General features: G+C 36.3%; 6 protein-coding genes, 3 long non-coding RNA genes and 1 pseudogene across 29 annotated transcripts; 6 read left to right on the forward strand and 4 right to left on the reverse strand.

Moving 5' to 3' along the window:
* The first annotated feature begins 8,208 nt into the window (after nucleotides 1-8,208).
* Nucleotides 8,209-14,880, forward strand: LOC102801568 (serum paraoxonase/arylesterase 2-like). The gene is made up of 9 exons (XM_078011799.2): nucleotides 8,209-8,861; nucleotides 10,070-10,140; nucleotides 10,517-10,572; nucleotides 10,717-10,900; nucleotides 11,460-11,586; nucleotides 11,751-11,954; nucleotides 13,080-13,161; nucleotides 13,271-13,405; nucleotides 14,088-14,880. The coding sequence occupies exons 1-9, from the start codon at nucleotides 8,797-8,799 to the stop codon at nucleotides 14,265-14,267; spliced, it is 1,104 nt and encodes a 367-aa protein (XP_077867925.1). The 5' UTR covers nucleotides 8,209-8,796; the 3' UTR covers nucleotides 14,268-14,880.
* LOC100378430 (uncharacterized) lies at nucleotides 14,742-81,490 on the reverse strand. Of its 21 annotated transcripts, XM_085492742.1 has the most exons (65): nucleotides 81,163-81,490; nucleotides 59,087-59,206; nucleotides 58,871-58,984; nucleotides 57,877-57,996; nucleotides 57,482-57,598; nucleotides 56,873-56,989; nucleotides 56,099-56,209; nucleotides 55,282-55,392; nucleotides 54,689-54,799; nucleotides 54,085-54,195; nucleotides 53,682-53,792; nucleotides 53,029-53,139; nucleotides 52,709-52,819; nucleotides 52,180-52,290; nucleotides 51,835-51,945; nucleotides 51,444-51,554; nucleotides 51,148-51,258; nucleotides 50,322-50,432; nucleotides 49,877-49,987; nucleotides 49,539-49,649; nucleotides 49,213-49,326; nucleotides 48,837-48,953; nucleotides 46,169-46,288; nucleotides 44,884-44,997; nucleotides 43,447-43,566; nucleotides 43,040-43,159; nucleotides 42,665-42,784; nucleotides 41,074-41,193; nucleotides 40,491-40,607; nucleotides 39,960-40,070; nucleotides 39,431-39,547; nucleotides 38,503-38,616; nucleotides 38,091-38,216; nucleotides 37,415-37,525; nucleotides 37,113-37,232; nucleotides 36,354-36,470; nucleotides 35,856-35,969; nucleotides 34,409-34,522; nucleotides 31,607-31,723; nucleotides 29,913-30,020; nucleotides 29,698-29,811; nucleotides 29,413-29,520; nucleotides 29,039-29,155; nucleotides 28,730-28,843; nucleotides 28,479-28,592; nucleotides 28,118-28,234; nucleotides 27,780-27,896; nucleotides 27,310-27,438; nucleotides 27,092-27,208; nucleotides 25,195-25,311; nucleotides 24,926-25,039; nucleotides 24,675-24,794; nucleotides 23,466-23,579; nucleotides 22,899-23,018; nucleotides 22,441-22,554; nucleotides 22,000-22,113; nucleotides 21,744-21,857; nucleotides 21,333-21,446; nucleotides 20,167-20,538; nucleotides 19,613-19,723; nucleotides 18,857-18,970; nucleotides 18,265-18,372; nucleotides 17,695-17,826; nucleotides 17,024-17,134; nucleotides 14,742-16,745 (listed from the first exon to the last, which is right to left on the reverse strand). In XM_085492742.1, the coding sequence occupies exons 1-65, from the start codon at nucleotides 81,224-81,226 to the stop codon at nucleotides 16,369-16,371; spliced, it is 7,950 nt and encodes a 2,649-aa protein (XP_085348868.1). In that variant the 5' UTR covers nucleotides 81,227-81,490; the 3' UTR covers nucleotides 14,742-16,368. The 21 variants fall into 21 exon arrangements, with proteins under 21 accessions (XP_085348868.1, XP_085348875.1, XP_085348869.1 ...); XM_085492749.1 differs by lacking the exon at nucleotides 57,877-57,996; XM_085492743.1 differs by lacking the exon at nucleotides 44,884-44,997.
* On the forward strand, nucleotides 18,888-24,764 carry LOC146731977 (uncharacterized). Its single transcript, XR_014926951.1, has 2 exons — nucleotides 18,888-19,145; nucleotides 24,487-24,764. It is a non-coding gene; the product is annotated as an uncharacterized LOC146731977 (long non-coding RNA).
* LOC146731978 (uncharacterized) lies at nucleotides 73,655-180,797 on the forward strand. Its single transcript, XR_014926952.1, has 2 exons — nucleotides 73,655-73,806; nucleotides 180,532-180,797. It is a non-coding gene; the product is annotated as an uncharacterized LOC146731978 (long non-coding RNA).
* Nucleotides 86,054-205,038, reverse strand: LOC100378128 (uncharacterized). The gene is made up of 110 exons (XM_085492741.1): nucleotides 204,913-205,038; nucleotides 192,180-192,306; nucleotides 191,381-191,474; nucleotides 190,582-190,717; nucleotides 188,949-189,088; nucleotides 188,270-188,397; nucleotides 187,940-188,137; nucleotides 187,023-187,234; nucleotides 185,600-185,730; nucleotides 184,937-185,064; nucleotides 184,581-184,775; nucleotides 183,428-183,905; nucleotides 182,834-183,005; nucleotides 181,785-181,987; nucleotides 181,424-181,548; nucleotides 181,133-181,297; nucleotides 180,519-180,766; nucleotides 179,895-180,025; nucleotides 178,618-178,748; nucleotides 177,518-177,706; nucleotides 176,313-176,539; nucleotides 175,935-176,071; nucleotides 175,672-175,802; nucleotides 175,058-175,249; nucleotides 174,446-174,693; nucleotides 173,003-173,139; nucleotides 171,935-172,065; nucleotides 171,193-171,384; nucleotides 169,601-169,845; nucleotides 168,669-168,787; nucleotides 167,343-167,476; nucleotides 166,723-166,893; nucleotides 165,589-165,818; nucleotides 164,861-165,006; nucleotides 164,177-164,304; nucleotides 163,628-163,816; nucleotides 162,771-162,976; nucleotides 162,063-162,193; nucleotides 161,819-161,952; nucleotides 161,161-161,355; nucleotides 159,799-160,022; nucleotides 159,027-159,157; nucleotides 158,582-158,703; nucleotides 157,768-157,959; nucleotides 156,757-156,956; nucleotides 156,222-156,355; nucleotides 155,548-155,681; nucleotides 154,647-154,841; nucleotides 154,066-154,304; nucleotides 153,219-153,349; nucleotides 152,906-153,033; nucleotides 152,624-152,812; nucleotides 151,619-151,848; nucleotides 150,234-150,483; nucleotides 149,343-149,537; nucleotides 148,442-148,674; nucleotides 147,543-147,667; nucleotides 146,815-146,939; nucleotides 146,071-146,265; nucleotides 145,545-145,759; nucleotides 144,449-144,579; nucleotides 143,738-143,859; nucleotides 142,639-142,851; nucleotides 141,504-141,721; nucleotides 140,511-140,656; nucleotides 140,082-140,218; nucleotides 139,331-139,546; nucleotides 138,348-138,565; nucleotides 138,107-138,240; nucleotides 137,751-137,887; nucleotides 137,233-137,424; nucleotides 136,686-136,897; nucleotides 135,692-135,819; nucleotides 135,299-135,420; nucleotides 134,000-134,194; nucleotides 132,134-132,575; nucleotides 130,219-130,358; nucleotides 129,995-130,111; nucleotides 128,731-128,989; nucleotides 127,851-128,136; nucleotides 127,587-127,701; nucleotides 126,735-126,925; nucleotides 125,757-125,895; nucleotides 125,060-125,264; nucleotides 124,370-124,531; nucleotides 118,964-119,135; nucleotides 118,742-118,870; nucleotides 117,697-117,777; nucleotides 117,170-117,366; nucleotides 115,633-115,920; nucleotides 113,353-113,567; nucleotides 112,471-112,663; nucleotides 111,395-111,659; nucleotides 110,475-110,573; nucleotides 109,491-109,824; nucleotides 108,619-108,730; nucleotides 107,813-107,873; nucleotides 106,877-107,054; nucleotides 106,567-106,682; nucleotides 105,842-105,977; nucleotides 104,630-104,886; nucleotides 104,191-104,311; nucleotides 103,395-103,463; nucleotides 103,053-103,159; nucleotides 101,756-101,999; nucleotides 100,977-101,080; nucleotides 96,921-97,119; nucleotides 96,444-96,581; nucleotides 88,349-88,475; nucleotides 86,054-87,714 (listed from the first exon to the last, which is right to left on the reverse strand). Exons 2-109 carry the CDS (start codon nucleotides 192,243-192,245, stop codon nucleotides 88,368-88,370), a joined length of 18,780 nt encoding a protein of 6,259 aa, XP_085348867.1. The 5' UTR covers nucleotides 192,246-192,306; nucleotides 204,913-205,038; the 3' UTR covers nucleotides 86,054-87,714; nucleotides 88,349-88,367.
* LOC146731979 (uncharacterized) lies at nucleotides 88,918-89,257 on the forward strand. The gene is made up of 2 exons (XR_014926950.1): nucleotides 88,918-89,030; nucleotides 89,207-89,257. It is a non-coding gene; the product is annotated as an uncharacterized LOC146731979 (long non-coding RNA).
* On the forward strand, nucleotides 94,247-95,976 carry LOC146731980 (uncharacterized). Its single transcript, XM_085492763.1, has 2 exons — nucleotides 94,247-95,749; nucleotides 95,926-95,976. The coding sequence occupies exon 1, from the start codon at nucleotides 94,320-94,322 to the stop codon at nucleotides 95,415-95,417; it is 1,098 nt and encodes a 365-aa protein (XP_085348889.1). The 5' UTR covers nucleotides 94,247-94,319; the 3' UTR covers nucleotides 95,418-95,749; nucleotides 95,926-95,976.
* Nucleotides 205,039-210,313: 5,275 nt separating the features above from the next.
* On the forward strand, nucleotides 210,314-210,874 carry LOC100377980 (fibrinogen-like protein 1 pseudogene; annotated as a pseudogene).
* A 3,200-nt stretch (nucleotides 210,875-214,074) lies between these two features.
* LOC102800638 (alpha-N-acetylneuraminide alpha-2,8-sialyltransferase-like) lies at nucleotides 214,075-219,838 on the reverse strand. The gene is made up of 5 exons (XM_085492775.1): nucleotides 219,629-219,838; nucleotides 218,977-219,111; nucleotides 216,546-216,767; nucleotides 215,651-216,160; nucleotides 214,075-214,414 (listed from the first exon to the last, which is right to left on the reverse strand). Exons 2-5 carry the CDS (start codon nucleotides 219,084-219,086, stop codon nucleotides 214,144-214,146), a joined length of 1,113 nt encoding a protein of 370 aa, XP_085348901.1. The 5' UTR covers nucleotides 219,087-219,111; nucleotides 219,629-219,838; the 3' UTR covers nucleotides 214,075-214,143.
* Nucleotides 219,839-227,956: 8,118 nt separating this feature from the next.
* On the reverse strand, nucleotides 227,957-231,474 carry LOC146731981 (uncharacterized). The gene is made up of 2 exons (XM_085493037.1): nucleotides 228,965-231,474; nucleotides 227,957-228,926 (listed from the first exon to the last, which is right to left on the reverse strand). The coding sequence occupies exons 1-2, from the start codon at nucleotides 231,472-231,474 to the stop codon at nucleotides 227,957-227,959; spliced, it is 3,480 nt and encodes a 1,159-aa protein (XP_085349163.1).
* Between the last annotated feature and the right edge of the window lie 1,063 nt (nucleotides 231,475-232,537).

Consider the following 232,537-nt stretch of genomic DNA (forward strand, 5'->3'; position numbering starts at 1 on the left):
TTTTTTCTGTAATTTTTGTTGTTGTTGTAACCTTTAACCTCCTTCAGTAGGTTGTTATGAGTTAATAAATTGTACTGTATTGCATCTTTAGAAATACGCAATTTTCTATCAGTACCGGTATATAGCAATAACTCCAACTGTATTAGAACAGTGTACAGAACAGTGTTGGGTGCTTCCGCAGTAAGCTATTTTGGGGGTTATGTATTGCATGGAGCTTCATGTGTAGCCAGCTGACAATGAATGTTTGTTAGTTCATGGTATTATCAGCACTTTTAATATGAAAAACATTTAAATATCATCTGAAACAATTTCTTTTCATTGTAATGTTTCAGTGTCACTTTATTTAACCCATCGAGGAAAGGGAATTATTTCCTGGACTCGAGACTCAAGTTAACAAATGAAAATAGCTTATAAGATGATTATCAAAAAAATATTTTCATTATAAACTGAAATAATCTGGCAAAATGTCTGTCCTGACGTTGCACCCACATCTATACAATGTTGATAATTCCAGGTTAGCCAGCATTAATTTATATTATATCCAGTATACAGTGCAGTAATGTTGGTTTCCATACAGCTTGTTCTAAAGAATATAAAGGAAAAAATATGGCATTCTTTATCAGCATCCTCAGTTATATTATATAGGTTCTCTAATAAAACACAATTTGTTTTATAATAATTGTAAATGGTTGCAGTGTTATTCCATACTAAATAAACTTGGTTCTGAATGTCCATATGATTTGTGTGACATTTTAGGCGCAAAACTGACAATTGAGATTTGTGTCCACAAAATATAAATAACTGTACATCCACAATTATGAGCAACTAATTTAAAGGGCCAGTGAAAATTTGCACCACAAATTTCATCAAGTATCCTAAGTAGGTAAAGATAATTTTCCAAAAAATTGAAAACTGTAAATGTGCTGCCTTCTAGATGACTAATATGGCAAGTGTCAGTTCTGCAGTAGCAATAATTAGCTATTTAAATTTGAACTGACATCAATGAAAATCAGTTGTCACTAATACCCTCATAATTGTATTAAAGTTGCCTACAGTGCATGTAAGTAATATACTGGAATGTGGTGGATACTTATGTCATCGTCATCTCAACATTTTATTACAAACTATGGAATTATAAACTTGTTAAATAGGTTAATCAGGTCTAGTGTGCAATGTCTTCATTATAACACTGTGTGACTATCTCTATATGCACTAGTGCTCCTGACAGGACTCTGTACGAACCTGTGAAAATAGGGCATCAAGGGACACCAAATACTTTCTGCATTTTCCTATACTAATGTAACATACAAACTAGAAAAGCATGTACTCAGAATGTCAAACACACATGATATATACAAGGATGATTTATCTGTGGTTCCACAGAATTTCTGTTTTCTTAGCCATGTTTTTTAAGATTTATATATAGTTTAAGCTCAACAAAACAAAATAATGTTTCAGATCACCATGCACATCATTCAAAGATTACATGTCAAATGGTTTTTTTTGTAGTTGGCCATGGTAGTAAAGAAATGCATCAATTTTGAAAAAATAATTTGGCCAGAAACATTGTTTTTGGGCAAAGAGTGTACAATGTCACCTTTGACTTATTGTGGTACAATTAAACTGCTATAAATAGATAAAACCCAAGTTTTACTGTATTGCCTGCCCAAAAATACTATTAACAAGTTATACAGTCCTCATTGGTTATGAAGTTTAAGTCATTGCATAAAAAACAAAATCCATCCAAGATGGGGCCTTCTGCAGTCATCTTAATAATATTTATTAGATGCATAAAATCCTCAGGGAAGAATAAAAAGGGTCTTACAAAAAGAAATTTAAAAACTATAATTTAAAAAAAAACAAAAAAGAAAACACACTATTCTAAAAATAAAAAAACAAATAAAAAACAAATATGAATAAAAAATATGCATCCCGAGTTGTGTGCATGTTTAAAGTTTCAGGTTAACTATCCAAGTACTTTCAAGATATGGAACCAGAATTATATTTGTTAAATCAAAAGGAAAGGACGCGCATCAAGATTCAATATTAGTTCAGAAAGGCCAATTTAAATAAGTTTAATGCATTTTTAGTACTAAATCTTGAATCAAGTAGTAGCACATGTTGTATGGAGTTTGTATAAAGATTGAACTTGACCATTCCAGTGTTTCCAATATAGAGACCTGGAACTGTATTTGGTAAAACAAAATGGCCACCAGTAAGCCATTTTTAATTATATCTGCATGTCTCGTGCATCAAGGTCCCATTCGTTTTCATTGTACCAAGTTTGAATGTAATCAGTCTATGCATTACCAAGATCTGTTTCTGAAATGGCCAAAACAGGGAATTTTGATGTATTTTTAGCACTAAAATTGCCACTGTTTGTCCATGTTAAATAAGTCTGTATCACAAATGGATGTTCATATGTAAGTCATATGTACAAGCCTATATAACAATTTTGTAAAAGTCTGGAAAACAACCAAATTTGAGGTGAAATCAGTGAATAAATTCATTTGCACAGAAATTAAGGGTGACCAATACATTTTCAAGACTGTATTCAGAAATGGCTAAATAAAATGTTTCATTACTATACACCTTTTTTCAGTTTACATGGTGGTCTATGGGGAAAACTGCAAACATTTAATGTGATGGTCAATTTTGTAAAAAAAAAAATACCAGTTTTCTTTATACTCCAAAAAAATTAGAGAAAAGAAATAGAGAACAACAATTTTAATGCACCAATAGAGAAAAACTGTATTGATTGTATATTTTAATATCAGTAACATTTTCCATCAACTGTAAATTCTGCAGTACTGGTAGTAGCATTGGAAATGATGGGAAATGTTCTTAAGAAATATGTTGCTAACATAAACACTGTATTTGCTGTTTAATCTGTTTATGAAAATGATTGGTCAAACTACTACTTGTCCTAATCAATATGGAACTCATGACATACACAATACGTGTAAAATACACATTTGTTTACAGGGAATGCGCAGCAACGCTTTAATGACTATGAATACATTAAATACAATTATTTAATTGTAAATATGGCACTGCCAAACTGTGGTTATATTTATTCCCACTTTTAAGAAACTTTGTGCATGCAAATTTATGGGATCTTCGTTGATTTTATTATCAGGAACAACATAATATAATTTTTAAGATCAAAAGGTAAAATAATAAAGAAACATAATTCAACGAGCATGCAACACAAGCTATTATATAGTATTCCCTATTTTGAGTGACGTATCACTAGGAGTCCACAAACTTCAGATCTTCTGTGCAAATCAAAGACTCAGATTCCTATATTTCACATGGATGTTACCCTAATATTCAGAACTTGTAATGGTTGTCGTTTATAGATTGCATATGTGATTTGATAGCATACCATGTACACAGTGATGATTTGTGCTGTGAAATAAATCATTAATCTACTGAAAACCAAGCGACCTGACGGTCGAAATAGGTCCGCTGTCTTCATTATCATGGAACAAGAATCAGTGAAGTGGCATTGTGGTTGTAATATTCATAGTCAGTCATTTAGAAAACATTGCAGTTGCAGTTTCTTGCAGTTGCAATTATGAACTTTTATAGTGTTCATAAGGATAGTGCATTTCATTGGACAAACATCATTGAGGCTAAACTTAAGAAATCATGGATGTGCAAAAACCTGAGAAATGGTCGAGAAAAAAAAAATATGTTTTTGTTTGAAAATTGTGGTCATGTTTTTGAAATGTTATCTTTCCTGATACGTTGTACATATATGTAATTGTTTTGTTACACCCAAGAACAAATGTTCAATAAATCTGTGCAGTAATAATCTTATGATCAGGTATAAAAGAGTCAATTACAAAATGTACTCCAGTTTTACATAAGACATTGCTGAATGCAAGATCAATTGTTGTGCCATATATGTGGTGGCTTCTGAAATAAGCTGAGAAGATCTAAAAGTTGTTTCTAATGACTGTATCAATGTTCTATTTATAATGACCGTCCAAATTATTATGTGTGCAATTTAAGGGACCTGATATAAGGAGAATAATCATCGCATTTTTCATCAAAAATACCAGTTACTTAACTCACTTGTGCTATTACATATTCAAAGTATACTTTAAAGCTGTATTATGTTTTATATTTAGTTGAAAGCTCTCTGTAAATAGGGCTTACGGTTTTGAACCAGTTGTCAAAAATAACATTTTTTACCAAAAATGAGAAAAATGTTCACTAAAAATCCAAATTTGCTTATTTTGACACCAGTTTAACAAATCTGACCATCCAATGTATCATTGCTGGAAATATGAAAGCATTTGGACTTATGGTTTCGAACTAGTTGTCGAAAATAACCCTTTTTTACCAAAAATGACAAAAATATTCACTTAAAATCTAAATTTCCATATTTTTACACGAATTTAACAAATCTGACAGATATATATATATAACAATTTTTTTTTAGATGGTGCCGAGCATTTTCTAGTGGAACTCTGTTAAATCCAATAGCAATGTAAATCAGCATATATTTTTACTTAACTATAAAATATACAAATTAGCAATTGTCTCTTATAAACTTTACGCTTTGACCTTTTGTTTTGAAATTTTCACAAATGATTAACAATGTGTTTATCTTCAAAACGCCGTAGGGGCATTGTTTTTGGTTGAACAGTGTTACAACAATCGTACAGACAACTAGCCTGGGTGTTAATTTATGCATAAACTTGAATTAGTGAAATTTGAGCTGCTGCCCAGGTAGACAGTTTTCAAGACGAAACTTTCTTCATAGTAAACAGATGTACCCGTAAACCAATTTTGACAGGAAACAGAGACATGGTTTAGAAGCGAATTTGTTTTAAATCACTTTTGACCAAAAAAAAAACATTTTTGTGCATATTTCAAACTACAATGTCCATAAAAAAAATACTTACAAAATTTTAAAATTCATACAATAAGCTTTCTAAAAATATATAGTTATGTGGACAAGGGAGGTCATCTTGGTTGCCTAATTAACTAATTAAAATACCTGTCAGGTAAACTGCATCTCTACCTTAAATATCAATTGGCCCAAACCTAATAATCCCCTTATATAGCTACAATGGTATGTTAATGATTTGTAAACACAATCACTTTTCTATTTCAAAACAATATTCCTTCCATGAGAAATCTCAACCCAGGCATTTGGGATGTGGGATTCAATTAGTCTCAAAAATTGAATAATGCTGCCTAGCACAAAGAGATGGCTGGACAAATGTGAACAATAAGATACAGTATTGTATTTATATATATATGCAATATTATGCAATATTCAAATGCTGCACCTTTCACAATATGAATGATTAAAATATTAAATAAATGAATTTTCAGGACAGCTGATTCCAAAACTATGGTGCACACAATATATTAAGGCATGCCTGAAAAATGATATTCTTCACTTCATGATTTTAAATGGTAGAATTTGAACAAGGTGGAACTACATTTACAATTATCAGACATTAATCTTTCTTGAACTTCTATAAAACTAACAATTGCTATGCAATCTTCAATTTCAATTACCGGGGGTAGTTCACATTATTTTGTATCTTTCTCCAAGCAACCCATAGAGGGCACTGTGTATTTAAAAAACATTCACTGGTTTGAATTCCAGTGGATACTAAATAGAAATATTCATTAGATTAAAAATTCACTTGTTTGAGAAAGGAAACTATACATTCTACTGTTAAATCATGGACCATTTTATTAGGTTCATACTGTCTATCAGTCATCCAAATCAGCTACTGGTAATAATTTAATCTGATTTATGTACATGCAGCGGTAAATTTGATAAAAATCATTAGCCACATTTTATTTATTATAAGTAATAGAGATGACATCTATTAGTAAAATAATTTGATTTTCAATAAACACAAATTAGAAACATACATTGATCATTATTGAGAAAAAAATTGTAGCACCTGATGGTTACCAAAAGAAAGTTGTTGTAAAATACATTGCAGTAATTAGCCTGTAGTAAGCACACCAATCACTGTCTTCCTTTTATTTTAAGAAACTATTCAACATCATGAAAGATGTTTATTCCAATCACAGTTTTGAAATATAGGTTCTGTCTTGTGTATAGGAATGGGATTGAATGTTTTGATCACTGAAGCAATATAAGACCAAACATGCTAAAACAGAAACATGTTATGTTCTAAGATATCAAATTTATACTGCTCCTTATACCGGGGTATAAACCACTACTATACCAAGATAATAATGTTTAAAAATTACAAAGGTATGAAGTATTGTTTTAACGACAACAATAATACACAGTCACCTGAGTTAGCCAGTGAAATTTGTTTACGTCTAATGTGGAAAGAATATTACCCAGTTCTTTAATGCTGTGTTCCCCAATCTTAGAAAAAAAATTTACCCAAAAACACTCAGGTCTAGAACAAGTAATATCAGGATAACCTTACATTTATTGAAACATGTCAAATTCCTGGAGAGGAATTAAACTGGTTTTATACAATTGTACCAGTTAAATGCTGCAAGCTAACATACTAGATGTTAAATAGTACATTGGAACAGTACATGCTTCAATGCCCCCAGACATCACTACCTCAAACAAGGATTAGCTGAATTAAAAAATAAATTAATTTGTCAAATAATTAATTTATTCAACACTAAAACGAACTACAGTGAGTTGTTCTATGGTCATATAACAATAAAAATAGATAAGATAAAATAAAATAAACTACACTAAGATACAGTAATGTTAATCAACTACACAGAATGCTAAATAAAGCTAAATAATATTACAAACACGCAAAAGATCATAATAAACTTATACGGTACAATACAATACACTAGCTAATATTATTAAGAAGTAACAAAATCACATTAAAATCACATTAGAGTCATAATTATGGTGGAAAGAATATTTTTAATTTTGGTAGAGCTGCTCACATCTCATTTGCATACATTTTTGTATGTATTGTGCAGTTCTTATTCCTGAACAATATTTCATGATTGCATTGAATTTTTCTAGTTCATTTAACTTCCTAAAATTTTGTATAATTTCCTTACAGTACTTGAATAATTCAATTCTGTGTGTATTGTACAGACTGCAGTCCATAAGGAAATGTATCTCATCTTCAATCTGCTTTTTAGCACAGTGTTTACAGACCCTTTCATTCCTTGGAGTTCTGCAATGCCTGCCAGTTTCAATATTAAGTTTGTGATCAGAGATTCTGAACTGGCATAGGGAGTGTCTCAGTTTAATATTACTCATTGTTATTAAACATTTTTCCATTTTAAACTGTGTTTTGAATGTTCTATAATTTTCCAATTTGTTTGTTCCACCATTTGCTCTGTTGTCATCAAATAGAGCTTCTTTCCATTTTATTTTATAATTTTCTTTCAGTAAAGCAGAGATAGTCTTGGTTTGGTGTGGTTTCTTTTTTTTTATTTGTTGTTTTATTGCCTTATCAAGATTGTTGTCACTGATTATTTTGTCGACATTTCTTGTCCACCTAGTTTTTACTGTATTGACCTCATCAAAGGTGCTTTTTATTAACTTGGGCGTCTATGGAAGTTTTGATCTGAGCCAGAATTTAATTATTTGTGTGATAATTTTTATGGCAAGAGGGTATCTTCCCAATTCCCCTAAGATTGCAAGCTTAGTAGCATTCTTTTTAACCCTCAGGAGTAATCAGAAGAAAGAATAGTTAACAGTTTCAATAATATCGCTATTTTTAGTGACTTCCTCTCCCCATACTTCACACCCATAGCTAATGATGGGTGCTATCAATTTATCAAATAGGTTTAGAGCTATGCTTATTTTGAGGTTTGAGACAGAATTGAGTGTTTGTTTTAGTACGAACTTGTACTAGTGTACGTTTGTTTCAGTAATAAGCCTTCTTCCCTAGATAACTATAGGCGTCCTTAGAAGGGACATACGCAATTAAATTGGGCTAGGAGTGGTATGGGGTGATGGTTTTGGTAAAAGGAGCCCCCCCCCCCCCCCCGTGTTGGAGCACAGGAACTATGATCAAATTTGAAATTTTAAACAGCAACCAATATTCTTCAAGCTGGTATTTTTTTTTAGATTTTATTTTTTCATTCCGTTTCACTGTTTTTTCGAGTTTAAAAAATATGAGCTGGCTGGAGCCTTCATCCCTTATTTCTTAAACTAGATACCAGCCGATAACCCCCCCCCCCCCGCTCATAGGGATTGCGTACAGTTGATCAAAGTTCCTGGGCTCCGACTGGTTGGAGGATCACAAGTGTTCATAGCAAAAATGTCTGGAGAGCATTTATAAAATAAAAACGATTAAATAATGTTGGGCTTAAGTTACAGCTCTGTTTTACTCCTGAAGAGTATGGAAATCTATTTGTTATTCTTCCGTTTAACAAGCTGTCGAAGATTCGGGTCAACGCAACGAGTCCGATGCCAATAAATATTCCAATAAATGTCAATAAATCCTACGTTCATAAACATGAATAAACATGCAAACTGAATCGCTATCTCGCGAGGCGATATTGGTTCAAATACTGCGTCAGGAAAACGTACGATTACTGGTAAACGCAAAACATCGAGTACACACTGCGAAGAAACCGAAAAAAACTAACAACTAACCTACCAGCCATTTTGTATAATGCAATATGGGTAATATGTAAAGTAGGTCGTATTCGTGAGGTCCTATTTGAGAGCTCCCAGATACGACCCAATGTGGCGTGCGCATAACCCTTCTCTCTGTAGTTGTAACTGTGTCTGGTGACCTTTGAACAGCGTACGTTTCAGACGAATCTGTGCATATACCAGCCATGCTCTTCCGCGTAGTGTTTCTTGTAATATTGGCGTTGGTGCTCAACCATGTAGCTAAAACAATGTGAGTATCAGGCAATCCTCGTCATGGATTCGCATTGTGTGGAGTGGAGGAGAGCGCTAGTTGTGTGTACAGCTGGGATTGAGAAACGCAAATGTAATAGGCTGAGTTAGTAGTCATGTATGTGTGACCTTGATTTGACCCTATTATTCAAATAATATGGTTTCTTTGTAACCCCGGGCGGAGTTACGTCACAAGACGTTCCACGTTGCTAAGTCGCTTACCACTGTACCATGTATTTGTATATGGGCTCTGTGCGCGCTGCTGTGGAACTCCGGTCAAGGAGCCGGTGAAAACAGCTAAAGTCAAGAAAACAACACAAACTCAACTTTGAAGTAATCCTGAACAACCAAATTTATATATGCTGCACACGCAGGGGTAATCTCATTACACTGTTCAAGGGAGCCTCAACAACAATCTCAAAGTACCGGAATTTTTCGGCAATTGTTAAAAAAACGTTTTCACCGTGATAGTTGCCAGGCAGTGAAAATGCCCGGATGCCTTCCCCGAGAATACTGTCTCTGACCTCACAATCAGAGGCTTACGTCTCCTGAATCAAAATCTTCACGATTTGCAGTCTGTTGCGATTGCGATCATGAAAACATTTATGAAAAATACTATAAAGTGCGTAAACGAGATGTGAACGCGAAAGTCCTGTGATCGCGAAATCCCAACATTTTTAAATATTTATGTTAGTTTCAGTTGTCGGCAAAAACATTTGTGTGCTATAAGCTGTACTCGTATATTGGTAGTGGTAAACGTATAATATGTGGAACGGCCATGGGTTGACTTGGTTTTAAAATTAATAATTATGTTTCCAATGCATCCCCAAACCGTAAATATAGTGATGACTCTAGAAATAACATTCTTTTCTTCGCAATAATGGTAAAAAACTGTAATCAGTGTTTATGAACAGCGATCGGTTACGCAAATGAGCCGGAACGCGCTTTTAAATTTGTTCTCACAAACTACGTTAATTTTTAGGATTTAGAAAATTTGGTACATTTGATAAATATGATATGAGATTCGCAACCCTACAATGTTATATTTATTAAATTTGTGTATATTTTCATATGTGTCTCGTCAAAGATTCGGAAAAAATGACATTCGTTCAATAAATCTTATATTGTAGGGTTACTCATGCGTTATATGCACCACATACAATCTTGACAAATAAAAAACTGCATGTTTTTTAATTGTAATTTTCTCAGATATTTGCTAGGCTTCTTTAAGGTAGTATACAAACAGCATCCGGGTTTTTGTCGAACTGTGCCTGGCGTTGGTGAGTATACCTATGAAACGTTCGTATTATAAACTCAAAATTGATTTCAATTGAGAACAAAATGTTTTTCCTCCTTGTGGATTAGTAGGTTGGAGTGTAATGTAATTTAGGATATATTTATTTCTAACATTTCCATGTTCACCCACAGAGCCGCAATTTCTGCTCTGTCGGAAATACTAGTATTCTGATATATGTTCCAACGCCCATGTTAAGGGATGCCATAATTAAAGCGATTGATTCCTATTATAATACAGTCACACCAAATGTAAATTCACGATATCACCAGCAACGCATGCATCATTATGTTACAAAACAACATTACGCATAATTTCAAAAGTGAATCGAAAATAATTTTAAACAAAATTTCATTTTACAGAAAAAGGGTCAGAAGATGTGACTGTTGCTAGTAATGGTTTGGCGTTTATTTCATCGGTGAGTTAATTTACATAATTGTGACAATGTTATCGGTGTTTATGAATGAATTATTTTGGACCATGTAAATTACCACACGTATTATAGGTTAAACTAATGTGTGTATATCTTAGATTGATGTGAACCATTTTATTGCCTCAAAAGGAGCTAAATGGAAAAAAAGAAACCGTCGATCCGAGTCGCATGCCTCCAAATATCAGAGGAAAAATATTCCTTTTTGATTTCAACCATCCAGAGAATGACGTCATAGAGCTTCCCCTGAAAGGTGATTTCGACAGAGACAGCTTTTATCCACACGGCATTAGTTTGTATGAAGATGATAAAACAGGTGAAGCTTGATTGTTACATTTCTGCACCATATATAACTCTTACAGCATTATTCAATGTGTACAATAGCGAAAGTCCATATGAACGTTATATTTATATTCAGTTGGCACGGCACCAACTTTAGATAGAAGAATAGCAATATGAACTCCCGTTCCACTAGAAAAATTAGAACTCTTTTCATGATGAAATAAATAAATTTAAAACAATATAATAATAAGATGAGTATCAATAAGTTTGTTTCCCCATATTTTGTCTGATTTTCTCTATTTTGAGATAGATCGTGTGTGCTTCATCACCACATGTAATCAAGTCGCATAATTCGCGCAATAAGTGCCCAGTGTATCGTACGTGAAACGAGCATGACAAAACGCAGCATTACTGCCCACTCTATCAACAAAGATGTTGCATATGACGTGATAAAGCGTGATACAATCTAATGTGCCGAACCACGGGCTACAAGTTTCGCCGTATGATCATGACAAAAAGCTGGTGTGATACGAGTCTATCGAATCGTGGGCTACGAGTTTTGCCATTATTATTGGTTGTATTTTTATTTTCAGATGAAAAGAGACTGTTTGTTGTCAATCATCGCGCCCGTGGTGACGAATGCATCGAGATATTTCGGTTTGAAGAAAAGATTAAATCGCTTATTCATTTGAAAACGATTAGAGGAGATAATATATACAGGTAAATCCATCTGATCTGTGGATTCCATGACGCATGCTTCTCAGATAATTCATTGATTTAGCATAAGCTTTTGGAAATGCCAGCCATTTCGGTCACATGCATTCTATTCGAGAATGTTAATTTCTTTGTCAACTAATTTATTATTCAACCATGTTTATTTTTAGTGTAAACGATGTTGTAGCTGTAGGTCCCGATTCCTTTTATTATACAAATGATGGATATTTTGTCATGTCGGAATTTTTTAAGCGAGTCGAGTTGTTTGCAGATGTGGCGTGGACAAATGTGGGATTCTACGACGGCAACACGGATAAGATTGTGCAATCTGGACTGCAGTATGCCAATGGAATAAACGTATCACCGGAAGGACGGTAAACTGGATCATATTTACTGCTTATATCGTTTTTATATCAATACAATACCCTGTGTAATACGTAGTTTATGTAAGTCGTGCAACCTAGAGACGAAGTGCTTCTGTTACCTTATGGGTTTTTAATGCATTAGTCAATTGAACGCGGGGCCGAGAAATGTGGTTATTAGTAATAAGTCAATCCTGAACAATCCCGACCGATCCCCACACTCAGGGGCACGTTTTTTATGTACAAACCCCATAATCATTACATCTGGTTTTTATGAGCAGCAATGAATATGTCCTCGTTTTTGCATTGATGATTTCTATGTCTAACAATTGTACATGTATATTTTAACATGCTGGTCACACCAAAATTGAACTTGGTTGATATCTTATAGTGATTGATCGGATTTCAAGTTTGGAGATGATCAGATGATAAAATTGTTTGATTAATTGTACCCATAAAAAGAAAACAACTTAAAGTTATAGTTTCACAGATATTTTTAAACAAATGAATCAAACAGCTTTTGAAATTTGGACAAAAGTTCACACTGATTAATATGACATTCAAGTTGGAAGAATATAGTGACAGAATTCAATTTGTGTTCAGTGGAAGATTTTCATACGAGTACATTCTGGTAATAATATTTTTATTGACAAGAAGGTGTAATTTAATTTAAAATTGTCAACTTCAGTTTTAGTGATTGTCCCTATGAATTATTATTCGCGAGGTCTCGGACATATTTTCTCTGTATATATCGGCTCGATACCGGGGAAAATTCCGGTACACAATAATGCGACAATTTTTACTAACCCGTCATACCCCGCCCCTTGCTGCCAATTCATTAATGACGTATTTTACGTTGTCAATATTGGTTCGAGCTGTAGTCTTTTGTCAATGAAATAATGTATTTTTAGGGATTTACTATATTTTAATGACTACACGAACAAACAGTTGTTGCTTCGAACCAGTTGTTGCTTCGTAGCTTTTACTTCCTCGAAACCTATAAAACCCATGATGTAATCATTTAAACATTTCTTTCACACCGGATCAATTATGTACGAGTTGCAGACCTTCCATGAGTGCATGATTTGGATTATTAATTCATTTACATAAAATAATTAAACTACTGTCTCTATTCAGGTATTTGTATGTATCATCAGTTATTAGAGGTTTCATTTACGTCTTCGAAATTAGGAACGACAATTCAATTGAAGAAAAGCAGGTGAGAGCTGCAACTGACGAGTCACCCAGCGTATTTCGCCTACGCCTCGTTAGCAATTACACAACTGTGATGTGTGATGTTTTTATATGATTAACATTATTTATTTTAGAGAATTAACGTGTACTCAGGTGTTGACAACATAGAGATTGATAAAAAGACGGGTGATCTATGGTTGGGTTGCAACGCTGTTTTGTACCAATTTGTTCAGCATGTAGGAAACGTTACGATACCTGCACCTTCGCTTGTAAGTATGTTCTCATTGTGTAATGTATAATGCTATAGTTTACTAAATAAGAAATCATGCAGTCCGTTAAGTCGCATCGGTTTAATTGAAGCCGACCATCCATCGCCACCACTACGCGCGTGACCGAGTTAAATTAAAGCGGGAGGGTCGTCACCTGCACACGCGCGAGAATTGAGTCCCAAGCGACGATAACAACACACGCTAAAAAGACAAAGGCTCATGGGTAGACGCTTGTTTGTAAACAGTGGCACGGTATGACCATCTGACGCATGCGCAGGTGACGACTCCCCCCCCCCCCCCCACCGCTTTAAATAATTTGAGCTAGGTCCATTTCAAATTTAAACCAACAGACGTTGTTGCCTAAACACGTAACTTCGCGTTCGATTTTCCCATGAAAACACATCATACCACGCGCCGTTGTGTTTGATTTCGTCGCTAGACAGATCATGCGTAAGTGGAGTCCTAGTACGCGGGATTTCGCAGAAAACGACAAATGGTCTAGTAATAAACCTTGGCTGGCGCGGGTAGCGAATTCGTTATAGTGATATTTCTATATCAGAAAACAATCCAACAATTTAAATCTGAATCGACTGGTACAACATGATAAAGAAATAATAATTTACGTTTTAAGTTATTCAATACTACTTACCTATACTTGTTTTCGTGGTTGTTTGTCGAATAGGTGTTGAAAGTCCGCCTTGGCTCCAAGAGCGCCCCTTACGACAACGTTGATATCCAGCAAGTGTTCATGGACGACGGTTCTCTTCTAAAAGGTTCCAGTGTTGCCAGTTACTATGACAACAAAATGCTTGTGGGTACAGTGCTGGATAAACTAGGGTTCTGTGAAATTAAACATTTGTAAACAGTATACATATACAAAAATGGTGTATTTGATTGGCTATCTTATGGGAATGGAAGGTGGGGTGTGGAAAAATCTAAATAATTATCCTGGCGCATTATTCATTATCGTTTTACAATTATACATGAGCTATACCTCATTTTGTTCAGGTGTAAGCTAATCATTTCGTATTCACAAGCGGTGCTCCTGGTCATAGATAAGCTAATGCGTTTTATTTTTAGTTTGCGGGAGGCTTGAACTCTTTGTATGGAAATGTATATTGTAATTTGCAAGTTGTTTTCAATCGCCAGTTGAATTTTATTTAGAAGTGTCGTTATTTTTTTAGAATGTCAGATACAATTTATCGACTCGAACACGTACGTATATCAATAATTCGACAAATATCATTCACTTGAATATCTTCTTGTACGACACACTTAGACATTCTTCGTGCAGTAGCAACCAGTGTTTTCCATGCAAATAATGAAGAGACATGTATAAAGCTGACACAAATTTATTATCGATTTAAATAAGAATTATTATACAGAATTAAATCATGGAAGCTCATTTGTATCAAGGTGCATACGTGATGAAATCTTTGAATATCGATCAAAATAAAAAAAAACAATTTGCTAAACATGTCAATGACCTCTTCTTTGCTTGTTTGTTTTTTCCCCCCGTTTGTAAAAAAGGTCTTAGACATTACAAGTGGACAGTAATAAAGGTGTTATAGATCTTGAATTAAATTCAATTTTAACCCAAACTTCCTCCATTTATACATGTAATCAAAATAGCTGCCATTCATCGAAAATATAATAAAGCTTTTCATTTGTTTTAAAAACATTTTATTTATTGAGAAATATTTCTAAATTGGCTATTTTCTAAACTTTTTTCCAAACTGTCAAATTAGACACACGCACTTTCAACTCGAAGTTCCGACTTTCCATGACAAAATGAAGAAATAACGTCTCTATTACCATGCAAGTAATTAAACAAATTACAATCACATAAAAAAATTAAAATCGCATGCAGCTCTGCGTCATCCAGTGTCAAGAATTCTAATAATCACCCCCAGTTTATTTACAATTAATTCAACTCTGTTAAAATTCTACGATTTGCCACTATTTGTTTCAAAATAAGTATTCTCAAAACTTGTTGGTGTTATTGAAAAAAAACATTCAACAGTTTGACAGCTTATCTTTAAAATGATACGTAGGACGGCTCAAGTTAGTAAAAGTCAGAAAGAAAATGACATCTTCAGTAAGTTTTTAGACGCGAATAAGTTCAGCAACACTGTCGAATCAGCGAGTTGTTATTGCAGAACACACACTGAAACACACATCAAAAAAATGATACATATATGCGATGCAAAATTGAAAAGAAAACTGGGTAACTGTTAACAATATTGCAAGTAATAGAAACTGGCAACAAGGTGACCACAAAAAAGAAAAGTCGACGATCATACGTGATGGAATAATAAGAAAATGTGAAATGCTTACAAATTCACATCACTTTGACATTACTACAATATCGATTGAAATTACATAAATACAACGGAAAATACTATTGGAAATTGTTGGGATGTGATCAGCTGACATAACTGCTCGATGCCGAACCCTTTTAAAATATGTGTCTCATCAAGTTAATAGTAAAATGTAATATTTAAAACATTGGCAACAATAATGCTCTGGGGGAAATGGTCAATTCTGGAATATAAAAAAATGCAGCACACTGAAATAAAAAAACGTTTCGTGCAGTTGTGGAATTTTAGAATTTAATTTAGCATATTTTGGAAGAAACTCTTGATGGAAGGAAAATATGAAAAAATATAATAACTTGGTATAAGTTTAAACATCAAAACCATGCTCCACTCGTCTTTCCTAGTCAGTCGAGTAGGTGAAAGAAAGTTCTGCTGTTTCGCAGAGAAAAAAATAAAGATGCCAAGGCTTTACGCAGATGAATCTAAACAATGCAGAGACTATAAATACTAACTGTGGCACCTTGATTTTTTTTATAAAAATTATTGTACAAAAAATACACGATGTGTGTCATAAATCTTAAATCATCACCCTATAAATACACTGTACAAAATTAAAATACAAATTCATTCAATGCTTATACACATTCATACTGGACCGCCAACGTCAATACTGCTCGTCCCACTATCCCCTTCAAATCCGGCATTATAATTGTGCTGTGGGTGCGGACTGCCATTAGATAAAGACCTTCCTTTCGATATCGTGGCAACTTCTGTCGGTTCAACGTGCACACCGTCGCCTGAGTGGGTGTCGTAGGATTCGTTAGAGAGGGAGTTGCGCATTTTCCAATTGTCGCGACCCGGATGACCAAACCGTTTCGACGAGGGACCTCTGCGCATGCACACGACGAGGGAGATGAGAAAGAGGAGAAGTGCTGCCACGGCAACGGCAATTACTATCACGCCGATCAGCCATGGCTCCATAGTGTCCGTGGTTGAACTTTCAGCGATTCCAATGTCTGAAACTAAGCACGGAATCAATTTATCAACATCATAAATTCGAATAATGTTGTGCATAGTAAGTTGTCAGCTAGATATCAAATTTATTTGTTATTCATCATCGATTTTTTTTATGTTTTGATGTATGACAACAGCGTAAACATTTGAATCCAATTTACAAAATAATATCAATATAAATATCGTATATCGAAGTCTCGTGGCGATCCGGATACTATTTATTCATTTGTTAAACTAGACCGCAATCCTCAGTAAAAATCAATCGCCATATTGAAAAATAGCTTACCTGTGTTGCACGTGGGTCCTTCATAACCAGACTCGCATGTACACGAAAAGCTACCAACTAGATTGACACATGTTCCATGTTCACAAGGATTGCTTTGACAGTCGTCGATATCTGAATATGTAAATAAAATAATATTAGTTTGAATTAATTTCGCGTGTAGTTCTAAAACCCCACGGGAATTCATTATTAACTGTGAAAGTAGTCTGCTAATTCAATGGAAAGTGTCGTGTGCAAAAAGAGTGTGTGTTTGTTTGTTTCTTGTATTACTGTTTGCTTTTGAATGTTTTGAAAGTAATATTTTAAACAAAACACTCTAATACATACATACATACATACATACTATTATACAAAAAAGTTCCACAACCACATGCCACCAATATCTGTATTGCTATGGAAAATCACGATGATGCAAGATCACGCAAGAAACTCGGTCGGGGGTGTGGTGTCGATCACCTATTCATAACCTGTCGATCACTTTAAACGTGACGAATTTGTCTTATTCTTCTTTTTAATTCCGGCACATATTTTTAAAATTACGTCACCTATATCTGGTGTTGAGAAAAAAAAAACTTGCATCGACCGTTAACAACACAGCCTGAATAGTTCAGCTGCGAACGAGGTTGCATTGATAACCATTATGCCCCATGCATAAAAAAGATTCAACAAATTACCGATTTCACAATATGGTCCCTCGAATCCGGCAGTACAGTTACACTCAAATTCAGAATCAGAGTCAGAGTCACTTAGACAACTCCCACCATTTTGACATGGGTTTTGCGAACAATCAGTGACATTTATGTAAGCTTGCAAGTAATACAGAAAAGTGTAGAGACAAGTATAGAAGATACAATTGTGTGGCATGAAGATGCTGATATACGTATTAGTTCACAGAAATACAGAGATATATCGTAGTTAGTGGATAAAACAACAATTATCGTGTCCATTCTGAAGAACAGTGTATGCCATACTATTGTAAAGAGACATGATTTGCCTTCTGTGGACTACTCTACATTACACTACATTATAATATATTCCAAAATGATATAGAAAATATTATGCGTTGAAAATAATTAATATGTATTACATTTGAATGGGAAAATGTACAACTTGTCCGTGTCATTATGTCCATGACATGTTGTTTTTTTAGGGATAGCAGACACTGCTTCTTTTTGTTATATTGTAGTTGTATAGAATACACTTATATGCTATTAACGCTAGATGAAACCTAATATAATTCTCACCATTCTCGCAGAAATCACCGGTGAACCCACTGGTACAATCGCAATAGCTCTTGCCACCAGAAGAAACGCACACTCCGCCGTTTTCACAGCTTCGCGACCCACATGACACTGCAGAAGAAAAAAAACAATATGTAGTTTAACCTCACGGCCAGGACCAGTGACAAATGCGAGACAACTGTTACGAAGCATGGACAACGGCGATTAATCGTCATCAGTTACAAATTGCGTGGTGTTACCAGCCTGAACATGTCTGAATGGGCGAGGGTTACATAAGTACCTGGGAACATAGTTCACTTTATTTTGTACGCACGTATTTTATATTGGTTTTATCATGGAACTATAAAGTTCCATGGTTTTATTAAACACGCTACCAGATAAACAATTGAGAAAAACAGCTGTGAGGGGAGAAACACAATAGACACTAAGCAGAACCAACTTTTCCAATATTTGTGTAAAATATTGATACTGTTTAGCTTTGTATACAACTTAGAGTACGTGGCACTATATGCTTTTACAGCGATGTAAGTTATTGTCAACATTGTCGTTCATGTAGGAATCAATGTGAGATTTGCTTATTCAAAAGTGGACTCACCTTCATCACACGTGCTTCCGGTGTAACCAATTACGCATGTGCAAAGTAGGGCATTGTCATCTCCAATGGTGCATGTACCGCCATTTTCACACGGATTGAAACTGCATGTTGTCCCTGCGAAAAAATTGAACGAGGATGTTTTTAATATGGTCTGTGCTACGTAACATAACAACGAAGACGAAGGAAAAGTACGGTTTCATTTGTTGCAGTAGGTATATCCGATCACTTCGTGTATGAAACGAAGATTTATAATGTTAATCACACAGATGAATGGGATTTTAGGAATCCAGTGAGTACCTAGTTTAATACACAAGTTAAATCATACATAATTCACAGCAGCATGGACATATCATTGTCAGTCTGTCACATTGTGGTTAAACCAAGCGCTTTGCGCTAGCCATTGTAAACTCCTTTGCCAACAGTTGGGGTCGCTGGTCAAATATATGGCCAATATCACGACAACGACATGTAAACTTTAGCCAGAGAGACTGACATTTTTCAGTTCCAGTTCTTGTTTAGTAACCTTTCTAGTTATGCAATAGCTACATAAAGTCTGAAGGTATGCCGGGGACTATATGCAGTTGCACCATACTTTCGCTACTTGTGTAGTTCCTCGGGAATTTGATTTCCTTGTGTCCACTTCCCCCGAATTTGAAGGGTAAGGGTTTACACTGACTGACGCATACACTAAGCAATCTAACTTATTTATCTGACATTTGAAATCAAAAATTTCAATCATATCAAGCAACCCCTTACTAATTTTGCAGTCTGTGCCAGTGAAGCCATCGACGCATGTACACTGGTAGTCAGTTCCTTGATTTGTGCAAGTTCCGCCATTATCACAGGGATTGGAATTGCATGGGTTGGCTGTGAATATAATAAGAAAGGAATATTCTAAGGGTGCACGTGTTGTTAAGAAGAAACCCCACTATGATTATAGCATTAGCTCATTCGTGGAAGAATTATGACAATCATACAAATTAAATAACCATTACAGATACCGACTTTTAAAGCACAAGTATTAATTACTGTAGAATACTTTATTTTCGCTTGGAATTTATTTTCGCTATTTTCGCTGAAGGGATGATTCCGTGAAAATAAAATCCAGCGAATATACTTTTTTTCCTATATTTCACATTAAACTCATCAGAAATCAGTGAAAATAAATTCCATACAAAACGCCCAAAAAGCCTTTTCAGCGAAAATTAATTCCAGCAAAAATAAAGTATTCCACAGTAGTTTGAAAGATTTGTTTATATATTAGTAAAGCAAATATTAATTGAGTGGCAGTTGGTAGATGAGGTGTCTACCTTCTATAAGCTCTTGAAACTCAATTGTCCAGCCGGGAGCTGTTTTGTGTCCATCGGTTGTCCATCTCACCCAAAGGATATGAGAGTTTGTCATGAATTCGAATGGAGTATCCAGGTTCCCGGTCAACGGTTGCGCATCGGGAGTTACCACAGTGGAAACGTCGCCAACGCGTGTCCCAGAGCCAATCTCCAACGAATCGTACGGGGCCTCGGTGTAGAATTCCATCACCACAATCTTGATGGTTTTCCCCGGCGAGGTCATTATGGTCCAATCGCAGTGCTCGTTATTGTAGTAGTTGTAGGGTGAGTTTGGTGATTTTATTCCGAGCAAACCGGCTGTTGGAATCGACATTAGTCCTCCACACGAGGTCGCTGCAACAACGGGAGAGATTTGTGTTGCCATGCGAGAATGTTAGTTTAGATTGAAGAGAAAATAGAAAACGATTATGTTATTTAAAGTAAAGTGCTGAAGTAAAGGAATATAAGAATCATGCAAAGTTTACAGTAGTCTTTAACAATGCATGTTCATTTCAAGATGTTATATCACGACCCTACAACAGTATACACCTGGCGGTTGATTAGCTGACCGTTATTGTATTAAAAGTGCGTATTTTCACAGTTTAATTTGCACACACATTTGCTTAATGAGTATCGACATGTGTACACCACACAATTGAGTTGTGTGTTTTACTTTTAATTTATTTTTTTTTACGAAATGTGTTTGCGACTTTGGAAAAAAATAGCTACCTACTGCCAAAGTGGTCGAAGAAGTAAATACATGTATTGTCAAACATGGAAACATAGGTATTATGAGTAAGTGTGTTTGTCTCTTTTTTTTGTGAAGTGTGGTATAACCCCGGAATGAACACATATTCAAGACCTAGTGGATTATTACTGTGGTGCACATTCATGCATTGCAGCAGGTTCAAGGCATATAGCATGCGATTGTCAGATCTTGTTGTACTTCCGCATTGTTTCACTTCCGACGACCCTTGAATATCAGCGAAATGCAAATCATCCTTAAAAGTGAAGAAACTCGACCTCAGTCAAAAACCAGACACCGTGTATCGAATCACCGAAGAAGAGAGCCCCTCTAGGCAAGCGATGGGTTTCACCATTATCACCCTCGGTAGAAGTAAACATAACAATGAGTTATTGTCGCTTACGTTGATGACAGTTGGTTCCACTATACTCATTCGGACATCGACATGTGTAGATGTACTCTAAGCTATCACACGTACCTCCATTCAAACAAGGGTTGCTGGCACAGAAATTGGAAACTGAGAGAGAAAGGTGGACCTCCGCATCAATTGAGACACAACAAACTGTTATATACAGTACACAATTTGGCGAATAAATGCAATCCCCGACTAAGAGTGCGCATTGTTCACGATGGCACGTGTCTTTCTCAACGACACTTCAGTTAGATACTTACCTCTCAACAACATGATGATATGTGCACAACATCGGTTAGTATTGTGGTTTTGACGACTTAAAATACCTCAATCGCATTTTTAATCTCGAACTGAAGTACAATATACTCTAGTAAGATTATGTTAATGGAATACCATACTTACTTATTTGGCAGTTTGTTCCAGTCCATCCATTAGAGCATTGGCATGTATACGTAGTTCCATCGCTGATGCAAGTTCCCGAATGTTGACAGGGATTATTGGTGCATGGATTAGTCACTACGTAAATAGATGATTAATTAGTATCTATTCCTGTGGATTTTAACTCAAAGATATTATCAAATATCCGGATATCGCTCGACTTGAATTTAACTATTCATCTACATGTAAAAGTCAACAACAAAAATGGATCAGCACTTACATGTTTCGCAGTTGGGTCCACTCCAGCCGACTGCGCACTGACATCGATAAATCAACCCTACAATGGAACAGGTTCCAGAATTTTGACACGGTTGACTTTCACACGGATTGATTTCTAAAAAAAAAAACGAAACGCCATCGAAATGATCAGATAAAAATGTGTGCATATAAAAGTCACATTGAAGAAAACGTAATAACCAAATGATACGTTATTGTGGTTAGCATAGAGGATGCGTCGAGAAAATAATGAACTGATTGAATTATGTACGAAAAAATCAATCGTGTGTTCAGTGGGTGCTTGCGTATCCTATACGAACTAGTAAACATAGTATGTGCATTATTTTGGAGTTGGGTATATTCATAAGACGTGACGTCATGCTCAACGGCATTCTGAATGTAGGTGCAGAGAATGCGCAGATGATACTAAAAATACAAAATGTACCTTGTTCACATAAAAGACCGGTATATCCCGATGTACATACGCATTCAAATGTAGTACGAAAGTTCACGCACGTTCCGCCATGCAAACAACTGTTCATATCGCACAAGTTTACTTCTACAAAAGACATGAGAGAGGAAGGCATGCATATGATAAAATGGTGTCGTATATGTCTCCTTCACCAATATGTAAACGTTTAAAAACATAAAACATGGCGTACATCAAGCCAAAAAATAAAGTATATTCTAATAATAGATAATAAACAAATAAAAAAAATAATTCATTTAAGATGCGAAATCAATGAAGAGTGCATTACAGATGAGAGAAAATAAATTGAAACATTACGTAGTACGCGCGCGGGAGCTTTTACACACTTGCATTGTTTACTTGTTTGCACGCCGAGGAACGTAACATTCTGTCGTTCGAATTTATCATTTGGTATGTCTTGTAGAACCACCTACCTTGATCGCAGCGATTTCCAGTATATCCGAATGGACAAACGCACTGGAATGTTCCCAGATATGGCACACACGTGGCTCCGTTTTGACAAGGATTGGTGATACATGGGTCCTGGCTCACGTCTATAAGATTCACATGAAGTGAGAGTCTTTACACAATGATGCAAGTCAAATTAAACAAATGTATATATTTCAAATGTGGACAAAGGCTCATATGTCAGTCGCCCTAACACACCATTTGTTGGCCATTTTAGAAATGTTTTTTTTTTTTTATAAAAGATAGTGCGCATTGGTTTAATATTATATTAATGCATGCTCGTGACAAATGCCATCTTCTATGCAATTTCACTAAGTGGACTATGCTACGACTAACACTTTAAAATAGTTCTGTTGATAATTGTTATTAAACATAGCCTATGAATATAATTATATATCTAATAATTGTATGCAATCGTCATAAAATATTATACGTATAACCGTATTAGCGATACACTGAGCGGCGTGTCAGTTCTGATTGGATGAACGGTTATTTCATTGACGGGGGTAAAAACAAATCAGCATCCCACTTACATGTTTGACATTGGGCTCCTGTGTAAGCCTGTGGACATACGCAATAGAAACCCTGTGACGTGTCCAGACAAGTACCACCATTATTACACGGGGAACTGTCACAAGGATTACTGACTGGAACGTGAAAAAAGATTACATTTATTGGTAAATGTGTACAGTGAACACATGGTGTGTTCATTACCAGGTCATTGTGGATTGTTGAGGCGCCGTGAATTGTTGTAATAGACACGCGTAACTATTACAATTTATTATGTTACAGAGCCGTATTTAAGAAATTATAATGGTGTGCCAACATTCCACAACGATAGAACATATTCTGGAACAATTCAGATATGTGTTGTTTGTGCTAAATCTGGAAGATAGCGGAAAAGTTGGGTTAAAAATTCAAATTAATAAGCGAGCTAATCTAATTTGCATACAGTATTAATATGCTTTCCCTCGGATACAGCCACTCACACAATTACGTGTTTTTGTTCGAAATTTGTTGCCGCTTTGAATCTTTGTTTTAAGACAGGTCTCCTGCAAACAACGTTTTTGGGTAACAACGAAACTTTTGGGGGTTACACTTTACTAAACGGGAATTTGAACCATTTCACGTAAACTTGCATGCAATTGGGAGTAGTCGGGGAACGCATAACGTGAGAATTAAGGTATAAATTTCCGTGCACCACGTCACTGGAAAACACTCAACTGATTACTTGAGCTGTGCAAAAAAAGAACACATCAAAACAGAACGATTCACACACAAGATTAATACAAAATTAACTCGTGCTCCATTAATGCTACAAAGAGAATATGAGACAAGTTGTCAGCAGGTGCAAGTGGAGGGGCAGTGCCCTTTGTATCACGGGAAATACGCCAGTCACTTGACAGGAAAGAGATTAAGGAAGGCTTCAAAACAGCCAGTGGTCACGAATGGATCATAAAAGATGTGACGAGAATTTAATAGGTCAATTAATAGTATGAGCGACAGAAATGCATCTAAGTAATTTTAATTGAGTGTTTATCAATTATTCATTAGGAGGAGAAACCAAACAGCAATCAAACACACCAGGATTGTATATACTGCGACTATTTTGAGGACATGGCAATCTACAGTCCAAAGAAACAATTATAGTATAGACTTCCTGTTGGTGCGTGTCTGCTGGAGAATTTGTTTACATTAGACAGTTTGCTTGTTAGTCAAATTGGTGAGGACCCGATGCAAACCTATAATTTGGCACTGTTTCATGACACTGTGACACTGTTGTTCAGTTAATGAATATGCAATATCATTAATAAATTCAGATGTGACTTCTCTCCTCCTTCTCTTAAGGCAGGGATCATCATCTAGAAGAAATACGAATCAAGGGGACATATAACAAGGTTAGGAACATGCATACATATACGTTTAGTTAATAAACTCAACACGAAAAACAAAAACACCGATGTACTTGTGCGCGTAACGTACTGTCACTTACAATTCTGGCACCTCGTGCCGGAGTAATACATGGGACATTCACAGCTGAAGTACTCATTAAGCATTTCTGTGCATGTACCGCCATTCATGCATGGGTAACTCGCACACGGCTGACCTACAATACAATTAAGTAGCAGTGAAGATACCATGCAAATTAAATTAAATTAAATTAAATTAAAACATGCCGGCTTACGTAAAATATTCTTCTCAGTGAAGAATCTTAAGTTAAGAATTAGAAAGAATGTTTTTGATAGCAGCCTGTTTACTTACTTGTCTCGCATGTCACACCGGCGTACTGTGGTAGACAGATGCAGGTGTATGAAATATAATTGTTGTTTATGCAGGTCCCGCCATTCGCACATGGATTGACTGCACACGGATTATCGTCTACATACAACAGATGATTTATCAATGTCTTGTGTGAATTAGAGTTTGCATTTATATTTCGTCAGTATTACAATTACGGCCTATACATCTATGTTAAACACATACTACTATACTTAATTCACTGTAAGACGGACATACACCAATGCAAACAATTCTTGTACTTGTGCACCTGATCTTTGGGCCATAATGAAATCACAATGTAAGAAGTATTGCATTGGAAAAAATCTACTGTAGGTTATTGTGTGGCGCACGTCGTATATCGTATATATCTGCATATTGACCAAAGTCGTGAAGGCCTAGATCCAATCTTTCATGCACAACTCGGGTTGATTGTGTTAACACAACATCACAGGTCGGAGATATTAAATGAGTATTATAGAGAAATATTGTCGATTTTACTATATACAAACACACGAGTCCACGGAAAATACTATTGTATTGAACATTTCACCGTGTATGACATTGTTGTATGTATAACAAAACAAATCATGCATAACTCAGATTGACGACACATGGAGGGTGCTAAATGTGTGCTCTCTTTTCGAAACATCTAGCCTCACTTGACGGAATGTTTTGAGATTTCTATCTATCGTGTTTTAAACTAAGTTTACAGTGTTGTGTTTGCAGTGTTGTGTTGTGACGTTTACAGTCACGTGTTGGCTTTGTTGTGTTCTTCGCTGTCATGTGTTTGTAGTGTTTTGTTTTTGACAGCCACGTTTTGCTGTGCTATGTTCTTGGCAGTCGTGTTCTCGCAGTGTTGGGCTTTTTGTAGTCACGTGTTTGCTGTGTTATGTACTTGGCAGTCGTGTATTTGCTGTTTTGTGCTTTTGATAGTCGTGTGTTCTGTGTTGTCTTCGTGTATGGTGGTCGTGTCTTTGTTGTGTTGTATTCTTGGCAGTCGTTTGTTCGCCGTGTTAAATTTCCTTTTTGACAGTCATGTGTTCGCTGTGTAGCTGTGTAGTGTTCATTGCAGTCAAGTGTTCGCTGTGTTACATTCTTGGCAGTCGTGTGTTCGCTGTGTTGTGTTCATTGCAGTCAAGTGTTCGCTGTGTTGCATTCTTGGCAGTCGTGTGTTCGCTGTGTTGTGTTCATTGCAGTCAAGTGTTCGCTGTGTTGCATTCTTGGCAGTCGTGTGTTCGCTGTGTTGTGTTCATTGCAGTCGCGTGTTCGCTGTGTTGCATTCTTGGCAGTCGCGTGTTCGCTGTGTTGTAATCATTGCATTCAAGTGTTTGCTGTGTTGTGTTCATTGCCGTCAAGTGTTCGCTGTGTTATATTCTTGGCAGTCGTGTGTTTGCTGTGTTGTCTTCTTGGCAGACGTGTGCTCGCTGCGTTGTGTTTGTGGCAGTCGTGTGTTCGCTGTGTTGTGCTTTATGTAGTCATGTGTTCGCTGTGTTGTGTACTTGGCAGTCATGTGTTCGCTGTGTTGTCTTCTTGGCAGTCGTGTGTTCGCTGTGCTGTGCTTTATGTAGTCATGTGTTCGCTGTGTTGTGTACTTGGCAGTCATGTGTTCGACGTTTTGTCTTTTTAGCAAACGTGTGCTCGCTGTGTTGTGCTTTATGTAGTCATGTGTTCGCTGTGTTGTGTTCGTGGCAGTCGTGTATTGGGTGTTTTGTATTCTTGGCAGACGTGTGTTCGCTGTGTTGTATTCTTGGCAGACGTGTATTCGCAGTGTTGTATTCTTGGCAGACGTGTATTCGCAGTGTTGTGCTTTTTGTAGTCATGTGTTTACACATAAGCCCCTTTTCACAAAGATTGGAATAAATGCAAATACAATACTTACTTATTGTACAGGTAGTACCACTCCAACCGGAAGCGCACATACAAAAAAATGAATCGGTATTTTTGAAACACTGACCATTATTCTGGCATGGCTGACTGGCACACGGGTCAAAAGTGGCTAGAATGCAAAAATAAAGATGGTATTATTTGTATTAGCTTGTAAAACATCGATATAGCACAGATTATCGTTATGAGCGATTGATTGGTAGTTATACTCACATACGTCGCACCTAGTTCCTGTCCAGCCAGTGGGACACGTACATACATAATATGAAACGGCATTGCTGTTGATAAAGTTGTTGCAAGTTCCTGAGTTGAGACAAGGCGAGCTGAGACAAGAATTCTGAACTGAAATATATTAGAAAAAAGTTGTAATTTGTGCGCTTCATTTCGATTATTTTTATGCATTTTTCTATTATAGCTTCGGGCCAAATAAACATGAACAAATACGGTTCTTGATCAAAATTGTGGAAAAATATTAATAAAAGTGTGGGTTTAATTTTGTGAACGGTGCCGCGTCTGGGTATCGTATGTTTGAATTATTGTTTGTCTTTGAGTAACAATTACGCAGTCTATGCAATTTTCGTTCAGTCACCACGTAATTACTTGATATTAACAAAATGATTGAATAACTACTACATTAATAGTATAAAATGTCACTTCACAAGACAGTGATAGATAGTACTTACTTGTTTCGCAGTTTGTCCCCACCCAGCTTCCTTCGCATATACATTGATACTCAGAAACACTAAGCTTGACACAAGCACCGCCATTGAGACATGGGTTTATAGTACAAGGATTCGCACCTGAAAAGCAGACGCGAAATGTGATAAAAATATGTATTTGTAATATTAATAAATAAAGAATAAAACTCGAGAAGCAGAATTGGTTCAAAAAACAAAACATCGGAAAGCAAATAAATAACCGATTTCTGCAGCAGCACTGCGTCTATGGTTGGATCCATATAAGTACAGCTCGAAAGAAAGTGAAAAGAAGCAACGATTCACCAAAGCGTGAAAAGACTTACTGACTTCGCAATTTGTACCACTATACCCATCTACACAGTTGCACATATAATAGGCGAATGATAGCTTTGTGCATGTTCCCGCATTTTGGCATGGGCTGCTATTACAAGGATTGATTTCTGTGGTGCAGTAAAAAGACGATATCAATTAATCGGTCATATTCTAAAGGGATACAAATCATGGTCTAAAACATATACTCTATTGTCACTATAAAATATTGATACAAATACATTGTCGTTATCCTTTTAAAAAAAACAGCGATCTAGAAACGAATTTATAAATTGGGGAAATACTCCATCCACGTATTTACGCTAGTATGGGATCAGATAACTCAAGTTGCACTATGCAAATCGAACAACCTACCTATGTTACACAACTCTCCACTGTATCCCATGTAACAGGAACACGAGTACTGCATGCTGCCTGTGCTCACACAATCTCCCTTATCGCAAGGATTGTTCACGATGCATATGTTCACTAAAATAAAACACAGTTAAAGAATTCATCCGCGTTAAATGTATAATTTTTAATTACGATTTCGTATGTACATAGAAACATTTTTACAGCAAACCCATTCATGAAATAATTGCATGATTTAACCAAGATTAACATACCTGTGGTACAGTATGTTCCTGAGTAACCATTTGCGCAGTAACACTGAAATGTGCTCCCAGTAACCTGACAAGTCGCTCCATTCAGACACGGACTTGGTGAGCACGGGTCGTATACTGGATATAATGTACAAGGTAAAGGTATATGATATGAATTGAGTACATCGCTGTGTAATTCCCAACACAGTCAAATCAAGTCCATTCCATTGTCAATAGTCAATACAATAACTAAGCAAACTTATGTGAAATGATAGTTGAATCATCATTGAAGTGTTGTATGCAAATTAGGGCGACACGAATATGACCACTTACATTGAGTCTCGCAATTGGTTCCAATATATAGAGCAGTGCACGTACACATATAAGACGAGATCGTGGTAGCCACACAGGTTCCACTGTGTTGACAGGGATTAGAACTACACGGCCCACCTGCATGCAGAATAAACATGCAAATAGAGTATTAAAATAAAAGATGAATATGTCAATCGTTATATGTCAATCGTGCAAACACTCAAATTGTGAGCGCAATAGTGTCTTTCCTACCCGGGCTTTTGGTTGGCTATGACGCCCACAACCCTAGCCACCGTATTTCGTTTTATCAGTGTTGAGTTTTTCTCTTTAGTTCACGAGTGTTCATTGGCCAGATTCACATGCAACTCCGAACAACGATGTAACCTGGTACGTACCTTGACTGCACGTGGTTCCTGACCAGCCATTAGCACATGTGCACTGGTATATACTTCCCGTAACCCTGCATACACCACCATTCTGACAAGGACTGTTACTACATGGAGCTAACAAAACAACAAACCATTGTTATTAAGTGTATACAAGTATGTATGTAACATTGCCGTACACAAGGTCAACAGTTCATTATAATATTGAGATATATTTGTTGAACCCAGCCCATCGTGATGTAATATCATTATTATAAATACGTATGATTCAATTCACAAGAAACGTGCTCTTACTTATTTCACAGTTTGTGCCAGAGAATCCAGACACGCATGAACAGGAATATGAACTGATTTTGTTCACACACACACCACCATTCTGGCATGGGGAGCTGGCACATGGGTTGCTAGCTGGAATCAAATATAAAAAAAAAACATTTTGATTTATATGAGAAACCGAATAATCGTATAAAAGTATATTTTCGATGTTTAAAACAATATGATTGTTTTACCAGATTCACAGTTTTGACCGCTGTATCCAGCTGGACAATTACACGTGTAGTAAGCTATGAAACTGACACACTCTCCGTTGACGCAAGGACTGGATAGGCAAGGATTGGCTGTAAAGATACAACAGATTATGTTCCATCCAATATACTATATTTACAATTAGATTTCCACCTCATGCAATAGCGATGCAAATTATGCTTAGGAGTCAACCACTTGAAACCATGGGAGTGGGTTGGACGCACGGTCTGCTGGCGCACACTAGTGATAATAAAATAAATGCGAGGTTTACTATATGGGGGACGTCATCTTTAATACGGCATAAACTTTAAAACTTTTATGTATTTTCACTTGTGCGCCAGCTGACTGTGATTGGACGGTTGTAACCAGCCCTTTTGTTACGCGGTGTATACTTTTTTTTCTCGGTTTCAAGCTTGAAATTATTGTCTCAAAATATTCCAGCCACCCCCATGATTTTAAATGGTCGACCCCCTTACTTCATGCTTCAATCTCATCATACAACGATGCGTATGACAGGTTTATGTTGTCAGTAGAACATATGGTGTTGTAAACAGAAACAAATTCTGAAAGTTTCAGTGTGTATTCATGTATGTGGTAGTTATGAACAAATGTAATTATTATCGTAATAGCACATACATTCAATGCTATATCTTCACAAGTTATCAATTCAAAACATATTCAATAAATGTTCGTAATCACTCGAGTATAAATGGCAATTGTTGAACTAATAGGATTATAAACTTGGGACATTTGATAAGTGAAATCATCGCCTGTATTAAATGTGCATATTGTCGGTGCTGTTAACTGAGAAGTTCGTAGAGTGCTCCAACCAACCCATATACCATACTGTATATAGTCACATGCAAAAACAGAAAGTGTCTGTCGCGAAGCATTCCGGAAACCTAAAACACCATTAGAACCATTTTACTCCCTTTTCCTGAAATTTCGACGTTATTTTTAAAGAATTCTACCCATGTATGTGTTAGGTGTGTTGGAGAGTTGCGTTCATTTTTGAACTTTGACCCCTTTGAATATGCATTCAGACATGCAAAGTATGGATTTAAATACTATAAGATTCGTTACCAGCATTCTGACAATGATATCCGGAGTAACCGTCCTCACACTGGCACAAGTACTGGTTAGACAATTGAATACAAGTGCCGCCGTTCTCACAAGGTTTAGAAGTGCAAAGTTCAGTAGTAGTGGTGGCATCTAAAGAGTGCATAGTGGGTTACATGGGATAAGGATAAAAAGCCCAAGATAAAAAAAGCAAATTAAAAAGGTAAATATATGGAGCTTAAAATAACAAAGTTCGGAAACTATACAGTGCGAAACATATATAGTGTTCGATAGAAACAAAGAGTGAGGCTATCGAATGCAGCTGATAACTAATTCTAGGCTACAGCTTGGGATGGATCATAGATTTGAAAATATGAAATACTGCTGTTACGAGAAGGCAGATTATACTTGGATAGCGGGTAGTATGGTATTAAATGACAGTCAGTCTCCAAAGAAATGTGTCTGGCTTATTTAGACGTAATAATACATTTCATCGAGTTCAAAACCTTGATTTAAGTTAAACCAAAAACACAGAGATACATATGTAACGTAATTTATGATTTGACACTTCGTTGGAGATCGATGCCAATAAGTGCTATTCAGTGCATGTGATAATTACCGGTCTCGCATCTGATTCCAGTAAAGCCAATGACACATAAACATACGTATGACGTTGATGAAGCCTTAAAGCACGTGCCGCCATTCAAACACGGAGATGAGCTGCAAGCACTCACTTCTAGAATATCACAAAGAAGCGACAGTTTTTTTTGTGTGAACTTAGTATGGGCATCATCGTGAAAGTGAATCTACATGACTAAAAATAGGCCCTAAAGAAGAGATATAGGAAACTGGGACATTGTCTTTGAGGCAATCTGGGTTAGAATTACCTATGCTAATTAAGTCTTAATTGGCGTTAGTGGTCTTTAACGATGCTGGAACATCTCTTGTTTATTCAAAATCATTCACAGGTAAACAAAAATTGACAATGTGCAAAATATCCTTCATTTTGAGAAGGAGTGGTATATGATTTGCAATACATGTATATAACACTAACACAGACCATGATCGACTAATCACATTACATTTAATATATATACGTTTTTGCTAACATTCACATATTATTGACTTCTGAATGTCACAAGATTTGTTTTTATAAACTATTGAGACTATGACATCGGTGGTGAAACGTGGAGACTGACAATTTAGAATCTTTTTTAACACACAGTTTCGAAAAACGGTACACACAAATTGCATTGTTTCAACAATTATGGCAACACAGCATGAGAGGATTTAGATACTCAAATTATAATTACAGCCAGTAATTGTTTGTCTCAGTTTCTTATCCTTTTTCTCTAGGGTCTATTACATAATCATGAACTTAATATTATTCCTATCATGAAAGAGAGTTAAGGAATACAACAATGAAATTACAGAAACAGATCACTACTTATCCACATAAGGCATTTGTAGTATGAAAACAACAACAACAACGTTAGTTTAGATATGATATGGTTACTTAATTTAAATTTGGTTGGGCAGTATTAGAGGAAATCGTTATTGATTAAATCAACTTTAATGATACAAAGTGCGACATATATATATTTTTCGAAACGAAAGTGATAAAAACAAATTAAACTGCGCTTACTATAATGTAAATGTATTGAATATTGACATGGTTTTAATTTCGTTATTGCGTTGATAAATAAAATCCGTTTAATTGAATCTACACGATCATGTAAATTAACAATATAACTCATTCGTGAATTTAAACCCCACTGACTATGCACTAGATACCAAAACTGTAAAATGACATTGAAAACAAAATAGTTTTACAGTAGTTCTTATGCTAAGGTTGGCCAATTATCTACACTAATTTGTTAGTGCCCAATTACATTGAGAACTGTAATATAAAAATTTAAAATCACTGAAATTATGAACAACTGTGAAGTAAGCAAAAATATTTCCACTATTAGCACAGTATTATAATATTTTCAATTAAAATATAACTATACATACATAGATTGATACACCGATGGGTTTTAGATGTTATAGATAGATGGGTATATAGATAGACAGGGACAGAGGTAGAAGTTACATATACCGGCAGCAGAAGACGGGGAAGAAACACCAATGTATAAACTGTCATGCTCTTACAACGACTGGGACTAGTTTAAAAAGAGAGCTGTTATACAGCAACTGTCTTGACATTTTACGAGACAAATTTTATTTTTGGGTTTTCTGCATTTACTGTGCAAATTATGAAATGGTCTGTGAAATTTCGCAAAATGATGCGGTCTCAAAAATATCAAGAGTTGTTTTATTTACATATATGATAAGCGTGGTATATTAATTTACCAGTTTCACAATTCACTCCAGTATAACCCTGTGGGCATATACATTCATACGCAGTGGTCCCATCTATTGGCATACATATTCCTCCGTTTGTACACAAACTATTCACACATGGGTCGTAGACTAGGCAAAAACATTGAATGATTGATGTTGAGAAACGAGTGATGCATGAGCAAACTGGTGAATAATTGGGTTAAATGAAACCATGAATATACTAGTAGTTCATGGTCGTGGTTTATGAGTGGAGAGCAATATGAAAAATGTGTAATGCAAGTGAGTTAATCACATATGCAAATTATATATATGTGTATGTGCGAATGAAAGTATTAGTATGAAAGACGCAATGGAAGAAGTCAAATAAATACTCATTCCAATGATTAAACAGCTGCATTTTAGCATAAGACCAAAATAAAAGCATAGGGTATAGTAAAAGCTGTAATTATTAACAGACACCACCAAGAGAAGGATGTGTCGACTATCATTGACATGTTATGTAAGAACGATGGTGTGTGTAGCATGTTCCTTTGTAATCTGAAGGGGCATGTGTTACCGGAATACAGTAGAATGTAGTATACGGTAAACTTCGCTCTGTATATAACTCATAGTACCGGAGGATATCAGGACAAGTCAGTTTTGTCAGTTAAAGCAACACGATGTTGCAATAAGCGGTGTTAGTGTTGTTTCGATATGTATATGCAGTAACTATACTCAGTTGAAATTGACGAAACAAATCATTGCTATCATCTCAAACATCTAATTACAAATACATTGAGTATGCTGGACAACAACTCTAGACGAAATATTAGCATTTAGGCAATGGCAGTCAATAACTGCAAATATTTACACAAGGTTTAATTTCGCACATAACTCTAACTAACTTAAAGGTTTGATTTACAATTTGTCATTGGGTCATCAAATAACAACTTATAAATAAACATCGGTTACCCTGTTTGGCAGCAGCTTTTCTTTGTGCAACAACTTTCAATATTACTTTATGCACATGGCGCAAACTGATGCCATAGCAGTAAACAACGGTTTTGAGAAAAATAATACAAGACGTACAACTTACCAAGTTCGCAGTTGTCGCCTGTGTATCCAGTCGGACATTCGCAATAGTAGGTGTTTCCCATTTCCACACATTGTCCGTTATTGTAGCATGGATCAGCCGCGCATGCGCCCGGAGCTGTGAAAATATAAGATATTATGAAGACTGCCCTAAATAGAAGACTATGGTCAGTGTTCACATATTCCCTTTGATTAATTAAAGCACAATTATGTGACGTATCAGTGTATAAGAGTAGCAGTGTATAACACAAATAACTGTCCACTATAAATTGTTACGCTGTTATGTTGTTATGTTTATGTTGTTGCTATGTTTATGTTGTTGTTATGTTGTTGTTATGTTATGTTACACGGTAGCACGGGAGAGGATTATTCTATAACGAGAACATATGACTAGCAATAGTCAAGATATTAATAAATAATTAATGTTGTTGTTAGTATGAAGGTTGTTAGGACACAGCATGTTTAAAGATAGTTATGCGATATTTAATTGTGTTTTGGGTACACATGGAACAGAGTATCTTGATAAAGTAGGCTATGCATTTTTTTTAAAAAACAATTCGAATAGACCATTTTCTTTTCACTTCGAGATTCGGCGTTATGCGTGAAATCGGACGAAACAGGGCAAACAAAGGTCATAGCGATGTAGTGGCGTCAAACATCGTGTGGGATTCGATAAACGCTAAACACTTGTTGGGGTACTTTCACTCTTAATAATGCGCTATACACATTTCATGATGGTAAATGTTGATGACGTAATGGTATCTCAGCGCAATGTACTTTTCTCAGAGATCGGCTTTCGACATTAAAAAGAAAAAGTTCAAAATCAAATCGTTTGTTCCGCGTCTTCTTGCAATACGCGAGATCTCGCAGTGAACAGAAAATCATCTATTGGTTGTACATTTCATCCATTCTACATCTTAATAGCTTCATACACCATTTAATGTTTCATAAGTTTTGCCATTTTGTTTTGTGGGTTTGGCATAATGGATTTAAATCATATGAATTCTAAATAATCGTTCTATCTTTGCCACTTTCTTTGAGTATGCATAGTAATGTTAACAGTGAGTTCAAGCAAGATTAGTAAATTGTATTGATTAATTAATTAATTAATTATAAAACAGCAAGAAATGGTAATGAACAGATATCTGAAAGGAGGTGAAGTTAGTAATTCGTTCACATTTTTATGCGAACATTAATGCATAGTCGTAACATGCTGTGTAACGCCAGAGACATTTAGTATTTAGTGATGATGTTCATTTCCATTATAGATGCGTTTCTCACAGATGTCGATTACATGATATAGTCTTAGTCTAACTGAACATCATTACTGAATACAAATAGACCTGCACAGTTGCGACGTTCTACTAAGCCATTAGTTGTAAAATTAGTTATGATAAAGATTGGTTTAGAATGTTGCTACTACAAGTTCGTTACATTTATCTCTTGCGCACCTGTTTGGCAATTCTGTCCCTGGTAACCGATAGGACAATTGCAGATGTAAAAGTCAACATGGTTTACACAGAATCCACCATTCAGGCATGGGTCACTACTGCAGAAATCGTAAGCTACGTATCGGATAAATTATGTGTTAGTCTGGTTTGCACGAGAAATCACGAATTTACATTATTTATATAGAAATGGTTCAATTCCCGGAATTAATATAAAACTTGTGAAGATTTTACGTAAATTTACTTTAACCCAGCTATTACCCTTACAGAAATTTACCATTTACGAAATTCGTCCCTGCTTTAAAGCACTTGGTGAGGCATCTTTAAGCGCGTGAGTTAATTATATGCACACGTTACTGAAAACAAAATCCACACGCATTGTTAGGTAGGTATTGTTAAATAGCTCCTACGTTTTTAAACTCGGGTAAAGTGAATATACTATTAACACAACACCAAGCAACACAAAAAGATGTATATGTTACATATGGCCGAGTTACTCACATGGTTGTATTTGACAGTTGCTACCACTGTAGTTATTGATACATGTGCACGAGTACGATGATCCTATTACTTGACATATGCCTCCATTCTGACATGGATTTGTGCTGCATGGCGTTCCTACAACATATACAACGTCATAACAGTAAGCACCAATATGATGGCAATACTAGTATATAATTATTTTAAACTATCAAACATTCCTAATGGGTGTAGGTGAATCACGTTGATGTACCCATTCATTCATTGTGAACATGATCAAATCGGGGTATTTAACATACTGATTTAGGAACAGAAATTAGCTTATATAGAATTCTGTTCAATATCAATATCTCGCAAATTTTTCTGGTAAACTATCCATTTCGTATTTCATTGTTGACATTTGTTTTCTGACGCTATGTGAAACAAACAAGGAAGACCCTAATCATCTTTTTACTATCATTATTTTCCCAAAGATTTAATCTAAATGAACACCTTTGCGTTTCATTACGGATAGTTAGAAGATGATTTTACAATATGCAATTCCTATAAGAAGTGCCCTCTGTCGACGACGTCAAAATGACGTAGTTGGTTTCAAGTCGACATTTCTCTTGTCAGCGTCGAATTTGTATTACGTCATTTAAATTATAGAATATCCATAAAACAGTAGTTGTCCATTGACAAGCGACCACGGACCAATATATGGACGGTGTGAACGGCGTTTCTCACGTCACATATTAGTTTCGTCTCAAGAGGGCGATATTGTATTGTACACATACTAACCTACATATGTTTCACAACGATTACCAATATACCCATTTTGGCAGGAACATAAGTAATAACCACCATAGTCCTGGCACGTACCACTATTATAACAAGGTGAGCTGCTACAAGCACTGCTAGCTGCAATATATTTAGTTAATATATTCATCAGTTACGTAATACATATAAGATTGGCTTCGAAATACTTCCGCTATTACGGCCTTTAAACATGTGTATAATTCCCTGTTTTATGACGTCATATTACAGGATTAAATTATCTTAACTGCGAGCTGTAGTATTCAATAATTGAATGATATTCTTACTTTGTATCTCACATCGCGTACCCGAATAACCCGATGCACACAGACAGTTGTAGGAACTGGTGTAGTCTATACACTGCCCTCCATTCAGGCAAGGGTTACTGTTGCACGGCACTGCGTAAGTAAAACACAATATACAGGTTAATGCTATGAGGATGACGATGCGAGGCGTGATTCCAATTCATACCAAGGGGTGTTATAGGCGTTATTCTCGTCCGAACAATTTAATAAAATATGAGTATGTAAAACTACGGTTTTGCAGTTGAGAATTTTCTGCTAATATTGAATTTCCGATTGTGTACGCTGTAAAGGTATGCTTCAGTGATCTGAAATACCATATCCCTATTTCTGATTTCCTATATTACAATAGAGCTTTAAGACGGAAATGGCCGCCGAGATCTCGTTTAGAGAAAGCGAGCCACATGACTTTTTTTTTGCTGTTTCTAAATACCACGGTTACAGAGGTCAGGGGACAGTGTGCGCAATGATGGGCGAAAGCGGCGCGGAGCACTTTTTGAGGGGAAAAAACAAATCGCGTGGTTCTCTCGTTCTCAAAGAGATCCCGGCGTCCATTGTCGTCCATTGTCAATTACGAATTCGGCCTTTATTTCGCCTCACTACAACTGTAGACAGCATAATATTAATTAAGATAATTTTAGAACAACCACAAATAACTTACAGCTGGTCACAACTTGACAGTTTGTACCGGTGTATCCAAAAGAGCACGAACACTGGTAGTACGAATTGTAGTTGATACACACTCCACCATTTTGACAAGGAGAACTCAGGCACTTGTTGGATACAACTAAATACAATTAAGATACATATTACACAAAATGAAAACATAAGCAACTTTCAACAGATAACAATAGCTGTAACAATGCAATGGAATAGAACAATAGCTTCATTCTCGCTTTGTTGGTCTATGGAGATAGAGGGACTGTGGTCTGACGCCGAAAGCCAGTTACTTATTACAATCAATCGGCGCACATATCAGCTGGCTGTTGGTGAGATATATGCGGGATATTTGAGACAAGACTGAACACGAGACCATATAAAAATAGACTACATTGACCTCGTATAACCCTTACCTTCACAGTTCTGTCCACTGTAGCCTGACGGGCATGAACACGCATACGACGTAGTGTAACTAATGCACTGCCCTCCATTTTGACAGGGGTTATTGGCGCATGGGTTCGGTGATACTGATGGATAAAAAGATTATGCTCTCCGTGTTAATGGTACATATAGAACCAAACAAATATTCCTGTGATAAACCTTCAATTATAGAAGGTATACTTACTATGTGATTTGGTAACAGATTACCAGATATCGAAACATTAGAGAATTCGTGAGAAATGTTTGTCGGAATACAATATTGGTGTGTGACCATCAAAGATGCACCAAAGTGCTCTACTCTTACCATTAATGCACAAGATATGTAATAGCCTTGGTACTTGTAGCAGCTCTATTTTGTCGCCTTAAGCCGTACCAGTTATTCGTCACTATAATATATATTATCTCCTAATAATCACACATCTAGCAGTAGAATTAAGCGGTTTTGCATTCATTCCAAACAATTTCTGCACTTGTTCGAACGTTTGAATTCCCCCCTAATGTGGGGCTAACTACGTTACGCGTTTAAGATTATTGACGTCAAAATCGAACCCATTTATTCACAGCGGACACCCAAGCGTTATAGCTCTGAGTCACTGAACGCAAACGTTCAACCCTTTGCTACCATTCAGGACTGTTATTTTCCTTTACTTTATAATAATAATAAGCAGCTGAAAGTTGTATAATAATAAGGTTATCGTGAGTATACCGCAAAGTATGCACGTAGGCAGTTTGGGAACGCATGGATCGCTGCTAGGCGACGGCCGATACGATTGGCAAACTGACTTAACACATACTTTTGCGGTATTCTCACGATAACGTGATAGCATAATACTAAAACTTGCACCATTTATCTCATTATGTTTAGCTTCGTAACCATGCCAATGAATCAGGACTGATTACCTTCACAGTTCAAACCAGTATATCCCGATGCGCACACGCATTGGTAGTGCGTGTTGTGGTTGATGCACTGACCGCCATTTTGGCAAGGGCCGCTCAGGCAAAGATTTGAAGGTGGTACTACGGAGGAGATAGTGCGACGATGAGTAAAGACATATAAGGAGTGAGGAACAGAAGATGATTGGATTTAGAGGGTTTAAAAGATATGGGTAAAACAAACAGTTTAAACGCAACTTTTTATTATGATCGTTTGTTTTCAGATTTGCTCGTAAATTTTATCCAAGGCATATAGTCAATCAGAAATCTTGTCAATTTGATTTAAAATTATCAAAGAAACCAATGAAAAACACAAAAATATACAAAATGTCAAGCAAAGAAAAATGCGGAAAAATTACGGGGTTCTAAGAATTGGGTAGTGAGTATAATTCAATTCAAGAGGCTGATAGAAACTATCGTAAAACTGGGTTAGTTTTAGAGCTATCGGAGGAAAGTATGTAGTTCGGAACGGTGACAAATACATTAATTATCTCACCTTGATTCTCACAATTAGTGCCGTAATAATTGGATGAACACGAACAGATGTAAGAGTTTCCATTTTTGATGCACGTGCCACCATTTTGGCAAGGAAAGCTGTAGCATGCATCTGAAAGTAAGAAAAATGTTTGTTTCTCTTCCTATTAAGTACGAGACTCGATATCAAGATGGTGATAATGCAGAGGGGGATTCAGGTGACAGTGATGACGTAATTCAACAACTTACATGTTGATATATGATCGAGTGTGTTCGGGGTTGGTGGGGTCGGTGAATCACGTCACGATACTATCCAGGACGAAAGGGCAACGCATGGTCCTTTATTCTCTAAAACTACATTTATAAAGTTTGATAGTCAAATAATTTGTTCTTAAAATCTCAAACTTTCTAGACTGGTTAACACTCCAGAATGAGAAAATTAACATTTTGGGTAAGTGTGACGTGTTAGGTTGTCGATAACAGAGAATGAACAACTAAGAATAAACAGGATAACTTTTTTGGATAGTACCGATACCATGAAAAGGTTGATTACCTGTATTTTGACAGTTCGTTCCAGTGTATCCAGTTCGACAATTACATGTATACGAGTTTGCGCTTTGTATACATATGCCGTTGTTTAAACACGGAGAACTACTGCATGGATTCGATACTGCAAAGGGTAAAAATAGATTTTGTGTTGAATGTTGCCCGACAACCCGTCAACCCTAGTGAATACAGAATGTTGCATATCACATCGACCGCAATTAAATACACAATTGGTTTATCCAACTCAAGTGTCGGTTCACACATCAGGTTCACACCTCTACTAGGTGACATATAAGCTATATACTTTTACAACTGGTTCGGGTCAAAATTACACTACTGTGTACTGTATGCGACAACCGGTAACAGAACAACGTTTTGATAATCACTGAAAAAAATTTCTTATGAAAATATTATTATGACACAAAGTCGAATATGAGTATGTGTAATACAAATTATAAAATATAAGAATATCAACTATATAAACCCCATTACTATGGAAACGGAGAAACCGCATGCAAATATATGACTATGTAACCATTGTGCAATATCAATGAGGGAGTGGTGCATTGAACGAGAAAAAGTTAGAATACCTGAGAAAGCACAATTCTGGCCGTAAAAGCCAGCCCGGCATGAACAAGAATAATAGGTTCCAGATAACATGCATGTAGCACCATTCTGACAGGGATTGGGGTTGCATAGATTATTTCGAACTAAATGGAGAATATGGAGAGAAGGTAAGGCTTTAATTATCATGCAAATTTCAACACTAGAATACCACAAAAAGAACCACGTCTTTCCACCCATACACAAACATTTCCTTATATTCTAAAACGAAATGGTAAATGGGATATAGAATATGTACTGAATGTATGATATGAAATATGACAGAAAAAATGTGTGACATTAGATGATGTGATATACGAGAGATGATATGTGATATATGAGAGATGATATGTGCTATATGAGAGATGATATGTGATATGTTAGAGATGAGAGATGATATGTGAGAGATGAGAGAAGATATGTGTTATGTGATAGATGATATGTGAGAGATAATATGTGATATATGAGAGATGATATGTGATATATGAGAGATGATATGTGATATATGAGAGATGATATGTGTTATGTGATAGATATGTGAGAGGTGGTGTGGTGTGATGTGGTGTGGTGTGGTGTGATGTGATGTGGTGTGGTGTGGTGTGATGTGATATGAATTGATGTGATGTGATGTATATATGCTATGAATTTAAGTAATATGATATATTATTTACTGCAATTAGTGCTATATAATGAATATTGTGCAAAATGATAAGTTATGACAATAAACATGACATATAGAAAAGCAGCCCTTTCATTCCCAACACCGCATGCGTTACCACTGTCTGTAAAATAAGCGTGATCATTAATGTATGTGAACGTAACGCAATGTCACTGTTGACAGAAAGCATAATTAAATCATTAAATATTGAGCATGGTTATTGATATAAGCACACGTATAATAAATGTGTTAACATTAGAAATGTCCCGAAATTAAACAATTACAAAACATTACAATTTATAATTGTTCGCATTAGACCTTATTCGTGAATGGCAGTCAAAATCTCGTTAAGAGCGAAAGAACCGCGAGACTTGTGACCGGACAGCCAACCCATCCACCATCCCACCCACCATCCCGTCCACCAAGAATATGTTCCATATCATTAACATCGTCGCGTCCACAGTTCTTAACCATGGTATTTAGAACGGTGGGCTCGAAGGCGGTATAAATGGAACACTATTTGAGGGTGAAAAAAGTCCCATAGTTTCCTCGCTCTCTACGAGATTTCAGCAGCCATTTGTGAAAAGTGTCTAACCATGCAGTGTTCACGCATGAAATTCATTGTAATGTTCAATTGTATAGAAGTTGCAACCTGAATATTAACGTATGTTATTTCTTCATATTACAATTACACTGTTATGTTAAGTGTTTGAATAATTATTATTGACGCAATAATTATTATTATGAAATTTAATAGCATATTACAGCTACAGACAGACAATGTTAAACGCGTTACTTTTTGATGCATGTTAAAATATTTTGAGTTTATATATTAGTGATTATTTTCCGTTATAAGCCCACTTCCCAAAAGAGTTAAAACAAATCATTAACCATTTGCACTACTTGTAGAACAAACTTACGATTCTGGCAGTGATCGCCAGAGTACTCATCAAGGCAGTAGCAAACATATCCGGGAGAATCATCGGATGCTATGCAGTAGCCATCGTTTTGGCATGGATTGTTATCGCAGGGGGAGGTCACTGGTTTGTATTAGAAATTTAAACGTGTGGTAAATTATTAGATAATATTATGCATACACACAAACGTAAGCATGAAGAAAAGAACGCCACACAAAAAGACACGATACAATTACAGAAGGCAATAATAATATAAACACTACAGACAAAAAACAGCTACAGATATTCACTACGCTTATTTGTAATACTAAAATACAATTACAATCTAATGTTTAGCATATGACTCTAACATGTTAGATCTTGTTCTATAGAATCTACCTGTAGTTTCACATCGTGTGCCCTCATAGCCAGTAGGACAAGAACACGAATATGTGTCGTCTGTTGCGGTGCATACACCATTGTTTAGACACGGAGACGAGTTACAGGGTCCTGCGTTATCTATAAACCCAGTAGGTAATATTGAAAGTATGTAAATCACACCTAGTATGATTAATTATGACATACATGGAGCATGTTGCATATATAAACAATATTATATAAGAATGTTTATATTGAAAAAAGGAGAGGTTTTTTTTCTGCGATATCGCTACTAGAGGTTTTATTCATGAAGGTATGGAGACAACACTTATATCATTTATGTAGTGTTTCAAATACTATATACCATCGCTTAGTGTTTAACAACTAATATAACGTTGCATAGTAACATAATCGTGGGCAAGTATTACCTGTTTCGCATCTGTCTCCAGTCCACGGAGAAAGGCACTGACAGACGAATTCCTCATTGTTGTTATACGAGCTGCAGGTACCGCCGTTCAGGCACGGTGTGCTCAGACATGGATCAGAAGCTATGTGCAAAGACAATAATACATATGTCAGTCTTGGAAGAACATATATGTCATGAAGAAAGATTAATCACAAATTACATTTAACTGGCAATACTACGACATATGTTACCGAATATCAAAGTTAAAATTAACACCAATTATATCAAATGATAGACTGGCGCAGTCGGGGCGATTAATTTGTTTTTGTTGTTTAAATAAAACGAAATTTCGCGAAATGGAGGTGTTAGCGCGAAATCCCCTGTAACTGCGAAATCACCACGACTGGATTAATCTGCATGACCCTCTACAGACACTGCAGGAACCCGTTGATTTTTCAACGGGTAATTATGTTAATGAGTGTTTTAATTGACAATCATCTAAGCCAATCACAACGTCTCTTCAACTGACCTCTGCCCGAGAAGACGTCGGCTGATTGTAGCAGCCGATTTTTTTTTTTTAATTCTACGACTAGTTCGAGTTACTTTTTTACACATTATGATGAATTAGAAACGACGACTACGACAAACTCGAATTTCAACGTGCCGACATGTTGAGTCTGCAGTGTGACCTTTACCATGTTGACCTCATTATGCACGTACTAGTAATTCCGCGCCCACCTCATTATAATATGTGCATTCATGAATATTTAATAGCAATGAATTTTCTGCAGAATAAACCAGTCGCGAATTTTTTAATTTTATTTAAACTATAAACACAAATTAATCGCCCCGACTGCGCCAGTCTAATTAAATGACATCAAAACTTTGATGCACGTGGCTTGTAAACAATAACTGTAACTATAACCTAGCTTGTTAAGCAGACATCTCGATCTCTTTTGCTGTTTGCTATCGCTCTTCTTTAAGGTTTATCTTTACTGTATATTTTGAGATCACACCCATTATCAAAACCAAAATGTATTTTACCCAAATATCACAGTAGGTGTTTATGTCTTTATATAAAATGTATGTTGATGGAGGAACTCGTGGTGATCAGTTTCGTTCTCATATTCGAAATAAATTCACCGTGATGTGAAATATTATATCCTTCCATGTATGACGTAAAGTTGCCATTTGATACAGTGAACATTATACATATTCTATATATCAAACTTCAAATGTAATATCAGGATATACATAATATCGAGAGAAATAGTTTGTCATTATACAAATTATAAAACAAATACCATGTAAAATAAAAAAATAAACACACACACACATATATATGATCATGCGCACTGACAGGTAGAACCTCGATGAATATTAATATTGACGAATGTCAATATGACATCGTTCATTCAAACGGGGTCCTGTGTCAATGTTCATGTATATATCCCCTCACCAATTTGGCACACATATCCCATGTATCCGTGCGCACAGTGACATATAAATATAGTGTAAGAATACACCTCGCAAACGCCTCCGTTTTGGCAAGGATTGCTATAGCAGGGTGTTTCTATGGATTAAATGAAGATTATTCATTGTGGTTATCGATAGATCTATTTACTGCATGCAATTAACACCAAAGGAAAGCAAAGGAGAGTTCGTAGAAGTGAATACATGCAAATTCATGCTTGGTTTTAAAACTGAACAGAGCATATAGATTTAGGATAAAAAGTGCAAACTCACACAGTTCACGCAACACCACATCATTAATCATATTATGAAGTACAGTGTATATAGCACTGTATATCATGTGTATGAAGAGAAGCCTGTGTCGATAGTAACCCACATTCAGAGAGATGTTTAATGATTTCGCGCTGCAACCCACCAATTAAACCAGTAACCCACATAACCCATCTCCAGAATGATTTTATAATTTGCATGTATCTACCGATTTCACAGTTTAATCCCGCATACATGTCAATGCACGAGCATATATAAATATTGTCGTCTACGACTGTGCAAGTTCCTCCGTGTTGGCATGGTTCAGTAACGCAAGGGTCCGCTGTTAGAAAATTAAAGTTAGTTAAATTAGGTTGTGCGTTATTTGCCATCAATGGTTTTATTTTTTGTGTCAGTGCTGTTTCCATGGTTATAATTCGATTTGGTTATCAATTTTAACGGATGACATTATTGTTGAATAATTTATTGATATCGTTTTAAATTTCGATTGCACTTGTTTTCAGCGAAAAGTTTTTTGTTTTTTTTATTTACCCCATTCCGTAGTGCAGTTATCTCCCGACCAACCATCAGCACAACTGCATAAATAGAGGTTAATGTTGACGACAGTGCACTCGCCGCCATTTTGACACGGGTTTGGAGCACACGGACTAATCGGCACAGGAGCTATAGGCAGCAAGGTGTAGCATATACAAGGTTAGTTGGAAGAAACGTGGTATTAGTACTAATATATTACATTAAATGGTATTTAGGAAAGAACGATAGATTATTAGTCATATATGAGTAAATTACTAGTTTTTGAAATGGGCTAAGACTACAATGGAGAACAGAATAATGCATATTAGTACGCATATTTCAACAGATTATATACTTCTAACTTTGAAAACTTATATTTAATTCAAACATGCACACACTCTATCAGGTTTTACGTCAAACACGCGACATGCACAATTCACAAAAGTATATATAAGACATATTGGAAGTCGTATTCTGATAGTACTTACGGATTTGGCAATGATCGCCTGTATATCCATTGACGCAGGAGCAAATATAGCTGTCATAGTCACTATTTGGGGTACACGCCCCCGCGTTTTGACACGGGAGACTTTCGCATGGATTTGACGCTGAAATACAAAATTTCAGTGGTCAGTAGTATGAGTATGAAATGAGATAAATACATTGATGGGATGCAACTAAATGAAGTGCGTTCACAGAAGAAATCTTTTGCGGAATTACTCGGAATTTGTCACTGAAAGTTTTCCAACAGACATTACAAAACGCCAGGAAGTGACTTACTATCGACAACTATGTAATGATCTGTCTCAATGAACGCACCTCCAGGAGTGCGAGATGAAATGTGCAATGATATATGTGTTATGGGTGATAGGATGACGAGGGTAATTTATGCAGATATGGTAATTTGCATGCAATAAATACTTTAAAATACTTTATTTTAGCTGGAATTTATTTTCACTGATTAGTGACGAGTTGAATGTAAAATATAGTGAAACAAATATATTCACTGGATTTTATTTTCACTGAATCATCCCTTCAGCGAAAATTAAGTCCAAGCGAAAATAAAGTATATTACAGTAGATGGGAATATGAGCTCCCTGTGCTTCTAATTGTGCATTGTGGTATATGATGGTGTAGATCGGGGTATGAGGTAACTAACTATTGATACTGTTAAGCGCGAGAGTGCTTTGTTACACTTATCTGTATATTTTTTTATAAGTGCACGTTACGTATTTGTTTGTGATCTTGGTCACATTTAACGCTTACTCCGCGCATGTGGTATTTTACAGAGCATGCAGATCTACTATGCTGGACCACCACCGTGCCTCCTACATGAATGATCGTGTTAATCTTACATTCAAGCTCGCACCGAATTCCGATGAACCCTTGGGGGCAAGCACAGGTGTATGCCGTGTTGTCAGCATTTGTTGAGCATGCCCCACCATTTAAACATGGAGAGCTTTCACATGGATTCGTTCCGGGATTTACAGCTGAAACAAATCATTGCATTACTCAATCAATACGCCATTTTAAGACACACAAGCAAGTTAGAGTAGGTAAAGACGGCGGCTTCCTGTGCTATAATGATCTGCAATGAAGTTTGATGAGCATTATGATTTAGACATGCTTATGATTCAGCGCAAGCATGTTTTGCATTTCATGATCAGATGTCAGTGATGTAATATGTAATGTTCGACATGTGTAGCCTTATGATGTATCTACCGAATGAAGAGCGTGTTGCCATGCAAGACTATTGGCCGCCATTTTGTTTCTTGAAGTATGTTAAACTAAAAAAATACAAATGATGAAGTTAGTTGAGATGTGCTGAGATGTTGCAAATCTTAAGGAGGTGTGTATCCTTACTATAAAATTACCAAAAATTACATTGCTATAGCAGAACTGAGTACTAGAATACATTTAATTCTATGCCATGCAGATGGTGTGAAATAGATGAGTGGTCGTGAATGAATCATAAATATGTAAATGTGTATTTTATGCTTTTTGAGGTCATTTGATTATAAATAAAGCGTTGCATCGATCCAGTAGCTGTCGTATGTGTAATGCAGTTCAATATATCGTGGATAGAGCAGTGTCATATGTGCAAGGGATGTTGCATTGTCGTTTTGAAGTGTAATATTGTAATTACCCAGAATTTTGTGAAATAGTGTTTTTCAAAACAGAGCATTGGTTTAATTGTTGGTGAGATTCGGGTCAAAGTCTGTCTTTGTCATGTTGCTGTGATTTGTCCATGGTGGGTTTTAAGTGGGATCTTACTGGTGCAATCAAGTCCTGTCCACGCTGGTAGGCAATCACATTGGTACCCAATGCCCGAGTCCAGGGCTTGGCAAGTGCCGCCATTTTTGCAGGGAATACTAAGACAAGGATTTGGAGGTAGTGGTGGTGTCGTCACTGGTGGAGCATATGTTGTCATTGCTTGCAAGAAAAATAAAAGAATAAATTATAGATATTTTTTTGTGATTTTTATTATGCTGATAGTTCCTTTTAAGATGACCTATTAGGAGCACAGCTATGCCTGTATGAAAAAACAAAAAATGCTTTGAGATTATTACATATAGAAAACATATTGCAACATTCAGTGGACAAAAGTGCAGCCATTGCATGATCCTATATCACAAAGCAAGAAAGCAGAAGTCGTTATTTACATTTATCTTCTATAATTTGTACGCGCGATGCTGCTTATACGCATTGGAGAGATCAGTCAATTTAAACTGCGTTGCATGAGAACGTACTGTTGATTGAGTGACTTTGATTTTCAATTACACAATAGTGATTTTAATTATGATTGATGAACATCTATTTGAAACACACATCACCTAATCATGCTTAGTTAGTAGACTATGCAAAACTTGTTATAAGTTGAATCAACAAAATGACACACAGCACTTCACAGAATAGGTGAACCATGCATACACAACAGAAGGATGTACAGCAATGGAACCATGAGACAAAACACTACACAACATGTAAGAACAACAACCAATCATCAAGCTAATCAAAACGATTGGACAAGCCAATAATAAACACTTAACTCCTTGATCATGCTTCAATTTGAAAAAAAAAAAAAACAACAACAAAAACGTCTTTTTGGGGAACAAATGAAACTACAGAACATATAAGCATGCAATTATTAATTACCAATTTCACAATTAGCTCCTAGCCACTTTGATGTACAAACACAAAAGTAAGTTGAATTTTCATAGTCATTGAAACAGGTAGCACCATTCAGACATAGTTCACTGCTACAGTAGTCAACTAGAAAGCGGTGAAAGAGAAAGTTTAAATTTCTACCAAATCCCTTAAAGTGATAGTTAAACACAGGTAATTATTTATTTTCGTTTTTACTGAGTAAAATATCAAGGTGAAACAAAAAAATATGCCATATCATACGTATCTTATCTCATTAAATATAGTTCAATATTTGATAACATGCATGCATTTATTTCGACATAGAGTTCTACAGACAACTATATTGGACAACACACACGCAGACACGTGACAGACATGTGATTACCAAGTTCGCATGTACTTCCTGTCCATTCTACTGGGCATGCGCACTCTGCAGCTGTGTCAGTGTTGCTGCAGACGCCACCATTCATACAGGGGTTGTCAATCACACAATAGTCAACTGAAAACGAGAAAATATTTCTCAGTGTGTATTATTAGCATATTGCTAGATGGTTCATTCGATGACCATGAGTTATTTTATCAGAAAAGTTGGTGATATCGTTAAATCATTCTACAAGTCTGTTATTTTGTACTGTATTGCCGGCACTCATACAATATGCATTGATACATTTTCACGAAATGGAACAAACATGCACTATAAATAACTCCTACCCATCTCGCAGTGAGTCCCTGTCCAGCCTACTTGACATGCGCATTCATTGCCATCTGCCATGTTTGTGCAAGTTCCACCATTAACGCAGGGTGTAGTTAAACAGTAGTTAACTGGCATACAATGAATGAATGAATGAAGATGACATTTAAGTAGCAATGAGATGGTGTATGTCAATGATAAGTATGTTAATGGGAAGATTTCAATCGTGTGTACAATGTACAACAGTTCATATGCAGATTATTAACTTGACGACAAAGGAATTACGTAAATGAACATTTGCTGGCAATCATACCAAATATATTAACAGTGCAATGTGTATTTATAAATAGAACATTACCCTGATCACAGTTTGTTCCCAACCAGCCTGACACACAGGTACATGTGTATCCGTTAGCGTTAACTTCGCATACTCCACCGTTTTTACAAGGAGTGTCCATGCAGTGGTCAACTACCATTAACAAACATGCAAAAGGTGTGTGTTAATTTCAGCAAAAGGTGTGTGTTAATGATTTACTCTGAAAACTCACGAATGCACGAAATATCACAATTCACTGTAGACACATTAAACATTTACGTGACAATGACAACAGAGAATAAATTAACACGATGAAGATACAGAATAAATTCAATTATAATGGTATGTTAATTACATTGTGTAAAAAACATTAGAAAGGTTAAATTCAACTTTTGGTTCAAATAAATAATACTGATACAGGTTTTGTGTGCAGAATTGTATTGCATGTTTCACAAACGACAATAATACCCATAATGCAATGCATTACCCCATGTACAATCTGTATTGGTCCATCCTGATGCGCAGACGCACTGGAACGTTGTGTCCGTGTTTGTACATGCTCCTCCATTTTTACATGGTACCACATAGCAGTAGTCGACTATAGTGCAGCATTTGCAGTTATTGAGAATAAACATAAGTTAGAGGGGAGAATAATTCCGGAACATATCAGATGCAAACACATGCAAAGTGAACACACGAATGAGAATAAGAAAACATGTATCTAACTTATCCTTAACAAAAAATGTCACAAGAGATAGGAATCCAGCCATCATAATCACGCAAGAACTCGTATGAAGGTAGAACTTTAAACCAAATACACCAAACAGTTAAAAAATTGAATAATTTAAAAACAAAATACAGAGTAAGGTGTATTTACAGTACATAGTGAAACTAGATGGATCATGCAAATTAGAAAATCATTATTTGTATTTACACACAGTGATTTTGAACTTTAAAAAACTGAAGCAGAACCAACAACTAGGCAGATAACTTTACAGCATATATTCACACACAGAGAAACCAACGCACTTGAGGCAAAAAAGCACTGAGTGTTGAAATTCTAAATTTATACAGTAAAAAGTAGAATAATTATATTAAGAGCGCACTGTATGAACAAATAATTCATGCAAATTAAAATAAATTAAAATGTTCTTTGCACACACAGAGGCTTTTAACTTAAAAATAGAAGCAGAACCAATTACCAAGCAGAGAAAGTGCCCTGCATATAACAACACAAAGAAAAGCCAGGACACTATAGACAACTGAACAATTCGTGCTGAAAACCAAACTCCACACGACATGCGAGAATTTACCCTGTTCACAGTTCGTTCCTCTCCAGCCACCAGAGCATATACACGTGTACACAGTGTCTGAATTAACACACGTGCCAGCGTTCTGACATGGCGCGGATACACAGAAGTCCACTGAAATGCAAGGTGTGAGGGTGTGCCGTTACCAAAAACAGAAGTTGCCTACATTTGTAAACGGAAGTAGCCACGCAGTTCTCCGTTGTTAAACAATTCAGCCGAGTATATATAATCAACTATTTAACAATCAGTATGCCAAGAACTTTAAGCGACATCGAACTACTATATGAATCAATTCATACCCTGTTCACAGTCTGTTCCAATCCAACCTGTCTGACAATCACAGTCGTAACCATCTATTCGATTTGTACATGTGCCTTGGTTTAAACAGGGAGCACTTAAACAATAATCCACTGTTGTGTAAAAAAAGACGGATATTATCGCATCATAAGGGAATCCGAGGAATTAAAATATTACCACTTTAAAGGTTGCTATCTTTATACACGAAATTTAAAAGTCTGTCCTTCATGTTTTATTGTAAAAAACGACGGTTATGTAAAAGCGATATGAATAACGTAGTATTTTAGGTTAATATTACAAATCTGAGTATTTATACGGATGTTGTAATTTATATGATTTTTTTAGGTGACTATGGGAATAAATAAAACAAACTGCTTTGAAATGAGACTTTACCCTGGTTACATTGTGTTCCAAGCCATCCCGTCGTGCACGTGCATGTGAAACCACCTGAATTGACCTCACATAATCCTGCGTTCTGACATGGGTCACTCGTACAGTGGTCAACTAGTAGCAATATGAGACACAGTTAACAAATCAACAAATGGTAGCTACCAACGCGTTCAAATAACCAGCGACAAACAAAGTAAAACCAATATACTGCTTGAAAGTTGTATTTACAAAAGTGGAATTGAACTTGAATCAAATGGGGTGTCTGTATCAATGTGACGAAGAATTACACACAACTTTTCAATCATCATTAAATTAATATACACACAAATACTGAGATTACGTCATTACCCCATGAACAATCTGTATTCGTCCATCCTGGTGCGCAGGCGCATTGGAACGTTGTGTCTGAATTTGTGCATGCTCCTCCATTCAAACATGGCACAACAAAACAGTGGTCGACTACGGTAAGGGCGGCAATCGTTGTTTTATGATTCATTTGCAGAAGAACACATGCGTGGAAAATTGAAACATTTCAATGTCAATTTCAAGAATGAAAACAGTTTAATGTTTATGCACACCATGCATACACCCATTCCATGGTGAAATGAACGAAAGACCGTTTAATTGTAAAATACACACACACCATGAAGTGAAGATATAAAAGGCGTAGTTCCCTGTAAGAATTCTGCAATTGCAGTAACTGTTATATTGCACGACCGTGTTAGTAACGCTGTTTTCCACATAATTTGAATTAAAAGAGCACAACACACCACACGCGACCGACTAGTAGGAACTATATATATATATATATATTGTGAGTTGACATGCTGAGAAAAGTTTACCACACATTGCATGCAAGATATAATTTGTGATTTACCCAGTTCACAGTTCGTTCCTCTCCATCCTCCCGCACAAGTGCATGCGTACATAGTGTCTAAGTTTACACACGTGCCAGCGTGCTGACATGGCATGGAAACGCAGTAGTCCACTGAAATGTAAGGTGTGAGGCGTCCGATGTTAACAAGGAATGACGAACGGTATGTTCGCCTTTTATTACTTAGCAATCGCCGCGACGGGACGGTGAGATTGAGCAGAGCATTTTTTTTTTGTTGTTAATTCGAGTACAATCTAATATAAAACTCTCCGAGCGATGAAAACGTTAAGGCAAAAGAACTAACGTATGCTATGAATTCATACCCTGTGTACAGTTTGTTGCAATCCAACCTGTCTGACAATCACAGTCGTAACCATCTAGCTTGTTTGTACATGTGCCTTGGTTTAAACAGGGAACACTTAAACAATAATCCACTGTTATAATAAAAAATACATACAAACATTATACAATGATCGAAACAGTTTACAATCAACCAAATTCGTTAGATTTTCTAATCTCTAATTCAGCGTATTACTTTAATAATTATAGTGGTTGGTGATTAAATTATTTTAACCAAGTGTATCGTCATTTGTGCTGCTAAATAATTCCTATTTTAACAATAATAAAGAAAGTTATTATCAGCTACTAAACGATCATATTTATGTCTATTATTTCGTGAAATTCATATTTCACCATGCAACATTCCGTTTGACATATTAATATCATGCAAATTTGAATTTGATTTTGATTTTTGAACTGTTCAATAGCTAAGAATATATTCGATCATTCATGCATTGATTAGTCATTTTGTTCTCCCCTCAGTAATATAATAGTTTTATCAATAAACCAATAATAGTGATTTTGAAAATTGTATTCCTATGTATTGCGTTACGTCATGCTTTGCAGATTATCACTAGCAGACCCTTACAAGACGTCTACGCTTAAATAAATAGTTTGAATTCGTTGAAGACTTTACCCTGGTCACATTGTGTTCCAAGCCATCCCGGCATACATGTACAGTCGTAACCCGTTGAATGAACCTCGCATAGTCCGGCGTTTTGACATGGGGTACTCGCACAGTGGTCAACTAATATAACATAAATTACACCATTATCAATCGAACAACTAATGTGTTAGTACAAAAACAGGTCCGCCATTCTCACAAACTGCCACTAAAGTGTATGTATGAAACAAAAATACTAATAACAATTCACGTATAAGAGCAGTGATCAACACACGCATGTTTGTCATAATCGATGTGAATAAATCAGCTGTGTTATTCCACTATTCTAATCACTATGGCGACGACAGCAAACAAACAAACAAAAAACAGGAAATCAGAACACACGTGTACAACGATTATAAATGTACACCATTACCCCATGAACAATCTGTGTTTGTCCATCCTGCTGCGCATGCGCACTGGAACGTTGTGGCTGTGTTTGTACACGTCCCACCATTCTGGCACGGCACGGTATAACAGTAATCGACTAATGAAGAATTAATTAAATAATATTAGACAATTGAATGAAAAATTAAAAAACCACGTTATTGACAGCAAACTGAGTCCCCCACTGTTTTACGACTAAAACATGTGTTTTTTGTAATGGCATGCAGGAGCAGCGACTCGACAGTACACAACAAATTATGTAAACTACATTACATCTGAATGTAACAGTCATATATGGAATTTGCATAAAATAGTTCGTAACACAAAATTAGCATAAAGAGTGAGGAGTACATTTCAAGAGAGTACATGTACAGTGTATATATACATCGGTCGGTGTAAGATTAGCGACCTTCGATGAATATATTTTCTGGGAAAAACCTGATTTTGAGTCAGGACTATGTTGCGGAAGCAGAATTTTGTGGTTAGTGGTGGTAGAAGGGTTGGATAAAGCACAATAAAAGCAAAACAATGTACGCAATTCTCGCATGCATGAGAAAGTATCACACCCACACTAAATTAGTTTTGAATGTTACCCGCTTCGCAGCTTGTCCCTCTCCAGCCACCCACACACGTGCACATGTAGGTGGTGGCCGTGTTGGCACAGGTGCCACTGTTTTGGCAAGGATCAGACACACAATAGTCCACTGAAAAAATAAAGTTCGAAGGGTGCAGTGATATGAATGTGGCCGTGATAGGATGTGTCCGATTGGTGCTTGCTAACAGATAACGGACATTTTGATAGCCAGTCTTTTTCACCTCGAGGCTCGTACATGACCTGACAACAGCCCGTATTGCCACCGTGCTGTTGTGGCATTCACGAGAAACGGAAAAAACGTGCGCGAGTCTGATGTAGACGGGAGACGGGCTAATACTCACTACTACACCGACACTCACATTGATGGGCAATGCCGATAGGCCGTGGTGCATCATAGGTAATCGAAAAACAAATTACACTTTCACGTAAAATTAAAAAGTAAAAAAATATCGATGCTTTATGTAGTATTGTTGTCATGCAGACATCAAAATAAAAAGGCCATTGAGATCTGTTCCCGGAGTTAGCCTATAGAAAAATGATCTGCAGAACGAAATGAAGTTAAAAGTTTGTAATATATGTAGAGTAGTTTACCATGTTCACAGTTGCCGCCAAGGTATCCCACAACGCATATGCAGGAATATCCAGTCACGTCCGAGGTACATATTCCGCCATTTTGACACGGTGCACTGTTGCATGGATTTACTTTACAAGAAAAGGAAGGTGTGTTACATTAATGCAGTGATTATGTAAACAGCGTGTTACAAAACAGAGTGCTGTTAAAAAAATCTTACAGGGCTGCAATTCGTGTCAGTCACTCTTGTTTTGGCAAAAATTATTAAATGATTTGTTTCCAATTAATTTATGTTTCATAAATATCTCTCAGGAATTAACACTTAACATAATAGTTGTGAGCACATCATGAATAATCGATTGATCACGTGATTCGGCATTTATATACAATACGTTTTGAAACCATAGCAACACTAAATGAGAATAGGCCGTCAATACGGATAACTTCTCACTCATAGCCCCTGACTAGATGTTCAAAGGCCAAACAGCATACACACAAGCATTTTAATGCGATAATATTCACAAAATTCTCGAGCCTGATCAAAATATGTTTGGATGTACAAATTCTGCCATGATTTTTATGTTGCCGAACCATTCTATGTTGCCGAACCATTCGCGGAAAAATATTGTTGCCAGTGACAACCAACCAGACGTAATCAGGCTATCACTTGACGAAAGAATTACTGTGAGATGTGCTAAAATTGTTCACTGTCGAAATGAAAATATCTAACCCGTCAAAACAAGTAATTGGCATTCACTTAACTTGCCCAAAATATATGCCCAAAAATATGTTTCCACGGACAAAACGAAGACATCAAATATTTCAGAAACTGTGTACCTGTATCGCATAGATCTCCAATCCAACCGGGCTGACATTCACATTTAAAGGACGACACGGAGCCTTCACATACAGCATTATTTCTACAAGGTGTGCTATTACAAGGATTCACTGCAGGTCATGTAGCAAGTATATTTCAAGTTTTACATTAACATAGGAATATTTAAACAACTTTACGGAATGTACACAGCACAGCAAAGCGTAACGAAAACTAAGAGATATACATAACAAGCTAGAAAAGACCACAGTCGACTAGCAGCTCGTGGTTCCAATTTCGTGTGAGAGGCGGTGTATTTTGCACGCACTCTACGCATCGAACACGGAGCGTGACGACTGTGGCACTTTGAGTCATGCAATATGAAAATTAAAGTAAAGACGTTAGTCAGCTACTGTAATATCTAGATAGGGTTAGTTATAACAGTAAATATCTGGCTAAAGTTAGTTAAAAGCGTTACATTACTGGGTGGCTTACAGTCGGTACAAGGACAATATCAAAAGCACTGCACACGTCAAATCGATGAAAGCAACATGCACCGTACAGGGCGTGACGTACTAGCTATGACAAACAAACACTCCACGCGACACATAAACAACAACACTGGCCAAGCCGTGACATTTTTATATTATTTTTTCTTAAATCGTGTTCCGACGCAAAATTACGTCAACGCAGGGAGATTCTAAAAACTATTTAAAACAATGAAATTGCCACGACTGGGCCAGTCTAGTCCACAGCATGCACATCTGACATAACGCGTCAGGGTGAATCGCGCTTACCGGACGCACAGGTGGGACCAGTCCACGCGCTTGGACAGTCGCAGGTGTAAGACGACCCATCTTCCCCGTTCACGCAGATACCTCCATTTTGACAAAGATCGCTGCGCTCGCAGGCACCTATAGGAAATGTCTCAAAGAGTTAGTGTTGGATTTTATTTTCCTCCAAAAAAAACCTGAAATTTAAGTCCGTAATACTGGTAATATATTATCACAATGATACAATATTATTGCTGTATAACAGAGTAGTAAATAATTTTACTGAAAAATATATATATATATCGCAATTACATCATAATATCTATTTAACATTAATCGAATAACCAAATAAGGCATTTTTGTTCATCAAACATGTGCTGGATACGCGTTTCTCACTCTACTAATCCATTTGCCACAGTTACCATGGCAGCCACCTTACAATGAACGTACAATAGTTCTGGAGCATGGAAGTACTTGAACCGAAATAATACACATTAATGCGAAATCGAATCCCATGGAATTTACAATGTGTCAGGCAATATTGAATACTGTGTTTTAATTAGCAGAAGGAGGATATAGTATCAGAGTGACTCCCCCACCGGGCCCCAAAAGAAAGTCGACAGATACACGTACCTTGGCTGCAAGTCTCGCCGGTCCAATCATCTGTGCATTGACACACGAAGTAGGTTTGGTCCTCATTAGAGTCACATTCTCCGCCATTCTGACACGGATTACTCAAACATGGATCACCTAGATGCAGTAACGTATATTATACATTTTTATCAATTTCACTCAATACTTTGCAACTTTGCTAGATGATAATTTTCAGTTGTAAAACAAATTTCGAATACTTGGCTTTGAAGTCGAAAAGTTGAGTTCACTTCGTTACACACAACTACAATATAACCGGGGATATTATGCAGGCATTGTTACAGTAATAGTCATGCGTGGTTACCATGGATGTTTCCTCTCCCGCAAGCACGCCCTCAGAGAAAGACAAAGATGAATTTTATGAAATCTATACATACCAATACTACAGGTAGATCCTTCCCAACCTCCAATGCATGCACACGTGTACTTATGACCAACTTCCGTACATGCTCCACCGTTCTGGCAAGGGTTGCTTTCGCATGGAGTTAACGTGAATACTGTAACAAAGATGGGGTACGAAGGGAAGGGTTACCCGATGACCTGACTACAACACCCGGCATGCATTAGCTAGTAAAGTCACGTAATCAGGGACGGTATATGACAAGATGTTTACCGTGTCATGCAACAGAGTAGTACGCATGCTGACAATTATCCTCAAATAGAAAAACAAAAAAAGGGCAAATACGAAAACACCAAAGTGATCAATCGATAGTTTACACATTCCCATGATTCTGTCTTAATATATCCTGTAAATATGACGTCACCTGAAAACCAGCGCGCGACTTTCTTCATACTGAATGATATTTTATGCCAAGCTAAGACGCGCATATTTTGACAACATCGGGACACTGCAAGCTCGTTCCAAGTTTATGCAGGACGCGTGCCGTCAGCGGCTCATGTTTACGCAAAATTGTACAAATCGTACAAAATATCACATGACCAACCAGCGAATGGGCTATAACAAGAACACAAAAACGGGTGTCCTGAACTGAACGTCATTCATTATAAATCCGTTTTCAAATTAAAAACGAGCACAAATTAAACATCTCGTTCTCGGCAGTGTAAAATATGCACCCGGAGTATTGTTGCGTCAGCATAATCCAGTATCCACGTGACGAACGCGTGTATGATGACTCTAAAACGTATCGCGCAATATTTACATGAGGAAGCAACTGACCACTGTGTCAACAGGTGTTTTACGTAAGAATCGAGGAAAAAAGTCTGCACGACACAACTTGGTAAAACATGATCTGCACCAAAACCTTCGTCTAATTCGTTGATACTAGTTCTTCACACATAAATTACCCTACAATTGCATCGTGTTTCAAGTTGCCAATTGTTACGGCTGTGGGTTATTTGACAAATACTGACCTTCTTCACAGTTTGTTCCAACGAAGGTATCGGGACATTCGCATCTATAATGATCTCCTTCATCTGAACACACTCCGCCATTTTGACACGGATTGGAGCCGCATAGTCCACTTCCTGTCAACGAAAATCAGAACGTGATCGTGAGTCAAAATTAATGAATACAAAATGATAAAAAAACAGACATTAAATTCGAATGTTACTGATACTGATAGTTACCTATTTCGCAATTTGTACCCTGATAATCGGCTGTACACGAACAGACATAGCTTGAGGTGCCGGTGATTTCGTAGCATGTACCATGGTTTAAACACGGGTCACTTGCACAGGCGCCAATCACTGTAAAAAAATATGTTTCGATAATATTGTTCTCATTAACGTTTACCACAAAATATATAAGCTGCCTTTAAAGGCGGTGGTCGTCGCGCCGCGTCCTGTTCGATATGGGACTCATAGCGACGTATACAACGCGTGTAAAATACATTGTTTATTTACTTGAAATTCGAACACGCGCTGCGCGACGACCACCGCGCTTTAAACTCATAACTTGCGCGTGCATGTAACTGGTCTGTGGGGTAGAAAGGTCAACTACTTTTCAAACAGATAAATATAACTACGAGTACATATTACGAGTCATTTCATTGTAAATCAGAGGACGATCACCCACATACAGACAAGCATACACAAACTATAACAATGTCTAAGTTCATTCCATTCTAATAAACAAATAATCATCTTAGGGGGTGTCATCGATCTTTTTGGGCAACGATAGGTACACCCAACTGCGCCCTCACACGACTGTCGTATATTATGCAACGCCATTAACGGTAGGCATAATGATGCTGTTGGACACGCACCCCCTGGAGATGAGAATCTGGTCAACGGCTCATTCCAGAACACCCTCCCACTCATAATTCGTATATTGGCTACAATCACTTTGACTATCCACACCCATTGTTTCTCAGACACTCGTGGCAAACCAGAATTACGGCCTTTTTCGGTCGACTTTCTATTTTTATGTCTGTCACAGTCACCAGTTAATAGTAAGATACGATTTTGTATTTGCAAATAAGGTAGTACATTTAAATTCTGCCTGTATGGTCAGCTACGGTTTCGTGTCATCCAGTACCTCTGATACAATCCGACATAACTATGTTCATATTTGATAGATAACCGCATGCAAAGCCACACCGTCGATCGCTTGACATGGACTTACCGTTTTCGCAGTTTGTGCCCTGGGTGCCTTGTTTGCACTGGCAAAAGTAACCTCCCGTTGCCTCGATACGCGAGCATACAGCGTCGTTTTGACAGGGGTCACTATCGCATGGTCTGACTACAGACATGCAGGAGTGTGACAAAGGAGGAAAAGGTTGGAAACAGGGGAAATAAGTTTAGTACACGAGAATAAAATGTCTATGTTTTCTATGTGTACTTTGTGAAACGAACATGCACATGCAGAGCAACCACTGCAGAGAGTTCACGTTGTCTTGGTGTTCTATATATTGATTTTGTGTAAAGGTACAAATACAACGAGCAGATACTGACAACATCGTTTAATTAATGATTGTAAGAAACATTCACAGAAACGTATATTTATCTAAGTTATTCATTGAGTGTATATGGATCAGAGATTTCGCATGCGTTAAACGAAAAAAAAAAGTTAACTGATTTGATTAAACCATCCAAGCCCATAAGTTGTTTTATCCTTGAAGTACGTTTTGGGGGAAAAGATTACGTTTCTGAAAAGTGTGCGTCATTTGGTAAATATGTACATGCTTTGTAATTTTGTTTAAATAGGTTAAAATAGGTGTAATATAACCCAGGGGTGATAACTACGCCCATCACCTCTAATGGATTTGAAAATTATCCTCGTACCTTAGTCCATGGGCCAAGGTACGAGCCTATTTGAAAACGTTGGACAAGATAAGTTTACGCATGCGTTCAACAAACCTGTGATTTCACAATCGTCGCCTACGTAGTCCACGGTGCAAGAACATGTATAGTACGGACTCTCCTCGGTTGACGTGCACGTCCCGCCATTTTGACAAGGGCCGTTCTCACATATTGAGAAACCTTTTGAATAAGTAGTAAATATGATCATATTTTATTTGGCTTCTCGGTGTAAAAATAATTTATTCATCAGAAGATGTTTGAGTAATACGTGATCGATTACGCATGCGCATATTATAATTTGTGATTTATTCTGATACCGGTACATAGAAACACGTTGTACTTACTAGCCTCGTAAGATAAGCTCCATCCGTCGAGAGTCACACTGTTACCGGAGTAAAAAATTAACCACACTTGATTCGATAACACGGTATACGGGTCGGGTAACGTCGTCCCGGTGAGTTTCGCTAGCGGTCTGTTTATATCTGCCCGCGCACCAGACCCGATGAAAAGGAAATCTTTTCTCTCTTCTACGTTGAACTCGGTGAAAGTAAAAGTCACAAAATTGACGTTGGGTAATTTTATAAAGTAGTAGCACTGTTGATTGTTGAGATACGGACTCGATGTGCTAAGCGACCCCGTGCTGGTGTAGTGACTGCTGCCACAGTCATCGATGCCTGTAAAGTAACATGTTGTCAATACGATATGTTTTCTTCCCGGGAAAGACTATAAAATAAATTACACCCAAAAGCCCAGCTACCATTATTAATGAAGGCATGCGGGTGGAAGGTCTTGTTTAATGTAGGTTCATGCCATTAGTTTATTAGTACAAGTTTACTTTGCCTTTGTTTTTCATCGGAGATGGTTGCCAGGCTGTAGAAATGCCCGGATGTTCGTTCCTGATAACAGCACGAAGCTACCGTCTTCACCGCGGAACAACCTGTGGCTTGGCATAACCACGCGATTAAAGAGAGACTGGAATTGACAAGTACTCAATCTTCGTTAGGTTACGTTTGTTTTTTTATTCAAATCACAATACAGAATTTAGCAATGTTGTTTATTATCATTGTCACGGTCGTAACGTACCACGACTATACTTGTACGATTATTACATACATGTAATCGTTTTTATACAGGGTAGTTCAGATTATTATATAGCTTTACTAAAAGCTGATTGCCATTTAAACGACGTGTATGACTGAGGGCAGCAATTGTTTATCTTGTTCAGTGCAGTTTATATTTAGATGACTATACTTAGCTATGTTTCCACCGACACCTTGGCGATTGTTTATTCTGAGTGTTATTGCAATGTTTACTTTTAAGTTACATTTGACTATGCTTTGCACATGCAGCAAGGCGAGGGGTACAGTTTTCCAGTTGCGGTTAATGCACAGAAAAAGTGATTTCTTGTGTTTATTTTTTTTTTGTTCTTGCATTATGTATTTGTATTATTAATTTCGGGAGAAGCAATTTGTTTGTCTTTCATATTGACTGCTTGGCAGACAGTTGTGCACCAGTGGTTGCTCTGGGCAACCCTAATCCTACCCCGTGTATCGTATGCGCATTAGATGTGGGAGTCCAGTGAACCTGTCTTTATAGCGTTGTGGTGAAATAAAGCGTGTTGCGCCCTCCGCGGCGCCAACCTGTATAACTTTGATGGCGTAATGTCAATTGCTGTCACAACTACTAGTATGTAGACTTGAAGTTTTGTGAATTACTGTCGGTACTTGCCGAGTACTATTTTTTTTCTCTCAAAATGACCTATCTCATAGAGGTGAAGTTAATTACTTTAATTGTAAGATTATATGAACTATTATGAAAACAAAGTAAATGCAGTTGTTTGAACAACAGGTGGCGCTGTTAAGATTTCAAAGTATGCATCGTGCACCCATCTTCAATATTTCTAGTTTGACGGTTTCTACACACTATTGTTTTATTCACCGCCGCTGGAGGGGGGTCTAAAACCCAACACCAACTGAACGTGCATTAATACCTAACCCGTCACCGTTGTCATGCCAATAAATGGGGATTGTACTGGTTTACCTTGAATTTGCATCTCGCAATTTTGGTCCATAAAATCTATGGGACATTGACAAATATAGCCAACCCCAGTGTTAGAATTAACGCATGTTCCACCATTTTCACACGGGCTTGTTGAGCAATCTGTTGGAAAGAAGTGATCGGATGTCTGGTATGTTAGTATATAGGCTTGCCTTACGAGTTAGTACAGTTATCATAAAGAAGATAGTGGTTAATGATTTATTAGGCGTTGTTGGAGTAAAATACATTACATTTACTCATTAGGTATTTTAAAATGTGTGCTTCTGGCCAGCGCGCTTACTACGTGCGCACCAACAAAAATTAGTGTGTGTCGATCTTTTTTGACACTTATTTCGCCACTGCATAGTGCCCTCTATTGCCAGACTAGTGAGATCGGCCAAATTTGTGCCGACCAAATATTTTTGTTTCTCGTATATGTATTGGGCACGTATTGTTGTAATGACCCACAACTTCTGGGTGTGTTGTTTGTTCTCATTGAACCACTGCGAACAGTTCGCGTCTATCTACTTTGCCGAGACATAAACACGTTGTTCCTTTCAAACACCGCGAACTGTGTGGTATTTACTTACTTGGGACAGTTTCAAATATCGGCCACCGAACAAATGTTTGGAATCGAATACGTGAAAGAATACTAGTTTTCTTGTACGACACTCGTCTCATATTTAACACACGAATTACTGTTGATCTCACACCACGTAAATGTAACTTTTGACAGACTTCGGGTGCACGTGACTACTTTCCGAGTGCAATCATCTTACTTCATGAAGGTTACCTAAAAATGTGAGTGGAGAGCCCTAACACTATATTTTGCAGACAAGGAAATGAAGTAGAAATTACGCAATCACCATGTGACTGGCAAATATTACGATTCAAGGCATATGGCCAAGCAGGTCAGCTGGATAATATAAACCCCATCAGACTGCGAAGAATGGGATATTGTTGTGAAAGTATGTGTCCGGTATTTGGAACAGCGGACGTGTTGACGTGGCAAACTCGCTTTCTCGTGGCGGCCATTTATTTTGTATATAATTTTCATTCATCCCTTTCAGTGTCTTAAAAGTTTGCAAAGTAGACATCAGAAACTAGATGTCAAATATTGTCTAAAAATAACTCACGGAGATAGAAATATAACCTAGTTCGCGGGGAACGGCACGGTGAACAGCTCACAACACGCCTATATATTTAACGAACTTTTGTCCAAAAAATCGGTGAAGTGGAAACATGCAATACCTTTCAGCTTCATTTATTATGACGTCGGCAAAAGATGGCCATTGTTCCTGACAAACTAACAACAATGGAAACTGAAAAGAATAGGTGTATTTACAGCGGCAGTATTCGTGAGAGGACGCCGGGAGTTCGGACAATTGAAGAACAAATAGTACCGTGTAGGTTACACTTGTAGTTAGTTGTATTCGTCTTGCGAGGCCATGTACACATGCCTAAAACTTAAACGAACAAAACAACAACGTTTCTTCGCCGTTTGATAACATGGTCCATACATTTTTTATCCGTCACCGCCGTTGGCCTACCGAGTACGTGCTCACACGTTTCAATTACTCGCCAATTTACCACAGTGACTTTCGAGCTTTGTTCATAGTACCTCGTGTTATTTATACATTGTGAAGTAGTGGTTTGTAAAAATTGAGTTTAATTAAACCGAGGCATGCCTTAAAACTTTCTCACAGGTAGGCCTCTTATATGGTGGTTACCGTGGCACTACTTTAATGCCCATGGCTACTCACTATCAATGCAATAGTAATTCGTAAAAAATATAAAAGGTATTCGAACCTATGGGAAACACGCGTCCTTCGTGACCACTACAATGTTTGGCGATGATAAATCAACATCCAAACTATGTGCTATATATATATATATTAGTATATATATTGTATATATTAGTATATATATTGTAAGACGCGGTTTCTTGACAGACCGCGTTCGTAACGCCAAAGTGAGGGGTGAAAGCAACGTCGTTCAATAAGACGAGTGTGCTTGGCTGTGTCGTCGTTCGTCATCTGGAATATGGTAAAATCTTTGATAAACGTTGATGAGCGACAACAGATCAAAACGATATCGACGATTTGAACGGCCTTTATGTCACTCATTTACGTCATAACAGCACTTTGTCGCTAGAGGGCGGGACTTATAGAAGAGGTGTATTCTATTCTATTCTATTCTATTCTATTCTATTCTATTCTATTCTACGAAAATTAATATGGGAGTGTAATTATATTTATACTGTCATGATACTAACTTGTGCAAATACACGTTTGAAACTCTCCATTCGATCTAATATGAAACACAGAATTAAGAACACACCTTTGTCGCAATGCTTTGTGGGTGCATAAAACACAACATAAAGTACAAAATGTATAACGTAACATATTTCTGACCCATCAAAATTAAGTTAAGAGATGTGATCCAGCAATAATCGCAATCACAATTCAGTCAGCGCACCCGAGTAACGATCGTTATTTGAGTTCTAAGCCTGACAGAAATGGAGGGCACTCTATGTATTACAAACAGATTATCATCATCAATCTGACAGACCTTTTTGTCCACCTTTGTTTTATATTCATATTGCGACATATGGAGATGTCATATCTAATGATGAATGTTCGATCGTTTTTGCAGTGTTAGGTTCTACTGCCAATCTGTTATTTCTATTATTCGCTGATTATTGGAAAGTCGGATCTCCACATGCGCCATCTAGCGGTCTTCTCGGGACAATCACGATCATCTACCAGTAATCACTCATCGACAGTAACGCAGCAGTGGTGAATTTTTACGAGGCTATTTGTTAGAACATATATTGAAAGTAACGTCGTTACGCCACGGGGAAGCACGATAATAACACTAACGTATTCGCTCGATTTGCGTGATATGGTCTACAACATCAACGGACTCACAAAACATGCGGGCACGTGACCTCCATTCCCCATACACAAAACACACGACCCGTCTGTATTGTCACTTGAAAATGTGATATCAAGAACAGAAAACAAGAATTGAAGCGTTACCAGGACAACCAGGTAACATAATGGAAGTTTGTTTACACAAGGATCGAATCAATTATTCAATTAATTGTAAATTCATTATTTATATTATTCAATTGTAAATTTGTGGTTAAATATTTGACCTTTTAGAAAGTATACCATATGGGTATCTATTGATATTTTATTTGAGTAATTTTAGAAACAACTAAACCAAAAAATTGTACACGAAAACACTTTTATGGTCATGCTAACGAAATATCACTGACATTTAGTGGTTTCAGCAGGCGTGAAGTTAGAAAACAGCTCCGAGATTAGGTTTGTATTTGCATAACAAAGCAATGTATGTATTGTTATTTTTGGTAACTTACATCTACATACGCGCAGAAACAACAGCATAATTATGCATAACATGTAATTTATAAATAGTTTCTAAACACAAGTTTAACGGGTTGTACTTATTATATCGCATGGTTTTGTTTTCAGATTATTTTTAAACTTGAATATTTTATTTAGCTATTTTTCAATTCGTTGCAATGTTTTTTTTTTCAATCAAGGGATCACTACTGAAACGCATAGGACCTACTTTTATTAAATTTCTTTATAATAAAATTAAATATTATCACAAACAATATTTATGGGTTAGCCTTATAATATGTGTATTGATTGTTTTTATAAATTTCAGATATATATATATATATATACTTTATTTGATCTGTATGGATTATTAAATTCCACCATCAGTTTATCTCTCTGCTCTGTGTTAACGACATTGCCGTACAGTTTAGTTGGACAACCTTAAAATTAATCGCCTGCTTCAAGGAAAAGTACACACAGCGTCAAATAGAATGCAGACACACGCATACAAACAAACAAAAGGCGTGAACTTGAGATACAGGTATCAACATATTAAAAAATTATTTCCATTCGTCAAACGACTTATAAAGAATATTCTGTTTACATGATAGTTTTTCATTTCCTTTCCACCACATGGTTAACAACTTTATATATTATATCGCCAAATTAATATTGAATTGACTATGTGTCTGTAACTGAGTTAGTCATACGCAACACACGTTGCTGTGTTAGTAGGGGTGACACTATGGCAATATCGGCTTGAATTTCACTGCCTACGCCCAACCATAAGTCATTGTCAACGCGATATCTACCAGTGGATAATGTAACACTGTGACAATGGTATAACCGTCAGTTGCATATTATGGAATCACCAGAAACTGAATTCGATTTCTATCTTGGATTGAACACACTAACAGAGCTCAGATTAATAATTTAAAAAAATAAAATTTAAAATGATATTTTAACATAAATTAATAACGATAAACAAATTGTCATTATATGCGAGTATATTGTTGTAATCATCCCGAAACATTCGCAGAGATAATTCAACAAAAAGTTTAAAAAAGTTAAAAACTACGGAATAATGCAAAATATAGTCAATTTTACGTAAGGTAGATTATCGCTGGTTCAACCTCAAAACACGAGTAATGAGAAATGGAAAGCAGCCATAAAACCTAAACTAAAGATGTTCAAAATAGATATATATAAATTTTGAAAACATTTTCAGTTCCCAATCGAAGATTTGAATCAATACTAAAACTTCAATATTCCCATGGAAGAATGAACAATCAGCCAGCGCAATTTCATGAAATATGTAAATTTATTTTTAAAACCATGATCAAAACACATGTAATTGGGTAGATTAAGAAAAATTACAAAAATATTCATGAAAATAATTGAATATAAACGTAATGCAAAACATCTTTTCCAACAACCCACCATCATTTATGTTCTTACGAAATTATTATTATAATTGAGACTGAGAAATCGTTGTTCAAGTCCCAATTTAAACACTGTTATATTTCAATGTTATAGGATATGGATATCCGGATATTACTCGTCAATCTACTTCAGCGAAACTAAAATACCATACTAAAATAATATCGACATTATGACTGCGTCATTACGTAATATAAGCATTTCGTCGCTAGAGGTCACGCTTCATTGAAAAGATGTAGGAAAGGTCAGAAAATATCTTCCAAACCATCCACAAGTGCACTGACTGCCAGTTTGTCAAACCTAATTTGTAAGCGGTTTAGCAGTCAGATTACGGCATGGTCTTCCCCGTGCGTGCGTGTCTAGTCGAAATTTTCTTCTGTTAAATAAAAGTATGTTGTGTACCTATAAGCGTGAACGTGTTTCCTAACGTGTTACTTCTCAACTTTGACCTTTTTATTCACGTGACATTCCCATACTATTGATGTTAACTCATCATTCATCGCATTTCAATTCATTCATTCATTGCATTTCAAAAAAAGATTAATTTTCTATAGTGGACTATAGTTTCAACCAGCCCCGTTCTTTGAACATAACTACAGTTTTTGATATTGACAACACTGATCGATGGGTGAAGTTGTTGTTTTGTTTTTTTAATTTGCCCAAACTCGAGTAACAATACCCACAACCGATAACAACGCATTGTTATTATGTCGTTAAAAACACTCCCACGCATTTGAGCAGTGAAAGACGGTGTTCTATTGTTCCTTTTTCTGTTAGCAGTTTATGACAAACTCTTATTGTCATATCATAGGTTGGGTAGTATTTGTTATTGTAATGCCTCTTCTTATTACTACAACATAAGACAAACTGAATTCACAAAGCTAGCACGATGAACATAGTTTTTTTTCACTATAGGCAAGGTCACCCAGTCGTTTTTCAGTGATGAATCGGATTCGGGTGAGAGTATTCAACGGAAAGACGCATAACTCGCGCCAAAGTCCGGTGTTGAGGGACTGTGCTCGCGCGTACGTTGGAAACAGAAGAAGATTATGACCTAGTAATGACATAGTAATAGATACGAGACGTTTTGTTGCGATTCAGGTAAAGAAATGAAATTCATTTTTTTGCAAAGTTAAATTGCTAATAAGAAAAGGATAACAGTATGTTTTGATTATTTGGAGAGGTATATGCACGTGGAGCTCAATAAACGATAAAAGTCGAATGCAAATTGCAATCGGTTAAGGTAAACGCTTACTCCTAATTTTTGCGAAAACATTGATTTATTATGTGCAATCACTAATATATTGTCTTATGGCACAATACAATGTCGCTATTTTCAGAACAATTTTATAGAACATATTGTTAAAGAAGAACAATTGCATTTTTGTCACTTTTTAAAACCGAAATTTTTGAAATAATACAGAGAAACAAAAAGTATACTAATCATCACCAATTTGAGATATGGCATAATATCTGCCATAGGAACTGAAAAGCGTTATAATACTGACAACTTGAAAATGGCCACTACCCGCTAAAGTACAACCATCATTTCATCGAAAATTAGGCTGGTGGCCCAACTTATTTTAAGGTTATATACTGTATACTTGCCCTGGAATACAATTTATTGTATTTATGAGTAGGGGTCTATCTTAAGTTTTTTTACAATAATAGCTCCAATTAAAAAAACGAATTAAAAATTGTATTTTATTTTTTTTAAATAACGAAAATATATTAGATGTATTTAAATTAAATGAATTGAAAGACACAATTACACTTTAGTGATAACATATTTATTTAACATTCTCTGTAAATTTGTGGTTAAAATATTTGACCTCGTTCGAATTTGATTGCAGGAAATATCACATAACTCTTTCAGATCCGTCGACTGTCATCGCATATAATAGAATATTATGTACAACAATGGAAGTGTCATAATGTCATTAGGATACTGAGTAAGATACCTGCATTTCACGTTGTATTCTTAACTACTCAGCAAAGCCACTTTGAAGTACACTTAGTGTGTACATGTTTATTTTAGCAGACGCCATTATAAGAGGCTTTAATATATCAGGTAATACTACAAGAAGTGTGTATTTACATAGTTTGCATTTCTTAATATAATACAAACACGATTGGTTTAAAACTAAGATGTTTCAGTATATTGAATATTATTATTATATTTTTTTGAAGACATACATTTCATCATGATGCTTGTTAAATATATTTCAAAGCCGTTTATTGAAATATAATAAATGTATTTTTTTTATTTGTTACCCCCCCCCCCCATCCGAAATTAAATTACAAAAAGCGGGATGCCTTATGATCACAATACTCGAATACATCGTGGCTTGTGAAAAAAAATATGCATTTATTGAATAGATACTTTAGCAAAGATTACACAGTTGGTCCCGATAGATTCAGAAACATATAAAACACATCATTGGGGTTTGTGAAAAAAAGCATGTGGTTTCACCTTATAATAAGCGACAAAGCACACGCAGACATGTTATCTTTTCCAAACGAACACTGCACTGCGGACTTTATGTTTTGAGTATTAATTTTTTCAACGGAACGTGTTCGCAGTCAAATAAGTAGCAAACATTCTCATGTGATGTACTGTGTCTATTATGGGAGTATTACCAGCTGTGCCAATATGCAGATCACAACTACAATTGTACAAGCATTCAGTCACATTTTGACCACGCCTTAATTAATTATTATCCTATTCCCGGCATCACGCGAATTTGGAACATTAACTAATATCGAGTGATGTCAGTCAAAAACTAGACCAGCTTAAACGCTGATATGTTTTTTTAATGGAATACAGTGGCCTTGGCTTGGTAATATTTCAGGTGTTTTACATGCTGTTGGTTACAAAAGAGCGGGTGATTTGCATAAAATGAGAATATTTTTTCGTTGTAGCACTGGATATGCGAGTGGAACGATCATAATGGAGAGAATATTAATATTTTACAATGTTTTTGATAGCGTGTGCGATAAAAACAACTTTTAAATTACAGTAATTAATTATTCCGTATTGGTTATTTAATCAAATAATGATGCTGTTTTTGTTTTGTTTTTTTGTGTTTTTTTTTTGATAACGAGAAGAGATGTTACAGTACGCATTACCGTGCCGCCATTACGAACTATGATGCAAAGATTATTGTAGCATAATACCCTCAGTGTGTGTAATCTAAATACCGGTACTGCACATGAAGCCAAGCTGTCATTTCCGTGTTTTGTTCGTGACACCTCGTCCGCTCTGATACTTTCTCGAACAATTCAAGCATTAAAATATGTATAGCATAGTACTCGCTTTTGGGATCACATATTGTTCACATAACGGCCGTACGTGAGCAGTAAATACAGTTCCCTCTGGTAGGTTATGGGTTAAAAGTTACAATGTGTTACCTTTCTCAATAATGAGTGCATATTGATCAATACTAATTCTCCAACACTTGTCGATGAGGTGGTTTTCTGGAACGGAGAAGTTGGTTATTTTGTTCGCATTCCGTGTATTGGTATATTTTCATTATTTCGCGACGCTTAAAGAGGCATAACCTACAATTTTCATAATGTGTTTTGTATTTTTTAATCCATGTGATCATGAAAGCTAAAATTATCTTTGAGTAAGCATACATATATGGTACTAGCATGCAAACAAAAATTTCTCAAATTTATTCAACCCAAAATACTTTTCAAGACCGTGACATCCAGATGCTGTTTGCACATGCGCAACATTTGAACCTGTGTATGTTCATTTGGTAACAGTCTTGCGTGAATTACAAAAAATAAGATAAAAACGGAGCCATTTCCCTTAATTGTATTGATTATCTAACCACTTATTGATCGTAATACCTGTAAATGTGTTATTTTAATAACTACAACTTGGAGTCTTTAGTGGTAGTTTCTATTAAGTTTTTAAGACAATATTTGAAGCGCGGTGGTCGTCGTGCACCGAGTGTTCGAATTTCATGTAAATAAACAATGTACTTTACACGCGTTGTATACGTCGCTATGAGTCACATATAGAGCAGGACGCGGCACGACGACTGCCGCCCTTTAAAAAGGCAGGGTGGATAAATTTGCGTAGTACTGGCAATTGAAAATTCGTGTTTTCAGTATCTCGTTTAACTAATGTTGCTGTGTCGCAGCCAATATTTTATAATAATTCGGGTTTATTCACTCAAAATGGAATATCAGCAATGTGCAAATAAATGCTTATCCACCACACTCATCTATTATTTCAATGCTCTAAGTATAACCATGGAGATAAAAGACATGGTATAACTACATACATTACTCAGAGACCGACACGAAGTCCACCCAGCAAATAAGCTTCTCCAGTTCAGCCGAAGCATATAGTACAAGACATTTGATACACCGAAAAAATATCAATAAATAAGCTGCTACCTGATTGGTCTGTTAGGGTTATATTAGCGTTGAGTAGCCAATCAGGCACAATCTTGTATATAGCTTCGAGTCGACCCGTTTTCAAAATGACAAATAAACAAAAAAATATATATATGCTTGTCAAGTATTGATAACTGCTCTATATATGGTTATTTATTTATACAAATATAATGTATAGTCATTTTTTTTAGATTAAAATGAAATCTAAGTATATATCCATGTAATTCATCAAATGGTCGCATGAAAAGCAACATTTCATTATCACGGAGCAATAAATCAAATTAGTGTCAGTTGACCTGATAAATTTAATTAAATGTACATATTAATTAATTCGTATTTTTAGCGTTATAGTTCTGACAGGAAATAAATGCTTTTGAAAGTAGTATTCAATTCGTCTGTCAATTCATATGTATACGGATACTTTTGCCACCAATGGCGCGAACTTTACACACAATAGGGTAAATAGCTATACAGAAATAGACTGCAGCTCCACAGTGCATTGTTCCTAGCTTAAATGCTCGATTGTATGAGCACCAGTTTATTCACATTTCGATGCAGTTTTGGGGTCACAGGTCCCACAAAGAGTAAACAGTGATTTTTCCGCAATCTAATCCGCGTCGCGCTCTTCCATGGATAAGTGTTTTGATCTGCACGCGGTGTGTATTTAAGTAGCGACTTTGACTCCTTAGAGTGGTTCGACGCGTTCCAATCATCGGAAGAATTATCTATATTGATAGCGTATCTTTTTGTATGCGTTGGTCTACGCAATAAGTCGCCATCTTTGTTAATATAATATGGAACCTATGGGACCCATGAATGGTAAGTAATCGTGACGTCATAGATAATGGCTAATTATAGAAACTGTAAAAGTTATTCAATTTCACCATCTTGAGCATATTCACTGGGTTTTAAATTCACGAATTTACTGATGTGCGAAACAATGCGTTCGAATGTCATATGGCATAATCACATGGATTGCATTTAGCGTAATTACTCGAATGGCGATATTAAAATCCAATAAATAATTAACATGTTTCAATGATATGTGCATGGTGGGGATTACACGTTATAATCACACCCCAAAAAGTATTTGTAACAAGAGCCTGAGTCACGTAGGCACGACTGTAATCTGTTCTATTCTTAAAACATTTTTAGCGTAGTGGATGACATACTTGCATTTAAAACTGTAATATATAATATAATATAATACCATGACAGAATAAGCAATAATTAAAGTTGAATTGTAGCGAAAACCATTATTTTTGAAATGGTGGACTATTACACCTGAGTCAACTTTTTAAATATTTCCGATACCGATGTAGCTGAATCGGCTTTATTCTGGGGGATCTCAACACCGTGGTAATGCTGATTACTGAATATTTGATTGAACAATTAACTCTTTTTAACTTTGTATATTTTTGGGTACTTTATACATTGCGTCACATGTCAAGTTTTTACATTTTATCATCTTTTCGGGTTTTAATTGTAGTACGAGAACTATATAGTATACTGTATTACATAGAGATATGTTCTACAGTGATCACACCAGCCACTCACACAAATTGGTATTAATAGAAAGAAAATGATAACAGCGTGATATCATAGGGGCGTCAGCAAAGTTTATATTACAGAGACCATGGTGACTCAGTTCCAGTGGTAGGATGGAATGAACGAAAATGAGTCGAAACGGACATTGAAGTTATGAAATAATACAACTCATATATAGACTACATACCACCCGCTGTCTATACCTCGCGGACCCAATCGTTGCTTAACTCTGATAAGGTATATATAAAATCTGATATTACAGTTCAATTCATGCTTCATATTAATTTGCATAGCTAGTGCAAGTCAAAGTGACAGCATTTGCGTATGTAAGTTGGGTGGAACTACAGTGACTTTCGTTTACGAGGAGAGGTTAAATAAGGCGGCAGTTTTGTTTGATATTTTTTTATAGTTCCTATTTCTATAATGCCCGGATAATATACATCCAAGCAGGCCCTGAACATGAATAATCAATGTAATCATAAAGTTGACTTGGGAGACGAATCACCAATTATTTCGTTGGCATATTCATACTACAACTTTGATTTCATTTTGTATATATTTTTTATATTTATGCCATTCCTGGATAATATTGACAGTAGAGTTGGTAAAACTATTATGTAATCAAATATATGCTAGTATTATAAACTACTTTGTTGACTTAACGGCAGTGAATGAGTTCAAAGTAAAGTTATACAAATGCTGTACAAATAACAACAGAAAGGGGTCTCTCGTCTTAGCAGGATATTACTGAATCTGGGACAGTGCGCACAGCTTCCTGTGCTACGTGGTGGTATTTATTCTCGAAGAACAATTTTACTGATTCGTTCGAAGACCACAGCACAGTATGATGCAACACATTGCTCGTGTTAATTTTTATAGCTTGGTGGTTCGAGTGGCTATATCTCGAAATGCGATGGTCGGTCACAGACCGGTCACAGACCAGTCACAAACCAGTCACAGACCAGTCACACACTCACATTGTCGCTGTGGCAATATTAATAATGAATGAAAAGATTTATGATTATTCGTATTTAGAAATTACATCCGTGTGCAGACAAGCAATACAATGCAATAATATAATTGTGAACAATGACTTAGTAATTATAAATTGTCAAGGCTATCTTGTATTCATTATAGTGACAAAATTATGTGCACGGCGTATTTTTCATTTCGTATTTATCATCGTATTATTTTGAGAAATGTATTACTCACTCGCGATAAAATCCGATAAATGAAACTACCTGTGTTTATTTGTGAGGAATATAACAATAGTTCAAAAATGAATAATGAAAACTAGTATGAAAACATGTATTATGCAAATTACATGTTTTATTTATTTATTTATTTATTTATTTATTTATTTATTTATTTATTTATTTATTTATTTATTTATTTATTTATTTACAGTTCATTTACATCATACAATATCGCAAGGTTGGATATTAGGAAGTTAAATTGTTTTATTTATAAATAGTGCCATTTATTTTACATAGTTTTACACAAAGGCAACACATGTTGACTCGACTTAGTGAGGTTACCATGGAAACCAAAAACCACACAAAAGGCTAAATAATGTTTGAACTAAAATAATAATTGTTAACCTTCTTTGTTAGCAGTTTCGCGAATAATACACACACATGATTTCTGGCATCATTTTTAGTACGCACCAAATAATATATCCGCTAGATATTAGGAAAAAATAAATTAGACTCCATAGTACGTTTTCGACGTGTTTGTTTATATTGGTGAGCATAAGAGGTCATCAACCCATCGTTGTTGCAGTGGCTGGTACTCCTGTAACCATTGTCCTAACGGGCACGTCTTAAGTGACAGCGAAAGTGACAGCTTTTAACTCGCTGCACCGTGTAATTTTATCGAATCAGACATTTCCTCTCGCGGCTAACAGTCTCGTTTAAAAAACGATCTAAAATCAAACGATTTATTATTTATGAATGTATAACATGTTAAACGCCACGCTGCCCAGTCTGTCGCTGTGGGTGAGCACAACAGGTGGTGGTACTTGTGGATCACGTCACCCTAGTTGGACTTAGACTGGCGCGGGGTTAGGACCTTGAATTTCGATTTGTATTCAAATCGTGATTGCTTATTAATTACGTCATTTTGTCTGAATGAGATACACGTCAGTCTCAAAAGCCGTGAAAGAACGTGATGTCTAAGTTGGAGATACTACAATACACTACTGATTGATAGTTCAGTGTTTTCACTGCGTTTTAAATAATGAAACAAGCATTATTTATGTGATCGTTATCAGTGGCGGATCCAGCAAAACGTATTGGGGGGGCAAGCTTCGCTAAAGATATACGGAGCGTAAATCGCAGAGAAGCTATGCGTAATCCAGATGATATGAATCGTCATGCGTGATGGCCCTCCTGCCCCCCCCCTCTGGATCCGCCACTGATCGTTATGTTCTATAATGTTTATTATTTTTTATCAGAATCCTGGCGAAATAGAAGTCTGAGGTTATTGGTAAAATGACCAAATAAATTTCATGAGACCAGTGGCGGATCCAGGGGGCAGGGGGACCCCCCCCCCACGCATGACGATTCACATCATCTGGATTGCGCATAGCTTCTCTGCGATTTTCGCTCCGTATATCTTGAGCGAAGCTTCCCCCCCCCCCCCCATTTTGCTGGATCCGCCACTGCATGAGACTTTATGCTGGGGTGTGGGGGAAGAGGTCATGCAACCCCATACGACCCAAATCTGGAAATCATTTAATAGAAACCGATCGGGTTATTTTCTTCATAGTTCGGCTATGTAGGTAAATTTTATACCTCCATGGTTCGACCATCGTGAGGATGGCTAGAAGGTTTTTTTCGAAAACGTAATTGCAAACTAGACACCGAGAGAAGGGAAATTGCATGCAAAATCTCGCAGGAGAAGAATAATACAAAAAGCACAAATATGGCACCGCGAAATAAAAAATACACCGTCTTCCAGCCACATCTTCGACCATTTAAATCAAATAATCATTATTGGCGAAGATATACGTCAAAATCCATTAAGGCTTAATGCTGATAATTTTGTGCACCATTTATTTAGTCATTCATTTCACGTCGTCTAATGTGTACAGTCACTCTTGTCAAAATAAACGCTTCCGGTTGCACAGTCAGTTTCTGAGTAACATGACGTATTTTCAAAATGGCGGCGATTGTGAAAACACAGTGGAGAGTCAGGCATTGAAGCGTGACTTTTTGCATTGTGTGGCTTCACCTGAGTACAGCATGATATAGTAAACCAGACAGAGTTATGTGTTTTCTGTGGTGGAAAACTGGACAGTTTGGGAGTAGGGCGTAACTGGCCGCCGGGCAACACAGGGCGATTGGAGTGTACCTTTACTTGCCTAGAGGTGAAAACTAATATGGAGAACGTGAATTGGGGGGGGGGGGGGGCGAACGTTTTATTTATATGTTTCTATTCGAAAGTCTCTTGTTACCATGGAAATCACGACACAATAAACTACACGGATTAGGTATGAGCTGCACCTTTGTTTGGATTACATTTCTAACTTGCATTCTTCGTTTTTCATGACTGTTGTGCAATTTTTGTTCATAAATTTCAGTTTCGCAGTGTATGTTATGCAAGATTTCAATATGCTACACATCACACTGACAAAACAGAAAAGTATTCGGGTTTATTAAAAAAAAATGAGAGTAGATTAAACATTTGTTCGAGTTTTAAAGAACAATACATGATGATAATACAAATCACGTGAAGATAAGACCAACAGCGAACGGTATTAACTGTCACGGTGTGCGTCGCGAGTGGTGTTATTGTTATGCGAAATTAACAATGCTGTTTGTTCGACTGGAACAGCGAGCGTGGTTTCATTCCGAGCAATGGGATGGAACCTACTCTCGATTGAGTTTAATTGAATTAATTAATTTATATATATCCCGTTTTTAACTAAAACAAGTTTATTCAATATCAGACAATTACTTAATTATTGTGTCGTTTTAATACGTCACGCTTTTATTTTTCGCTGGCGTGGTTAGTTCACTGTAAAACAAGTCCTAACATGTTGAAGGGGTGTATCAATATCAGGACAGCTTTTGTTAGACAGGATGTGTTAGGTCAAACCCGCTAATTAATTGTGCTTTCTAGTTGAAAAGAAATGTTGTGATCGTCACGTAGCACGTTCGAATTTCATAAATAAATAAGAGGGCTCGGACGGGAATGTTCGTCTAAATAATGGGCTTCGAGTCGACTATGTGTCGTCCATTATTGCGTATATCTACCGTACTTGTCCTTGTATGACGCAATAATAGAAACTGTGGAGTCCTTAAAAACGTATATTTCACGCGTTATATGCGTCGAATGGGGCCAACATTGTACGCGAAGCGGCGCAACCACCGCCTTATAATAGTATTGTGTTCGATAATTGACGACGATTTAAAAAATACACATAATATTAAAGTGAACACCATAATATAATATTATTAATAACGATGTTTAATCGCTAGACAAACAGGCTGTGTTTTGGGACAAAGGCGAGAGCTTATCGGACGTGAGCAGTGCCAGGTACAGCTAGCTCAGGCATGTGACACTTCAACGTCAACGGAAACAATTATCGACAACAGTTGTGTTTTTGTGTTAAACGCCATTTTTTTGTGAGTTTGTTGCTATAGTATTAATATTCAACATTCTTGTGAGTTCTGTGAATATTTTTCTGTCATTGATATTAAATTCAGAAAATTCAATTCGCACTCAGCGCGTGTCGTCAGTAATACATAATGAGTTGGAAACCAAATAGTATAATCTATAATTTAAGGATAAGTTTAAGGATTTTTTTTTAATTTTGCATATTACCAAGGAATTGTCGATATTTTGCTAAATCATTTTATAAACATCGCTGACAAAATGAAAAAAAAAATAAGGGAGTAATGAAATGTCATCACCGCGTGTCGTCAGGTCAAAGGTCATAGTATTAACAGGGTATTATCAACCGTGTAACAATTGCATGTTGGTGCGCGTCATGTCACGGAATCGACCAGCTAAATGACAAGTTATTAAAAAGTGTTGTGTTTTGTTATAATTTTAAATTCCAAATCAGGTTTATTGGCTTAATATTTTTTAAATGTGACAAAATCAATACCATGAACGCATCGTGTGAAATAAGTTTGATTAACAAATTTAGATTATATGGATTATTATTTATAAAAACCTAAATACTAAAATAAAATAAAGTCATTATTTGCCAAGCCAACATTATATTACTTTCAAGATAGTTTAGGATCGCCTTCGTAAATAAAACGATTATTACATAAATTAAAACGTCAACTCTTGTATTACAATGTATTACGCGAAATAAAACGCGTATTACATAAATTAAAACGTCAAGACTTGTATTACGCAAAATAAAACGCGTATTACATAAGTTGTAACGTCAATTCTTGTATTACACGAAATAAAACGCTTATTACATAAATTAAAACGTCAACTCTTGTATTACAATGTATCACGCGAAATAAAATGCGTATTACATAAATCAAAACGTCAATTCTTGTATTACAATGTATCACGCAAATTGAAATGCGTATTACATAAATTAAAACGTCAATTCATGTATTACAATGTATTACGCGAAATAAAACGCGTATCACGTAAAATAGAACGTCAACTCTTGTATTAAAATGCATTACGCGACATAAAACGTGTATTACATTAATTGAAAAGTCAATTCTCGTATTACAATGTATCACGCAAAATAAAACGCGTATTACATAAATTAAAACGTCAAGAATGTATTACAATGTATTACGCGAAATAAAACGCGTATTACATAAATTAAAACGTCAAGAATGTATTACGCAAAATAAAACGTGTATTACATAAATTGTAACGTCAATTCTTGTATACACGAAATAAAACGCTTATTACGTAAATTAAAACTTCAACTCTTGTATTACAGTGTATTACGCGACATAAAACGCGTATTACGTAAATTAAAAGTCAATTCTCGTATTACCGTGTATTACGCAAAATAAAACGCGTATTACACAAATTAAAACGTCAATTCTCGTATTACAATTTATTACGCGAAATAAAACGCGTATTACATAAATTAAAACGTCAGTCCCGTATTAAAATATATTACGCGAAATAAAACACGTATTACATGAATTAAAACGTAAAGTTTTGTATTACAATGTATTTCGCGAATTAAAACGCGTATTACATAAATTTAAACGTCAGTTCTTGTATTACAATGTATTACGCGTACTAATCCCGTTACTACAAAAATGTGATATTTTGTCACGTCGGTTATGATATATTTATACAAAAGAGCATACAGGCATTTGACCATATGTTCGGCAATGAAAGCACACTGGGGCATTCTTGTTGATAATATTTCTTTTCAAAAAATGATAACCTGTTGAGGCAGTATGCGAGATTAAGTAGACATACAGACATTGAATAGGATACTGTAAATGCATTAATTATTCACTGGGTTTTAATTTCACTGATAAGTAAAGTCCACTAAATTAAATCTACGTGAACATGTAAAATAACAATAAACTTATTGTTTCCTTGACAAATGAAAACACAGTTAATATGCTCAAAACATTAAAATTGTGAAATTAAATGTCAGTGAAAATAAATGATTGTACAGTATTCGGTCCTAGTTTTGCTGTATGCACTATATCGAGCCCATGCAGGGTAGCCATAATGACAGAAGCATGTAGTGTTATTTTTAGCAAGTACGCTTTCGGAAACCCGTCGCAAAACCTGGCGGTAGAGTCGCGACTGCAGTAAACACTAATACAGTGAATATTGCCACGTACGTATAGTATCGATTTTTTTTATGTTTATTTTAACACACAATAGGGCGTCGTTCATAGTACTATGCGTCGACATATGGAGCTGTTGTTTTCATATAGAAAGTGGAAATAAGCGATTTGTGAAATCGACAATATATCATTGTTGTTGATATTCTAATTGGAAGTGTGCATAAAGTTCAAAGTTCGATTACAGTGACGTAATACGGGTTGGAAGTAATTCATAAGAAGAGATTGAATTATGTAGATAACTATTTCATGTTTCTATTTTTATTCTATTCAAAGAAGTGTGTGCACATTGCCCTGTCGCTACATAATGCAATTCCGTATTCGGTGAAAGTATGTCCCATGCCGGGGAATGTAGTTTTGTTGATTATTTTGCATTTTTCGTATGTATTTAAATTGAATGGGGTTTGTGAAATGGGTTTTGCGATACCAGATTTTTCTAGATCGATATTTTCGAAAGGGCGTTTTTTTTTCTCAACGCTCGGTGCAAACAGTAAACACACCATGGTTCTTGGTTCATGGATCGTGTGCATTGGGGATAAAATACCAATTTCGGATGCAGCGAGAGTGTTTTAAATCACCACAACCCCCCTGGCAACGCAATGGGAGCGCGTGCATACAACCTGTGGATTCATCGCCGTTCCAATGCACACATATACATAGCACTAATACACCGACTGCGGTAACGCTGCAACGAGCTCACGCCGATCATTGCCTCAGTGCAGTCTCACGGTACACACTCACTCTCAGTCTGCTCGATGGCTATCCAATGCTACTCTTTACTCACCTACTTGGGCACGGCATACGGAAACGGTCGCGAGGACGAACGTCAATGTAAACAGTGGTCCCATCCTAATAGCGTTCTGTACGAAAAAAAACACTGTTGCTACCTGGCACGCCGCTTTAGCATCCGAGTTATAATTGGAGTCCCAATACTGGGTATTCCTAGCGATCAGAGCACAGTTAGTCACTGCTCCTGTAGTTTACACCTTATTCGAACAAACTTGAACGCAGGTCAATATCCAACACTGTCGTGCAGGTATTCGATCATTTCACACAAGACGCCTGCGTTGTTCACAGAGTTTTAAACGGCTCTTTCTCGACGCGACAATGGCTTGCATAGATATTCAAATGGCGCTCACAGTATACTCTGCTCGCTGAATAGGACCGTTGATGAATGCATTACGCAGCTCATGAATAATTAATAAGTGCATCCCAAGCTGGTACCAGGCAGTGAAAAGTGAAAGCGGTCAACGGGTTCGTATTTGAATATTGATTAAAAAAAAAAAGTAAATATATATATTGCATTAGTTGGCGGGAACCGCATCAACTGTACAAACATACCGTATGGGTTTGTGTAATTGGCGTTCGAGTTACCAACGAGAAAACCCCGATATTGAACTTAATCATAATGCCCTTGGAAAATAACAGCTCCCCCGCCGACAGACCGTTACAGTACCGTAGATCCAGACGAAGTCGGACACGTTATGACTCATCGGTCGTATAAAGACCGGGATCGGGACATACTTGTATATTATGATGTTGAAAATGAGCTGTATAGTACGCGCCCCTTTAAAGATCGACCTGTGGTCATTTAATACCGATTAGAGAGTAAACCATATTGCGTCACCCATCAAGAGTCGTTTATACGATGAAGAAAAACATCTTCGTTAAAAATAAAACATTCAATATTATCTGTGGTATCTTTAAATTTGACGTCAATGAATGCACCCGAAGATTACGTATACTTTCACGCGAGCATAGCAACGATGCCATTAGGTCACCTGTTTAAAAATACACATTTGACACCATCCTGCTAAGTAGATTGCTTGTAATACAGTTTTAATACGGTTTCAATTCCCGGGTCTTTTTATCAACGAAATTTCCGCTATACGTTCGCGTGCTTGCTATTCTGGCGAATGTTGGTGGGGAATTCAGTGACTGTGTAATCAAACACCCGTGGTTTTCCGTTAAGGTGTATTTAATGTGCTTCACAATATGTTCTTGCAATTTTTTTTTTGCAATACTTTGACTGTCAGGATAAGAGGAAAAACCGGATTAAGGATTAAGTACGAAAATGCCAATATGTAGCAAGTCATCAACCAACCCGACGTTAATACAAGTGATGCCACCTGGACAATGAATATTTTCCAACCTGTGATAGATTGAAATATTGGTGTTAATTATTTTGGGCCGGTGTACCTTTGATTCGTCACGCACCTCCGATCCTGCACAATGCGGAACATACAATGCGTTCCCACCCCTTATTACGTAATATTCACTAAGACTACAAATAACACCAATAATTCATCATCTTGATCAGTTTGCGAGCCTTAGAGTTGACCCCCCCCCCGGGCGTCAACAAGATACGCGTGAACAATACCGGTATAAATAGCCTGGCATACGGAACGAATGAGTCAATTTACACCAGGGTATCATTGGGCGTTGTTTCTATCGAGAGATTATTAATATACGTGGGCGTAGCCTGTATCTCATACACTGTGTCACGACATAGGCGTAAATAATACATATTGTGCCTATGAATACTATCCAGGAAATGAGGACCGCATCATTGGTGTTGCATTCTTCTCTATATCACACACACATTTTCGGGTTGGGTTAAACAACCAATGATGCTCCAGTAGTTGTTATACTAGTAGTCTAATAAGTTTATCGAATCTGGAGGAAATAGAATGACAATACGATCTACTGTAACCTGCTAAGCGCAAGAGGGCGCTTCTCACGAAGATATTCTACATGACTGGTCGAAAGAAAAAACAAACGAGCGGTGGACTTTTTTACCTGTTTCAGTAGTTCGGTTTAATTAAGTTTTTATTATTTTCGCGTTCCAGAAACAAATGGCAAGCGTTTTGAAGCAAAGTTTGTATTGAACTTTTTGTAGTAAACATTAAAACCACACCCCAATAAAATAAAATAAAATATTCTAAGGTCTATGATAGAACCATACCCTGGGTGAGTGTACTACAGACTCAATGGGAAGGCCAATTCCACTGGCCGAGATTCATTCACTAACGAATGCGACCTTGGGGGAACCTTGGTTAAGGTCCGCAGGTGCTTGTGTTTGGCCGAGCCTGGTTGACGCCAGGATAGCGCATTGAATTGTCATTTGATAGAGAGTTGGCCGCACAGCCTTTTCATGTAGTTCCAAATATGAATATGACTTCTGTGGCAAAAATGTGTCAGCACTAGCAATTAAAAAAAAAGTCAGAAGAGACAACAGTGACATTCAATGTCCGGAACTGTCGCCTGGATAAAAAAAAAAAGGAAAAAAAAAAAAAAAAAAAAAAATTAAATTAAAACCTTAAATAGAACATTTCACTAATTTCGTGAAGCGTTTTTGTCAGGTCACATCTGAGCTTCTATCTGTTCTATATGTATGTAACCTTTAAGTTCAGTGTGATTGTTTGTAATATCTATAGCCGACAGGCTTTAATGTGATGATTGTATTTTTTACATTTCTTTTTCTATTTATCTTGCAGCTATAGTGCTTGTAGTTTGAAAAGGGGGGAAACACTTGGGAACGTTACTTGAATAAATGCACTTTTCTACTAGGTCGTTTTAGTGCCGTTTTTTCACTTTATTGAAGTTATTATATTTTGACGGCGCTGAAGTATATTTAGGATTTGTCTTCAGTAGTACTAGTAACTAGCGCCCTCGCCGGCTTGGGTTTGGAGCACCACGGAGGGCGCAATTCACGCGACCTTGTCAGGCTATATTTGAGAACACAGTTTAGGATCTCCATTTTTCACACACCAGTCCTGTTTTTAGATTAAAGCAATGTTTATGTGAATTCAAAATATTATATTTTTATTGTCTTAGTTATAGCACTAACATTAATAAGACAATTCATTTGGTCAATAGGTTGGAGTCCAAATGACACCCGGAATCAAAACAACAACGATTGCTAAATTCTAGCGACCAAAGCCATCATGTTATTTCTGTAAAACGTTGATTAGAAGACGTTGTGAGTATTACGTAATAGCTCGTCATTACGGTAAATTACGTCGTTTCTATGAGTTGCGTCCACATCGTTGAGAATGTTTGACCTCTCTCTTTGTTCAAAGTGTTACTATACTCCAAACTACTGCATGCGCTACCAAACTGAATTATCTGTTTGAACGCAGCACGGGGGGAGGGGTAACCTACGGTACTCACAGAAATCTTTGTTAGAAAAATGCCAACTTGAGGGCGCTACAACTTATTGGAGAGATGTATCAGCTATTATTTATGCCGAACTATTACATTCGAGAGTTTCTCCATCTGTACAGCTATACCGGTCTGGAAACGAGTATTTATTTGTTGAGGTGTGAACCCGGGGTTGTGAATCACATCAATCTGTTGAACACAGGGCGCGTACCTCAACGTGCGTGACGGTTGTTCCATGGACTTAGATGAACGTATGTCTCCCCCTTTCCTGATCAATTATTAATAGTAAAATGCTTAACTAGTTTTTTGGATAGCTCTATTCATAAAACGTTTACCTTCACTGTCCAAATATTCTAAACTAATTCATTCACTAATTCACAGAACCACGTGTAATGATAGGGTGTCATTCTTATAATAGCGCCTTCTATAGATTCTATTACGTAAACAGGTGAAAGAGACGCCATCACAGAATGTTTACCGTCGGCTGTGGTCGTTCAATAACCAGGTATTTTTTATTGAGATTTGCTTTATTTCATATGAGGACGACTACACATCCAGAGTTGCCTGTTTGAATAACATTTTTACATCCTTTGATTTGTCGCTATAGCCCTTTTCGTTAGTGATCTGACTACTTTTAGTGGTTAAGTCCGAGTAAAGCACTAAGGGTGTGATTTTTTGGAAAGAACTTCAGACAACTAATAAAATGTATTAGTTGTATAAGACTGAAAAATGAGCACGAGCACAGCTTTCCATGAATGCTGGCCCGGGGATTGTCAGCCAGTACAATTACCGGTACAAGCAAGACTGATCGGGTCTTGTATAATACGGCACAGACGCTCGGAACGTTTCCTGGATAATAAAAAATGACCTGAAGTGTAATCGGCATAGTTAGTCAGTCGCCGGTAAATTCCCTTACAACTCATATAAGAACACAAGGTAGGAAAGCGTTGACACCATGACATCGAAACTTCCCGAAAATAACACGATTTTCCAAATTATATTTCGATCCGCTTCACACAACTCAAGCATGATATCGGTAGAAACTATCGATCGACTTACATTACCTTTATTCGAACTAAAACGGGTTAAATCCTGTGAAAATCGAAACACCCGAGCAATATGAATAAACTCATCTACGCGGATATTTTGAAGCAAAGGCCCGAGCATGCAGTTCCAAACATATAAGCAAATTCCAACTTTTGGGTTGAGGCACATTTGGTCTTTAAAAATACAAACTACACCTTGTTTTCGCTTGGAAGGGCTTGCACAATTACAGGAAAAATATCATACATAATAACTGAGATAATAAAGTAAAATTGATTTCTAGGTTGTAACCATGGTAACACAATCACACATACAAAATGAAAACCAACGCCCACCCAGATGGCGAATAGCAAAATTAAAAACCAGCAAATAATTAATGAAGTACCTGAAGACAACAAGAGTTTACAAAACTAATTCAGACAAATTGTTTCCAAACACTTGCACATACTAAATCAATAGAGAACACATTTGTTATTGATCAAGTGCTTACTTTAATGAAACATAAAAATTGTAACATAGCTGATAGTAAAGATAAATACATATATATTTGTACAAATATTGATTTGAAAAACAAAACAAAAGCATGATGTAGTAAATAACGAAGTACAAAAATTGAGTTTTAATAAGAATCACGTAAAATAACATTTCCAGACATTGTCGCTAAAAAAAAAAATTAACTGGCCTGGAAAGTTTTTAACCACATGTACAAAAAATGTTAGTTTTATAATTGCTACAGAGTAATCGTATCAATATATTATATTTATTAGAATAATTTTGTATAAAAGATTTTATGTATTAATTTAAAAATTCAATAATATACTAAAGTAAGTAATGTTGCCATAGTAACAAATGAGTAGTTCTTGATAAAACGTCATTGATAATTGCATCAGAGGTGTAAATATGAACATATTGTCAAGATGAAAAACAACCATAATCTGTTTAAAAGGAATTTTTTAAATACAAGGAAATAACAATCAGAATAAGTAGAATACAAATTGATAAAGATAACAATCAATCAATCAATCAATCAATCAATCAAATGCTTACCCCTCCCAAGACTCCCTCTCCTTCTTGAAAATACCCCCCAAAAATATTCAAGAGGATGCTTGGACAGAAAATGAAAATGTCATTGAATATAATACTGTGTAAAATTCTCTGAATAATATATCTATATTCGCAATTTCAAAAATAATACATTGAAACCTGCAAGTATATTGTGTACTGTAAAATCATTTAAATGCACTGGCATTTAATTTCACTTACTTTGATATTGTGAGCATATTCACCAAGTTTTGAGTTCACAAACAAGATTTTACTTATCCGCAAAATTAAAACTTGGTAAATAATTACCGGTAGTGCATTTACAGTACTGTGGATCATGTTCTGAAACAAAATTACAATTACTCAGTTCTTTAAGCTGTAACTGCGTGTTCATTTCAGGCATTTTGAGTCCCATTGACTGAAAAAATTAGCTCACCAGAATAGGACAATTGCCTCTTTGAATATATCATATATATACCCCCAATTTTTCCATATCAAAGATATTCTCAGAATTAATTTAATCCAATGCATCTAGTTAAGATTAATTCTGAGAAAACTCTGAACATATCCTTATTTGAAAAATGATGTATATTAAATATATCGTATTTTCCCTATTAAAAGCATATACATGTATGCTTACATACATACTACCGGTAAATACCATACGTTTCTATGGGCCAAATAAACCATATTTCTATGATTTAGTATACATTAATTGCAATTCTTGGTTTATATGCACTTGTATTAAACATGTGCTTATAATAGAGAAAATACTGTAATATTGTAAGTATTTGCATATTTGAGAGGGGCACCATGCATCTATATAGCATTTGTTAAAAAGTGCTACACATGCTCACTGCTTGATGGAATTACTGTTATCAGTGTCCAGTGTTTTTTGTTTTTATTTCTCAATTATATACTACAAATTATGAAAAAATATTGCTCTTAAGTTTAAAAAAATAAATTCACATTTGTGAATTATACAACACTTTCATAATGGTTTATATTACAATTAAAAACAAGCTTTCCTTTTTTTGCATTGATCAATTTTTTCTGAATATTCTTCTTTTGTTACATTAGCAGGAATCTAAAAAAAAAAATTTATTAATGAATAAATTGATTTAAAACAAAAACGCTAACTGGACGTAAAGCATGTCTTTTTAGCTAGCATGTTATTTTAGCTATTTTAGCTAATCTGTAATTACGCTAATTCAAGATGCAGCTAATTTAACAGAAAGTATATTCTCACAGGGGGATAGTCAACACTTTAGCTAAATTAAGATTCTGTTAATTCATGCCAAAAGTCAAATCCGCTAAAATTGCATGCAGCTATTTCAACATGTTCTACAGTATTTATCACATTCCATATTGTGAAACAGACACACAATAAAAAATCCTACTAAATTAAAGATGGCAAACACCTTTAGTATTCAAGAATCTGCAGTCACATCAGTTCATATTCTCTTGCACTCGCTTTGGATTGGTTTTACACACTAAACAAAGATCTATACAAAATTCATTTAGAGTTTGCTTTGGAGAAAGCTTAGCTATGGTTATGTAAGTTTAACTTTTAGTAAGGTCTGGTAATCATGGCATTGACTATTGAGAACATAAAGGGAAAACTCCAAAAATGAAGTTGGATTGGCAGGAATACAAGAAATTCCATCTCCAGTAAATAAAAATACAGCGGTGATTTGAAAATTCAGACAGTGTATACTTACTATAAAATGGAACTGATTTTTATGCAAGCTGGGCTTCGTCCTCAGCGTCACCAAGGTACCCATTATTGTCTCTTCCTGCTTCAACATCAATCGGGTCTTTCTGGCTTTTCGAGAAGTTAATAAATACCTGTGTGGGGATCACAAGAATACACAGATGAGAAAAACGAACGAAAGTGGGTGTAATCAAAGATGCCACCACCAAAACTCCAGCATAGTGACTTTCAACTCATTTGACATTTTATTGACCAAAACACATCTACAAAAATCAAAATAGTTTAACCCTTTGAGCACCAAAGTCAACTTTTGTTAACATTCACAAAATAGCTCTATATACCATATGTGCATATTAATTAGGTAATTTGCATATCATTAACCCTTTGAATTTCAAAGTCAACTTTAAGTCACCATTCACAAAATAGTTCTATATACCGTATGTGCATACTAATTAGGTATTTTGCATATCATTAACCCTTTGAATGTCAAAGTCAACTTTAAGTCACCATTCATAAAATAGTTCTATATATCGTATGTGTTGCTACCGTCGTACGGTAAATCTAGGAATTCCTCTACAGCGCCCTCTATTACAATTGTTTGTTTGTTATGCACTGGAGTAGAAATGCCGTCAACGTAAATATGGCAGCCATTTAAAGACCGGGCTCCATCAGTTTGCCCCGAAATCTAGGTGAATACTTAATTTAAATGTATTTTCTAGTAGCGATAGAAATGATTAATATCTATTGGTGCCGACATTACAATTGTGTTTGATTCTTTGTATTTTATGGATTTGTATTTGATGATTCAAAATGTGCATGTTCATTACGACGTTGCTCAAGTTTTATATGTACTTTTGTACTGTAGTTTACCTGGATGGTATAGACAGCAAAAATAAAGTTCGTGAAGACTACGAAATTACAGCTATTATCATTCTGAGTAAAGAATTAAGGGTAGCGCCCGCAACAGTAAACTAGAAATGTTCGAGGACACAGAAGTTCAGCTTGAAGGTCAATCTCCAGTCGATGAAGACAGAGATCAAGCAGCAAGTGTCAATGGGACGCGAACGCGGACTTTAACACTGAAAGGTAAGGAGCTCAGATTCAACATTCTTAGAAGAGATTTGAAAGCAAAGAAATCTGAACTTAGTAAAGCCAAAAGAAATGCTATTATGCAAAAGGGATTTGAAGATACCCGAGCACTTAAACAAAAGCTGTTAGTTGCACAGATAGCATGGCAAGACATAAGTGAACTTTATGATGAACTTGCTGAATTGTTGGAAAAGCAGGAAGAAATTGCTGCATTCACAAAACAGAAACAACAGGACTTTTTGGAATGGCATAAATTTGAGGATGACATCAAAGTAGAAATTCAACATCGTATTGATATGGAAATGCTAAACCCTGAATCACTCAAATCAAGTTCACAGAAAACTAAAATTAGTAGCCATAGCAACCGTACAACTTCCAGTGTCAGGTCAATGAAACTGGAACTTAAGAAACAGGAAGCTGCATTGAGAGTACAGCTAGCGTTTGCACAAAAGGAAAAACAGCTAGAAAGAGAGGAGCTAGAACATAGAAGGAGGATTGAAGAATTAAAGTTACATAAGAAACTTGCTGAAAATCAGGCACAGCAAGAAGTGATATATGAAGTAGACAGATCTGATGAAGGAAGTCAGAATTTGAGTGGCATACTGCCAGCCAATAAGGATGAAGATATGTACAGATTTTTAAATTCACAACCAGAGATGGATGAACAACACTCACAATCAAATAATACAGAAGCACAAAGGGCTATGCAAACTACTAGTTGTACAGCCAGCAGTGTTGATTACAGCCATGTTCCTTCAGTACACGATCAGAACTGTGCATTAATTTTGTCACCAAAAATGGAAGCAAAGGTAAACAAGAAAGTAGAAAACAAGGATGCCAGGGCCAAGGTGAGCAGTGTTCCAAACCCACTTGCGAATGAAGTCACTGATGCTATGAAACAGTTGGTGGACTCATTTAGGCTTCCTCAAGTCAAATTAGAAATTTTCAGTGGAAACCCACTCCAGTTTCCCTCATGGGAGTCCTCTTTCAAGTCTCTGATTGAGTCAAAGGCCCCCTCAGTGGTTGAAAGATTAAATTTGTTGAGCCAACATCTGTCTGGTGAGCCCAAAGCAATGGTTAATAGCTACCTCTTGCTCCAAACTGAAGAGGCATTTGTGCAAGCCAAAGCTGAGTTGAAGGACAGGTATGGTAACAATACAGTGATTGCCAAGGCATTCATAGATAAGCTTGCATCATCACCAAGGATCCAACCACGTGACTCCATTGGACTTCGAAGATTTTCTGATATGTTAAATGAAGTTGTTGCAGCAAAGCGAACAATACATGATCTTGGTGTCTTGGATTACCCACAAGAAAATGCAAAGCTGGTAGCTAAAATTCCAACTTATATAGAAAACCAATGGAGACGTATTACACATGCCAGTGTTAGCAGTGGATGTTTTCCAACCTTTGAGCGGTTTGCATTATTTGTGAAAGAAAAGGCAAAAGAAGCAAACATACCTGCTTTTGAACCTGAAGTGAAAGACTGGAAGGAATCTTCTGTTTTCAATAGAGAAAGCAAAAACACCAGCAGGGGAGGGAACCAAGTGAAAGCTAGAACATTTACCACAAATGTAATCAGTGGTAATGAAGATCTGAAGTGCCCTTTTTGCAAAGAACAGCACCATATTGATGACTGTGACAAACTGATGAATCTTCACAGAAGAGAACGGAAGCAATTCTTCAAGACAGAAGGTCTGTGCTATGCTTGTGGGATGACTAAAGAACACAATGGGAGAGCATGTACATCCAGAGTTGATTGTAAGAAATGTTCAAAAAAACATTTGACAGCTCTCCACTATGATGAAAACCGTACTACCAGTGTAAGTCATTGCATTTCTGTATGTAACAGAGAAGGACAGACAACTGACAACTCCATGATTGTACCTGTATGGGTACGAAGCAAAGTTAATCCCAACAGAGAAATCTTACAATATTGTGTTCTAGATCCACAGAGCAATACCTGTTTCATCTCAAAAGAACTTCAGAAACAACTTAGAATCATAGGGCATGATACTGAACTGACACTGTCAACAATGCAAATGAATGGTGCAGTTGTTTCAGCTAAGAGGATAAGGGATTTAGAGATTCTTAGTTACGACAGAAAGGTTGTAATACCAGTGCCAACATCCTACACCAGAGACCATGTTCCAGCAGAGAGACACCAAATCCCAAGTTCAGAGGTGGCAATGAAGTGGAACCATCTACAAAGAATTGCTGATAAGATACCTCCAATCATGCCTCAAGTTAAGGTTGGAATATTAATAGGTAACAATGTTCCATCGGCTGTAAGACCTAGAGATATCATAGCTGGCGATGAAGATCATCCATATGGCCAAAGGTCTCTACTAGGATGGGGAATAGTTGGAACAATTTGTTCAAATTCAGAAAACAATGTTGTGTCAAACCGCATTGTGACCACAGAAACAAATGCAGCGAGTCAGCTTACAGCCATGCCTGCAAATAAGCCGAAATTAGTTAACAGATTGGTAGTTCAGTCAACCTCAAAGGAAATAGTGAATACACAACAGATTCAACAGATGTTTGAACGGGACTTTATTGAACATAAACACAAACAAGATTCTCTGTCAGTTAATGATCATAAGTTCATCAGGTGCCTCTCTGACAATATCATCAAGAGAGAGGATGGTCACTATGAGATGCCCCTTCCACTGAAGTACAATAATCTTCGACTTCCAAACAACAAACCATTAGCTGTAAAAAGAACATTACAACTCAAAAGACGATTGCAAAGAAATCAGAAATACAAGAAAGATTACTTCACATTTATGGAAGATATCCTAACCAACTGTGCTGAAGAAGTTCCTGAAGATCAACAGAATGTAGATGGCAGGGTGAATTATGTACCACATACAGGTGTGTATCACCCCAAAAAACCTGATAAGATCCGTGTGGTTTTTGATTGCTCTGCAAGATATGAGGGCATATCTCTTAATGACTGTCTCCTCCAAGGACCTGATCTTACCAATGGTCTAGTTGGGGTCTTAAGTCGCTTCAGAAAAGAAGAGGTGGCAGTGATGGCGGACATCCAGGGTATGTTCCACCAGTTTCATGTCACTCCAAATGATAGGGATCTGTTACGCTTCTTATGGTGGAAAGATGGTGACTTGGATAAGGAATTGTCTGAGTACAGAATGACTGTACACTTATTTGGTGCAGCCAGTTCACCAGGATGTGCCAACTTTGGTCTGAAGAGAGCAGCAGATGATGGAGAGGAGGAATTTGGTGAAGAAGCAGCTAGTTTTATCAGAGATGACTTTTATGTAGACGATGGGTTAAAGTCAGTTTCAGATGTAAGCAAAGCCATCACCCTTGTTAACAATAGTATTGATATTTGTGCTAAAGCTGGGTTGAAACTGCACAAGTGGATCTCAAACAAGAGAGAAGTGCTGGATGCAATACCTCCTGAAGCTCGAGCGTCGAGTTTGATGGAAGTAAACCTTCAAACAGACCTCTTACCTGTAGAAAGAGCATTAGGAGTGACATGGGTCGTGGAGGGTGACTTTTTCCAATTTAGAATATTATTGCGCGACTTACCACTTACTCGCAGAGGTATTCTTGCTACCATCTGCTCAGTGTATGATCCTTTAGGTTTTGCAGCCCCAGTAATCCTAACTGGAAAGATCATCTTGCAAGAATTATGTAGAAATAATGTTGATTGGGATGATCCCATCACTGAAGACCTCAGAATGAAATGGATACAGTGGAGAACTGACATTCTTGAGTTACAGAGTTTGAAGGTAAACCGTTGCTATAAACCTAACAACTTTGGTGAAGTCAAGAGAATAGAGCTTCATTACTTCTCTGATGCCAGTGAAACAGGTTATGGACAGAGCACATATTTGAGACAAATCAACCAGGATGACGAAGTATACTGTTCTTTCGTCATAGGAAAGGCCAGAGTCACACCACTCAACAAACAAATCACCATCCCTCGCCTTGAGCTGACAGCAGCAGTTTTATCTGCAAGAATGAGTCACTACATCACCACAGCACTACAGTTTAAAGATGTGAAAGAGTATTTTTGGGTAGATAGTAAAGTTGTTCTTGGATACATAAATAATGAATCCAAACGTTTTCACACCTATGTCGCCAACAGGGTCCAGCAGATACGAGAGTTGACTTCTCCAGATGCATGGAAGTATGTTAACACTGCCTCAAACCCAAGTGATGACGCTAGCAGAGGGATAACTGCCAGGCAACTTATCGAAGATTCTAACTGGTTAACTGGACCAGATTTTCTATGGAATGATAAGTCCCTATCTGCAACAGAATTTCGATATGAGTGTACCAGTGACACAGAAGAAGAGATGAGGAGAGAAATGAAGAGAACTTCCACGGTATTGAAGACTAATTCACTCACAGCCTGTTCAGATGGTCAATTGATCGACCGCTTTGATCAGTACTCATCATGGGACGCATCTAAACGAGCAGCCGCTAATTGTCTACGTCTTAAGGCAAAAATGTTGAGAGCCACCAAAACCATAAATAGAAAGTTAGATCTCACAGATGTCATGTCAGAAACTAATACACCCTTAACTGTACAGGATCTCGCAGAAGGTAAAAAAGCCATAATACGAGAGGTCCAAAGTAGAGCCTTTCAGAAAGAAATACAGATACTGAAGGAAATGAAGCTAGTGGGTAACCCACAATCTAGAAACCAACTAAAGGCACGAAATATACAGTTCAGAAAATCCAGCGCTATATATAAACTGAATCCATTCATAGATGACCAGGGTTTGCTGAGAGTTGGAGGTAGAATACAGAAATCCTGCCAGCTTTTTGAAATTAAACATCCAGTCATCTTACCCAAGAATATTCACATAACAACACTAATAGTGCGACACTTCCATGAACAAATCAATCATATGGGAAGAGGCTGTACTCACAACTACATCCGACAGCATGGATATTGGATCATCAGTGGCTCATATACAGTGTCTAAATTGATCAATCAGTGTGTCACATGTAGGAAGTTCAGAAGAGCACCCCAAACTCAGAAAATGGGAGACCTTCCAAGTGACCGCATAAAGGAAGCCCCACCATTCACATATTCAGGTGTAGATATTTTTGGACCATTCTTAATCAAGGAGAGGAGGAGCCAGTTGAAGAGATATGGTGTAGTTTTTGTGTGCATGGCATCCAAGGCAATTCATCTGGAGACTGTCAACTCTCTAGATACCAATTCTTTCATCAATGCGGTGAGAAGATTTGTTAGCATCCGTGGACCTATTAGGCAGCTGAGAGCAGATTGTGGCACTAACATCGTTGGAACACACAATGAAATGATTAAGGGCCTGAAAGAGATTGATCAGAAGAAAATGGCTGATTTCTTGATAGGTCAGAGGTGTGATTGGATTGAGTTTAAATTCAATGTTCCCAGCAGTAGTCACATGGGAGGAATTTGGGAGAGACAAATAAGGACTGTTCGAAGTGTTCTGGAACCCCTCATCTATCAGGCAGGTCCACAGCTGGATGATGAGTCCTTTCGCACATTTATGGCCGAAGTGCAGAACATCGTAAATTCAAGACCAATTACTCTCAATCAGCTGAGTGAATCCGATTCTCCAGAACCTCTGACACCAAACCATTTGTTAACGATGAAGACCAGAATACTTCTTCCCCCACCAGGCAACTTCCAGAAGGCTGATATGTACTCAACACGTAGATGGAGAAGAGTACAGCACTTAACCAATGAATTTTGGAACCGATGGAGAAAAGAATTTCTGCATACGCTACAGCAAAGGCCAAAGTGGACCACATCACAGTACAATCTGAAATTGGGTGACATAGTCATTATCAAGGAAGATAATGTACCACGTAACTTCTGGCGTCTTGGCAGAGTGACAGCAGTGTATCCTGGGAAAGATGGTTTGGTACGCAAAGTACAGCTTACTACTGCCAGTTCCATAGTGGACAGACCAATCCACAAGCTTGTACTGCTCCTTGCTGTTGATGAAGACTAATTGGGACTATGAATAACATTGAGTACAGTTAAATTGTTACCTTTATTGTTGATGTTATTTTTTGTGAACTCTTACTTGAATTTCAAGAGCAATTATTATTATAGACATAGTTTGATATAGATATTATAAAGTTTGGCATGAGTGCAAATGTACGATAAATTACCCATTTGCAGAGAGGAGTGTTGCTACCGTCGTACGGTAAATCTAGGAATTCCTCTACAGCGCCCTCTATTACAATTGTTTGTTTGTTATGCACTGGAGTAGAAATGCCGTCAACGTAAATATGGCAGCCATTTAAAGACCGGGCTCCATCAGTTTGCCCCGAAATCTAGGTGAATACTTAATTTAAATGTATTTTCTAGTAGCGATAGAAATGATTAATATCTATTGGTGCCGACATTACAATTGTGTTTGATTCTTTGTATTTTATGGATTTGTATTTGATGATTCAAAATGTGCATGTTCATTACGACGTTGCTCAAGTTTTATATGTACTTTTGTACTGTAGTTTACCTGGATGGTATAGACAGCAAAAATAAAGTTCGTGAAGACTACGAAATTACAGCTATTATCATTCTGAGTAAAGAATTAAGGGTAGCGCCCGCAACAGTATGTGCATACTAATTAGGTATTTTGCATATCATTAACCCTTTGAATGTCAAAGTCAACTTTAAGTCACCATTCACAAGCTTAAAACGCACATATTTTTTTCATGATTATTCCAAAATTTTGATCAACATTTGTAGCCAATAAAAAAATTATGTCCATCTGGTTCATATCATGAAAAGAAATATAAAAAAATACATTAAAACTGGCGAAATGTTGCACCACAATCTTGTTTGAAAAAAATGATGGCATTCAAAGAGTTAACTTGACCTGGATTCTACTTATCCAAAGAGATTTTCAGACAAATGTACTCCCAAGTTAAATTTATTTACCGGAACTATTTTTTGCGGGTAACGAAAACCAGAAGTTTATTACTGGCTTCATTCCTGCAGAGATTCACGGTAATCAAATAATACTAACCTGATCGAGGGTTGTTTGTGTAAGGGAATAATCTTCTATATCATAACGACTCTTCTCTGTTTCAAGAACTCCAAACACTCTTGATAATGTCCCGATTTTATTCGGTACTTGATACTGGAGAACATTGTGATGACTCTCCTGAGAACAATATGTAAAAAAATAGTTAAATATGATATTGTGGAAACTTCATTTGAAAGTCTGTATGCATTTATACATGCCTTCACTTTTTGAACATTGATAACCCACTCTTAAGATGAGTGAAGTGTCTTCTAAGTGCGTATAGACTTGATAACTTGTGGATTAATTGGTTGTCTTCTGATCTCGTGATGGTCTCCTAACCGACAAGACTACGATCTGGTGAATTCTCTCAATTTGAAGATAGTCTCCATTTTGGGAAAACCGCTTTGTTGATGATATGTGCGCACTATTCTGGTAATATTATCTAGATTTCTAGAAATTTGACATTTTGTATCTTACCTTCAAAACAGCGCCAGGGATGGAAGTAGACAGGAAATTCCTTGCAGGTATGAGGTCGGGGCTCTCACCGCCAACTTTTACTGTAAGCATGTAACCTTGTCCGTATTTATTCTTGACATGTTGGGGACTTCCCAGACATTTGAACCTTCCGTTTACCATGATGGCTAGTCTTGTACAAAGTGCTTCACATTCCTCCATGCTGTAGGACAAACAATCATTGATATTATCAGTAATAATGTAAAATTATTTTCGCTTGAAATTAATTTTCGCAAAAGGAATGATTCAGTGAAAATAGAATTCAGTGAATATACTTTTTTTCCTATATTTTACATTCAACTCGTCAGAAATCAGTGAAAATAAAGTATTTTACAGTAATCCAATGTTGTATAGAATGGATAATGATATCATACAGAATATGTTATATCCCTTCTTTTAAGTTAATGTAGTAGAAATAACATCATACACAAAAAAATCAACAAGTTGCAGGAAAATCTTTGATCTAATAACACAAAACAACAGATAAAACACGCATACACACACAATAGAATAAAACATAGTTATATCAGTGAGACAGAGCTATATCGACCTTGTGGCACACACAAGATGCAAGGTCAGGTATTCCACACAAAGTAAAACACATCTTTTAATATAGTTTATAGAAAAAACCTTAAGGTAGCAGGATAGTTTTTTTGCATGAAAAATGTAAACACCTATAATCCGAATAAATTTTACAAGAAACCATACAATCTATATATGTTTGGAAAGCTCTTGACTTGTATTTTCCTATTATTAATATTTTGTGAACATTGTGTTTGTTTTAGCGTCACGTGATTCTGAAAATCAGCGGGGCTGATAATTTAACTAACGTGAATTAAATTTTAATTGTCATCTCTACAGTCATTCATGCGATCAAAAACTTTACACTGTTTTGAAGCAAAGGTCATGAAGTTTAAATCCGTATTTCTATTTTTTGCATTAAGTTTTTTTTTTCTTTCCGAAAATCACAAATTTCAAGCACGTTTTTTGGTGTTAAAGTTAGAGTATACCGGTGGTTTGCGCGAGGTTTGTGAAAAAACGCAATAGAATTTTGCAAATATGTAAATACGGATATGAAGCCAACATATCCAAGAGTAAGAAAAGCTAAACGGGGACATCGTCGCGCTATTCACTGAAACGCCATTTAAAATTAGGTCAACGGTAATTGGCAAAAACCGAACACCGAGAAATCGGCACTTTTATGATTTCAAACTTCAATCAACGTTAACTCCCGTTTTAGCAGCAAAATTTACATGGGCTAATTGTAAATGAAATGCTTTGAAAGTTGTTTTCGAGAAAAATCATGAACCGACATTTATATCTGTGAAAAACTTTGTTTTTTGGCCGTTTTCTTTCACGCTATGGAGTTTTGTGACGGTCTGTGCTGATAACGAACGGTGACGTCATTCATTAAAGCTTGGATTATGCAAAGTGGGCGGTTCTGTTTGCGAGTAACAAACAATACAGACACTACACTTGGCAGTTGAAGTGTTTGCAAATACAGTGTATTTATTTTTGGGTCGTTGTGTTTGTAAACTTATTAGTTCAAGCATGCCACGAGTTTCGGAGTCTCCTGGAGGCAGCTCGTACATACTGGCGATAGGGTGGACCCGTTACTGGTTGAGGTAACCCCCGAGGTAACCCCTAATAGCTTGACAGTTTCACCAGAGCGCGCCGTTCCTTTCCAATCGCTCGCATTCCAATGGCAGCTTTTCTATTTATTTCGAAAACTGTTCCCTTTTTTCGGGATGACGGGAAGCTAGGCTGGCTCAGTTTTGATCGAATACAATCAATCTCCTTGCGTGCAAAGAAATTCAAACTGACTGCCTAGACCGTGACGCCTGCGCTCCACTATTGAGATATTGCCTACTTTGCAAAATTGACAAATCTCTTTTTCTAGGGCGCCATTCAACAGTGACATGTCAACGAGTCGAATCTCGCCGTTTTCAAACGATCGGCCGTGACATTCACTCTCACTTTCTTCTTCTACGTCGGAAGGTAACAATATTTTCCTGCGAGATACAGACATCTCTCGAACGTTTTGAACAGGAGTATCACCCACTATATCGAAGTCTGATTCATCGGACTCTCAGTGTCACGGTAACAATTTCTTCGCCCACTTCATGGCTGACACTGGTTTCGACGGGGAAATCCGTTCTGTACGAACCCAGCATCGTCTCTTTCAACATCTTTTTTGACAAGAGTGATCATTCTTTTGACGTTTTTCTTCTTTCTTCCTCGCTTTCTTTTTCTTGAAAATTTTCGCGTGCTTACTATCTCGTCCATAATTAGTGAATGACAACTAAACTAAAGAATTACTGATAACCCTCTCCTTCTTTGCATATTTTGCACATTAATGAAGGAAGCTGCCCTGTTTTTTGATTGGTGTGAATAGAATAGTTGTAAAATGTGACCCAGTGATGTATGCCGGCATGTAGCATTTCCTGTGCTTTAAAATCAAATCCCGCAAAACAGAGTTTTACCGTCACTTGACAGTAACCTCGGGTCTTATACTTGTAGATGAATCTCTTCAACATTTAATTGTAACCGGACTCATTGTTATCATCTATAAAAACTACCTAGATTTTAGATGATCCTTTATTTTTTACCGAAGTCGTACGAAAAAGTCAACCCTTGCCTTGCGTGAAACACTGGCCCACTATCCGATGTCAAGACGTCGGCCCGGGGGGGGGGGGAGGCGCTACTATTTCGTTGCCGTGCGTTTTGTTCGCATGAGCACATTAGATAAAACAACCAAGTATTTATCAGACAGATTTATTACATGTAACATAATTTACGAATTTAGAAAAACCTAAGCATGCAAGTATGCCTACTTGGTGAAAACTCCTCTGAAAAATGGATTATATAAACCAGGTCCAAGCATATTATTATCATTGATCAACCTTTACATGTAGTTTGTGGCCTGAATTTACATGCAATGCATAGCCACCACAGATGGCCGTATTTTATTGTTTGCAACCATATTTTGTAAAAGGGAGCCCCCTTCCAATGTAACTGCATTACTTCTGGACTAAGAAACTAACCCTATGGTCAGACACCTTTCAATGACTAAGCCAAGAAAAAATATTACAGAAATTTATTGTTAGTTTTTATTCTGTTAACATATAATTACATTGAAGTGGTACATTCATGTACTTTTTTGTTTATTCAAAATTTGTTGTTTCAAAAGCGATTGTTTTGTCTTTGCTGTACTTCCTGTCTAGAAAGGCAGCTGTGTGTAAACTACAAACAGATATCTTATCAGTTGTTTGTAAATAGCAAATAAAGAAAGTGGCCCAACTTAAAACTATTTACCCTCAGTTCAGTTATGTTTGTAAACCATGCATATTAATGAGATGCACTAGTTGGGTGTACACTGGATAAACAAAAACTTGGCCATTTGTTTGCACACAAGAAAAAAATCAGTTTACTTGTACAAGATATTTTTTTTTCAATAAAATAAAAACACTAATGTATGTAGCATGCCTTAGGGAGCTATTCGTGTGATTTTCAAAAAAAAATGTGAAAAGTGCCCAAAAAACTATTCTGCTACCTTAATACTAACTCCTATTTACAGTATCAAATTCTAACATTTAATTTTGACACATTTTTGTTGTAAAAAATATAAACAACATTGAAATTAATGCAATGATAAGCAGTGTTTTATAAAAGGCTCAATTTTATCAGGTACGTATTTCCAGGGTTTTTCTAGAAAAAATCTGCAAGAGGGAGCACTGCAATTCAGCGGCGCCACCAAGTGAGGGAGATAGGGTTCTCCCTACCAGGGTGTGGAGTTTTTGATAATTCAAAGTTAGATGGCGCATTCCATGGCTTCCTTGGGGCCAAAATTACTATCAGACAGGTCACAGTTGAAGACTGTGGCACCTGTGATCCCTGGTCAATCAGAATTTTATGGTTGCCAGAGGATCTGCTCCCCATGGTAAGGGGGCGCATGACCATGGCATGCGCCCCTGTTCCCTTGTTTAAAAAAATCTCTGTATTTAAAAGTGTTCTATTTACCTGTGAGAAGTGTAGACAACTGATCTGCCATCTCTGATCACACTTAGGACATTGGCCCAGACAGTTCGTCTCGATTTTGGATCCATGCCAGTGGTGGGCTCATCCTATTTAATGCAATTGATATATACATGATTAATACAGATATTCTACTGTGTTCATTCAGTAGTTCTAGTTATGTTGATGATACATGTACTGTAAGTACCAGATGTTAACCACTTGATGCTGATCATACACTTCAGTTACAAGGTACAACATTGGTGCCATGGGCCTCTATTGTTGAGCATTGTTGTAGTAGGAGGGGTTTGCGTAAGTCTAAAATCAACAAACATGTTAACATCATTCATTTGGGAGATTATAGACCATTTTACCATTCAATGCAAGATTTCACATTATGCACAAAATCAAACGCTAAATCAGGACAAACAAAGGTCATAGTATCATAGTGACGTCAAACACTGTGGGATTTAATAAATGCGAAAGTATTTTTGGGGTATTTCCATGCTTAATAATGTTCTATACACATTTGATGCCAATCAATTTTGTCTCAATGCAATATTTTTGCTATTTTAGCTAAAAGGATGAACCTGTGAAATTATCTATTTTCCTATATTATATATTCAACTCATAAAATTCATACAAAACAGCCAATATGTCTTTACTGCAAACATTAATTTCAGCTAAAATAAAGTAATTCACAATATATAATCATTTATGTTTTAGTGTTCACATGTGATCTAGCGCTACGCTGTGTCGTTATGTAAATTATGTATGTTCATTACCATTAGAATAACGTCAGGTTTCCCAATAAGAGAAATGGCAGTTGATAGTTTTCGTTTCATTCCTCCACTGTAGTTCTTAACCAGCTTGTTGCCAGCGTCAGAGAGTCGCATCTTCCCCAGTGCCCACTTTGCAACCTGTTTAACTTGTGATTCCTGGATCCCTCTGATTCTTGCATAGCAATAAATGTGTTCCACACCGGTCATCAGACCGTCAAGAGCATCTTCTTGCGGACAATATCCGGTACTAAATGCATATGGATACAAATGAGATGAGGTTAATTTCATGTCACTAAAAATACAAGATTTTAAAAAATTCACTGTTGTCTTGCTCAACATTTTTTTTGCACAAATTACAATTTTGATGGAGAAACCATTTCCCATGCATGTGAAAAGGCAGTAAGACCATTTTGGTAATTCAAAATTCAATTTTCTGTAACATACAACACCTAGAAAAGCTGCAATTGTTCTGAATTGTTTTTAGAATTAATTAATTATAGTACTGATTCTGAAGTAAATTTGTAATTGGCATGGTACTTAAATTAACATGCTCTTGTTATGAGTGGTTGTATGCTGAGGCGGTTAGGGGTAACAGGTAGCCTAAATTTGGATATGCATTATTTCCCAATCGGGCATGAGTAAAGATTTGATATTAAACTTAGGGGGACCAGCAGGTTATGTGCCTTATGAGCAACTAAAGGATATAGAGAATGTCATGTTTTTCTTGGAGTCAAGGAACTGAATTAACACAATTTTCCTATAGTCTAATGATTTACTATAGAACATATGTGATTTTTGGTGTTTATGTTCTTGCATCTAGAAGAGAGTATATGGTAACGTAACCAATAAAACATGCCATATCAATTTAAACAATGCTTGTTGATATTTGATTTACATGACCATAGATTTCTGTCCACATGTGTGCAATGCTTGGATTTAAGCTACGTTCTCACACGTCTAAAAAATGCCGGTGTTGACACTGTTTTTTTTGTTGTGCAAATATTAGCTGATCTGCTGAATTGTCTGCTCGCGTTCTCACTTAGTAAAAACACCGGTGTTTTGCACGCACAACGAATCATATCACGGAAGGTCAATAAACAAATGGAAAGATCAATCGACAACATGGCGTCCCCTCTGGTAAATGCATTTGCTTTGTTTCTGTTTCTCCATGTGTTTTTACGCTAGAGAAGACAACGACGTTTAACAAGGTTCTCAAATAAAAGGCGTTGTGACAACTGCTTATTTCGTCTAGTGAGAACATCACTATAGTGTATATCTCATCTTACACACTTTAACTCACCTATCACAGTTGACAATAGCTTTGCCTCCCGTTGGACTCAACTCCCCAGTCAACATCTTGAATGTTGTGGTTTTTCCCGCTCCATTCACACCGAGTAAACCAAAACACTGCAACAAAAACAATTCTTCTGTCATATATAGAAATAAAAGTACAGATAGTATTGCGTGCATGCAGTCTCAGTTGATCCTTGATATTGAAAAGCGATGATTGTTCAGTTGTGTTGTGTTGAGTTTGAAGTGGATCCCAGCACATTCAAAGTTCACTGTTTATTCATAATCACCTTCTAACTGCTTTGAAATTAGAAAAAAAACATGAATCTTGTTTCCATTGATTAATACTTACCTCTCCACCAGGAACACCCAGGGCTAGATGGTCAACTGCAATATTTCTCTTGGCACTTGTGCGGTAAACCTGAAAGATAGATTTTGAATAATTTGCATATTTCATAAATGCACTTGGATTTATAAATATTAAATTAAAATGATAACACACAAATTAAAGTGATCAGATAATAAATCTTCCCAATGAGTTGTGACAAATCACTTCTGTGACGTCAAAATTAAAATGAGTGTAAGCAACTTTGGCCAAAAGCAACAACTCTGTGAGATCGTTTTGACATTCATAATCTAGCAATCCTTTTACAGGGTTTTTTCTAGAAAAAATGAACAGCAGGGAGCACACATAGGCGAAAGAGAGGAGCGAGAGTAGCTAGCACAGAAACAACATGGCGGATCAACCTGGAAACGCCACATCGGAGGTTTCTGCGCCATTTTATCTATGGCCACTGAAATATTTTTGGAGTAATTTTAGTGTATTTGGTGTCCAGACATATTGTCAGCTGCTGTTGCTGGGAAGTTTTCACAGAGAAAAATATCTTTGAGAAAGATTTCATGTTGTACGGCATATGAAATATATTTATGACTTGAAAGTTCAATCGGCAATTTCGGTAAGAGGGGGCCAGCCGAGAATATCAGGGCGCTGCGTCCCTGTTCCCCGGTTTAGAAAAACCCTGCTTTTATTTTATAGATGAACAGATTGAAGCAATAACTACGCAAGAAAGACACACTAATTTGATGCACTTCATTACCAGCACAACTGATATGAACGGTTTATTTAATTTGAATAATATTGATGATACCTTTGTAAGGTTCTTCAGCTGAACAAGATCTCTGCCCGCTAGTCCACGTGATACACGCTCTCTCTCTGCATTTACGTCACTGTCCGTGCTTTTGTCAGTCACATAGCTTCCTGGTTTATGTCTGAAATGAAGAAACACCATATTGACTCAATGCTAGATACAAGATCACTTTTAGGCAATCAACATTATAATGGGTTCCAGCTTTTGTTAATGGGTTCTGTGAAAAGTGATTACCAGTCAAAATCATGAAAACGACCAATAATAGAAATGGGGAAAAATTGGGGGCACCGATCAAATACCTCATTCTTAATCAAGATGCCAAGTTTGATTATTATCTGCAGAAAAACATCTAAAGAAATAATGTAAACACACACAAAGACTGACGGATAGTGCCCAAGTTAGAAGTTCCCTTTCTTGGATGCACTTAGTTACCACTTACCCATCCGAACCTTTCCTGCCTGCATACTCAACAATTAAGACAATAATGAAAAAGAAGGCTCCCTCTACGGCCATTGCTACCATGTGCCAACCACACATTTCGTAACTGAATGGATCTTGGTATTTATACACGTCAAACCTGGCGTAGATATCAGCAACCATCTGATTATCTGACAATAGGATCAGGCTGTTAGCAAAACAAAACTGGGGAAAGATCTTGAAGATGGTCTCGCATAAAGCTTGCGTTTCGTTCATTTTCTGTAACATCAAAGAAAAATGTTAGTTAGTATTTATTACCCAGTAAAATTTAAAGACACAATCGATGACAGAGAGAATCTAGAATCACATGCACACATACAGTATATACAACAAAGCACTGAATTTACAACTCTCTCAACATAGTGAGTGTGAACGAATGAAGCCTGGGACCTAATCCCTCCGATCCTAACATAAAAGTAAGATCACTTTGAAATGAATACAAATGTTATGGATTATAGAGTGTAGATGTATGTTTTACATTACATTAAAGGCAGTGCTTCTCATGAAAAATCCTGTTTAATAAAGTTCCCATATCGATGTACATGTATACAACACATGTAATCTACTAGTACAGTATTTATATGAAATTTGAGCATGAACTGTGAAACTGCCATTGCATATTGATGTCTTATAAATTGAATTGGGCAGAAATATGAAATTTATCATAAAGAAAATGACCTATTTGTAATAATCAAAACATTAAAGACCAACTCTTTCGAATGCAATCTTTACAAGCATGAAAGAAAACTTTTCATAAACAAGCTTAAAACAAAACAGATGAAGAAAAACTACCGGTAATATTCATTCTGGAAAATTAATACGACAAAATACTAATTGAGTTAACATTAATTCATTTACAATATATTTGTTTCATTCTTTTTTTTTTTCCTTTATTCCTAGTTTGTTGTTCCTTTACAGGAATATCCCAAAGTGGATTTAAATGCAAAAAAATACTGTAGAATACTTTATTTTCGCTGGAATTAATTTTCGCTGAAAAGGCTTTTTGGGCGTTTTGTATTGAATTTATTTTCACTGATTTTTGATGAGTTTAATGTGAAATATAGGAAAAAAAGTATATTCGCTGGATTTTATTTTCACGGAATTATCCCTCCAGCGAAAATAGCGAAAATAAATTCCAAGCGAAAATAAAGTATTCTACAGTATTTATACTTACATCTGAGGTTGGGATCAGCTTAAATATATTCGTCAGTGTTGCTATGAGTGAGTTTGCACAGAATAATACAATGAACGCGGTTGCCGCATCATTGAATATACGGGAACACAAATACATGAGTGGAATAATCGCCCATCTGTGAAAAGATAAAACAATTTAAGATTACTGCTGTCACATTTGAACACTTTTGTTGATTTGATTGTTATACTGCCTTCATGCAAACTTGCAAATCTTTTGTGTAAAAAACTGAAAATTGACTCAGATATTGTCAGTTGGCTCCAAAATTAGGGTTCATTTCCAGAAATATTTAAGAATATAAGAAAAAAGTGCAGAAATATTTGAGCGAGAAAGTCTGGTGGTGAAAATCACATCCTTCCCTTCAAAAGATTTAAAAAAAAAAAAAAAAAATTTTTTTACAATGAATGTTGTTTGATTGACATAATAAAAATAATAATAAGAATAAATTTGTTGAGTCAGTAAAAATAGTTTCCATTAGTTGACAGCAAAACATTAATATACAATATATGTAATGAGCCAAATTTATAATACTGTACATCCATTAACATGGTTGAAACAACTGTGTTAAATTAGTGGCCAGCCCACTGTTCGTGCAATTTTTTCAGTTGTCGCAGTCATCAGGCTAGCATATTTTCTGGCCCTGATGTCTATATACAGATACACTCTAATTGTTTGTTCAAACAATGACTGAACTCCTGCTTACTTACCCGAATAACAGTATAATGGTGACAAACGCAGGTAGGTTATCTTCAGAACAGTACGACTTAACATCGAAGGCTAACACAAGTATAATGCATAATATAGTAGGCAGCAAATAGTTGATCTAAAGAATTGACAATTAAACAATTTTAAATTTTCAAAAACTGTACAGAAATCCAACATGAAATGAAATGAACATGAAAATACATAACGCAGAGTAATTTTCCCTGCTACAAAAATTTTATGATTTTCACTTAGTCACAAAACTCATGACAAATTTGCCTAGTGCAAAGTTAAAAAATATTTTACAGTACTCACCAGATCCCAGATGTAGCTAGCAAACCAGTACATTCCCGGCGACATTCCACTGACCAGGTGCAGCCGTTTAATACCACGCATGTTCTCCATCACCAGGTACATAACAAAACTTGACGGCACAAGACAGAATGCACAGACAATGACAATCATCACACCGTATTCCCGGGCTAATTCAAGTCTGTGTAAGTACAAAAACAGATCAATTATTCCTAGTACTTTGTCATTGATGGTCAGAATTATCACTGAAAATATTATATAATTGGACCTGAAATCAATTAAGCCAAATGAAATAGTATGTTTCCGATAACACCGAAAAATAGGGTTGGTAGGTCACAAGGTATAACTTTCATTTTTTCATATTTTTATTTTAATTAATCTTGCAATTGAGACTCTTGGACATATTGGACCATACTGATATACAGGAGCACTGTTATATTGAATTTTTTATAAAAGATGATAATGATACACATTTGACTCAACATTTACGTGTGAAAAGTTTGTCTAGCATGCAGATAAAAACAGGAAGTGATCTGCTTCTTCTAATGGCCATGAAAAGATACAGGGTCAGCATGAAAAATCTAGGTATACCAACAAAAATGCTAATATTGGCCTTAGAACTAATGGTCACTACTTAATAAAACACGAGATTCACTCATTTTTGTGATGAGTTTTGAGTTTTCGGACTGCTACGTTTCTAAGAATATGCAGTGTAGATTCCAGGATAGAAAGAGTGGATTATTTAATAATTAAATTCTTGTTCTTTATTAATTCCAACAAATACAACAAATACAAAATCTGCGTGACACCCCCTCCTTTTCACTGGCTTGGGTACTTAGTAGCACAGTTACTAGGGTACCCAGAATTGTATTTAATCACGAGAATATTCAAGAAAGAAAAGTACAACACTAAAATGTATGTAAATGTAACTAAACTTACATATCGTCGTCACTGAGTTGCTCTTTAGTCATCCTGAGAGGATGGTTGTACGTGGTAATACCTATTACAAACAAAACAACCATTAGTATTCAATATACTCAATTTGCTATATAACCAAAGACATTAGAAAGAGATTGTCTTTGATATAACGCACTTTGAGATTATGCTTTACATTTATATATTTATCACTGTTACTTTAAAAACCTGCTATTAAAATTAATTTTTTAAAATATGGATAAAGGCTCATATTTATACCAAAACATAGCAATTCATTAACATACCATATTTGCCTTTAATAGAATCGCATGTAAATGAACAATAAATTCATACTGGATCATTGAAATATGATTTATTTTGACTACAGACACACCTCTGTCATTTAGGTAAGTGCATGCGCAACTAATAGAGCAAATATGGTATAAGGTTTACACATTTTTCATCTTTGGTGTGTATTTGTAATTTTTTGAAGGATATCTACACATCATCTTTTACTGATTAAACCTGAACTAATTTGATCAATAATTTTAAAATAATGGAAAATGTTTATTTCGTCTAAAATTAACAAAGATATTGTAGAAAATACAGAGAAATGTACAAAAGAAATGTACACCAGCATTTCAGCGGGAACATTTATGGTGTTAAATGGATAATTCCCACAATGCATTACTGGTGTCACACTGTGAAATGCAGGATCCTATGCACGGTTGACATAGTTACAGTCCCATGAATTATGTCTTATCTCATCATTTTTGTCCTTCATATCCCATAATTTTATGACCGAATTTATAAGTTTCATTTCTACTCACCATATATGGTCGGATCGCCACCGTTGTCTTTTACTTTAGAGCGAAGTACGACGTTGTTCATCACGTTCAGGAACGTGGGCAACGAGTGAAAACCTTTGTTATCGTACCAAACCTGTAAATAGTCACATGACACATAAAGTAATAATTAACAGTGTAGTTATTAATGGCTTCAAGTTTTGTCAAGATTAAAAGGTGAAAATGAATTATACAATATTTGCCTTGAAGAGTAAATAAACTATTGGACCCGACAGTTACCGACTTGTGTGTGACAGAGCCATAGCTATCAAAGTTAATTCAAATACACGTTAGTCTTTCAGATGAAGAACAAGTCATTTAGGGATGACATAGTCCCTGTCAATAACTTAACATTTGGAAATCATATGACGTCACTGATATTAAGTTTGAAAGTTAAAAAAAAAAAAATGTGATAAAATTAAAAAAAACGGTCATTCATGCAAGCAGCAAGTGTTAACATACTTAATCTGAAACTGCACTAATTATAAGAATTTTGATAATAATCCAATTAAATGCTATAATTATTAGGGTTCATACACCTGAATTGAAATAAAATTCCCAGAAGTTTTTTATCAGTTTTGAGGAGTGTTTTTTAGAACTGTTATATATTCACAACAATTCAAGGTTATAGTGACCCATAAGGAAATAGCTGGCTTTTTTTACAATGATTGTCCCAAACGATCTATTTCTTTGAATAGTGATTTCAATAGACCACGTTGCAACATGGCTGTTCATGTTGATTATTCACTTTCCAGGACTTACCAGGATGAAAGATTCCAGTTTCAGGTCATTGCACAAGATAGATAATAATATTTTATGTGTCTAGCTAGCTAGGTAGCTCAGTAATCCATACTAACCTTTTCAATATTTAGAGGTTCAGTACTGTCTTCTTGTGTGTTACCAAAGGTTAGACCGCCGTATCTTGCATCGATGTAATCGCCGCTTGTGCGCAATAAATAATCGTTGATATCTTTCTTAAAGGTCAGATCCTGCAGTACTGACGACGTGTTTGTGATCCACTCGGGGACAGCAGCGCCTTCCGAACCTTCTGGGCATGTCTGCTTTCCACCTTCACATGTGCAGTTTGGAGCGTTGAGGTCTTTCAGCTGCATAGCCTGGATTTGTGTTGGTGTAAGGCTTGCCACGTTTATGTCAAATCCACGTTCCGTAAAAACACATGGGTACTTGTCTCTGTAACATAACAATAATAAATACAACTGAGAAATGATGAAGCATTTAACAGGGAACTCAAACTAATGTACAACACGACACATTGTCTTTTGTAGGTGGATACATTCTCCATTAAAACGCAAAAATTGTTTGACCTAGTTCAACGTTTGGAATGCCAAAGTCCACTTTTGTCAAGTTTCACAAGTAACCTTGCATAATTAATTTTCATTATTCTCTAAAAAAAAATTTAACCTGTAGTGAAAAATTACTATTGAGTTAAAGAAGATATGCCAATAGACCCATTTCATTTTAAAGTCTGGAGCCCCCACAGTTCCCTGTGAAAAGGCCTTTCAGGTGAACTCAGAAAGAAGCTATGTTTTTGCTGCACTCACATGCATAAGAAATTACTCTTCCAAAAATAAAAAATACTTTAATTTTCTTGTTTCATTTTAATTTGACCGATCAGTGTATTAAATTATAATGCCATCAGTTAAAAGTAGTTTTCAAGGGTAAATTAATGTTTAAACTAATATTTAAAAAAGTATTATTAATAATAACAGTTTTCATAAGTTTTCACATGTACTGTGGTATCGTATTCGCCTACATGTTGTGCATGTTGTCACTTCCGCATTGATTCAACATTGCGTCAAGCTTTATCAAAGCTAACTTACTTTTCATCAGCGTCTGCCATACACGTTGTGCCGATACCTGGTGGACTTAGGAATGAATTCACTAGAGTCTGTGTCACTGGATCGTTTGGTTTGTAATTACTGAAAGTGATTTGAATAATAATTTTGCATTAGTTTACAATGTTCATACATAAAACAAGACGATAGGAGTTAATATAATAGCTCTACTCTGAGTGAAACCATTGGTCCACAATCTAACAAGACTCTGCATCTCAATCACGCTGTGTTCACTTCAATTCTTGACGATTAGAAAAACTGGGATAAAAATAAAAAATAAATTTTCTCTCCATTTGAGCAAGATTTTTTTTTCTATTCAATGTGCATGTTTTTTTTGTATTCAATGTGCATTGTGTTTTGTTTCTCATTTTTCCAGCTGGATTTGATTTCTCAAAATTGTCTTCTCAAAACTGTCTTAGTGCTTTTTCGAAAATTGCTCTACCCCGATCTGTGCTCTCTAACAGGACTGATTTTGTGGGAATTGAGTCAAAATAGAAAACCCCAAAATCAAGTTAGTCAGCTTGTTGACTGTTGGGGAGGTCAGTCTTCAAGAAAAAAATACAAAATTGTATGTGACTGCACAGGTGAATTGAGGCACACAAAAAAATGTTGTGGCCCCTGACTTCCTTTGTTTTTACATTTATTCTGTTTATAAAAATTGAGTTTCATATTATCAAATTTCAAATTCCATAACTACAGAAGTTTTAGAAGTTCACTATACCAATGTACAATTTTCTGTTGTGTCAATGACGCGTCAGTGAATTAATTAGCACAGCAAATCTTTGTGTGTCAGTGGCATGACATATCGACTTAGAGGGCAACCCGTACCCGATAATTCTAATGGTTGCCTGCTAAATTGGATAGTTCGGTTGTAATGATTTGATTTATAACTCAACTACATGTACCTGTAGAAGACATGGTTAGGATCAAGGTACATTGCCGGTGTCAGCTGAAGTGCTGGGTAATCTACAGGTGGAGTCATCTTTGTGAAAATTAATGCAATGGCTATCAAGATGGCTGGCATGATGAGAGTCCAGAAGTATCCCTTAATATCGCGTTTGACATGGTGGAAACGTTTTGTAAGCATGGCGCGCATCTGTCTTAATCCCAGGGCTGGACCAATGTAGACACGTTTATTTGCGCCTTTCTTCTTCTTTCCCTCTTTCTCGCCTACAATAATTATATAACATAAAAGAATGAATGTTTTAAAAAAAAAATTTTAAAGACACAGACAATAAAAAGACATAAGATGTGAACATGTTTCATTTCAAGTACCAAGGCCATTCATTTGGAAACATACTAATATTTATACAGCAGGTGTCAATACAATCTGATTTGAAAAAGCTGCTATCTTCATTTTAGTTTCACTTGTAACTGCAATATTGCTAGAAAAACAGTCAGCATTGTTTGTTTTAACTATGATACTTTTAATCCCAACAAGTTGATGCTTCTGAACAAAACCATTTTCACAAAATTAGAAAATCACTAAGCACAGTGAGTAAATCAAAGCATTTTTAAATTAAAAAACAAAATCATATTTTGAGTGAAAAGCATGAAATATTTAAAATCGTGCAAGAACATTACAACGTGAATTATTATTATCACAAACATATCAAATGCCATTTCATAATTTGAACACTCCTGTCAACATATATCAAGATTTTCGATATGCAAATGAGTGCTATTATTTTTCAACAAGTGAAAGCAACGTCAAAACAAACATTGCTGGTAATATGTCCCCACGAATGTTGCAAGAGGCACACATTGCCTACTGACGCCATTATTTCATTCATTCATTCATTCATTCATTCATTCATTCATTCATTCATTCATTCATTCATTCATTCATTCATTCAGCTATCACTAGATGCTCTCAGCAAGTCATGTGTTAATAGGGAGACAGTTGTTTTCTTGGTCAGTTAATTTCACCACATGCTGTACAATACAATCATATATTTATTTAAACACTTTTATTTGTTACCTATTTCGTTGTTCTCTTTCTCACTTGCACTTGAATAAGATACATCACTGTTGTCTGTGTCCCAGCGTCTTAGTTTCCAATTTTCCTTTACCTTTTCCTCGTCCCCATTGGGTTTAGTACCGGCCGTATCAGGTTTAGACAAGTCATTGACATCGTCTCCATCACCTCGCACACCCGAAAGTTTCAGGAACACCTGCAGGAATAATAATATAATATATATGCATCTTTAAAAATACAAATTTTTATCAGTGGTGAATTGGCAAGTTAATAAATGTGAAAATATACTAAAAGATAAATAAATAATTTTTTATTAAATTTTTGAAATGCAGCAAGGGGCAACAATGTTTAAAGCGAGAGGGTCGTCACCTGCACACGCGCGGGAATTGAGTCCCAAGCGACGATAACAACACATGCTAAAAATACAAAAGATCATGGGTAGACACTTGTTAGTAAACAATGACAAGCTATGGCCATCTGACACATACGCAGGTGACGACCCCCCCCCCCCCACCCCGCTTTAATTATTAATATTTGGGTGTCATTTGCTTTAACCTTTTCACCACCAGACTTTCATGCCCAAATTTTCCGACACTTTTTTTCTTATATTCTTCAATATTTCTGGAAATAAACCCTAATTTTGGAGCCAACATACAACATTTGAGTCAATTTTCAGTTTTTACTCAAACAAATTGGCTATTTTTGTCTTAATCTTCTGAACGAAAGTGCAGACTATAAACGACTCTATTTTGTGAATTTGTGCTGAAAAGAGGGAACTGGTGATGAAAAGGTTAACATATCTTGTTGTAAGAATCACCATCCCATTAATGTAAGAATGAAATCTGAGCCTCCAAATAAACATTCTAAAAGGCATAGTTAACTTACCTCCTCTAGTGTTGTTTCAGAAACTCCATATCCGGACAGGTGTAATGAATCCAGACTTTCGTCCAAATCACAGAATAGTTTTTCGAATTTTGTTAACTGCCCTCCAGTGGTGGGCAATGAATATGTCAACTCAGAACCGACGTCTTCAGACAATTTAGCGGCTGGTATCCTTGTTTGAATGAAATCAGTAACAATATTTGTGTCACAGCTACCTTCTGCAAAAGAAACAAAGAAATAATTTATTTATAACTATATTTGCTTAAAATTTTGACATTTTTTTGGTATTTCTATGCCCTTGCAATGAAATACTTGTAAATCTATATAAACATCATGTATTCCCATTACGTCATAATACAGCTCGTACACAGAAACAAGATTGCAGATACATGCAGATAGATAGCAGATAGCTTTTATTCAACTATTTGGCTCAAATTTGAGGTTTTTACGGAAATATATCAGAAGTTTTCATACATCAAATTAATTATTAACTTATATTCAAAGTTTCATTTCAATCGAACATTTCATTTTTTTAACAAGTCATTGTCAATGACACGTCCCCGTTCCGTTCATATTTGAGTGACATATACATTCAAAGCAGATCATGACCGAAATGCACCTACATATGTACAACACATTGTGCTAAATCTGAACAAAATCCATCCATGCATGACTGAGATCCGGTTCTGGAATTGTGAAAATACGTGATTTTGATGCATTTTCGGCCTTAAAATGGCCATCATTCCGCTATTGTTAAGCAGATCATGAAACAAATGCACATATCTATTTGTGACATGATGTACCATGTGTGTGTGAAGTTTGAACTTGATCAATCCAGACATGTCTTGGATACGGATCCAGAACTGAATTCTTTAACAAAATGGCCGCCAGTCGGCCATTTCGAACTTGATCCGAAAAAAAAAGACGTGCATCAAGGTCCTATTATGTTTAATGTATGTACCAAATTTGAACAAAATCCATCCATGCATAACTGAGATACGGGTCCGGAATGGTGAAAATGTGCGATTTCAATGCATTTTCGGCCTTAAAGCGGCCCCCATTTGGCTATCGTTAATGAGATCATGAAACAAATGCACATACATATTTGTGACATGATGTACCTTGTGTGTGTGAAGTTTGAACTTGATCAATCCAGACATGTCTCGGATACGGATCCAGAACTGAATTCTTTAAAACAAAATGGCCGCCAGTCGGCTATTTCGAACTTGATCCGAAAAAAAAAATGACGTGCATCAAGGTCCTATTATGTTTAATGTATGTACCAAATTTGAATGAAATCCGTCCATGCATAACTGAGATCTGGGTCCGGAATGGTGAAAATGTGCGATTTCAATGCATTTTCGGCCTTAAAGCGGCCCCCATTTGGCTATCGTTAATGAGATCATGAAACAAATGCACATACATATTTGTGACATGATGTACCTTGTGTGTGTGAAGTTTGAACTCGATCAATCCAAGCATGTCTCAGATACGGATCCAGAACTGAATTCTTTAAAACAAAATGGCCACCAGTCGGCCATTTCGAACCCGATCCAAAAAAAAAAATGACGTGCATCAAGGTCCTATTATGTTTAATGTATGTACCAAATTTGAACAAAATCCGTCCATGCATAACTGAGATCCGGGTCCGGAATGGTGAAAATGTGCGATTTTGATGCATTTTCGGCCTTAAAATGGGCGCTATTCGGCTATCGTTAATCGGATCATGAAAAAAATGCATGTGCATATGTCCCATATAATGTGTGATGTATGAGTGAAGTTTGAACTTAATCGGTCCATGCATGTTCGAGATACAGGTGATCACGGACGCACGGACGGACGGACGGACGCACACAGGGCAAAACATAAGTCCCCGTTTTCGGACTGCGTCCGAACGGGGACTAATTAGGCTTTCTGCAAGTCAACAATGAGAGTTGATTCTGTCAGTGTCAGCTGATCGCTGATCGTGCATCTTAAAAGATTTTTATTTTCCAGTGATAAGATACTTCTGTAATAATGATGGAATCTGTTAACCAAATATCTACAGGTTTAGTTTGAATTTTCAAATTTTGATTCCCAACTATGGTATGCAACTCCCCGCGGATCATAGATAAATAAGCAAGGGGAATCCCGAAATGGATGCAGGTTCTAATTAGTTACAAATTATGTCACTATGTCAATTTGAGGTAAACAGAAAGCATTCTTAAATTAGGTAACTTTCTAGATTACACAGGCCAACAAAATAATGAACTCCAGACATAACTAATGTCTATTTCACCCTACCTGCAGTCGATACTCCACTTGTAGATCCAGTAGAGCTTGCTGCATCTTTCAGTGATTCATACTCATTCTCTTTTGCAAAGGTAAGAACTGTGTCCTTCCGTTTTTTCTCTGGCGTAGACTTGAGACTGTCACTCTTGGACAATGTGAGTCTGTAACCCTGACCGTATCTGCTCTTCAGGTACAGAGATGAACCGCAAGCACGGAGCTGACCGTGGTCAAGGATGGCTATTCTATCACCGAGGAAATCTGCTTCGTCCATATGATGAGTGCAGAGAATAATTGTCCGATCTGTTAATGTAAGAACGAACATAACGCTCTATTTAATGAAAGGACGCTTAAGTGAAGATATAGAATCAGGGTACCGTATTTGCATAATAGAAGTGCGCATCAAATATAATTTTATTTATACAGGATAATTAACACAGCATAACTATTACAACCTTGTCCAGTGTGAACCGAAATCAAATACTAGTAACATGAATGGATAACAAACTAATGATGTAATATCTTCTTTTTTTTTTAATACCAAAAGTGAGTATAAAAGTCCTGAAACAATGCAATAATATATTATCTAAGCATTTTGCAGGAAAAATACAAGCTAAAAAGTCAACATAATTCCATAAAAAAATTAATTAATATTCATTATACTACATGTACTGTATTAATCTCAATGTCTCTTATAGAATAATATAACTTGAATTGCACAAAAGTTCCTAAAAATAATAGTTCAGCAAGATAACCATGCAAAATTTGGTAAGCAAATTACATGTACATGCCAATGTATATGTCCTTCAATTAATATACTGTATTAATCTCAAAGTCCCTCATAGAATAATATAACTTGAATTGCACAAAAGTTCCTAAAAATAATAGTTCAGCAAGATAACCATGCAAAATTTGGTAAGCAAATTACATGTACATGCCAATGTATATGTCCTTCAATTAATAAACTGTATTAATCTCAAAGTCCCTCATAGAATAATATAACTTGAATTGCACAAAAGTTCCTAAAAATAATAGTTCAGCAAGATAACCATGTAAAATTTGGTAAGCAAATTACATGTACATGCCAATGTATATGTCCTTCAATTAATATACTGTATTAATCTCAAAGTCCCTCATAGAATAATATAACTTGAATTGCACAAAAGTTTCTAAAAATAATAGTTCAGCAAGATAACCATGCAAAATTTGGTAAGCAAATTACATGTACATGCCAATGTATATGTCCTTCACTTAATATACTGTATTAATCTCAAAGTCCCTCATAGAATAATATAACTTGAATTACCATGATGATGGTACAGACAAAGTAAAACTATGACTCACTTTGACAATTATAGACACAACTCGGTCATTTATGTAAATGCAAATATCCCACACTTGTTTGAATACATATTACATATACCGGTATTACAATTGTACTAAATTATTATTTCTTAGGGGGATGTATAATTAGATACTGTGTGTCAGTTGTAAACTCCCCCATGCCCCTCCCACTCGACAAAACCCACAGAAATAATGGTCCAACTCTTACCTTGGCGATATTTCAGAATCAAGTCCCAGATTCCACGTCTCGCCATTGGGTCCACCCCACTGGTAGGCTCATCAAGAATCACAGTGCGTGAACCGGCAAAGAATGCTATGGCCACCGACAACTTACGCTTCATGCCGCCAGAAAGGTGTCCTGCTTTTTTATTAATATGGGAGAGTAGACCAACAGATTCAAGAATCCTGGGATGAAATGAAAAAAGTTGACAGGGGATATGTCATCATATAATAAGCAAATGTATGAATAAATTAAGGTATGATCCAGTTTATTGACGTCATAATCAAAGACTTTCCTTTGTTAACATTGAACACAGAAGTGCTTTAACGTGTAATGAAAATAGAATCACAGAACGCAAATGTTCACCCAGTGCAAAACATTTTTGACTATTATCTCTTATCGAACTATTAAATCACGCAGTACAGGGATCACATTGACCTCCACTACGTGTCCTTCAATGTGACCGCCATACTGCATTCATACATACTTCTAATACATAATTTATTTAAACTTACTCCTCTGTATCTTCTTTGATCTTTAATTTACTGAATCCTTTTATTCTGCCATATAGCTTTAGATGCTCTGCCACGGTCAGGCTGAAATCAGACAAAACATTATAAAGAACATATTGTGATATACATTTTGCTGATATAAAACATAGTAGACCCAAATGACAACTTTAGAATAAAATCTGCGGCAGTCTCTCAATCAAAATGGCAGCTTAAATTTGCTATCCCAGTATCAACAAGGCCTTGTCGAACACACACACCAGTCGACTTGAGCAAGGTTTCGTCAAATTTCCATCATTAGTCGATGATTAGCCACCCAATTGAGTCTGGCACATTCAGCCAGGGTACAAGTGAATACAGTTTTTGGTGTTCAGCCACATGTAGGATTTGAAATTTTGACCCATCGATTATTGATTAAATTGTTTCTTGATCGCATGCATTTTACCCATGCTATTGCATTGGTTATATCATACTGTTTGTGAAAAAACGTCCAAATAAATTTACAAAAGACAAAATTGGTCTGTTTTGTCAAAAATTATTTCAACCATTTGCATGCCACAAAGTTTCCCAGCAAAATTTGTGTGGACCATTTTAAATTTTTCAAAAATTGGACTCAATTTTCTATTAAATGTCTACAGATCTTGATGAACATTTTTGAAAATAAATATGGAAAAGCATAAATAGATTTATTTTGTGAATGGTGACAAAAGTTGGCTTTGGTGCTCAAAGGGTTAATGATATGCAAATTACCTAATTAATATGCACAGATGGTACATAGAACTATTTTGTGAATGGTGTCAAAAGTTGACTTTGGTGCTCAAAGGGCTAATGATATGCAAATTACCTAATTAATATGCATAGACTGTATATAGAACTATTTTGTGAATGGTGACAAAAGTTGACTGGCGCTTAAAGGGTTAATGATATGCAAATTACCTAATTAATATGCACAGATGGTGTATAGAACTATTTTGTGAATAGTTACAAAAGTTGACTTTGACTACAAAGTATTAGAGTAAGCGAGGCATATATATCCAGTACGTATACTTACTCGTCGTAGAGGGCGTTGTGTTGAGGACACACTCCGAGATTCTTCCGCACCTTGTCAATATGTCTGACGTTAACACCGTAGTGGTAAACAGTGCCAGATGATGGTGGAATAATTCCGGTCATGATTGATCTATAGTACAAATAAACAGTGAGTTATGTGAGAAAAGACAATCCACCACGGAATCATGTTAACAGTGTTTCTTTAAGTAAAATATAGACTTACATTGTGGTCGTCTTGCCAGCTCCGTTATGTCCAAGGAATGACGTAATCTGTCCTTCATAAAAGTCTATGCTCAAGTCATTGAGACTTTTGGTCTTGGAATATTTCTTGGTTAACCCATCCACCGATATTCCGACATTTAACCCAACAGGTGGTTGTTCAATTCCTTCACCATCTGAATGAGGTAATAAAGTGTTAATTAGTAAATATGGGGCGACATGTACGTGTGGTTAACTAATATAAATATCTGATGTATGGTGATTAGATCAGTAAGTCTTGAAACAGTTTGAGACAAATTAAAATTTTGTACTACTGAGTATGTTACTGCACATATATGCAATGCATTGTGGGAGATAACTTCAAATTTTAGACTACTGAGCATGTTACTGTACATATATGCAATGCATTGTGGGAGATAACTTCAAATTTTAGATTACTGAGCATGTTGCTGCACATATATGCAATGCATTGTGGGAGATAACTTCAAATTTTAGACTACTGAGCATGTTACTGTACATGTATGCAATGCATTGTGGAAGATAACTTCAAATTTTAGATTACTGAGCATGTTACTGCACATATATGCAATGCATTGTGGGAGATAACTTCAAATTTCAGACTACTGAGCATGTTACTGTACATGTATGCAATGCATTGTGGAAGATAACTTCAAATTTTAGATTACTGAGCATGTTACTGCACATATATGCAATGCATTGTGGGAGATAACTTCAAATTTCAGACTACTGAGCATGTTACTGCACATGTATGCAATGCATTGTGGGAGATAACTTCAAATTTCAGACTACTGAGCATGTTACTGTACATGTATGCAATGCATTGTGGAAGATAACTTCAAATTTTAGATTACTGAGCATGTTACTGCACATATATGCAATGCATTATGGGAGATAACTTCAAATTTTAGACTACTGAGCATGTTACTGCACATGTATGCAATGCATTGTGGGAGATAACTTCAAATTTTAGACTACTGAGCATGTTACTGTACATGTATGCAATGCATTGTGGGAGATAACTTCAAATTTCAGACTACTGAGCATGTTACTGCACATGTATGCAATGCATTGTGGAAGATAACTTCAAATTTCAGACTACTGAGCATGTTACTGCACATGTATGCAATGCATTGTGGGAGATAACTTCAAATTTCAGACTACTGAGCATGTTACTGTACATGTATGCAATGCATTGTGGGAGATAACTTCAAATTTCAGACTACTGAGCATGTTACTGTACATATATGCAATGCATTGTGGAAGATAACTTCAAATTTCAGACTACTGAGCATGTTACTGCACATGTATGCAATGCATTGTGGAAGATAACTTCAAATTTCAGACTACTGAGCATGTTACTGCACATGTATGCAATGCATTGTGGGAGATAACTTCAAATTTCAGACTACTGAGCATGTTACTGTACATGTATGCAATGCATTGTGGGAGATAACTTCAAATTTTAGATTACTGAGTATGTTACTGCACATATATGCAATGCATTGTGGGAGATAACTTCAAATTTCAGACTACTGAGCATGTTACTGTACATGTATGCAATGCATTGTGGGAGATAACTTCAAATTTCAGACTACTGAGCATGTTACTGTACATGTATGCAATGCATTGTGGGAGATAACTTCAAATTTTAGATTACTGAGTATGTTACTGCACATATATGCAATGCATTATGGGAGATAACTTCAAATTTTAGACTACTGAGCATGTTACTGTACATGTATGCAATGCATTGTGGAAGATAACTTCAAATTTTAGACTACTGAGCATGTTACTGTACATGTATGCAATGCATTGTGGAAGATAACTTCAAATTTCAGATTACTGAGCATATTACTGTACATATATGCAATGCATTGTGGGAGATAACTTCAAATTTTAGACTACTGAGCATGTTACTGTACATGTATGCAATGCATTGTGGAAGATAACTTCAAATTTCAGACTACTGAGCATGTTACTGTACATGTATGCAATGCATTGTGGGAGATAACTTCAAATTTTGTACTACTGAGTATGTTACTGCACATGTATGCAATGCATTGTGGGAGATAACTTCAAATTTCAGACTACTGAGCATGTTACTGTACATGTATGCAATGCATTGTGGAAGATAACTTCAAATTTTAGATTACTGAGCATGTTACTGCACATGTATGCAATGCATTGTGGGAGATAACTTCAAATTTCAGACTACTGAGCATGTTACTGTACATGTATGCAATGCATTGTGGAAGATAACTTCAAATTTCAGACTACTGAGCATGTTACTGTACATGTATGCAATGCATTGTGGAAGATAACTTCAAATTTCAGACTACTGAGCATGTTACTGTACATGTATGCAATGCATTGTGGGAGATAACTTCAAATTTTAGATTACTGAGTATGTTACTGCACATATATGCAATGCATTATGGGAGATAACTTCAAATTTTAGACTACTGAGCATGTTACTGTACATGTATGCAATGCATTGTGGAAGATAACTTCAAATTTCAGACTACTGAGCATGTTACTGTACATGTATGCAATGCATTGTGGGAGATAAATTCAAATTTTGTACTACTGAGCATGTTACTGCACATATATGCAATGCATTGTGGGAGATAACTTCAAATTTTAGATTACTGAGCATGTTACTGCACATATATGCAATGCATTGTGGAAGATAACTTCAAATTTTAGATTACTGAGCATGTTACTGCACATGTATGCAATGCATTGTGGGAGATAACTTCAAATTTCAGACTACTGAGCATGTTACTGTACATGTATGCAATGCATTGTGGAAGATAACTTCAAATTTCAGACTACTGAGCATGTTACTGTACATGTATGCAATGCATTGTGGAAGATAACTTCAAATTTCAGACTACTGAGCATGTTACTGTACATGTATGCAATGCATTGTGGGAGATAACTTCAAATTTTAGATTACTGAGTATGTTACTGCACATATATGCAATGCATTATGGGAGATAACTTCAAATTTTAGACTACTGAGCATGTTACTGTACATGTATGCAATGCATTGTGGAAGATAACTTCAAATTTCAGACTACTGAGCATGTTACTGTACATGTATGCAATGCATTGTGGGAGATAAATTCAAATTTTGTACTACTGAGCATGTTACTGCACATATATGCAATGCATTGTGGGAGATAACTTCAAATTTTAGATTACTGAGCATGTTACTGCACATATATGCAATGCATTGTGGGAGATAACTTCAAATTTTAGACTACTGAGCATGTTACTGTACATGTATGCAATGCATTGTGGAAGATAACTTCAAATTTTAGATTACTGAGCATGTTACTGCACATGTATGCAATGCATTGTGGGAGATAACTTCAAATTTCAGACTACTGAGCATGTTACTGTACATGTATGCAATGCATTGTGGAAGATAACTTCAAATTTCAGACTACTGAGCATGTTACTGCACATGTATGCAATGCATTGTGGGAGATAACTTCAAATTTCAGACTACTGAGCATGTTACTGTACATGTATGCAATGCATTGTGGGAGATAACTTCAAATTTCAGACTACTGAGCATGTTACTGTACATGTATGCAATGCATTGTGGAAGATAACTTCAAATTTTAGATTACTGAGTATGTTACTGTACATGTATGCAATGCATTGTGGAAGATAACTTCAAATTTCAGACTACTGAGCATGTTACTGTACATGTATGCAATGCATTGTGGGAGATAACTTCAAATTTTAGATTACTGAGTATGTTACTGCACATATATGCAATGCATTATGGGAGATAACTTCAAATTTTAGACTACTGAGCATGTTACTGTACATGTATGCAATGCATTGTGGAAGATAACTTCAAATTTTAGATTACTGAGTATGTTACTGCACATATATGCAATGCATTGTGGGAGATAACTTCAAATTTCAGACTACTGAGCATGTTACTGTACATGTATGCAATGCATTGTGGGAGATAACTTCAAATTTTAGATTACTGAGCATGTTACTGCACATGTATGCAATGCATTGTGGGAGATAACTTCAAATTTCAGACTACTGAGCATGTTACTGTACATGTATGCAATGCATTGTGGAAGATAACTTCAAATTTCAGACTACTGAGCATGTTACTGCACATGTATGCAATGCATTATGGGAGATAACTTCAAATTTTAGATTACTGAGTATGTTACTGTACATGTATGCAATGCATTGTGGAAGATAACTTCAAATTTCAGACTACTGAGCATGTTACTGTACATGTATGCAATGCATTGTGGGAGATAACTTCAAATTTTAAATTACTGAGTATGTTACTGCACATATATGCAATGCATTATGGGAGATAACTTCAAATTTTAGACTACTGAGCATGTTACTGTACATGTATGCAATGCATTGTGGAAGATAACTTCAAATTTTAGATTACTGAGCATGTTACTGCACATATATGCAATGCATTGTGGGAGATAACTTCAAATTTCAGACTACTGAGCATGTTACTGTACATGTATGCAATGCATTGTGGGAGATAACTTCAAATTTTAGATTACTGAGTATGTTACTGCACATATATGCAATGCATTATGGGAGATAACTTCAAATTTTAGATTACTGAGCACATTACTGCACATATATGCAATGCATTATGAGAGACCTTCCCACTGTATATAATAGGAAATTATTGTCACCTTGGAAACTAAAATTAAATGTCAATTTTTTTAAATGTTTTAACAATAGAATTCATGAATTAGAATTCATTTCAATTTATATATATATATATATATATATATATATATATATATATATATATATATATATATATACTGAGCAAAATTTCACGAATTGATAACAAAAATGAAAATAATTCCTGGTCCCCCGAAATTTAAGCACTGTGGCTAATTTGCATACAAATTAGCATAATTAGTTTTATCTAAACTTGGCATCATTTTTTATTTTTAAAAGTACATGAAATTCACACATGTACATCGGCAAATTAACATGCAAGTTGACAATGATAGTACCACAGGTTTATATATTGTCCTGGGTAGAACTATCATTTCATCATAGAATCCAGCATAAAAATGCAAATTTTGACCACTTTCTATGACATTTCTGACTTGTGCGTGCTGACCCCATTTTTTTCTCTATTTTTTGGTATCCCAAATGATTTTAACCCATAATGATGAGAGCATAATAATGATAATCTTTGGCTTGAAAATTCTTAATGTAACTACACAAGATATATATATATAGGATCAGTACTAAACAACATCTCATAGCATAGCCATAATCGCGCAAAAAAATTATAGTTGAAGTCAAAGAAACACATACAATAATAATAACAAAATAATATTAATGAATTTTATACCTTCCACTCCTTCAAGGTCATAAATTGGGTTTGAGTGGGCTTGCACCGCGGGGTCACTTGGTCTGTACTTGTCGTGACTACTTCCGCTACTCCCAATGCAGCAGCTGCACCAGTATGATGGCATCAATGGGAAGTAGAATGGACGAGGCACTCCATAACGTCCTATAATAAAAACATAACATTCTGTGTCTTAACAGCTGGGTGGATGCACAAAAACGGCTAAATCAAGGATTTTCCATACAAGGCCATGTTTATGTTTGGTTCGATATCACTAAATAAAACGATCAGCTACTGTATCAATAATTTTAAATCCGTCAAATATTCATCGTAAGGAACTCTTCTACTCAATTGAGCTCAGTGAATAGAGCACAGTGTTATTTTAATAGAGACCACAGACGGCGTACATGAGGCAAATCACAAGTCAAAACATATAATTTTGACACAGTGAACATTTTCTGGAATATTATGACACCGAATGTCACCGACTTTCGAATGCCATAAAAACTTGAAATCTTCAAAATTCCTCGCAGAGAAAATGAAATAGTTCACTGTATATCATACACTGGCAAGCACTATGTTATTATCATGAGACAAACCAGTCAATTTAGTTTGTTTTCAAATGAAAGCAAAATGAATTTTGTCACTACATAACACTAAACTATGGTGTTCAACTGGTCACACATAACTTACCGGGATTAATATTCTTGACATACCAACCAATGATGAGGTAGATAACGCCATCAATGAGCATCATGACACAGGTCCAATAAAACGTGATTACGCCGCTTTCAATCGGCGTTTGGTCGATATTGCTCCACTGTATTCCATAACCCTGTTCTTCTAGGATGGCCAGTAAGCTGCATCCATAACACAGCGAGGTGGTGGTCGACAGACACTATGCAAAGACAGGGGAGTGTTAAAAGCCATATACAGTTATTGCTGCAGGTCATAGTACAATATGACACTTCATTGCAGTTGGAGAAGACATTATAAAATCTGTTCTGCCATTCCTGTTGAATGTCTTATTCCTTTCACAATCATTTCTCAATGTTTTCATTGTGAAGGCAGATGGGGAAGTTACATGTAAATCCAGAATGTATGTACATTCTTTGATTGGGAATTGGTTGAAAACGATTGAGCAGATATTTGATGCTCTTTCCGTAATGTCCCGAACTGCAACAACTATTCAATTTAATTTAGAGTGTGATGGTGGTCGAGATGTGCATGGGTCGGATGTATGTTGATGGGTGGGTGTTGATAGTAACTAGGCTGTAATACTGGTCTCATAACCTATACGGTGCATTGTAAATACATGTAATTTACGAACATTATTATTCAAAGATATAGTGGCTAATTTTACATTTGCACCACTCGGTGACCTACTTACAATCAGTGTTGACTGCCAGAAGTTGAGTTGACCCTCCAAAGCGACAACCAATACATATGGCAGGTAAGTGAGCAGATATATCAGTATGGCTGATAAGCCAGCCATTGTCGCTCGCTGGAAAAATGCACTGATGCAATAACTGAAATAAATGAAAAGATTTGTGTGTAAATGTCTATGTCATTGACTAATAATATTAAAGTTGCATTCCCTCTTTGTACTATAAGCAGAAGACATACCCCTGACATTGTGATCACCATGGGAAGTGATAAAATCTGTCGAATGGTAATGAATCCTGAAATATTGGAGTATTGAAACTAAGTGTCTAATGACCAAATAATTGTTGGTGTTGTTATTTGTAAGAAGCTATTTGTATATAATTGCTGGAGGGGTTTCGAAAACATGATTTCAGGGTTTTGTTGGATAACATTTGTCAGAAACACAAAATCCAAAGCTTTTATGATGTTTACTGCAGACCATACAGAGCGAGAATGCAACTTTAAAGGGGAGAGGGTCGTCACCTGAGCATGCTCGGGAATTGAGTCCCAAGCGATGATAACAACGTATGCTAAAAACGCAAAGACTCGTGGGTAGACGCTTGTTTGTAAACAATGACATGCTATGGCCATCTGACGCATGCGTAGGTGATGACTCCCTTGCTTTAAAGCCTGATTTAAACAGTATTAAGCTGTTACAAACCAGACAATGTAAATCACATTTAAGACATATATCCTTGTTTACAAATCTACCCATTGGCCTTTGCATTTCAGACTCAATTCCTGCGTGTGTGCAGGTGACGATCCCCTTTGAATGCCACAAATTCTCCCAATTTTGCAAAATTTTACGATTTTTTTCTAGAACTTCTTTGTTAATTTTGGACCATAGAGATAATTTTATGTCTTGATCAAAATGTTTTTAAAAAAATGATGGGTTTAATTTTGGTGAATGGTGACAAAAATTGACTTTGGCACTTATACTTACCACAAGCACATTAAAGAGAATCCAAAACACAGAAGGAATAATATGAGTATAATGGCATCTGAGTGGATGAGAATCCTGCCAACTTTAAAAATAAGAACCAGCATGAGTTCGGAAAATATAATGAGTAGGAAGTTGTTGATAAACCATGCCCACCAGTTTATTCCTCCGCGGAGACCCATCACTTTCATCAGCTGTCAAGAAACAAAGATACCAGTCAGAAATAAGAATAAGAATGTCTGAATTCTAAAGGTGTACTATGTCATCAATTTATGAATATGAATTGTGAATGTGTACATGTAATCAATTTATGAGTATGCATTGTGAACATGTACCATGTCATCAATTTATGAGTATTAATTGTGAATGTGTACCATGTCATCAATTTATGAGTATTAATTGTGAATGTGTACCATGTCATCAATTTATGAGTATGGATTTTCAATATCTACCATGTTATCAATTTATGAGTATGAATTGTGAATGTGCACCATGTCATCAATTTATGAGTATGAATTGTGAATGTGTACCATGTCATCAATTTATGAGTATGGATTTTCAATGTGTACATGTCATCCATTTATGAGTATGAATTTTCAATGTGTACATGAGTGTGAATTTGTAATGTGTACCATGTCATCAATTTATGAGTGTGAATTTGTAATGTGTACCATGTCATCAATTTATGAGTGTGAATTTGTAATGTGTACCATGTCATCAATTTATGAGTGTGAATTTGTAATGTGTACCATGTCATCAATTTATGAGTGTTAATTTGTAATGTGTACCATGTCATCATTTCAAGTATAAAGTTATAATACACTGCAGAATGAACAACCAGAAAAACAAACCTACCTCTTCTAGACCATGTTCTTTGTCATAAACGAGACTGAACGTCATAATAGCTATATTAGCAACAAAGCTCAGAGTCAGGAAAAGCGGTAACAGGTATGCTGCGTAATGCGTGAAGCTGATCAAGAAAAAACATTTATAGTCATCATAAAAATATTAAGTGCTAGTGTGCTGCCAAAAATCACCAGGTAATTTCAGGACTCCAACTCAATTAGAAAATTAATGTAATTAATGCAATTAAATACTAATGACTGAATTATTACTTACAAGTCAAAGGTGTAACATGGATACGGTACATGTTGGAAGTAAACACCAATGTCACCCGATTCTTCACCGCTCTGTAATTTAATAATTGCTCTGTCAACCATGTCTTGTAAATATACAAACCCACGTAGATATCTCTGATCATTGATAAAATCGTCACTGGGTCCTGGACGCCATATTTGTTCTTTTACTCTATCTGTCTTTGGAGTATTGTCAATATCCATTCTTATTTTGTATTTGATATGAGGTGGCAACGTATCTTGGTCTTCAAGGTTGGTGAAAACTATACCTAAAGTTGTTCAGATGAAAATAGTGTTATTACCCTTCTAATGAATTATTGTAATTCTGTATTTATTAAAAACATTTGACAGTTTGCATGTGCAGGATTTACTACAAATCAATAAGTGTTAATTTCGAAAGAATATACAAATTTTCAGTTTTTTTAACCTTTTCACCACAAATTCACAAAATAGTCCTATTTATAGTCTGCACTTTCTTCCAGAAGATTAGGACAAAAATAGAAAATGTTTTTGAGTAAAAACTGAAAATTGACTCAGATTTGTCTGTTGACTCCAAAATTAGAGTTCATTTCCAGTAAGATTGAAGAATTTAAGAAAAAAGTGCAGAATAATTTGGCGAGAAAGTCTGGTGGTGAGAAAGTTAACTTTAATTTCTCAGAACAGTAACCAGGGAGGTATGCATTTTATTTCTATGAATATAAAACAGTAAAAATGCAATAGACGATTGAAGCTGTATAATATATAACAAAAAGTACCGTAACTGTAAACACATTATTTGCTGGTTTTTAATTTGGTTATTTTCACCAATATAAAGTAAAATCAAAATATGCTAATTTACAAAATTAGTCACATGCTCCACTTACTGGCCAGCATCTTGTTTTCACTATCGAGTTCTCGAGCCCGAGCTTCTAACTCTTCTTCCGTGGCGTAAGGCTCAAATCTGTCCAGCTCAATACATTCAGAGAAATCCACCACAGCGCTGGCCAAAGTATCAATTTCCTTTCTGACGTCACCACTGAATACGTCAACTAATCCAGAATCCAACGCATCTAAGAGGGTATCGATTGCCAAACCGGCTTGGTTTTCAAGAAGATTGCTAACAAAAGGATTCTGAAGCGTAGCCTGAATAATAAAATAATCAAGATACATGTAAGTAGCATATTTGCTCTATTTCAAACGCGCTGTCAATAAAAGTAAAAATTGCATTTTACTGAATAGTTGATCATCAAACTACAACTTAGTTTCACCATAGGCATTCACATTAAAGCGTGGGAGTCGTCACCTGCGCGTGTGCCATATGGCCATAGCGTGTCATTGTTTACAAACAATGCATTTACAAAGCGTCTTCCCATGAGCCTTTGCGTTTTTAGCGTGTGTTGTTATCGTTGCTTGGGTGACGATCCTTTCGCTTTAAATAACCAAGGTGTGTCTATAGTGAGAATAAATTATATTTTGAATGATCCAATAAATAATACAAGCAACTGTTACATGCACTTCTAGTATATTTATATAATTTATGCATATTGCATGTACTCTTTCAAATTAAGCCAGCATTGAAGCAGGTTTCTGTTGACATTATATAATTACATTGCTATAGAATCCCATTCTACAGTCCTACACCTTATTTCAAGCTTGCATCAAATGACAATTCAGTACTTGCAAGTTTGTATACCTATATACCTATATACTCTGTTTTAAATTTTGAGCATAAACAAACATTTTATATACAGTACAAGGATTCCTGTCGCTGCCCCACATGTAACTTATTTCCCCCCGTTCCTTCCCATGCATGTCTGGACAGTCCCACAGGTGCCCATGCGTTAATTAGTAGGACCGCTATATAATAGCTATAATGGAACTTCCTCTTAGTATGAAATAGCTAAGAATCTGACAAGCAATATACAGGACTTGCTGGTGAAAACATGGTCATTTGGGGCTATATATCTAACACCAAGAATATATGGTCTATTAAACACATTTGTAGGTTGAGGTGCTACTAAACAGAGTGTGTGAGATCTTTTTTGTATCAACATGAACATGATGGGGATGCCAATTTATATTAAATTCAAATCAACTAAGCAATATGTCTAGTGTCAAACTAATATGCAAATCATATAACTCATCTACCTTCAGGTCTTCCAGTTCCTCTGTGTTTCCAAAGAGATCTGACAGAATTTCAGAACTTTCCAACCATGCGAGGGCAAACGACTGTATTTCGATAATATCTTCAAAAGTACTGTTGGCCTGGAATATAAAGCACACATGGTTAACTGATTGCATATAACCATGGATCGGAGCGTTCATGCATTTAAGCACCGAGAATATCTACGCTATATGTGCATAGTACATACCGCAGCTATAACTTCTCTTGCAGCTGGTGTGTCCGGTGCGTAAGGTATCTTGCCCAGCAATATCGGCTTCACGTAGGCCCAAACAAATATGCCGTTTTCACCGTTATGAATTTGCTGGTATAGACTACGACAAAAGCTGCCTGTACACAAAAAAGTTAAATTGATAATTATTTATTTATTTTAAGCAAGAAAACTGTCAAATTTAGTATTCCCCAACACTAGTATCAGCATCAGTACAAAATGCATATAACACATATAAAATATATGCACTTCAGAAAGAGCAGAATAAAAAATAAATCAAATAACATATAAAAAGTGTTTCTCTGCAATATCTGGGATTGTTATGAGATATTTTATTTTCATGCCCATTATCCCACTATGTATACCAACACTCCCTAATATGCGATAAACCTTTTCCTAATGTATTCCATACATCACTGTCTTCTTTGAAAAGATGTACTGCCTAATAATATGATTAAACCTACATGTACGACTGACATTTTGAAAATTATGGCTGTTTAAAACATGCCTTTTCATCAACAATTATGCCAAGATTTTGCTGAACTAGTAAACTTACAACAAAATTATATTCTACATAGTAATTGTATACAACGAAAATACAAAAAAATCATTTCAATCATTTGAATACTAGAATCTTATGTTTTATACACCAAGCTGTAAAATTGTATTATCTGTGTCTAGGGCCTTCATTAAAATGGTCTTTCTAGACAGGTGGTCTTTATATGGAGACTGGATTATACACAGGTTGCTCATACATTGTACGTTATGCCTTGGAACTGCTTGAAAGTGATTTGACTGTCTTAAGTTGGTCACTAAAGGCATGTGGTCTTTATATAAAGTTGGTCACTATAGGCAGGTGGTCTTTATATGAAGGTCGTCACTAACACAGGTTTGACTGTCCAAAGTTGGTCACTATAGGCAGGTGGTCTTTATATGAAGGTGGTCACTAACATAGGTTTGACTGTCCAAAGTTGGTCACTATAGGCAGGTGGTCTTTATATGAAGGTGGTCACTAACACAGGTTTGACTGTCCAAAGTTGGTCACTATAGGCAGGTGGTCTTTATATGAAGGTGGTCACTAACACAGGTTTGACTGTCCAAAGTTGGTCACTATAGGCAGGTCGTCTTTATATGAAGGTGGTCACTAACATAGGTTTGACTGTCCAAAGTTGGTCACTATAGGCAGGTGGTCTTTATATGAAGGTGGTCACTATCATAGGGTTGGCGGTACAAAGCTGGTCACTAAAGGCATGTGGTCTTTGTATGAAGGTGACCACTAACACAGGTTTGACTGTTCAATTGGTCACTATAGGCAGGTGGTCTTTATATAAATGTTGTCACTAACATAGGTTTGACTGTCCAAAGTTGGTCACTATAGGCAGGTGGTCTTTATATGAAGTTGGTCACTGACACAGGTTTGACTGTCCAAAGTTGGTCACTATAGGCAGGTGGTCTTTATATGAAGGTGGTCACTATCATAGGTTTGATTGTCCAAAGTTGGTCACTATAGGCAAGTAGTCTTTATATAAAGGTGGACACTAACATAGGTTCAACTGTCCAAAGTTGGTCACCATAAGCAGGTGGTCTTTATATGAAGGTGATCACTATCATAGGTTTGATTGTCCAAAGTTGGTCACTATAGGCAAGTAGTCTTTATATAAAGGTGTTCACTAACACAGGTTTGACTGTCCAATTGTTCACTAAAGGAAGGTGGTCTTTATGTAGAGGTAGTCACTAACGCATGGTTGACTGTATTATACATGCTATCAGAAGGATGTTTAGAATTTCCTGTGCACCTTTACAATGACATTGTTACTGCAATGCATTATGGGGAAGGAATTAAAGAGAGGATTTACAAACATGAAAAAGAAAATTACAAACAGCTTTGACTCACTTTTTGCATCACGCAGTTCACTTGGCATATCATCAGTATCCTCAGAAGAATCTTCCCTTTTAACACGGTGTTCATGGATTTTGTCGCTGGACTTTGATTTTTTTATATCCCTCTTTTTTCTTGCTCCACCATTGTCTGATTGCACAATACCATTAAGCATAGAACCAAATGTTCTCTCCAGCACATTAACGTTGGAGTCACTGGAAGACTCACCGCAAACAACCTCAGTCATGGCATCCATGGTCTGGCGTGCTGCGGAACCAATAAGCGATCCCTCACCCAATCCATCAGGAAACTTATCAGAAATACTTAGATTTGCCATGGCTGCAATGATTTCTGGCATTTTTGCCTCAAGTGGCTGCAATTGTTCTACGATATCTGCTATATTTGCTAGGGATCCTTTCGTGGAGTTAATCAAGTCGTTGATATTAACTGTCACCAGCTGTAAAATTAAAAATTATAAAACTTTATGGTTCCTGCTCAAATTTTGGTACAAAATTCAATTTTGCAAATCTTTATGTATTTACATATTTTGTAGGCAGGGGTCGAAATACTCTGGTGCACACTGCACTATGCACATAGATTATTAGCTAGTGCAAGTAAACTCAAAATATAATGTGCATGCAGTGCATGTAGAAATTAACACATTTTCTCATTATATTCACTAAGCCTAAATTAAGTTCAACCAATATTGTAAGATAACTCAAAAAATACAAATTCTTTCATGATCGCATAGATCGAGAACCTGTAAATTTTATTAAAACTTTAAAATTGGTGGCCATGCATTTCACAACAAGTTAGTGCAGATAAATTTCAAATTCAACGTGCACACTGTGCATGCAGGGGAAAAATTCTATTTCAATCCCTGTTTGTAGGTTAATTTTTGACCAAATGGACATGATTTTCTACTCACTATAGATTTTGATAAAAAGTGTGAAAAAATAGGAAATAAATTATGCAGCTCATTTTTATAAAATGTGACAAAAGCATAACAATGATAATTTGCTGTCAGAGTGAATTAATTACAATTTGTTTCCATGGAAACAATGACTATGAATTTCCCTCATCCTACTTGGATGTCCATTTTTTTCCTAAGCCTTTTTTTGAAAAGATTTTGCCAGTGGAATTAGACATTGCAAGAAATATTTATTTTAATTTGTATGCAATTAATATTCAAACAACACCACAAAGTGAAATCACAACATTTATCAGTGACATAACTGCTGAATGGAAACACATAGTAAAATATGATACAATTGAGGTTCAGAATTTAAAATATACAGTCATCATCGTTAAAGTTGCATTCTAAGCTTGTTTTGCAAATCTGCAAGGTACCCCCCCCCCCGACCAATATATATATATATATACAATCAAATTTCATAATTGTGGTTGGAATAAATGAATTCTAAGCAGGCCTCCAGAATAAAGCAAAATAAAGTTTGTAAACAATTACACTTCACCGAGACCAAAGAATTTTTTTGTCCTTGATGATTTCATTATAGGTGTACGTATGTATGTTCTAATTCATAATACCCTCCAGTAATTCAAAAATGAAATGTGTTTGGAGATCATGGCTGGACATCTACTTTTAATATTTCATATTTTTTAGCAAAAAACAATATTATTTTATACACATTTTATGTTTTTAACTGTTTTACTTGAAAATTTAAGTGTGAATTCAACTTTAGACGCATGTAGTATAATCTGAACGAGTAAACTTTCTCAGAATTGTCTTCACAAACAAAGCGATCGGCAATCCAAGAAAGTAATTAATTATCAAACACATCTGTGAATATATCCATCTGTGATTTAAAGTACATAAATATACAATTTTTCACCTCTGAAATACTGCACAATTATCCCTACCTCTTGTATGAGAGTCCCAATGTTTAATTGTCTTATAATTTCCGTTGTTATGTTAATAAGCAAGTTCTGATCTCCGATACAAATATTGTCAATAACATCGGTTACGTTATAACCTGGCGGGAACGCAAGCAGCTGAGAAAGCTCCTCTTCTGTGCAAACAATGTCCGATATTTTAGTGCTGTTGGGGCTGAAAAACTACAAAATAAAAATAACAGCAATCAGACACACAAAGTAATCACAACATTTAATATAAACTTCCAACTCCATATGATTAGATCATGGAGGTAAAAAAAGAAGGAGCACTGATGGAAAATAAGCCTATTAAATTCAATTGTTTATTGCTAAGTTAATCTCCTTATCCCTTTGTGCTCCAGGTCTTTGAACTCATTGATAGTTGGCGATTGTTTAAACTAGTGTACTGACGGTAATATTCAGATTACACAGAAACAATTTTCCGATGAAATATTAAATCAGTTGCGCAGACCATAAATGAGGTCGTTACTCATGCGCAGTGACCTTTGTTGAAAACAAGAGGTCACCATTCACACTACACACCGGAAACTAGACACTTGGACATTTAATCCCGTTTGTAGTTGAAGATTGACTCTATTTTATTCTCTCTGACGAGTCAGCTTTTGAACACTTTATTTATATGATCCACAGAATTCCGCAAAAATATTTAACTTTTTATAAAATCTTTGCATCCTCAGCTTTTGAAAACCACTGTCAAATCTGGCGAGCGACGGCGAGCAGTTGTCAAAAATCGCGACAATTGGTGCGATGGTAGGACGCTGAACAGTGCATCGGTTAGTTTTTGCTGTCAACCCTGCACACTGGCAATGAAACCATGTCACTGTGCAGTCGTTGTCGTCACATGCAATCATGCTTTCTGTCTCTTCAACACCACATATACAAAATGACTGGTGAAAAATAGCCAGTTCATTCCCAACTACGGCCAAGTCTGCCCATTCTTCCGCAGAAAAATCTATATCGGAAATTTCGATAGGAACTCGTGTTATGCCCGACGCCTGATGCCATGTTTGTTTCTCTGGTTCTGCACATGCGCAGTTCATTCGGATGATTGTCGAAGTTTGTCTGAAGACTCCGAACCACGTAATCCTCATTAAGGGATTATGCAGATAACAGGAAAACAGACAGCGCATTGTTTGCTTGGCAAACAATCGCCAACTATCATAGTACACAAAGGAAACAATAGGCATCGGTGCTCCTTCTTTTTTTACCTCCATGATTAGATTAAGACAATCAATGAACCATATTAAAAATAAATAAAAAAATAACCTCATCAAACCGGATTTTAGCGTTGAGTAAGTCTTCTGCAACCTTCTCGGAGAATCCTAGTTCTTTCACAAGGAAATCCTTGAAATTGTTTGGAGCAATTACTAAATCGGACATCTTAACATCTATTGAGAAAAATGTACAGATATTTTTTGAGTCAATTAATGTTACATACACTTTCATGTACATGCGTAGGTGTTTTGTTAGTATTAAATGTGTTGAGTAAAACAGAGTGATCTCAAAACTTATCAACCAACTCTAGTCTGAGTCATCAGGCAGTGTTCTTCATTAATATGAGTATCAAGAAATTGTTAAGTTGCCAGAACTCCCAGAATACTTGCAAACAATTTTCACAGTGATGCCCCCCCCCCCCCCAAATGATGTTGCTGATATTACCTGGAATAATGCCAAGCAAGTCGCGTAAAAATGGTAGAGTCTTGAAAGCGTTGAAGAATTCTTGGAGTTGTTGGTAGGCTGGGTTGTCATACAGGAAGGGTTCCAACTTTTCCAGAAGATCTCCCAATCTAGAAATTAACGAAAAATGGATACACTCGTAATACATGGGTCATACGGTTCTGTATAGATGGGTGACTAAGCACGGGACGACTAAAAAAAAGGGATGTTGATTTTACAATCAGTTGTGAGCACATTTGCCTCACATTGAATCCTCTGATGTCCCCGGAAATATTTTACAATATACGTTTAGAAACTAAGTGTTATAAATTATGATTTATCATGATTCTTTGTGTGTCTGAGAATGAAAAATACATTTTTTGTATTTTACAAACATTCTGTAAACTTAACTCAAATTAACAATTACAAAATCAATATGTTCAGTACAAAATTAAGCTGGTATAGCTGCCTAAAACATATTCAGGTACAGGAAATGAGGCAACGTTGGTCAATGTTTCGCATGCATGGTACCATGGTAACTAAACAACTATAGAGCACCTAAAACTTCCATGCACACTGTCATGTGAAGAAACTAGAAGAAAAAGTCAAGAAAAGAAGATACAAAAGAAAACAAACAAAACAAACCATACAAAAGTTCTAAGCATTTTGGCACAAGTAAATATGTTAACCTTTTCACCACCAGTTCCCTCTTTTCATCACAAATTCACAAAATAGTCCCATTTATAGTCTGCATTTTCCTTCAGAAGATTGGGACAAAAATAGCCAAATCTTTTTAGTAAAAACTGAAAATTGACTCAAATTCTGTCTGTTGGCTGAAAAATTTGGGTTCTTTTTCAGAAATATTGGAGAATACAAAAAAAAGTGCAGAAAAATTTAGGCGAGAAAGTCTAGTGGTGAAAAGGTTAAAAGGAAGGCACTTCTAATAACATTGATATTAAAAATACAAATATGATAGAAGCGGCATCTGTATACGTACTGCATGATAACATCTATGGTTTTTTGATCAGTAAGTAACATCAACTTAGCAGCATCCTCTTCTTCCTCTAAAGCACCTTGTAGATCACTCCACATCTCCTCAACATCGGAAAGGAATTCGTCGCTTGGACGAACATCGTTGATGAATTCTTGTAGTTCATCAAGTAAAGCTGAATAGTCAACGTCGCTGCGATCAGGTTTGAGCTCAACGAGCTACGAGTAAAATGGAAACAAGAAAAAGCATTTCAACAAGTTATAGATAGGTTTTAATTACTCTATAGGTTGTGGAAGTATGTGAATTCCCAGAAAAAATGTAATAAAGCGCCCTCTAATGATGAAATGCCCAAATCAGTCGTTTAAATTATAGCAAATTTCTACCAACAAAAATTTTTTTTTTTATTGACGACGATCATAATTCCATCCATTACATCCATCTTCTAGTTAAGCATTCAAAATATAGCAAATTTCTACCCTAAAAAACAGATTTTGTTATTGACGGCAACAATTATTGATGCATTCTTGACTTCATAAAAGTTCATTGCACAAACCTCGAGTACAAGCTGTGGCACGTCGATATACGTTCTCAAATCAAACATCACAGACGATATATTCAGCATACAGAGGTCATTAAGGGCCCTTGTAACATTGACTGCAGGTGGGAAGAGGATTAGATCATCCAGTGCGCTTTGACATGTGTACTCTTCATATTCCATGAGATCATAGCCAATCATATTCAGTAACTAGAAAAAAAACAAAAAACGATTAATTCGATGATGTCATTATTACCTTTACAAAGTTAAGGCAATTTTGCATTATATAAAGAATTAATGGCATTTAAATTTTAAATCCGAATTTAATTCGGTTATAATATAATATAATTTGTTTTAAAGCGAGGGAGTCGTCACCTGCGCATGCGTCAGATGGCCATAGCGTGTCATAGTTTACAAACAAACATCCACCCATGAGCCTTTGCGTTTTTAGCGTGTGTTGTTATCGTCACTTGAGACTCAATTCCAACACGTGTGCAGGTGGCGACCCTCTCGCTTTAAGTGAAATAATTACTCACAGCGTCGGTATTCAGGGATGAATTCATGATAACTTTTAACAAATATGTGTCCAACTCCAGTACCTCCCTCAGGTACTGCTCCACTGCACTGGAGTTAATAAATACGTCTTTGAAACTAATAGGAAGGCTCGATACAGCTACAAAGGTATACATATACATGAAAATTAGTTACCGGTAATTCTAAATACACATGAAAGAACTCAATCGAATCCAAAAGTCATTTATACTTTATTTTGAAAAATGAATGTAAACATTTAATGTTACACAATAGAAAAATTTATTCAATTTATTTCAAATTTATTAAAAGTAATACAATTCATGAAAGTTATTTTATAGTTAAGTTTGCAAACACCTACTTTGGTTCCTGATCCTCTCATCCATCCACCTCTGTATCATACCCATATAAGGCATGATTGCATCCATGTTTTCTAACAAAGCCAGGGTTTCGTTGTCAAATAACGGGGCAAAAAGCGTCAACATTTCGGCAACACTGAGAAAAGAAAAATGAAAAATGTCAAATCACATACACCAATAAAAATTTATAATCTTGTTTTTTTTTGTGTTTTTTTCGTAATACAATCATATAAGTTTACATACCTCTGCAATTCATCTGGCGAAACTTTAGTCATGAGGTCTGTTGCTATATCAACCAAATTCAGTAGAGGCATATTGAAAACGGCACTGGTAAGGTTCCCACTCATAATGCTAGTAACAAAATCATTCATATTGATTTGCATTTCAAGCATACTATTTGCATATTCTTCGCAGTTAAACGATCCAAGCTCTTCTATTGGTGCAAAGGAGATGTACATCATCTGTAAATAAAATATATCATGTGAGTATAAGTTATACTGCAGGTCTGCAGTAAATCCTAGTTAAACTATACATGGCATGCCCTGTATATGTAAGCGTGGGAAGATCATAACATAGACCAAGACATTAAAGGCAATTGCCGAGATGCCCAACGAGTTTGCTTTTCTACCCTTTGATATTATCCATGTTATTGCTATGTTTGGCCGGGCATGGGCGCTTACCCGGATAACCATGGAATCTACGTTATTGCTATGTTACGGACATTTTATACATTTTGACCTTGATAATGGATGCCCTCTCACCTCCAAAGTCTTCAATATCATTACATATGACATTGCAGGATAAAAAATATACCACAGAATAGAAAATATACCACAGAGTATGAAATATATACCATGGAAATATACAGTATATCATATAGAGGGAGTGTCAAATACACCATGGGGGTATAAATTATACCACAGGAGTATAACATATACCACAGGAGTATAACATATACAACAGAGTATGAAATATACCACAGAGTATGAAATATATACCATGGAAATATACAGTATACCATATAGTGGGAGTATCAAATACACCATGGGAGTATAAATTATACCACAGCAGTATAACATATACCACAGAGTATAACATATACCACAAGAGTATAACATATACCACAGAGTATGAAATATATACCATGGAAGGATAAAATACACCATAACAAATTTTAAATTGAAAAATGTTGCAACAAATTTACTGTACCATAGATAGATGCTTACCTCCTCAAACATTGACTGTATACCCATTATCTCCATTGATTGTTTCATCAACTCAGTGGAACGAATTCTCTGCATGCCACATAATACAGTTGAGATGGCAGACACATTAAGATTACTGGGGGCTCCTATCATCATATTCAGACTTAGTTTGTCACACACAATTAATGCTGCAGCATCCTCTCCCATATCAATGAGCTGCATACTGGCATTCATATACTAAAATTATGTAAAAATTATTATTAATATATTTTTAGTATTTAAAAACTTTGCAATAATTTATTATTATTATTTTATTTCCATTTCTCTAAAGAAATATACCCCACTAACCTGGGGGAACAAGTTACAATGTGAAAGTTACAGGCGTGACTTTAATCGCCTCAATAAAATAAAATATTATAACTCATCTATCGGCAGACATAATATAATGCATGCTATAAAATACTTTATTTTAGCTGGAATTAATTTTCGCTGAAAGTTTTTTTTTGGGTGTTTTGTATGGAATTTATTTTCACTGATTTGTGATGAGTTGAATGTAAAATATAAGAAAAAAGACATATTTACTGGATTTTATTTTCACTGAATCATTCGTTCAGCAAGAATTAATTACAATCGAAAATAAAATATTTTACAGTATACAATTAAAAATGCGAACTCATTCAAACTATTTGTAGAGATGGCAACTCTTCATTTATGTAATTTTTTTTTTCATCGGATTCAAATTTACAAAAAAATGGTCATAATTGAAACTTGCCAGCTGTAACATCCTTGGATCACTCATAATCTGGATAGATGCGTCAATCATTCCCGGCAGCACGATGACCGTTTCCATTGCAAACTGAATCGTCATTGTCATATTGTCTTGTAGAGCAATTGATTCTAAAATGTTCTCTAAAAAAAATAAACAGAATATATTAGTTCATTCTAAAATACTAAATTTAATCAATTTTTTAATTTTGTTGCATTCATTCATTCATTCATTCATTCATTCATTTGTTTATTATTTCTTCTATCCATTGATTTATGTTTACTTATTCAGTGTCATTCATACACGTATGTATTTCATTCATTTTGTGTTGATTTTTTTATTTATTTATTCATTCATTTATTTATCAATCAATGCATTTTTTTAGATTCATTCATTTATTTATTCATTCATTCCATAGAAAGCTATATTCATTACCTTCCATTGTTACAATGTTCTCATTTATTATTCGCATGAAGTGTGCATCACGAATCAGTTTTGGCTCCACATATTCCATCCACATAGTAGTATTGCCGATCCAAGGCATCACCATATTGCACATAGGGGAGGTAGCGTTCTGGAATCTATAAGAAAAAAAGAAAATAGAAGTATTGTAAAATGGTGCTACATGTAACACACTAAAAATAGCGTATTTACTCAATTAGTAGTGCATAATTAGTTAAATGATACAGTATACCAAAAATGTATACTTTAATCTGTAATATTAAAATGCTGTAAAATGACTAATTTTCATTGTGTTTAAATTTCGCTGATTTACCATTTTAGGCATATTCCATGGGGTTTAAATTCACGGTTTTATCATTTAGATAATGTGTTCTATGCTAAATTTTACATATTCACTGGGTTTCAATTTAGCGCATTTTCCAGTCAGCGAAATAAGCAAAATTAAAACCCAGTGAATGATTAATCCTTTTACAGTAGTACAATGATACAGAGGGGATGTGACCTCTATTAAAACATCTACTCATATGAGAAATGGTGAATTTTTGGATCTCAATTGTTCAAAAAAAGTGGGTGCGGCTTTTATCTATGACAGGACTGTGCAGCCACCTGCAGCCATTTATCAAATGGCAGTTTAATGCACTATCATAGTGTCAACCAGCTTAAACACAAGCAATGTGAACCTTAACCAAGTCCCCCCCCCCCAATTTAAATCCATAAGTGAACAACTCTAAGCCATTGAATTTTGAGTCCCACTTGCCCAGGTTGTTCAACCCTGAATTATGGCCTCAAAACAAAAACCACCATGCTAATAGTGATTACCGGTAGATCTGTTATCACTGATGGCTAGTATATATGTGTTAATGCATTTATGTTGAATGATAACTGAAATCTACCAAAGTCTGTTAAATGAACACTAATTATGCACACTTCATACAAGTGTGTTTTTCGAGTAGATAATTAACTTACCCATCCGGAGACATAAATACAAGAATTTCTCTCAGTGAACGCACAAAGTTATCCATAAAGGATGTGTTCATATCCCAAGGATTTGAATGGTTACCATACTTGAATAAATCCTTTTCAAGAATCATGTTGATCTTGTCCATTGCTTCCTGTAGTTCTTCTACCAATGCTGTCCATGCGATGAAATCAGTGCCTATATTACCACTCATCATAGCTGCAATCTGTAGAATAGAATAACATTATTTGCATCAACTGTGCTGGTGCATTTGTGCAATGGTAATTATAGACCATGTCTTAAAAATTGCATTTTGACACCTTCGAAAACTGGTACATTTATCAATTTTATAAGAAATAGACGTATTTAGCGTAATGCAAAAATGCACTTGTTATACCTTCAGTTATATAATTATATTTTGTATTCAGATTAAATTGATCGAAGCCAGCCAGTCTAATCTCCCACAGCACCCTCATTGGGGTAAATTCCAATCAATCATCTTGTGACAAGGACGCTGGGATACACAGCTTTACATCCAATCCAAATGCACATTATTTTTGTGATTATGGTAAGTGGGCAGATAGTTCTATTGCCATCTTTGCTGAGTGGCTGACTAACAATGGAAGTCTAACCCGTCATCTCCCTGCATGATGCTTCATACATGGACACCCTAAACATTATGGTACACATCTGGCTTTATAATATAAAGACCCACCATTCCTGTGTATGTGTTGATTAGAAGATGAAACATCACATTGTACACAGTACATTCATCCATGGCTGCACTATAGCAGGGATTTTCTTTAAACAAGGGAACAGGGGTGCAGCGCCCTCATGCCATGGCCATGCACCCCCTTACCCTGGGGAGCAGATCCTCTGGCAACCATAAAATTCTGATTGACCAGGGATCACATGTGGCCACAGTCTTCAACTGTGACCTGTCTGATAGTAATTTTGGCCCCAAGGAAGCCATAGAATGCTCCATTTTAACTGAGAATTATCAAAAACTCCCACACCTTGGTAGGGAGAGCCCTATCTCCCCCACTTGGTGGCGCCGCTAAATTGCAGTGCTCTCTCTTGCAGTTTTTTTTTCTAGAAAAACCCCTGCTATAGCATATTGTGTGTGTGGTCAAAGTTTCTCACCTCATTATAAAACGACAACAGATCAAACTGCTCAAAGAATGCATACGTTAGCTCATTAAATGCAGTTTCATTCTTTGCAATATTGCACAAAGTCTCCTGTAGTGAGGCAATCTCATCCTCACTCACGTCAGACGGGAATTGGAGAACGTAGTTGAACCATTGTTGATCACACACATTAGCTTGGAACTGATTTATATTCATAAATTGCATAAACTGAAAATAAAAAAAAGTTTTCAGGTCAATTAAGTACTTAATATTGCGTATTTATTTCATGGAAGACTGCTGGGAGCTTCATTTTAAGTCTCAGTTCCAGCCGCTGATACATTAATATACTATTGGCAGTACTGTAGTACAGAGATTCATCAATGTCATATGGTATGATGATTGGCTTATATACCGGTACAATAGACACACGGTAATATCACATGCATGCATTCATTGCACTCACATTGGAAACTAGACTGAAGTACAGAGATTGATTGAGACACACACACACACACACACACACACACATACAGGTGTCCCATGAATTGTGGAGCCACCATTGAATTAACTTTTAATATAGTTGAATTAACTTTTAATATAGTTGCGATATGAACTCGATTAAAACGCGTTCCTATATAGGGTTGCGTTTTAATTGGAGTTTAATTAAACTCAATTACAATGCAATACAATGGAGAATTGCATTTTAATTAAGTTTAATTAAACAAGAGTTGAATATCCCGTGACTGAACATAGAAATGTTTGTGAAGCTTAGGTTTAGTATCGGGGTAAGGTATGGTATAATTATATTAATATTAATATAACGTGAACCATACCTTCCCCCGATACTAAACCTAAGCTACGCAAAACGTATTAATAATCGAATTAACTATTAATATAAATTATGTTTTCCGAGGACTATGAAAAAGGTCCTCGGAAGGTGTGTATGTCCTCGGAAGTAGCTATATATCTGTATTTTTGTCCTCGCAACATATAGCAATCCAAGTACACACACACACGCACGCACACACACAGACATACTGATGCCATGTGGTGCGATTACTGACTTGTATGCAATGGTCATACTGTATTAAAAGAGTACACCACTAATACTTACATTGGAAGGATTAATCAAAGCTTTTCTGAACACCTCAGCTGTCTCTGGGGACATCATACTTGTTAGAGTCTCAAACGTAGCAGTTTTGTTTTTCAACAGGTTTGTCAAGTTGAAATTAAACCCTGCAAAACATAGTGAAAAAAAAGTATTTCTTCACAATTCATACAGTTATGATATTCAATTTATTCATGCACTCGCACACACGACTGCAGTATCATATAATGATGTCACTGAAGTAATTATAATTTTATTGAATAACCAAAATAATAATAATTTTATTAACTACCAGTATATACAGGGGATTCATTAAGAGCAGGCCACCTGCCATATAGCCTGCTACAAGCCCAAATTGGCTGTCTACTCTCTGCCCCCTGATCGCCTACGCCAGCCTCGCTGCAGCGGTTCGCACTGCCGAGAGCCTTTTTATTTAATTATTTTGGCCTGTTGTTACAGGATAATGGCCTGATCTGACTCGACTAGCTTTTAAGCTATTTCAGATTTCATTTCACCTAGACTGCATGTACAATTTTGAGTATTGTATGAAATATTTTCTAGGTAAATAAATTATTATTATTATTATTATTAAATGCATTTGTGAAACCCCTGTATATATAACTAGAACTTAAACAGTTATTTTGAAAATATTAATTTATTGAATGACTATGCTCGTCAACGCACCCCAATGTACAATACGTTTTGAAAATAAATTACCTTCAAGCTCGTCCACTCTATTGTTGAACCATTCTGCTATAGTTGCAATGGAGTCCATGTAACCTTTAAAGTTTCCCCACATACCATCATTACTAAGCATAGAATCTAAACTGCTAAACAACTCAATCATCCTACAAAAAAGATAGATTGAGGTGAAAATAATAATTCTCTCAAAATACAATACTGTAAAATACTTTATTTTCGGTTGGAATTAATTTTCGCTATTTTCGCTGAAGAAATGATTCAGTGCAAATAAATATACTTTTTTTCCTATATTTTTTATTCAACTTGTCAAAAATCAGTGAAAATAAATTCCGTACAAAACATCCAAAAAGTCTTTTCAGCGAAAATTACTTCCAGCTAAAATAAAGTATTTCACAGTATTTATTTTTTAATTGGGCATATAATATATGAAAAATGTCACACATGCATATCATTCATAGTTGTGAGGTTTACGGTAAAATATCTCTCTAAATGTGAAATTATGGATATCCATGATAAACTGATTTCCATACAAGATTCAGTGTCAAAATTTTCACATTTTGTAAAATTTTGGCTACATTTCAACCACATTTTGGACCATACAGCTGAGTTCAGTTATTCCTTTTTAGTTTTTGATCAAAAATGTTGCCAACTTTCATCAATATTTCATGTGAGGTGGAGCAGATTGTACACAATCATTTTTGTATATGTACCAAAAGTTGACAATGGTGCTCAAACGGTTGAGACCAATTCACATAATCCATTTCTAATTTCAATAAACTGAACGTTTTTATCACCATTGAAAATTCTTGTGGCAGCATTTATTTCAAATGATATACAGTTGTAACTAATTATGAAGCATTACATCATGTGATCACTTACAAAACAAATATTCATATCTACTGTGGTGTAGGCTTTGTTCAGATAATTCATCACTGTGAGATTCAGAAAAAATCACTGAAAGCCACAACAGTAATGCATTTGAAATTGACAGTAATGTCAGATATCACATTATTCACATTTCATCTGTTTTACACATTTAATGACGTTTAATGATCACACCAGTTAAAATTTCAATAAAACTAAGACAAATTGCTTTTGGAGGTATACTCACATATCAACATTATAGTTCTGTAGTGCCTCATTGTATCGTTTTAATAGATCCATCATTTCCGTCATATTTCCAGTGTCCATATAGTCATGAGCTGGAGTAAATGTCATTAGTTCTTCAAAGAGATACAGAAGTTGTTCGATATTTTCGACCATGTCGGCCCAGTCAAATTTTGGTAAATTTGCAAAACTGACGTTAGGAGCGAGTAGTCGGGACATCTAGAAACAAATAAGTGTGTATGAATATACCATTTTTTTTAAAATACTATCCTGGCATCAACCGAACCTGGTTGAAAACTGGAATTATTTAGAATTAGGCCATTGTGAGACAGGTTAGTTTTACCCTCACCCAAGAAACTTGCTAAATTACAATCACATAAAAATGAATGACTCTCGCATACTCGACAAGAGTAATGATGTTGATAGCATTTTTATGCTCAACCCTAGGTGGGATTTGCACTCGTGACTTCGTGACCTCATGGTCTGCGATCACTACGCTGCCAGTCATCACTGAAATAACGCATACTCACCCATTTTTCCATCTCTAAGACATCAATTCCTACATCACTCCCGACCAAGTCAAAGAACTGTGTTACATTGAGGGTGCACATTTTAGTTTGAATAGCAGTAACGTTGAATGGTTCAGTATAAGGAAAAAAATCAACAAACGCATCAAGGTCACAGAACACCTCATTCCATCGTCCCGTGTTGTATATATCAGCCAGCTGTAACATGAATAGATAAATTAGAATTTAATTATGGTTCCGTTAAAAAATGCGGTGATAATAATTGCACATACTGATAAACTACCATTAGCATGGTACCAAATGATTGCCAGTCAACTAAAGGCAGTCAATTCAATGTTTGATTGAATCCCAATATAACACAGACACATATAAAGTATCAGAATGTAATTTAGCAATTTTGAACACCAAAATGGCCACAAGTCGGCCATATACTATCAACTGGTAATGAAAACCAACTTGCATATGTTTTTCATCATACACGGTCTGTGTGTTAAGCTTGAATGTGATCGGACAAAGAATGTCTGTGAAATGGCTCTGAATACGCACATGTGCACAATTCAATAGTTCCTAAATGAGGACTAAAATAGAGGTGTGTTTCTGGTACATGTACATATAAAAACAATCTGCTTTGTGGTTTTTGAGAAGAAATGATCCCAAATATTTGCTAAGAAAGTGAAATAAATTTATAGTCTTGAAAAGCTATTACTGTTTGTTGAGCCAAAACAAAATAATATGATTTTAACTTACCTTCCAAACATCAAACAAATTTGCAAGCAATGTCTGATCCATTGGGTATTGACTTGCATCCAATGCGTCTTCGATATACTGCCATAGCAAAGTGGAATTCCCTATCAACATCTGGGAATCAAAGTCTGTGAGAAAAATAATATTGTATTGTGGTATTAAGTGATCATTAAAACAAATCACCAGATTTCCTTGATTTTTTTACCATATAGCTTCATTTTGGTCACAAAACCAGACAGATAAGTATGGTTACTTTTTGCACTAAAAATGTGTCAAACACCCATGAAAATAGCGATCTTTGAGACATTTACCATGAAAATGAAAATAACAAGGTTTTTTTCATACCTCCAAATTTTTCTCAATAGCGGACATTATTATTCCAATTTGTTGGAAAATTCTGACGAACTCAATGATATTGATTCAGTTAAGAAGATGTTTTACTACCACACCAGTTTCAGTTTTGTTCAAATTAAGGCATCCATGATACCTTTGAAAGTTTACAAAAATACTAAAAACATGTTTTCCATTTATACACCCCCAATGAAGTTAGACAAAATATAATTTATAACATCTTTGTATCTGTATGTACATTTCATATTTCTGGGGGACAAATTTCTATTGAAATTGTGAAAAACTGAAGCAAACAAGCTTATGAATGACTGGTTGAAAAAAAAACTCACCCATTTAGCAACAACTCAGAACATGTTTATTGTTTAGTAAGATCTTCTTACCTGCTTGTAGCTGTTCTACCATGCCCTCAATAATTAGATTAAACACTTCCAACTGCGGCTGGATTAATCCCCAGATTTCCGTGTACTTTAGACCATTTTCAATTTGTTGTAGCATATCAACCACGCTGAAACGAAAAAGACAGTGAAAAGAATTACCAGAGTGGTAATGACTTTACAATTGACGTTCTAAAATAATAGAATAGCCTGGATTTAAAAAGATATACTACACAATAACTACCGATAGTAAACACCAAGATGGACAAGACAATGCGTTTCTATTTACACATGAATCAGTTACTCAAAGTAGCTCTGTTATCAGACTCACACAACAATGTATGTTCATATCTTTATAGTGACCACTTTTTAGAGAAATATTACTAGTAAAAGTCCGTTGCATATTTACAAGTAACGTAGTAAATCCAAACAATTGTCATGTATGGTTACAGTTGAAGTTGTTTTGTAAGGATGAAGTACTACCTCGGTAGTTACCACTGTAAGTAATGTTTATGTTTTGAACTGCAAATATCGTACAATGTAGGTATAAAACAGAATGAATGAACAGCAGAATGAGAAAATGTGCACGTTGACATACAACATAAATGTACAGTAAAAGTTCCTTAATTAAAGTTATCGGTATGTCTGCATTTGAAGTGGGTCCTATGCATATGGGCCACCTATGTTGTTTATTCCCACAAAATCTGAATGCTTGCGACCAAAACTGCCTTTAATTTGTGCGATTTGATGAAGTTATGGCATTCGTTTTGACAAAATTACACAAAAGTCTGTATTGTATAACCCTAGAGGAATTTTCACGGCTACAAAATTTCCCAATTTTCACCGGCTACGAAATTGTGAAATTAAAACGATTTAAAGTATATACTTAGTAAAAAGTAATTTACCTTGGTATGCTTCGGTTACTCATCACACCATTGATGTAGTCTTCAAATTGTCCTACTAATTCGTCAAGTGTTGATACATTGAACATCTTCAAAAACTCTTCATTGATCGCCAGTGGGTCGGTCAGTAGCGTTTCGAATCCATTCAACAATCGTAATATCTTATCGATCTCATTCGTCAGGTTTGATCTTGTGTTATCAAACTCGTCCTTGGTTACGTTCCACAGTCCCCAGAACTATAAAGGTTGGGTCAGAGTCATATTAGTAGTGTTGCATGTTTTAGTGTTTAATGATTTGCCTTTCTATGTTAATTAATATTATTTTAATTGATACTGTAGAGCAACAAAAGATGAGTGCTCACTACATTGATTTTCAACAAAAATAAGTCTGCACCACAGGACATGCAGTATTTAACTAATGTAAACATATTTGACACAGCATATTCTTAAAAGCAGAATACATAAACTACTTGAAAAGTATGAAATGGCAGATATGTTTACTTAATGCAACACAAGGCAGTTGCCCGTCCCTGTATTCACGAGCACTTTTGGTTATAAGGCGATGGTCATTGCGCAGCATCCAGTTCACTATGGGACTGATAGCTACGTGTAAATCACATTGTTTGTTTACATGAAATTTAAGCACAGCGCAACGACAACTGCCCTTTTAATATGTATACGTTTAATGCTCATTATATACTTTAAACATACTTTTCAGTGTTCCAAATGTTTTTACTGGTAATTAAATATAAAAAACCTTCAATACAATTAAAAGTAGGTTTACTTTAAATTTCAGATAAGGAAGCAAACCATTTAAATTTACACCAAGTTGAGAAATCCGACACTGAATTGAAATAGCACAAAACAACAGACACCAAGCAGAGCATACAAGTATTGCAACCTACCTCAGTCAAAATGTTCATCATGTCCAATTGCCCAATCAGTTCTTCCAATAGTTGAGTAGTGTTGGTATCACATAAAGCCGCTCGAAGGTCTTCAGGTATCTCTTCCGCCATGTACATCATTGACATATCAGGTATTGTGTGGTTGCATAACTGAGCTGCAAGTTGTTCTGACTCACTAGTAAGAAGTTGTGTCAACTAAAATAGAAAGTATACAATGTTTTCATATGTTAAAACAAAGTAAAAGTACATTATACTAATGAAAATTTGAAATGATTGAGAGTAGGTCTGGACATTATACAATTAGCATGATGTTAGTCACTTGTAAACAGTCAAACTTGTTTTACTGGCCACATTTATATAAAGACCACTTGCGAGAGTGACCACCTTTATGCAGCCCAATGCAATGCATGTACAAGTGAACTGTCTAATGTGAACACTGACTGCCTTTTTGGCAATGGTTTGGTCAAATGTATACCTGTGTATAAAGACCAAAAATATGAAAGGTAATTTCATTAAGTGTTTAACATTGTCTTTCTCAATTTAATCAAAACAAGCATATTTTGACAATAGAAATACATGTACATGTGCTACTAATAGAGCAAATATGGTAAATTATTTATTCTCATTATTTATTCACCACTTCAATCATCCATCGATAAATCACCCCCTTAAACCGAGATACTATCAGATTTTCATTCACAAATTAATTAATCAACCCCTGTATAAAAACACTTGTCTATAAAGACAATTCTTTAAGTAGCTTGAACAGTCGCTATACACAGGTTTTCCTGTGTTTGAGCTTTCTGTTGAAAAATGTTGACACTAAAGTTAATTTGGTCAGTTACCTCTCTAAAAACCCTGGCAATTAATATTGCATTATTTGTAACATACCTGTGCTGGTGATAATTCCATTTCAAACAGCGAGTCTATCAGATCTGGTGTGAGGGAGAAACTCTCCTTTAACACATTAGACAATGCACTTGTGTTCATAAACAAGTTACCCAGAGTCATTGGTTTGCTTGATATACCTTCTAATTCACTGGTTATCCATTCACTCAATTGGCTAATCGATTCAATGTACTCTGAGACGGTATCGTTTACACTGAATATCGCTATTAGTTCATCCAGTATTGGACCAAAGCTACAAACACAAAAGTAATAATAATATAAAAAGTTTGTACACTGTATTCATTTGCATTTATCCTTCACAGAGCCTTCTCTTAAAGGTGTTTCTAGTCATCCCTTGATAATTATGTACACTAGTCATTTCAATGCTTGGAACTTTAGATGAGCAAGAACAAACCTCTTAGATGAGCAAGAACAATCCTCTTAGATGAGCAAGAGCAAACCTCTTAGATCAGCAAGAACAAACCTCTTAGATCAGCAAGAGCAAACCTCTTGGATGAGCAAGATCAAACCTCTTAGATCAGCAAGAGCAAACCTCTTAGATGAGCAAAAGCAAAGCTCTTAGATCATCAGGAGAAAACCTCTTAGATGAGCAAGAGCAAACCTCTTAGATGAGCAAGAGCAAACCTCTTGGATGAGCAAGAGCAAACCTCTTAGATCACCAAAAGCAAACCTCTTGGATGAGCAAGAGCAAACCTCTTAGATCATCAGAAGAAAACCTCTTAGATCACCAAGAACAAACCTCTTAGATGAGCAAGAGCAAACCTCTTAGATGAGCAAGAGCTAACCTCTTAGATGAGCAAGAGCAAACCTCTTAGATGAGCAAGAGCAAACCTCTTAGATGAGCAAGAACAAACCTCTTAGATCAGCAAGAGCAAACCTCTTGGATGAGCAAGAGCAAACCTCTTAGATCAGCAAGAGCAAACCCCTTAGATCAGCAAGAGCAAACCTCTTGGATGAGCAAGAGCAAACCTCTTAGATCAGCAAGAGCTAACCTCTTAGATGAGCAAGAGCAAACCTCTTAGATGAGCAAGGGCAAACCTCTTAGATGAGCAAGAGCAAACCTCTTAGATGAGCAATGTCTAGATATATTACACAGGTATTTTTTAGTGCAATTGAACTAACATATACATAACATAAACATGTCTATAGAGAATTAACAACGATATGATTGCGTAACTGTACTCTGTATCGAAAAATAGCATGTATTATACATACTGAATAAAGTGTACAAGTGATGAAAATTGGTAGATGTTTCCCAAAGAGTTCATGAATGACACAAGCTGTATAGCAAACTCCATCACATGTAAGAAAATAATATTCAACAACGTCACTTATACAGTCACTTAAAACAAGCATAATATATTTACCTCATAGGGTCTACCATTGTCATATTATCACCCAGCAGACGACTGAGGTCAGCCCATATATCTGAAGAGTTGAAATTGAACAGCGACATGTCTCCAAACATTGGTGGTACTGCGATGGGCATTGTTGAGTTCATTGTATTCATCAATTTTTCATACACACCAAGCATCTTGTAGATTACATCCACCCAATCAACTGGTGGCATTGGGTACTCCATTGTAGCTGGATCAAGCTGAAAACAAATATAGTAAATAATATTTGAGAAACCTAATATATGGTGAATGCAATTAACTATGGTCTGATACAAACATTATACCAAATTATTTATACTTTATATTATATAATTTATGAAATTAAGATATCGTTTTTCTTTCTTCAGTTGAAAATCATGCCTATAATTATATACCTGTCATTATACCAGGGTTCTCCCAGGGAATCTTTGAGCATGGTGGTTGTAAGCTCAAAGAACACAATAATCATTCTTATGTTAATGAAGCTATTGTTCCAAATATGATTAGATAAATTAGGTTTTATTGTTAGGCAAATGAACTCCCACAATTCTTGGAAAGAAGAATTTTACACTTATCTAATAAAATCAAATATGAATACTGATATACTTGTAAAACTGAAAAATTTACAACAACCTATGGAGCATTAATTTACTCCCTAAGCGTTGAAATCTTCTATGAGGGTCTGAACACATGATAATCTTTGTTTTCAAATAATAGGTAAAAGTACAGAGACTGTACATAATCTGCTGAGCAGCTATAACCATGAGTTGGCTGCAGTTTTAATTAACAACCGGTACCTAATTTTACTCACCTGAAATGATAGAATCAGATCGAGTAAGAAGATGTGGTTAAGGGGCAATTTGCCCGTATAATTTCTAATGATTAGGGCAATCGATAATTAATCAAATGTTAATTACAATTATTACACATGAAGTATTGATTGAATCTTTATGTATTCACTGTAATTAATTAGATATACAAGAAATGTTTACTTACCAGCTTCAACAACCGATGTACATTCAAATCCTCGGCAAGTGCATTAGCGAGACCTGTGAAGTTCGCGCCACACAAAGCGTTGACTAAAGCCGTTGTGTTTACAGTTGGTGGAAATTTAAATACTTCAGAAAGTAAATCGGCATCACATGCCATGGTGTCCCACATGACTGGATCCATCAGTTCAAACAGCTGCATGATTGAATAAAAACACAATTATGTTATTTCTCAAAAGACAAATGTTCAAGATTTTCGAAAATCAGCAAAATTGTAAAATTTAGTTACCTTTTCGGGATTCAGTGATGCAGATAGAAGATCCATTGCACTCTCGGGAGACAGGCCGAGTGAATTTTCCATCAATGAGACTAACTTTGTTTGGTTTTCAAGCAATTTCCCAAACACCAACTCTCCATCTGCAAGGAGGGTAGAAAACTTACATATAAAAGTAGGCAATTTGTTGATTGCGCTATCAACACCAATTCAAATTCTTCAAGTTTTGTTTGCCACCATTAAATTAGACAATTTGTTGATTGCGCTATCAACACCAAGAGTTAATATTACAATATAAATTTGAATCATTGTATTCAACTGGACTTGCCTGTCATGGCATCGAGGCCCCTGTCTGTAAGATCCAGGAAGTACTCCATAATATGAATGTTTCGTAGTACTTCCAGCCATACGGAATTGTTCCCAAGTTCTTGTCCAACCATATTCATGATGTCGCCAATCCTAGTAGAGAAGACAAAAATCACAGGGATGTATTACTTGATAGTTCAAGAGCACAATGTATATGAGGTATCATGTACAACTGGTACAAAGCACAAGAACCACTGAGCAGTGTATGCCTTCAGAATAAATAGAGTGTGACTCTAACATTTCCTTCTCACATAACCCAAAACTCTCATACACAATTATGGGTTGGCGCGTCTAGGTAGCAGGCCCCTCAAGCAGTTGTGTCAAAGTATGGCTACATTCATGATGTGATAGAAAAATTGCTCAAAAATGAGATGCCAGGAGCTGCTGTAGGCAAGTACGCACACACACACACACACAGAAATTTATAAAATGAGTGTAGCCATATACGAAGATCACAATGTGAAATCATGCAAATTGTTCACTAATGTATACATTTACTATTAAATGCAAATAGGCAAGTCTGTGAAAAAACTGGTTAGTGCTCAACGCTGTTCCCAAAGTATTACAAGTTTTTGTCCTTCATGAAAATGACAATAACCTCCAACATATACATGTACTGCTTACAGAATCAAAGTTTTCCAAGCATTTGATATATACATTGTATGTTCTGCAATGTCAAATATGTTTGATTGTCATGAAACTTGACTTGTGTAGAATAGAAACTTCATCGCATATAACTGTACATGGATATTCAAACTGTAAACACTTATCTTAGAAATTTGACAGTGAAAATTGTAAACTCAACTCACATATCAATTTGCATTCCAGAACTACCCTCTGACATTCGCTGTAAGTTGGCAAGCAAGGCTGTCACATTCCAGGGTTCAGTATTTAACAAGTCGGCCTCTCCAAAGTAAACATCATCGGTAGAATTAATAAGCTTCATAATTTTGTCTGATATAACCGTGTAAAAGTTATTATTCTCTGCCAAAACTTCTGCTATATTGAAATCTTGTAAATCGATGAGTCCCTCAGTATACCTTGTTAGCTGTTAAGAGAAATAAACAAAATACCGGTAGATCATAATACAAAAATCTTCCAAACTGTTTGGGAAGATCCTGTCTGCAATGCAGGTGAGAATAACCATAAGGTTAGGGGCTCTAGAAAACCAGTTTTGTCCGGGGTCACCAAATATGAAAAGCAGTTGCCTATTTGGATACCCATAAAATGAATACAGAAATCATACATATACATGTAGTATTATCGTGGTTCTTACATTTTTAGTGAAAAAAAAAAACAGATTCCAACCTGACTTTGAAATGATTATGAACTTACCAGGGATGGATAGGAATTTAACACTGTGAGTTATACTAGTGTAGACTTTTCTTACCTCTGTAACAAGTCTAGCGATGTCCATATCCTTGAATAGATCCATAAACAAGACAGTTTCATTGATTCCACACATTGTTTCCATAACAACTGTTATATTTACAAATTCTGGAACAATGAAATAATCGTTGTAGAGGTCAGGCTCACAGAACATCTCATTCCTCTCCATGTCGGTCATTTCCATTAACTCCAGAAACTGATGACAAATAACATATAATTATTACCGTTTGACCTTTAACCTATTCAGCCGCAAAAATCAGCCAGTGTCACTTTTTCCAAAATAAACCATTAAATTTGTTTTTTCAAATTTTTTCTCAAAAATTTCAATTATAATCTACAGTCAATTATAAATTATGCCCATTTAGTCTAAAATTAACTGAAAAAATACATAAATATATGCAAAATTTTGAACCATTTTGGTGGGAGAAATGATGGCATTCATTACAATTGTTACACTGATCAAATATGAACATTTGCGTTCAAGTGCAGGTCAAAAATTTGCCTAACGTTAGAAAGACAAATTGCTCTCTTTGTGCACACATACAAATGTCCATATTTGGGTTTTAAGATTTGTATCACCAGTACATGCTCTCAACTGATACACACCATTTTTACTCTCAAATACATCGGTATATTTGGAGATAACCGCCATTTTGAATGAGTACAAATAACAATGGTCAATACAAACTTCACTGGACTGCAAATTATAATTCTGAATCATAAATCAAAATTGCATAAAAAGTGAAGGCATGTAAGATTGTGTTGATGCACAACACTCTGCATGTGTGCATACCTGCCATGTCATCAGTCTCTACATTCTGTAGATATAATTTTTACAATGTCTTAAAAAAAAGATTATTCAGAGCTTCTATAGATTTTTGTAAGTATAATAACTGATCTACCTTCTCAGGTTTAACTTGTGTGAATAACATTGCATTCACAAAATCCTCTCCAAAGGACATTTGTCGTTCGAGATACTCCACAAATACGGTTGAATTTGGGAAAAGTTTTGCAAGATTCAAGGTACCATCATTCACTGAAATAAAAATAATGTAAGAGATGAAACACCTTGATATAAACATAAAACTAGCACATTATTAATAACAAGATTAGTAATATTTTCATTTCACAGGTCATTTAGAGTATGGCCTCTGAAACATGTAATTTTGTATTATACCTGAAGGCAACTGATCTATAGTATTTAATAATAAATAAAATAAAAAAATATTGTGATTAAATATTCATTTGATTAAAAATAAAATAAAACAAGAATAGCGATGAATTTATTTAAAAATATTATAGTCTGGATATAATCTAATTTTTTCAGGCAATATTGGTTATCAGGATTTACCACAAATCACTGAAAAGCAACGCAGTTGGGATTGGGAAATTACCTGTTCACTTATTTCATATTTCAACTGTTTTCACACATGGTACAAAATTCTAAAGTTACGTTTTCAGATCTTGCAATCAAGACGAAAACTATTGAAAATATCAGTATGTCAATATATTTGAATTTCCCAATCTTTGAGCATGGGAGATCAAATCGCAAGTAAAACAAACTTGTATATCATACCAGTGAGGTCGTCCAGCTTGTTATTCACAAAATTCAAAACACTACTTTGCATATGTATGTTTCTGAGAATATCTTCAACTATTGCAGTGTCGTTACCATTAATCATCATCATTAGGGTGTCCAGAATTCCATTGCTACAAAGTTGTAAATATATCAAATTATTCAGACAACAACAACAACAACAACAAATGTTACAAGTACAGTTTTTAACTCAGTATGCATGAGTGTGTATACTGCTAACATCACCATGGTTACTGATGAGAGATAAATCATGCAAATTGCAAGATCATGATCAGAATGTCACATGAGAAATGAACATTTCTAGAAATATTAATAATAAGTATGAGTTTACACCTCAGAATGTTTTTTTCTAGTGTCCTTGCATATTTTCATTCGTAGTGTACCATACTGTACTCCATGGAGTTGCTATTTTGAATGCAGTACTTATTCATTTCCGTTTACGCAATCGAACCTCTTGTATACACAGAAGATGAGCAGCCAGGTAACACGGAATTCATATATTGGATGGACTTACCTGCCCATGTGTGCACTAAGTGCAGTCATATCCAGAGACAAAAACATCTCTCCTAAAATACCAACATTGTCTTGAAACCATTCTTCACCAATGAAAAAGGTTTTCTGCTCTTGCATGACCTCTCCAATATTTTGAGCAAGTTCAACAAGATTGAAGAACATTACTGTCCAGTTGAAAGGAGTCTGGTTCCCAGGCTCTAGCTATTCAATGAGAATAATTCATTAAATAAGTATATACTAAACTTTTTCACATCATGTAGTCTTTATACTGAGGCCAGAATAAGATTATCTGTATTATTCAAGCAAATAATACAGAAAAACTTGTTTAGTTTTTAAATGCTGAGAACAGACCATTGATAAAAGAATTAATTAAATACACATAAAAACATCATATAGGACAAGAAAACAATATTGTCAATGTTAAACAAAAACTCGTGGAAATGTAATATTTTAATTTTTATCTTCAAGTACCAGTAATATTTCTTTACTGTATCTTTATGATAAGTATAGTTTTAAGAATAGTTTGTTACATTTGTTACATTTGTATTACATTTGTATTACATTTGTATTACTTTATTACATTTGTATTCACCTAAATTAAATTTCTTTCAATATGGTTGTAATAAAGAATTATCTTTTCTTATCTTATAAGGGGAGAGTAAGATATCAAACAGGAGCCATGATGACTGTTGTGGCCATGGCAAATGGTCACAATTGTTGTACGCAAATGGTTGTGCATGGTCGAATCAGCAATGGTTCATCGTTCACTTTGTTTATTAAGTATAAAAAACACAACACTGATCTACAAGTCAAGTTCATAGTCATAAATTTTATGATTGATTGCATGCCAAACTATGAGACATTTTTAAGTATGTCCTTCACATTCGGACAGCCATGGTCAGAGTGAGAGAGAGTTCACCTCTCAACTTACGCAATTAATATTGATGCCACTGAAACATGCTACATTGTGCGTGACTGAACAAATCAAAGATTACCAGAGAAACATACTTACCAAGGCCATCAACTCTTGTATTTTAAGATCATTAGTTAATTCAGCTTCCCAAACGGTTTCATTGATGGCACAAAGAGCCTCTCGTAAGACAGTCACATTGACCTCTTCTGGAAATTCAAACAAGTTATCTAATACTGTTTCGTTGCCACAAAGTGTTTGAAATAGATCATCATCCATTACCAAGGCAAGCAACTGAGAACAAAAGAACAAGTGTTACATATAAGTTGAATTGCTGAATTTAACAGAGATTGGTAAAATTGCATAAAGGCCTTTTAAGCCGAAACGATGAGCCACTGAGGCACACTGATTTTCGGTGATGCAACTTGTCATGCTAATTCACTAGTGTGTTATTGAAATCCTAAAAAACATCTCAATATAGTTATTTGTAATTTGGTAAAATGAAATTCACAATTTGTAAACAAAATCAGTTTAAATGAAGGAAATCAGGACCTCCCCAGCAGTCAACAAGCTCAATTTGACTTTGAGGAATTCAATTTTATGTCACGACCCCTACAAAATCAGTCCTGTTAAAAAGTAATGTATGATAGGATTCATTGCAGTGAAGACAATAAATAAAAATGCGTCAGGTTTGTAAATCAGGAATAATGAATATTTCAGATTCAATTTTTATCTAAATTACTCAAAATTGAAAAGGCTTTCAACAATGCAACTTTAAGTTAAACAATATTAATATTTTACTTGACTTTCCCAGAGCAAAATAGAAAATCACTCAATGTCAAATTGGCATGAACACTGCACTTCCATGGGAAGTTAAAGTGATTCTGTCAGCACATGTATATATCAAGACACTAACCATATCAGGATTTACGGTTGACTCTAAAACACTCTGTACGAGATGTGGAGGGACATTCATACCATTAACCACATACTCAGCAATACTACCCGGCAAAATATCGGCGAATGTGAGATTGCCATCTGCAAATCAAAAAGTAGATGACGGACGTGTTATAAAAATACATTGTCTAGTAGAGTGGAGGCATGAAATATCAAACAATCAATATATGTTATAATCAAACAATGATTATAAGTTGCCATGACAACAGACGATGTGAGTAATTTTCTGAAGCACCAGCAAGACAAACTTCTATGACCCATTTTCGTCATTCTGACATCACACTTACCATGATTATGTGTCATTTATTATACAGTGTATATCTGCCGACCACACATCATACAATTTCATCTCAGAGTAAGTTTTTGTCGCTAAGTCAACAATTTATTGATACTTATTTACACACCTGGCATGTTGTCTAACTTCTCATTCATGTATTCCGCCAACCAGTTCAGCGTCACCAGCATAGGTCTGATGCTTTCCCAGACACTGGAATTTTGTAGCATCGGTCCCATTTCATCCAACATCTTAGCAGCCCTGAGTGATGTAAACAAAACAGAGTAGCAATTAGATACTGAACATTGTACTTGTACCAAGCGAGCATAATGTTATTGATGAAATGATGAAATTAAAGGCACAATGTATTGTACAACAATGAGTGACAACTCTTGACATTTAGAAAATTCTTGCTAGTCCAACAATATGTGCTGGTCTAAGTTTACACAATATTTTTGACTTTCTCAACAATGTGCAAGCAAAAATATTCACTAAAATTGAAGTATTACAAATTAAACAAATCTGATTAAGGTTCACTTGAGGTGTCTACATATAAATCATCAAAAGCAATCAGGCTAGCCATTTTCAAGAAAAAGTAACAAACAGCACTTTTTACCAATTCATCGAAATTAGAGATTTAAAGATATCATTCTGAAATAAACAAATCTGAGAGAGGTCCATTCAAAAGTAAATATATAAAAAGCATCATAGTGAGCGGACTTTTCATTTTGAAAAAGTCAAAAATGTAAAGTTGATGCTGACTACAGTGCTACTAGATATGTAACCTGAAAAAATTGCTGCAATAAGGAAGTGCTTGAACACTTGGGCAACCGCTTTTTAACGCTACGTAATGAACCACATAAATACCACTGAAGAGTGTACGTACAACATCTTTAACTTACAAGTAATAGTTTATCGGGGCAGTCTGGTTGTTGTTCATCGTCTCCATGAAACTACCTAACACTTCTTCCAATCGAGGAAATGTTGCGTTCATCCATGCAGGGTCAAAGGTGAAAGTTGGCGGGAAATCAAACAAATTCTGGATGGTTTCTTGTAGTTTGTAGTTATTGATGAAATACTCTGTCCAGTTAAATGTTTTATACGGTGACTCCAAGATATCTTGTATCTGAAACACATTAGTATCAAAATTGAATTAATTAATATTTAATATTTCAACACTATATTCAGATTTCACAAAATAAATCCATAGCAATTTTTATATTTTATTCATGACAAAAATACTAAAAATGTAATATGAACAAAATCACATATTTGTTATTATTCATAATTGTTGCTTGAAACTGCATCTTGATGACCAAATTGTATCACTGTATTTACTATGTTAGTACACTTAAGAAACTGTGCAATTTACAAACATATCAGTATACGCGTAATAACCTCATATTGTACATACCAAAACAAGCAGCCTCTCGGCTAAGATAGTTCCGCTGTTAGAAATGCACATTTCAATTAAAGAACTGAAGATATCACGAAATAAACAAATCTGAGAGAGGTCTACCTTAGGTACCTATATGTATAGTATCAAAGCAATCAAACTTGCGGTTTTAACAAGAAGTCGAAAATATCACGTTTACCAAAAAAGACAAAAATATTCCTCAAAATTAGAGAATCAAAGATATCATCACAAAATGAACAAATCTAAGAGAGCCAGTCTGCCCAAGGTACATATTTACTAAGTATCAAGGCAATAAGAATTGTAGTTTTCAAGAAGAAGTCGAAAAAGTAAAAAGTTGACACAGACGATGGTCGTCACCTGACGACAACGGACAATCACTGATATGATAAGCTCCACTTGACAAAGTCAACAGCGGAGCTAAAAATCAACCACATTGTTTTATCAAACAAATAATCATGTTATGTTATGCGCAACAAGAAAGTGTTTAAAGCATCATAAATCAGAATGCAATGTATTTATCAACATACAGTACATAACAACAATACTAGTAATACTGAAAATTACATGTTCTCAACCATATTGCATTCAGACTTGTATATTATTAAAGCTCATTCAGTCCAAAATTACAAAGAATTTACAAAAAAATAAAAGAAAATTATCAAAAACATTTCAACAGTTATTTCATGAAAAGTAGAAATAATTCCATACCCAATCGTTATCCACATTGTGTAACGTGAATAGGGAATAAACTACAAGTCCAAGAACACAAAACAAATGACTGCCAAACAAGACATAAGTGCAAAACAAACTAATATGCAAACTAACACATATTGAGATCTCACATTACCTCATTCATGATTCTATCACTTTCAAACATCTGGCCGAGCTCCATGGCAACAACTGTGAAATTGATGTCACATATGTAGTCTTCCACGACGGTTATATTAAGGTCTGATTCTGGAGGGAGGGTAAAGAATTCCTGGAACATACCACTCTTGCATATTGTGACAAACGGATCGGGTATAACAAGTAATTGGATCAGCTGAAAGATAGAATTATAATGTCTTACAATTTGTCCAATCTTTGAATTTTATTTTCTGTGACTTGAGATACGAGAAGTGACAGCACAGTAACCAGATATAGTGATTTGTGTATTTGCCTCGCATCCAAAGACTCCAAAGTTGTGGGTTCAATTCCCGGAGTCAACTGTATAAATCAGCATTTCAGTCTGCCCTGCCTATCAAACGTGCAGTAATATGTTCAAAAATACATTGCACTTTTCAACCCAGATCACCGAGCAAACTTTCTTCATAAAGCAAACCAAAGAATCAAAGCTAATCATGAGAGTATCGCAAAATAAGTACTTAGGCAGTACAGTCCTGCATCAACATCTGCTACATGTCAGTGGCTCAATCACCGTACTGCCTTCACTCATATTTTCGTAATAACCTCATAGTCGTACGCATCTGAAGAATTCCCAGCTTAAGAACTCATCAGCAATTTACCTTTTCAGGGTACACAAGTAGATTCATGAAAAACTCCATGAGCTCGGGGGTCATATTATTACTTTCTAGAACTTTGATGACTTCCTCCCTATCCGCAAACAGGTTTTCAACTTTGGGATAAACCACTGAAGAGCCTGTAGAAAGTGCAAAAACAAAAACAGAAAGGTGTTTTAACTCAACAATTTCAAGAACATGCAGTGATGGTTCGCAACATTATTGATGTCACGATTTGTATTTGACTTACCATTCAGTTTCATCAAATGTTCATTCAATGATTCAACAATAATATTACTGATTTCCATGTATTTTGAGAGCTCCTGCCACCATGTTGAGTTGCTAAGCATGTAATCAATCACTGTCAACATTTCTGGAATTCTACAAATACAATATGTGTATAATATTAACAATTTTTATATCACAAGTTTACATATAATGTAAAAAAAAAGATGCATCTGTGCTCCAAAGATCTTGAAAAATGATGATGTTTTTTTTTTCTCAACGCAAAGTTCTAATGATCTCCAGCACCTTATGAATGCGAGGCCACCAAACGCTTGTAGTAACGTTGAAGTGGGCAATACACCAACAAAGCCAAATGAAGATATAATTTTTGAACTTAGCATTTCAATAGTTAACCTGCGTACGTCATTGAGAATATTTCATTCCTACATTCCAGGCATGCAAAATAGAGTTGTACACCACCAGGCGGCGTCTTTCTTTCTATCTTTTGTTTTGGTTTGTTTTGTTTTCTTTTATTTTTTTTTCAAATATGCAAAATAAACTCTTAAACTGATGTGCATGCAGACCAAAAACAGATCTAATTGTTTGGAACTTACATAGCCAAGTGATTTGAACTACAGGTCTAATCTTAAGTAAGATCATTTAACAACATTTATACCATCAGTAAACACTTAACATATCGTATATACTCAGTATATTATAGTGTAACACCTACTGGTTGATGGATGATAGTTGTAATCCTGCCATTAAATCTTGCATCCACAACGTATCATTGACGGACATGACTGGTAACGATGGGAAGAATGGCCCTGTGAAGTTTGCCATCCTCTCTATGTTCATGGTGTATTCTTCCATTGTTTTGAAGTAATCATACCAATCCACCTCAACCAGTGTTACATTTGGAGAATACAGGTCTTCAAGCTGCATTGAAAAATGGAATAATTCAAATTATGAAATAATTAAAGAAATTGAACAAATACAAATGTAAAGTTATGTAAATGCAAATTTCTTGGGTCACTGAAAATCACAGTGAAAATTTCCTAATTACACATTGTCAAGTAATTGCATCAAGTTTAAGAAATATATTGGTCATTAGAACTAATGAATTGGATTGTAAAATAAATACATGTGCATATGTGCAACATGATCTATGATTTACATATGACATTTGAACATGATCGGTCATGGCCAGTCAGTCATGATTTTGAATCCAATCTGAAAAAAATAATAAGTGCATCAAAGTCCCATAATGTATATACAGAGGTTCAACAAATTCCATCTCATGATCGAGATCTGGTTTCAGAATGGCAGAAATGCTTGTTTTGATGAATTTTTAGCACAAAAATGGCCACCATTCGGCCATCTTAGAACGAGCTTAATATATTCGAAGATACATGATATATGTGTGAAGTTTGAGGGTGATCAGTCGAGGCATGTCTGAGATACAGAGTTGCAGGTAGAGATTCATACACATAAGTTCTCGTTTTCAGACTTTGTCTGAATGGAAACAAATAAATCTTCGCAGCAAAAATACGATTTTCAGCACCACAGAAGTAAGCTATATTATCATACCTGTACATATAATTCCGAAAATTCTTCATTTTCAAGTACCTCAGCCAAATAATCAAATGTACTCCAGTCACATATTATGTTGGTCACAGCGGTTATATTAACACTGACAGGAAAGTTGAACATTTCCTGCAATTTCTCAGAATCACAAAGTGTCGTATTCCAGTCTTCCATCTGAGTAAATAGTGCCATCTAAAATAGAGATGAAACAAGTCAAGCTGGTGTATTGAATTCAGTTGCATCAAGGTTTACTGAGCATTTTCACATTTCATTATTTACTGCGTGATGACAGCAGAATCCTGCTTCCTTCAACTTTCCCATTCAAAAATTATGCAAAATTATGCAAATTTCTTTGTTGATTTTGAACCAGACGGACATAATTTTCTATCTGTCAACATTCACAAAATAAACTTACACAATTATTCGCTGCAGCCAATAAGAAAGTATGTCTGGTTCAAAAAATGATAAAAAATATAAAAAAAACAGTGTGAGAAATCTTGCACCAAAATTTTGGTGGGGAAAAAATATGGTTTTGAAAGGGGGTGACCTCACCTTGCCAGGTTGCATAGCCATCGTCATCATGACTTCCATTAGATCTGGCATGAATTTTGATGTCTGTCTCATTAGTTCAATGTACAGAGTTCCATTTCCATATACCTCTTCCAATGTTAGACCATTTTCTGAATTGAATTATAATAAAATCATTTGTTAGTTTATTTATAATCAAAATTGATTACTGATTTGTCAGCATTTACGTAAATACTGTTTTAATCCTACACTATATTCTGGCTTAATTTAAATTGACAGCTTGCACCAGGATGATATCGATGTCTTGTTTCCCTCATACCAATGTAAATAACAGGGTTTATCTATTTTACTGTTAAAGCCTCATTATTGGATTCGAACTGGGAGTTCTCGTTTAGGTGGTCAGGGTTTATTGGAGCCAAGTTGGGGGCTCTTGATAATTTTTCATGATCATTTTTGCTGACTCGTACACCTGTCAGACTCTGATAAATTGCCTTAGTGTAAATGTGATAATTGTGTTACTGGGAAAATCCATGAATTTAAAACTCAAAATGAGTGAAATGAAATCCCTGTAAGCACTAAATATTGCAGATATTCACATAGCAGTTCTCAGTCGATATTCCAGATGTGTTTTGACATTTTAAAAGAATGAAACATTAAAATAAATTAATATAAAGAGCAAAATGTTGATCTGTTCTTAAAACAACTTACCCAGAATGCCATTCATCTTTGTGTTAATGTATTTGTACACCATATGGTTCATAGTGATGGAGGTTTTAACACTGTTCCATACCATATTGTCATTACCCAAAGTTCCATCAATGATCGTCATTTGCTGAGCTATGATTCGTAAAAACCTGAAACAAACAAACCTTGGAATGTTAAACTAATTTTAAATATTCTTGGAAGCAAACATCTAGGCATTTTCACACTGCCTGGTAACCAGAAACAAGTGGGCAAGACTCTCTTGAACAAATTTGGTTGCACAGGATTACTTTAAAGTTAAGTTTGTGATGTTTCCTTGTGACTTTAGCTGTTTTCTCCAGTTCTTCAGCCTGTGTTCTACAGCAGCTCGTACAGAGCTCATAGAAATACATGGTACAGTGGAAAGGTTAAAAATGGCGACTGACTTTCAACACTATGAAGATTGGTGTATACAAAAATTAATTAGTTAATTCTAGGGATAATTGGAATGCATGGAAAGAGTCTAACATTTTCACCACCAGACTTTCTTGCCCAAATTTGTCTGCAATTTTTTTCTTATATTCTTCAATGTTTCAATGAATCCTAATTTTGGAGCCAACAGACAAAATTTGAGTCAATTTTCAGATTTTACTCAAAAAAGATTTCGCTATTGAAATTTTGATTGGGATGTGGTAAAGTCACTGCAAGAGACATGTTTACCATATGTCAATAATATCAATCCATTCATTACTTACCCATCAGTACCAACTCCATAATTCATTTCATAATTGTACAAAGCTGACTCCAACACATGAAATAATTCCGTCCAGTTGTACTCTGACATCACCTTCATCACAGTTTCATTCTTAAATAACTGTATGTTGTCATTGAATTCTTGCATAGTTTTGGTGAAACCTTCCCAGTCCATCAATGTATCAGTTATATTAGCTTGCCCATCGGAATACAACATCATCAGTTTCCCTATCTGTAAACATAATTATAACAGTTTTTTTGAGAATCGTCTCGAAGCATCATGTCTGTTTATATTAGGAATCACAAATTTGTTGACGTGCATAACGGGAAGGGGGTGCTTCCATGAAAAAGGTAAGGGATGTGTCTGTGCAACAAAGTTATAAAAGTCATGTTTTTTAAATTATTTTTCTTTTTTTCATTAAATGGATGTCTATTTTCTATACTCTAAAAGTGGATTGATTGTTTTCAGCATGATATTTTAGAATAAACAAGTAATTTTTGGGAATAATTACCAAGAATGCATCAGAATTATAGCAAAAAAATATCAAATACATTAACATAATCAGTTTCTGTGGTGAAACCAAACAATACTCTCATTATCTTTCTATACCACTTTTGTTTCATTGTTTAGCAGCTGAACGGTGTGGAAGTCTATCTATTAAATTTAATGAGATTAACATTTACTCAACTATTTCTAACATATTTCAAGTTAATACCTGATAAAACACACTCTGTAAAAAGAACACCAATTAGTTCTTTGATTGTGTTATGCAAATGTACATTTTTCCTGCGATGCAATGAATAAAACACAGTGAAAATGTTCCAAAGATGCAAGTGTTTGTTTTCAAGGTACTGAGACATATGCAGAACTCTTGCACAGTTGCAAAAACTGGTCATTCTATTTCTAGATCAGGATATATTAAAATCAACAAAAATGTGTCTTTGAATGATATGGGGTTTTCAGTTCTCATTAATTTTACAGACAAAAAGCCCCCCTTCCCTAAGCTGAATGCTTTGTTTAAATCTACATAGAAAATGCAAAAGTGAAAAGCATATGTAAAAGTATATGAATTCGAACTTATTGTAACTGAGATTCACAATTAATACTAGCAATGAATAAGATAACGTCGTCATACCTCCATTCCAATTTCATATCCATTTTCTTCTAATAAATTTGTGTAGTTGATTTTGCAGAAGTAGTCATCGAGGAAGGAAGTGTTCATAGAAGAGGGAAATGCAAAGATTGTATCTCTTGTTTCATTATCACAGAAGAGCTCTAGTCCGAACTGAGATGTAATTTGCATAACCTGTAAAGAAAGTATTGTGATTCAATAATTGGACAAACTGATACAAATTAACACTCGAATAAATAAATAAATAAATAAATAAATAAATAAATAAATAAATAAATAAATAAATAAATAAATTAATTAATTAATTAATTAATAAATAAATAAATAAATAAATAAATAAATAAATAAATAAATAAATAATGAACAAACAAACTGATAACATTCATAATATAAAAATAAATAAATAAACAAACCAGCAGCCTGTTGACTGATATACAAATGTAGAACTGCTGTTTGAGATGCATAATGTGTAAGGAATATCATGGCAATATAGCCATTTTAAAAAATTAAAGTCCAAAATAGCATTTTATACCAAAAATAACAAAAATAAAATTAGAAGATTTATTAGTTATTGTCATGAAATGAAAAAAACAAACAATCAAAAAAAACAAATAAATAAATACCTTCATTGGTTCATAAAATGCTTCAAGTACTACTTGTAAAATGTCTGGGAAGTAGTTCATCATTTCCTGACATCCGGCAATAAATAATTTGGTGTTATTCCCAACTTCAATATCCAAGTCATTGAGAGAATCAGCTAGAAAAATAAAACAAGGGGAAAAATAATCAAAATCATGCATTCTTCAAAATATAGTTGATGACTTTCACGAATGTAATTTATAGCTACCGAAAATTATTCAGATGATATTTTTGTGAAGTTGGTCTTGGTATAGCCATGGAAGGTACTAACGGAAAGAGCCACGACGCTATTGTTTTAGCTTTACCCCATGATCGTTTGTCAATGTTTGTTCACAAACATTGTTCTTGTTAGCTTTTAACACCTTCGTACAATGGGTTATGCTAATCTCGAGCATTCGGTAATATTCGGAGCATGTTCGGAAGCGATAGTCGAACTTCGCATGTACAATATTGAAAATGGCGTCTAGTTTGAATGCTGTTGTTTCTGGAGATCTTGGCGAACTTTAATGGAAAATTGTCAGATATAACAGTGCGTGGGTTTCGCGCCCGAAACTGTCGACATTTTTGACCACCGGACATCGGCGAACACCAACAGAAAAGATAGTATCGAAAGAAGAGCATGCCTAGACACTTTCTCTGTGATAATATTGTTTAGGAGTCCTTAGGAATTGTTATTGTAGACACTCGAAATCTTGTTCTAGTTACAATTGCTAATCATTAAAATATGTGAAATTTGTGAAGTCAAACGTTCATCTGTTAAATTTCCGGTTGTGAAATACGTATTTTGACCCTTCACACCTAAACAAACCCAGTGCACATGTGTGATGACCGTAGTTTCATAATGCGCATATATTTTATAGTCACATTAAAAAAATGGCGGGGTTGTATCATACTCCGCTACCTCGTTACTTGTGTAAACAATCGCAAACTATCATCGACATCAAAGATGAGCTATACAATGTCCATATCAGGATTAATTTGGGTTGAAACAAAAGGAAATAAGCCAGTTAAGAGGCTTAAGTGGTCACTTGATAGGCGTCGTGGCTCCTTCCGTTAGTACCTTCCATGGTATAGCCGTCCTGCTGGACAACTACCCGGTACATAATTATATTTTTTTTTCGGCCATGTTTAATTTTCGCTGTTGGTGTTAGAAAATCTCCATCATAAGCATATAAAGCAAATTATATGCTAGATCATTCAAATCAATCTGCCACGCAGAGTTCTATATGAACAAAATATGTATTTTTAGTTTATTTTGGAAAAAGTGACAAAAGACTGACGTTTAAATGGTTTACTATTCATTTACTCACTTCTAATTATCTCAAATAATGCATTCACTGAATCCATTAATAGGTGCGATATTTTAAATATAGGACCATAAAACGACCATTCAGGGGTCTCTTCATATGTACGCAGCGTAGCTGCAACTCTACGAGAAAATGGAAAACCACATAGTTACAAAAAAAGTAAAATACATAATTTCATGAAAATCACAAATACCAGCACTAATGTTACCCAAATTTACGAGACAAATTTATCCTCCCTGGTTACAATGCTACTACATATCTATATATTACATTTTTTCTAAAGTTGGAAAAACATACTGGCCCCAGATATATCTTACAAAAATATGATGTCATAAATCATATTTCGTCCTGTTTCACTGTACAGAAATATACACGCATCTAATAAAAAATGTGACAAGGAAAACTACTGGCCAATGGGATGATGGGGAAAAGGTGAACTATATTTGTCACTTTTTTGGTGGTAAAAATGAATTCTATTACATAATGAAAACAACATATTGGTTTACGACACTGATTTACTAAACAGATCTTGGAAAGTATATGACTAACATCTGGTTCACATTATCAGAGGTATAATGTCTTTATTCTATCCACTTATTTCTATGTCTAATAAAAGTTTTATTTTCACCAAAAAATTAACATATCTTGAAAATATATACTTGCGAGTCACACCAAAATTAAACTAGGTTGACAAAAGAGAAAACAATTAGGAATAATAGGTCTTTGTAATTACATAAAAATTAATTAAGATTCATATTCCTCAATTAATACTATTAATAATGTGTGGACTGTATTAATCTCAATTAAAAGCAACTTCACTTAGGTAAAAGTGAGCGGTGAAAACCTTTTTGGTGATAAAATACAAAAAAAAAACTAAAATAACTAACTAATTAAATAAAAATTAATTTCTGAATATGCCAAATATGTCCACTTACATTTGCCATGGATCCATGAAATCATAGTCCCACATTCCTGACCACATATTGTCAAACGATGTATTGTACTGTGACATCTGCTGGATTATATTATTAATAGTATTGTTTATGTTTTCATTCAGTTTTTCTTGGTTGTACCAGTACTCTTCCCAATCAACAGTAGTCAATTCCGGCATAATTACGCTGTAATTTGACACTGTACTATTCAATCCATATGTAAAGTTTGTCAGTGGGTGAGGCGCAAACTGAAATTATAAAGTGACACAGGATTTGGTTTATATACAGATGAATATTTGCAATGTACTATATTTGCCACATTAGGACAAACAAAATTTGGTATTTCCAGTAACCGTCAAATATTTGTTAGATGGGCATGTTTTTTTATTCAGTTTTTCCAACAACTTGCGCTTATTTGTGAAAACATTAGGATATCATGAGAATACAGCGAAGTATGCATAAAGGCGGTACCGTGATTGTATCAACTAATGTGTAGCATACCGCCTGAGTGTATACTTTGCGGTATTCTTGTGATAACCTTATTATATTATAATAATCTTTTCTCGACTTGTACTAATAATTTATTGAGAGATCATAGCCTAAAGTGACAGCAAAAATCATGCAAATGTTTTTGTGAATGGCACGATCCTATGAACTCCATCATGTACTATCCTCGGGGGCGGACATCCCGGCATTTTCACCGCTTGGCAACCCTGGCGGTGAAAACAAAGGCCAAAAACTCACAGAAAACGATACTTTGGGATGGTGGTTGAGACTCCCCTGAACAGTATAACACGATTAGCCCTACGTGTGTAAATTTCTAAATCTAAATTTGGTTGTTCAGGATTACTTCAAAGTTGAGTTTGTGTTGTTTTCTTGAATTTTCACTGGCGCGCACAGAGCCCGTAGAAATGCATGTACAGTGTTGCGTGTCGTAGCAACGTGGAACGTCCGTGACGTAGCTCCGCCCCCGAGGATAGCATATCTGCATCCAATATAAACAAAGAAATATGTCCAAATGTGACGTCAATAACCTGGAACCAATGTTGGTGATGTAGTTAACGAAAAAAAAAAATGAGCGTTCAAATGAGTGCTTAAACGGCTTTTTACAAAACGGCATATTCTAATGTTTTCAGAATATATTCAACTAAGCGACCTCAATGATAAATATGTCTATGAAAGCACTCCCATTTCCAAATAAAAGTCTCATTTGTTAGATGGGGAGCCAATAATCGAGCAGGAGCTCCTTCGATGATAGACTTTTTACAATCATGATACCATTATCTTATAAAAAAAAAGTTAAATTTATTAGATTCAAACGAAAAATTAATATGAAATTTACAAATAATAATGAAATTTTTGTGAGAAGAAGAAATTTAATCTCACAGATTACACTACAAGTATTCTAGTGAAAATGTTGATCATATGCGTACATTCAACACTTTGTGGTATTCGAACAGATTTTCTGCCTGCTAAAAGCCTCCACAGAAAGCCAAAATGTATGGGATAAAAACGGCATCAGGAGACGATGTGTTACCATAAACACCCCCCCTCCCCCCTCCCTCTCCCAAATAAATAATAATGCTGCCACTGACCATGGTAATGAACTCATTAAGGTACATTTCCTTCTTCATGTCTTCTATTAACAGAGTCCAATTTACTTTGCAAAAGACGTCCCTGAACATTGTGATATCGTCATTGGAGTAATCCACAGCTTGGCAGATGGAGAATACTGTGGCAGTGATCCAATCATTGCCAGCTGCCATGAGTTCAGTTTGTGTAAGCATCTGTAAACAACAATCATATTATGCAATGTTACATTTGTTTTTACGCTATGGACGCCGTACCTTATTAGGGGATATAATATATCTAATTAAGAAGTAAATGTAGTTTTAGGCTACCTCAGGGTTTTTTCTAAAAAAAAATTTTAAGAGGGAGCACACCTTTGTTACTATGGTAACACTGTTATAACTGATCATAATCTGCTTACTGTTCAAGGTTCGGTAAGAGGGCGCAAACCCAGTGTATGAGGGCGCTGCGCCCCTGTTCCCCTGTCTGGAAGAACCCCTGTACCTAATAGGAAGTGGGATTTCAATATAAGGAGTAAGTTTCATTTTGAATATCAGTATCCTATCTTATTAGGAAGTGGGATTTCCAAATAAGGAGTACGGCACATACAGTACATTTCGTTTACAGCAGAGTTAAAACCCTGTCTCTTATATATCCTTGGTCCTCTGCAACATTCACAGTGAGAGTAAAAAACATTTATTTATTTACACATAATACAGACAAACATTGTGCAAGAAACGTGGCACTCCAACACAAATATTTACATACCATTTCAGGATCATTCAATGATTTAATGGTGGCCTCCAACATGGCTGGGAAATTCTCCATAGCTTCTACCAGCCCAGTGTAGAATTTTGTTATCTCTGTGCCGTTCAAGACGTCCTCACCATTTGCTATGCCTGTTAAAATGATGAATGTTTTTTTTTAAATACTAAGATTTCTGTTAAATATAGTCTATAGCTTAAAAACACCCCAATATGGCAAAATCAATTAAAATTTAATCCAGAACTTATGTTACTTTTTCATGTAATACAAGTATTCTTCTCATAAGCAGGAAGTAAATATTGTGTGATTGTTTCCAACTTGTATTTTCCATAGTCCAGTGGTTATTGATGATTCATTTCAACAGATTTTTGAGTTTTATTCAAAGTTGGGTGGTTTTAGGCTGATATATATCAAATTCCTCAATTTCCTTGTTGCCTTGGAGCTCTGAACTAAATCTTGTGTGAAAAGTTTGCAATCTCCTTGACAGCGTATTTTTCACACATATCTTGACTCATTCATAGATCCAGAGGTTTTTATATTTTATATTATCGCATTGAACAAGCATGCTTTTTCTCAAAATTAAATGTTGCAATGAGACCAGTACTCAATATGTTAATTTAACAAACCAATGACATGTTCTAGTCAATGGGGATAATGACAGCATCAAGTACCAGGAAAGAAGTCCACTGTAAAGGGGTTGATTATTCACTGGGTTTTATTTTTGCTTATTACTCTGACTGGAAAATGCGCTAAATTAAAACCCAGTGAATATGTAAAATTTAGCTTAGAACAAATTATCTAAATGATAAACCTATTGAATTGTCCTGAAATGGTAAATCAGTGAAATTTAAACCCAGTGAAAATTAGTCATTTTACAATGAAGTGATATGATATAACAGATGCTCGATTTGGCCAATTTATTTATTTTACTTTCCATATCAGCAGCTACTAAGAGTTTATAATTATTACTCTGTACTTATTTTGAACACTGATTCATACTTTTTCATGAAGATCAATAATAGTTTAAAAGTTAATTATTAAAAGTTTAATTATTAAAGTAGCCTGACTTACCTTCCATAATTTCAAAGTGGCGGTTTAAAGCTTTCAAAAACAAGGTCTGTGTTTTCATCTGTTGAGCAAAAGCTGCTGGATACATCGCAGACCCACCAAAAGCTGACTGCATCATTTTGCTGATATTTCCAAACATTCTGTAAAACATATGCAATGTAATACTATGTAACCTAGACTACAATCAGTTCTTACTTTCATTCATCTATGGATAGTCCAACATCGTAAAAACCTTCAAAAAATGTTCTATAGATTTTTATTAATAGTTATTTTCTGTAAAATTTTGATTGGACATGATATGGATAAAGCTCGGGAGCAGAATTCATGAAAACAAAATGGCCACCAGTCAGCCATTTTGAATCCGATATGAAAAACAAAATGAGGTGCATCAAGCTCCCATAATGTTCAATGTATTTACCAAGCTTGAATAAAACCCATTCATACAAAAATGGTGGAAATAATAGATTTTGGTGAATTTTTGGCACAAAAATGGCTACCATTCAGCTAACTTGAATCACATCATTAAGGGAGAAGCCAAGTCACAATTGTTGACAAAATTGGTCATAAATCGCATGACAATGTTCATTAGTTTATTATGTACAATCATGAAGCTAATGTCCCATGGTACAATGAAATAGCATTATTTTGTGTGTTACAGTTAAGCTTTTTGAGAAACGTGTCCTAATATTTCTTGAAAATTGCTATTTTTAGAAAAATTCCATAGAACACAATGTTAAAGAAAAATTGCATTTTTTGACACTTTTTAAAACCCCAATTTTTTAAATAATTCAGAACAACAAAAAGTACTCCTTCATTAATAATATATGATTTTTTTCAGCCTATGTCACCAGATTTTGAGATATTGCATATCTCTGCCATAGTAACCTATGGTAAAAGCATTAAAATAGTGCCAAAATGGTGACTTTCCACTAAAATACAACCATCAATTTCTTGAAAAAAAGCTGGTGACCCCCAACTTTTTTTACGTCAATATCCTTATATTGCCTTTGGAGTGCAGTTTAATGCAATATGAATAAATTCTGAGTATTTTAATTTATGAGTAGGCTTCTACCTTAAGCGAATGGACGTGCATATGTCATCTAAGATATGTAATGTATATATGAATTTTAAATGTGATCATACCAGGAAACATATTAATCACAGAGAACAATCTATCCACAGATTCGGACTTCATCCAAACAGGGATTAATTATAGTAAATTGCATCAAAATATAGTTTTCAAAGGGGTAATTGTATGAATTTTGATGAAAGAAGGAATTTACTATAGTTTAAACTTCCAAGATAATAAATAATATTATTGAAACAAATTTAAAGCAATTTTACACATAACAATTTTCTGGGATACACAGGAAAACCATTTGTGAGTAGAAATAAGAAAAACAAAACAAATAAAATAATAAATTGATATTCCTATGTTCTACTTACATCTGCCAGGGATCATTCATGAAATCATAGTCCCACATTCCTGACCACATATTGTCAAACGATGTATTGTACTGTGACATCTGCTGGATTATATTATTAATAGTGTTGTTTATGTTTTCATTCAGTTTTTCTTGGTTGTACCAGTACTCTTCCCAATCAATGGTAGTCAATTCTGGCATAATTACGCTGTAATTTGACACTGTACTATTCCATCCATATGTAAAGTTTGTCAGTGGGTGAGGCGCAAACTGAAATTATAAAGTGACACAGGATTTGGTTCTTCTAAATGTTACAGTATAATTTGTAATATGGGAATTGATTTTGATTTTTTCTGTGTTTTTTTTTTTTGTCAATGTGAAATTAAAGCGACCCCCGTATTGACAGATTTTAGATTTGAACGCTGATCATTTTACACAGTAAAATAATACTCAGTTTTCTTGTACATGTGAACAAGGCTTAAATCACCAATATTCTGAAGAAAATCTGAATCCTTGACATTGATCATATGTGTGAATTCAATACCTCATGGGGTTCCAAAAACAGATAAACATATTATGTAACCCAACCCCCCCTCGCTCCCCCTCCCAAACAATTAATAATGTTGCCACTGACCATGGTAATGAACTCATTAAGGTACATTTCCTTCTTCATGTCTTCTATTAACAGAGTCCAATTTACTTTGCAAAAGATGTCCGTGAACATAGTGATATCGTCATTGGAGTAATCCACAGCTTGGCAGATGGAGAAAACTGTGGCAGTGACCCAATCATTGCCAGCTGCCATGAGTTCAGTTTGTGCAAGCATCTGTAAACAACAATCATAATATTCAATGTTACATTTGTTTTTACGCTATGGACGCCATATCTATAAAATATCTAATTAAAACGTACATGTAGTTTCATCCACCTTATTAAGAAGTGGAATTGCTATATAAGGAATACAATTTCAATTTGAATATTGGTATTCTACTTTAATGGGAAGTTAAATTTCCAAATAAGGAGAATAAATGCAGTACCATTGTTTTGCATTTTTGAATATGATGATAATCAATATTTCTGTTTACCTAAGCAAATCATTCTAAGCATCAGAGCATCGATGAATGCGTGCACAGCAATCACTAGATCTCACAAGGTCTCAATAAATCTTTGTAAAATACATTTATTTATTTACACATAATTCAGATAAATAATAAATAATGTGGCACTTTAAAACAAATCTGTACGTACCATTTCAGGATTAACCAACGATTTAATGGTGGCCTCAAGAACAGCTGGAAAATTATCTCTGGCTTCTACAAGTCCAGTGTAGAATTTTGTTATCTCAGTGCCATTCAAGACATCCTCACCGTTTGCTATGCCTGATGAAATAATGAATGTTTTTTGTGTTTTTATATTAAAATAGTAAAAAGTTTGTTAAATGGCATGCATTTGATTAACTACAATCATAACATAGACCATTGTTTAAAAGTTGAATAAGTAGCCTGACTTACCTTCCATAATTTCAAAGTGGCGGTTTAAAGCTTTCAAAAACAAGGTCTGTGTCCTCATCTGTTGAGCAAAAGCAGCTGGATACATCGCAGATCCACCGAATGATGAATTCATCATTTTGCCGATATTTCCAATCATTCTGTAAAACATATGCAATGTAACTTTGTAAAAACTGGAGTACAATAAATTCCAACATTGTAAAGACCCTTACATAATTGATCTATAGACTTTCTGTAGAATAAGTTGTTTAATTTTATTGTCTGGCATTGTTTTTGTGCATCATTCTGATTCCAAATCCCTACAAAATCACACTGTACAGCTTTTCCATGTCAGTACTGTTATTATAAAACCATCTCTAAAGAGAGCAGGGTACGACTTACTCAAATAAAGTTGTATTTGCTGTATATTCAACATTCTCATACATCGGCGTCCAAGTTTCCATGACAACGGAGAGGTTATAGTACGCTATCATGTCCATCATGATGCTCTGCATCCTCATTTGGGATTCGTAATATTTCTCCATCGACTCAAAATAAGTTTGCCAATCAAACGGTTCTCCGCTTGGTGCAGGGTAGCCTCCCGCCAATACTTGTTCGATCTTGATACTCTGCACAAACAACAATAATAAATAGGTCAAAATAATAAATATTTTTTTTTATGATTTATCACCCATCATCAACAGCAGTCAAGCTGCAATTTTTCTCCCATGACATTGTTGAAATCGGGGACTTTTATATTCATTATGTACTGTATGTGTATCAACAAGGTGAGTAGATTATCTGCGAACAAGGAGTCACTTAGTCCCACTTTAGTATATCCAGGACAAAAGACCTTATTTTTCATAAATATGCCAATAAATTCTCCAGGTGTTAACATAATAGGAGATAGTCGTCCAATATTTTTTTGTATGAAATAAAAACATGAGATTTTCTTTTTATTATCAGTAAGCCTCGATATGAATGTATAGTTTGCTATTGGGATGTTATAAATATTTGTGTCGTAAATTGCTTATATATTTTGGTACTTGAAAAATATCTTCATATCAAGTAATTTTTGTGAATCAGTCCTACATTTATCTTCAGATCATGTGAATTTTCTTGATTTGAAGATATAAGTCTCCATTTTGAGGTAAAAGTGTCTTACTGTTATGCAACAATCTCTGGCTAAATATCTGACCTACTGTGTATGTAAATTTACATCTTTAAATACCAACAGCCAATCAGAACCAGTGTAACAAACAGTACTACAAGAATGGTTTTAGATTGACATTCCTGATTGGCTAACAAATCAGACAAAAGAAAGTCGGACATATATATTTAAAGGAAGCAACCAATTTGTGTGTTCCAGGGTCTGTTGTTAGTTGGATCAGTATATGCAAAAATAAAAGACAAAACCATGGATGACATCAACCCATAGGGTATGCAAAATAAACATTCCTGGTTTTCAAAACGAATTTTCCTCAACAATCCTGGAGCAACATTTTTACAAATTTTAATACATTTTTCTAGACTAATTTGTGGGCTTTAAGTAGGCTTATTTTTGATGGTAAAAAAAATATTTGGCACTCCAAAAATGTAAAACTTACCTGTTCATAGATTTCTTGAACATAAAATTCTTTTGAATATTCATATTCAAGAATAGTGACGTTAATCTCGCATAGGTAGAGGTCAAAGTATGAAAGGTCAGCAGATGTTGGAAATTGAAATGTATCTTGCCGTAGAACAGGGTCACAGAACGTTGCTTGCCAGTCTTCCTGACCAACCAATGTATTAATCTGCAAGGAGAAGAGAGGCTTTAATTTTATAAAGGTACAATGAACGTGACGCTCAAGTTTGAATGGTAACCAAATGGTGTCTGATATTCCATAATTAGAATTCAATTATAATGATATTAATTATGCAATCCAAGGTTCTGATCACCAAGGAGAAGAACTTTTTTCTAGGGGAAAGGCAAATTTACAAATATTCAGTCAACTTTTCACGGTAGCATTAACATGTTTAACTTTGAAATCTCACAGTAATAGCGTTTGTTATGGTTACAAGATTTTAATTTGCTATGAATTTTCAGTGTAAATCACAAAGAGATTTATTGCCTGAACAAAACCTTTGAGATTATAAACTAAACTTTAAAGGCCTACAGTCCTATATTCAATATGTGTATCAATGTGAGAACTTTATTGCCATACAAAACAATAAAATGGAATTTCATTTGAAAAAGTAGTCTCCGATTTTAACATTTGTACAGTAAATATCTCTAAACAGGAATGTACCTTTACAGAGCAATGTAATTTTATGAAAGATTTAAGATTATATTAATGTAAAATACTTGATTTTAGCTGGAATTAATTTTCGCTGAAAAGACTTTTTGGGCGTTTTGTATGGAATTTATTTTCACTGAGTTTTGATGAGTTGAATGTAAAATATAGGAAAAAAGTTATATTCACTGGATTTTATTTTCACTGAATCATCCTTTCAGTGAAAAAATGAAGTAATTTACAGTATATATTTTGTTTACGTATTTGTTTGTTTGAATCAAACTTTCTCATGAATAATTAATCACATGACGAAATACTTAGTGACGCCATTTGAAATTTCCCATGTGTTCAAATATGAAAAAATCAATCAATGTTTGGTTTATCATTTTCCAATTGTAAATTGTTATGACATTACTTATGACTATACTTACAAACTGTTGGTCTGACATAACAGTCATTAAAGGTATCATCACATCCTGCGGCTGTTCCATTAACCCTATCACTCCCTCCATAAGTTTCATCATATGCGGTTCCTCTGTGACAATTTCTCCTCTTGATAATGCTAGTACAATAAAAAAAATTTATCGATATAGTGATAACGAAATATGAATCGAGGGACAAATAAGGGATTTCTGCTGGAATAATTTGCCTTTTGATGACAAAATTTCTGAAGATTCCAATATTTAAGTCTCAAACTATTTGTTGATGAATATACAGTTCAGATAATGAGTCTTCACAAATAAAAACTTTCGAAGGAATTTAATTGTTTTATACTGTCTGATTTGCATAACAATACAGCATGTTAATTAGTTATATTGTTCATCAAAAATTATAGGGTGGTGGGGGATACTCTATAATGCTCAAAAAAGAACCCTGAATTCTGACTACCGGTACTGTAAAATGACTAATTTTCGCTGGGTTTGAATTACGCTGATTTACCATTTCAGGCATATTCAGTTTTAAATTCACGGTTTTATCATTTAGATAATGTGTTCTATGCTGAATTTTACATATTCACTGGGTTTTAATTTAGCGCATTTTCCAGTCAACGAAATAAGCAAAATCAAAACCCAGTGAATAATTAATCCTTTTACAGTATTTGGCACTACTAGTCTCACTTTATGAAACATCAATCACAAAAACATGAGAATAGGAGACCCACATAAGGAAGTACAATGATGCACCTAGCAATCACATGACATTAAAAATAACATCGTAGATATCCAGTCACATTCGTAGCACGGTACACGATATCGTCCCTCCAGATATTCAGATCACATATTAAAATCAGACCCAAGCAAAATAAGTCACAACCACTTCTAGAGTTGTTTACACATAATTTCTATGTTTGGGAGGGAGGTCTGTAATCTGTCTGTGCAGGTAAATAACCATTTGAGCAAGCCAGTCAAAAAATGTGAATTACTAGAAAGTCACACGTGTATTCCTTGCTTATAATATTAACACTGTTTTTTCCCCCCCACTCATTTTGTTTGTACCTTTCAGACTTTCAGCTGGTCATGCACATCAACCCCAAACCATTATATATAAATATAACATAAGTTAAATTGTATTTTTACATCAAGATCACAAACTATTAATATTGGATAATACGTTGTACATTCCTAACTAAGCAAATAACAATGTATAAATGAAAATATTTATGTTTCGTATGGGGACAAAAGGTGACTTTGGAATTCAGAAAACGTACCTTCAATCCACTCATTTTGTTTGAGAAGTATTTGCATTTCATAATAGGAGTAGAGAAAAAATGGTTCGTACATCGCCCACTGGTCAGTTGATTCTAATACAGAACCCAATCCATACATCATCATGCCAATTCTACAAAACAAAATAAAATAATCGCTTTTAAAATATATGAAAATTTTTTTTTAAACAATTATACAAATTTTATAAATAATAATATTAAATAATAAAGGTTCTGTAACATAGTTGAAGGTTGGAATTGTGGGTAATATATATTAAATATTCAAATTTCAATGCTTTTTAGCACGTCCCAACCAGATTATGTTAGTTTCCCAATCAATTGCATATTCAAAGATAATTAATTTGGAACAAAGCAGAATCCTGGCATACATCTGGCAAAAACTATTCAAATCACATTCAAGCAGCTTTCCTCTGCCAGGATTTATCAACCAATTAGAGTGTGCCTTACTAAAATATGCATATGCTATGTTACTCTAGAAAGTATTCTGTTATATGTGTTCTGATTGGTCGTCGATCCACTTGATTTTGCATAGGTAAACACAAGCAGCCATAAACTTATCATATACTAAAAACAACTGGTTTGAAAGATTTTAATTAATTAACTCACCCTTCCTCCATAGATGCTGGTTGTTGCCAAGAATACTGTGCTATTATGGCCTCCATTGAATCCATGTTGACGTCACTGAAAATATTCCAGAACAAAGCCTCCCAATCTGTGGGATTCATAGTGATTTCTTCAATGTGTGCTTGCACAAGATCTGCCTTCAGGAAAATGGCGGATAAATTTGCATATTGTAATTGTTCCGGAGTCAGGTCTGTGATTTTGGTGTTCCATACTTCAATGTACATCTCCAGCTGGCAATAAAAACATACATAGTTAAACATATTTGTAAGGAAAGAGAAGAAGAAATATGTCCCATCTTTCAATGCCATCCTCATCCCAGATGTCCCATCATTGCCTACCTATTCCCAGATGTCCCATCACTCATTGCCAATCTCATCCCAGATGTCCCAACACTCATTGCCAACCTCATCCCAGATGTCCCACCACTCCTTGCCAACCTCATCCCAGATGTCCCACCACTCATTGGCAACCTCATACCAGATATTCCACCACACTTATCCCAGATATCCCACCACTCATTGCCAACCTCATCCCAGATGTTCCACCCCTCGTTACCAACCAACCCCTCCCCAGATATCCCATCACTCATTACCTACCTCCTGCCAGAAGTCCCACTCCTCGCTGACACGTTGTACCATTTCATGAATATTAAATGAACAGAGAGCTTCTTTGACCACTGTAATATTCACAGTTTCTGGATACTGAATCACATCATCACAGAAGAGGCCAGTAGAATTCCAGAAACCAGGCATTGACATTTGCTGTAATATTAACAAAATAACAGTAAAGCAAATAAGGCCATGCATTTTTGTTGTTTGATGTGTTTCCAAACTCTAATCACTAAGCATCAAACTACAAAGCTGAAATGGAGCAGCAATCAGGCTTACCTCAATGAGCGACGACGAGCTGAAGGCGTCCAAAATAGCAATCGAAACTTCTGGTCCAAGGTCAAGTATTGTATATAACAGCTCAACAAAGGGGTTCTCCCTGATGCCTCGCAGGATTGGTGGTCCTAGAACGTCAGTAGTGATATAAATTATTCAATACACCATGGTGTATACATTAGTGTTCAAATTATTACTTACAACACACTAATATAAAATTGATATATGTTCTGGGAGTGATTTCTACATTAACTTACTTGTAATTTCTTACAGAATTCATAAAGTTTAATCTAGGAAAACTCTTTTGTTTAACATATATTGACAAATTGTATAAATATACTATGTATTTCTTTGTTGTCCTTACCTTGTTTTGCTTCACATAGAAACCCTTCAGCCTTTGAAGTGCAATTCTTCTTTTCCCAGAAACCATCAGTACCAAAGTTCGCGACTACACAGTTACCACTGTGGTCACCCGTCATCCAGTTTGAGTAACTGGAGTTTGTTCCGTCCAACCAGGCTGCTCCCCCGGGGTACGGCCGTGCGCCGATCCAGGTAGAGTATGGTTTCCTGTAGAGATAGTCGAGAAAAACATGAAGTTACATCTAACAATATAAGAATCTTACTAAGATTGATCTTAACCAATGACAAACCAGTATGTATGCAATATGAACTGCACACACAGACTTCCGTATACTAGTAGTCTCCAGCAGTAGGGCTATGATGAATAAAAGTGTCTGCTCCAGTGATAGCTTTTCGATTTGTGTAGCGGTTTATTACTTAGAATATAGTGAAATAACTCAAAAACAGTAGTTTTAGTGGAGAGTAGAATTGATTTTAATACTTATGCCATTTTTTACACTTGCAAATTTTTATTTTAATAGGTTGGAGGGTGAAATAATTGTTAAATGAAGAGAATACGTTCACTGTACATGTGTTGTAATTATCCACGTCCTTCTGAATGACAAACAAAAGACAGCAGATAACTCTATCGCATATAATTAAATACAACACTTGATCACTGTTTTGCTGAGCGGTTCGTAGAATGTATCATAATCAGTGTTTCCACAACACTTAGCTGAATTCCATTCATCCGCAAACATAAATTACTTGCCCCATCTATCTATTTTTCCATCCTGAGGGCGATCATGCTGCAGCCTAAGAATAGCGCCCTCTACTATCAAAGTAGTTAAGTGACGTCAAAATGACTGATGTTTTTATTGGAGGAAGAGCGATGATCATAATACCGGTAATAACGACGCTGACAAAACCTTCCTTTCACCTACTCATATGCCACCAAAGTACATCGCTATCAAATGAGGCAATAGAATAGAAAAGGCGTATTTAAAGGCAAAAAACAACGAAATCAGTAGAGTCTAAGAAATGCCTTACGAGATATAATTAGCAAAGACTTACCCAATTTCTTCTAACATTTTTTGCTCATACTCATCATTCACCGACACGAGATTGGCCCCTGCATACAGAAGTTGGCATTGATCTATTGCTTCCATCAATGTAGCCTCATTTTGAACCGTTTTGTAACAAGATGCTCCTTCCATTATCCAGGTTTCCGGGCACCATCTCTCCCCTGTAACATGAATTGGGAATTTTACTTCACTGCTAGAAGGCTGACCTGAAGGTTTATGTATTGTACACTCTTCAATTAAAAACACATCTCCAATAGAGAATTTATTGTACTGTAAAATACTTTATTTTAGCTTGGAATTAATTTTCGCTGTTTTCACTGAAGGAATGATTCAGAGAAAATAAATTCCATACAAAACACCCAAAATGTCTTTTCAGCAAAAATTAATTCCAGCTAATATAAATTATTTTACAGTATATTGTATAAGTAATAAAACTCCCTATTGGATTTTGCAAAGTTCTTAAAATATGATTTAGGAACTTAGATGCATGTACCACTGTCGTCATTTACGCAAAAGCATGTGCTTTTAATAGAGCAAATACAGTAATACATGTATAATTGAGGGTTGTCTCGTTTATACTTACCTACAAATTTCTCAGTAAATGTCAGTATCATGTCATACATTAGATTTTGCAAGATGAGACCTTTCTGCATGGGTAGCAAAAATGATGAATTTTGCATCTGATCTGCAAACAGACCAATTGCAACCTTCGAAACTGTATCTAGCTTCTCTTCAAGAGTAATGTTTGGGTTCTCGAGAATTGGGACCAGTATGTTTAATAATTCAAACATCGCTGGATCTATTGGAAACATATCCTGGATGATGCCTGAGATATTGTGCAGCCTTCCTGCATATGTTGCATTTGTGTTTCTTAGTCCTTGTGCCAAGTCGTTCCATGAGCCAAGATTGAGGTCGGACAGACTTTGTAGAAACTCAGGTAGCTTATCCAACATATCCATTGGAATGTATTGTAGTCCATCAATCATGGTTTTGACTTCATCATAGAGTTGATTCCAATCAATGTCAAACATCCCACCGGGACTAGGGTTGTACTGTGTCAACTAAAAATATAGTGACAGAAAAAAAAATGTTTATAAACTAATTTAATCATTTCATCGTTGCATCATTTGCTTGCAATTTTCCCAAGGGGAAGTCAAGCCAAACAACATAAATGTAAGAGAATGCAATTTACAGGTTTTTTTATATCACTTTTCATTTTCTAGATATTCAACTTTTCATCAGTATTTTGTAATCCGCCATCTTGATTCGCTGGCAAAGGGTTGTGGGTAAAGTATGACATCATCTATAATGTGAGAAATACTGAAAAAGCTGTAAATTGCATGTTCTTACATTTGCCGATCTCTTTCATCTGGTATTAGACTATCATGATGTTAGACTTAGATAAACATAGATAAAATCATTTTCTCAATTTCTGACAACAGATTCTATGATGTCATACTTTACCCACAATCCTTTGCTTGAAAATCAAGATGGCTGACTACATAAAACTGATGAAAAGTTATATAAAAAACATTAAATTGCATTCTCCTACATTTGTGGAGCTTTTTCTTTAGAGGTCACTATGTTGTTTGGATTGATGTTTCCTTCAATTTGTGAATAAAACTAAAGACATTGACATCGAGTATTGACATGATATGACTGTATGATGTCACTTCCATCGCAGACAATTGATTACCCCGATGATACAAGAAGTATATAATGATTTGCTTTCTCACCTCTCTTACTAACTGTGCCATGTCCAAATTTTGCAGTAGATCTGTCATGAGCTGTGTCACGTTGCCGCTACACAGAGCGTTCTGGACGTACTCCTCATCCACACCATCGGTAAAAGTGAAGATGTCAGAAAGACTGTCATTGCATAGCATCCAAACTGCGCGATCTACTGACCGAGACTTTATTACAAACATCAACTGAAAGTATTAACAAATATGGGTGAATATTAGCGTATCATTGAGCACAATAAACAAGTATTGAGTATTTCAACAGCAGATTAATAGTGTCTAATACAAGCGCTACAACATGGTTAATAGTCACTAGGAAGTATTTAGTATTCATTGTGTGATATGCTTACCATGTCCGGAGAAACCATAGCATTAAGTAACGCCAGGGAAACATTAGGTGTATCTTCAAAATAGTCGTCAATAATTTGAAAAAAGGCAGAATTATTACCAAAAAGATTGCCAAGTATTACGTCATTTTCTGAAAAAGTAGAAAACATTATTTTAATCATGCTGTACATTTAATACACATGTTTGCAGCTAAACTCAAGATCACTTGATTAATTTATTTTTTAATGGAAATCTGCTAAATTCTAATATTTTTTTAAAATATGAAAGATGACTGTTTGATATTGTTTTGTTAGGTAGTGAGCAATAAAATATTTTTGTTTGGCTTTATTTTGTAGTTTGTAACATGTATCCTCCGTTCCAGCACATCTAGTTCAAAAAAACAAAACTTTGAGGTAAACATTTGTATGTTTGTGTAAATAAATGAATAAAAAAAATAAATAATATTTCTGAGAGCTATAAATGAATGACTGCATGTAAATAAGTCAATTTTTCATTACTGAAATACTTTGAAAGGTTTATTGGAATTGCATACAATTACATGAGTCTGAAATATCAGAACATTTCTACTTTTAAATTCAAAAAGTATTTTTCAGAAGATTGTTTTATTGTTTTTATTAAACCTATGACTAATATTAAGTATGAATTATAACACCAAACCGTCTCACCTATAGGCTCATCTGCTTGATCATTGAACAACTCGAGAATAACCCGAATTTGACGAAGCCCGCTTTTGATCTTGAACCAGACAGTATCGTTACCAAGTAGTGCGTCAAAGCTATCTATGATATGCTCAAATCTGAATAAAAAAAATCAGAAATTATAAGGATATATAATTATATTTGTATTTATTATAATTATAATCATTTCAAAATTTCAAATTATAATGTTCTAGCTAAGTGCTATGACATCATCTTAAATAATTTGCGCCATGATTGGTTGAAATTGAGCAATGATCAGCAAATCAGAATGCTCCATGTTTTGTTTTGTTTTGTATTCGATTTCTGTGAATGGGTAATGCGCACAGGGCCTTATACCATTATTCATTTTTGAAGTGTGTGTAACCATGGTTTTTTTAGCTCCATGGTGTAACCAAAGACCCTCCATAGACTGTCTGTGAAGCGAGTGTGGTGTAACCCATGGAGAATGAAACTAGTCGCGTGTATTCTACGGTGACGCTTTGTTGGTTATAGCGAGCGCAGCAAGAACCGCCGAAAGCCCCTCGCGAAGTGTGCTCTATAGATAACGTGTATATAATGAGAGCATGAATGAAATCTAAGAGTTCGAAAATATTGCACTTCCGGTCAATGGGTGGCGCAATTTTCTTTGTTGTTTCACAAAATATAGTATGCAAAGCGAGGCAGCTCATTCTTGATAACGCATCTTCAGGATGTTGTTCAATGATAAAGAAATCGTTTTCTGGCAACCGACTGAAACTTTGAATAGTGTTTCCAGTCATTTTGGTGCGTGACACCATCTTGAATTCCGAGCAACTCGCGCGAGAATTAATAACTTCCGGCTTCGACGTTCGTGAGTTATATTTTTAGTGAATCAGTGAACTGCTTGGCTGCGCTCGATATCCGAGCATTGCATATGCTACATGTTAAACTGGACACACATCATAGAATGAATGTTTCTTTCCTTTAAGGGCGGTGGTCGTGGAGCACCGCGTGTTCGAATTTCATGTAAATAAACAATGTATTTTACACGCGTTGTATACGTCGCTATGAGACCCATATCGAACAGAACGCGGCGCGACGACAGCCGCCCTTTAATCATCGCGCACTCACAAACTTTTAACATTTTATTTGTAATAGCAAATTTTATTGGTCGGTAGTCTTTCTATGGCTGCCAATCAGAGACAACCTCTGACACGTAGAAATATAATGCACGCTCATGGCCGCAAAACGGTATGCGCGCGCATGCAAAACGTCGTATCTTCAAGTTCGACTTCCGCGAAAGTGGTCTATTGGGAGAGACTGGAGGGTTACACTTTCTAGATGTCATCGGTGAGCGCGCAATAATTAAATAATATCACAAATGCTAACGCACCCACGGCAACGAAAATAGAGGTTTAACCTCACTACTCACAATTCAGTTTCCAGGTCCAGAATTCCCGATGTAAAAGCCTCGTACAACTTCTGTAGCTGCGGTATCAAGTCAATGAATTCCAGCATAGCGGGAAAATCTTTTAGAAACTGTGCAATGTCCGCGGTATTGTTCAGTCCTTCCAGGAGTCGATCAAGATCAGATAAGATCTGGTCCCAATCGTAGCTGCCAATCAAATCCAGTAATACGGTCAACTGAAAAAAAATATACGTTGTTATTAGCTTATCTGAAAAAACACGTACTGGAATCGCGAAAGACTACCTCTCTCATCACCCGACGCTCCGCTACGCGACGGTCTGTGAACTCCACGTTGCAGTAAGTAAACGCCCGCGTCAAAAGCGCCAACTAAATAAGTTGCTGCTAACTTAGGAGTCCGCCTCTTCAGGCTGTGCTCGACCTGCGGGCACCCTCCCCCAAACAGGATGTTTAATAAATAATTTTAATACGCGCCAAGCCCGCGAATTTCTTCCAGGCTGATCCAAAACATAAAGTTTTGAGACATAAGAGGCAAAGACCGTTCGGTTGGGGGAAACATCGAGGAGGAACGATATTGTTTTGTAACAGTCAAAATCCTGTTACAGAGAGGTGTATATATTGTAACGACAACACACTTAATTTGTTTGTTTTGAACGACTACACTTTCGAAAATCTCCACCAATCTACATAACATGGGCACGACTTATTTGACTTGCGCAACATGTACAAAACAAGATCAGTTTTAAATATAAGAGAAAACAATTAAATTATCAAATTCGGAGAAGTTAAAGACGGAGACAAAGTAAAAGTTTCAATGTGGCGATGAAGAATGAAATTGAAAAAACAATTACACTGAATTCATACTGAAGTATCGGCTTTCGATAAAGTTTCAAACCCTAATGTAAAACATAGAGGGCGCTCACCTCGCTGATGATGTACCGAATATCGAGTTGTCGCTGTATTTCTTCGACTAACTCCGCAATTTGAGAATCGTTCACATGACACAGCGCATCAACTACAGCTGAAACATTAGCGCCCTCCTCGAATTGAAGATATCGTTCCAGGGCCGTCTCGTTGCAAACGATTCCCTTAAAATCGGTGTAGCCCATCAACTCAAATATCTGGAAAAGACGAAAATATACGTAAAACTTCCAATAGCAAAAACGCTTTTAATTACATGTATATATTTAACGTATATTCTATAAAAACAAAAGAATTTATTCAGAGTAGCTCCAGTTGGCGCCTCTACTTACCCTGTTTACGTTGACCGTAGCGTTCATCAGTGCCATGACCGTCTCTTCTGTCATGTTTGTCTGGCGGACCAAATAATTTTTGATATATTTTTCATCATGGAACAAATCACCAAATCTGTATTGTTTATCTGTGTAGATTCAAGTGACTCAATACGTAAGTTGGAGGAACTGTGATATCGACAAATTCTTTTCAAATCCAGAGCGAGATCTTTGCTGAAATATGCTATTTCCAGCCATATGTGGTGCCTTAAACTTGCTCATGATATTGAGAAAGCGTGCCTCTAAGATGGCACCGAGAGTCGATAAACTATTTCACAATGACCACTAACAAGTGATGGCGTTGTCATCACTCAGTTTGATTCAGCAAGGAGTATCTGTATCCCACCATATTAGGAAATGCGATTTCCAAATATGGAACGATTACGCGGTATTTCCAAAAGGGCGGACGTTTTTGAAGACGACGTTCATAACGAGATTTTTTTAATAATATACTCCATTCGGCTCAGTTACTAGTATAGACAACGTGGATGGTCCAGTAAGAAGCGCAATAATAAGGTTATTTCGAGCATACCGCAAGGTACTCAGACAATACGCGGTCACATCGACCTTTGCAAATACATAATACAATTTATAGAAAAAACAACACATTTTGTCGACCATTAAAATACTAGTATCTTACTTGTCAAATTCTTAATCCCATCGTTGATTAGGTCTTTTAAGTCGTTTAGTGGTTCAATACTATACGATAAATCTTTTATTTCGTCCATTAGACTCGTGTTAGTGAATAGTTCGTTCAACTCAGTCACAATCACAGATATTCTAGGAAATAAACACATTACAAGTATTATATACAATTGATTCGTTGTTTATATTATAAATACATATACAACCTCAAATAATCGAGAATACAGTGTCACACAGAATGGTCAGACCAGCGAAAGACCAGAGGTCGCCTGAAAGTTTGGCCTGCAGTCGCGGTGATTTTTTACTATAAGTTTATGTAAGGGTTTCGCGAAGTGGTGGATCAGCGCGAATTTGCAGTCACTCGACCAAGTACGTGAACCTCGTATTTTATTATTACGGTATACAAATTCACCGATTGGGCCACTGAGTCTAAAAATAGAATGAACGAGTATTGATTATCTGTATTGATTTCGTATATTAAATTATTGAAATTATACTGACAATGGTATAAACAAAATAATGAACCTAATTATATAGCGCCCAACTCAATTACGACGTCACGGTCAGGGGCGATGCGATTTATACTCTGGGTAGATGGCCTATACTGAGTCTAACTTATTTGCCATATCAACTCCCCCGCTGCCATGTACATTTCATACCAGGTTCCCATTTACTTCTGGGTAGTGAGAAACAGCAGGAGTAAAGTGCTTAGCCCAATGATACGAGCACCATGGCGTAGCCAGGACTCTGTGATTAGCAGTTGCTCATTATGGTAATCATTGAACCATATTAGGTAATGTCAAAAACCTGATATTTATTTCTCAATTGTTTACAGTATTAAGTGCCATATCATATGACCAAGTGGTTGGCAGTTTGTATCTAATAAATGACGGCCATAAAAAGGAAATGTTCTTCTTATATCCGATCCGTATATGATTCGTATACCTTATTAAAATCAAATAAGGTGTCAGTAACGCATGCGCCCGGATTGACCTGTACGTACATGATTCGAAGCGCATGCGCATTTTCATTATTTTATCGACGAATATTGCCATGTTATTGTTCTTATGTTGAAAATATGTCAAATAGAATTCTTTGAAATAAACTAAAAAATTCGCAGTCATGTCATCTAAAAATGGCAAGGATACTACCCTGGCCGGAAAACTTAGTCCTAATTATAATTGGTTAATGTTGAATAAAGACACCTGATTATTTGACGGTCTGTCGAATCCCAAAGTTCGGGAAGTTAATAAAACGCGATTTTAGTTTCCAAATGATAGATGTTTTGACCACAGTATTTTAAAGTTGTTTTTTTTTCAGAATTACAAATGAATAAAATCAGTGGTATGCCATTGGCATGACATTATGGGAACTATCAATTTATACCGAATACAATTTGTTAGTACGACGCTTAGTCTGACCATAGTCCGGATAGTTATCAAAAATGGATCGGCACCAATAACAAAAGAAAAAGTTTGCCGACCAATCAACGTGTACGAATTGAGATACGTGATTAGTGAACAAATTGAAGCCACCTTCGAAGAAACAATGTGCAAAACCTTTCACGTCTTCACTTCGGCCGACCCTTCCCAGTATACACTTCATGTGAATGTAATTTATGTACTTACTGTGCCCCGGCATACGTTGGCACCTGGTTGTCAGGGGTCGTGATGGTATCATGACATGTGTTTTCAACATCACAAATGAATGACTGCATAAATGGCATCAATCCACTACTTGGCAGAGCTTTGGGGCTATAATTACCTAAATTGAAATAAAACAAAATCATTTCCAGTAGACATTATATTGACAAAGGTAGTGTCACTTAAGTGAACACAGATTTGAATCGTTGGGATTACTGAATATTGTCTACTTTATATTATCCGACATGAGTATATATAAACAATGGTGGTCCGCCAAAATAAATAACGTAACCACGCCTGGATGGGTTAATCGCGCAACCATCTGTAAAATGGATCTAGTAATTTGACTCCAAATCCCGGATCTAGATCTGCTTCAAATGCAATATGGACGAAAACATGTCATTTTAAGACTATTGTTTGGTATATAATGCTGTTGAACACATTGGTTTCTGATTTGTCACGAGCTGAAGAACGTTGTTTATTAATCACACACATCGAAGTATTCGTTCAATGAATCAACGATAATCTAATACGCATGCGCATTGTTGTTTTGGTACGTTCAATAAAAATCACGGCACATGCGTATTTTTTTGTTTTTGTTTTCATTTTTCATCAAATACTTTATAGTAAACTGCAGAATTAACATTTTCGCTTCAGGATAAATCATAAGACGATTCGGGTATCGACATGCAGTACCAGACACACGTTTTTATAATATGTTTTCGTCCATATTGCGTCTTTGAATATAAATTCTTGTAAACTTTAAGTAATTCATTGTTCTTACATGACCCATTTTCTATGGGCTGGTTTCCCATTCTGAGCACAGCTATGACAGAGAAAAGAATAAGCGGCCATAATAACTGGACTCCGGTAAGAACCTGTACAGGGAAAAAATAAGAATGGATTGTGTATTATCATTTTTGACGAATATATTCCTGCGTGTTGTATTGTACTTCATGGTCCACACTGTATCATTCGGTGTGGTGTGGAGGTAATAAATACGCACAAACAATTCCATCAAGTCCGATAAAAAAAAAAACATTGTAACGTTGAAAATGTCAAACGCCAACAAAATCTATATTTATTCAACATTATGTTCTATGGTACAGTCCTAAAATTAGTATTTTTTAATAATATCTGGTTAATTTCAGTCCTCAAAATACACTTCTATAACTTACAGCAGAATAATGTATGTTGTTACCATGGAAATAAAAACGATTTAATTAAATAATTGAAGGCATATAGTATAATGCAAATTATAAATGTAACCCACCCCTCCTCCTCCTCCTATCCCAGAAAATAATCGTGATCATTTCCTGGCGTTCCGGGAGAGAAATATGCTTCTTCCACTGATCAGTTACTCTTAACATTGTCTCATATCAATCGGGAGTATCAAGTTAACAGCCAGGGTTGAAACACGTGTCAAATTAATGTGGATTTATGTGCGAGTGCACTTTTACAGGTTAACAAACACATACTTGGAATGCAAAAGGCATATTAAAATTAGCTCGTGTTCACCGATCCCAAGACCCTATCATACTGGAATGAGATATTTGAAATCTATACGAGAAACTTTTACTTACGGGTGATCGCTGTCTGAGTTTTATATTTTTCCAGAGCAAGAGCCCTAACTGCGAAAACGCGCCCATCTTACGGACACGTGTTTGTTGTCTTCACACACCAGAAACTATGAGATATCGGTTAACGCTCCTGCAACAGATGAATGGATATGGTCGTTAGGGAAGATCGTGATCAACGAGTCACAGTATAAAGTGACTAATAACCCTGCGTACGAATACGCACCCACAGTAAAAGTTCCCCTTGACTGGTCACGTGCCTGTCACATGGAATGCATATAAGGGTTAGTTCGACCTGACATTAATGTGCACATCGATAGTGTGACTCATAAATAGTTCGTAAACATATGCAAATATTAATTGTATTAGGGCCAAAACATTCTTTATAAAATGCAGATATATAGCGTAAACAACTCCATGATTACATTCCAGAGATTGGCAGCGCCCAGCTCTAGGGGCGGGTGGCCGAGTGGGGTCATCATGGGCCTTCCATGTTGTAGCTAAGGTATTCCATAATTATACCCACGCTCCTTCCATCCCTGTTATACACTATAATCTGCCTGTGCCACCCAGGTAACTACGCGGTCAAATAACCATAACGTAACAATCGTGACAAAAAATTGATAAAGTAAATATTATAAAATATACCCAGGATGCATCTAATATGCTGGAGTACAATGAAATATCAAAAGACTAAACTAAATAGTCACAATACGTGTGCGCATCAAAATGTGCGCATGATTTTTTCCATGTTCCCAGCAAAGAGACTTATTGCATAACCCAGGGCATAACCATAACCCAAGTAAGTAAGTAGACAAATACATTCGCATGTCGCGATCTTTCAATGTATCAATTCAAATTGAATGTCTGCTTACATCATAGACCTTGTTTTCTAAGGTCTATGCTTACATAATATGGTTACTCAGACAAATATGTGACCACTACACGCCCCGTTTAGTGCATAATGGAAGGCCTGCCTAATATATTTCTCCAAGTAAAGATGAGTTGAAACTGGGGAGGGATTGAACAATCTACTGGAGAATAATAAAATATATATATCAGATGGTAATATTTTTGGTATGTGGAAGCAAAGAACAATTGTTTGTACAGCAAAAATGTCGAAAATAAGTGAAGTAAATGTTCACACACCCGAGTTCTTCTTGGTTGTTATATGAGTACAGTCGCCAAACGATATGGCGAATAACTAAAACGAAATAAGATCCACAAGTCTGTAGCTTCGACAAAGCAGTCATTGATTATATTAATAGAAATGCATCTCCGTGTACTTGTTAACTGCAGTGTGTCTGCTGATACGTTTAAAACGACTAACTAATACGCCATGTGAATATACCTCAATGGTATTACAAACAAAAACACGTTTCTTACCATAAACCAAATCATCTGATATACAATCACGTTCACAAAGAAAGCAGACGCGGTGTCAGAGAGACTGACGACAATTACATGCACAGAGAAATTATGCTAGCGGCGACCAGAACTTGACCTCCTATGTGGCTAAGCAAGAGGGCAGTTGGAGAAAAAACGGATTAGGTTTCCAAAGAGTGGAATGCGAAGTGTATGTTGACACTGTGCTAACATGTGTTTGTGTGGTTATAGGGAGGGGACTGTGCTTTTTACAGACCCCCTGTGTACTCCCATCACAAAATAGTCGTTTCTCTTTCTTTTTCTGTCAAGATCCCGGTTAGGTCAAATTCTCTGAGTCATTCGAGCAGGTTTACTTTGATTCATTGCCAGTAAATGGCGCACAGGCTCGGTACAAAACAGAGAGGGTGAATATTGAGTACAAATTTTAAATCTCGATTACGCCATCCGTTTTTTTTTCACGAGAATGGTTCCATTTAAGGAGGTATGATAAGATAGCTCCTTAGTCTCTTTTTACCTCCATGGTGTGCCATTTGACCAGAAAATGTATATTTATGAGCCAAAAATCCTAGTAGCGCCCTTGTAAGTTAGATGCGGACCAATATTTCAGCGGGGTTGCACTGGCGAGGCGAAAATCAGATGAATGAATCATGAAATGAGACACAGAAAAATAAATCTGAAAGAATATGGTATATGCGTACAAGATACCAAGCCTACGGGAATACAATCACAGACCACATAATACAATAGGGTTTATAGCACTCATTGTACGTGGTTACAATTACAACAAATGAAACAAATTTCCTCGATGTTTCGATGGTTGTTAACAAAACTCAACTTTTAAAAAAAAAAAGTATGGTCATCCATAGAGGTATAATATGGGTCACCGGACTATTTTTCGCACATGAAATGTCTAACATACATACATACATACATACATACACACTTTATCAACACGGTAATCACAGTTCAGTAAATCTTGTGGCAGAACACAGTGACTATAACATTTGTAACTACTTATATCAATGGTTGTGTATCTATTAATAGCGCATTGGTGTGAGTGTCCATGGAGATATAACCGAATTATACCTCTGACCATAGATCGTCTATGCTCTGACGTAGCGTTCGATTTCCATTCCAAGGTGTGGTGAAAGGTACACGGTTCACCGAACAATATCCCATTAACTCCAAGCGGCCTGGGTCATTGCATGAATGCAGAAACAAGGAAAAGTGCAACGAACTTTTGAGACGGCGAACACTCGTGTCAGTGGCATTTGATATGTAAGTGGGTCTCTTAATTTAGCTAGCTTACACAACATTTGTTGCGAGAATTGGTGTAATTTTGAACAGTCGATGCCATCATAGACAAGTACAAGCACACCGAATTAAACAAACAATTTAACAGAATGTAAATAAAATAATTCCGTCGTGCAAATTATCCGAGTCGTTATATAGTTTACCATAACCGTGCCCTTGCACCTCCTAGTGAAAGTATTCGAGCTTACGTACTTTAAAAGGCAGTAGTTGCGGTTATGTGTCGTATTCGACAAGGCACCGTGCGACGTCGTACTGATAAATACCGTCAAAATACGTTGTTTAGAGCATCATTTTTAGACGAACATCAAACGGACGTCGCACGCCAAACACCTTCTCCTTATAACCACTATTCCTAAGAAATTGCACTCCTCTAATGAAAGACTATAATTATGTGTTTGATGTCTGGATAAGAAACAGACATATGACCAACGAGATACTAGCACTACCGGTCATTCTAATCTGCGCTTACTCAATTACACCATTCTTTATGAAAACGTTAAAGGGGAACCGCTCAATCCCATGGATTGCACCAAAGAATCATGGGACACTATTGTTTATGTTGTTTACAATGTTAATCTATCTTTTGTTATCCATTGTTATTTTAATCCAGAAAGTAAATTTGTTGTGAAATTAATCTTCACTGGAAGGTGCCCCTTTAAATAACAACCTTTGATATTAAATCAAAATTTGGGTTGGCACGAGATTACATTGGCGATTACACTCAGTAAGAAACGCTAGCACAACGTGATGGCAATACCCTTTACCAAAGCTGTGTAGCTTTTCGAACGAACGTACTCTGACCTACATACAGACTGATTACTTGGACGTGATAGATATATTGCCCCCTTGTTTACAGTTTCCTTTCAGTGACGTCACACTGTTGATGACGTACGCTTTCTTCGAGGTAACGCGTGACAGCCACTGTTACGAACAGTGCAACCTGGATAAACATAGTCTCGTGACATACATTGCGAATTTGAAGTGGAAATTGCTTTGCGCAATGACATATAACTGTTAACAATCGATATTTATTTTGTTATCTAAAGCAACAAGAAAGAAAACAAGACGTGCGAGTCTAGTGCGATATACACGATGTCTCATTATATCTTACTTTTCATAAGCAACGGGTATATATACACCTTAACCAATTAAGATCAAAGATTGAACCGAGACCCAGAATATGCATCGATAGAAATTGGAAGCTCAAAATCATCGGATGTCCCGACTTACATAACATTCCAAATGTCCGTGTTAAAAACCAAACATATCCCCCCCCCATTTCGGTTATCGCAATTAAAGATGGTCATATATATATATTGCTAATATGTGTCTATAAGTTACCATGGAAACACGAAAATGCGCATTTAGGTTTCCAACGTCTGAGTTTCTATATTATCATTATTTATGATTTGTGTGTGAAATGAAACGATTAATATTTACTAATATGACAGTTTTGGTCCAACCTATTTACAAAGCACTCGATCAATGATTCTGTCGCAGTCAGCCTCGGTCGAATTCCGACAACTGGCGAATTCCAAAGACGCACCCAACCCGTTAGTGGCTTGGGCGTCTCCGTCGAGTGTGTGGTACACTCATTCGGCGTCACTCACGGTAGAAGACACCGACCAGACCTTTATAGCATAGCTGCAGAATTCTTTGATTCTCGCTTAGTGGTTACGCAACGGTGATTTAGTTACAAGGGCCATAAACATACCTCCATGCAAGTACACACTGGCAACTTAAATACAAAATCATGCTCAAAATTTAATTAGATCTCTGGCACCGCATTGCCATGTTCGTATTTATTTTAGCGTGTAGATAAATACGATATTATGGCCGAAATTTGGAGATGCGAATTGTCTGAATATACTTGACCTAACGAAAATCGGAAATCGGAGTGTCACAACAGGAGCCTCGTGTCCGATGCCACAGAGCAACGAAGGTCCAGGAGACCATTAAAATAAAGAACTGACTATCTTAAATCACTAACGTCTCGGCAGGTGTCCGTAATGAGGAACCATACCTTGATGATCAGTCACACCCATCATTATTAAGGTGGCAACAGTGGTAACATGTATTGGAGACAGATATATGACTCAGACAATTTCTAAAAGTTACTAAACATGATAATATATTAATCAATACATAAATTTAAATATGAAAGCTTGGATCTAGGCGAACACATCGGCGCCTACAGGGCGTTACAGGGCGCGTACAGGGCGCGTACGTCGTGGCAATGTTTGTCCATGTAGGTAATAAGATTACCGACATGGTTTGTCTAAGGAATTACCTGGCGGCCATTTTCGCTACTGTGCTATTTTGACTATTTCGACTATTCAAAAACAAAGGTGTTTACACTTTCAGTCACGCGAATGACCTCTGAATTGTACAGAACGTTCGATACGTCCGGTTTTCCTTTATCTGCATTTGTTGTCTCTACCTACGACCAAATAACTACATCTACCGATAATTTGTTATTATTAATAGATAATGGTATTTAAAATCTAATTACCCGTCATCTGTAGACTCTCCGAATCCAACATAACGCTGTGAGGGGGAGGGGGTCATCATTGTTGTTATAAATCACCGTTATTAACAACTTTGAGGAGGATTTTGTTAAATTTACTTGCACATGAAGGTACATCGTTTGATAATGTAAAGTTAATGTTAATGGAATTATATTAAATAGATCACTGCTCCAAGACTATATAAAATAAATATGTAAGCATTTATGTTGTATAATATCGTTTTTCTGTCATTTAACCATTATTTAGAAGAAGAAAAAAACATGATATATTGATGTAAAAAGCGATTATTCGTAATAATTAACATTTCTGTGTTTTACATATAATGTGGTTAAATAATTAATAAGCACGACACGTGACTCAATGTACAATTGGTACTCCCAGTTATCGACTGTTTGACAGTCGGGGGACAAAAAAATTATACCTAATCTCGTTTTTGATTATAATAACCAATTTTCGATTCCAAATGGCTATCAGGGTATGACTTAACGGTCTAAAAGCACCATGTGTATGTGTCTGATTGCTAATTCGTTGTTATTGGTGGAACGGACGGCCATGGAAGAGTTAGTAATTTTTTTCGCGTGGATAGGCTGTTATTGAGAGGTGTGCAATTCAGTTCCATTATTACGTTAACATATGCAAACACGTCAAGTTTTCGACTGATTTATGATACTTCATGGGCGAGGTTTGAATTTGGCGGTCCAACAAAAGTCAATAATACACAAAAACGCATCAACATGTAAAAAGCATTAGGCGTTACTTCGCCAATGCCGGAAAATCTGCATAGCTAAATTGCATATCCTGTTAAATCCCCTGGTCAAATCGCAAATTGAACAAATTAAATCTAGGGATGAAAAGTACATTGCCGACACGTACAAAAAATGTCCAAATAGTCAGGATTTTTTGTGAAAGTAGAGCAAACACAAATACTGGCCATGCTCGGATAAAAGGGTTATTATTGTCTAGGGTCATAGCGGTGTGGGTACTCGGAAATGAACTGGATGGTACTACTAGCATTACGTGCGTGATGTGTTTGGCAGAATAATGCAGCGGTAATATAAAGCCAAACAAAATCTTATGTTGCCCTTAAGTCGGAAAATTGAAAATTTGGTCGGTCGGTCGGATTTTATTTTATTTTAAACTTGTGAAAACTAAGGGTATCGTAAATAGCCGAGGTATATGAACTTCATAGTATTCGAAACATGTTAGAGAAATACAGATCAATCCGAGGTTCAAAGTCACCACTTATCCCCCTGGGGACCCTGGGGATCAAACAATGGTCCGGGATCGTTAATTCTTAGAGGAAACGCTGGTGAGTTTTTAACATCAAACAACGGTCCGGGGTCGTTAATTTTGTAGAAGAAACAATGGTGAGTTTTTAACATTTAAACCTATTAAAAAATATATATTTCATATTTTCGGTTGGTCGCTGTGGGCAACAAAACATTTTTTTTTTGGCCTAATGTGGACCATTTAAAAAACGTTGTCGTCGTTGAGGTGATATTGTGAGCAGCGTGAGCTCAACCTAGTATTCCCATAAACCTACATATTGTATAATCACGTGCCGTGAACTATATAACTGGCCTATCCCGTGCGATGACTCAGCACGACATCGTATTATAGAAAAAACACGGCGCATGCGCGAAGAAGAATGCTACTGTTTGAAACTGAAGGTGACTTTTCAGAAACTATAGGGCAGTGTGAGGACATTCACAGCATGTCCTTTTGTGAACTGTGTGTCTTTGCATACAAATCCAGAACTGGTACAAAGCACACCATGGTACTGACTCCCATGTTTAGTGTGAATCATTCTCGTTAGCGACGGATCGGATTGCCTCTCAGGCGCTGTATTACCCGGCGTGTGAGAGTTTTCAAATACTGTAAAGGGGGTAATTATTCACTGGGTTTTAATTTAGCTTATTTCGCTGACTGGAAAAATGCGCTAAATTAAAACCCAGTGAATATGTAAAATTTAGCATAGAACACATTATCTAAATGACGAAACCATGAATTTAAAACCCACTGAATATCCCTGAAATGGTAAATCAGTGAAATTTAAACACAGTGAAAATTAGTCATTTTACAGTATTAAACGTGGTACTAACAAGTTTTTATTCTTACTTCAATCAAATGATGTTCCCATGAAACTTAACGACTTTTCATCGCTTACCTACAGGTATATCGCATATGCCAATCAAGATAATATGGTTATATAGTTATATTCATAACTAGAAATCACAGGAAATCAGACTCGACTAACTCCTAAGCTATTTTTCTGATTTCCTTTTCGCCCAATCAACATACTTTAAAACTTTATTTATCATCATTATTATTCATAGCGTCATTATTTATTTTTTATAATTTCCGTGATGTTATCAATACCATGTAAATTATTATTGGGTAAATAAACATTTTATTAATATTTGTTATTATTAGATCGTTACTGTATCTACTCGCGCAACCAACTGATATCGTTACCATGACAACAGGCCCAGGCCACGTAAAACCGTTCTATGTCACCTAAAGCAATATAGACTTACCCAGAGTGGACGCGACCACAAGTCGGCACCAGAGAGATTCGAAAGCCAACTAGCTGTTTCAAAACCCAAACATTTATAAAAGGCACAGTGCTGAGATTCACTTCGAGTATACCTGAAATATATTCTTACAATTGCACACGAGTCGTCAAAACGTTAAGTTTGGTGACAGTTGGGAATGATACCAAGATTTGACAATTCCATGAGAACATCGCAATGTTCTTTTAACACATGAAACGGGTGTGCATTGGTCGAATTTGGTGTAGTTTCAAGCACCCGTATATATTTTGACAATAAACCTCTCATTTACACTGTGCAAATACAGACACGACATTAAACCTTCCTGGCAGTAACATGTAAATCTTGTATAAACCCGAATGATAAGTTCGGAGTCACGGCGGATAATAGTGAGACACCCCTCTAAAAACGTCATTACTGTGGCCAATGACATTGAACTTTGCTCTTCCATAAAGCAGCAGTTTCCATCTTCAAATAATCAAAATACCCTGGAGAAGCATGTCTATTGTTTTACAACGACTGTCCCAAGGAATTTTCGTCTTCTCAATTTCTCAAGATAAACGTCCCAATGTTGTTTTGTTTACTAGAAGGACATGTCTTTTGGCAGCATTTTTGTATTAATTTCCATTACACAAAAAAGCAGCAAATACTGTTACTGAAGCGCAGAATTTACATGATTTTTTCCCCGGCCATTCACGCAAACTGCAAATCAATGGATGGATGTATTGTGACGTATTTTGACCCCCTGATTCTGACCTTGCATTCTGGCTACATTTACTGCCCTTTCATACCAGTTCAATTTCCTTTCATTATTTCATCCAGATTCCATGATATTTCATATTTAAAACCAACCTTTATTCCCCAGTCACTCTAGTTTTCACTTTCTACGTTATTTGAATTGGTCAAGTTGTATTCCAAAGTGGTGTTTTCGCTGGACGAAACCTCATTATAGAAACGTGCGTTCATCTTTAAACGTTATAAACTAAAATCTACGAAATAATTGAGTCAGTCGAAGACTTTCATACACTAGTAGACCAAATAAAAAACTAAGTGTAGCTCCCATAATCCCACCTAAAATATATTACCTACCGTAAATATAAAAAAATTCACACGCGATTGTAATGAGACTCGAATGGAACTGGCTCAGGTTTGGATGACTTTCCTGTAAACATCATTAAACACGGAGTTTGCTACTAGTAACTAATCAGCAAGCTAGACCGAATGAAAATGACGTGAAATTAAGGAGGATAACTATCCTGGGAATTACAGGCACTCCTGCGCAAACTTGTTTCATTTAATCATCTCAGGATTATTGGTTTTAAAAAAACAATATTGGGTGGGGGGGCTCAATAGAATCTTATGGCGTTTCCAGTTATTAAATATGTGTACTTTTGCAATTAATATTATAAAATTGTGTAACATTATTTAGTCTTTATTTCCGCCCACAGAATGTTAATTCCGTTACTTGATACAAGTATAATGAAAAGGAGGTAGTGGTATAAACGAACGGTACCACCACAACAAACATATGTATAATTGGAATCATATCAGTTATATAGAAAAAATAATAAATTGCATCATTATTATCACCATTTTTTTTTTAAATTGTAGTTTTAATCATTGTGGTGCTTTAGATAGTATTTTTTGTGTTCTACATGTAGTAGTTAGTGTAACCATTTTAATTCATTCCGAGGAATTTTAAGTGTTTCAATAAACATAAACATAAATTGCATTTTATGTTATGTTGAACGACTCACAGTATTCGATCGTGAAAGCTGTTTGTTTTCTTCTTTCACAGCTTAGTTACAGCTGTATTGTAAATAAATTAATAACAATTAAACATAAACAAATAAATCTTCGTGTTCCCATACATCGTGATATATATAACTGCTCGGTGACCATATCTCAGTAACGAATATATCAATAAAATGACAGGTGACATTTTAATTCATAGCACACATGATTTGCTTTCAATGTATGGATTCTCGTTATTGACACAGCCATCGGGCGCGTCGCTCTTTGGTGGACTATTTAAACAATTGGGAAAGGGCATCCTGAATAATTCCAACAAATACTCAGAAACCAGCGCACCTACATGTACTGTAGCTTTGCATATTGATAATAGAGGGCTGACAATAGTAAACTTTTTGAAAATACTGTATAAAATCTTTTTTTTTTGTTTTAGTAATTCGGTAAAAGTTAGTCACGTCACAATCGATGTCAACGCGAGAGATCGTACATCAAATGCTCGCTCTGTAACCATGTATATTGGGTAAGAGTATTGGCGGCCATGTTGCTGATGTCGTTGTCCAACTATAAAACTCCCTCATGTCACCGAAATATAAAAATCGTAAACTCAATTGTATCACAAACCAGAAGGTTACTAGGCATGTTAAATCGTTTTGGAAAATGGGCTGCATACATTGCTAGACAGTGTAGGTAGCTTTTTGAGAACCAAGCTGAAACACACTTCTCTCGTAATGAATCGTATGGCAAAGTGAATTCAGAACATTTTAAAATACTTTTTTTTAAATGTAAAAAGGTTGTTATTTATGATTTTAATCATGTTGACTTATGCGGTAAATTTAATCTACCTTTTTTAGTTGACAGGCGTAACTATTTTTATTTGTTATGTTTTTTTGAAAACGGTAAATTCATATTTCGACTATGAACCAATGTTTATCTTTCATATAGCTGAACGAACAACTAGACAGATACGAACGTTTCATGAATCTCGTGGTGGAAGAGTTACCTTTGAACAAAACTCACTTTTTAATCGTTTACCATATCTATTTAACACTAATTTGTCTAGACTAAGTATTTTTAATTTATCAGCATTCAGTTTTAAAAGTGATGCAAAAAAGCTCTGTTTTTCATATGATCTATTTCTTTTGTCTGTAAACCTAGTATTTTTGTCGTACTTGTTATATAATTACAACTAATACTGAAATATTATCATAATGTATTTTCAGTATTTGTACCTACGCTTGAGAAAGTCTCGCAGTGGCGTTCTGGTGAAATCGATTACAAAAGGGTTTGTGCGGTATAAAAGGACTGTGACATGTACGTGACAACAATACTCGTACTTTTTGTAAGTTGTTTTGTCGCTACGTTTTACGTCTCCAAAATAGTACAATACACGGTGTTGAGAAATTCCCATGTCGGCGGTTCCAGTGTACGTGCATTGACACTTTCTATGGATCTAGCTCGCATTCACAAATTAATACATTTCATTTGGAAAATGCACAAACAACCTAAGTAGGAAACACGTCCACATAAGTCACGGCATATAATATTAATACATGTAGTAGTCTTCATTGAAGTTGTATCCTAAAAATGGACATACTGCGAGATCAAAGTACAATAAAGCATGGATGTCATTCCATGACAAAAACAAACAGAAAACAAAACATCCACTAGAATGAAAAAAATAAACATGCCCAAAAATGAGTTAGAAATACATATTAAATAAACAGTTATTTTGTTTCACCCCGTGACCGACCCCCCTCCTCGTATAGTATGCATGGATACTACTAGAAAGAATTTTTCATTTTCGTTTCATTGATTCTCTGTCAAACCATAGGGGTATAATACCTCAATGGTCAAACTTACACACAATGAACACACCCTTGGATAAACTTGACCTCAAAAATGTCATGTAAGGGAGCTCAATGCTTTATACCGTTGTAATAATAGTCCTGTTTTGTATATTGCCATTTTAAAGAATTTCACGAACCGGTTATGTTATGCGATGGCTTTTCAATTATTTAAATGCAATTATTTTCACTTGACTATATTTTCCCACCGAATTCACCTGTTCCTCACACTTTTATCTACCGTAAACAAAACAAATCGAGGAAATTCACACACGAAGACTCGAATGGAACTGACTCCATCGTCCATCAAGTTTGAATGACTTTAATGTAAACATAATTAAACACGAAGTTTGCTACTAGTAACTAATCAGCAAGCTAGACCTAATGAAAATGACGTGAAATTAAGGAGGGTAACTATTCTGGGAAGCACAGGCACTCCTGTACAAACTTGTTTCATTTATATTGTATTGATTGTTGTTCCCTCTACACATGGAGATCCATGCCCTACCACAGTTCATCCTATACACAGGGTCTCAGAACACTACGAGTATGTGCTCTGCGACAGAACACGTCCCGTGAATAAATCCTAAGATGCTGGTGACAATGTTATTGAAATAAAATTCCCGTGTACAAATAGAAATCATGCCAGTCATATTACTTATCATAATCAACTGCTAGGTAAAAAAAAAATTCTCAGTAGACTAAGGTTAAAATCAATAACCTTAGAAATATCGCTCAGGTCTACGGTTGAAGTATTCATGCCTAATGGATATTCTTGTGGACGTTATTAGTCTAGGGAAACGCACAAGACCACATTCCCTCCATCACTGGTCTGGCGACAACAGGGCGAATATTTCGGCACAGTCCTGTGATTTCGGATACACTGACGATTGTGGTGTATATAGACTAATGTAATCGACATATACGTGACTATGTTTGTATCACGACCAGACGTACGGGACGGAGAGTTGGTATAGTATTACGCAACATCAAGCCATACTTGTGCGGATTGTGGATGACCACACAGGGACCGAACGACCGACTGAGTTACGTAACGTAACGTATGTGTGTCTGTATACCCTCAATGTTTTTTACCAACCACAGATTGTGAACCAACTAATAAAAATGTCAGAGCAAATGAAACCTACAGGTGAAACAAGATCTGTGACCCGGGGCTGCGATATGATCACGTCGGCGCCAAAGGGAGAGTCCCGTATATACAGCACTACTGACATCGGGGCTTACCCTTTCCAGTAGCACACACGACTTTCATGCATAATATTGAGAGTTCACGTAGTCGCATTGTCTTATGGGAATTAATTTGGTGTGTATGAAACGGCACAAGTCAATATAAACGTCCTACCTTTGAAAAATACTAGATCCGATCAGTAGTTGATTTCACTAGGTGGTGTGGTACCGAAGTTTAGACTCACTCACGCCCAAGGAGTTACTGTCGAAGGACAAGCGCACCCATATGTACTGTAGCTTTGCATATTGATAATAGAGGGGCCGACAAAAGTAAATAAATGTATTGTAATTCTTCACGGCACAAATATACCTCTATATTACATTGGCAGTAACGTTACAGATCGTCGATTTAAAGCCACTGGTGGGACGTTTAAAACTCAATGGATGTTATCTCATTAATGTAGGCTATGAACAGTTACGTTGAAAGTTATCGATTATTCCACCAGTACTTCGGTGTGCCAGGCAACTGTCGCAAATCTCAATAACCCTCTCAGTCAATACCCAACCATACCTATTACTAGTTGAGATAGTCTTAGAGCTTTGTAGCGACATTCACGCTTTTGTTATTTAAATTGTATGCCGAAGGCCTTCAATTTTAGTTTTGAGGTCAATACACTATTGTCGTGACATTGCTCCGAGTGAAAAAGTCCATGGCACGGAGTAGACATACAATGGTACAGTGGAATTTTTTTTATTTTCTAGTGAATCGTCACCACGCAAGTTTGCTCAACAATTTCTCCATCATCATACTGGATTATGCTAATTTCTTGTTCAGCGATATTTTGAATTCATTTCATTGGTGACACGTGACATCTTTACTAATCTCAGGAATCGAGAAAAATCAATAAATTTGGTAAAAGTACTGATCAGAAAATGATATCATTTCTAGCGGCATATCACATAGTACCGGTAATATTGATCATTACATACTGGTATTCATAATAGCACACTCTCTTGTAACAGGACAGGATCTGACAAATACGAGCAAGATGTGTTTCTTTTTAGCAATCATTTTTACGGATTAAACTAATAACAATGTACATGTAATACTGTTTTTAATAACTCATGATTGCAAATTATTTTTGACGAAAATGTCGCATGTCTCAAAAGAATTCTGTTGCTATAAACAAAATAAACATATTTATATTGCGAACGGCTTGTACAGTGACAACTGTGGTATAGTAGTATAATTTATTATTATAGAATCCTCAATATAGAAGCCTATCTCCTCGGGGCTCTCAATTACTTTAAAATATAGTTAGTAAAATACAATAATAATAAAAAATATAAGAGACAAGACAATTTACACTGCGACGTTCCAAAAATCCTTGAGGTATGTCTTTTTAAAAAGTTACTTGCTCGTCTAATTGACTTAATTCTATTCCTGTATTTAGCACTGACAACCACTGAACTTTCACGATAAAAATCCTTACTGGTTAAAGCGCGGTGGTCGTCGCCCAGCGCGTGTTCGAATTTCACGTAAATAAACAATGTATTTTACACTCGTTGTATACGTCACTATGAGTCTCATATCGAACAGGACGCGGCGCGACGACTGCCGCCCTTTAAAGGAACTCGTAATGATAATTTCCGGGTAATTTCATCTTGTTACGATCTTGTAAATGTGAGAAATTACGAATAAAAAATACAAATTACCCATATGTGGCGACACAGTACTATTTAACAATTTATAAATCAGAGATACATTTTTGTAAGAAACTGTGTCAGGCAATGTGTTAAAACGTGACTACTAGTATTATAGAATAATAGACATTGGTAGGAACGCTTTTATCTTCAAGTTCGAAACAGCGCAATATTACTATTAACCTGTTTAATCACTGTATAACAGTGAGGTTTCCACGTAAGGTTTTCGTCTACAATTACACTTGCGCTAAACTTGCAATCTAATTCTTGCCTATGCTTTTGTTTTACAATTAATTGCCATTCTATTATTATTATATCAATTATAATTACTTTTTAGATATAAATTAAGACTGTCTTCGATGATAGAAAGACACCCAACACTGGTAGTATGAGTGGAGTCAACGTTAGTACATACATACAGCGGTAGATCTATAAGGGAAATCATAATAAGCTACCTGGCGAACGAAGTAGCTCCGCTGTCCTACAAGAACATTGCAGTAGCTATAAAGTCAAGTAATGCACACCCATATGACAAAACGCGGTTAACCCACAAACAAGTAGTTTGGTTCTGTCTTTTAAGAACATGTCAACTTAACTTCATCAAAAAAATTGTTCACAAAAAATTATGTACACCTCAAATATCAAAGCAGTCGGGCTGGTAGGATTCAAGAAAAAATCAAAAATATCATTTTTTATCAAAAATGACAAAAATGTTTGCAAAAAATAGAGAGTTGATGATATCGGCGCAAAATGAAGTAGAGCATTCTGACAAAAAGATCCACCAAATGTAACTATATGCTAAGTATCAACGCAATAGAGCTGGTAGTTTTCAAGAAGAAGTCGAAAATGCAATTGTTGATAGACGGCGGACGGGCGACGGACAATCACCTATATGAACAACTCCGATGTGTCATCTATAAGAGATACATTATTACCGAAAAAAATAAAAGAAGCATTAAAACAGAACTTCAAATGCAATGATTAAAAATAGTATTGATTTCATAATACTTCAATTTAATTATGATTTTCAACAACATTATGGGGTATATCAGCACCAGCATGGTTCAAATGGTATATTGACAGATCCAGCTAATTACAAGGGAATTAATCAATATTTCGAGTAGCCCAGGGAAACATTTTACCATTATTATGAATACCTTTTTTCGTGTATATGATATACCAAATAAGCTTTAGAAAAAAAAAACAATAGAATATCTGACCATGTATTTATTTTCAAATCAAACCTTAGAAAATTATGAAAAATACAAATCCCACTCACTTTACATGTGCTTTGTAGATTTAAGAGAAGCGTTTGATACAGTATGTAAGGAGGGTTCATATTAACCTGGTGTGACTGACAAGTTTATTAAGGTAATCATGAGTAAGTACAACAATTTGAAATAATCTGTGAAACTATTTGAAAGCTACACTGACCATTTTGTGAGTAAGATACGACAAGCATGCCCATTGTCCCCAACTATATTTAACTTTTTTTTTTCTTATAAAAATACAACTGAATACCTAATACTAGGGAATATAACAGTCCCTTCTTTATTGTATACGCTGATGATATAGCATTTTTTCCATTCAAGAACATTGTGAAAAATGAAGATTAATATTCAATATTCAAAAAACAAAAGTACTAATAGTACTGACAAATTGAGTTGAAAATTATCGACAAATTCCTATGTTTTTAATTTATTGGTAATACAATAAATAGGTCATTGTGAATAAAATAGTCCTCGTCATGAATAGTTGAAGGGTTGACGTACTAAATCATCACAACCAGCATAATTACCAGTGGCCTTGAATGTGTACTATATAAAACATTGTACATGTGTTATTTTATCGCAGTAAATAACAACCTATTTTTAAACAGCTAAATATGCTGCTTCTTGAAATGTATAATAATGCAAAGTATTACTAAGACAATGCAAGCGGGAGTATCGATGAGATCGCGTACTGCCTGAGTGCATGCTTTGCAGTTTACTCGTAATAACATTAATTATTATTATACATCTTTTCCTTCCAAGGATACACCATCGGAATGCCGAAATCCAAAATGTTTAGAACAGAATCAGCAAACTACTTTGTGTGGGTCCGGTCAAACCCTGGGGCAGCCATGTTTCTTGTTTTTATTATTAGAGGACGCTTACGCGTGTAATCGTTCCATATTTGGAATTCGCGTTTCTTAATATGGTAGGATGAAAATACCCAGTAAAATACCGCAAAATTACGGCACGCTGTAACTTATGGCGTTACGGTGAAAGATGTATAATAATACATTTTATCATCATATCTAGTTTGATTGAAATCGGGCCAGTCATTTCAGAGAAAAGATTGTGGAAATAATCAAGTATCAGTAAATCATTTTGAATCAAATCGTGAAAACAAATGATGTGCGTGTTTCTGCGAAACTGTTTATAGCACACTTGAACCAGTTGTACCGATACACTCTGTCTTGAAATAGTTTGCGCCAGTCTTACGGGCAGAGGCACAGACGCACGAACAAAATATCGGAATAAGGTTGACCCATTTGCCGAATTTCAAGTTCCATCATGACAGTAGGAAATTAACTATACTGCTTTCTTTTTCTTTACTGAACACTGATCGGCTGGGTGAAAGTTGAGAGCTTGTAAGCCATTCTCAACATGTTTACTAAGTTGCCAGGTATATTATATAAGGAAGAAAACTTCCGATTGAATTTTGCAAAGGATTGTGGGACAGAAAATTTAACTATAGAGGGCGTTTGGAGGGACCTCGTATCTTTTCCATTTCTTCTCCATAAGGAAGTGGAGCCTGGATATGCATCCCTGAGCAGCCTATTGTTCGTAGAATATTTACGTTGCCATCTACAGTGTATATGGAAGTACAGAAGAATTTATTTGCATGGCAGTTTTGACAACAATCCGGTAAATTATGTCTTCTGTGTACGTATATAAAACAATTCACTTTCACTTCGGTTTAACTACCGGGGATCTGCTGATTCAACAAACACACTGAAAAGTACCATGATAAGCTAAAGCATCCAAGCATATGCCAAGTTGGTATGTCTCATGGGCCAATGGGTTTGCACTGTTTGCAGTAACTGTTAACATAATTTATTATACATCTGTCACCGTAACGCCATTAGTTACAGCGGGCCGTAATTTTGCGGTATTTGACAGGGTATTTTCATCCTACCATATAAGGAAATGCGAATTCCAAATATGTAATAATTACGTGCGTTAGCGTATTCTAATAATAAAAACAAACATGGCTGCCATTAGGGTTTGACCCGACTCCACACAAAGAAGGAAGGAAAAGATGTATAATAACAAGGTTATTACGAGGATACCTCAAAGTATATACTCAGACAGTACGTCGTCGCATCGACCTCCGCTGCGCGTCCAATATTCTATGACGCTCAGATCAGGAAGCTGTAATAATCTCATTACAACTCCCTGTTCCGTTACTACCTTCCATGCTCAGATTAAGTAAATGTGTTTATTTATCGACTCGACACTGACTTGGGAAAGTACAACAGCAAGGTCACTAAAAACTACAATAATAATATATCTATACTCCTATCATAGGATGATGTGGTCTTATTTGTGATTACTGTAAAATGACTAATTTTCACTGGGTTTAAATCCTGGATACACACGACTGGGTGATGCAATTTGAAAATCATTCCAAGTTCCGTTTTTCTTAGGATATTTACAAAATTTATAAATCATAAACCCCAACCATGGCTCCATGTCCCAACAAAAGAAAAGAAACTCTTCATCAGATTTGTATTTTCTCCTCAAATTGTGACACAATTCCAGATTCTATCGGTGGCTACAGAGGGATATATCAAGTACAACCAATTGGAGTATTACAATCATTCGATGTGTACTGTGAGACGACAGAGTCTGGTGCATGGACCGTCATACAGCGTAGACAAGACGGATCTGTTGACTTCGAGAGAAAGTGGACTGATTATAAAGCAGGTATTTGGAAATATCAACGGCGAACACTGGATAGGAAATAACAAGATCTATGGTTTGACAAACCAAGCTTCTTACAAGTTGAGAATCGATTTGGAAAAATTTGATGGTAGTACTACATACGCCGAGTATGATTCTTTTTGGATTGAAGATGAAAACAGTAACTACACACTGCATTTGGGACAATATTCGGGGACAGTTGGTGATAGGATGAAGGCTCAGCACAATAATGCCTTAGATGGCCAACCATTCACCACCTTTGACAGGGATAATGACAGTTGGGGTGGCAATTGTGCCAGAGAGTACCGCGGTCCATGGTGGTACAAGGAATGTGCTCTTAGCCATCTGAACTCTATGTACTATCCACAGGAGGAAGGACACTGGGATGGTATAGTGTGGCCTACATGGAATAGCTGGTACACCTTAAAATCATTCATAATGAAAATACAGAAATATGATTAACCTGAAGAACGGAAATCCAAGTAGTTGACACCCATATGCTACGCAAACTAAAGTAAAAAAAGCGCGTAAAAGGGGTGTTATTTAGTTATTTGACTCGTATATGCGTGTAGCGGATGTAACAATAGTAATAAAGAGTGAGAAAGGGATTCTCATGAATTCATGTTACCTCAACAAAAATAAATTCGTGTTTAGAGGCTTTTTTGAAAAGCTATACTTCGGCATGGGTACCAGGTCTGACTTGGAGTACCCCCCCCCCTCGGGATTTGACATTAAAAAGTATGTTAGACTTAGTTACACAAACACATTGAAAATACGGCTATTACCAATGATGAAAAAGAAAAAGTGAGATTTACTGTCTCGTTTTGCTTTAAAGCAGGTGGGCGTCATCTGCGCATGCGTCAAACGGCCATAGTGTGACGTTGTTTACAAAACATACATCTACCCGTGACACTTTGCGCTATTAGCATCGTTGTTATCATCGATTGGAACTCAATCCCGCGCGTGTGCAGGTGACGACCCTCCCACTTTAATGTCTATAACTCACTCCGTATATAATATCGCAATTCTTTACTAAAAGAAATTTTGTAATGCATTATAATAAATACAATATTTGTTTTTAATTCTGTAACACACGGCATAAAAAGTCCTTACCCGCTTAATGACATGTCATCACTGTTGTGTCTATTTATGTAGGGAAAGGTTCGTGTCGTGGAGTACAATTTACATATTTCATATAATTATGCTTATTAGTATCATAACACATACTATAATCCACTTCCAGATGTTTGTCGTTACCATATATTGCACCACATTACACACATTATGTTACGTTAAGTTGTATAACGGTGTATTACATTACATTACATTACATTACATTACATTGACATTTGAGTGAATGGATGCTTTCTTTAAAGGGCGGTGGTCGTCGCTACGCGTCCTGTTCGATACGGGACTTATAGCGACGTATACAACGCGTGTAAATACATTTATTTACATGTTTATTTACATGAAATTCGAACACGCGCTGCGCGACGACCACCGCCCTTTAAGTATCCGTGAATAATAAAGCAATGGAGTGGACGGGGGTTTTCTGCCAACGTTATTTCCCGACTTTGTAGTGCCCAGACATGGGTAACACGCGCATTAGAGAATAAGAATGCTCTGAATTAAAAGAACTATTGTAACAGTGCATCTCAACTTTTGCCAGATTGGCCACGTGACATGATTGAGCAGTATTGTAAACTTATGTTTATGTTCGAGCTTGTTGTAGTCACCAATTTTGTTCTATTTGAAATTCCAATGTTCTTACCTTGTTTTCTACACTAAAAATTGGGGAAAATTATCCTTGGTATTTTCTTGTATTCCGTTAAATTTTAGAAATAAAGCCAGTGTATTTCCGGTAGCAAATACGATAAGCCGATCCTTAACAGATATCTGACTATATTGCCAACTATTTGCACTATTTCTAATTCTTATTAATGTAGTAAGACATTTAGTGATAAAATATAGTAAGTGTTTGCGTACATATAAAATGGTTTGCACCAGTAACCTCATTCTGTACGAGCGAGGGATATGCACTCTTGTGACGAAAAACAAGTGAACTTTTGTCTTCCCTGGTGTGAAGTGTTTCTGATTTTCCAACGAAAGCTGAAACATTACATTACATTACATTACATTGCATTACATTACGATACATCGCATTACATTACATTACATACGTCACATCACGTCTCTCACGTCACGCCACATTTTATCACATCACATCACGCCACGTCACGTCTCGTCACGTCACGTAGCGTCACAACACGTCACATCACGTCACATCATATTTCATCACGTAATATCGTACAACACAAGACATTCAAGAAACATTTCTCCCGAATACTCCCGATTGTTGTATCGACGATCTCCGAAAAAAGCCGAAACGTCTGTGGGACCCGAATACTTTCCAGATACGCATGCATCAAAATATTTGATCGAAGTCGAAACGTAAACATGAATGACCGCGTAGTGTGATCAGTGATGTAACTAGAATATTACGGCTCCAGTCCCCTCTTGGTCTTCAACTTTGGTCTTGTTTGTCAAACTAAAATGGACAGAGCACGAATGTCCTGTGACGTAATCGATTAGGAGTTTGGAATCATTCGCTCCACTATCGCCCAAATCAATGCTCACTGTTTTCCAACAAATCGATGTTGGACATTGGTTCGTATGATATATCACGCTCTTAGTTAGGTCACGAATATTCATACAAGGCACCCGCCGCAATTACAATATGCACATTTAACGAGAACAAAATGACAATTCTGAAACGAACACGACACGGACACACATGCTTTTGAAACACCTTTTAAGTTGGAAATAGTATAGCGCCTTTTCACAGAATTTCGTGCATGACATGTGACAGAATAACTTAAAAGTGTGAACTCAAAAAAATATGCATTTTAATGGTTCGTGTTGGCAGTTATACAAAGCGAAATGAAAAGCGCTTCTGCTGAAGACGTAAATCCCGGAGTGAACCCGCGTAATCGTATTTAATCCCACATAATACTTAGAAAAAAACAAAACAAACTAAAAATTTTACTTTTTTATACAAATTGTTGGTGATTTTACGCGCGTCTTTCAAACTTGGGCCCACATGATGACAGGGGTAGAGTTTACAATAAGTTGTTGGAATATAAAAATACGTCACTAAAAAAAATAAAAAAATAAACTACTTTTAGAGGGTAATATTTCAGGCACATCAAACACATTATGAATACATAAAGTTGAATCTCAATATTGTTAGTGGTAAACCAATAATACACTTTTTTAACAAGTCCCTATAATGATGTAGTATTTCTGTGACGTCGACATGGCGTAGATTGGTGCAAGAAATGTTCAAAGGGACAACTGTGATCGGCTTTGCATTCGTTCTTCATCTAGAATTTAGCCAATTTCAAAAAGACGGACGGACGATCACAGATCAACATAATTTCGACACTGTGAATGGCGTTTCTGGTATCACTCACGTCACAGCAGCGATTCGTCGCTAGAGGGCGCGACTTACAAGAACGATGTCAAAAGATTTCATAAAAAGCTGAGAATTTCTAGCCACAGATTTATAATACACTTTCTATTTTACTAATTTTTCAGTATTTTCCAGTCATGTGACGCTCACTGTATAGTTAGTGGATTATAAACAAACACACACATATAAATAAGATTAATAAAGTATATATTTGACATTGTTTTGAAACATAATTGGAAACGTATCGTTGTAAGTTTGTTCATTGGCATTTCTCTAGAACTAGCCTGATAACATTATTCTCATGCAAAGTCCTTATCAATTCGAATTCTTCATTTAAATGATGTTTGCCGCGGACCCCGTCTTCGCACGTCTTGTTGGCTTCTCTGCCATAGTAGTGGTAGAACACTTCGTGACCGTCTGGCGCGAATCGATACGGGTAAAAACCGTACACGGTGAGGTGTTTACAGAACGACATCGCAGCGACAATAGCCTTCATGCCCATGCTGGGGTGACCATGTAACGGAAGGAATCTGTTGAAATAAGTAATAAATATGATCAAACGTATTTTTTTAAAGAATAATTCAACACTAACGGTAGGATATCAATACATGACATTGAAACCCATTTCATTTTGTGACATAAAGGAATACTTTTGCCGCGTAAACAATTGGAAAATATACGACATTACTTGTCTCATGGGACATTATACAGTGACCTTCATTTCTTTTACTGTGTCACCCATAAACACATAAACACAAGAGTATAAACAAAACGTCATTTGCTAGCGCGACGAAACAATTGATCCACGATGTACTATTGCCTTCACAAAATTTCCGGTAACACAAATTATCATTCCCCAAGCATCTTATTATTTTTGTGATGCCGACTTTTGCGAGCACGCCACCAACGTCAAACTAGGTTGAAACTTGAAGAATGTCCTTCTTTAGTAACAAAGAGAAAAGTTAATCGTTCACTGCGAGATCTCGCGTGAAAGGCGTCGACCGAACGTCTGCCGCAAAAAAAAAAAAAAAAAAAAAAAAAAAAAACACAAGCAATTTGATTTTGAATTTGTCGAAATGCTAATTTTTCAGAGGGTAATGTTGCGTTGACATATCTCATGAACATAATTAAATGTGTACAGCACATTATTAAGCGCGTAAATACGAATCTGACGTGATGGTTGGACGCTATGACCTTTGTCCTGTTCGATTTCACGTATAACGCGGGATCTCGCAGTGAATGGAAAATGATCTATTGCTACCTCTAGACTCAGACGTGACAACAAAACGTTGCCTTTTTCACACAAAAATTACACCGGCACTGCTGAAAATGTTTTTTGGAAATACATCAAATTGCTCGAAACTTTGGCGTAAACTTTTAAATTAACAAAACGTTATAAAAAGTGATACACCTAGATTAGCCCCCGAGTATTTCAGTCACCCCTCATGACACATTGCCATGCCAACACACAGTCACGTAATGATGAAATAAATTATATAACTTATTGACGAACTTAAGGGGTTCGAGTTCAAATCAACAAGATAAAGCAATCATCAGTGCGTCCCAGTCATATATTTCTTATTTTCGAACTTCAGTTATGCTGTTTTAAAACTACAAAATACATAGAAGCGGTACTCAGCTTTAATGTCGCGTTTTTGCGCCCTCACAGGCGACCAGAAAGTTGAAAATTTCAATAGACGGCAGAACGCATAAGTTTTAACGTAACTTACTTTAACGTAACTTAACTTAGTTTTACAGAAACTTACTTTTTAAAATTGCCTGACGATCCCTGGAGCGCCGCATTGGCCATTAGAAAAGGAATATCAAGTCCATTTTTTGAAAACTGAATTAAGGGGTCCGCAATACTTGCGTTGACTTGTTTTCTCACAAAGCCGGTTGGGTGACAGATAATGGATTCGTTCAGCAAGCAAGACGTCTCTCGCGCACTGGCCAGAATTGACACTTTATTGTTGCTATACCAACTATAGAAATGACGTAACACTTGCTTATTTACAATTATCAAGTCTGTTTTGTTTCCCACATCCCGCTCGAATCCACTGATTTCTGGTTCATTGCAGCGAATAACGAAATCATTAGAGTCGATGTCAGCCCCACACGTACTGTCTAGAATTATGCCACCGTTTCCGACGAGGGCGCACGTCTGTTTTGGAGGTATAATGTACCTCGTGTGCGCATGTCCAGTGGTCGTCATACTAACATTTTCCGTATATATTCGTACCTCTTGTTCGCTTGGTATTAATTTGGCAATTTGTTCTCTGTAAAAAATAAAATTCACTTTATTTATTTCTTGTTACACTCGGAGTTATTGGGGTTAGTTATTAAGGTTAGTTTCGTGTTCGAACCAAATCTATAACTCTGTAACAATTTATTCACGGCGATATTTCCGATTTCAATATGTTGCCAATATAATATGTATATTTAAAACAGAACGACGAAATGAACACATGTTACCGCTAGTTTCGTGATGCCAACTGGAAATGGCGGATTTTGTCATTAAAACTGATTATTATTTTTTCTGCACTGTTAGTAGCACAGTGACTGAATTCACCGATATGGCGGCATTTATTTTCACGCCCGGATTTAAAGAATTAGTCCAGCGTCGCTAAAATGTTTGCATATATTATATATTTAGACACTCACTTTAGGATTTCTAGAGTGTTTTTAAACGAATCTATATGTGTTTTGTTTGATGTAGTCTTCATTGCCTCATCTGCCTTGGTCGCCACCGGTGTATTCGATGCGACAGCGGCTGTTGGGGTTGGTATGTGGCGCACTAAGTCTGTAGACGGTGTATGCGACACAACGCGAGTATCAACGGGTGTCTGTTTCGGTATTTGGAGCACAAAGTCCACAATGATGTCCCTGAAAAATATAATTTAGTAAAAATATTACCACACAATGATAAAAAGATGTAAAGACATCTTTCAAAAAATAGTTTACTGTGGTGTAATGAATTGGCTATCGAATTTGCAAATTAATATGACAGTCTTTTTGAAAAAAAGTTTCTCAGTTAAACATAATCAACGTACTCTGGGCTAGTACTAAAATAATTAGTTATGCAGAGATTTTAATAATACATTGCGCGTGGCTGCCGCCAAATTATGCAGAAAATTAAATTTAACAACAGTTTCCATGGACTAAATTAAAAGAACGTTTTGTCTTTAAAACCAAAAATATGTTTTTCTCAACACCAACAGGAATCACAACATATGTTTTCAGTGCATGTCATCTAACCATATTGAGACACTGATGCATGTCCGTGCTACAGTGAGAATATATCGTAAAATCAACTTTTCACTGTGTAAGACACTTAAAGTAAAGTTTCTCCGAACTCATGTTTTCATAACATTTTCTTTATCCATTTAACATCAAATGTCACATATGTAAAAATAAAAAAACAGTATTTTTGATGAGCTTTCTGCCTTAGGGGAGGAACAAAATAACGAGCAAACAACGAAAAACATGGCCGACCTTGAACAGTGATTAGAGCAATATCATCATTATCCGTTAATTAGAGTCATTTTACTAATTCCACAGCTGCTTGAATTCTTGCAAACACTAAATAGATCAATATATCACGTGAATTTGATTGACAGTTCACTAAGGTCAAAAATAGTTCACAAAACTTGATTAAATTTTTAAAAAAATAATTAAAGCGATGCGTTGCTATAATCTTTACTGAGCAGATTATCAATGTTATGAAACAACAAGAACAGCCGTTGATCTATGAACTGAGGTACTATTTGCGTAAATATGTATCTGGTACGAGTCACAATGTATTTCTGTTTTGAGAAAACATTTATTTGGTACGATTCACAATATACTTCTGTTTTGAGAAAACATTTGGTACTAGTCACAATGAAATGGGATTAATTATGAATCAAAATGAGCATAATACTCTGAAATAAACCCTAATTTTGAAGCCAACAGGCGCAATTTGAATCAATTTTTTTAGTAAAAATATTTGGCTAGTTTTGTCCCAATCTTCTGAAGGAAAGTGCAGTCTATAAACGGGACTGCTTTAAGAATTGGTTACGAAAAGAGGGAACAAGTTGTGAAAAAATTTAAAAAGGTTAACAATTTAGTTTAAAAGAAAAGGTTTGTTTAGTTGAAAGGTGACACAAGATTGTTTACAGTAAGCGTCTACAAATAAACACTTATTCCTGACAGGTTCACTGCATGGAAATAATCTGCTGAATCTATGAGACTGTTGGCTCTAATTTTCCGAACAAATTAAGTTACTGATATAAAGGTCTATACTCATTTTGATTAAACCGAGTTAAAATCCGAAATACCACCTAAATCACTATAATAGTAAATCTTGCAAATTTGTAGAAATTGTAGAAGGGCGTAATTTCCGTTACGTGTCGTGACGTTTAACCTGCACTGCATTATAATACACAGCAAGAATTCAGTAGCATTAGCTACACGCGTAACTTCACATAAGAAATATACTAGTCTTTAAAGCGGGGGGAGTCGTCACCTGCGCATGCGTCACATGGCTATAGCGTGTCATTGTTTACAAACAAGCGTCTACCCATGAGCTTTTGCGTTCTTAGCGTGTGTTGTTATCATCGCTTAGGGCTCAAATCTTTCGCGTGCGAAGGTGACGACCCTCCCGCTTTAAAAAAATTAGTTTATAGTTCTGAAGCTTATTCTGGAATATTCAATGGTGAGAAATTTCAACATGACATATGTACTACTGGAACAGTTTTCTTTGTTGCACCTATAAAAATGTAATCGGTATTTCCACTACCGATATGCAACTAACAAAAAAACACTATCGCGCATATTATTTTGTTTTTATCTGGTATTCTCCTGGTTAATCCATTGCGCATGCGTATGTCCCGGATATGTGCACTTTCGCGTTTCTATGTATAGACATGGAAAATGGAACATTCCTAGTCGCAGTTTTGGTATAAACGATAATCCAATGAAAAAACAAAACTAATCTGAACAGGCTGTCGCCAAAATTGCATCATTGTTATTCAAACCATGGAACTACAAACCTCAGGAAGAAGATTAAAACACCCTTTGTTTTAGTTCCATGTATTTCCATATCCCAACTTACCATGTTTGATTTTGTCTGTTTGATCTACGAAACCATTGAACACATGATATCATGTACCCAACACAGCCTGCTATGACGATGAAAAGGAAATACTTTCTTGGGAACACCATTGCAATGGTATAGAACCAGCGTTACCTGGAATGATATTAAAACAATGAAACCTAATAAGGAGTTGATCATTAAAAACTCTGGACAGAATGCCAGACATCAGTATCATACTAGAACATGGAAGTTAACAGGAGCGAATATTGTCATGTTGTGTGATTTTTATTATATCAAATTATCTCCGTAAAACTCCGACTGCTTCCGAGGTGACCTGAATGTTAATTATTCACGTAATCGCATTAAAACATAACAGAAAATAAATATACAAATAAAACATATTTTAAACACATGAAGAAGAAACGCCACAACAAATGACCTAATATAAAGCTGGAAATGCTGGAAGTGAAGGAAAACAAATGCACAGCTAGTATTTTCTACCCAGCGTGTACATGGTCAACTCAGTATGTTTTTAGGCGACCAACAAGCGTCAGGTCACAGCCTCTCGCAAACAAAATGTCTGTATGTAATATTTTCCCGTGTTTATCGCGATTGTGTAAATCTACAAGAACAGACAGGCGCCACAAAATTAATATAGACTGCCACTTACTGAGATCTCAGAACGTTGAGTGGACGACAGGACGTGGTCATCTCTCGATATTGAATAAATGTATTTCTTCAGGTTCATAGGATGCAATTCAACTCATACAGTCCCGGTGTTATCCATGTCTATTTCCAGTCTAATTTCAGAATTAATTTCACTCGTCGTATGTTCCATTTATATCCGGTAATTAGTATGCGCAGTTACTCAGTTACCCAGATACGAAAATGCCTTTACTCACCTCCACTCGCTTATTAAGAGCATCATATGTAGTTATTCAGCAATAACAATGATTTGAAATATTTTTTTTCAATGATTTGAATGTTATTTTTCTGGAAAACGTCACAAAGTTTCGTTCGATTTCATTTATTCAATCATATGCGAATTAAACGAAGCTGAAAGGGAAATTGAATTATCATGTTATTATCCATTTTTAATCCAAGTGAACAGACTGTGTTGAATAGAAATTACATATTCGCACAACTGTAGGTTTTATACTACAATTTCACATCATAATTTTGTGCAACGAACGAAAGGGTATTGCAAACTGTTTTATTATTAATTGTGATTCCAGGATAACCAAACTTTAGAATTGTGAAATTTAGTGAAAATTGTTTTTTTGAAATGGCGAAAGACACATCTGCAGTGGATCAACATTTCCAATATTGTCAGTGACTACTGTGGTCACTTCTTCCAATATTGCCTGTACCAGCGTGGTTGTCTCCGTTTGGGTTGTGGGGATCCCTTTTCAAAATTGATTTTTCAGCGTGGTTGTCTCAGCATCGTTTGTATTGTGAGGCATCTTTCCCGATATTACCCGTATCAGTGTGATAAACGCAGCTTCATTAACAGCATAATGACACACTTTTAAAAATGGCTTTTCTCATCGCGAAAGTCGTCTGCTAATAAACCATGACCTCACCACGGGAGTCGTCTGCTAACAACCATCACCTCACCGCGAGAGTCGTCTGCTGACAAACTATGAGCTCACATTGAGAGTGTCTGATAACAAATCATGACCTTACCTCGAGAGTATCTGCTACCAAACCCTGGCCTCATCGCGAAAGTCGTCTGCTAACAAACCATGGCCTCACTACCAGAGTTGTCTGCTAACAAACCATGGTCTCACCACGATAGTTGTCTGCTAACAAACCATGGCCTCACTACCAGAGTCGTCTGCTAACAAACCATGGCCTCACCACCAGAGTTGTCTGCTAACAAACCATGGTCTCACCACGATAGTTGTCTGCTAACAAACCATAGCCTCACTACCAGAGTTGTCTTCTGACAAACTCTGACCTTACCGATAGTTGTCTGCTAACAAACTATGGCCTCACCTCGAGAGTGTCTGCTACCAAACCATGGCCTCACCACAAGAGTTGTATGCTAACAAACTCTGACCTTACCCTTAGTTGTCTGCTAACAAACCCTGACCTCACCACAAGAGTTGTATGCTAACAAACTCTGACCTTACCCTTAGTTGTCTGCTAACAAACCCTGACCTCACCACGAGAGTCATCTGCTAACAAACCATGGCCTCACCTCAAGAGTGTCTGCTACCAAACCCTGACCTCATCGCGAGAGTTGTCTGCTAACAAACCTTGACCTCACCACAAGAGTTGTATGCTAACAAACTCTGACCTTACCCTTAATTGTCTGCTAACAAACCCTGACCTCACCACGAGAGTCATCTGCTCACAAACCATGGCCTCACCTCGAGAGTGTCTACTACCAAACTCTGGCCTCATTGCGAGAGTCGTCTGCTGACAAACTCTGACCTTACCACTAGTTGTCTGCGAATAACCATCACCTCATTGCGAGAGTCGTCTGCTAACAAACCATGGCCTCACTGCGAGAGTTGTCTGCTAACAAACCCTGGCCTTATTGCAAGAGTCGTCTGCTAACAATTCCTGACCTCAACGCGAGAGTCATCTGCTAACAAACCATGGCCTCACCACGAGAGTTGTCTTCTGACAAACTCTGACCTTACCACTAGGTGTCTGCTAAAAAACCCTGACCTTACCGCTAGTTGTCTGCTAACAAACCATGGCCTCACCGCCAGAGTTGTCTGCTAACAAACTCTGGCCTCACCGCGAGAGTCGTCTGCTAGCAAACCATGGCCTCACCGCGAGAGTGTCTGCTAACAAACCATCGCCTCACCTCAAGAGTGTCTGCTAACAAACCCTGACCTCACCACGAGAGTCGTCTGCTAACAAACCATGGCCTCACCGTGAGAGTGTCTGCTACCAAACCCTGGCCTCATCGCGAAAGTCGTCTGCTAACAAACCATGGCCTCATCTCAAGAGTGTCTGCTACCAAACCCTGACCTCACCACGAGAGTCGTCTGCTAACAAACCATGGCCTCATCTCAAGAGTGTCTGCTACCAAACCCTGGCCTCATCGCGAAAGTCGTCTGCTAACAAACCATGGCCTCACTGCGATAGTCATCTGCTAACAAACCATGGCCTCACCTCAAGAGTGTCTGCTACCAAACCCTGACCTCACCACGAGTCATCTGCTAACAAACCATGGCCTCACCTCAAGAGTGTCTGCTAACAAACCCTGACCTCACCACGAGTCATCTGCTAACAAACCATTGCCTCACCTCAAGAGTGTCTGCTAACAAACCCTGACCTCACCACGAGTCGTCTGCTACCAAACCATGGCCTCATCTCAAGAGTGTCTGCTACCAAACCCTGGCCTCATCGCGAAAGTCGTCTGCTAACAAACCATGGCCTCACTGCGATAGTCATCTGCTAACAAACCATGGCCTCACCTCAAGAGTGTCTGCTACCAAACCCTGACCTCACCACGAGAGTCGTCTGCTAACAAACCATCACCTCACCTTAAGAGTGTCTGCTAACAAACCCTGACCTCACCACGAGAGTCGTCTGCTAACAAACCATGGCCTCATCTCAAGAGTGTCTGCTAACAAACCCTGGCCTCACCACGAGAGTCATCTGCTCACAAACCATGGCCTCACCTCGAGAGTGTCTACTACCAAACTCTGGCCTCATTGCGAGAGTCGTCTGGCCTCATTGCGAGAGTGCTGACAGACTCTGACCTTACTGTCTGCTAACAACCATCACCTGATTGCGAGAGTCGTCTGCTAACAAACCATGGCTTCACTGCAAGAGTTGTCTGCTAACAAACCCTGGCCTTATTGCGAGAGTCGTCTGCTAACAATTCCTGACCTCACCGCAAGAGTCATCTGCTAACAAACCATGGCCTCACCACGAGAGTTGTTTTCTGACAAACTCTGACCTTACCGCTAGGTGTCTGCTAAAAAACCCTGACCTTACCGCTAGTTGTCTGCTAACAAACCATGGCCTCACCTCGAGAGTGTCTGCTACCAAACCCTGACCTCACCATGAGAGTCGTCTGCTAACAAACCATCGCCTCACCTCAAGAGTGTCTGCTACCAAACCCTGACCTCACCACGAGAGTCGTCTGCTAACAAACCATCACCTCACCTCAAGAGTGTCTGCTAACAAACCCTGACCTCACCACGAGAGTCGTCTGCTAACAAACCATGGCCTCATCTCAAGAGTGTCTGCTAACAAACCCTGGCCTCACCACGAGAGTCATCTGCTCACAAACCATGGCCTCACCTCGAGAGTGTCTACTACCAAACTCTGGCCTCATTGCGAGAGTCGTCTGGCCTCATTGCGAGAGTGCTGACAGACTCTGACCTTACTGTCTGCTAACAACCATCACCTGATTGCGAGAGTCGTCTGCTAACAAACCATGGCTTCACTGCAAGAGTTGTCTGCTAACAAACCCTGGCCTTATTGCAAGAGTCGTCTGCTAACAATTCCTGACCTCACCGCGAGAGTCATCTGCTAACAAACCATGGCCTCACCACGAGAGTTGTCTTCTGACAAACTCTGACCTTACCGCTAGGTGTCTGCTAAAAAACCCTGACCTTACCGCTAGTTGTCTGCTAACAAACCATGGCCTCACCTCGAGAGTGTCTGCTACCAAACCCTGACCTCACCACGAGAGTCAGCTAACAAACCATCACCTCACCTCAAGAGTGTCTGCTAACAAACCCTGACCTCACCACGAGAGTCGTCTGCTAACAAACCATGGCCTCATCTCAAGAGTGTCTGCTACCAAACCCTGGCCTCATTGCGAAAGTCATCTGCTAACAAACCATGGACTCACCTCAAGAGTGTCTGCTACCAAACCCTGACCTCACCACGAGTCATCTGCTAACAAACCATGGCCTCATCTCAAGAGTGTCTGCTACCAAACCCTGGCCTCATCGCGAAAGTCGTCTGCTAACAAACCATGGCCTCACCTCAAGAGTGTCTGCTACCAAACCCTGACCTCACCGCGAGAGTGTCTGGTACCAAACCCTGACCTCACCGCGAGAGTTGTCTGCTAACAAACCATGGCCTCACCTCGAGAGTGTCTGCTACCAAACCCTGGCCTCACCGCGAAAGTCGTCTGCTAACAAACAATGGCCTCATCTCAAGAGTGTCTGCTACCAAACCCTGACCTCACCGTGAGAGTCGTCTGCTAACAAACCATGGCCTCACCGCAAGAGTTGTCTGCTAACAAACCATGGCCTCACTGCTAACAAACCATGGCCTCACCTCGAGAGTGTCTGCTACCAAACCCTGACCTCACCACGAGAGTCGTCTGCTAACAAACCATGGCCTCACCTCGAGAGTGTCTGCTAACAAACCCTGACCTCACCACAAGAGTCGTCTGCTAACAAACCATGGCCTCATCTCAAGAGTGTCTGCTACCAAACCCTGACCTCACCGCGAAAGTCGTCTGCTAACAAACAATGGCCTCATCTCAAGAGTGTCTGCTAACAAACCCTGGCCTCACCGCGAAAGTCGTCTGCTAACAAACCATGGCCTCACCGCGAGAGTCGTCTGCTAACAAACCTTGACCTCACCACAAGAGTCGTCTGCTAACAAACTCTGACCTTACCACTAGTTGTCTGCTAACAGACCATGGCCTCACCACGAGAGTCGTCTGCTAATAAACCCTGACCTCACCACGAGAGTCGTCTGCTAATAAACCATGGCCTCACCTCGAGAGTGTCTGCTTAACAATGAACCCTGAGTGTCTCAATCCAATTGTGTGGATAAATCACACATACAATTTTCATTAATTTATTAAAAGGACACTGCCGAACTTATTTTCTTGTAAACAGTGACTTTGTTATTTATCCCATAGCGTTATACCTTTAAATGCAATAATATATACAAAAGTAATTCTGGTACCACAATATATTTTTGACTTTCAAATAACCAATCACGTTTATCTTCAATTGGAGTAAGTACACCATTAATTTGAGTGACTCATTTCATCATTGTATGATTTTTTTTTTAATTTTGTACATTAATCAAATAATGTATTACGCTATCATGCTGCTGACTTTAACATCAGCTGTTATTGAATATTGATTTGGGGATTAATAAATAAGGATTAAGAACTACATGACAGAGGATTTTCTGTTGGCAATAAACTGATTGTACATAAGTTGGTAGGGCGTCCTCTATTCAGATACATTGTACATGTACCTGTTATACCTTTTCAATATTTATTTGATGTCTGAGGGTGGGGTGCCCGGTCAAATACAACTGATGGTGCAATGCCTCATAATCTAAGTACATGTATTGTGAAAAGTAACCTAAATTAACTTGTTGGTTGTATCTACATATATAACATATATATATTCTTTGATATTTTTCAACATTAAAGGCATACTGTTTAAAAAAGTTGGTTGTCAGTGATTGAAACAACTAAACATGCAATATATGCCGATCTTGTAAGGATTACATGTATCGCTGTAAATACAGGTTATTTCCAAATTGATTTGGGACAACACAAAACGCCCATTTTTTACTATTTTTGACTGTAGTTTATCTACAATAGTGTGCCACTGGTGTATTAATTATTGACTGATGGTATGACTTGGTGCCTTCCTCTTTGTTGAGGAAGGTCACAGGTTGTTGCTTCTGAACGGAACTGAGTAGTTCATCATGTTTGAAAGAAAAATCTGTAGAGCTAACTAAACAACCAACAATTGAGCTGTTCGCCACACCATTCAACAACAAGTCTGACTGTTTAACTGGTTGGCATCCCAGTTTCCATGTGCTTGCAAATCCAACGTGTGTACACCCACTTTGTGCCCGGTGCATCTGATATTATTCAGATTGTTGGAAGGGCTAGGAATATCACTCTGATCAACAAGTGATTGGTGATAGTCCACCAAGACAGCGACTCTTTGCTTGTGAAAAGAGAAGTCTAGGTATCTCTTGTGCCTGGATAGCAGTGTTGCATGCAGTAATAGGTTTCTCACTGATGACATAATCCCAACAATTCAAATAATTTTGCATAATGTTGTTAACTGCAGTGATATCATTCGTAGATCATTTTCTCTGATATTCATGCAGCGTTTGTCTGTGGGATGGAAGAACATTTTCCACGTAAGTGGGACAGATATTAGTTTGGAAGAACTCGGTATAGTTTGAAAGTTTCTTTATCAAGTCCAATTGTGGATACCCACAAACCTGTGCGTTGTAATTTTGTTGTAATAAGAGGTATGTACGGGGTCCATGTCAATGAACACACCTATTGATGCTGTACTTGATTTTGGGAGGTAACTGTACGTCCGTACCACTCCTGTGTGACTCCCTTGCAGACCGTGATTGTATCTTTTCTGTACGTTATACTACAAAACTGTAAAGTACTCATACCGGATGTCAATACCAATACAGTCTCTGTTCATATATGTACACTGTTCAAGCCAGAATGAAGTACCAACACACCCACTGTACAGTTTGCACTGGTAGTTTGTTTGCATGATTTACATAATCTACATGGTACACACTTGCATTTACAACATTCACAGAATTTTATGTGATTTTCTCCAACATTACACCTGGGCTGCTTCTTACCAGTTGTAATATCGAGTTTTGTGCTCTGCTGATTAAATGGAAATGTTGATCAAATGGTAATGAATGTGAGTGGCACAAATTGTACCATAATCAGCTGAAACAGATCTGTTGTGTGGCACCCCTTGTCGCAAAAGAGTTTGCTAGTTGACAAAGCATGGATTTGCTAATCTCGTTGGAGACTCTGGTGGCTCTTTTGCGGGCAAAAATTGCAGCATGATTCGATGGCAACGTCAAACCACTTTTAAAACGGAATAAGTTTTGATATCTATACATTCCATTTCTCTAAATAAACAAATGTCTTTGGACAATGAGTGAATTAGGTGGTAGCTCCTTGCAGAAATTCAGATGGGTATTCGTCAACTTCGTAGGGACTGGTAAATCCTGATCTACAAAATGTGTAATACAGGGTTCAGTTTGTCTTTAGATAGATGTACTGAAACACATCATTGAACCACTGAAGTGGATGTTTGCACTCATGTGGCAAGTCTGTGGTTGTAGGAAAATAACCTACATGTTTCTTCCCCATTTAACTGATGATTTAAACAGGTGTGGCTTCTGAGGACTAACACTTCTAGATGTAACGTGCACCCAAATACCGACATTTAGTGTCGCTGTGTTGTTGTCCCAAGATCAATCACATACAGTAACCATGTTAATTGCGTTGAAGTTAGGAACAATTCTTGAGTTGATTGCTGTCTTTCCCATCTCTCTGGTTCAAATAATGAATTTGGGTTGTACAATACATGCATCAAATGGCCTGGTAGCTTGGAAATCCCAGCTTTAACACCAGCAATCGTAATTCCGTCATGGCGGCTTTACTGTGCTGGCTTCCCAGAAAAAGTAGTTTTCTTGTCTGTGTTATGGAGGTCACCTGGAAGTAAACTTTCAATAGCTGATTCTGGTAGCGATTTGATTTGATGATTGAGCGCTAACTTGAACTCGTCCATATAGCCAGGCCCAGACGTAGGGTTGACAGACAGGAATGGCCAATGGCGATAAATTTGACGCATTCTAGAACGCCTCGTGAATTCGAAAATATCTGACATGTCGCCTTACGCCAGTATGGACACAGACCTGTTGTATACAGAGCTTGGACTACAACCAGACACTTCAGTTGGAGCGCTAACGAGCGAGTAACTCCGTTTATTTCTCAACGGGAAAACAGAACCAACATGGCGGGGAAAACACAACGAGAGAACAGAGCATGCGTAGCAAAATGTAAAGCGAACACAAGAGGGCGTTAACATGATTGTACATACAATAAACACACATAGTGGCGTAACCACTTATTGTCTTTAACTTACATCATTTTCGAAAAGACTAAAGAAAACGCATGAGGAAAAATGACAGGCAACATGATAATTCAAAATTGTTGTTGGAAAGACACAAAAAATAATCTAAACTGAATACAGACTTAAAAGTCCATGACATAGTCTTTTAGATGTTCCGGAAGCCGGCGGTTACGGCTTGATCGTCTATGTTGAACGGGCTGCATGACTTTTGGATTATCATCAGCCAGGGATGTTGGTGTCTGGTCTCCAGGAGTCAACAATATTGGGTTTATTGAGCCAATACTTTGCGACTCAGTTTCTAAGGGAGTGTCAGTGCAACCTGTTGCCGGTGTTAGATCGGAAGGTATACTTGGTGGTATTGGTGGATGTGTTGGAGATAGTGGAGTGTCGTCTTCGTCCAGATGATATGACATAGGGTTTTGATCTGTGTTTTTCGGAGAAGGTACGATATAACATTCCGACTCTTTGACACGGTATGACGTTTGCCTGAGTTGACTTCCGCCGAACTTGCGGATGTTGCGCCATTGGCCATCGATACCAGTCACTAAGTAGCGATCACGGGCACTAGACTTATTGCGGTCACAGTGCAGATAGACGAGGTCCCCAACTTCAAGTTTGGGTGCACTGGTGGTTTTTACTGTAGGAGCTTTTGACTTCTCGCTAGCTTTATGGTTAGCCAAACGTTTCGTGTGTTGGTCTAAAATAAGTTTACGGTCGCTAATTGGAAGCTGGTAATTGGTAAATTGGCGAGAGTTAACATGAGCGATTGCTATGGAGAGGGAGAGTGGCGTAATAGTTGCGCACAGTGGATCCTGGCGGAGAATCTCATCCTCAACTTCCTGTATTGCTCTATCTGCGACAGGGTTTTTGTTGCGATTCTTGATGCGGCCGACCTCAATATTCAGACGGTATTTTCGAAGAAGGCTGTCTTTCGATAGGGCTACAAAACCTGGAGCTGGGTCTGTTCGTATAACTGCGGGTGGACCATCAAGGGGGCTCAGGTCAATGCAAAGTCGCAGTAAGGCGTTGCGCAATGTTTCACTGCGTTCGTCTTCTATGAGGCACGCTGTGGTGTATGACGTGACGCATTCTCTGACAACTAGGACTAATTGTCTTTCACGTTTAATTACATCTGCTGCATATAAACTGCCTGTCGAGGTACAACAATGCACTCGCGAGGTGGAGCGAATGGATCAGTACGCTTGACTACAAGTAGACCATCTTTGGCAATAGTGACGATGTTGAGGTAGCGTTTGACGTCTTTGATGTTAGTTAGCTTTTTAGATGGACGAGTCCCCTGGGTGAGATGAGAATGTGTGCGTCTTAAATCAGCGCATTCCAACTGGATAGTTTGCCACGCTGCCCTATTGGTGAATGGTAGGCGTTTATTTCCTGATGATATGTCTTCAACGGATGTGTTCATGACAACCGAGTCTTCCACACGTTCTACAAACGAACATATCTGACAGGTAGGGGTGGTACACTCTGCGGCATTGCGGCTGGCAAAGTCTGATGGAATATTGTCCTTGCCCGCCAGATGGCGCACGTTGGCCTGGTAACGACTAACAGAAGAGAGGAATTTTGTTATGCGTGGGCTTGCTGAGAACTCACCCCGACAAAGTTTTTCGTACGCTTGCACACATGGCTTACTGTCGGTAAGAATACATGGTTTATGGTGGGACTGAATGATGTATGGCCCAAAGTGCCTTGTTGCGATGGCAATAGAAAGGGCCTCAATTTCACATGGAAGCCATGTTGCCTGACGGCCTCGAAGCTTGGCACTGAAGAAACCTGCGAGGTGGAGCTTGTCACCACGCGAGACATACATGGTGGACCCAACACTGTGTTTTTTAATGGCTGCATCAGTGACGTTCCATATCTGATCTGTGCGTCTGGGGAGTGTGATCGTGTGATTTGATGATAATGCTGCCTGAGCAACACGAAAGGAATCACGAAGCTCATCCGACCATTGAATTTTATCTTGGGATTGTTGTCCAATAGTCGCATCTTCTAGTGGAGCAACAAGAGAAGCACAGCCTGGAAGCACTCTAGCTAGGACCTTATATGCGCCTATAAATGATCGTAGGTTGCGTATCTTTTCCGGTGGAGAACATGACGACAACGTAGAGATACGGTGTTGGCTTGCGCGGATGGTTCCCTCATTCCATACCCAACCGAGAATTGTGACTGTTGCCGGGCAGATGACAGTTTTCGATGGTGACAGTCTTAAGTCATTGGCTGCTAACTTACACAGGAGACGTCTCCAGTTTACAAGAAGGTCCTCGATTGTATTTGCACCGCAGTACAGATCATCTGCGAGTTTGGCAATGCTACCATCCTCAAGCATGTCACCAAGTACGCGACACATTAACTCCTCCAACGCTGTCTCAGAGCCTGGCATTCCCATGGCTGAACGCACGTATACGCGGACACCTTTGAATGGGGTTACAACGCCACAGTATTTTTGTGACTCGTGTGACAGGGGAATCTGGTAGAAGGCCTTAGTGAGATCTGTGGTGATGATATACTTCCATTGTGCAATTTGGCGTAGTGTGCTGTCGATGTCTGGCATGAGGGCGGGTTGTGGCTTACTGTAGCGGCCAACGTCTGCAAAAGCGGTGACAAGACGGAATTCACCGTTTGGTTTTTTGACTAAGAATGAGGGGTTCACATATTCTACATTGACATGTACGTTCTCCGGGCGAGCAAAAACACCGAGCTCTTCAAGTTCGTCAAACTTTTGTTGTAACTCAGCCAACTTGTCACGGGAGTATTGGGGAACACGGCCCTTGCGCTGCGGTGGTTGAACAGGACCCATGTTGACGACTGCTTGAAATGGGCCAGAAGCACCGTTATAACCCTTGATTGCAGTGTTGAAGACATCATTATATTCATGGTGTAATGTTGCGAACTTTGCTTGGTGAGACGGAGAGAGGAGTTGGTCGGGGTCAATTTTAACCGAATCTGAATAGCTCTTTTCTGGAAGAACTGATTTGTGTGGTGATGTTACATGAAGTGTAGTGTCTATGCTGTCTTTGTTTGTCGGTGGTACGAAGACAGGACATATTTGGCAAAAATGTTCATTGCGTTTCAAATTTTGGGGTGTGTTGGTCTGGTTCGGAATCCGAATTTTACCCGATATGGTTGAATAAATGTTTGGAGCAGGCCATGGCTTGTCAGATGATATGACTGAGAGCGAGCGAGATTCTACTCGTGGTTCAAGTGCAAATGCCTCGCTTGAGTCTTTGATTTCTGTAGGCAAGTCAAGTTCAATGAAATCACCGGGCCAAATTGTTGTTGACTTTGGTGGTGCGCGTAGTATGAGTGTCCGGCGAATGCGATGACTGCCCTTTGGCGATGAACCGTATGTATATGTAGTGTTGTCTCCCACAGTGACTTGGTGCTTGGCTGGACGAACACTTATATCATTGGCCTCCATGAAAGGGGTACCTGCGAGTATTTCAACATCGAGATTCTCGACAACGAGGCCTTCAAACTTGAAATTCGTATCATCGCGACTCACTGCGAATTTGGTCTCACCCACAACTTTTAGGGGAGATGAACCATCTGCTTGGCGTGCTGATTGAGAACTAGACTTTATTGGGACGCCGAGTCGTTTTGCGGTGGCCAGTAGAATCATATTGCCAGTGGCACCACTGTCGATGGTAAGACGTGTAACCTGGTGGCCATAAAATGTATCAATATATGGTGACTGACGAACCTGTATTCTAAGGGCAGTAGGGACGTCCGCAGTGTCAGAGTCACTGAGGTCATCATCGCCCTGTTGAGTGTCCTGGGGAACGTCATCGAGTATATTAACAATCTGTCTGGCCTTGGTCATGAATTTACGATCTTGGTCCGGCAGGAAGTCACACTCGCTGAGGAAATGGTTGTCTGGACGGCTGGCCTGCTTACATAATGGGCATGAGCAGCTTTTGCGTTCCCTGGGCCGAGCCTTTTGATATCTCACTGGTTTTGGTGTGATGCGTCCCCTCTGAGGCCTTGAAGAAGCAGAGAGCATGACAGTGGCGTCCTCAGTCATGTGGATTTCATCTAAAAGTGAGCTCAATGCTTGCGAGATCTCGGGCTTTATAGAAGCTAGAGTCCGTGGCCGCAGCTCAGTCCCATACCGCTGTTTAACCAGTTTGGGGAGGTCACTATGAATTAGTTGTAACCAAGTGAGTACAATGTAGTTCTCAAGTGAAGGGGAAATTTCCTCATCGTCAGTTATTGTTTCACCGTGGTGTGAAATACCATTGTCGCTGCGTAACAGGTTATCATCAACAAATGCTGTTAAGCGTTGGAAGAGATCTTCTGGGCGTTCATCTGGTTCAAGGTGTATATTACAAAAATCTAGCAGGTGTGCACCAGTGGACTGGAACCCAAAATGGAGACGGATTACCTGCCAAATATTGCTCATGGATGTCGAATTTTTGACTATCATGTTGCGAGATATGATTGGACAGAAGTTGGCTATTTGCCCCAACATTAGTTCTAGGGCACTGACCTTCTGCTGGGCAGTTTGTCGTCTGCCGGCCTGGATGTCTTCTCCATCATCTGTGAAACCTCTCAGCGGTGTAGCCTTGGTTCGCTTTGTCCACTGTACGCCCTCACCGAGGAACTGTGCAAAATTTGAGTCTAATGAGAGTGTGTAGACCAGGTTCTGACGCCAGCTTTCAAACGAAGTAATTGTTTCTGATTTT

This window comes from Saccoglossus kowalevskii, chromosome 18 (genome assembly GCF_978046115.1).
Source record: "Saccoglossus kowalevskii chromosome 18, keSacKowa6.1, whole genome shotgun sequence".
Lineage (NCBI taxonomy): Eukaryota > Metazoa > Hemichordata > Enteropneusta > Harrimaniidae > Saccoglossus > Saccoglossus kowalevskii.

Excerpts from the sequence above, each read along its gene's own strand:
- LOC102800638 (XM_085492775.1), bottom strand. The coding sequence starts at position 219,086 with ATGGTGTTCCCAAGAAAGTATTTCCTTTTCATCGTCATAGCAGGCTGT. Across the intron at positions 216,768-218,976 it reads AACAGACAAAATCAAACATG|GGACATCATTGTGGACTTTG; the intron begins GTAAGTTGGGAT and ends TATATTTTTCAG. Across the intron at positions 216,161-216,545 it reads AACACTCTAGAAATCCTAAA|AGAACAAATTGCCAAATTAA; the intron begins GTGAGTGTCTAA and ends TATTTTTTACAG.
- LOC102801568 (XM_078011799.2), top strand. The coding sequence starts at position 8,797 with ATGCTCTTCCGCGTAGTGTTTCTTGTAATATTGGCGTTGGTGCTCAAC. Across the intron at positions 10,573-10,716 it reads GTTTGGCGTTTATTTCATCG|GAGCTAAATGGAAAAAAAGA; the intron begins GTGAGTTAATTT and ends TTGCCTCAAAAG. Across the intron at positions 11,955-13,079 it reads AACGTATCACCGGAAGGACG|GTATTTGTATGTATCATCAG; the intron begins GTAAACTGGATC and ends GTCTCTATTCAG.
- LOC100378128 (XM_085492741.1), bottom strand. The coding sequence starts at position 192,245 with ATGGGCGCGTTTTCGCAGTTAGGGCTCTTGCTCTGGAAAAATATAAAA. Across the intron at positions 180,767-181,132 it reads AGTGGGACTTCTGGCAGGAG|CTGGAGATGTACATTGAAGT; the intron begins GTAGGTAATGAG and ends TTTTATTGCCAG. Across the intron at positions 142,852-143,737 it reads CTTTGATTAATCCTTCCAAT|TTTATGCAATTTATGAATAT; the intron begins GTAAGTATTAGT and ends TTTTATTTTCAG.
- LOC146731981 (XM_085493037.1), bottom strand. The coding sequence starts at position 231,474 with ATGATTCTACTGGCCACCGCAAAACGACTCGGCGTCCCAATAAAGTCT. Across the intron at positions 228,927-228,964 it reads GCAGTTTATATGCAGCAGAT|AGAATGCGTCACGTCATACA; the intron begins GTAATTAAACGT and ends CCTAGTTGTCAG.
- LOC146731980 (XM_085492763.1), top strand. The coding sequence starts at position 94,320 with ATGGGAAGAGGCTGTACTCACAACTACATCCGACAGCATGGATATTGG.
- LOC100378430 (XM_085492742.1), bottom strand. The coding sequence starts at position 81,226 with ATGGGACCACTGTTTACATTGACGTTCGTCCTCGCGACCGTTTCCGTA. Across the intron at positions 43,567-44,883 it reads GGGATATGTGTGCCAAATTG|CTTCTGATCCATGTCTGAGC; the intron begins GTGAGGGGATAT and ends CTTTGCACATAG. Across the intron at positions 23,019-23,465 it reads AGGAGCCCAATGTCAAACAT|ACGTGAGCCAGGACCCATGT; the intron begins GTAAGTGGGATG and ends TGAATCTTATAG.